Below are 288358 nucleotides of genomic sequence, written 5' to 3'. Positions count from 1 at the left end.
AGATACTTTATGATGAATCCACAGAACTGTAAATGCGCCAAAACACCGGAAGAGAACTTAGTCATTTGATTGGGTGAGTGGGAGGGATGGGTGGAGCTATGCAAAAAGTACAAGCATTCCCTCCCATCTCTCGCCAAAGGTAAGCACATAAGGCTCCCTATTCTCAGAATGTTGTGACGTTTTTACAAAATAAATGCTTGCATCTGGTTTTGAAACCAATATGTATGAAAAAAAAGGGCCAAAAGGAGTTTAACCGATCTTGAGTAATTGCAAGAAAGAGACAAGTTTAAAGTGGTCTGTTTGTTGAATTTGGGACAGGGGCTCTGGCATTATTCTCTTTTCATAATTTTGATCAAATCATCAAAAATAAATGTGCTGAAGACTAAACTTTTGTCTGGGGCGCCGGTTTAGCAATTTATTAAATTTGTCTCATAATATATGGTGTGGCTCTTTCCCAAAATAAAATTAATATTTTTTGCTTTTATGGCTCTTTGAGTCAAAAAGGTTCCCGACCCCTGCATTAGATGATCTGTTTTTGTAACCTAGGAGATTTTCTGACAGGAAACGGCTCAGGTTAGGGGCTTTAGAACAGGTGGGGATTTCTTATACAAAGGCTCCTAGGCAGATTAAAATCTGCAGATGTATTCTCTCTTTGTTTTGAGTGTTTATTGGACTAAATTGATCAACTCTAAACAAAAAACTGTCATTTATATTGGTAATTGTTGACACAAATAAACTAAATGGGTCTTCATTTCAATCCATGCATTATAAAACACAATAAAAAGTGTTCTTGCTGATGTGTTTTATTCAGTGGAAGCTCGTGTGTTTTACCTCTAGGCTGAAAGCTGCGGACAAAAACGGTTCCTGCATGTGAAAAGTTTTTTTGCTTTGTAAATTCTCAGGACTTTCACTATTAAATCAATACAACAGTATATTTCTATGCGGAACTCGGTTTCTTCAAGTTCTGATGCTGTGATCACTTTGGTGGATTATGCCCCCCAGTCAATTATAGTTGGTGAAACCCATGATGTTTCCCAATGCTCGCTAGCAGGATGACAGATGCCATTTTGGATTTTAATCTGCTTAAACAACAGCTTTTTTAAACACTGATGTTATATGGCTTCACAGCCTCCAGAAGTGTTTGTAAAGGCCAGACATGGGACCAAGTCACACATGTGCAAGTCTCAAGTAAGTCTCAAGTCTTCACCTTCAAGTCCCAAGTAAGTCCCAAGTATTTTTTTCTTGGGCAAGTCAAGTCACAAGTCAAGTCCCGAGTCTTAGATTGCCAAGTCCAAGTCAAGTCACAAGTCATAAAAACAGCGACTCGAGTCGACTCGAGTCCAAGTCACTAAGTCTCAAGTCCCCATGTCTGGTAAAGGCCTCCAGGTAGGTTTCTTAGCCTAGCAACACCTTGCTGAAATGTGATTAGTTAAATGCTTGTATATAACACACATCTGGAGGCATCACAACCAGCGGGCAGGAATGTAAGGAAGCGGACAAAGGATTGATGGACAACATTTGGTTAACATAACATAATTCTGATATTGTCTAGGCCAGCAGAGAAGGCCTTGTAGGCCCTGACGCCCCAGCACTGGGTTGATTATTAAATAGTTTGTCAGTGATTGAAATGTAACACAAATAATAGAATGACATTAATAGTAAATTGACAAAACGTATCAGTTTTTAACATACTGTATGAAGATCAAACAGCAATACGCACATTTAAAGTGAACCATAGGCAAAACCAATGTTCCCTTTTTTCTACCCCTCTGCATATTTTTATTCTGCACCACTCGCCAAAAGCTGAGAGCAGCTTAAGGTTAGGCCACTAAAACCACTCAGTGTGAAATGGGATGTGAACACTGTCTAGTGTTCTGTGCGGGGTTTCTAGGACAGATTTTGTCCAAAGCAACTGGCCTGACCTTCACCTGTCAAAGAATGAAGGCACTTGAGAAGCTCTATAGTGAGAACCTTGGTGTGTCATATGCAGTGTTGCGTGAAAAAGGAACACACTCCTGGAATGTAAATAACTTTCTCAGTAAAAAATATTGTAACACATTATACAATTTTTTAGCTTTACTGTCGATACTAAGAGGGAGCGTTACTGCGCTGCTTATTAATTGAAGATCATGAACCACAGTGTCCTGATAGCTGAATACTCCTGCATCAAATACAACCCTCAATCCACTAGCATCATTCTCTAAAGAGAAGTCATGTTTACCTACAAAGTACAACTGAATGCAGTTATGGCGGCGCTGTCTCATGCACCGAGAACGAGGAGATGATTTCTCCTCATGAAGATGTTCTGCCTACCATCATACTCCCACCCAGGGCAGATTAACAACTGTCAAATAAACTATTTAAATTAGGGTGTCAACTTGCATGTGCATATTTGGTTTTTAGTCACTATTAGCGAATGGTTGGCAGCGCATGGGGAGAGGGGTGTGGCTTATACAGGTTCAACAAACAAACTGGAAATCAATAAGTAAAATGTGAGCACATAATGTACTTTAAAAGTGTTGCAACATGATGTTCCTTTATGTAAAGTAAATAACTTGTAAAGTTTATTTCTATTTTTACTTCAAATACACGGCCTACGTTGCAGATCATCTTAGCAGGACCATTGAACCATTTTGAACTAATAAAAGCACTGCATGACCCTTTGTCAAAACAGAAAAGTTTGTCAAACACTGACAAAACAAGAAAACAAATATTCCAGCAAATTAGTTATGATAAAAGATGACATTGCTAAGTTTTTTGAACTCATTTATAATTAAATTATATAGAAATAATAAAATGAGCATGAATGTTTTCATGAATTTTCTTGATTATTAAAAAAGGGTAATTTACTATTACTCTTGTATGTGTAATGTACAATATTCAAAATGTAAAAACCATTTAATTCATGTTAATTTCTAATTGTATCTATACTGGGCTCCTGATGCAATAATAGAAGACTTGACCTAGTTTGTAAGAGACTTAATGTTGAGAACCAACCATAAACAGATATTATTTTGTGTATTTTGTATATTGATCCATTGAAGAAAAAATACAAATAGCGATAATTGTATGTATGAGATGTACACTTTAGGTATGTAATCACTTACAAGGCCCACCAGAATTACAAATCATAGTGCTACCTTTTTAGAATGTTATATAAAAACATTATGATAAGTGAGACAATCTGGGTTATTGATCAGTGACATCGCATATATTGTGCCTATTTTTGCACTTTATGATGAGAACACCATGCTAGAAATCTAACACAAAAAACACACCCAGCTTAAAAGTTTTTTGAAAACAGTAAAATAGTGAGAGTTCTATAATACTAAATATGTTATGATTTTGCAGTGGACTCAAAAGCAAGAAGCAAAAAAAAAAAAAAGACGAGGTGCTCAAAAAACAGAAGGCATTTAATAACAAAATCATCAACAAAGTAACAGAAGATCGAAAACAATAGTAAGAACCAAAAACAAAACAAAAGAAACCTCGGAAAAATTTGATGGTGGCAAATGAAGGTGGAAAATAAAAGTGGAAAATAAAAATCAACCGACTCTTCATAAGGACATTTTGACAGCATCTATTGTCTCGTCGTTTTGATATTCTACATTCATTTTCCACTGTCAAGATCACATAACATTATTCCAGTGTCATTCTGATTTGTTTTTTTGTTAGTGATGACAGTTTTATCGTTGTTTTGACCGGTGTTTATTAAATGTCACCTGTTTTTTGAACACCTTGCCTCTTCCTGCTTCCTGTGTTTGGGTCTACCAAAAAGTACTGAAGCAAAATAGAAATGAAAACCTTAGGTACTCACTGCTTTCAAAGGTTGCAATCAGCGTTGTACATGTCCATGCTCACTCGGCATTGGTAGAAGGGAATGAGTGCCTAGGAAGGAATATCAGAACACCGGAACACCCTCTGGCCCTGCTACTCAGGATATGCAGAATGAATTATTAACAATAATCCTAACAACCTTTGTGAGGACAATGGATTCAAAGACGAATAAATAAATAAATGAATGAAAAAGAGTAATGTAGCATACAAACAAATAAATAAAACAAATGAGATGCTAGCAAAAACCCAATGTATTGCCAAAAAGTACATGAACAGTGGTGGATGGCAATCACATTGTTATATTGAGGATATAGTTTTTACGGGGAATCAAAAAACGATTTTATTCTCACAGTAAATCAAGTCAATCTCACGTAGCACTTATGACAGAGGTAGGCAAACTTTTTGAAATAAATTTGGCAGAGGGAATAAAAAAGATTGATTAGATTTTTTTTAAATATCTGCCAATAAAGAGTTTCAAATATCAAACATCTACAATAGGCTTACTCAATTTTTCCCTGTATGCATTTATGAATAAATATATGTGCAGAATGTTGTTTATAGACTGCAGTTTTATGGCACTTTAACCAGTCACTGAAGACCTCCCAAGCACTTTACAATGTACTTCACACATACCCATTTTCCCACACACACACCGATAGCGGAGTTATCCATACAAGGCGCCTACCTGCGGATCAGGGGCATTAGAGGTTCGGTGTCTTGACCAAGGACACTTCGACATTTAACTCTGAGGAGCCGGGAATTGAACTTGTGACCACTTTGGTCCCAGATGACCTTGCTACCTTCTGAACTACTGCAGCCATTTTATGTATTTTTTATGAATTGTTTGATGTCATAAAATCAGTTTTTAAACAGAATAAGTAAATTAATATATATAGGCCTTTTAAGCACTAATTCGATAATATGCATTGAAGATTCAAAACGCAAACGTAAGTTTTTGCACAACATTTAATATAAGTCTATTTATAAATAAGAAATACACAATTTAAATTTTATTTTTTTCATCTGCCAAAAGAGAGTATCAAATCCGATACATAACAATACAAAAAAACAAACATGGTGTAGGCGTACTCAAGATTTGTCATATTTGTCGTGATTGCTAACTCGAGTCACCTGGAGCAATCACGTGGACGCCCTCTGATTGGCTAATTCTCCCTTCTTAAGCACGCTATGCCCGGACCTCTTTGTCTGAGGATTACGTTTGTACCCTGTATTACTCTCCTGATTACCTGTTCCATCTTGATCTGTTTACCTGATTCTGCCTGCCTCCGATCCGACCTGCTTCTGTCCCACGCTACGATCTTCTCTCCAGCCCCGGTAAACGACCTGCCAGACTTCCGCACTCCGATTGGCTACGTGTTCCGAAGTTACTTTCCCGGCTCCGCTGCTGACGTCCGACAGCCATCGCGTCTCCCGCTAGCCCTGTACGCTTCACTAAATAAAGAACTGTAACGAACGCTCTGGGGTTTCCTGTTTTGTTCTGGTCCTTCTGACAGAATCCTCAGACCAGAATGGACCCCGCGTTCGTACATGTGCCCCCTGACGACTACGAAAGCCAGAACCAGGAGCGCATTCCCCCTTCCGAATGTGCAGTTCGGCAAGTCGCTTCCGATGTGGCGAATCTGGCTCAGCAGGTGAGTCAGCAACGGCTCGAGCTGGATCTATCTCTCCCAAATAATGGTCCGACAAGCCACTTCATCGGTGCCCAACACTGACAGCGCTCCTTCGGCTTCTCATCTCATCAGCCGTACCGCTTATCCTCTTTAGGGTCGCGGGGGGGCTGGAGCCCATCCCAGCCATCTCCGGGCAGTGGGCAGGGGACACCCTGAACTGGTTGCCAGCCAATCGCAGGGCACACAGGGACAGACAAATCATCCGCTCATTCACACCTAGGGACAATTTGGACTGGCCAATTCACCTGAAATGCATGTTTTTGGAACGTGGGAGGAAACCGGCGTGCCCGGACAAAACCCACGCAAGCACGGGGAGAACATACAAACTCTGCACAGGAAGTCTGGAGCTGGATTTGAACCCACGACAGGTTCCCATGACATGAACTGTGCCGCACAAGCGCTAACCACTGCGTCGCCGTGCTGCCCGCTCCTTCGGCTTTTCCTAGGTTATTCGGTGCAGGATTCGCTGAACCGCGAGTGGGCGCGCCAGAGAAGTTTGGGGGAGATCCGGCTCAGATCCACCCGTTCATAGTAAATTGTAGGTTAATATTTGACCTCCAGCCCCGCAATTTTGCTACTGAAGCAGCTAAGGTAGCGTTCGCCATTAATCATCTCACGGGAAGAGCGCGTCTTTGGGGAACGGCCGCCTACGACAGGGGTGCTACGGCGTGCACATCATTCAACCTTTGGGCTCAAGAGCTGACAAAGGTATTTGACTCGGGTTCTTCGTCGGTCGATTACTCCCGGTCGCTTCTAAACATTCGCCAGGGTAGGCGCACTATAGCAGATTATGCGATTGATTTCCGTGCGCTTGCGGCGCAGAGCCACTGGAACGAAGAGGCGCTGGTCGACACCTATTTACATAGTTTGGGTGACTATCTCAAAGACGAATTAGTGTCACACGCTACCCCGGGTACGTTAGATGAGACGATTGAGTTAACCGCCCGGATTGACCGCCGGGTTCAGGCTAGACGACTAGAGCGGGGAGGTCTTAATCGTATTGTTACCCGCCCGTCTTCTGAAGTGGGTAACGTACAGTACCCCCGGGTCCCAGTCACCCCCATCGTAGAAAAGAGTCTCTCTTTCCCCTGAGGAACGCCAGCGAAGGTTCATTGAACAATTATGTTTATACTGCAGTGGCAAGGGACATCGCGTGGCCACCTGTCCAGTAAAAGGCCAACGCTGGTTGGAAATAGGGGGCGTCCGATTGAGCTCAGCCCTCGTATATGCTCCCAAAAACGCTAGACCCGTTATCCAGGCTTCTCTTTACCTCTCTGATTCTACTCAGACATTACCTCAGCGCCTGATTGACTCTGGCGCTGAGGTAAACATTCTCGATCTGTCCCTCGCCCGCAAGTTAGGTATACCTGTTAAGACACTCCCTAGTCTGCAAGGACCAGAAGATGCACCCGTGCGCCTTCTTCTACCGGCGGCTATCCCCGACTGAGCGCAACTACGATGTGGGGGATCGTGAGTTGCTGGCCATTAAGTTAGCGCTAGAAGAGTGGCGGCACTGGCTGGAGGGGGTGACAGTGCCGTTTATTGTCTGGACTGACCACAAGAATTTAGAATACATTCGTTCGGCCAAGCGACTAAACCCACGACAGTCGCGTTGGTCTCTGTTTTTTGCCCGCTTCAATTTCACCCTCTCCCGCAATGTAAAACCCGATGCCCTCTCTAGACAGTTCCAGAAACCCGAGGACCAACCCCAGGGTCCGGCTACCATTCTCCCAGCATCACGCATGGTTGCAACCGTCACATGTACTTGAAGCACAACGACACCAAGCCGGTCCCAGCTCCTGTCCCGAGGGCCGATTATTTGTCCCAGAGCCCCTACGTTCGGAGGTCCTACAGTGGGGGCACGAATCCCACCTGTCTTGCCACCCAGGGGCAGCGCGAACCCAAGGTTTTGTGTCACAACGTCTTTGGTGGCCTTCCATGACTAAAGACATAAAAGATTACATCCTGGCTTGTCAAGTCTGCGCCCAGAACAAGTCTTCTCACCAGCGTCCAGCCGGTCTACTGCATCCCCTACCGATCCCTCATCGACCATGGTCACATATCGCTTTGGACTTTGTAACCGGGTTACCTGAATCCGAAAGTATGACTACCGTCCTGACCATAGTTGACCGGTTCAGTAAAATGGCACACTTTGTGGCTATACCCAAACTCCCCTCCGCTAAAGAAACCGCCCAGGCCATTCAACAGAACGTGTTTTGCCTCCATGGCATCCCTACTGACATTGTCTCTGACCGGGGTCCTCAATTTTCATCAGGGTTTTGGAGAGAATTCTGCCGTCTGTTGGGGGCATCAGTCAGTCTCTCATCAGGGTTCCATCCCCAGTCCAATGGACAATCGGAACGAGTCAACCAGGACTTGGAGACAGCACTGCGCTGCATGGTGTCTCTGGAACCGCTCTCTTGGGCCAAGCACTTACTTTGGGTGGAGTATGCGCACAACGCCCTGGTCAGCTCCTCTACGGGAATCTCTCCCTTTCAGTGCGTGTATACCTACCAACCTCCCCTGTTCCCAGCCAAGAGGGAGAGGCTTCCTGCCGTCTGCGACAGCGAACGCTCGGCGCTGCCGACGTATCTGGGCCCGAGCTAGAACAGCACTCCTTCGAGCAGGCAAGTCCCATTCAACTGGGGCTAACCGACGTCGAAGGCCCGCTTCGGAATATCAGGTGGGCCAAAGGTTTTGGCTGTCCTCCACCGACCTACCGCTGAGGGTAGAATCCAAGAAGCTGGCGCCTCGATTCCTTCGTCCATTCACTGTGGAGTAGATCATCAACCCCTCAGCGTCTCCGCCTGCCAAGATCAATGAGGGTTCATCCCACCTTCCATGTATCCCGGATTAAGCCCGTCCGCCAGAGCCCATTGGCACCTGAGACTCCTCTTCTTCCGGCCCCACGCATGCTGGATGGGGACCCTGTCTACAGTGTTCGTCGCCTGCTCCGCTCCCGACGCAGAGGACGTGGACTCCAATACCTGGTCGACTGGGAGGGATATGGCCTGGAAGAGGTCGTGGATCCCCACCCGGCAGATCCTGGACCGTTCCACCAACGACACCCGGATCAACCAGCGCCGCGCCGTGGTCGTCCCCGAGGGCCTTCTGCACGGTCACCTATGGACCAACCCTCTGCCGCCCCTTCGGATGCTGATGAGGGAGCCTCTGTCCATTCGGAGGAATTTTAGCTACTGTATGGTTTTGACTCTCTGTTTTTTGTTATGTTTTGTTTTTTCAGTTGCCTTGTGTTTCGTCACTGATCAGTGGATTGTTTATTCCTTTTTTGGGGGGTTGTTGGAGACGTGCCTGTGGATTCAGTGACTGCCAAGGACTTCGGGTGACTTGCCTTGGTTCCCTCTGGGTGACGTATTGGAATATTTTTTTTTGCCTGTTTGGATTACTTTTGACTTCTGTTTTTTGCCCTTGAAATGCCTGCATTTTTTTCTGCTTTCCGTTTTTTCTGGAGTACCTGTCGGCCTGCGCGTGGATTACTTTTTGATTTTGGGACTTCTGGAGCCGTCCCTTGAGGGGGAGTTCTGTCGTGATTGCTAACTCGAGTCACCTGGAGCAATCACGTAGACGCCCTCTGATTGGCTAATTCTCCCTTCTAAAGCACGCTATGCCCAGACCTCTTCGTCTGAGGATTACGTTTGTATGTATGACTCTCCTGATTACCTGTTCCGTCTTGATCTGTTTACCTGATTCTGCCTGCCTCCAATCCGACCTGCTTCCGTCCCACGCTACAATCTTCTCTCCATCCCCGGTAAACTTGACCTGCTAGACTTCCGCACTTCGATTGGCTACGTGTTCCGAAGCTACTTTCCCGGCTCCGCTGCTGACGTCCGACAGCCATCGCGTCTCCCGCTAGCCCTGTACGCTTCCCTAAATAAAGAACTGTAACGAACGCTCTGGGGTTTCCTGTTCTGTTCTGGTTCTTCTGCCAATATTATTGTATGAATGAATCTACATGCAGACATTCACATAATTGTATTACAATTAATTTCATATGTTTTTATGAATTGATTATTTTATAAAATTGGTTTTGAAACACTCAGAATCAAAGAAAAGTAATATAGTATGGCCCTCTACAAACACAAAATTTGCTAATAACCATTGAAAAACGAAGAATGCAAACACATTTTTTGTACAACATTTAATATATTGATAAATAAAATCAATACACGATTAAAAAAACACCATAGGACACTGGGGGAGAGCGGGCTAGTGGCACCAACATTCATAAAAGATCAAAAACACATTTTGTGGTCAGTGTCTGTATAGTAATGCACAAATATCCTCTAACTCCGGGAATGTTAATCATAATACTTCTATTTGACACCAGGGCGGCAGTAACACTGTAGTTAGTAACTCACTAGCAACAGATCCTACACTCTAAGAGCAACAAAAACAAACAGTAAACAATATGACAATAAAAATCAGCATGTACATAGACACATAATATGTACATGAATATGTATGTAAACGCACGCACGAAAACTTACGTAAACAAATGCCCAAAAACATATATAAACACCCAAACACGCACAAAACGTGAGTAAAACACTGTTTTTGACTGTCAGTAACAGTCACGGTGTTGTAACGGCGGAAAAAATGATTTGTTCGATTACCCTGTTACTGAAAAGATATAACGCTCTGGCGTTACGACGCCATCTATAACGCCGTTATTCCCAACACTGATTGTACAGTGCTCTGGAGGTCCTCTGGGACTGGTAAAAGATTTTACTAATGCAGTCTATTTACCCTTTTTCACAATGTTTTTCATTAGCTCAGGAGGTAGAGCGCTCTTCTTGGGATCGGTGTTATATCCCTGTTATATGTCGAAGTGTCCTTGGGCAGGACACTGAATCCCTAATGCCCCCCAATAAGCAGGTAGGCGCCTTGCATGGCTGACTCCCTATTGGTGTGTGACTGTGTGTGTGTGTGAATGGGTAAGTGTTATCTGTGAAAATTGCTTGGATTATTTATTTTCAGGGCCGCTAACATGGCAGTTATTCAGTGGTGTCAATGCATAGTACAAAAGCTTCGGAAACAAAATTGGGTAGAGGTAATAATTGCAAGGTTACATGCTGGAAGCGGAAATTTGGGGGAAGATCTTTGTCTTGTACTTTCTACATAATTAATTGAGCAGGTCATAAAATTATAATAGTTCAGGGACAAGGATGTGCAAAATTATTTGTGTAACTAATTTCCTTATTTATGCAACCGAATTCACGGTTAACCATCAAGGTTGTCACTGCACAACTTTCTGTTGAGTGTCTTGGGCAAGTAAATCCAGGCGACTCTCATCCCTCTCCAGCTAATTTTTTGGGGGTAGGGGTCTCTTCCCCTAAATATAACAGATAGTACTTCTTTCCACCAGTATTAGGAGAAGCTTCCTGATCTAACTCAGATACAGTACCTTTATCATCTGGTCACTGTTGTTTTAAGGTGTTAAGTGTAATTCCGCTCTTCAGAGATGAGCCAGACCTCGGCACTGACGGGCCGCAGCGTGTGACAATACTTTAACATAAATAAGTGGAAAAAAAATATTTTGAGAGTTTAACAATACACATTGCATCGCTTGTGGCTCTTATATTTTTGTTGAAAGACCAAACTTAGTGTCATGGTTGCCATGGCGCCCAATTGGCCACACCCATGTGTGTCACTGTTGCCATGGTGCCCAATTGGCCCTGCCCGTGTGTGTCACCTTGCCATGGTGCCCAATTGGCCCCACCTGTGGGGCGCCAGCTGTGGTTTGTTGAGAGATTGGATTTCTGTCTATATAAAGCTCAGCGCTCTCTTGCTTTTTGGTCAGCCCGTCAAACGAACTTCTGCCCCACAAGACGTGGGTTCTGACTCGGTCCTCTTTTGCTGTTGGCGTTTCACGTCTGGTATTGTTCCCGTTTATTTTTGTCCCGTTTAATTTTAGGGTTCCAGTTTTGTTTCCGTTTGTTTTTGTCCTGTTTTTTAGTTTCTCCAGTTTTTGTTTCTGTCTAGTTTATCCTGTTTATTTTCGTTATCCCGATTGTTATCGATCTCGTCGGTCTCTGGCTTCCCGTCTTTCCACGCCAGAACGGCTGCCTAACGTGCAGTAAAATGAAGGCTTGTGTGAGAACGTCACCCGATTGGGTCCTGTGTCTGTTCTCGGTCCTGACAGTATGGGCTGACCATAAAATGAACCCAGCGAACGCTCACAAAAGCGCAGTTTGGGGAGAGCTGGAAACTCCCTCCAGCTGCACTAGACGGAGGGCAAGGTCTGGCGGCTGTCAAGCGACGTCAGGGCCTTTCAGCTGCTGTTCCAGCAAATGGAACCTTAGTGCTTTGGAGGTCCTCTGGGACTGGTTACAGGCCTTAAGCATACTTATATAAACCATAAACATACAAAATATAGCACTGAAGCAACTAACAAATTCAACTTACAAATGATCGTCCGGAACCTAACTCTTTCGTAATTAGGGCAGTGTCCATATTTCTGAGGCAGGGGTGTCAAACTCATTTTAACTCGGGGGCCACACGATAGAACAAACATTCTGTCTAGTAGATTAAAGAGAAAGTAAAAGAGAGATAAAGAAATAAGAGAAAGAGGGAGGGGAAAAGGAGAGAGGGTGGGACAAAGCAAGAGAGAGAGGGAGAGAGTGTGAGAAACAAAAGAGATAAAAAGAGAAGTGGTGAGGGAGGGGGAAACAAAGGGAGCGGAAGAAAGAAATCCAAAGGGAAATAGAAAGACAGAAGTAGAGAAAAGAAAGCACGTAGGGTAGGAAGAGAGAAAGAGAAAAGAGAGAAAAGGAAAAAAGGAAGTTAGAGCAAATTAGGTTAAAAGACACAGAGAGAGAAATAGACAAAGAGCAACAAAGGAAGAGAAAAAGAGACACAGAGAGTGAAAGAGACAGAGAGTGGGAGAAAAGGGGTGGAAAAGAGGGAGGGAGGGAGGTCGAGAGAGAAATACAAGTACAGTGTCTTTGTTCGAGGCGCCTTTCTTTGGCAACATCAAGTTGACATATTTCAACCTGCAGCTTGTTTTTCTCTTGCGCTTCTCTGAGTGTTGTCTCCCGGGCCAGATTCAATCCCTAAGCGGGCCTGATCTGGCCCGCGGGCCGCCTGTTTGACACCTGTGTTCTAAGGTTATGAGCTGAAAGGTAGTGGTTACTTGGATATACAGTGACCAGGGAAATTTAGCTTGCCGTTGTTTTGTGTACAAGTATGGAAGACCGATCCTGAAATAAGTAGAAATAAATGGAAAAAAAAAAGAAATACCCACAAATATGTCAGATAAATATATCTAAAATTATATAAATGAACACATAAATCAATCACGTAATACATAAAAACAAGATAAGAATGCAATGTATTTCTCTGTATGCAGTTTGTCGGTCATTTATTTATATTGCCATGCATTTTGTTGTTTGCAAATGTATATCATCTTTGTATTTAGTCAATGTATTTTTGTGTATGTCATTGTTTATTTTGTCGTATTTCAAAATTGTCTTTCGTTGTTGTATATACATTTTCAAAATGTCATTCGAATGAAGAGGCAGACAGTTATGATCAACCAATAGCTCAGCCCGTTTGATCCACTTCCTTGTTTGAATAATATTTTGTTGTGACAAAAAAAATAACAATGACAAAATACAACAAACTACAAGTCATCAAAATACCTGGACGACGACAAAATACTACTACAAAATAAATAAATAAATTGCATTTATGTCATATGTTTATGTGTCACATAAATACTTTGTGGTGGCATGGCAGCTGAGTGGTTAGCACGTCCGCAGAAAAGTTCTGAGATCTTGAGTTCAAATCTAGCTACTAGCTTTCCTGTTCCAGTTTCCAGTTTGCATTTCTCCAGTGCTTGCATGGGTTTCCTCCCGGCACTCCGGTTGCTTACCACATTCCCAAAACATTCATGTCACGTTATTTGACCGGGTCAAAATTGTCCCTAGATTTGAATGAACGTGAGTCTTACGCCTCTGTGTGCCCTGCGACTGGCTGGCAACCTGTTCATAGTGTCCCCTGCCCACTGCCCGGAGTTAGCTGGGATGGGCTCCAGCATCCCCTGCAACCCTAGTGAAGATAAGCAGTGGACATAATGGATGACTGGATGAATTATTAATGTGTTTATTTATTCATATGGCATATACAGTATTTGTAGGTACATTTTAATTTATACATTTATTTCTACTTACTGCAAGATCGGTACTCCATATACAATAACCCCAGGATGGGTTAAAACCAATTTTTAGATGATTTCTTCACAAAAACATTTTGCTCATAGTTTTCATAGATTTTTTTACATCTATCGTCTTTGAATTGTTTAGTGTAACATGATTAACTTTTCTGCATCAAATCTTGTTTTTGCTAGCGGCTCGCTTTCCTCCGCCAGTTTCTTCTCATTTTGGCACCTTCTCTTTGTTCTTCGGAGTGGTTCAATAGCGAAGCCAACTGTGAAAATGTTTCGTGAAATAAATAAAATATTACAGAGCAAATGGATCATGCCTGTTATTCTCCCTCACAAAAATAAACAGTCGAGTTAATATCCACAGTTTAGCGGGTCGTGTGAAAATACAATGTTACATATTGGCTGCGAGGGATTTACTCGGGCTTTCCATACCAATATGTTCTCTTAATTTAGTGCTATTAAGGGGAACAAGTATCACTCATTTTCCAATCATACACCAAGGCTAATGTGCTCTTTGTTACACAATTTTGAGTGTGTTTGCAAGAGTTTCCCAACCCAATATAGCTTTGAAACATAAAGCAGGGCTAATTCTACTTCAATTAAGGGGCATTTCAAAGATTATTTTCAAAATGAAATTACAGATTGTGAGTGAAGGTTTTAAATGCCCCAATGTTGCACATATGACATTAATACTTAACTTCAACCATCTACAGTAGCATTTTTAGGTTTTGGGTCTGAAACTCATTATGTTTGCTGATTATTATACCCCAATACTGTCCAAAGGGGAAACAGTAGGAAAAGATTAGTGAAGGATTTTTCATGTGTTCCATGAATTTTGTAGTTCATATGCAACAGATTATTTGATCACTGATTGCAGTGTGAAAAACCTAATCCTATAAGAGACGAATGGAATGCAGTATTCTAGCTACACCGTTTTTGACAAAGAAGGAGGGCTTATGTGCTAGTCATATGCTCATTCACTAAAAACTTTATTCACTGTAATATATGATTTTCTTTTCATATATATTTTGGATGAACCCTGATCGCATCTAAAGAAGATGTTTCAGGTCATACTGAAATTCTAAAATCTAGTACAGTAGTTGTTGATATTATAAGAAAAAATAAAACCTCCACGGATCCCTTAACCACCTAGACAGCTTTCTCCACTGACAGTTCCTGGCCTGTTTTTAGGTTGTGGCAAAGTTGGCACCAGTCCATACCTTTATGATATTTTATCAGCCCAGTTCTTGTTCAGTGTTCTTTTTTTCCTGCCCCATTGGACTGTTCCCTAGAATATAATCTTGGCCAGTTCGGATGATCTTGTGATGTGACCATACCAGAAGCATTTGTCCGTGCACAGTGGAAAACAGTTCTGCTTAAGGTTCTCTGATGGTGTTACCACAGAGTTTCCTTTGTGACATGGGCCATGTAGCTGATGCTTAGAAATTTTCTGCAGAATCCCTGTGTCCCCCCCAATGCAGACTGTACAGTACGTTCAGTTGGTCCAGGGTTTCTGGCATGATCATCTCCAGGAAGATTCGTGTTACATTCAGCAGTTTACATGATTGTTGAAAGTTGGTTGTATATTTTTCCATGCATTGAAGTATGCTATACTAAAACATTAGAAAAAAAAACAAAAGAAAAAAACACGGGAATGAGAATGACTTCCTTCTACTGTTTAGCTTCAAAATAGGAAATTCCCACTTGCAAAGTGTGAATACAAGGCTTCATTGTGGTTTGGTGGACATTTCAACCTTTTTACAAATCATAAAGAAAAAAAATGAAGTGCAAACGAAAAGTGACATGGTTTTTTTTTTTTTCTTTTTTTTTTGTTGTTTTAAATTTTACCTGGAGATCATTACTTGGCTTAATTTGTGTTAAGCATGAATGACTATCGCAAACACAATTTCCGGTGATTTCTCCTAAGTAAAATCACATTTTTCTCAGAGGCAAAAAACAAATAAATAATCAGACCAGATAAGTGAAAAGCTATTGCTAACAGAAGCTATTCCTCTTCCAATTAAATGTGCCGCTTTCATGATAACAACCTTCTCTGCCAGCTAAACCAGGTTCACAATATATGTTTCCTATACCCTAGAGGACATTACTGTTTGACTTGACCCACGTAAAATAAACGTCAGCTCCCCCTTGAGCAATTTTGTTCTCCATCTAGCTGTGTGCCCATCTATCTGAAAGGCTGTCACGCCAAATCTTTCATCTCTGAAGGAGAGCAACCTAAGAGCCAACCTGACACTCCAGCCTCATACTCTTACTGTGTAATGTTTACCAAATAATCCAAAGAGGTATCCTCATTTGGAACTCAGCTTCCTTTGGAGTTGGGTACGTTTTTGAGTCATGCAGCGTTGTATCGTACAATTAAAACAATTTACTTACCATACGTAACTAATCATGCCTTAATTTGCAATAATCTGTGGTCCGTGCAGGCCTTTGAGACTCTTTGTGATTAAGGGCTATAAAATAAACCCGACTTGACTTTTTTTTTCTTAATTTCTAATATTTTTACTGGTTTTAGGAATTGAATATAAGAAAGGTTTGGAAATTTAACAAATGGTGTACCAATGACCCTGCCAAAAAGGAAATTGCCACCATGTCTCAACATGGGTGTAGCTCTTATAATGCACAATTATTCTAGTTTGAGTTATGTTTGGTTTGAATCTAAACACAAATGGTTAAAATATACCAACTTCCAAAGTCAGAGTATGACACAAATGAAAAAATATAAACTATTTGTTAATCCAAAGAATATGGAATTTAAATGAGTTCAAGGAACCACACGGACTATCTGGGCTCGGACTATCCGGGACTCAACTCTTTCTCCACTGCTGTCAGTACTCGCCGAAGTTAGGGTAGTGCCAAAGTAGTACCTGTCCATTCATTGATGTTGTCAGCCTAGTTTTTTTTTGTTTTGTTTTCTTCTCCCTCTGCTCCAATGGACTGTACCTTGGAAAATGATCACGATCAGTGCTGATGATCTTGTGATGTGACCATACATCTACAGTTTTTGTCTGCACACTCTGATGGTGTTACACACTGTTTCCTTTGTCACATGGGCTATGTAGCTGATGCCTATAAGCTTCCTGAAGCATCACATCTCCTATTCTTGATTGACCTTTTCACATTTGCAGTAAGCCTTCATATTTTTTAAGTGTAGAGAAAGATTGAAGTAACCAGTGTTTGCAGTCTGACTTTTTTACTTCACTGCAATGAGTCCACAACTCAAAAGTCAGACATGCAGACATACGACACTGAAGACAAACAAGTGATCTATTTTAACGTCACCCAAGCTCTATTTCTGCTAGGTTCCTCTTACATTTGAGCTTTTTGCACGTTGCTGGATTTATAATTGACAAGGTGCTGTTAAAAACACTCAGGTGAATAAGTGGCGGAAGATATAGACCTAATGGCGCAATAGTGTGATGAAGAAAACAAAACAAGTCAAAGAGACAATACTGGAGGGAAACATAAAAGAAGGGAAATTGTCTTACACACGCACAGCAGGCACACTAACACATTGCAACAAGTGTGAAACCTTTGGAAAGGAAAACTGCAATGATTTTTCGTCAGCTTGCAAAAAGCTTTTTCTCACCTGCACGTTTTACACACACACCCTGTTGGATTTCTAACCATAAAAATGTACCAAACGTTTACCAAAATGTTCAAACGAGTAACCTGACTCCCATAACCAAACGCGATTTACATGTACCCAACAATCATGCGTTCTCGTTTTTTGAGTGAGAATAAAAGAAAATAATCAAACAGCCTTCAGTTCCGCACGGGGCGGGTTTATTCACAACAGCAGTTGTAAGTGTGCCCTCCGGAGATGACTCTCCCACCCGGATGTTTCCAGGATCATTTATACATTTCAACAAACATATCAAAAGACATCCCACCCTTCTCCAATTTGCTATGAGTGTCTGCAACTAGCTGTAGCTTTCTTCTCATTGGCCATCTTCTCCCCGCACAGTGGCGCGCCGGCTCCTCCCGTGGGCGTGCCAGAGAATCCCCACGTGGGCTCCACCTCCTCGCCTCGATGTCTGGACCCCGAGCGTTTCTGCGTCACCAGGGCCCTCTTGCATCGGAAAGTAGTGATTATCATATCAGCCCTTCGTCCCAGTTCCCGCTGTTTCTGTAAACATCATCCTCCACTAGGTTTCAATGACCTGTCACACAGCCGAATATATTCTGCATTAAATGTAATTTGTATTTGATCGTACAAAATCCTTTATAGTCAAATGTATAAAATCCTTCAAAACACACACACACAGTGTAATTTGTTCATCCAAAAATAAACCCCTACTATTTCATTATTCTCTGTACACTTTATGCACCACAATCCTCAGGTTTATTTTGGTTCATTTGTATTAACTTCTTCATTCTCAACACATGAACTAGTTTTTAGTCATTCTTTTCAGTCTTCAACCTTAAACGTTGGAAAGATACTCAAACAGTTAAACTCAAGACATCCATCTTAATTAGATGAAGGGTACACAACCTCATGGGATCCCTGCCCCAATTCCTTCTTGGTGCAGCATGCTGAGTATAGGAGATGTGGAACAACACACTACATTTGCCATATGTTTTTTTAAGTCCTGACAAGCGTACTCTGCCTAAACTAGAACTCAAAGCTTCAGAAAACTACAGTATCCTTTAGATTCTCTCTGCCCTCCCTTCTTGGCGTGACGTGCCCTAACAGGTAGGCGTGCAGAACAACACATGTTCCTCAGAGCGCACTGACCTCCATTAAAAGTCCACCCAGATTTTTACATAATGTCAAGAACCCTTAGGGATTTTGCGTAAGCAAATGAAAGGATCACTGTACAGCAAGCTGTGATTTTTTTATCCAGGCTAGTTTCGGTACACAGGGAGTCAGGTAGTGAGGCAACAATGTTGTTTCAAGATGCAGGCGAGGAATTGATGTTCCAGTAAACCAAACAGCAAAGGTGACCATTCAAGAGTTTGTCAGGCGATACTCGTGATCAAGGGCAGGCAAAGGTTCGGCACGCAGGGATAACAAGACACTGAGACAAGAGTACTTGAAAGATAGCAAACTAACACAGAGCCAAGAAGACAGAGTGTTTGAATGTTTACGAAGAAGAGCCTTGATAGGAGGAACATCAAGTGAAAATTGACCAAAGCTTTGAAGAGAAAAGTTAAACCCGGAAATAAGAGATCGCATAAGGTAAGGTCGAGAGAGAAGAGGGTGAAAACAAGATGAAGAATAAGCCAACAGAGAAATTAGGATTATGACACATAGAGACGATTCACAAAATGGTGGCCGCTCACCACCTACTCTGACAAAAAATACATTACGTAGGGAAGGCTGAGTGTCATTACCAGATATTTGTATCAGTGCCAATAACAGCCTTTTTAAAATCTAGGTATCCATGATAGACAGTCATTTCTGAAGAGCAGGAGGATGCTTCATACGACAAAAACATGACCAGATGATAAGCACGCTGTATCTAGGTCAGGAGGAGTCTCTTGCTACTAGTTAATGTGTAAACCGGTTCTATCTTGTTTATGTTGGGGAGAAAAGCACTACCCTTAAAGCCGGCCTGCAGAGGGATGGGCGCCACCAGGCTCTACTTGCCCCAGACACACTGCAGGAAATGGTGCCCTAACAACCTGTCAAGTGGTTATGGGATCAGTGAACCATGAACCCAGGATGGTGGTAGATCCTATATAGATATAATATTGGCCCCATTCCGGTGAGCGTTGTCAGTTTCAAAACGATGTCCAGATGACTTTTGCGTTACACTCAAACTCATTTATGAAAGAAAACCAACCACGGTGAAACAAGGCAAAATTGCATTTTTGGATTGCGATGAAATAATCCCACAAACTTAAGCGTGAGCCTCTTTCTTATACTGTTTCATAGATTTCTGATTGGAGGATAGAATAAAACATGGGCATTCTGAATGGTTTAGGCAGGAATCACATATTCAAATGCAGTGTTTAATGTAGGTTGCTAGATGGCGTGAGAGCATAATAAATGATACACCACAGCAATTTATTGTTTGCACATAGATAGGAGTCTTGGGGATATTACCAGTGACCTCCAAGTTGTGGAGACAGAGTTCATTTGGTTTTGGGAAAGTTATGTTCCTCTCCTTGGGTTGTACGGTTTTGCCGAAAGGAGTTTTGTGCACCTGTTTGATAACCTCCAGAGCTGTAGAAACAAAGGTCCTTTGGCCTGGGAAACCCACGTTCCTGATCCTAAAGGCGTTCGCTCAGGAAAACAACTCGAAAGTGCAACTGCCCAATTATTTTGTAAATATAAATGTATAAAAGTAATATAGTATAAAAGGCACACTTAGACCATAATTTCCCTTACAGCGTTTATAAATGTTGACCCTGTGATTAAAGGAATGGTGAATTACTAATAAGATAATGTTAGGGAACAATATTATGTTGGGATTTAAAGGAAGAAATATCAGTAACTCTCTATAGAGGAAATTGAATTTTGGTACAGTATTGGCATTTGGCAACTCTTTATATTCTTTAAAATAATGTTCATGAGGAAAATTGTACAAATAATTTAAAACTATTTGTTAACCATGTGCTTTGATGAATAGAATATGTATTTCCTTTCCGTTGCTTTGTTTATTGGACATTTCTGCTACCAGACTGACATTGCAAGGTAGAATCGGTTCAAAATTCCTTTCGCTGCTGGATAAATAAGGCTTAAAACAATTAATTTAACGCCGATCTTCTTAGCCCAAAACGTCTATCATCGATTTTGACAGCTCTTCAACATAAATTGTCTGAAGCCGAAGATCTGAGTGACAAAACACTTCAATTTCCCGCCTAAGCCTGTAAGTGTGTTTAGCTGCGGAAAAGGGCCGAGAAGGAATGACAATGAGCGGAGGGGAGAAGAAAACCATTTTGTGAGAGAACAGGAAGGCCGCGGGAAATGAAAGAGTGTGTTGATGTATCCGAGAGAAGACAGGATATTAGATACAAATTATTCATGCACTTTTGCCAAATCCGCCCTCTCATGAGGGGAGACGGAATGTTTGTACACAAAGATAACGGCGCTCGGACGTGAGAAAAGGGTTGTTCTAAAATTCCTCTTCCTACCAATCCAGACCTCCTTTCCCCTAAGCTCCCCCGGTCTGATCAATCACACAAAGTCTGTGAGCATCGCTAGAAACATCGGTGAGCAACATCAATCTTACATGTGGCAACCAAACCATTATCAAACATGTTCAAACCCTGAAATCAAATAAAGTTGCATTTTGCTGAGTTTCCAGCAACGTTAAATTATTCTTATTTTTTCAACATATTCATGAATTTGTAAATGTATTATTGGAAAGGTTGCAGGGCCCACACATGTGTGGTTTTCACAACAACTTAAACATGAGATTTCCATTTTTTTCAAAAGTACGTTTTGTTACATAATACTAAAAAAAACTAAGAATCATGTGATGTTAAATATATTTCCTCCATCAATACTTATTAAATAATTCCATACTGTCTGGCAGCTGACTTTCATTGCTTCTACTTGTATAGACTGCTTTCAAATGTGTGCTTTCATACTTGGGCATTTAACCAATCACATTTCGGCCATTAGTTAGGCCCAGAAATCTTCCTTGGGGCGTTCACAAAAAAATCCTGTGGGTCATGTTCTGTAGAATGAGTCGTTGAGAAAGCTGTGGGTTAAGCCAATCAGATTCTGAGTTTGCGTCTGAGAGCCATTCAGATGGCATTGAGAAATGTCACCGGTTACACAAACTATGTGTCACGAACGGAGACAGGAACCCAATTGCGTTAGTTTCTTTGTTTTATTTGAAAAGAGATGTAAGCTGGCACCCACGATCCAGTGATTGTTGATTGTGGGGAGCAGGTCGCTCGTGACGCGGAAGTGGCACTTCTCTGGCTAGCAATAGCAGTGTCGAAGAGGGAAAAGCAGGTCGGGTTACCGGGGCGCAGGAGCAGAGACATGATCAAACGAAAACAGGTCGAAGCCGGGAAACGTACAGGAGTCAAAAACAGGGAGTCAGGTTCGGAAGGCTTGCTTTAGTGGGAGCTGAAGGTTCGCAACGATCGGACGCCGGTAACGGGGAGCCGGGGGGTTTAAAAAGTGGCATGGAGCCAATCAGCGACCAGGGCTGTTGGCGCCACCGGGGCAGCCGCAGGTGCCCCGAATCAGTAATCATGACACTATGATTAGCTAGTGGGCAGTAATCCACCAAAGGGATCGCACTAACAGTCTTTAAACTTTAAGAGATTCAGCTGCTCAGAGAAATGATACTGATTTGTTGATTCTATAGCAAAAGGGCAGACAACTCCGAAGAAAGCAAGCCTTTCACAAGCCGCAAAGGGTTTTGTCTACTACTTTGACCCAAGAGGTAAGATCTTAAGCCCGCGAGCCCGCGCCCGAACCAATCCGAACTTTGTGCCTAAAATGTCAATCATTACATTTGGGTCAGTCCACGTATCCCTCTCGTTGACTTTTATTTTTCATTATCCATGCGTCATTATTCTTCTATGTTTTTGTTTATTGTCTTGTTCGACTTACATTTTGTTACAAAAGACTGTTTTGTAAAACAAGTGAATTGACCAATCTTAAGAGGAAAAAAGGGGTCTGAGAGAACCAGCTGTTGATCTGTTGGTAGGATTCCATTCATTTTGATTCCAAGACGCTTCGTTTACAAACAATACGAGTCTGTTGCCTCACCAATGACAACAGCAGTCAAAAATAAGGCTCACATTTTTGGTGACTCAGCCCTCATTCTGTTATGTATGTTGGAAGAGCCACTAATGCCTAAACATAGAACAGAAGAGGCTTTTGTTCAGTAAAACACTAATATTAATTCGGGGAATCTTACAAAAGAGGAGCCTGTACCTGAGGACAGCAGTGGCGGAGAAACTCATCAGAATGGACGTACGATGAGGAAAGCAGGCGCAGAAAACAATCAAGAATTTAGTCTAAAAATACAACCAATCACCAGCAAACTTAATTAAATATACCTGGACTAGTGTCTACAAACCATAATGGTCAACGATTAACCACTGATTGGCCTCTTCAAGCTGTTCTTATCCTCTGCTGCCTTGATGAGGATGGGCTGCAGCTGGTCCGATTGGGTGGGCGTTGCTGGGGTGTAACACATTAGCCTTTTATTTCGGCGCCTTAGTAAATAAGTATATTTGTAGTCGCTATCTAACTATATGGTAGTCACTATTTTTAATGGTGACATGATCAAAAAAGAGCGGAAAACCAAACGACTGCAAACGGCATCAGGTGTGCGAAGGGGGGCATTTCGCTGTTGGCGTTCAGCAGCCAAAGTGACTGAAACGTGTTGTAACAGTTGAAAAAAATAAGTAGTAAGATTACCCTGTTACTTCAAGAATCACAGTTACACACATTGTGTTATTTATAACTGTGTTATCCCCAACACTGTATTACCAGGTTAATTGTTAGAAGTAGGGTTAGAAAGACTCAATCAACCACTAGGAAATCATACAACAATGACCCAACACTGGTGAGCCCTTTTCAGAACAGGTCCGCGGGCACCTCAGCTGTCCTCATGGGGCACCCTGGGGACAGCGGCACCTCGTTGGAGACACCTGCTCTAGGGAGAGCTGTGTCATTTCTAAAAGTACATATCTCGGCGTAGCATTCATGGGCAAAAAACAAAATAATTTTATTCAGCTTCCAAGTTTCAGTGTTATTTTGAAGACACAGACAGGAAGTGGCCCACAAACACAGCTCTGAATAAGTTGAACTGGCAGGGACGACTAATCAACAGACACAAAGCATGTCAAGTGCTTGTCTGTTTGTGTTACTCGAGGCCATGGTGCTCGTGAGTTTTGCTACACACATCTTATTAATGAAGACGGAGCAAACGTCTCTGGAGCACATGAGCAAAAAAAAAACACTATCGTGCACAGAAATGCAACAACAATGCAGAAGAAAGGAGTTTACCGACGGTCCGTCCTGCTTTAGAATTGGGATGAATAATTTAGCACAAGCTAATGTTGTCTGGGCCTCATATTTCACCAGGCTCTTATTTATAGGGTGTAGTAGGCTTTTATTTTGCAAACTGACAAGAAAACACTCCATCAAATTGATGACCTTCACGAGCGGCCAAAGTAGCATGTTTTCTGCTTGTTAAGGTATCAGAGAGCCATACATGACAGTGCATACGTGACAAAACAGTTTAATGCATGGTTTCTTCACTCACTCACTCCCATCTGTATGTCCCAAACTGAAGAGCTCTGTGCCAGCTGTTTTGACTGATTTTTATTGTTTTTTAAGGGGGTTTATACATATATAAGTTCTGACGCTATAATAGCATAGAGCCCACCAAATATAGACAGGTCTCTAATATCATTTATTACAACTTAGTCTATATTGTTAATATTGAGATTTGATGTGGCACTACAGGATGAACATGTAAATAAGACTACAAGGATAAAACAGATAAAAGAGATAGATAGGAAGGATTTAGTAGTGATTGTTGACTGACCTGTTTGAAAAAGTGACATTAGCAACAACATTGTGCAAATATACAGTAAGAACTAAAAATTAATTTTAATTTTCCTATACATAGTTAAGAGACCTTCACCAGGTTGTGTCCTCATTTGTTATTTGTTATTTTTTTGTAGTCTTTTCACATCCTCATAGAGTCATTTCCAGTGGTCTTCAATTCTTCTTATATAGGCTACCTTGGCACCCTTAATGTCTCTCTTCAGGTCACCCTGAAAATCGTGTTGCGGTGTTTGTGAAAAGTATGCATTTAGCTGGTCATTTATGGTATTTGGTCTGAAAGGTGGCCCATTTCTTCATTTACCGTGACATTTTCCATAGAGTTTTCTGTATACAAAGGTCAGTGTCAGTATTCTTTTGTATGTCATTGTCATCAAACATCTCATCTCATCTCATTAGCTGCACCACTTATCCTCAGTAGGGTCACGGGGATGCTGGAGCCCATCCCAGCAATCATCGGGCAGTGGGCAGGGGACACCCTGAACTGGTTGCCAGCCAATTGCAGGTCATCAAACATATTCCAGCAAATCTGTTGAAAATAGTCCTGCAACTGATTCTTCTCTTCTTCTGTTGCCACACTCCAATTAGGAGACAAAATAAAATATGCAAACAAATAGTGGAATGCATGATTATAAAACAACGGCAATTGCATGATAAAATTGTACCCGGACGTCTGAGAGCAAAACAATTTGCAATCAACATTGGGGACGTCCCATCTCTCTGGACTTTTATTATGGCACATGATATTATATTTATGGGACGCCCTAAATTACATTGCACAGATGATTATTGCTGAATTAGTCTGCTTTTATCTTTCTTATCTTTTTTTTTTAAATAGTGAGTCCAGACTTGAGATTAGAAATTCCAACTTGTTCTAAAAGCCCTCCCCAAGACCTTTCTTTTTATTAAATCTTCTAGATTCCGAAAGTAGATCCACCCTTAAGGGTATGCACATCAAAACAGCAACATGGTTGGCTGATAGTGGCCGAAAGTGGCAATGAAAAAAAAACTCACTGGCTTCCTGTGCTATTTCCTTTGCAGGTGTCCAATATTTTAAACAATACACTTATCAGAGAGGAAAGAAGATGGAACGCTAAAAGACGTATGAATCTATATAGAATACCAGTGCACCAAACTAAATAAAGGGAGCGATGATGCGATGAAACCCGATCACAGATCAGGAAGCTTGACCTCTTTGAATAAAATCAAAATACACAATTGCACTAACTTAGCGCTGAGGAATGTATCAGTTTGTTTACAACTGTTCATCCGGTCATCCCCACAACCCCTACTAAGGAATACCAGTTCAGAAAATGAATGACTGAAATTACAATTGAGATTAAAAAAAGTGAAAGGTTAGCATACTAGCATTAAAATGTGTGCTTGAGTTGTGTCACTTTTGTAATTGTATTCAATTGAAGAAAAGTAGATTTAATCGGTCGCCATCAGATAGTGTGTACACAGACAAACTTTTTTTTTGGTGTAGGTCATTTATGCTCCTCAGCTGGTTTATGTTATTTTATACAGTTTTTAATCCAAACGTTGGGGCCCCAACACTAAGTGCAAAAGTAAGACTAGATACATAGGGGTTGTAACAAATGTCAGATGATAGGAACACAACTCGTAAAATCAGGAGCGCTCATCACGGAGCCTGAAATACCTTCCCCACAATTTTCAAGTATATTACACATGCAGAGTCCACTATCTGCACTGCTTATTCTCAGTAGGGTTTCGGGGGTGCTGGTGCTCATTCCATCTTCGGGCAGTGGCCAGGGGAGAACCTGAACTGGTTGCCAGCGAGTTACAGGGCACACAGAGATCGAAAACTCACTCGCTCATTAACACCTAGGGACAATTAGAACTGACCAATTCACCTGACATGCATGTTATTGGGAATGTGGGAGGAAAGTGGAGTGCCCGGAGGAAACCCACGCAAGCACGGGGGAACATGCAAACTCCACACAGGAAGGTTCGATTACATGACATAAAAACTGTTGCGCACCCGCGCTAACCACTGCGTCACCATGCTGCCCCGCATGCATATGTATTCATAGCTAATGACTGCGTTTGCATGCAATCAGTGATTGAGAGAGTCCCAACACAGAACACATAACCTGTATTTTCTCCTTTTTTGACTATTTTATTTTGCAAATATTCCTAAAAGACAAAAAAGTGATATATATTATCATTGTGTGTATTCGGGGTCATAATATATTGGCATTTTTGCAACCTTAAGTTGCTGAGATTTCTTTACATCATTTTATATAAATGAGTACAAAAATGTCAAAAGTTAAAGAACATCTAGAACATCTAACAAAATAAACAATCTTTTAAGCAAAATATTGTTGTTTTTTTTCAGTTACTTTTGTTTACGTATACTTTTTCTTAATTAAATATCAACATGCCAAACCCCAAAAAGAAATAAAAAAAATAATGATAATGATTTCTAAGTGGGAGAAATAGCTAAAAGCAGGGCGTTCAAATAATTATTTTCTTAACTGTATGGAGGTCGCTGGTTCGCGCCTCGACCGAGACATACCTAATTGATATAATGGCGGCGCCCTCTGGCTGCGGCTGCATCGACCCGCTACAACGGGTCAGGTGTATCGACATTTCGTTCTGTGTACATTGTTACAAAGAATGACAATACAAAGGAAATTATTATTATTATTATTATTATTATTATAATGATACGATTTTAACCCTGGATAATCCACGGCCTGAATTTTCTAAAGAAGAAATTATTGGGTTCTCAAGGGTTAAGGATTATTTTATATTATATTACAAACTTCACAGTGTTCCTTTGTTTGACAATGATTTTGTCACGCCGGGAACAAGCGGTGGACCCAAATGCATAACGTTTCACACAATGCGCTATTAAGGGATCGGGGAAGTCAGGGCGAAAGGAAAAGTCAGCGATCTGGTGCTCGCTGGGCAGGAGGAGCAGGAAGCCCTCACGGCCAGTGGCAAGTGGCAAGTCGGGTAGCCGGGACAGAGAATGAAGTGTGGTCGTGGATCGTAAGCAAGTCAAGTAGCCGGGACTGGGGAACAAAGCGTGTTCAGGGATCGGAAGCAAGTCGTGCAGTCGGGACGGGAGAACGGAGTGTGGTCGGAGGTCGAAACAAGTCGGGTAGGCGGGACAGGAGAACGAAGCGTGATAGTAGGTCGGAACAAGTCGGGTAGCCGGGACGGGGGAATGGAGCGTGGTCGGAGATCGGGACAAGTCGGGTAGCCAGGACAGGAGAACAAAGCGTGGTTGGGGGTTCATACAGGAAACAGAGGACGGAATCAGGCATGATACAGGAACAGGTCAAGATTAAAACGGGAGCCGGAGTCAAAAGTGCTTGCCTTGCATGCGCTGAGGTTCGCTAATGGACTGACCAGGGTGAACAAGAATGACGTGCTTAAATAGGGAGAGGGCTAATTAGGGAACAAGTGGCAGCTGGGGCTGAAAGAGTGAGCACAGGTGCGAGCAATTAGCGTGCAAGTGACATAATTGTGACAGAATTTCCATGTTTGAGCGTGAATTTCCTTTGCATCACCATAATTGAGCGCAATTGACTGTAAGATCTGAAACATTTAAACACATGCAATCAATTTGTCAATGTTACTGTCTTAATTCAAAACATGAAAAACTGAAACAAAATATACAGTTTGCTTCTTTGGAGGGGACATCACTATACTAATGAATTGCTAGCAAACTTTCAATAGGACTTCTATACCAGTTACCTAACATTAAACTACATTAAAAAACAGGCAGCATTTTTAGGTCAAACAATTTGTATTTCTTATAAATGGTGGAATCCCATCCCAGAAGTTGCCAACTGGTATTCGATTGCACTAGACCAGAGGTCTCAAACCTTTTTCAAGGTGAGAGCTACTTTTTGTTTTTAAAAACAAACAAAAATTTAAAAACATATTCGTGCCTTTTGTTGCTAAATAGCACAGAAGGGCACACAGTTTAATATACTATAATATATTATAATATGGTAACATAAGTTACCATATTATAATATATTTATAATATGGTAACTTAGCTAAATGGCTTTGCTAATTAGCTGAAAAGGTAGCTTGGTAGTTAGCTAGAAAGGTAAAAAACTAATGACGAACTAGTTAGCTAGCTAAAAGAGTAAAAAGCCATCAAAATAGCCAGATAGAGGGCTCAAACAAAGCTGGAAAGCTAACCAGAAAGATACACAAATAGATTATCGTTCTACCCTCTTAATTAATTGCTTAAAAATAATTATCAATACTTGAAAATATTTTTCTGTCCATAAAGCCCATAAACTGTAATTTAATGATTTGAATTTTTAAAAAACAACTTATGTTCTTGCTATGTTGTCACTTTATTATTACCAGGGTAATTATTGAAAATAGGATCCAATAGACTCAGTAATGTCATGATGACTGATTAGGATCACCTGTACCCGCTCGTTTGGCGCCAGCCACTGCGGGCTACCTGATTGGTTCCTTGTCCTTTTTAAGCCCAGTCCTTTCACTCACCTGTTTTCAGTCTGTCAGCGAACCTCTGTTTCTACAAGGCAAGCATTTTGACTCTGACTCCCGTCGGTCCCGCTTTTTGCACCCGTCTGTTCCTGATCTCCCCGTTTGTCTCCGGCTACGACCTGTTTTTGACACTGACCACGTTTGCACTCCCGTCCCAGCATATGACCCGTTTTTTAACCCGACCATGTTTTTGCTCTCCTGTCCCGGCTATCAACCTGTTTTTTCCATTCTTGACACCGCCATCTCCCGCTCTGGAAGATCCACTTCCGGATTCGTATCACAATCCGATTGTGTGAGGGGCTTGCTTCCCGCGTCCAGCGAGCACCGGATAGCGGGTGTTGCCTTTCCTCCTTTTATCAATAAACTTGTGGTTAACGCTAAGCATTTGGGTCTTGATTCCGTTCTGGTCATGACAAGCAACCCAATAATCAAAAAATCATTTTACTGGAAAATCACAATGACCCAGCACTAATGAGCTATTTTTAAAACAGGTCTGCTGGCACATTTACTGTCCGCGGGCACCACGTTGGAGACCCCTGGATTAGACAATTAGACAGTGCAAGTATTCAAATATTACACACTGGGGGCTTTGACTACTTAACAGGAGCTGCATACACAAAATGTTGTGTTGTGGACAGTGCTGTGTCTGACTGATCGGTCCCTTCTCTTTTTTCTTCCTCCTGAGTCGTCATAAATATAAAATTAAATTTAGCGGGGGTTTTTTTGGGCCCCAGGGCTAGGCTCAGGTCGTGCTTTAACACCTGCGGGGCTGGTCCAAATCAGACTACATATTTTCAGGTCCGATCTCATGTCTACACAGAGTGCCATCATTTTCGATGCTACAAGTAATGTGCACATAATCGGATTTGATAAATGCTCTAAACATGGAGGAATGGAAACAATTCTTGAACCGCATGTTATTTTTATAGCCCTTAATCACGGAGCATCTGAAAGGGATGCACAGTAGAGGTGGGCGATACTGGGGATTTTGGTATTGATTCGATCTGAGTTAACAAGGTCGGATCAATTGAACCCGATCCGAAGCCTGTCATAATCATTGAATAATAGAACACAAACCCCTTGAGTTAGTTTTAAATGACAATTTTAGGCACTTAAATTGTTTCCCAATTAAATAACCACCATACATACTTTAGCAGTATAAAACAAATAAATATAAATATAACAGTTGTTATAAATGTCTTGGAAGAAAAGCAAAGAGAGTAAAAAAAACAAAACAGCAATTTAACAAAAAGACACATACTGTATAACAAAAGCCAGCTAAAATACTATCCATTGCACAATATTTTGAAAATAAAGTCGGTAATACAAATACAATGTTAATTGCCATAGTGACAATAGTTTTTGTTCAGTAACAGTAGCATGTTTATATTTTTGGGTACAGCTCGATGTGCTATTTTTTATGTGTTTATATAAATTTGTGGTTTTGCTACAGTAGCAAACCACCTGCCATTGTCCTTTTCTGTAGTTTAAAAAAGTATCCACACCACGTCGTGCTTCTTGGTTGCCTCTGTCGTTTTTAGCTTCCGGTAGGGGTGGGCACATTAATTTGAAAGCCAGGTAGGGGGAAGTGCTTAAAGTGTGCCTGTCAGTCCATCCATTATCTCCATCCCCTTATCCTCAGTAGGGTCGCGGGGGTACTGGAGCCCATCCCAGCCATCTTCGGGCAGTGGAAACCCTGAAATGGTTGTCAGCCAGTCGCAGGGCACACAGGGACAGACAATTTGCTCGCTCATTCACACTTAGGGACAATTTGAACAGGCCAAATAACCGAACATGCATGTTTTTGGTATGTGGGAGGAGACCGGAGTGCCTGGAGGAAACCCTCGCAAGCATGGGGAGAACATGCAAAGTCCACACAGGAGGTTCGATCTCATGACCTCAGAACTGTGCCACACATGGGCTAACCTCTGCGCCGCAGTGCTGCCCTGCCTGTCAGTCATGATGAAAAAAAAAATAACTTAGACTGGCCGAGGAAACTGGGTGAAGAAGGAAAGGGCTTCGCTATCTACATGAAGGAACAGCATTTTAAAGAAATTGGTGAAGGAGTGTAGTATCGACCCCAGGACAATAGTGTGAATCTGATCCAACAGGCCCACATTACAACATCCCTCTGATCTGAAACCTGCAAGGGCATGGAAAAACCCAAAAACCTAAGCATGAGGATAAATAAAAAACCTTGAAAAGGGGCCAAACATGAAGTGATCTCGCTTCAAGGATGACCAGGATGCAATGGATGTTGCTTAGGGACCAAGACACAAAGCATTGTCAACATCAACAATAAAAATAAGTAATAACTGAAATTATTCTCAAGGCAAGCAGTGGCCTTAAATTATGATGCTCATATTGAACAAGTAATAAAACTAAGAAGTTTGCCTGCATGGGATTATTGCACCCTCAAAGTAGGCTGAATTGACAAAATTGTGGAAAATTGTATTCAATCTTGTACAAACCTGTAGTCATCTACCCTCACAAATTGAATACAAGATGAAGAAAAAAAACAACAACCTTATATACTCTACTCTAGCCATAATACTGGCAAAAATAAAGTTTACATGCTGGCCACTTTTTTTGTACATACAAGATATACTAGTTGAAATGGCGCATTAGTGAAAAACAGCAACTACTTACAGTTGGTTAAGTCAGTCGGCCCCCCATCCTCACCCAGATTACTGACACCAAAATAGTACAGTATGACTCTGAAAGTAAATGTTTAGTTACAAATTACAGTATATACTTGCCTAGAAGCCTACCCCTAAGACTGCTTTTAAATGGCCACATAATAACGTCGAACAAAATGTGCACAGCAACCTGTGGAAGCAGTAAACCCTCCATATTTCTTGGCTTCTGCAATCTTGAAATTGTGCAAACGAACACTTTGGCCAAGACATTTCATGTATATTTTGTTTTAGTGCTTAAAAACACTTGAAGATCTCCTTCTTCATTAGACATTTAGTTTTTTTTATTGCAGGCATGGTTTAATGCTAAAATAATTTTACAATTAAAAAAAAACAAAATTAAGCAAACATTTACTGTATATTATGTGCTCATGTTCACCCCATTAATTTCCCATTGGTTTACAGTACTTGTACTGGTAACGACTGCCCCCACGCGCTGCCTCCCATTCGCTTATGAGACACATAACCATCTATGCGCAAAAAAGATGACCCCCTGATTTCAGTATTTTTATTTTTTTTATTTTTATTTTTTTTAGATATAAATGCAACTTGGATGCCAGTGTATACAGAAGTGGGAATGTCTCCATCAGGGTATGTTCTGGCGGAGGTAGTGCTGGATGAGTGATACAAGAGTATTCAGCAACAGACAACACTGTAATAAATGCTCTGCATTTATTAAGTAGCAGTACAACGCAGTAATGCACTATGTAGTAACGACAGTGGAGTTACAATTTGTATTAATAACGTGTTACAGGACTTGTTACAGTCAAAAGTAATTGTGTTGCAAGAACCTGATCCTTTGTAATGAGCTACTCCCATCACCATACTAATTTATCCGCTTTTCCCATATTTTACACGTTTTTGATCATTTCAAATTGTGTATGCCCTATAAGAATTTTCGTACAGAATCTTTTTTTTTTGTTTGTTTTTAAACTTTTTTTTTTTTTTTTACCTGACCGATTTTGGCTTGCCCATTTTGGCTCTTTAAAGGCTCTCAATGTCATCACAGATTGCTAATATTTTCAAGGTAAACGGGCAAATGCTAACTGTGTTATGTTTACTGTGCGTTAATAGGTGCTACGTTTTCTTTGTAAGGGGTATTATTGTTAGCGTCATACATATCTCCTGCCAACATAGGGCACCAACCAGGGTATTAATTGGGCACAGGTGTGTCAAATTATCACACACATTTGCCCAATTACCCTGAACTCTTTCAAAGGACTATTTTGATCAGTAAACTTTGGTCAGGTAATTTCGAGTTCTTTTGTCATTGTCATTTTCATTTCCACATTCATGTTAGGATAGTTTGTTTCTGGTTTCTTGTTTGTTAGTTGCTTTGTGCCCGCTTCTTTGTTGATCCTGGTTTTGTTTTTAAATAAAACTTTTTTTTTTGAGCACCCCTTTCTCCAGTTCCTCCTCCCCCTACATGTGTCCATTCATCAACCATCAAATCATAACAATTATTGATTAATAAGGGGAACTGCAATCATCAATAATGGGAGCAATTGGTTAAGGTTGACAGGTCTGTAATAATGACTAGTTGCCAAGGCTAACCCTAACTTGTCATCCAAAAATTACACCTCATGAAGGCATGGTAGAGACATGCATTGGAAAGGAAAAGCATAAGTGATTCTCAGATTTTGATATAGCAGATATAGACCTGTGAAACAGCATCAAAGAGTACCCTCAGATCTTTTGAGGACAGAGACAAGGGAAAGCCAAGATGCAGAGGAAATGGAAGTAGGACAGGAGGATGGGAACTAAAGTGAGATTTAGGAGAGGAGCTGAGGGTGATTAGTGGACAGCTGATGCATGGAGAAACGCTATGAAGTGAAGATGGAATGGAGGTAGGGGCAGGTAAGGTTGGGTTGGGGGAGGCTGCAGCTGGTGGGCCTTGAGAGCGCTCACAAGGAGAAAACAGAGGTAGATAGAGACAGCCCATCACAAAAGAAAGATTACGCAGGATTGATCACCTGTGTCTATCTCCGGAAAAAAGCTTGGAATGAGTTCGTACTAATTCGTTACAAAGAAACCCGTTATTAGAACGCATGTACTTTTTGGTAATGAGTACTATAATAAACTTTTGTAATTCTACCATCATTACTGATGGTGCAATCGAATATTACTCCACTAATTTATAAATATAGATCATTATCTGTAGTGTCCTCTTATTGTCGAGTACTCCTGCTTCACATAATTTGTTACACATCCCTCAATCTGTTAGTGGTGTCATGGTCGCCTTGGCGACCGGTCTGCCCCGCCCCCTGGGCACCAGCTGAAGCAGTTCAACTAATCGCGTGTCTGCTATTTAAGGCTGGATTGTGGGCTTTGCGGGTGCTGGCTCATTATACACATTCCCCGGTCTGTTATGCCTTGTCCTGTTTTAGTTTTAAACATTGTCCGTTCTGTTATGCCTTGTCCTGTTTAGTTGAGTTGGAAGAAACAACTGTTTGTTTTGTCATGTCCCAGAGTTTTGGACAACTTTTATTTTGGTGAATAAAAGTTTTGGATCGTTACGCAATTGAGTTCTCCCTTCCTGCCTCCTGCCTCCGTTCCGGTCCGGTCACCCCACTCCACTCCACTCCACTTCGTGACAAGTGGCCAGTTATGTAGGGTGTTTAAGTTGACTTAAAATACAACTGAATACATTTATGGTGGTGCCGTCTCAAGCAGAATATGTGTGCTGTATTTCTCCTCATGTAGATATTCTCCCTAACATTTATATTTTCAGGACTAATTCATTCATGCCAACTGTTAGTGTTTTAAAATGTGTCACTGAGCGTGTTGTCCCAATTGCATGATTTTTCCCAGTTATATTAGATGTATTATTTAATCAACACATCATTAAATGATCAATTTTGTTGTTTTAAATGCAGTTATGTTCATTCGTATATTGAAGTGAAGTATTTATTTGCTGTATTCTTTCATTGAGTACTTTCTCATCAATGGTCCTGCGGTTAAACATCAATGACCGGTGGTCCCCAGCTGATGACCCAGGCTGGCCCGAGTGTTCAGGGTACATGAGCATTCTAAGGGCGCTGGGGGAGGTGCGTCAGGCAAAAATGCCCAGCAGGAAGACTACAATCCTGTATTTCCATCCGTATCTATCTATCTATCTATTAGTATTCTGATATGTTATAAATGGAAATAATCAATTCATTTTTCATTGTCAGAAGCCTCAGCAGGGAGGCCCAGACCTCCAGGAGGCATCCTTATCAGATGCCCAGGCAGGCTTAGCTGGTTTCTCTCAACTCCGCGGCTCTACACTAAGACCCTCTCAAATGACCGTGCAGCTCTAAGAGATCTCCAATAGAGAGCCCAGCCACCCTGTGCAGGAAATTTATTTGAGCCGCTTGTATTCAGGATCATGTTTTTTCGGTCATGACAGGTCACACAAAGCAAAAACAAACAGACTCAGAGACAGTTTCTTCCCCATTGCCATTACCACCCTAAACAGACACCGCACGAAAAACTGAAAACTCTTGCCAACACTACTTCATACGAATATAATGGTACTCATGTCTATGTTCTTGCACATGTCGACTGCATTATGTTTACTGCTCACCTTGCACAATGTCTGACCATTTCTTTTTTCTGCACTATGATGACTATGTTTGCACCAATGCATATGCTGACTATTTTTTTGCACTATGATGACTTCTGCACCAAGTGCAATATTGCACACCCCTTACAATACCAACGGTATCACGATAACTACTGTATGTAACATCCCACATGCCGACATTTCTTGTGTAAATACCATGTAAATTATAACTATAGCCTTATCCCCCTTGTTTTATAATCTTATCTTCTCTGTTCCTTTATCTTCTTGGCTCATACCTCACTGTTAATGTGTAAAACTGGAGTGTCATGCCCAATTTCGTTGTCACAATATGTTAACCCATTTTGTAACAATGACAATAAAGGTATATTCTATTCTATTCTAACCATAGTTCGTGACCATCAGTGAAGGGAGAAACGTAGATCGGCCGGTAAATCGAGAATTTTTGCCTTCCAGCTCAGCTTCTTTACCACACGATAGGTGCAGGACCTCCATAGCAGCAGACGCTGCACTGATCCGTCTGTCAATCTCCCATCCCATCATACCCTCGCTTGTTGAACAAGATCCCAAAATACAGCCCCCACTTGGGGCATGATCTTATCCCCAACCCAGAAAGAGCCTGCCACCCTTTTCTGGCTGTGAACCATAGTCTCGGACTTGGAGTTCCTAATCTGCATAACACTCACATCACACTCGGTTGGAACTGCTTCAGTGAGAGCTGAAGATCAAGGCTTGATAGAAGCGAGTAGCACCATATCATTTTCAAAAAGCAAAGGTGACAACAAAGGTAATTCTAATATATTTATTGGTGAAATGAATACATCCCATTATTTCCTCCTTCATTATTTCACTTTGCCATGTCTTTCTGCTCCCCCTTCCACCTTTTTGGTGCGAGCAAGAGAACAATTCCTCCAGGAATTAGGAATGTACTTCTTGCTTTACATGTCATCACTTAGAGCTGCTTTTGTGGTGACGTAACATATGCGACAATTGTTCATTTCTCTTTTTTCCATTACAATCCAAAACAGTAATATTGGAATTGCTTAAAACAAAAACTGAAGTGTTTAACTTGCCAAAAAATAAGTATGCCACCAGATGAATATTGCCTTACTAAATTATTTGTCCATATCTTTGCGGCAACCACATCTCCAGTGCATCTGTGCTTTTCCATGTCCTGCAGGAATGTACGGTCCAAAAGAAACGCTTGCCATTATTCATTTCCTCTTATGGTCGGTAATGACGATGGGACGTGACTATGGAGAAGTTTGGCGCTTCCAAGCTAACTTTGTGAAATGAGACTCTTCCACCTTTTTGCAGATGACTTTGAATTTTTTGACGTCATCGTGAACACGCTTTATTTGAGTATTAAGTAAAGTAGAGATGAATGGGGAGTAACGGTGTTGAGCCTTAGTGTCAAGAGATGTTAAGGACCCTCAGACAACAAATGAACCATGATTTGTTATCCATGTCCGGTGAAACTTTATTGTCATATTCACTCTACAGCAAATCCCCAAAAATAAAATTAAAAATGGGGGAAAAAAGCTCCCAAGAGTCGGGCAAAAACAGGTCGATTTGGATTACCTACACTTTTGAGTTATTGTTCACAAGACAGCAAAAAACATGTATTTTTTTACACATTTCCTTGCCATGTCTCTGTTATCCCCCTTCTCCCCATTGTAATTATTTGTACAATACAAAGACCCTAGCTCAGACCTGGGCACTCCGGTCCTGGAGGGCCGCACGTCCTGCCAGATTTTGAAGTTTGCTCTTCTTTAACTCAGGTGATACAAATTATAACCTCGTTAGCAAGCTAGCAAGTGCTCGTTAACGATACTGGTGATTGGAATCACCTGTATTGGATCAGAGAAACCCCAAAAATCATGCAGAACATGCGGCCCTCCAGGACCGGAGTGCCCAGGTCTGCCCTAGCTACTACAAGCTTTGGTTTTTGCTTTTCACGGCTTTGCGAATGTTGAATTTTTTATTGTAATTAAAATCAACGTAACGTGCATTGTGGTCAACAGGAAACACACAAAAATGCATTGGAAGAGTAAACAATTGCAAAACTGCAGGTCTGGCCTGGTGCCTACGGCTAGGCTAACAATTCTAACAAGCTATCCCTGCCGAGTCTGGCTTGCAGCAGTCAATAGTATTTAATTTGGCATTAGCATATAAGCAGGAGTGCGACATAAACAATCTCAAAACAAAGTTCTATGTTAAATTCAGAAATCTGTACAATTATAACAGGCTGTACACATGCTTAGTCAAGCAACTTGCACCTTAAGCTCTTCCATCCCTTGCAGACATAAGAAAATGATAGAGATATGCTACTACCACATAAAATAATCATACATACATGTTTGGAATCTTTCTAAAGAATAGTGTTGGCTGATTGACTATTTTAGTTTTGATTATAGGGTATAGTTTTCCTATCAGTGACATCAAATCGGCTTTTATCAGTCTGATACTTTCAGCCCGATAATTATAGTGTACCCCTTTCTTAGTAACTCGTGTCAGCATCCAGAATTATTTACATGAAATTATTATTTTTAATATCCAACTGTGTAAAACCACAATCCTGTCATAGTCTGTCATGGGTTTAGTAGCACAGTCGGCCATCATCGTTCATCTGAAGAGGCCGACTTTAATACTCTTTACTCCACAGTTCCTGTTTGCATTCCCAATTGATTTGAAGCTGGCAGCACAGAGTGATCCAATAGAGGGATTTGCTCATGTAATATGTGCGTGTAATGAAACAATGCCCGGGCAAGCTAGGCATATTCCATTACCTCTGTCTTATTTCATCATTCTACATCAGAGAAAGTATCAGTGGCCTTTTGTTTGCAATGCATTTGCATCCATTGCCTTGCGGGTGCCAGTTATTGTAGCTTACTCTAGTGACTTTGAAAACGCTTTTGGCATGTGAAATTGACTGGAAAACGTTGATAGCTCTGTTTAGGTCCGACAGGAAGGAATAAAAATGACTGGCTACACATTGAAAAAGATCTGACCCACAAAATGCAAATATAAAAAACGAATGTGTTTATCAGATGGCATAAACATATGCCATCTTGCTGCTACATTTACCAAAGTAGTAGTTTTTAATTTTCCTTGCACTATTAAACATTAGTCTTCGGTTGCACGAGACAAAACAGCATAGTTTAGTAGTCTAACAATGCACACCATACCATTAACCTTTCGTATTAATGTGTGGGCCTCAAACTATCATGCCATGGGCCCCATTTGGCCCACAGGTTGCAATTTCAAGACCCCCTGTTGTATAACATACATTACTAACAAAACAAGATTCAACACTCGTATGTGGGTTTTTTTCCGCAGATTTTCCGTGAAGGTTTACAAAGCTATAGTAGAAATTACATTTTAGAGGATATAATTGTAATTGTTTATCAAGTTTAAGTGAATCACACAGATTAAATCATGTGTTATTTCCGCAGTGCTTGAGAGCATTAAAGCTGACATTTTATTTTTGTGTTGCATCAGAATTAAAATAAAATGCAATGAAGCACTTCAAAGTGCAAGTGAACTTCAGTAGTCATTATGTTGTTTCAATACCACCTTGCATGTACATGTTGCATAACAACAATTCATTCATACATTGATTGTCCAACTACTTATCTTCACCAGGTTTGACATCAATACTGGATCCCATCCCAGCCAATTGCAGGGACGCACCACAAAAGTTACAACTAAATAAATAAAATGGATATATGGCATCAAGTGTGCTGCTGGCTTCAAATCAATTGAGCGAGCGTTTCAGCCCCACAGTCCAGAGGTCCTGGATCCACGTCCAGCTACTGACCACCCTCTGCGGGTTTGCATGTTCTTCCCGTGCCCCCCTTTATACTCCAAAAAACAGATTAATAGGCAGATCCAAAATTATCCGTAGGTGTTAGAGTGCCTGTGAATGATTGTATCTGTGTGCCCTGCGGCTGGTAGGCAAACCAGTTTAGGGTGTCCACTGCTCAGGGACAACTGAAATGGGCTCCAGCACCCCCGCAACCCACTGATAATAAGCTGTGCAGAAATTGGATAGATGCAATAGAGACATGAGAGACACCACGGTTCTATAACAAGGATGATAATGCGGCTTTTAAGTGTTATTTAATACAAATTGTAGCATCATTGATATGACAGAGTTAAACCACCAAAGAAGGATTTCAAGGGACGTGTTAGTGATGCTTTAATTTCCTACTCTGGATGGTAACAACTGCAGCAATACAATCTAGTGCATTTAGAACATGTGTCAACACATTCGCAAAAATAAAGTGCATAAAATTTACAACTTATTGAACTAACACACTATACAATTGTTTGGACATTCAATAAACACTTTTAGAACGTTACAGCATTGCCTTGCTAATCTTTATGGCTGGAGATGGATGTGGCATGCAACTGTAACCCCTACCTATTAAAAAGAGAGTTAGAAATGCAGAAATAAAATGATAATTCATCATTTAACTTTTTTTTGAAGGAAACACATTGTAGTAAATATTTGATCATGTAACTAAAATATTGAATGAAATTTAAAAACATATTCGTGAAAAGTGATTTGTAAGTCCCTGTTTCAAAAGTTTTGTAAGAAAACAGATCAGACATCACAGCAAGAACCGACAGCATGTCTTACATCATTCCTCGGTGCCGGCAGAACAAGCAAGTCAGCATAGACGACAGACAGGACCTGAGATTGTCAAAAGCAATTGTTAACAAGACATCGCTTGGAAAAAAAACAAATCTATTTTCTTCATTTTGACCGTGTAAGTCACAAAGGACAAAAGACGAGTTTTGTTTGTGTTTCTTTTGGATGTATTGAAAGATTGCTTTTTGAACCAAGACATTATTTTTGATACCAGATTGCAAGAAAATCCAATTTAAGATCTCCTTTTGATATATGATGACTGTTGATTGTGTTTTGTATTGTGTATATTTTTGTGTAAATGTACAAGATATTTTAACCAGCTCGGGCTACGAGTAGTTGCCTCTTTCATGCGTCTTAACATTTTGCCGCAGAAGGCTCGACATTGTCAAAGTTTATTATTTAAACAAAGACAGAATATTTCTCTTTTTCTGGCCTCTTTCAAAGGCTAAGTTTTTCGACCCTTTCCCTTTAATTTCCTCTGTCTGACAAGATGGGTGCTACACAACGGTCAAGTCAACCATAACGAGTCCTCCATTTACCTCAAGAGCACTCCGGGGGAGTGACATGGGTAACCCTTAAGTATTAGTTCACTTTATTTTTCAACTAAAAGCTGAAATAAACATTATGAAAAACACTTCCTTATGATTTTACAACCACTTTTAGCTTTGTACTATATTTTAAACACATTTAATTATTCTTTAAAGGTAAACAATTTCCCTATGGGCAACGCATATTTCTTAAATTTACAAACTACATTAGGCATGCAAACCCAATTCAGTCATTGATATTTTTCAATGCAAGGTTTTACCAAGCAAATTGGACAGCTGATTACAGATTAGTTCCTTAAAAGACGTCAACTGAGTGTTGCGTTTAGTCTTTTAATAGGAGTGTGCAAGTGCTGGCAATGCATTTAAACATGAGTTTGAAGTGGATGCAAAGTCTCTGCTTGAGCTTTACACCGATTCACAGGCACTGATGGCGGCAATAAGAACATAACATATTGGCATTAAAAGCCATTACTACCGTCGTTATTGGGCTGTCTATGGAGGAGGTTAACGACGCCATTTAACTCCTGACAGAAAAACTTCAAGACTACACACATGCACTCTCAGAACCAGTGTTGGGGGCCAATTTTTGCAAAGGAACATAATTAACAGTATTCGTTACCGAGAAAAGTAATGTGTTATTGAGCAAATTTTGGAACTCAACTTTTGTTACAACAGGGTGCATTTTTCTGCTACTTTTTAAACGCAGGGCATGTATTACTATGTCTTTTTTAATCTGACGATTCCTCCTTTGCTCATGAATTAACATGTAACCCTTATTCCACCAGCAACACAACACTGAATACTACTATGAGAGCTAACTTTCCAGTCACTCAAAAAGTGACTATAGCCTTCAATAAGGAGAATATTTCATTGAATAGTCTCCGACAGGCATTGGGCATTTTGACCCTGAACCACAACGCCCTTGAGTTGGTGGGAAGGCAGTGATGGTCACAGTGACAGGTCCAAGACATTTTAATTTAGTCACAGGTTCTAGCTCCCTTTGGTTGATGGTGATGTTTGTGGTGATTCGTTGAGGAAAGTTGGTCAATACTTTGTTTTTTCCACCCCATACTGACTTGATGTGAGCAACTATAGTTAACTTGTAGGAAGATTGTTACTTTCAGAGAAATGCGCCACTTTATGGTGTCAGTAATTAGGGGGTAATCCAATTACTCCTTTAATTAGGTAATTACTCCTTCAACTAGGTAACTAGTAACTCCCACTTTTTTATAAGTAACCAACACTGCTCAAAAGTTTTCCTGGCTTTGTTGTGCTGCGTCTTTTCAGCCACCAATGCATATCAACGTGTCATATTTGCTAGCAGCCGCGATGCAAGTGGACAACCATGTCGCTTGGAGTAAATCGCCGCAAACTCACCTCCCACTGCTGGTAGCCATTCACAATGACAGCGGATGTTTGTGTATGTGTTTTTGTGCTTTAGTCCCCGGGTGTAGAAGCTACCTGAAACATAAATTCCGTGTGAAAATTCTATTATATCCTTAAAAGCACACTGTCGTTGATTAGAGGATAAGGCAGCAATGTTCCTGTCTGAATGTGCCATAAGAATATTTCAAACTCAGTGGTACTTTCCAGCTTCAACATGACTTCTTTGATGCGACGCTGCAGTCTCTCTGTGACCTATTGACGGGCTACTGGAAAAACAAAAAAACTCTGCCTATTTTCATGTGATAACTACAAAGGCTTTTGTTTTACATTTGGACATCTTTAAATGTAAGCATTGTTTTACCCTTTGTCTTTGCAATTTACCATTTCACGTCAGTGTCTGCAGGTCTGTAGCTGTGCAAGATCATCTCTGAGATTAGTATTTAAATGACTCCTGGGGCCTATATAACCAAGGAGGTTTCAACAAGCTCTGAATCCAACTTGACTCTTTGGGGCCTGGAGCACACCTGACGCCAACAACATTGGGAATTTGGCATTGACGGCTATGGGTGCAAAATACAAACAGCACCGTGCCTCAACACACCTGGATCCGTTTCCAGCTGCACCCAAGTTTTAAGCTCCCCTGCAAGTTTTGCCTGGGTCATGTGGTTTTTGATCATGAGACCATTCAAAATGCCGACAAAAACAGTCAAATAGCATTTATAAAGATTAGCACATATTTACTACTCGCTGTGAAAGAAAACATAAATGAAGGCAGTGTATCGTAAAATGTAAGCTAAGTTGTTGACATTGGTGGTTGCTGCAATAATGGACCAAATTTAATTTGCTCCTCATGTTTTTCGACGATTAAAGGAAACTCCGGTTAAAGACAGTCAATGACGCGGTGTTTTGTTTAGAGCAAATTCAATGTGGAAAAGGGCAGCTCAATGTTTTCCTTTTCCTTCCGCACACTCCAGAAATGTAGCTACTGAGCTTCAAAATGATCAAACATGTGTAATTGGCAACACCATTAGCTTTTCCTCCAAAAAGTGCCCCGCATATCTGACCCTAAAAGCAAAATGCTCCTCGCCAGTGGCATAACACATTTCGAGCCAGGTGTGTGCAGGGCTGTAGTTGTGCCACGCTGATATATTAAACACTGTGTTTTTGTCTCATATATATTGGTCAAAAAACTGTCTTTGCTACCGCTGATTATGTTTTTGTTTCTGGTTTCTTGTTGGGACATTTTGTTAGTACCCACTTTTTTGCTCGCTACTTTGTTGTACTTGCATCTCGTAGTCCAGTTTGGTTTTTGTTATTGGTTTGGATCATGTCAGGTTTGGTTTAGACATTTTCTTGTTTTGTGAACCCTAGTCTGTTATTCACTTTGTGACTCTTTTTGTTGTAAAATACCCTACCTCATTTTAAGCAGACCTGCCTCATTTTCTGCTTCTCTTCATATGTCTCCACCCTCTAAACCTACCAGACTGAATTGTTTCTAGTCCCCCACTTATTGGCCCAACACAAATCGTGACACAGTGACCTCTGAGGACCTACCCATCCTTCTTCTCCACTCACGGGAAAATAAAGGAAGGAGATGAAAGCGCCGGGGTAAAATTGACTTCACTTCAATAGCCCTAGAATGACCACTTCAAACCAAAATCGCTAGCTTCGTGCGTCTTTTCAGGGAATGGCTTTCTGGAACTTGCTATTAGGTCTTTTTTAAAAATTCCCTTTGATAGGTGAAGTTGTTTGTTTTAAAAAATAATTTCATGTGAACTGGAAAAGTAGTCAAACTAGAATCGAAAAGTAAATATTCAGGACAACAAATTTGCTGTATCTATCACTGAGATTTTTTTTTCTTTTTTATGGATTCTATAATTTAAAGAGCTTTAGTTCAATTTTAAGAGGACTTTTAGATGGGTTGGAGTTTGATTTCTTAATCGGGACAATGTACCAAATATGTGTTGGACGAACCACAGCTAAAAGCTAATTTCTATCTGTATTCCCTCAGCAAAAAACACACACAAAGCAACAACAGTGACTGGAAGATTTTACATAACTAATAAAATATCGTTTTAAAAAAGAACCCAATAGAATATCACACACTCGCTGAGAAGATGCGAGGTACAGAGAATTTAAGCAGTTTACCAAGTTTCATATTGGAGTGTTACGCAAGGAGTGTGTAAAAGCCAAAAAGTACATGTGTTATTTTTTTATTTTTGTTTTATCAATGAGGTGACAAAAGTTAATTTTTAGGTGCATATAGGAAGAAAGCTAAATGCGAAAGTTTGCTTACTGTTGTTGTTTCTTTGACTCACGTGTATCTATGGTACTCTTTGTATTTAAACAAACTTAAGTTCGATAAACAGGATGGTCTAGCCTAAACTTGAAAAATGTTTTTAGCATGTTGCTGTAAGGTAAATTACATTTAGTTATTTGTGCATTTCTCAGCCACCTATGTTACAAACTAACTTGATGAAATCAACTCATTTAACTTGATGAAATTAACCTGTTTTTCTTTTCTCAACAAGTAATCATTCACACATACACACACACTATGTTCAGCACGTGCGTGACCCTGTGTGCATCCAACTATCATGTTTCTCTGTTTCAAATACCGCCCAAAAGGGGTGTTTCTTTTCCTTTCTTTGTCCTATCAATAAAATGCTACTCAAGCGGGAAAGTTGGCAGACGAGCTGCGACTGTGAAGACGGAAGCAACACCTCTCCAACAGCTGTTGCAATAAAATCAAATGCCTGGTGTTTATTTTCTAGCGTTAGCAAATTTTTTGAAATAGCTCTCCCACATGTAAAAGGTCCTTTAAACCTCACAGTTACTTTTGTTAGATTATTAAAATGTGTCACTGAATATGTAATCCTAATTGCACACGTTTTCATGTTTTATCAATTTTATTTTTTTATCTTCACATTTTACTTTGATAATCCCCTTATTCATTTAGTTGTTATAAATCAGGGGTGGCTATGAAGGATTAAAAAAAAAATTGAATAAAACATATAGGATCATAATTAGAATTTTCCTTGTACCCGGCCCTGGAGAGCCACACGTCCTGCATGTTTTGGAGGTTTCTCTGCTCCAACACAGGTGACGTCAATTTTCAGCTTGTTAGCAGGCTTTGTGAGAGCTTGATAACGAGCCAGGTGATTGAAATCACCTGTATGCATGCAGGACATGCGGCTCTCCAGGACCGGGTACAAGGACAATTCTAATTATGATCCTATAATATATTTTATTCTTTTATTTTCTTAATTCTTCATAAAGAAAAAAAAAGTGCTCTCTCTCTCTCTCTCTCTGATGAGGGAACAGATGCCTGGGAGAACCTATGCATACTACATTACCGCAGTCAAAAATCTTTTTTGATAGCAACTTTGCAAGATTTATGGTCACTTTTTAGAATCTCAGACACCGCAATAATAAACATATTCAACAAAATTGCCAAGCATCCTTAATAATAATTCTTAATAACGATAAAACACATGGCCTGCTAACAATGGATTTCATACATTAATGACTATAAAATGACTGTTGCAACAATACAGTCAACAGAGTTTCATGAAATGACATTATAGCTTATATATTACATTTTAATGCAGGGTAATTAAAATAATACGACATATTAAGAAGGTCTATGAACATGCGGTAAAAACGTTTATTTTACACACAATTGACAGTCGTTTTGCCAAATATATCTCTGGCGAATATCTTAGTCTAGTATTAATGCTGGTCTGCAGAAGGCGAGCAGTAGAGTATATACAGTACCACTGTGGTAACTGAGCAAAGCTAAATTTAACCTGTTCTCATGCACCCGACTAAATATGCAAAAATGCCAAAAAAATGTAATCTTAATACCCTTTCTTGGTTTTGTGCAATATTCCCAAAGTGTATGTGTGTGGTATCCTGCATATCAGTGAAACATAGTGTGGATCAACAAGGCTCAATAATTTGTTGGGTTGGACAGTGTACTGGACCATATTTCCTCCACACCCTCACTTTTATTTAACTCTGACCTGTTTTTATGCCTGTAAGTGACTACAGGTAACACATGGCGCATCTCCCTCGCTAGTTCAGTATTGTACAGGAATCCTATAACACAGGGAATTTTAGAAGACCAGAACATAATGGCAGCTCTCTTTTATATTCAGGTATGTGTTTTGACACTTTTCAAGGGGTCTTTTTGGTTTAGCATTGCTGGTCTGTTCAAAATCATGTGGTGTAAAAGGGCAAAATCTCTCTGGCAAATCAGTCTCCGAATATGCAGTTGGAGGAATTGCTCTACATTTGAGAGGGGATATAAAGTGGTGGAGAAATTCCATCCTATTCAATGCTGGATTTACACACATCAATGAGCTGAGAGGAAGTGAGGAAGAGGAGGACGAGGAGGAAGAAAGGAGGTTTTCAAATGTCAAGTCCAGGGAGATTAACAAACCAGCGATGAAGGCTCGGTCTTCGATTCCGCACTACCCCTAAACTTCTTCCTATGTTCGCATCTGAGATGCCGGCGGCCCGGCCAATGTCGCTACTGCCCCGAACAAGGAAACATTCTTGTCACTTGCTTACCTTTTCACTTTTATCTCCGCGCACTTATTTATTTATTTAATACCCTCTCACTGCACTCTGATGGCACACACTTAAGAATAGTGGAGCACAGCCAAGGCCAAAAATTGTAATCTAAATGTTTTCATTTGATTGGGACTTGTTGGGTTAATTCCTCTGAACAAGTTTTCAAGAGGATAAAACCTGGAATTCTGACAAAAAATATATTTAAATCAGACTACTTGGCTTCCTAGTTGATGTCACACATACTGTAGGTAATTAATAATCTTGTTAAAATGGACCTAAGCTTCACCCAACTAACGCATATTCATTATTTTTGCCTATAACACAGCAATAAAACAAACAAACAATTAATAAAAAAATACTAATCTTACTAGTGTCATGATCTGGAACGCCATCTTACCCCAGAGGCGCCAACGAGGTTTGGAACTTGACACACCTGAGTCTAATCACAACAAATATGTCCCTAGTTATACCAAGCCTTTATATGCACTTTATGGACAGCCTGCTGGGTTTGGGTCATTGTCGTTGCCATTTCCATGCCACTTTCATTCAGTCTTCTGTTATCATGTCAGGTTTGTTTTTTGTTTCTGGTCTGCACACTTTGGTGGTTATTTTGATATATGGTTTGTTTTTGTTGTTCCTGTTTTTGGTACCAACCTTTGTTGAGCACAAGTGCCTCCATTCCGAATTCCCCACATTTGGGTCCACCTCCCGAATGTGCAAACTAGGCACAAAACATTGATCATTTAAGCGCAATTCGTCTAATTTCAACATATTTTAACTTGTTTTTTCCGAGTATACAGTAATGAAATGGCATACTTAAAGTTCTAAGTGGCCCATTTAATCCTCTGATCGTTATTTTGCCAGGCAAAAATGACTAGATAGAGATTTAACTTTTTTTCTTAGAAAAAACCTCTATCCATAAACCAAAATTTATATACAGGCATACCGTGCCCAAAAAAATGATATCCTCAAATTCACTTTCATTCTTATTACCATTCAAATGAAAATGCCACTATGTTGCCTTCTTATTCTAACTGGCAAATATTTAATTTTCTTGTTTATTGCCATTCTTGACTCCAGAAACAAATACATATCTTAAAACGAGCAGAACTTTTTTCAAATGACTCCAAAATGTATTTATTGCAACTATGATTCTCCCCGACACTTGTAAGTTTTGGAAAGGTTATTTTAGAAACATCTGAAAAAATGATGATGAGGATTATGACGATTGCAATTTATTTATTTATTTTTCTATTTGGTAATTTTTTTTTTTAGTTGAATAAAAATGGAGACAAGGTTAACAATAACAGATGCATGTTTCATTAGAAAATGACTATGTGTAATTTATACCGGTGTTGGTAAAAACAGGAAAAATGTGTATTAAAATTTGTGTCAAATGTCAAAATAGATCAAGTTTGACCATATAAGCTGCAATCCCATTACTGTGAATTGCAATTGTCTAAGGCAAGGAAAATCCGCATATTACAACAAAAATATCTGTATACAAAATTGTAAACTTTGTGCATGCTTCACCTAGCAAGCATACAAGTTATCCCAGATATGGAAATTAAAGAAGCACTGACCCCAATTCCGTGGTAGATTCCATCAGAAAAATTCTGATGTCTTCCTGGCAGGATAAATTGATTCCACAGGGTGGAGGTGTGCGCGTGACAACATGTGTTCGTGTGTGAGCATGCCTGATTATCTTCATGTGACAGTGACCTGGTTAGACCATCGTCATAACAACAGGCGCCGACTATGTGGAATTCTCGTTCTTTTGCAATAGGATGTGGTCTTTTTTTCAAGGCTTATTATGTAGCATTAGTCTATTTTTTAGAGTGGACCCAAGTGAAGGGAAGCAGGAACTGATGCAAAGGTGCTAGAAATAAGAATGATAAATAATAACAAAACAAGGAACAAAGTAACAAACAAAAACAAAACAAATAACATGTCCAAAAATAACACTTGACAATATAAAAAACAGGAACAAAGACCAAAACGGAAATTAAAATGCAATGACCCGAAGACCTGGCATTGACGCCGACGAAACGATAAGAATGTGTAGCATTTTTGGTAATTAACTTCCACTGCTGGTTAATTTGGATGTATAAATCGAGGAGATGATTTAAGGGTGCAAAAGTCAAAAAATGTTTAGAATGTTATACGTATCGAATAGGTCACCTACTGTCATCTTGCTCCTGTTATCTGTTGTATGAAAAGAAGATAGACTCAATTATCTCGAAGAAATATTTCCATTCCACCACAATGTTTTTTTTGTGTATTTGTATTCGCTGTTTCCTTAAGTATTTACAGTAAGACCTCGGTTATCGCAGTTAATGGGGACCAAAACGACCCGCGATAAGTGAAAATCCGCGAAGTAGCGGCGCACCTTCAAAAAGGGAAAAAAAAAAAAAAATCTCATCTCATCTCATTATATGCACCGCATATCCTAATTAGGGTCGCGAGCGAGCCCCTAACCCGCGGCGCAGGTACTTTCGGGCGCGATACGCACGACACCGCGACAAGCCGAGCGAGTCGGGCGCTGCGCGCGGAGGCCGGCCTGTCGTCAGCAGAATGTGCGTTCACGCGAGGGGGGAAGAATTTTGTACGGGAGTCGGATTTGGTCACAACACCGGCGCCCGGTGTCTCCCGCTCGAGCCGCGATGGCTCTACATCAGACCTGGGCACTCCGGTCCTGGAGGGCCGTATGTTCTGCATGATTTTTGAGGTTTCTCTGATCCAATACAGGTGATTCCAATCACCAGTATCGTTAACGAGCACTTGCTAGCTTGCTAACGAGGTTATAATTTGTATCACCTGAGTTAAAGAAGAGCAAACTTCAAAATCTGGCAGGAGGTATGGCCCTCCAGGACCGGAGTGCCCAGGTCTGCTCTACATGGTGCTACACGGCCCTCGATGGCTCCGGCCGACGGACAGGCGGCCGCGGGAGAAAGGGGTAGGGGGGACATGTGGGGTTAGGGGGGCGGTGAAGCTGAAGCTGCACCAAAACCGCGCGCCGGGAAACGAGAACGGCGCGCCGTGCTACGGTCGTCGGCCGAGGGGGATTCCTGCAAAAAGTGAAAATCTGCCAAGTAGCGAATTTTTTTTATTTTTATTTACCATTACAGACCGCGAAGCTCTGAATCCGCGAACGTCGAACTGCGAAGTAGCAAGGTCCCACTGTACACAGAAACCTTATTCTGGTCTGCACCAGTCCTAAGCCAGCTGCTATGTGCCAGGCAGGGACACGCTGCTTTTAGGGACGGGGAGTGCTTGCACTGTCATAGCAGCTGGGGATATCCACGGGGAGGGTACAGGACGCGTCCCAGTCACTGGGACCCTTGCGACAATCTGCTTCGTGCAAAAAAGAATAACCAACCTAAAAAAACGGCCCTAGGAGAGATGGCCGCCACCAGGCTGTACTTGCCCAAAACACACCACAGAAAGTAGTACCCCTATTAACCAGGACGTTAAGGGATATGTGAACCCTGAATCTGTGGTAGGATTAATTATCCATCCATCCATCCATTGTCTTCCGCTTATCCGAGGTCGGGTCGCGGGGGCAGCAGCGTTAAAAGGGAAGCCCAGACGTCTCTATCCCCAGCCACCTCCCCCAGCTCATCCGACGGGACCCCGAGGCGTTCCCAAGCCAGCCGAGAGACATAGTCTCTCCAACGTGTCCTGGGCCGCCCCCGGGGCCTCCTGCCGGTGGGACATGCCCGGAACACCTCCCGAGGGAGGCGTCCAGGAGGCATCCTTATAAGATGCCCGAGCCATCTCAACTGGCTCCTCTCAACGCGGAGGAGCAGTGGCTCTACACCGAGTCCCTCCCGGATGACTGAGCTTCTCACCTTATCTCTAAGGGAGAACCCAGCAACCCTGCGGAGGAAACTCATTTCGGCCACTTGTATCCGGGATCGAGTTCTTTCGGTCATGACCCAAAGTTCATGACCATAGGTGAGGGTAGGAACGTAGATCGACCGGTAGATCGAGAGCTTTGCCTTTCGGCTCAGCTCCCTCTTCACCACGACAGACCGGTACAGGGTCCGAATGACGGCAGACGCTGGACCGACCCGTCTGTCGATCTCCCGTTCCATCCTACCCTCACTCGTGAACAAGACCCCAAGATACTTGAACTCCTCCACTTGGGGCAAGACCTCCTCCCCGACACGGAGGGAGCATACCACCCTTTTCCGACTGAGAACCATGGCCTCGGACTTGGAGGTGCTGATCCCCATCCCGGCTGCTTCACACTCGGCTGCGAATCGCTCCAGCGAGAGCTGAAGATCACGGCCTGAGGAAGCCAACAGCACGACGTCATCTGCAAAAAGCAGTGACGCAATGCTGAGGCCCCCAAACCGGACTCCATCCCCGCCAAGGCTGCGCTTAGAAATTCTGTCCATAAAAGTTATGAACAGAATCGGTGACAAAGGGCAGCCCTGGCGGAGCCCAACCTTCACCGGGAACGAATCCGACTTACTGCCCGCAATGCGGACCAGACTCTGGCACCGGGCATACAGGGACCGCACAGCCCGGATAAGACTGTGCGGTACCCCATACTCCCGAAGCACCCCCCACAGGGCCTCCCGAGGAACACGGTCGAATGCCTTCTCCAAGTCCACAAAACACATGTAGACCGGACAGGCAAACTCCCATGCACCCTCAAAGACCCTGAAGAGTGTATAGAGCTGGTCCAGTGTTCCACGGCCAGGACGAAAACCACACTGTTCCTCCTGAATCCGAGATTCGACTTCCTGGCGGACCCTCCTCTCCAGTACCCCTGAATAGACCTTACCAGGGAGGCTGAGAAGTGTGATTCCCCTGTAGTTGGAACACACTCTCCGGTCCCCCTTCTTAAAGACGGGAACCACCACCCCAGTCTGCCAGTCCAGAGGCACTGTCCCCAATGTCCACGCGATGTTGCAGAGGCGCGTCAACCATGACACGCCCACAACATCCTGAGCCTTAATGAAGTCCGGGCGGATCCCATCGACACCCGGGGCCCTGCCACCGAGGAGGTTTTTGACAACCTCGGTGACTTCAACCCCAGTGATACGAGAGCCCAACCCAGAGTCCTCAGGCTCTGCTTCCCCAAAGGAAGACATGCCGGTGGGATTGAGGAGGTCTTCGAAGTACTCCGCCCACCAATTCACAACGTCCCGGGTCGAGGTCAGCAGCGCCCCATCGGCACTATACACAGTGTCGATGGCACACCGCTTCCCCCCCTAAGACGTCGGATGGTGGACCAGAATTTCCTCGAAGCCGTTCGGAAGTCGGCTTCCATGGCCTCGCCAAACTCCTCCCATGCCCGAGTTTTTGCCTCGGCAACCGCCAAAGCCGCATTCCGCTTGGCCAGCCGATACCTGCCGGCTGCTTCCAGAGTCCCACAGGCCAGGAAGGCCCGATAAGACTCCTTCTTCAGCTTGACGGCATCCCTCACCGCCGGTGACCACCAACAGGTCTGAGGGTTGCCGCCGCGGCAGGCAGCGACTACCTTACGGCCACAGCTCCGATCTGCCGCCTCAACAATGGAGGCGCGGAACATGGTCCACTCGGACTCAACGTCCCCCGCCTCCCTCGAGACATGGGCGAAGTTCTGCCGGAGGTGTGAATTGAAACTTCTTCTGACAGGAGATTCTGCCAGCCGTTCCCAACAGACCCTCACAACACGCTTGGGTCTGCCGGGTCAGGCCGTCATCTTCCCCCACCATCGAAGCCAACTCACCACCAGGTGGTGATCAGTTGACAGCTCCGCCCCTCTCTTCACCCGAGTGTCCAGAACATGCGGCCGCAGGTCCGACGAAACGATGACAAAGTCGATCATCGAACTACGGCCTAGGGTGTCCTGGTGCCAAGTGCACATATGGACACCCTTATGTCTGAACATGGTGTTCATTATGGACAGACCATGACGAGCACAGAAGTCCAATAACGAAACACCACTCGGGTTCAGGTCAGGGGGGCCGTTCTTCCCAATCACGCCCCTCCAGGTCTCACTGTCATTGCCCACGTGAGCATTGAAGTCTCCCAGCAGTACGAGGGAGTCCCCAGGGGGCGCGCTCTCAAGCACACCCTCTAAGGACCCCAAGAAGGGTGGGTACTCCGAACTGCTATTTGGTGCATAAGCACAAACAACAGTCAGGACCCATCCCCCCACCCTCTCGTCTACCGGGGTGAACCCCAACATACAGGCGCCGAGCTGTGGAGCAATTATTATGCCCACACCGGCTCTGCGCCTCTCACCACGGGCAACTCCAGAGCGGAAGAGAGTCCAACCCCTCTCGAGAGGACTGGTACCAGAGCCCAAGCCGTGCGTAGAGGTGAGTCCGACTATATCTAGTCGGAATTTCTCAACCTCACGCACCAACTCGGGCTCCTTCCCTGCCAGAGAGGTAACGTTCCATGTCCCAAAAGCCAGTTTCTGTAGCCAGGGATCGTCGCGCCAAGGACCCCTCTTTTGGTTGCTACCCAGCTCTCTGCGCACCCGACCCCTTTGGCCCCTCCTACAGGTGGTGAGCCCATGGGAAGAGGGTCCCACGTCGTCCCTTCAGGCTGTGCCCGGCCGGCCCCCGTGGGTAAGGGTCCGGCCACCAGGCGCTCGCCAGCGGACCCCACCTCCAGGCCTGGCTCCAGAAGGGGGCCCCGGTAACCCGCGTCCGGGCGAGGGAAATCGAGGACCAAAGTTTTGTCTCATCATTAGGGGTCTTCTGATCTGCGTTTTGTCTGGCCACTCACCTAGGACCTGTTTGCCATGGGTGACCCTACCAGAGGCTTAAAGCCCCCGACAACATAGCTCCTAGGATCATTGGGACACACAAACTCCTCCACCACGATAAGGTAGCAGATCAAGGAGGAGTAGGATTAATTAAATTACTTTAAATATAAAGTAACCAGCAACTGTAAATAATTACTGTTTTTCAGTAATGTGCCCAACACTGCTTAACATGATGTGATGAATAAACCACCACTTATCTCCGGATTGATACAAACGCACCTGGTGTTGCATTCAGAGTTCCTACACCAATTTTGAGGGCAGTCTTGAAAAAAAGAACATAAACCCGCAAACATTGATTTTTAATGTTTTTTTTAAGTGACACCATACGCAGCATTCCTGACATTTTACCTCTTACTGAGACGACTGTCTGACATTTTCTCACAGTGGCTGGTCGCGGCGAGGGGGATGAATGCTAATCATGTACGTTCATTTTCAAGGGCCACCCCCACAAAAAAAAAAGGTTTGGATATCTAAATGTCAGACAAATCCTGTTTGGCCTTTTTGTTATGTTTTGTTTTTTCATATCAACATCCGAAAACAGTAACATGCAACTTGAGCTTGCAAATTTTGTTGTGCAGAATGTACTCCGAAGGCCTGCTCGGATGATATTTTGTGGACTTTCAATATATATATATATATATATATATATATATAAATGTCTTTTTTTGATATACAAAGCCACACCATATATTTTTTTTCTGCCAAAACCGCTTTACAGACAAAAGCTAATTCTTCAGCACATTTAATTTCACTGTGTAATCTTTGATGATTTGATAAAATCTACAAAATAATAATGCCAGAGCATGTGTCCCATATCAATATAAATATTATACCACTAAAATTGTGTCTCCCTTCTGCAGTTACCTAAGATTGTTGATGCTTATTATGGCTACAAAACAAGGTAGGAGCAAAGTTATTTTGTAAAAATGTCACATAATACTGCAAATCAGGATCCAAACATATTTACCGTCAGTGTTCCCACACCAATTTGAGGGCAGTCTTTAAAAAAGAAGCTCAACCCACAAACATTCAATCTTTATTCTTTTCTAAATGACACCATGCACAACTTTTCTGCTCACCCAATCAAATTGCTCTAGGTGCTTTGCTTGAGCTTCTGGGTGTTAAAAGTGTATTGTGTAGCTTTTCATTCTAAAGTGTCTCATGATTGAACATAGATTTCTTAGTGAGCTACCATATACAGGATCATTTAGCGATTTGCCGCCAAAACGGGGTCTGCTGGTGTGACACCTTGACGGTTAACTGTAGTTAACAATTGTGTCCTATATATAAAGAGCCGAACCTTACTATCTGACAGTACTGCCTCAGCTTCACATTTGTCTATAAGCCATATGCACTCATGATAAAAGTCATATCTGGCTCATGGGCCATTAGTTCCTGACCCCTGATCTGTACTATTCCCTAATCCAATGTATTTTTAATTAATGTGTCAGGGTACACTATTGTGCTGTGAGACCTCCTCTAGTGTGCAGCAGGAACTAACCCAATTTTATAATTTGCAAAAAACCACGTCATTGTTCAATATCTTTGTTTTCATCCATATCAGTAGGTGGCAGCTGACTGCTATTTGATTCTCTTTATGTACCAATAATCTGCTCTTGAGATAGTACAGGGACAAATAACTAATAACTATTTGTGTTTGATGAAGCTGTTTAACATTGCACTGCAAAAATAACAAAAATGCATCAAATAATTTAAAAACCGTGCTCACAATTTTGCTTATTCCAATCAAAATTATATACTAATTATTATTTTGTACCACTGATTCATATTTTTTGTTCTGCATATTTTGTTTGAAAATAATCTAAAAATAAAGTGTAACGGGTTAAAAAATATAGCAAATAATCTGCATTACCTCCTAAGCCATGGTGTCAAAAAGATGAAAACAACATTTACTGTGGTTATAGTCGATTTAGGCAACATAATAATTTAGGCTCTAAAAAACTGGTGCTAGGAATTTTCTACAGACAGGGTGCCTCAAGATTGTTCTTCATAAAGTCAGTGTGCAGTGTGTTTTTGTTTTGAGGATAGGAAAAAAAAAACAACAAAGGTGCATAATGTACCCCTTATATGGCCAACAAAAAGAGTAAAATAAAATTTAGCATGCATTGATAAGAAATAGAATAGCAACATTTTAAAAAGGTAAACAAAATAAAATAAAAGTATTATAGTATGAAATTGATTTCTGGGCAGTTATATATTTTTTTTACGTTCGATCACACACCTGCCAGTTTGCTCTAAACCAGCCACCTGCTTGGTATGTGATGTTGCCCTTTTAAGGGGGCAGGACTTGGGCCGCACAACAGCTCTCACCGAAGGAAAAAAAAAACAATCGAAGGACTCGGAGAAATGCGCGTATTTATGTGGAGGGGATTTAGGTAACTTAGTAACGCCTACATTGTCGCAAAATGTAGCGGGGTAAAAGTACTGGTTCTTTTTCACAAATCTACTCAAGTAAAAGTAAAAAGTATAGTAATTACTCCTGGAAGTACAAAATGTATCTCGTTAACCACCTCTGTTATAATGAGTAGAATATATGTGACATTTCAAATTTTCTAAACTGGCTTGATTTGTTCCCATGACCTCAAAACTGGGCCTTGGACGCGCTAACCACTATATATATATATATATATATATATATATATATCTCATCTCATTAGCTGCACCGCTTATCCTCAGTAGTGTCGCGGAGGGTGCTGGATCACATCCCAGCAATCATGGGGCAGTGGGCAGGGGACACCCTGAACTGGTTGCCAGCCGATCGCATATATATACATATATAATTTTTTATTTATTTTTTGGAATTCATGCTACCATTTGATGTACTCTTTTAGTTGCACTTTAGGGGCACCTTATTCACGTTCTATTTTGTTATTTTTGTGAATCCTCTAAATGAAAAGGACATCAAAATTGGATTTCTATGTTGCATTTCTTTATTTGTTTTAAAGAAATGAAACATATTGTAATTCATTAATGTTGTAATGAAGTTAAACCTAGGGAGGTATCCTGCAATAGAGTCACATGGTTTATCATTCTCCACAGAATGCGCTGCATTAAACTTAATCATTTTGATAGTAGGCTAATATATCCAATATAGATACACAAAGTACAAGTTGTGTTCATTAAAAGCCTGATATAAAGCTTTTCATTTGTTGTGGCAATTCCGACTTGATCCAAATTTCAGCCTTTCAGGGCTAAATTGTCAATCATGTTTTGTCTCACTGCCCTTTTTTTCTTTCAATTATTCACCCATCACAGTTGTGTTTTTACTTTTTTTTAACTCAGATTTTGTTACAAAAGACAAGCGTGGTGGGCCCTATTTTAACCAGGTGGTGAAATCTCATCACCCCACCAGGTGTTCTCACATATACATTTTATTTCCAAGCGCTGGCGGCTCATAAGAGCACATCACTAATTCGGTATGGAACTGAAGGTGTAGTTGTAAATCCACGGCCCACCACTGATATACGGTAATTAGAAACTGTATGGTTAATTTCAGCGTAACTTTTTGGTGTCAGTAATCTTGGGAGAAACTGAGTTACGACAGGGTTCCTGGGCGTCTTTGAAAAGTTTAAAAGGCATTGAATTAGTCATTCTGAAAATGAGGCATTCTTTGGCATTAAGATGTCTTGAATTCATCTTTTGAAAGTCTTAAAAATGTGAACACCTTAATAAGATTTGTATTTGTTTTGTAAAAAAAGTATTTTTTCAGGCATGCTGATAAAAATGCTTCATGTATGTAGCAGAAGAGTTCTGTGGAATTATTAGTTATCTGCCAGTTTGACTGAAGTCCTGAAAACATGCTTTTTGATGTTTTATTTTCCATGTCTAAAATGTTAGAGTGTGTTATGTTTATTAGATGAAACAAAATGTGATTTTTTTATTTTTATGAACATTTGTTTAAAATTACCTTTAAGGTGTGTGGTGTTTTTTTGTTTGTTTGTTTTTTGTTTGTTTTTTTGTTTGTTTTTTGTTTGTTAGTTACAATTTTTTACAAAGCAATTTTTCTTCATGTCTACAATGTCACATTGATGACTGTTGCAGTTAAAATAGTTAGTTATAGACTGATGTCAAGTCAAGTCACCTTTACTTGAACAGCACTTAATCAAAAAATGTCTCTGGAGGACTGCACAGGCCACAATTACACCATCCACTGTTCTGAAACAGGCAAGGAAAATTTAAAAACCTAATCATGAGGAAAATAAGAAACATCGAGAAGGGATACACGCAATGTAACCCCCCTTCCTGGATGGCCACGCTGCAATAAATGTTGCATTAGGTAACAATACACAAAACGTAGTCAATATCAACAAAAAACATAGGTTGTATGTAAAATTGTTCAAAAAGTCAAAGGAAGTGACAACGCAGCTTCCCATCTTCCCAGCCAGCTGGTCGATGTCGATGATGAAATGCTTCAGGTCCAGGTGCAGGTCTGCTGACTCATCCTGGTTTGTCCTTCTCCCTTATTTAGCCACTGCACTGTGAACTCTCTTGAGCCTACAGATTTCTTCTTGGCTCTTGGAGACACAAGTAGACCAGCATTTTCGGAGCAAAGGCTCCATGCAGGAACATAAGAGGGAAATGAAGAGATAAAAGAGGGCAAGTCCATGCAAACATTTATATGTTAGTAACAGACTCATAAGAGAGGTAAGATCGGGCCTAAAAACTTCAGCCTGACCCCAGTCGTGGGTAAGTAAACCCGAACGCGCCCAAATCCAACGCATTAACTTAATCTGATAAACGAGTCAGAAATAAACCCGAAGCTTTAATTTGCCACCATAGTAAACACAAAGTTTTACGCCGTACGTACTTTAGCACTGAACTGTCCCTCAAATCAAGTGTGCACTGCAAGTGCAATGCCTAAATGAACGGTATGGTGCTAAAGTGCGTATCTTGGCGACGTGAAGCAAACGAACTGAATTTGAGCAAAATTTCACTGAAAAGAAAATTAAATTATGCAGATTACAAGTTGCCAATAGTGAAATATTTGGCCAAAAAGCACAAAGAAAGTTTGTAAAGCTAGTAAGCTATTGGCAAGAAGCAGAAATGATATCTGACGTGAGGGAGGTGGAAGGAGGAAGCAGTGCGTCTTTTACGCCAACACCGAGGAGGAACATTTATTTAGATTTTGTGATTTGGAGTTAAACTGATAGCTTGGTAAGCATTGAGTGAAAGTAGGTGCATGCTGTGTAGATCCTCCACGGAGGGAAGAAAAGAGACAAAAAACAACGTGAGAGAGAAGCCCGACCGGTCCGACTTAATGATTGATCACGAGCACGGGCCCAAGATTTTACGTCTAACTCATAGATTACATTGACTTCACCTACCTATCTGGATGTTTAATGGTTAAGAAAAATGCTTTTTTTGGAAGGACTATGTTCCCTCAAAGGTCTATTTGGGTATTGACCTCTTTATCAAGGCAGAAGGATGAGTGATCTATTACAGATTAAAAAAAAATTATCCAGCCAGTTTAATGACAGTGAAGCGATAATTAAAGTAGCATTATCGAAAAAGCTTTTATTTTGATTATTACATATTTTTACGACTTAACCTTTTTCTGTAGAACAATAGTGTAGGGTGCTTATTGCATGCAATTGTTGCTGTTCTGGAAAGAGATGCAACACATGAACATTCTTCCTTTTTATTTCAATCGGCAAATTTCATTTAAGATGAGTCATTTGAGTTAGAAACACAGTCAGGAAACAGATTAAACTTCATGGTTAGGGAGTGCTTTCATTCATTTTATGTGGGATAATCATTCATTCTCTACATACGCTTCAGCGGCGCCATCTTTTAGAGGCATTCCACAGTAGGTGGTTTGTTTTGAGCTTATTGTCTGCTACCAAAAAATGACACGTCGCTTACTCACATTGCGCGCTAATTGTCCCCAGAGGTCGCCATGCAAGTGCTAATTGAAGGAACGTGTGACACCTGGGAAAAAGGACAACACTGATACAGCGCATGACCTTATAATTAAAAGCTAAATTGATCATTTGTGCTTGGGAATAATAATAATAATAACTTTTTTGCTGTAAGGCAATTGGAACATGAGATTAGACCAGGACTAAAAAAATCCAGCCCAGCCCAATCCAGGCCCAATTAACTTGCAGGTCTGAGCCAAGAGCAAAACCTGGAATTTCATAATTTATTTGAGGAGGACTTGGGAGGAGGAGTGATTTATGATAACAAATTACAACCAGTCTTTTATTACAAAATCTAAATTGACATTTCCATATTTTATATTTCTGTGTCCGTGCATTAACCGACCATTTACATCATCTAAGGATTTTTTAAAGAGTTGATAGGAACATTTTTAAAATGTTTAAAAATGTGGCCATTGACCATTGCAGCAGTACGTCCTTTAGAATGTATCACGGTACTCCGGGGGGGAGAGAGAGGCAGAGAGACAAAAAAGAACAATTACGGATGGATGTTTTTTTTTAAAGGCAGCGAGAGAGAAGCCTGACCCAACCCGAACATAATGATTGACACTTTACGCCCGGCCTAAAATTCGAGTCAGGCTTAAGATCTGACCTCTAAATGGAAAAGATTTTGACTTTTTTTGTTCAGGTCAGACATGGTGTTGTATGTTTATGTTGTCAGTTCAACGGGGGAAGGCTGGACCTAAATACATGATGCAAAATGTGTACTTACTGCATTTTCATAACCATAAGTGGCACCATACTAGAAGGCACAGTCTCAGTTACATTGGGCACCCTGAACTGTTCTTTGTATACAATCTACACGCCCACTACTACATCTGGCTCACAACAACAGACACACACAGGCATACAAGTGTGCATATTTAAAAATAGAGCAGAAGCAATACTATTCCCACATCATTTGAGGTGTTCTTAAAAAAAATATGTTTTCTCTCAGGTATGTGTTAACAATGCCCAACTGAGTTCAAAGACCCCATATTTTTGTATTCCCCCATTGTGCCCATCTACTTTAATTTTACTTTTAGCAATGCTGTTCGGGGCAGAACACATTAGATAAGGGGAGTATGGGTCAAGGGGGCAGCGGTGAAAGAGTGTCATCATGCTCCTCCTGGTGTTTTTCTGTTTTGTTTCTATTTGTTAGTGTATGACAGATGATTCTTTAATACCTTTACTTTTGTGCGAAAGATGAGATATGCTACGCTAGAAAATCATCAAAAGTACAATTAAATGCTGCTAACTATCAAGGTAACATGGGCAATTGTGTACAGTTTAGCAGTTTGAAGTAGAAAAACAACAATTTAAAAAAAAATAATAGTTTTCCCAGAGAGTTATTTGCTATAAAGTGCAGGGTTGGGGAGTAACGGAATACATGTAACGGAGTTGCGTAATCAGAATACCAAGCAAATAAAAAATTCAATAGTATTCCGTTGGTTGCAGGAAAAAAACACATAATCAAATTACAGGTATTTAGTTGTAAAAATGATCACTTTGCAGGATTCCATTTTCCTGAGAAACTATATTTACATATACATAGTGCGCCGAAAGAGGAATTGCGTCATCATTTCAATCACCAACACGAAAAGACAGAGAGAGATCAAGTTTACACACGTCGTGTGCAAGGCAGCTAGGCAGAGAAGTTTCCTCACAAGTGGTGCATTCAGGGGCATTTAGTAAAGTACAATATTTAATCACTATATTTTTATGTTGTGAGAATCCGTACTCAGACATGTGCACTCAGTCAGCATTTTCTGTGTAACATACATACGTTTTATATTCAATCAGCGCCCACACTTCCACCTTATACGTTTCCATATTGTCCTCTACTACATCCAACTTACAACAACAATACACACACCAGGCACAACACACTTCTGGTAAAAACAAAACAACACAAATTTTTAGTCCTTAACATTCCCGAAACTTGGCACACCCATCGGGTTTGGGAAAGTTTGCAATTTTACAAAATGTGTTTTGCGATAATACAAAAATTTGTCTCACTAGCGCTCCCTGAAAAGTTTTTTTTTAAAACGCCCCAGTTGTACATTTCAGCAAGAGTTTAGAAAACTTGGAGGATATACACTTCAAGTTTGGCAGTCACCCAGACATTTTTTCTGTTTCCATGAAAAAGTCACACTTTTATTTAGCAAATAAGTTGTCCAATGTCTTGATCTTTAGCCTGTTCTATTTTCTTCCTTTTGATGGATAGTTTCAGAAATGGGAGTTCATTTCCACTTTGCCATAAATGCCAGCATCTCTGAGACGCCTTTGAACTGTAGATGTTGATGCTGGTATTTATCAGCACTATTTAACAAAGTGCTACTTGAAGACCTGTAAGGCATCTTTTTTTAAAATCTCAGGGCAGGGCTTCCCATTTTACTTTATACTCTGGACAGAGGGTGTTTGTGTTGTTCTCTGAAGGGAGTAGTACGGACTTTTTAAGGGATCTTTAGTTTCTTGGCAAATTATTGTATGGAATAGCTTTCATTTCTTAGAACAAAATAAGACCGTCGGGTTTTACATAAACAATTTCTTTTTCTAGCCATTCTAAATGTTCCATCACACCCGCTAATGTGACGGTTGATACTTGATTAGCTCAAAGGAACATCAGTTTCATAGCCTCTCAGACCAGCTAAACTGCTTTCAACTGTGTTAACACAACCCAGTTTTCTAATTGTTCAATGGCCTTCCAATGCATGTAGAAAACACAATATACTTTTACAACACTGGAGTTGCTATTTTTTGCATTACAAACAGACTTTTGCAGATAAAATTGCCATTTTCCATGTTAATAATGTGTGGGTGTTATTTCTGATTAGTTCAATGTTATCTTTGTTCCAAAAAAAGAATATTTTCATTAAAAAATAAGGACATTTCCATGCGACCCCAAACTTTTAAACCTTAGTGTATATAGAGCCCAATGGGTACAAAAAGTTCAGTTGGAGCCATAGCCAGAGTGTTGCAAGCAAAAAGGGGTCTGGATTCCTTCCTGCCACGTATCGTTATCAATGCCGTACTCAGACATGTGCACTCAGTCAGCAGCCAGCGATAAGATAACGACAGTTGATGGACGAGCAGAGTAGTCCCGCTGAGAAGACTAATGTTGAGCTGCTAAAGAATGTGTGTGATTCTTTTTTTGATGGTAAAGGGGGGAGTTGGGGTTGGTATGACTATCCACTCTAATTCATGGTTGTCGTTTTAAGCGCTTTGCTAAAAATGCAGGAAAAGGGTAAATGTTTAAATGTCTTCTTAATAAAGTGATACTCAAATTGTAAAACATACAAAATGTGAGAAAATAGTACAAGTTTTTATGAATAATACACTTACAAATTTCTTTACATACAAACGTGTCAGGTTACAAAGTATCAAAAGGGAAAAATATTGCTTCTAGTTACAAAAGCATTTCAGGTTACAAGGTAAAAAAAAAATACACTAGCATTGCCATTCACCGCTCCCAAAGTTCTAACTGGTAAATTGGCGCGTATGTGTGAATCCCGGCATGCTCTCTGTGCCCCCTTTCCACTCTGTAAACAGTCTACTGTATGATACCTCTACAAAGAGCTATCATTCACAAGTGAGCCCACGAAAGACATGCAGAAAAGTGGACAAGGAGAAAATATGAGGAAGAAACTTTTTTTCGGCCATCAAAACAAAGGAAGAGATCATAGAAAGGTATGAAAACACACATAACCTTGCAGGAGGTGGGACGACAAGGCCTCCCTGAACACCTCCTGCCATCATTTCCATCCGCCCAAACTGTAGACCTTTTGGCAAAATTCCATGAAGTCTTGGAATTTGTGGGGATAACCCAGAAAACGTTTTGACAGGTCGGGCTATCACTTTGTCTGGTTCCCGCATTCCCGACAGATTGTCAAAAGCTTGCAAAAGCAGACGTCATTGGATCCGTTTTTTTTTTTCCCCCAAGAAATGCCAGGCAAAAAAACACTGCTGAGGACCAGTAAACAAAGAGGCCAGTGAAAAGGTAAATGAACATTTTGATTATTTACTTTATCTATTTGTTCATTTTTGCAAGTCAAGTCAAGTCATGTTTATTTGTATAGCCCTAATCACAAAGAGTCTCAGAGGGCTGCACAGACCACAGATTATTGCAAACCACAGACTATTATGACACCATCTCCTGATGTGCCTCTCGTTTTATGTTGAGTGTGGTATTCAAATTTGCATTTGTTTCATGTTCTGATGCTCTTTTATCCTTTCTTAAAGAATATCATACTTTTGCGGCGCTTAGAATGGATTAGTGCATTTACAGTAAATATACCAAATTATCACGGCAAGGTAGCCGACCGCTAATGGAGCTAACCTGGACCAAACAAACGGGAAGCCTTGGCTCGGACATTATCAGGTGCTATATGGACAATGTTATATTGATTGCAAGACAGGCGGCGAAAAACACAACCTAAAAGTCACAATCACCTACCTAAAAGAAGGCAAAGGCAAAAAAGGAATGCAGCCTCTACACGACAGCAAGTAAACATGGTAAGCAAAGTTCAAAATTCTTCAAGCAGAGATGAGTGCTATGCAATCACTTTTTACCTCAACCGTCTCTTTTTAAACATGACCTGCCATTCTTATCAGTCGTTGTTGGGTCCGGTGAAGGTACAGCTCTAAGAAATAAGAGGTAAATTGATCAATTTAGAGATTAATTTCTTGATTTGTTAGGCGCACTGAATATTTTGCCACATATCTGCAGCATGATTTTGGGGAGGAAAACTACACGTGATGTGCCTAATTGAAAAAAATATATATTCTTTTATAATCTCTTTAAGGGATTGTGTTTTAAAATGCATCAAACCTCTAAATTGAACAAATAAAAACACATTTGTCCTCTTCAAAGCCCACCAATTAAGAGCATGCTACATTGGGGGGTGGGGGTGGTGTTGGGGGCGTGACAGAAAATAATTGAGAAGCACTATGCTCGGGTAAGGAGCTCTGGTTTGGCCTTTAAGTTAAGGTTTTGAACCGATTTCAGGGTTCCGAAATAAGGTTGGGACTAGAGTTAGCGTTTGAAACTAAGGTTGATTCTTCCATTCTTTTGGCACTGGATTTTTTCTTTCGATTTTCATTTTTTTTTCTTTTTTATGTTTTCAACTGCATTTTATTTTTTCTTTCATTTTGTATGTAGTTCTACGTTTTCTTTCCATTTGTCTTCCTTTATCTTATTTTTCTTAGATTTTTTTTTTAACCTTATTTTTATTCTAATTATCTTTTATTTTCTTTCATTCTCAAAAGCTGGGAAATAAAACTACTTTGACTCTCCGTAGTTTTTTGTTTCCTTGTGCTTTTTGGTATTTTTTTTTCACGACACAATACAGCGGCATCTAGTGGTCAAATATAGCACACTGTCCGTTTATAAGCAATGTCACATTCCTCTTTCTGCCTGAGGCGAAGAAGCCTTCCGGGTTGGACAGAAGTCTGGAGAAAACTCTCTCTTAACACGTTGTCTCTGAGGCTTCTATTGCCATTCTTCCATTGAGACGCCGTTACGCTTTGTGAAATGCTGAGGTATGCAGATGAACCAAGGCTCTGATTAAATGAGGCTGGAGTGGTGGAGGAAGATGAGGAGGGGCGCAGGCAGGCCGATTAAAGCGCGAGACAAGAGGCCATTGCTATGCAGCGCCACTCCTAGTTCTTAACTGGCACACAAGGCCGCTTTTCTATGTGCTTCTCGCTTTTCAACGGGCGACTCATTCACCCTTTCGCCTCTTTTGATTCTGTTCTGCTTTCTTATTTATTTTCCAAATTTTCCTCGACATTTTCGCTAGGCGTTCGCGGTGAGCAGGCACTTTATGGGGCCCATTAGGGCATACGAACCCAATCAGAGAATTTTAAGATTCAGCCCGAAGGCATATTCATGTCTAATGAAGAGGGTTTGCCACAGCCTGATTTGAAAAATGATTTATTTTCCTTCTTAAATTGCTACTCAAAATGAAAATGTGAAAGCAGGAGTTGGTTTTGCAAATGTCTAACATAAAAAGAAGCACTATTCATATGTATATTTGTATTTAAAGGTTAACACTGAGTGTTGAATATGCTATTTGTTCTCTATCCTATTTTATTTTCTATCAAAAAGCAAATTTAGTTGTTCATGCGGGATTGCAAAGTTATAACTTAACATCAGGCAAGTCAAACTCATCTATCTATCTATCTATCTATCCATCTATCTATCTTCCTACATACCTGCCTACCTACCGACCTACCCTGGTCATATCCCTCGAGAGGGGTGACCTACAGCAAGACAAACACATACACAAAAACAAAGAAAAAAAAGGTATTTTTTTTTTTACCATCGCCAACCCAAATGCCCAAACACCCAAACAAGTTAAGCAGCTTGGCACCCAAGTTGGACATGCTTTTGTCCCTGCAGATGAAACGGGACACAAGAAAGCGGCTGTGTCACTCGGGTCAGGGTGACACAACACACTCTTCTGTTCAACAGCAGGGCCCGACAGCTTTTACTGGTTTACTCTTGGCGCATCATACAGTGCCCTGCACATCCCTTAGAACGCATCCAAACATCCCACTATCCTTTCACAACACCTCTCCACTCATACCTATCATCAACAAGGTCTCTAGCATCCACTACATTTAGACCTTTTTCCTACAGCGCACTCATAACACCATCTATCCATGTCAATCGCGGCCTTCCTCTTGGTATCCTTTCATTTACTTCTGCTCTGTAGATCCTCTTCAACATTCGCCCCTCATCCATCCTCTCCATGTGTCCAAACCAACCGAGTACTCTCTTATCCACATGCCTGCTCAGTTCCGCTACGACTCCAGTTCTGTCTCCCACAATTTCATTTCTCAAGCTATCCAATCTTGTCACTCCTAACATACGCCTCGAACACTTGATCTCAAAAATATTTAATTTCCTTCTCAAATCTGCGTTCAGGCTCCAAGTCTCTGCACCATACAACACAGTCGGCACAATCAAGCTTTCATACAGTCCCCTCTTAAGATCCATACTCATACTCTTATTGCTCATCACGCTCCTCAGAGCACCCAAAACATTGCTTCCTTGATTCACTCTGTGCAATAGCTCGCACTCCATTCCACCAACAGCAGCCACATCACAACCCAAGTACCTAAAGCTTTCAACTTCATCCAGTACCTGTCCATGTAACTTTATTTCCAATGCCATGGACACTCCATCACGTGTGCACTTCATCCCTTTACTCTTCCCAACATTTACACATAACTTACACCTATCACACACTCTTCCAAACTCCATTACCAACCTTCTCAGATTCAGCCATAAGTGCTGTGTCACCTGCAAACAACAACTGACTTATCTGCCACACCGTTCCACTGTTATTCGTCATATCTACACCTCTGCCAGATATGCTCGCATTCACCTCTCTCACCACACTATCCATGTACACATTAAACAGCCATGGCGACATCACAAACCCCTGTGTCACACCTGTCAACACAGGGAACGACTCTCTTGTCTCACTCCTTACTCTTACGCATGCTTTGCTGTTCACATAAAAACTCTTCAATAGTTCCAACAACTTTCCACCCACTCCATAAATTACCATCACCTGCCATACGCTTTTCCCAAATCCATGAAAGCCAAACAAACATCCTTACCTTTTGCAAAATATTTCTCACATATCTGTCGTACTGCAAACACCTGATCTACACATCCTCTTCCTTTCCTGAAACCACTCTGCTCTTCCATCACGACCTCATCCGTTCTTCCTCTCACTCTCTTTATCAAGACTCTCCTCTCACATTTAGTGACCCTATAACTAGGGTTTGCGATGTATGTATATATATATATATATATATATATATATATATATATATATATATATATATATATATATACATACATACATAAATACATCTGTAATCTATCATTTCTAACATGCAAATTTCCAAATCAAATGAAAATAGCAAAAGTTATACCAATATACAAAAATGGAAACAAGCACATTTTTACAAACTACAGACCGGTGTCTCTGCTTCCTCACTTCTCTATAATATTAGAGAGACTTTACAATAATAAACTAGAACAATTTGTAGATAAACATAAATTGATTAATAAAAGTCAATATGGTTTTAGAGCAAACAGATCAGCAACAATGGCTATTATTGATGCAGTAGAAGAAATCACCCATGGTATAAAAAAGAAGAGATACGCAGTCGGGGAATTTATCGACTTAAAAAAAGCATTTGATACCATTAATCATACAAAACTCAATTCCAATGAAGTTGGGAAAGTGTGTTAATTGCAAATAAAAATTGATCCAAGTAAATTGCAAATTCTTTTCAACCCATATTTAAATGAATGCACAGCAAAGACAACATATTTATTGTCTTCACTCATAAACTTTATTGTTTTGGGAGAAAATCATCAACTCTGTAATTTGATGACAGCAACACGTGCCAAAATAGTTGGGACAGGTGTCAATAACTACTCAGAAAGTGGATGAATGGAAATCAACCAACTATTTGCAGGTGAACAGATGAATTAGCAACAGGTGAGAGTTGTTACTGGGTATAAAAAAGGGAGACCCGAACAAGCTAAGTCATTCACATGCAAGGATGGGGCGAGGTTCACCTCTTTGTGAACAACTGCGTGAGCAAATTGTTGAACAGTTTAAAAACAACATTCCTCAAAGTACAATTGCAAGGAATTTAGGGATATCATCATCTACAGTCCATAATATTGTGAAAAGGTTCAGGGAATCTGGAGAAATCACTGTGCGTAAACGGCATGGCCGTAAACCATTATTGAATGCCCGTGACCTCCGAGCCCTCAAGCGGTACTGCATTAAGAACCGACATCAATGTGTAAAGGACATCACCACATGGGCTCAGGAACACTTTGGAAAACCACTGTCAGTCAATACAGTTCGACGCTATATCCGTAAGTGTGGGTTAAAACTTTATGTTGCAAAGCGTAAGCCATTCATCAACAACATCCAGAAACGCCGCAGGGTTCTCTGGGCCCGAGCCCATCTAAAATGGACTGATACAAAGTGGAAAAGTGTTCTGTGGTCTGATGAGTCAGTTTTCCAAATTGTGTTTGGAAATTGTGGACGTCGTGTCCTCCGGTCCAAAGAAGAACAGAACCACCCAGACTGTTATGCACGCAAAGTGCAAAAGCCAGCATCTGTGATGGTATGGGGGTGCATGAGTGGCCAAGGAATGGGTAACCTGCACATCTGTGAAGGCACCATTAATGCAGAAAAGTACATTCAGGTTTTGGAACAAAGTATGTTGCCATCCAAACAGAATCTTTACCATGGGCGCCCTTGCTTCTTCCAGCAGGATAATGCCAAGCCACACACTGCACGTCTCACGACAGCGTGGCTTCGTAGTAAGAGGGTGCGGGTGCTTGACTGGCCTGCCTGCAGTCCTGACCTGTCTCCCATTGAAAATGTGTGGCGCATTATAAAGCGCAGAATAAGACAAAGGAGACCCCGGACTGTTGAACAGCTGAAGCTGTACATAAAGCAAGAATGGGAAAGGATTCCACTATCAACGATTCAACAACTAGTCTCCTCACTTCCTAAACGTTTATTGAGTGTTATTAAAAGGAAAGGTGATGTAACACAATGGTGAAGAAGCCCCTTTCCCAACTACTTTGGCACTTGTTGCAATTATAAAATTCTAAGTTTATCATTATTTGCTCATGGAAATAAAGTTTATGAGTTTGAACATGGATAATCTTGTCTTTGTGGTGTATTCATTTAAATATGGGTTAGAAAAGGTTTGCAAGTCATTCTATTCTAATTTTACTGACATTTTAAACTTTTTCCCAACTTCAATGGAATTGACTTTTGTAATATACTATTAAAAAAATGGAAAGATATGGCTTAAGGGGAGTGGCTTTGCAATGGATTCAAAGTTATTTGACGGATAGTAAGCAATATGTAAAAATGGGAACATTTTTATCTGAATACTTGGACATCTGTTGTGGAGTACCACAGGGTTCTATCCTGGGACCAAAGTTATTTAATTTATATATTAATGATATTTTTAATGTTTCAAAACTATTGAAAATAGTAATAATTGCAGATGACACTAACATTTTCTATTCAAATGATAACTATATTGATTTGGTAACCTGTATTAATCGTGAACTAATTAACCTAAAAGTATGGATGGATATAAATAAATTATCTTTAAATTTAAATAAAACCAAAGTAATATTCTTTGGTAATCGTAAGGCAAGTCAAGATTTAGAAGTAAAAATGGATGGTGTTGCAATGCACATTGTATCAGAAATTTTTTAGGGGTCATAATAGACAATAAATTCAGTTGGAAAACACATCAGACACAAACTAAGGTATCTAAAAGCATTTCAATAAGTAATAAAGCCAAATTTCTTTTAAATTATAATGCATTGTATTTGTTATATTGTTCTCTAGTTCTGCCATATTTAACATATTGTGCAGAAGTCTGGGGCAATAATTACTAAAGTTCACTACAGGCCCTTTTTATCCTTCAAAAACGTGCAATTAGAACCATACACAGGGTAGGATATCGGGATCATACCAATATGTTATTCATGCAGTCCAAATTATTAAAATTGGATGATTTAATAAAAAAATTCACTTCACAACTGTTATTTAAGGTCATCAAAAACATAGTGCCAGAAAACATACAAAAATGATTCACTCGGAAAGAGGGAAAATATAACTTGAGGGGCTGTAGTGAATTCAAAATCCCAAAGGTGAGAACAACCAGGAAAGGTATGTGTGTGTCTGTGTGTGGAGTCAAACTTTGGAATAATTTACAAGATGAGATCAAACAATGTCCAACTATCCATGTGTTCAAATTTAAATATGAAAAAAGCATTACTGGCAAAATACAGGGATGAAGAAAACGGGATATGAGGGAGATTGGAAATACTGCGTTTAAAACTATGCTTAACCTGTTGTTATTGTTGCTATTATTATATCAGAAGTGTTATTATAAATATTATGTTTATTTTTATTGTTTTTATTATCATTGGTGCTGCAGTGACATTTGGTAACTAGGTGCATTATGACGTTGAGGGATGGGTATGACGAAGATTAGTGTATAAAATATGTGATTATTGTAATTATTATAATTATTGATATCTGACTTATGTAATAAGTATATCCATGAGATTTTGATATATTAGACATAAGAGGAAAGGAGGACTTGTAAAATGTATTTAATAGGGAAGATAAAGGTGTAGGGAAAATAAGCATCTGCTTCTGACTAACCCTTTTCGAACATGTTATGTGACATTATTCTGTTGTTGACTTGTTTTTATTTTAATGTTCGAAATAAAGGTTTTCATTCATTCATTTATATATATATATATATATATATATATATATATATATATATATATATATATTGCCAGTCGTGGGTCGTTTTGGTACTGGGCCGCACAGAAAGAAAGAAAAGTTGCCCTTACCTTTTGCTTATACTGTGTTTCATGGGTCTCGAACCTTTTTCAAGTTGAGAGCTACATTTTGTTACTAATTAGTGCAAAGGGTACCTAGTTTAATAGGTATTTCTAAAATAGTAACTTTACTACATGCGTATCCAAATATCTAGAAAGGTAGCCTGAAGTTAGCTAGAAAAGTAAACGCCTAAATATCTAAAAGGGAGCTAGATAGCTATTTAAAAGACTAAAAAACACATCTGAATAGCCAAATAGGAAGCTAAAAACAAAGGTAGATTCTTAGCTGGAAAGGAGACAAAAAATTAGCTTGCTAACTTGCAAACTGTAGCTGGCTAAATAGCTTGCTAAATGGTTAAAAAGGTAAGTAGATAGCTTGCTATAAAGCTAAAAAATGTAGCCAGATAGCTAGCTAAACAAAACTGCAAATATTTTGGTCATTTTGCTTATTAAACCCACAAATTGTGTATTTCCTGTAAAACAAATAAACAAAAAGATGAATAATTAAATTTATTTGATCAATGAATACATTATCCTCTCCTCACTTAATTAATTCCTTATAAATAATTATCAATACTTCAACTTGCACTGGCTCCCAGTCCACTTAAGATGTGACTTTAAGGTTCTCTTATTAACATATAAATGTTTGCATGGGCTTGCACCCTCTTATCTCTCCGATTTGATTTCCCCCTATGTTCCTGCACGGAGTCTGCGCTCGGAAAATGCCGGTCTACTTGTGACTCCGAGAGCCAAGAAGTCTGCGGGCTCGAGAGCGTTCTCCATCCGGGCCCCGGTGTTATGGAACGCCCTGCCTCTGGAGATAAGATCTGCAACCTCAACGGAAGTTTTTAAATCGAGGCTTAAGACACACTTCTATTCCAAAGCATATGATTGATGCCCACCTCATATTCTGTTTTGTCCTGTCTTTTTCCGACGCCTGCCTGGCTGATACGAAGGAGAAGGATGATTTGGGATGGGTCAGCGGACCGGCGTCTGACCTGCAGCATGTCAACCCCTGCATTTACCAGCTGGCAGAGACGGGAGGCAGCGTCGTGGCCGTCATAGACTTTCTGGACTGGTTTGCAGGCTGGGGGCGTCGTTGATGTCATGCACTTTCCGGACATTTTCAACATCTTACCTTATGTTTACTATTATGTGTACAGTAATGCTAATTGTAATTCACCCTGGTCAATCCTGGAAGGGGGATTACCACATGTGAGGTCCTTTCTCAAGGTTTCTCTTTTCTCCTCACACTGAGGTTTTTGAGTTTTCCTTGCCCGCATGCTGGTTTAAGATCAGGTAATTGTGTAATTTTGTAACTGTAATCCTGTGCAGTCCTTTGAGACATTTTTGTGATTAAGGGCTATATAAATAAATTTGATTTGACTTGACTTGACTTGACTTCAATAGATTTTTTTTGTCCATGAAGCCCGTGAACTGGAATTAATTTATTTGAATTTCTAAAATAACTACTCACTATGTTATTACTAAGTTGTTACTATGTTTTTACCAGGTTAATTTTTGGCTGAATTAATTCCCATAATGTTCTTTTACAATGTGGTTATTCATGACACCAAGACAACATGGTACGGTGAGTAAAAATAGTCTAATGATGAAATAAAAAACAAGCCATTTTCCCATGTTATCTAGACCCAAAGTGGTAATAACACAGTAAGTTTAGGCTTAAATGTTAAATGGACTGCATTTACATAGTGCTTTTCAAGTCATTGAAGACTTCCCAAAGCGCTTTACAATGCATTTCACACATACCCATTCACACACACACCAATAATTCCTTATCAGGGCATCACGGGTTTGGTGTCTTGCCCAAGGACAGTTTGACAATTATCTCGGAGGAGCTGGGAATCAGAGTTTCAACCTCTTGGTCCTAAGATGAGCCTCCTGAGCTATTGCCGCCCTCTTATTATTATTGTTATTACTAATATTGTTATTGAGGTTATTGCTAATGTTGAACATTGTCAGACATTAAACTACCACTGTTCTATAGGGCTATAGATACATGTTCTGCTACGTTAGCTGTTTTTTTTTTATTATTGGTTGGTACACACAATACATTGGAGTCCAATAATTACACTCTTTTGATAAATAAACGCAGATTGTCGATGAAGTCATATAAATTACATTGCTTCACTTGTTGCAACCATATGATGAGTTGTGTTGACGCGACTGATGAAACAGACTGACAATTACTTTTATCGTTGCATCCTGATGTTATGAAGGGTAAAGCTATAAAAGTTATTACCTATATAAACCTTTATTAAATATCAAAAAAAGTTTTATGACGGCTGCGTGTGCTTGCTTGATGTGGGAATATGCGTCTCTTCTTTAACTGGTTCAGGTAAGTGACGGCTAGACATTTTTTTATATTTTAACTCGTTTTTGAAGGCCTACAGAAAATTTAGATTGGTAGATTTAGAGGCATAGGGTACATCAAAATAAAGCTTGAACCCTCAACTTTAAATAGAAAACATATTTAAGATAAACATTTCCAAAAAAAACGTCTGATAAAAATAGCTTTTTGTGAAAAGATGCATTTCCAGTAGAATCTTGACTATTTTGTATTTATTTATTCATTTATTTCATTTGTGATACTTCTTTAATCTTAACAATGCTTTTCATAATCACAAGGGCACTTTTATTGAACTATAACATTTCATAGCGAGAACAGTAATATGTATAAACAATGCATGAACTTTGCAAGAACTTTTCGGCGGCCGATGTTTTTAGTGAAGAAATCAGATGAGGATTTTTGGTCACCTTGGCAACCGTGGACTTGCACAAATTGTGCACAAAACGTCATCCCTCTCTTTTTAGAAAAAATAAAGCATTGAGGTGTTACGTTTTAAACTAATAGCTTCGCTTTTCTTACTTACACTGCTTCGCTGCACGTACTTGTCAAATGACTCCCTTCCTACGCTGAATAACTAGGCACTTGGGATAGATCGCTATATGGACAAAGATCAGATCAAAGTCATTCCTACCATCTAGTGGTGATTTACAGTTTTGTGAATAAGGCCGTTATAAATAACGCTTTTACGTAACGGCCTTATTCTTTTAATAAGTGAGTAATCTAACATTTTTTTTCCACCTTTACAACTCCGTTACCGTATCTTAAGGTCAAAAGTGGTGTGCTACTTTGGCTGCAGAACGCTTACAGTGACGTGTCCCTGCACACCTGATGCTTTTTTCACCAGAGCGCTTTTCGGATCATGTCACCATTCAAAACAACAACTACCATATTGTTGGATAGCGATTACGAATATCGTATTTACTAATGCGCTGAAATGCAAACGAGAGCTGATTTGCAAAAATAAATATTGCACCCTGACTTGTGTCTATTGGACGACTAATGGAAGTGAAAGAAGAGACCTTGTTTCCTACCAATCTACAGCTGGTTCACTCGGAGATGCTTTTTTTCTTTAATGATTGTGGTCAATACACATCTTTTGGGATTCTGTGAATTTGACTTTAAATCTGTTAGCATTAGAAAGGTAAAAATTGTTTTGTAGTTTGTTTTTTTCTGGTAGATTTATAAATATTTTATTATAAATAATGTGTTTGGATGTCATGTTTATTGTTTTTTTCTTTTATCTCTCTTTTTACCTTTGTTATTCTATTTTTTCTTTTTTTTTTCTTTCTTTTACATTTTTTGTCTTTTTAAAATTTTCCTCATGTTAAGTCCTTCTGTGCATAATGTTACATAATAATTGGTAATTTAGTAATAAAAGCAACAAAATCAACCGTAAGAGCTGTTAGGGACCCGACACGTTGAAGTGAGCCGAGCCGGGAAAAAAAGGATCTCTATTAAAACCTCTTCAAGTAAACACCATTAAAAGGCTTAACCGGGGTGTTTTGTAATTGCTCACAAAATTTTCAAATTATTTGACCTACAACTTATTTTTAAAGGAAATAAAGTGATTTAGTTACTAACTCAGTTACTTTTTGGAAGAAATAGTGAATAAGTATAACTCTTTACTTTTTTTTTAATGTAACGTGCCCAACACCGGTGATTTATCACACTGATATACTTGCCAAAGACTTCAAAATATTTTTTTAACATAAAACAAAAAGAAAAACCTACTTTTACGTTTAGGCACTCACAGAGAATGCTTTTGAAAACGTAATAATACTTTTTGGCACTGATTTAATTAAGAAAAAAAAGTAACAAATCAATAAAGCCTCCACCCCCATTTCTGCAAGAAGCAGCGGGCGCCTCATACCCCCCAGTACCTGGACCAAATCCTAAGATTCAATTACAGCCAACTGGGCGAAAATCCCACCCTGCTGATTGGTCAATGCTGGCCTCTATTAAACCAGCACAGCGGGGAGGAGAACTAGGAGCCACATGGAAAGGGTAAGACTGGGAGAAGGCAGACAAAGGGAGGAGTAAATCAAAACATATAACCCCCTCGCGTGATCCCCTCAAAGCCCTTGCTAGCCTTCAGGCTCAAGTGAAAACAAACAAGCCAGCCCTTAAAAGGCCGCTCTGTAATCCCCCGAGTAATCACGAGGGCTGCCTCCAGCAACACACAGACACACGTACATAGATCTGTTATTTTCAGTCAATGACAATTGCCCAATTCCAACATCAGAGTCTGCGAGGATGTTGGAACAGATAATGTGAACGAGAAAAGATTTGTTTCTATCTGTACTGCTTACAAAAATATATACAGAGACCCCTTGCTACTCCGCACTTCCGGTTTTTGCTGGTTCACTCCTTCGCAGATTTTGATTGAATTGATTTTGTATTTATAGTTACTGATAACATTGTATCTAACATTGTGCTCTGTTAGCAGAGGGAACAGATTAGGGAAGGTGCTCTGTGTTCGGTGGGTGTGACTGTATGTTTCATCGACTGTGATAGGCTGGTTTATGCTTTCATTTGAACAGCGGCTGGCTGCTGCCTCTGTAAACAATCCAAGAAGCATGGTGACCGCTGGATTTTAGTGGTTCGTTATATTGAAAATAAATTCATTAATTTAATCTAACTCTGAGGACAGTCAGAAGAGCTATCGGGCGCTCTCTAAATTGTTATCTTACACTGAATGTAGAAGCGCTCCAATTTTGTTTTACTTTTGTATAATAACAATAAACCCCCATATTCAACTGCAATGTTGTATTTTGTGTTATTATTTGTACATCTATAACCAGCTTTTCTTTACTGTTGTATACTTCGGTAATGACAACATCTCGAGGTACGTTATATGAAGGTGCGATACTACTTTGCGGATTTTAACTTTTCGCGGATGGTTTTGATCCTTATTACCGCAAAAACCGAGCGATCTCTGTATAACAAAGATGATACAGTCTAGAAATGTGGAGGTATTCTACTGCTACCTCATCTATTCGTACTAATACTACACATTGTTTTTGGATTTTTGAATTGATAACTTTTATCAAATAAGTAGTGTTCAACTGTTTCTGTACTGCGGACTGGTTTAATGTCAGACAATATTCTTGTGGCCAGAACCCGTAGTAATAATAACAATGAAAATCATCCATCCATCCATCCATTATCTGCACCACTTATCCTAAGTAGGGTCGCGGGGGTGCTGGAGCCCATCCCACCTTTCTTCGGGCAGTGGAAGGGGATACCCTGAACTGGCTGCCGGCCAGTCGCAGGGCACACAGGGACAGACAAATCGCTCGCTCATTCACACCTAGGGACAATTTGGGACGGCCAATACACCTAACAAGCATGTCTTTGGAATGTGGGAGGAAACCGGAGTGCCCGGAGGAAACCCACGCAAGCACGGGGAGAACATGCAAACTCCACACAGGAGGTTCAATCTCATGACCTCAAACTGTGCCGCACAAGCGCAAACCACTCCGCCGCCGTGCTGCCCACAATGGAAATATCAGTAAGCCTAAATCCTCTGTGCAACCGCTAGACCACTCGGGATATAGATAACATGAGAAAAGGTGTTACATCTTCTCTCATCAACACCAAACTATTTATTCTCATATTACCATGTTGTTTAATGTGTACACTATGAACACAATGCCAAAATAAAATTTACAATGTGTACATACAATTTACAATGTGTACATTTTATTTTGGTATCGTGTTCAATGTAAAATAAATGTTGGTATTTTGTTCACGGTTCATGTTGTCAATAGATTATTAATTATGACCCCACATATTCAACGTTAAAATTTCAATAGTGTAATATTGAAATAAAAGCAACTGCCTTTTCCGATGTTATATACATCCCTAGTGGTGTAGTGGTTAGGATTCGACGCTTTCAACTCACGGTTTGATTGCATCTGTTGCACCCAATGTTGTATAAATGTGTCCAATGATGTTTGTCCACTGATCAATCATATCTCAAATACACAACTTAGTGTATTATGTGCACCCAATTTTTTTGGGGGTGGGGGTAAACATTTTTTTTTTTACATATGGTATAAGAAAAAAAAATAAGGCAACTGTGTCCTCTTTCCTTGTGGTCCGGTACCGGTCCGCGGCCAGGTGGTTGCTGACAACTGAATTGATGCACAGAAAAATGAAAGTTTAAAGACATCCCTTCTGCATACAAATTTAGCTGACAAAATAAGTTGCAGGTTAGCAAGCATGTGACACATAAAGCCTGTCTTTTATTATAAGTTAAACAGGACTGTATAAGAGCTGGATAAAATGACAAACAAACTGCGGGATTGAGAAGCTCAGCCCAAACGTAGAAATTGACATTTTTCGTTTGAACAGCCCGAAATTGTAATTGAGTCGGGCTTGTGCTCAGGCTTAGACCTTTAGGCTGAAATTTGCAGACAAAAGTTTTGTCACAAAACCTTTTCTGCCTTCGAAAGGCTTGATTGCTTTGGAATTGTCCAACCTTACTTATTAAATCAACAACAACAACTGTATATTTCCAGCTGCCCCCTAATCAGTCATTGTTTGTAAAACTGGTAATGTTTCTCAACGTCTTCTAGCTGGCATTCAACTGCCAACTCTGAATCTGACTGGCTTAACCAACAGCTTTCTCGAAAACTTATTTTACGGATCAAGACAGACAGAATTTTTCATGAAAAACTTGATATCTGGCCTAGCAGCAAGTAATGGCTGACAATTTGGAATTACTCTATGTGTATTGATGGACAAAATACAATTGGCATAACATGATTAAGATATTTTTTAGGCCAGCAGAGAAGGCCTTGCAGGCCCTCTTGGACCACCACTACTGACTGAAAAGTGTGACTATTCATAGAAACACTTTTTTTTCTGGGCAACACTTAGAAATGGCCATTCCTTGACGACGGTTCAGTTTATCTATCTTGCAATTATCTTCTTCTTTTCCTAGCACAAATGGGTTTAAAAAATACATTTATTTGAGGTTGTGTGGATGTCATAATTACAAATTTAGTAAAAAAAAGAAAAATAAACCCTACAGAGACATGAAGCAGTTTTGAACTGGTCTGCATCTCACACTGTTGCAAAAAATTGCCTCCATTAGTAAACACAAACCCCTAATTATATCTGACAACATGGCCCTTAATTTAATCAAATCTTATCATTTGGCATACAAACTAATAATGTCTTGTTGAATGTCATTATGAGCACAGACCCACCCCATTATTATTACTACTAATATAATTATGATTCACAGTATCTATTAGAGCTGGGCCATTATTGGTGCTATGGTGCTGCACTAGTGCGGACGTTTTGTCACTTTGCGGGCGTTTTGTCACCTCATTAAGAAAATTAAGCCGATCATCTTATATTGAGTCCAATTTTGTTGGGCTCTTCTGACTTTCATTGCAGTCTGATTTAATTGATAAGTTTATTTTCAATGTAACGAGGCACAATGCTGCAGTTTGTATACAGTGGCAGCTCCCACCCGCTGTTTGAGTGTCATTTTATACCAGCCAATCAGAGTCACGCACACAGACAGTCGCACCAGCCTATCACAGTCGCGAACACATTTACAGCTCTCGGAGTTTATAAAGATATAAACTCATTGCTGACAAATATATTAAAGTAGAGGCATTTAATTATGGTTAAAACTACTGCGCATGTAGTGAGCCCGGCCCGGCAGCCATCTTGCTTCGCCGCCCAGGCCGTTCTGACTACTGTAAAATCCGCACCCGGTTATAAGCCGCACCCACCACATTTTAAGGGGACAAACGCTTTCGTACTTACACAAGCCGCACCTGTATATAAGCCGCATGCGCCCACATTAAAACATGTAACACAATCACAAAATTAACCCTACTAAGAGTACCGCAATTTTAACTGAACATAAAGTACACAGTTTAAAAACCACAGCTGGCAAAATGAAGGAAAATGATACCGGTAGTTAAGATTTGATGCAGACCTGCACAGTCCGGGTCCTGTTAAAAGTAATCCAAGGAAAAAAGTGTATATTTCCAAAGGTAAGGGTGGGAAAAATATATATCCACCTTTGTCTGCCGTGTCCACAAACACTCACCTTTACCGGTCCCCACTTCCCGTCATCCCCCGCGTCTGTTACGCTCCTTCTTTTTAATTGGTCAGTGCAAGACTTATCAGAATAAGTGTCCAAAATAAATACAAATAAATACATGACAAAAATATACAGTTGCAAATACATATTATGCATGGTTACACGTATTTACAAAGAAAGACGGTACACTGAGAGAGTTTTCAAAGCTTTAATAATAATATTATAACTTTCATCCCAAACCGTGCCTGTGAAGGGTAGCAAAACGCTACTAACAAGACGCTCGCAGTACAGTTAAAGTGTCTGTTAAAAAAAAATTACCGTACATATAGAAATCACCGCTGTTGTTTTTGAACTCTGTACTTCATATTCAGTCTGTTTTGGACTGCAGCTGTGGTCTTTGAACTGTGTACTTTATGTTCGGTTGTTGAACTGAGTACTTCAGTTGATTTTTGCAATTGGGAGATGGAATAAGAGCTTGCTCTGTCCACTCCACGCATGAGCCCGGTATCGCAGTACCTCCGGGAACGGTGCATTCGCACTGATCGCTGCTTGGCCCTGTGGCTAGGACCTTGACTCAGCCTCTTGGCTGGGAGCAAGTGTCTCGGCCTCTTGGCTTTGTAGTGTATTATGATTTGACCGATAACGGATAATGGAATATTGATAAAGAATATAGAACAATAAACCTCTACAAAATCCCCCCCCCTCACGGTAAAACGTTCTCATCTTCCTCCCTATAACTGTCGTCATTAAAGTTGCCCTCCTTTAGTATGGGAAAGAAACTTTGTCATATAAAACGTCGTCCAACGCTCCCTTATTCAAAAACACGCTAGCAACACGCTCGCAAGGTAAAGTTTGCGTGCAGTAGCTCTGTTTCCTTCTTTATCGGACTGTTCGATTGCGTTTAGCTTGTAAGCTGCGTCATGTGCCTTGAACTCGAGCGCCGCTGGCGGCTGTTAGAAAAATTACATAAATTGGCCGCATCACCGAAGAAGCCGCAGGGTTAAACGTTTGGGAAAAAAGTAGCGGCTTATAGTCCAGAATTTACGGTACATCCGGTTCAGCAAACGTATTTATTGGAAGGTCACGCAGTGACTACAATGGAGTCGCGCATACGTATTACATTACACACAATAGAAAAACATTGAAAACGTATTACAAACAGTGGAACTAGACTGAAAACATGGATCTTTGAAACGTGACTATGTGTGTGTGTGTGTGTGTGTGATGATTACGTGTATATTGAAAATAGAAAAACAGGTTAAACAAGTTAATTTCATAGCATAGGAATCTGAGAAATACACAACTAAAAGTAGCTTACCTTACAACAGCCACCCATCACAGAGCGCCGTACCTAATATGTCCCCACCGTGTGCTTTCTAACAGAACACAATGTACGATACTTGAAAGAAACATCTCCTGGATGCAACTGGGACGCATCGTCAGTGATGTATCCTGAGTTCATTGAGTGTTTCGGGTCTCGCAACATCAGACACTCTCGCCCAGGTGACCCAGTCAAGGTTGATCAGGCCTCAACTTGCATCCCAGTAGCAGTCCACGAATCTGCCCTTTTGAGCCAAAGCCACCTGGTGGCCTTTTCTGCAGCTTCACTAGCGGATTTAATGGCTTTCTTCTTGGCTGCCCCTGTCACACCCAACCGTCCTAGGACTTTGCAGTAGGATCGTCCAGCAAAACCCCTACAGCCAACCTCTATTGGCTCAAAGAAAACTTTCTGCCCATGCACTCCTCCACCAGCTCCTGGTACTTTGCGCATTTCCTTTCATTGGCTTCCTCAAAGCGCTCTTCCCATGGGACTGTGAGCTCCAGCATGATCAGGTGTTTCGAAGTCTCTGAGGTAATTATCATGTCCGGTCGGAGCGATGTTGCTGATATATGCTGGGGGAACCTTAGTTGTTTCCCAAGGTCGACATGCAACTGCCAATCAGAGGCAATGTGGAGGAGTCCGGATGTTGTTTGTGCACAAGCCCGGGGTTTCTCCCCTGCCTTGATGAAATTGACTGCCTTGCTTGTGGCTTGATGGTGTTTGCCCCTGTTGACTGCTAGGGCAATGCACTCAGCAACTGCTTTCAGAACCTGGTCATGGCGCCAGCAATAGTGACCATCAGCCAGGGCCTTTGGGCAGCTGCTGAGGAGGTGTTCCAAGGAGCCTCTTTCAGAGCAAAGGGGGCAGGAGGGTGTTTCGCTCTTTCCCCACACATGAAGGTTCGCTGGGCATGGTAGGACATCGTAAACTGCCTGCACAAGGAACCAGACACGGTGGAAGTCTGCTTGCATGATGTTCGACCAGGTCACTTTGCGCTGTAATGTGTTCTCCCACCTTGTCCATGCTCCTTGCTTCCGGAGTCCGTCTGCCCTGCTCACCCGCTCTTCCTCCACACCTGCTCGGACCTCTTCCTAGAGAAGATGGTGTCTCTCCTTCCCTTGGGCTTGACTCACTTTGGTCTTTGGAAAGAAGCCCAGACCTGCTCTCCCAAATGCCAGGACCCCAACCAGTCTTTTGCCTCAACCATGACTCTGCCACCTCCACCTCCTTCTGAGCTCTCCACTTCCTTCTGGTTCTCACTTCAACCCCAGCTAATGACACCTTGCTGTCCTTGGAATCCCTGTACTGAAGAGCCTCTCTAGTACTTGCCACCTTGAACTCCTCAGTGAGCCCGCTGAAGGGTAGCTGGACGGTATTGCTTGTCCCGTACAAAGCAGCGCTGGTAAGGCTGCGGGGAAGCCCCAGCCACTTCCGGGGAAAGCTACTGATCTTCCTTTCGAGGATCTCCACAGTTGATACCGGTATTGCATAGACCAAGAAAGGCCACAAGACTCTGGGAAGAATATAGTGCTGGTAGATCCAGGCTTTAAATCTACCAGGCAGGCCGGACTTGTCCACCTTGGTGAGCCACATTGCCAGTTGTTTAACAGACTCTTGGATGGCAGCAGAGTCTTTCAAAGTTAAGTCAAAGAGTTTCCCCAGGCTCTTAACTGGTTGTTGTGAAATAGTTGGGATCTCAGTTCCAGAGACCAAAAACCTGAACTTATCCACCACCTTCCCTCTCTTCAGAACCATGGATCTTGACTTTGAGGGCTTGAAGCTCATCCTCGCCCATGTTATGAGTCTCTCCAAACCCTGCAGGACCCATCTACTCCCAGGGACAGATGTTGTGGTGATGGTAAGGTCATCCATATATGCTCTTATGGGAGGCTGGCGAACACCTGATCTGGAGATTGGCCCTCTGCATTCCAGTTCTGCAGCTTTGACTACCATGTTAATTGCCAAAGCAAAAAGGATAACGGATATGGTACAACCCGTTATTATGCCTTTCCCAAGTTGATGCCAGTCTGATGTTACTGACCCAGAAGTGACCCTAAGACTGAACTTGTCATAATAATCCAAGATCAGGTGCTGGATCTTGTTAGGAACGTGGTGGAGTTGTAGTGCAAGCTCAACTAGTTTGTGTGGAATGGACCCGTGGGCGTTAGTCAGGTCCAACCACAACACAGCAAGGTCTCCTTTGTTCTCGTGGGCTTCTCTGATAAGTTGTGTGACTACCCCAGTGTGCTACAGGCAGCCAGGAGCTCCAGGAATCCCACCCTTCTGGACGGAAGTGTCGATGTAGTTGTGCTTGAGGAGGAACTCTGTCAGTCTTCGGGAGACGATGCTAAAGAACCCCTTCCCTTCCACACTCAATAGTGAGATTGTCCAAAACTGGTTGATATTTTTCGAGTCCTCCTCTTTGGGAATCCAAACTCCCTCAGCACACCTCCACTGGTTGGCCACTCTCCCTCTACGACAGATAACTTTCAAAGTCTTCCACAGGCGCCGGGGAAGCAATGGGCAACACTTGTAGACAAGGTAGGGTACACCACTGGGGCCCGGTGCAGATACTGACCTGGCTGCCTTGATGACCTCTTCAACCTCTTTCAGGGTCGGCTCCGTCACCTTGAAGTTTTCTGTAGGTGGGGCTGGGGTGATGAGAGCTTTGTTGGAACTTAGCTCTTCTTCCCTCATTGGGTCGGTCAGTGTGTTCTTGAAGAAGCAGTTCAACTCCTCTCTTGAGCACTCGAGCCGGCCACTTCGCTTGTCCCCAAGCAACCGCTTAGCAAAACGGAAGGAACTGGCAATGAAGGCCGCCCGCTTTCTTGCCCTTTCCCTTCCTCGTCTCCTGTGCCCCTCTTCTCTGCGTAGAATTGTCAGCTTCTTCCGCAGGATGTTACGCAGTTCTCCCAGCGGTTGCTTCTCCTCCTCAGCGGCTCTCTTGAACTGTTTCTTGAGGGTTCGGAGCACCAGGCTCAGTTGATGATCTTTGTGGCTCTGCGGTTCATGGTGTAGGGGGTGCTCTTGGTGTTGCCCTCTTCAGTCCAGCCGAATCTCTCCTGAGCCATAGCTGCCGATTATGGTGGTCATATCTTGGAGTCTGCTGTCAACGTCTCCTTTGGCTGTGGCTTGGATGATTGTGGACATGTCCTCATCAAACTGCCGCCACACGCTCTCTTTGTTCGCTGAAGGCCATTTAATCCGCTTCCGTGGAACTACTCTGCTGGGGTTGGGAGACTTTGGCATGTGGAGGGACTGGGATCTGTGGGTTGCCTCCTGTCCGGGCTCCTCCTGCGTCTTACCAGGTCCAGGACCTGTGCGTTGTACCTCGCTCTCCCGCTCCAAACATTTCATCCTGGCCTGATGGATTTTTAGGCCTTGGTTGTTTTTGCATATTTTGCCGCAGATACATGTCATAATCGTCGTCTGTCCGTTGTTTGTGCACAAGCCCGGGGTTTCTCCCCTGCCTTGATGAAATTGACTGCCTTTCTTGTGGCTTGATGGTGTTTGCCCCTGTTGACTGCTACAATAATGTCAAATGCAACAAAGGCAAAATGAATTCAAAATCCACAAAGGAGTAAACCAGCAATAACCGAAGCGTTAAGTAGCGAGGGACTTCTGCACTTGTCTCCGCCATCGAGAATGGTCACATGATCTAAAAACACTTGACGTAAACAACTTGGAGTAAAACTAAAATTGTGCAGTTGAAAACAGCTTCAGGTCTGTGGGGGCTCGGCGCCATTGGCGTTCTGCAGCCAAAGGTGTCCATGCCAATTTCCACATGTGGTTGATGCCAATTGTGCGCTGGGCTTAAGGACTATTCTGAATTACCAATCAACCTGCTATGCATGTTTTTTGTTAAGTGAGAGGAAACCGGAGTGACTGGAGAAAACCCACTAAGGCATGGGGAGAACTTACAAACTCCACACAGTGAGGCTGGGTTTTGGGCTGATGTAGAAGAGCTGAACATGCAAAAATCATGCATCAAAAAGGATCCCCTTGCATCACCCAACCCAACTAACTCTTACTTTGTTCAGAAAGAGCAGTGCATAGAGTTCATTTAAGGTAAGACAAAAAAAAAACACTTTATAATTGGCTTTCTTGCCCAGACAATCGAAATATGAATAAGATACAGGTTGATATAATTTTAAATCTGACTTTGCCTCACTATGTACATCATATTTGTTTCATATACTGTGCTACTGCTGCTAATCAGCCCTTTCTTGGTTTATCATTGTAACATTTTTTCTTTTATTTTTGACACTTGTTTTGAAATTAGTATAAAATTGTCCGGATAGCAACCTGTCAGCGTGCAGGCTCCCGAAAGTTTCCAGTTTTGTTTAATCTAGGCTAGGAGCGTTAGCAGTCAGTGAGTCATGCTCATTGTTTTTACAGCCGCCTGGGTTCGTGCTTGTCGCCTTGGTAATGTTTTGTTGTTGGTTCGCGGTTATTCTGGCTGCTTACTGCATGTATTTAGTCTGCCAGCCTCCAGTTTGTATCCACTGATCGGTCCCTGTTCGTCCTCCATGGCAGCCGGCTAGCCTGCCGTGTCCTGGCTGAATTAGCTAATGTTAGCTCTCTTTGTTATTTTTGCCAGTTCTCACTGTTTTGGCCTGTCGCCATTTGTTGTAAAATTGCTGCACCCATCTGTGACACATAGCGTAGCCATTCTCCACAAAAACTACCAAAACATAACTTAAACACTCAAAAATGTTTTGACTAGTTACCATGTAAACCAATAGTTTGTTAGGGTGCTGATGTGCTTCACATGACCTCAGAGCTCAGGAAGTCAAAGACGAGACTGTCTTGAAAATGGGATGAATTTTAAGTGTTATATTTATATAAAATGGGACACAGGCTCTGCCATTATTATTATTTCATTGATTTATTCAAATAATAAAAATTCAAACGGGTAAATAAAATGTGCTAAAGAAAAGCGTTTTTTTTTTTTAAATTTTGTCTTAAAATATATTTCGCGGCCCGCTTTCTCCAAAAAAAGAAAAATAAATTAAGATATTTTTGCTTTTATTGCTCTTTGGGTTAAAAAGTTTCCTGGCCTCTGGTCTAAACTTAGACGAGGCAACCGTTAGTGGTCTTTTTAAAGTATTTTGGCTCAATTAGCAACGTTGTCTGTCCTATGCATCTGTTTCCACTGCCTAGAGACATTTGAAACCGTCATCCTATCACCTGCCTTAGAAGCAGGGACTGCCGCTGGTGCCCCGCCCACTTAGCTACGATTGGCCAGGTGCGCTCTCCCAATCGAGAGAGAGCAGCAACTGTTGCGTCCCAAAAAACTTCACGTTGAAGAAAGAATGTAAATAAAACATTTTAAAATAGCATTAAAGTGAATACTATTTGTAGATTTCACGAAAGAGAACACTTGGGTTAAAATGACACGGACATAAGAGCGCAAGTGTGTTTTTCTGCGCATTCCCACACCCCTCTCACTTTCCGTCCCTCCCTCATTCCCTCCCTTTCGTTCTCAAATCTCGCCCGAGTAAAGCGGAGGGAGGACGGAAAGACTCAAAGCGGTTACGCACATTGCAAGAAACGGAGGAGAGCGCTAAGGATGCTCCAGTTGCACTTCATATCCAACCCACTCTCTCAGTGAGATCATCCGAAAGCCCCACATTCGTTTTCCTTACCAATTATTCTGGGGGGAAAACGGGAGAAGGGATCATTTTCGAACTGGACTGGATCACCAAGCTGCGGATCTTTTATATCACCGTAGGGGTTTTTTTTTTCTTGCTTGGGACCCTTGCGTACTCTTAGAGGTAAGAGAAACGCAAAATTGCACTTATCACTCTTGCTTTTTTCCGTAAAATGCTCATAAAATGCTAGTTTGTTTGTACATTGTGGTAAAGAACTGGTTAGTTGGTTTGCATTTGCTCACGTACCGTTTTGACGCACTCGTTTTAGGGGAGACGTGGAGCGCATTACTTAGTGCGTGAATTTTATTACTTGTATGCCTAATTGATTAGTATTTTTATTAAGAACTACATATGCTTATCTTATATTTTACCTCTGTCGTAGAGTCCACAATATGCAAGTTGTTTGAATGATTTTTGCAGTTCTGTGTTTCTTTCTAACAATACTTTCATTGTGGACCAAAGCGGTTAGGTTTTCCTTTACCTTGATATAAAAAGTAAAGGCTGTGTGTAATTACCGTACTTGTTTTACAATGTGGTTACATTTTTCTCCTTCCCTTTTTTCTGGCTCTGCGGTTGTATCTCTTGTGATGTTGACGTGGCTTGGTTTTCTATGGCTGACGATCAGCAGCCGCTCTCCGGCTGTGAAAGTTCCATAACAGTTGCCATGCATTGCTTCTCTTTGAAAAAGTTTTCGTCATAGCAGGGGTCTCAAACTCAATTTACTTGGGGGCCGTCGGAGTCAGGGTTTCGGTTAGGCTTGTTGAGTTTTCCACAACAAAACGTCTGACTGTTGTATATATGTTTCAAAAAATTTGCCACGCAGAATAAGTAATGATAAACACATTAGATGGATAGATAGATAGATAGATAGATACTTTATTCATCCTCGTAGGGAAATTCACATTAAGAGTTATTATGAAAATCAATCAATCATCATAAAGGAAATCAATAACTTGCGTGGGCTGCACTTACATGAAATGGAAGTTGTTTATTATTTCACCACAAGATGTTGCTGCAGTGTTTAGCGCAACCAAAACAAGCGCTACTAAGCACAAGGAAAAACACAAACTAGACTAAGTGACCAAAAAGCACAATTTGCTTCTCAATGTTAATGATAGCAAGAAAAAAAGGAATGAAAATAAAAATGAAAAAGCAAGGGAAAAAAGGGAAAATAGGAAATAAAATAATAAATGGATTGGTTTTAAAGGGGAGCAGGATGGCAGTCAATTAGCTCATGTTATGGAAAATGAAAGCATATTTCTCGACCTACGAGTATTTAAAAAAGAAAATGCACATTCATAATGTCCATGTATTTTACTTAAAAAACAAATCAATATATTTTTCAAAATAATTATTTTTTACCACGAGGAGGGTTTTTTCCTGCACTACTCTAAAACCATTATATTTAGGCGATGGCCTCAGACTGCCATCTCACGGGCCGCAATTGCCCCCCAGAACGAGAGTTTTAGTCCCTGCTTTAAATGTGTTTGCCTGATATAAAGAATTATTATAAAAATCCAAAGGATAGCTTCTGAAAGAAATGAAATGATCTGCATTTATATAGCGCTTTTCAAGTCAATGAAGACTTCCCAAAGCGCTTCACATTTACCCATTCACACACACTCACACACCAATAGCGGCCGTGCAGCCATGCAAGGCGCCAACCTGCTTATTTGGGGCATTAGGGGTTCAGTGTCTTACCCAAGGACACTTCGACATGAAACACGGAGTGGCGGGGATTCCAACCTGCGATTGTTGTCCCAAGACGGGCGCTCTATCTCCTGTTTAAGGATGCATTCTTCTTGATGAATAAATAATTAAAACGCAGGGAATAGTCCAGGGGTCAGCAACCGAAAAAGAGCCATAAGAGACTAAAAAAAACAACCAACAAAAAACTACGTCAAAAATAATAGCATAATTTATTTAAAACAATCAAAATATGTAATGGGATCCATTCATAAAAGTTACTCATTGAATATTTATTCCCAACATTAATACAGCCTTGAAAAATGTTGCAAATGTTTGATTTGAGTTTGTCCTCTTACAGAAATCACATTTAAATATATATATTTCCCTCCTTCTTTTTCGTTTAAGGATTTTTAAAAAAACTCAAAGGAGCCAACATGACAGCGCCTAAAAGACACATGCAGCTCTGAAACTGCATCTTGCTGAACCCCAGAATAGACCAACTGGAATCAGGGTTCAGATTTTTGTAGCGATCCAAAATGTTTAAATGCCGAGTGACAAACGAAGATTATCATATACACTGCCTTTGCGAGTGATCCGTTTGCAAGTGTGAAGCTGGGGCGACGTATTCACATTTATGGACAGTTTTCTCCGAATTTAACTATTGACATCAAAAGAGTATCTTCCTTGCTTCGTTGTTTTCACCAAACATGTGCTTAATTGCTGCGTACCATGTGTTTGCAAGTTGTGCTCGTCCAGAAGCATTGACTTACACTTTTACACTTAAACTTTTTCACTCTGGAGACAAAATAAAATGGAAATGACCTGGAATAATCTACCAATACACAAGGTTTTTTTAGCGATTTAGCCGGAATAGGGCGTCTATCATTTGTCTCTGTACTAGAGGTTGACTGATTATTGGGCGGGCTTATCTACACTGATATTTGGGAATTGTATATCTGTATCAGCATTTTTATTTATTCAATGAGCCGATTATTCAGGCTCAGATGCAGCCGAGCGTTGCTGTCTCTGTCCTGTTTTCTGTCTTGGTCGCTATCCACATTGCGCCTTCTGATTTGATAAGCGACCAGGGCGGATACTGAAGCAAAAGCATTACAAACTCAGCATAGACAGACTGCAGATAGGAGTGAGAGTGCAGACGTGTAGAAAATAAACTCAGAAAACTCCCCCAAAAGTTCTTAGCAACTCCAACAAGGAAAATAATATATCCAGGATAAGGTAACTGCACATGAGTAGTAAAGTGCTCAAACGATCTGATCATTTGAGTTCTTTACGGCACAAAAAAAAACAAAAAAAAACATATCTGAGATGCCGCAAACTGTGGGTGACCATTGGGATGTGAGTAAATGCAAAATTATTTTTGTTCTTTACGGCACTAACGAAAAATAAAACGTATCTCAGATGTGTTAATGTGCGGTTGGCCCAAGTGCATTTGGATGCATGTACATGCACAATTAATCAAAAACTTAATGGACGAACCCAACCATTTCAATTGGAAACCGAAAATCAAAACCAAAACTTGAAATGACAAATGCAAGGAGTAAAGTAACCAAATGTAAAAAAAAGAAACCAAAAACAGACCTGGCGTGGTGGTGGAAGTAAAAGTGAAGGCCTCAAAATGACCCACCAGAGTTTGCTGATCAAAAATGTCCTTTTAAAAAGTCCGGGATAATTTGCCACAGGTGTGTGATAATTGGACATACATGTTCCCAGTTCAAACCCCGGTTGGGCCCCCTAGTGGTAGGAGGTATGTCAGACCCTAACAGCCTCAGTTCTTGTGAGTTAAGCTTTGAGAAACACCTGGTTGGTTCCACAAAGACGGTTGGTAATACTGAATTATTTGCCGATTGTCTACAGAGGTGAGTCAGAAAATTGTTTGCCACAGTTCATTGGAGATAAGCTTTAAAAAACGTCAGGGTGGTTTCACAGATGCAGTCCAACACTCATTCAGTGTTGCTGTAACTCATTAATGTGTTCGTTATTCCAGTAATTAGAGAAGCTCCTAATGCTCTCAGAGGTCTTTGGCAAGGGAGTCTTTGGAATCTTTTGAAAGTTCTCCCACACGTCTGGAACGAGGTGAAAGAGTGCTATCGAAGCTCACAAGGTTCTCTGGGAGTTTGGGTAAAGGAAGAGGCGGAGTGGGGTATAATTTACGACCACTGTAATAGTGGTATTTATATTTCATCAAGCGCCAGCTGCTAAGAAGAAGCAGAAGAAGATGAATGAAAAAGGAGGTGCCATTCCTAGAGGAGCAAGAGAGGGAGCTGTTGGGCTTCGCCTCTGCACAGGCAGGTGGTGGATGCCATTTTCTCTTTTTTTCTTTTCACCCCAACCTCTTTCCTCTCCTCATCTTTCCCTGAGGGTTACTCTCAGGGGATGGAGCACCAGTTGCTCTCTCCCCTGGGAAGGACGACTCAATCTCTCACAAGTTCAGTCCATCTGAATAAGTATGCCGACCTTAAAATGGCTTCTGTTACCTTCCAGACTGACTTGGAATGGGGTTGGGGGGTTTGATGGTGGCATGAGGGGGAAATGGCATCCATTTTGTCTTTGCCAGGTTTTGTTTTGCGCCATTTCACAGCTCGCTGTCGTAAATGTACTCCTTCTTGGTGGACTTTCCACCACAAAGCAACAACAGTGACATTGAATTTGAAAATTGAAGATGTCTTTACCATTTAAAAACATATTAAAAATGCAATGTATTAGAAATGTTATTTAGATTTGTTCAATTGTGCTCATCATCTATTGAATTCTTTTTTATTTACCTCTTTTAACTAATTTAATGCCGGAGGTTTCTCCCTAATGGGAAAGCCAGTACCAGCCAATTTTTGCTATTTTGCCTCATTTTTAGATGCCTACGGATTATTTTTTTCTGTAGCTATATGGCAAGGGGCCGGAACCTACGGCTCGTGAGCCATATATGGCTATTTTCATGAGTATATATGGCTTTGAGGAAAAATTATTACCTTTATTATCATTGTTACAAAATGGGTAGAACATAATGTGACAACAAAATTGTATATAAAATGACACTAAACAGTATGTTTGATTACAATATAATTTATAATACCCCCAGTTTTTACAGTAGACACTTGACAATGACATAATATTTGCAGAAAATGATTCAGAAACGTTTTGTAAAATTTTTAATTTTAAAAAGTGACATTGGATAATTTCTCACGGCACACCTGACGATCTCTCACGGCACATTAGTGTGTCGCGGCACAGTGATCGAAAATCACTGCATTCAACAATGAAGGTTCTGTTGAGACTGATGACAACCTAAACAGCCAGACACACCAGTCAAGCATACAGATCAATTTGATTGGTGAGCACTAATGGTGGACAGATCTATGTACACGGCGCACTTCTCTCAGCCCAGCGCCTCTGTGCCGAAGGTAAATACATCAGTAGACTCATTTGCAGTATTTTGTGACATTTTTACCAAAAAGAACTCTGCTTTCATCTTGTTTTGAAACCATTATTTAAGAAAGAAATTAAGTTCAAAATTTGTCTCGGTGATCTTAAGCATTTGTGGGAGGGAAACAAGTTTAAGTGGTATATTTGTTCATATGGGACACAGGCGTTGGAAATATTCTGATTTCATACATTTTTATCAAATCATCAAATGTCTATCCATCCATCCATTATCTGCACAGTTTATCCTCAGTAGGGTCTCGTTTAGCATCTTAATGTCTTGCCTTGTGAATCCTTAAACGTGGATGGAGACAAAATCACCATGCAACCTTCAAACCACCTGTATCATGAGTCCTTTGTTTAATTTGAGGGCCCCGGAACTGGAAGTAGCGCAGGAACCCAGAAGTAGTATGTCAGGTTCAACCCAACACATCAAACAAAAACCTGCATAAAAAAGACAGAGATTTGTGTATGGTTTACTTGCAAGGGAAGGGAAGGGAAAACTGCTTTTGGTTACTGTTCCTCCAACTCACTTCAAAGCAGTGTTCCCTCACCTTGCTTTTTATTCAGAAAAGGAACGCCCTGGTTACAATGTCATTTCAACACTAAGGGTTAGGGCAGGGGTCGGGAACCTATGGCTCGCGAGCCAGATTTGGCTCTTTTGATGATAATATATGGCTCGCAAATCTGAGGTTGGGGTTTAAAATTTTTTATCTTTTGTTAAAATCCATCCATTGATTTTCTACTGCTCGTGTCTTGTGCAGAGTTCCGGTTGCATGAGCGATTGTCTATTATTTTAATTGGATGATAATACCATACGTTGGCCAATACTGGGCCGTTGCTGGGGGCACAGGTACACGCCCCCTTTTGCGTCCCTTGGCACTTTGCTGTTGGTCATTAGCTCAAAGCTAACCCTTCCACAGAGAAGATGGCGAAACGAAAAAAAAGATGATGAATATTGTACATTTCAGGACGAATGGACCAAAGAATTTGCCTTTGTGGAGTGGTATGCCTAGTTTGCAATGACAAAATTGTATCGATGAAACGGTTGAATGTAAAGCGGCACTTCGACACACGCCATGCTGCCTTTGCATTGAAGATGTGGATGAACAAGTTCAAATCACTGAATGAAGAGTTGGAAAGAATTGCATGCGAGCAAGCACATGTGGACAGAAATGAACAAACTTCAACCCGAAGACGAGTTGGTCCTCAAAACTTGGAACGCGCTACCAGTCACATACCACACACTGAGGCGTGTGAGTATTGGTGTATTGACAATGTTTGGATCGACGTATTAATTTGAGCAGTCATTTTCACACCTCAAATACATCAAGTTCAACCTACCATCATGGTTAACGGATGAATGCCTCAATGCCTGCATGAAGCTTAAACTCACCATGTCCCAACCAAACTACAAAACCATCAGCAAATCCATGCAGCACCAGAAGTCGCATTAATGGTGAGTATTATAACAACATTATTTAAAATAATAAATTAAGACGCTTGTTACGCTCACATTAAATTGAAATCAGTCTTAAAATATATTATATGGCTCTCACTGAAACAAATTTCCAAAAATTGTTCTTTTATGGCTCTCTCAGTCAAAAAGGTTCCCGACCCCTGGGTTAGGGGTTAGTCGAAGGTGGAATTTTTCCATTGAAACCAGTTCTTGCACAATAACTTGTTATTTGAAATGTGACTGATTAACTCTCTTCACGCTATACTTCAGGAAAAGATTCTTGGTCTTCGGGTCAAATCTGTAACTGATTCACTGATTAGTTCTCTCTAGGTGCAGTGGAAAACTTTTGCTGAGAGAATATCCTATTTTGTAAGCACAATATCTCACAAGCAAACATATAACACACATATTCCAACACAGCATAATTTTGATACCTCTTTAAACTAAAAGCTAAAATGGTACTGGTGGACTGGTTTTAAAGCTACTCTTGACACTAAGGTTTCCTCCACCATGTTACATGAATTGGTGACTCCAAATTGTCCCAAGGTGGGAATTCTTGCATGTCTCTATGCCCCCTACCCGCTGCCTGACGACAGATGGGTTGGGCTATAGCACACCCTTTGAACCTAGTGGGGATAAGCGGTGCAGATGATAGATGGATACTGCAGTCACATATTATTTGATGACCGAGGCAGTCATTTGATCACGGGCTGTAACTGGCCTCGGGCCAGACTTTGGACATGCCTGGTTTAGGTTCTTGGGTTCTTCAGGGTTAAGACACTGAAAAATGGAATAAATATTTGACATTTCTGGACCCAGAAAACATGCCCACTGTAATAGAACTCACGTGAAAGAACCACACAGCATCTTCTGACATCAATTAGCACAATTAAAACTGAATTATCTTCAAGTAATCCGGCTACCCTCTCCCCGGCACATGGAAGCGATGACAAGTTGTTTTGGAACTCGCCACCAACATAAGTCAAACATCTGCCACGTATCACAAGGCCTAAGGAGGGTACGTAAATGTCTGAAGTCTTCATCTTTGATGGGTGACCCGCTTCCTGCCTTTGCTCAGATGCACAGTATTTGTAGTTTGGATCAGAATTATGTGACTCCGCCCTTGCAAGAACAAAGCAAAACAAAACAAAAGAATGAAAGTGTGTACGTTTTGTGTGTGTGTGTTTTGATTCAGAAGTTCAGTATGTCCTTGCAATAAGTTGTAGAAAGATGGAATGCAGTAGGGAAGAGCGAGTACAGTTCACAATCTTCTGGGCTAGTCCTCTCAAATTTTTATACATGGTATCCTAAATGTTCTTTTACAAGTAGACATCAATATCAGAGTGCTAAGAGAGATAGTGTTAGAAGCGTATCCAGTACCGGATACCGTAGTCACGCTGGTCGTGGACAATTGTAACTGTGATTTATTATTACAAATAAGCTATAAATAGTCCACTGTTTGAAGATCACTTTATTTAATAGAATTATATGATAAGAAGAGCATGGAATAGAATAAAGTGCCTGTGCCATATCTATCCTTTTGGACAATGTTGCTAATCAGAGTCTGACATGCTGTTGTGGCAAATGTATAAGCCAGTGCATGGGGTGCAATATAAACTTTATACCCATTTTTCTTTGTTTTTCCCTTGCATTTGTCCATACAGACCATACAGAAGTTGTCATTTTTGGATGTGTAACGACCGCCTCGTACCTATTAGCCTTCACTAAGCTAACATTTTTTCTATATGGTTGTTACTACCATGAAAAAAAAAACCTTATTGGATTGAAGCCAAGAAAAAAAAAAGTCTTAAATCTTACCTCACACAGAGTCATTGATAAAACTCTCTTACAATTGGTCAAATGTTTACTCCTACAATTGTCCGAGTGTTACAACTGTACACGGTCCTCCCTACTCCCGCAGGGTTGTTTTGTGAATGTCACATTTCAGGCAGCCCTTGGGGAAATTGCTGACGGTAACTTGGAACAGTGTGCATAAAACCACATGCTGCTACACCTAGTCAAAATATAAGTTGTAGAGGTGAAATACAAAGACCAGTACTAAGTACAACTGTTTGTTTTTTTTTGCTTTTGTTTTACAATCACACCTTTGTTGGGAATTGAAACAGTGGGTATTCATATAACCTCGTACATGCTAAAGTTTTGACATGAAAAAGCGGTAGATGTTATCGTGCACTCTATTTCTACAAGCAAAACACAATCCGTGTCCAGAATATATATATATATATATATATATATATATATATATATATATATATATATATATATATATATATATATATATATATATATATATATATATATATTTATATAAAAAACAATATTTCCTTGTTTGAGACCGGAAGTGGCTGACTTTTGTATGTGATCGTTGGAGCGGTTTAGTCACAAACACTTATTCGTGGTTCAAGATAAAGCAGCCGTAGAATGAAATACTAGTCTTTTGTCAATATTGTTTTTTTTGTTGTTAAACTTAGAAAACAACTGTAGATTGTCTTTTAATTAAATTCTTTGTTAAATTTTAGGGGATAAAAACACTCCTGAGGATAATGAGCCACATGTTTTTTTACCTTGTTTAAAGACGTTACTACCCGATCCCTCATGCCCCGTTTCCATTACGCCGTTTTTGATGTTTGAGACTCATTGGAGGGCACGGACAGAATCCATGCAAATTCAGGATTAATGTGTGATTTTGTCGATTCAGCCATTGATAATCAGAGCGTGGCGTTGATGGCCTCATCGACCCGATTAGTATGAGAATTTATCACCCCCGATACGGAGAACTACTTGATCACAGAACAAGTGTGTGTGTTTTGTTGCAAAACCAATATCTAGCATGCTTGCATGTAATCCGCAGTAATTTGTTTTCAGTGACAGTCAGGTGCTTGCTGAGGTCTCATGAGAGATGTCACATGTCTGGTAAAAAGCTCTTTTTTTAAATCAAGACATACAATTGTTTATTTTCATAAGATTCTGATAAGTTGGTTGTTTTTAATACTGGAGTTTTTATAATCACTTTTGGCCAATCATGTTGCTGTTCTTTGATAGGCACACACTTTAGGCCGGAACTGCTTTTGTAACAGGAGATTTAATAAAAAGAAAGGGCTTGGGCAGGCTTTTAGAACAGGTTGGACATTCTTATATCAAAGCTTCTCTTTTATTTTGACTCACAGAGGCAGCAATTCATTAACGGCACGTAAAGCCTGTCTTTTGTAACGCAACGTTAAACAAGACTGTATAAATAGAAAATAAACAATGCCGGGTGGATAATCAAAAATAAAACCTAGAGAGAAGCTCTACCCGCCCCCAACGCATTGACCCAGCCCAAAATTTGGATTGAGTCGGGCTTGGGCTCGGGCTTCAGATCTTACCTTTAAGCTGAAAGTGGCAGACAAAACCTTGTGCTACTTGCAAAAAGTCTGCTCACTTCGGAGTTGTCCAACCTTTTGCTATTATATCAACACAATATACTGTATTTTCTTGGGCAGTTTCACTCTTCATGTTAAACGGCTGTTGGCGCGATCACTTTGGTTGATTACCACCCTCTAGCCAACAATTTGCCACGGTGGCATACTTCCAAGTTGCCTCGTCTAGACTGCAACGTTGCCTACTCGAAGCCATCGCTCGCTAGCTTTACAATGGCAAGCATATTTAATGGGCCAAAAGCCACTCCGGGGACTTAAAAAAAAAAATGTTTTCCATAACGCTTAACACGTTTGTACCAGAATGAGGCTCCTCGTATGCATTTCAGGCAAGGAATAAAAAACAATCCTTTCATGATGTGGGTCAGAGAAAATTGGTAGGATATCTCAAATGCTAATTAATAATTTACAGCCTAATTTTTTATCTTTTTGCGTTAGAGTTAAATGAGACAACGGCGGGAAAAGAAGGCTGAAGAAAAAATTTGCGACGCAGCGAGTCAAGGAGAGATTTAATGAGTCGTTTGTGTCTCATTTTTCCAGATGATAATTAACAAAATTTGTGTTTTGTGTGCGTCGTGCACAGCTGTCTTCTACACAGATTCTCTTAAAAGATAAAAAAAATATTTTAATTCATCACCCCTACCATGATTGTATTTTAAATAAAATCCAGTTTGGGATTTATTGTGAACAAACAAATTAATTTATTGCGTATTCATTAGGATTGGATGATTTTGGGAATGTTTCAGATCCAAGGTTACAGTCATACCCCCCCAAGAACACTCAATCTCAGGAAGCTAAGCAGGGTCAGGCCTGGTTAGTACTTGGATGGGCGACCGCCTGGGAATACCAGGTGCTGTAAATAGGTCATTTGTCACATGCTCTGCTGTGACAGCACTGACTGTAACCCCTGGTGCAGTCAGTGAAAATTAATTTATCTAAGGAAACAAAATAAATTGAATTATTATTATTAAATATAGGGTATTAATGTTCAATCCAATACATTTTTTCTTGTAAATCTCATGATCATTAAATGATTGAACACCCTTCTACCTTGAGTTAGCTTATAATAACTATAAACACAGCACAAAGGTTACAGGCATGAAAAATGTTTTTTTTTTTTAAATTTGTTAAATGACTGCAACACAAACAAAAGGACAGTGTGTATAGGTTTTCACTTTTTACTGGTAAATAAAACCCTTTAGATAGATAAATAGATAGATAGATACTTTATTCATCCCCGAAGGGAAATTCACATTTCCAGCAGCATCCCTGAGCTGAGAACAATACAATAATAAAGCAAAAATAATACAATATACAGTACAAATACCCAGTGTGACGTGCAAAGGCCCACTGTAGCGTATTATATAGAATATCTAAATAGTGCTACACAGAATACATATTGCAATAAAATTCGTTAATATGCAATGTAGGTGGTGTGGTTTAATGTGGGCTTTTACTCTGTCGGGTAGAGTTAAAGAGCCTCATGGCATGAGGAAGAAAAGATCTCTTCAGTCTGTCCGTAGTACAAGACAGTGACAGCAGTCTGTCGCTGAAACTGCTCTTCTGTCTGGAGATAATGCTCTGTAGTAGATGCGATGGATTGTCCATGATTGACCGCAGCTTTATTCGTAATAGACAAAACTATTAGTTTAAATTAAGCAAACAAAAAAATGTTAATTATTTAAAGACCCGTAGGTTGAGAAATATACTTGTATTTTACTAATGTCGGCCATCTTCTTGCTATGGGTACCCATAAACCTCAAAAAGGCTAAACAAAAAATTAGCAGCAACATGGTGAATTTTTGTCCCTTTGAGTCTCCAAAGTTGTTATTATTCTTTGTGCTTTTTCATTTTCCGTTGGACTACACTGTTAAGCGACACATATTAATCTAGAAATAGTACACACAGTCTCTTTGACAGTATAAAAATGACTAAAATCAGCCACTAAAATATCATTCGCACAATATTTTGAAATTACATTAGCAGTGCAAATAAAGTGTAAACACAATTGATCCAATTTGAAATGTATCATCTTCCATTCACTAACAGCATTATTGTGCTAGCTAAAATGGCAAGACAGTATTGATCCGAGGAGAATAATACCTGTCCAATCCAAGTACTCGCTCAGTGTCAATAATATCAATGTTTGGACCATTACTATTCATGCACACTTACACAAAAAATTATGCGCAAATGTTGCATATGTAAAACTTAGATAGTTAAATTAACTACAGCGGCTTTTGCTTCGTTTATGTGACCCCTTTTTTTCTAAAAGTATTTGTCCATGCTTGTTACGACTTCTTGTAGGACTCCTCAAGGTGCAATGTGTGTCTGTGACCTTTCCCAAAGCGTAGTGTGTATTTGGTAGCGCACATGTGAGAAAACATGCTCGCAGTCACCCTTTGACATTGCCAAACCCATCAAGATGGTTTCCGCTAACCTTCAAAAAAGCTCATTGATACACATAGCCTGTTGTCCCCCACACCTGTACTATAAAAGAAAATAAAGAAAAGAAAAAAACATATATATATATATATATATATATATATATATATATATATATATATATATATATATATATATATATATATATATATATAGGCGTTGTGTCATAGATGTGTGCAGCAATGGTACAATAAACGGCGAGCAGACAAAAACATGGAGTAAGCAGCCATGAGAAAAAAACAATGAACACGGCAGGCAGGGCAGTTAACCGACTGCAAACAGGGCTAACGTAGACCATACAAAACTGAAAAACTTCGGGAGCCCGCAAGTTAACGGGGAGCTATCTGGACAATATTATATTAATTGCAAGATATGTGGTGAAAAACACAAGAGGAAAAGTCACAATCACAGCCTGAAAATGAGGCAAAGGCAAAAAAAAAAAGTTGTATACGACGGCAGGTAAACTTACCCTTTGATGATCAACTCGGACAAAACAGTCAGTTTTCCGGCAACATGGTAGGAGTCGTTTTCACTACACCAGGAGTCATCAACCCTTGCGAAGCTGAGATCAACTTTTTGTTACCGATTAGCACGAAGGGCTACCAGTTTGATACGCATTTCTAAATTAACAACTTGGTATTGTTACTATTATGTTTCTATGTTATTTACATGTTGAAACTATTTGTCGGCAGGGTTGACATTGTCAACCAATAAAACATATGCCTTGAGTTATTTACATATCAACCAGAGGTTAATTTAAAAATGAATTTTGTAAGAATTACTTGTGTATTTAAAGATCATAGTAATGATTTCTCATGCTAATTAGAGAAATCCCATCTCCTAGAAAGTTACAATAACCCATCACTAGCGAGCTAATTTCAGATCTGGTCTGCGGGCTACTCAGTTGATCTCAGGGGCTACCTGGTGCTCACAAGGACCACGTTGGAGTCTGGTGCACTACTTAATAGTTGTCAAACAATACAAATATTCCCTCACTTCTTGCCAAATATTCTTATTGTTAGAAGGTGTCGGAGGGATCCAAATGCAGGACAACAAGGAGATGGAATACAAGGAACTGCATAAAACCCCAACAGCGGGGCGTTTATTAAACAAAAAACAAAAGTAATTTAGTTAGGAGAAAGGAGTGTGGGACCGGAACTGCAGAGGAAGGATACTGCAGAGGGAGTCTTAAGGCGGTGAAAATCTTTTAGAGGAGATTTAGCAATACCTTTAAAATGTAGGCTTGAGTGGAAGATCTTGGGAAGAAGAGGGAACTGAAGAAGGATGTCTGGGAGGAGAGGCTTGAAATTCTGAAAGGGAGAGAAATGAAATAAAATGATATGAAATGAAATGATCGGCATTTATATAGCGCTTTTCAAGTAAATGAAAACTTCCCAAAGTGCTTTACAATGTGCTTCACATTTACCCATTCACACACACAAACTCACACACCAATAGTGGTGGGGTGGTGGGGGGTGGGGCTGGGTAATGGGGTAATGCTGCCATCTTTGGAGAATGAGAGGGATTGTAGGCACCAAACCATGACATTAACAAAACCCCAATCATTATATTGTTATAAAAACGAACCAAACCAATACCAGATTTTAAATCTGCTGGACAATGATACACCTGTTGGTAAAGTAAAATAAAGATATTAGTACAATAATTGATGCATGTTAAAGTACACCATACACAGCTGGCTAAAAATGTATGAGTCTCAGCCAGAGAATTAATGCTGCAATCACACAAACCAAAAATATTTTTCCTATGATATTTGCTGAACCTTTGAGTGTTTTTGCTGCTATTAGGTGGCAACAGAAAGGAACAAAACCGAACTGATTTTGATGACTGCGGAGTCCAAGCGTGCAACGGCTCATCGTCTCTCAGCGTTTAGGTGATAAAAGATTTTTATCGATGCCCTGCAATGTTGCGCCAACAAAGGGAACTTGCACTCAAGCCGGGTATGCAATGCTTGTTTTGTTCCGAACGAAGCATTTCTGCATGTCTACACCATTGTAATCTCCCTTCATTTTGTTGCACTTAATCGCCTGACTTCTGTTAGCAACAACGCCCACTATTAATCTTTCCTCACTGTTTTTTTTACTGTTCAGTTCTTCCTCTGACACCCTTATATGATTGCTTTGTAGGGCACTTTTCAAACAATAAATTTACACTCACAAAGTTTTGTATAAAAACATTCAGTGTACAATAAGACAATCAAATCCCTTTCTTTATCACCACCCAACAATCAGAAATACCTAAAACACGGACACATACAATGGTAAAATATGATAAAGACCAACTAAATAATAATAGTATATAAATAGTAATAATTTCAGAACAACCCAAACTTTTAGTATCTGGCAATATCTACCGTAACTATGTTTAAGAAATGGCATTCACACTTTGAAATAAAAAACAAAACAAAACACTAACTTGGATTTTACAGGATTAAAATGAACATATTGCAAGATAATATAAACTGGAAATATGAACTGTTATAAGCATATACAAATAAGGGTTTTGAGTCCTGCTCTCTCAATGTCCACGTTTTTCACTCCATCTCTGGTGCTGAATCTGACCGTGAATCCTCTTCAGTACAGGGGAGGCTGGTGTTCAGCAGTATCTATCCTTAAAGTTAGGCGTGTATTAGTGTTGAAGGAAGGTAACAATTGAAAAGATAAGTACATTAGAATAACTACAAAAGCTTTCATCGGAGGATGAAAATGAAAAAAAAAGTTGAATAAAAAAATAAAAGATACACGACACACCAATTCATTATTTTTTTGTATTGGTTACAGATAAAAAAAAAACATGCTTTACAAGAATACATAATTTCTGGTTAAAAACAAACAGCTTCAGACAACTATGTTCCTTCATCCAACCCTCCACTACCAATAGAGATAACCCATTGTTGGAAGTTGCTGCCCCCTTCTAGGTGTTTTGGAGGCCTAATTTTATATAATTTCATTTAGATCAAGGGTTTTATCCAAAGCCCGTGGCTTTGCGGTTCAGGAATGGTTTAAAATTGTTTCTTTTAGCCCAGCGTTTGTGGAGTTAGGGTTATTCAAATAGCACTTGTTAAACCGTTAAACATAATAAATAAGCAGACCTGATGTCCTCCGGCGGTCTGTTCCACAGGTGAGGACCAAAGTGGCTGAATGCTGCTTCACCATATGTTTTGGTCCTCTCCCTAGGAACAGTTAACAAACAGCTGCCAGAGGATCTCAAGGCCCACGATGGCAGATATGTAAAAAATGTATCCTGATATGACAAGGAGCCAATGCACATTATCAAAAACTGTTGAGATGTGAGTCCCCGTGAGCACATGTGCTGCTGAATTTTGTTGTAGCAGCAATGTTCTTTTTGGAAAGAAGTTGTAAAAGCATGTATCAGCACCTGTGCGTTTGCCTAAGAGAGAAATGGGTGGACTCTTCATCTTTGAGATGATAAAACACAATTTTGGTTACAGTATATTGTTGATATGTGCAATAAAATTAGTGAATATTTTCCCTTAACCTTGAATCACTTAATAGCCGGTCTTCAGTTACCAATAACTCCCACAATTAATCTTTTCTCACTGGTCTTTTAACTGTCCAGTTCTTTCTCTGACACCATCATATGATTGAAAAAAGACTGCAGATTCTTCAGAATATTAAAGGAACAGTGTGTAATATTTGACCACATGGATGTGTTGTGCATAGTTGTGTAGAGAAAAGCCAATAGCAAATTGCCTCTTTTTAAAATGATAAAATGTCACAACATTTTTGCATACTAGAAAGTATAAACCTTGTCGTTAGAAAAAAAAAAAACGTTTTAAAACGATTACCAGTACATGGAATTTAATCAGTGCAAAAATGTAATCACCTCCTAGATTCTTAAATTACTATTCAAACGAAACAGCAGGACCATCATTTGAAAAGATTAATCGTAAATGAGTTAAAATACACTAATCTTATGAATGGGAATAGATCCTAGTTTCTAGCCTAAATTTCGAATTATTTACACTTAAAGTTAAACGATATTAGCTTTTAACTCTCAGATCCATTAACACAAATTTTGTGACTTTGATATTGGACGCGTGGGCAGCACGGCGGCGCAGTGGTTAGCGCTTGTGCGGCACAGTTCATGTCATGGGAACCTGTCGTGGGTTCAAATCCAGCTCCAGACTTTCTGTGCGGAGTTTGTATGTTCTCCCCGTGCTTGCGTGGGTTTCCTCTGGGCACTCCGGTTTCCTCCCACATTCCAAAGACATGCATTTCAGGTGAATTGGCCGGTCCAAATTGTCCCTAGGTGTGAATGAGCGAATGAGTTGTCTGTCCCTGTGTGCCCTGCGATTGGCTGGCAACCAGTTCAGGGTGTCCCCTGCCCACTGCCCGATGATTGCTGGGATGGGCTCCAGCCCCCCGCGACCCTACTGAGGATAAGCGGTACGGCTAATGAGATGAGATGAGATGAGATATTAGACGCATTTATATTTAATTATGATTATGAAAAAAAAACCTTCATGACCCACTTCGGCTTCAAAAATCTTTGGCCAAAAGTGACCGATTCAAATGTTAATTGACAGATTGATTAGCCAATGAAATGTGAAAAGAATGATACGCAGACATGTTGTATTCAAATTAGACCGAATATCAAACATATGCAACGCCACTCTTGATTCATATCTATGTACCATTTTTACATGCAAGTGTGACCCAACTCGACTTCTGGAGAGAGAAGTCAAACATTTACAACTCGTTGGGGCGGCAGTAGCTCAGGAGGTAGAGCGATCGTTTAAGGAATAAGGGATCCCAGTTCGAATCCCGGCTTGTCCGTGTTACATGCCGAAGTGTCCTTGGGTAAGACACTGAACCCCCAATACCCCCAATAAGCAGGTTAGCAGCCTTACATGGCTGCACAGATCATGGCCGCTATTGGGAAATGTGAAGCACAATGTAAAGCGCTTTGGGAAGTCATTGACTTGAAAAGTGCTATATAAATGCAGATCATTTCATTGTAAATGGCCAAAATATGGCCAAAGTAAAATACACTAAAATAAACATTTTAGTGCTGTATTCTGGTCTTCTCCAAATGCCCACTTTTGGAAAGGCCTGGACCTACTATCAGAAACCCGTGTAAAATACAATATGTTTTTAAGATTGTGAACTTATTTGATAAGGTACCAGGAAAAGTTATTGTTTTACCTGTTTTCCAAATAAGAGCCCCATGCTACACTCATCTGCAGGCATTTGATTGCAAAAAGAAATAATCAGGCAATAAAAAAAGTCTATTTCTGTTTGTTCTGTTTGTTAGATTACTCAATGTTAGTAGCACCTGCAGTGATTTTTTTTCAGTTTGGGACAAAACTTTAGAACCTTACCTTTCAAAAGAGACAATAAAAGTCAGTATTATACAAACGGTTCAAGAACATCTTTCAATTAACTTTGGGTACGTCTTTGATTTGTCTATTAAAAATCCCGAAACCCTCCTTGTCCCCAACGTACACTGACAACACAAGATTACAGTATCTTGTGGACTATAAGGGGTACCTAAAATCCCCAAATTGGCCAGAAATTTTAAAGTTCGCATTACAACCCAGTGCATCTCATACATCGCAGAATAGAGTGAATAAGATTGGAAATGCATAGAGTAATTTTAGATGTGCTTTACTGCACGAGTCTTTACGATAGTATACCATATTTGTGCAATGATTGATCTATTGAAAACATCGCTGACTAAAATCTGTGTGAGTGCCAACACTTTACCACTAGAGCACTCGCGATACAAATAATGTACGAAAAGGCATTAGAGCTTAACTTATTCTCACACTATCTGTCTTCAGTTTCAGCAAAAATTTTGTGCATTGTGTATTTTTTTATGCTATTTTATAGGTAAAATAGTCCACATGCTTTACCAACAATTGTTAGAGAATGGATAAAACAGAAAGTCTTTCAACAAAATACCATATAATCTCTTTTACGTATACAGTGGGACCTCGGTTATCGCGGTTAATGGGGACCAAAACCACCCGCGATATGTGAAAATCCGCGACGTAGCGGCGCACCTTAAAAAAAACAAACAAATAATAATAACATTTATTATTATTATTTTTTTAATTACCGTATTTTCCGCACTATAAGGCGCACCGGGTTATAGGGCGCACCCCGAAAAAATAGTTTTTGGTCCTATTTTTGACATACATAAGACGCACCGGATTATAAGGCGCTACAATGGGAACGTGGACAAAACAATCAGATAGTTCAGTCCAACTTATTACCCCCTTAACATTCCCAAAGCTTGCAAAGACGCAAATACGTGTCGAGAACACGTGCGGATGCGGTGTCCGTAAGATGTCACTCAAATGCATCGTTCTATCATTCGGAAGGTTAAAGTCTTGGGATTCAAGAAATGCTAACCATTCCTTAGTATCTATTTTCTTTTTCGCTCGCAACTTCACTGTGCATATGACAATAAACACTTGGAATTGAGTTTAATTTAAAAATACACTCCATTCCATCCATTATCTGCACCGCGTATCACAGAAACATCGAGTTCAGTCTGAAACAAGATACAGGGACAATATAAAACCCGAAGTAGCTCACCAAAGTCGTTGTGTTCATAATAATGTGCAGCCAATGTCCTCTTATATCCGTGAGGGTAGTAAATCCAGGAGAATAAAATAATTTCAAATACAGAATAGAAAAAAATGCTTTCTCTATGCCGTCAGCCACGTGCCATAAACATTAATCTTTTTTGGCCAATTGCAGGCTTTGTGTTGCCGTTTAAGCCAATGCCAGCCTGTAAATGATAAAAAGGATCCGCCCCTTGACCTCCGAATAACTTTAGCCAATAGTGATCGATTCAACTGATGATTGACACATATTTTTCGGCCAATTGCAGGCTTTGTCTGCCGTTTAAGCCAATGCCAGCCTGTAAATGATAAAAAGGATCCGCCCCTTGACCTCCGAATAACTTTAGCCAATAGTGATTGATTCAAATGATGATTGACACATTGGTTAGCCAATGAAACGCCGGTAAATAAATCCCAGCATACACCGCGTACTACTTGGCGTTCGGGGGAAAATCTAGTCGGCGGCTGCAAGTTAGTTGGAAAACTTTGCAATTTTAAAATTGATCCATAAATAAGGCGCACTGTATTATAAAATGCATGGTCAGCTTTTGAAAAAAATAAAGGCTTTTAGGTGCGCCTTAGAGTGCAGAAAATACGGTATTATTTTTTAGACCCGGTTAATGGGGACCAAAACCACCCGCAAAAAGTGAAAATCTGCGAAGGAGCGACGCCCCTTTAAAAAAAAAAAAAATTAACCCACGCAGGTGGTTCCCACGACCTCAGAACTGTGCCGCACACGCGAACCCCTGACCTACCCGGCGAGTATTATTATTATTATTATTTTTTAAATTATTATTTTTTTAGACCCGGTTAATGGGGACCAAAACCACCCGCTAAAAGTGAAAATCTGCGAAGTAGCGAAGTCCCTTCAAAAAAAAAAAATATATATATTTATATAATATATATATATATGTTTTTTTTTTGTTTTTTTTTTTTAACTATTACAGGCCATGAATCTTTGAAGCCGCGAACATCGAAGCGCGAAGTAGCGAGGTCCCACTGTACATATTCAACTTCAACCTTAGTGACGCACGTGTGAAGAAGTGGAAGAGATAGTTTAACATATCAGAATGTGAAACAAATGCAATATGCAAATATGTGTTTCTGGCACAGTAAAAAAAGTTTGATGAGATCAAATGAAATGCCTTTTTACCTGACAAGTGTAACTGTTGGTCTAGTGATAAATGTCAGCGCTCTATCCCCCATGACCCAGGTTCTAATCCTGTTGCATACAATGTTGCTGATAAATCATTGCACAAATATATAATATATTTAGTTTATGTATAAAGAGACAATGATTATACACAAATAAACACAGTCTAGTCTCAATTTTATGCATCTTGTAATCCAGAGCACCTTGTGAATGAAAAATATATGACAATATTATTTTTTATGGTGCTACTTATACAGTGTTCCCACAGATCTTTGAAAAGTCTTAAAAGGTATTTAATTCATTGTTCTAAATAAGGCCTTAATCGGCATTTACCGTAAATTCTGGACTATAGAGTGCACCTGATTATAAGCCGCACCCACCACATTTTCAGAGGAAAACTGATTTCGTACATACACAAGCCGCACCTGTATATAAGCCGCATGCGCCCACGTTAAAAAATTGAAACACAAACATTAAATTTATCCAGACCCGACTTCAAGTCGCGCGGTTGAAACTAAATGTCCTTCATTGAAGTACACAGTCCAAAAATCACATCCGGCAAAATGAACGGAAAATGATACCGGTACTTAAGGTTTGATTCAGACCTGCAGAGTCCGGGTACCCGTTGAAAGTAATCCAAGGAAAAAAGTCTATATTTCCAAAGGTAAGGGTGGGAAAAATATATATCCACTATTGTCCGCCGCGACAACAGGTCTCACTCACCTTTACCCCACTTCCCGTCAGCCCGCGTTTGCTCCGCCCCTCTTTTTTAATTCGCAAAACATATCAGAATAAGTGTCTCAAATAAATACATTACAAAAATATACAGGTGCAAATACAAATTATACATTGGTTACATATATTTACAATGAAAGACGGTACACCGAAGCTTCAAAGCTTTAATAATAATAATAATAATATAACTTTCATCCCAAATGGTGCCTGACAGGGCAGTTAATGTAGCAACACGCTAGCAACACGCTCGCAACACAGTAAACGGGTCTGTTAAAAAAATATACCGTACTTGTAAAAATCACGGTAAACCGTCCTCATCTTCCTCCTTACAACTGAAGCCATCAAAATCGTCTTCCTCATTGTCGGAAAGAAACAGTGTCATATAGACGTCGTCCCACGCTCCCGCAGCCTCACTCGGGTGGTCACTGTCGCTGGTGTGCCCTCCTCTCCGTCACGGCTTTTCGGAACCTGTTGGTGATGGTGGATTTTTTGATGCTGCCCCACGCTGTCAGGATATACAGGCAGACTTGCGAAAAAGTTGCCTTTCGCATGCGGCCAGTTTTAGTGAAAGATTTCTCGCCGCTAGTCAAGCCAAGAAGTTGCAGTCTTCCTCGGCGCATATATTCCACCGGTCCAAATCTGACCTTTGGTACTCGAGCGCTGCTGGCGGCCGTTAGAAAAATTACATAAATTGGCCCCATCGCTGAATAAGCCGCATGGTTGAAAGTTTGGGGGAAAAGTAGCGGCTTACAGTCCGGAATTTACGGTAAATGTTTTCCAGTTCTTAAAAATGCTTACACATGAATAAGATGTATATATGTTTGCACCAAAAAGAATTAGTAACATTTATAAATTGTCTTTTTTTTATAATTCACCGATTTACTTTCGTGGCAACACCACGTAACAGAAATATCAAAACGATGATGAGGTTTTCAGAGCATACACATTTCTTCGGGTTACCCACAATACACCTAGCAACTTTGGACTAGGACGTTTATTTTGGACCATGGGAACTTGTAAATTTAATGATAAGTGGCTGTCTGATGAGTGATTTTCGCCATGGCTAAAAGCTGTGCCAAGTAATGTGTACTAGGCACAATTTATTGTCTCCAAGATAAATATATACATATACATATACATATATATATATATATATATATATATATATATATATATATATATATATATATATATATATATATATATATATATATATGGTGTTGGTCTTAAATTTGATTTAAAAAGGCACCAAAAAGGTATTTAAAAGTCTAGAATTAAACTTGCTTTAAGCTGTAGGAACCCTTATAGTCTGGTGCACCTTATAGTGCGGAAGATATGGTTCATAAGGTATAAAAATAGGATATATTTGTGGCATTGTAGAATGACTTTAAAGACAGATTTTTCCTTTAAATACATGACACAAGCTTCAGGGAAACTCCTGGTTAAGTGTGGTTTGTGTACCAATGCACAACCCTGCTGAAAATTGATCAAAACACCACCTCTCACCCTTGGTGGGGGTTGTGAAAAACATTCACATGTGATCCCGCAGAATCAAATACCTAGCAAAGATCTTTTGTGTTGAGATATATGATTCTTTTTAGACGTGATTCAAATGTTCCATCATCAATTACAGACTGGCAATGCATACAAGAAAGCGGTATTGAGTGCTTTTGGCAGAGATGGAATGAGCTTCATTGAGACTCAAGATGAAGGTTGAGACGGCAGCCCAATGGGGAACAACAGCAACAACTAGAATGGCTGTGCACCATTTGAGCACTGCCCGCCCCGCGTTCAGACGCAAAACCATTCTATTGGTGGCATGTCCTTTTTGGCAGGGTCATTGGCCCATAAGAATGGAAAATCCAAGAAGTAAGACTGTAAGAACTGGCCTGGAAGAGTCGAATGTCTTTCTGGGAAAGCTGCCGAGTCAGAAAAAAACAAATATGCCAAGTCAGCTTTTTTTTTTGCAGTTTTCACATCTGCAGTAACCTACCTGACTGTCTGCAAAAGATGATGTTGATCTTCAATGCCGTTCTGGTCTGGAAGAGTGGGATTTTTTTTCTGGGAAAAAAATCTGATTCAACAAAACTTCAAATTCAATTAAGTACCTGTAACTGTACCTCTGCTAGGCTGGAAAAGATTAGCGCATTTATATTGGAGGTTTTTAGGTTACAAAGCCTCTCACATGATGAATTCTAATTAGTAAGTAGAGGTACCACTCTACAAACTTTTGCCAAATCCCAGACAAAAGTATTCCCACCACCCTAACTTTGCCCACGGGTGATAACTAGGGCTATGAATTTAGCTACAAGATATTTGTGAAAAAGCAGGTGAAATTTAGCTTTGCTCAGTAATTATGGTGATTTATTCTCTAAAATGGGGTTCTCAAACTCACGGCCTGTGGGCCAATTGTAGCCAGCTTAATATGAAAGTTAAAGGGACGTTGTGTAGCCATTTGCTATATAATTAACATAGTCTGCAGATATTTAGATTTAAATAGTCAAGCATTTCTATTGTGTTTCCCACACCATTTTTATGTAAATCTTAATTAATGAATACGACCCAAGTGAAGTACATATACTAGTTAGTGTCTTGTGATCTTATGTGAATAAGCATACCCAATGCAAAGGTAACAATTTTTGATATATAAATATCAAATGGCCAAAAGAAGCTATACTACTCTATAATTGTTTCCTATCACAGTTCCAACAGGGAGTAAATGAGGTTTTGGTAGCTCAAATAATAAAGGACGAAGGTGTGTATGTCCTTCAGTGAGTTTCCCTGTCAAGGATTGGTGTGCACAACAGGGTGTGGAAGGGTCTTTTCAGCGGGGTCTCGTTTAACCAGGCTAATTAGGGTCATTGAACATACAAGCCGACATAGCTAATCGATTGGAACCCTGACGCTATCCGTGGTCAGCACCCACGTATTCCGGCATCCTTTCGAGGTGTTGATTCCTTACAATCCTTTATCAATTAGAAAACACAAAGAGGCTCATATACTCTTTATTCATTCTGTGTTGAGACCCTGACATGTACTCGTAACAGCCGACATACAATTATTGATTATAAGATGTAAGGTGTACTATTTCCTAATGCGTGTGTTTCTGTTGTTTAAGTTTGAACAATTAGAATATAACATCATCAAAAAAAGTGCCATGGTTTTTATTTAGCGTTTGGATAAGTATAGTAGATACTCAAAATAAGGAGAGAAAACATCAACACATTAGAACACGGGGTCGAGCCAAAACATTGGATAAGATATTCCAACCAGTTGTATAAGCCATCTCCTTTTAATAATAATAAGTACACTCCTTGATTCATTAAGTTTAGGGATAGGATTTTAATTTAAGGTGAAAAGGGGCACTACTGTGTTATATTTGGCCAACAACTGCGTGATGAAATGCTAGTGAAAACGAGTGCTAATAAGCACAAGGATGAATACAAACTATTGAGACTCAAAGAGACCAAAAGAACACAATTTGACTTTTCATCTTTTGGCCAGCATTTTTTAAGATTTTGGGTACTCGTAGCAGCAAAATGGGCAACAAATGATATCAGCTACCTCCAGCTGAGGTACAGATTTCTTGATTTACGAGTATTTGAAAAAAAAAGCAACATGTCTATGATTAATCATGTATGTCCGCTAATTACCAAAATCAAATTGTTTTTTGTTTAATTTATGATTTCTTATACCACTAGTCAGCGCTAAAAATACACACTTTCACTTTAAGACTTGAGTTTTAAGTTTCTTAGACAAAAAAATTGTTCTAGCTCTACATGTACTGTTTTCAAATTTAGTACAGAAAAAAAACCTTCATTGGATTATTTGATGTCAAAGAGATGCAAATGCCTCTGCTTTTGACAGATACTACATGTGCAACAATTACTAAATAGTACTGTATTTTGAAATGCAATCATTGCTTTATGCGTCGTTCATTTAGAACAGGGGTTAGCAACAAGCAACAACTCTTTGGCTCTATCTGGTGGTGCCATGATGCTTTTTCAAAAATTCAATGAAATAATGGAAAATTGTTAGGTATTTTGAGACAGGACCCAGGCGCAGACACAAGCATCAGATTAAGAATAGCTTTAATGGGAAAGACGTACTGAACACAAGGTGTTCCGAAGAGGAAGGTAGAAGAAAGCCAACAATAAAAAACAGTCCATTCAAAACAAGGCTGGTAAAATTACAAAGTCTTACGTAACTCAAGCCTTAGCTGGTATTTCTGACACTGAATGTCTGTTGCAGCTGCATGATGTTGGCTGTAACCTCCGGGGTCAGTTGAACCCTCTCTGGGGTTTCTTCACAAAAATATCTTTTGATCCCTCTCTGGTAACGTTGGTGTTAAATACTAGGATTTGAATGAGCACCCTGTCTTCCTAATTAACTAATCAGTACAATGGCGCCCTTTGGCTGGCGTTGACGAGTTGGAATCACACAGAAAATAATAAGGTTTCTGTAGGAGGACAGACATAACACAAACATTCTTCCTATTTCTCTAATGAATATAGAAAGTATACCAGGGGTCTCAAATGTGGATGCCCGCGAGCCCAAGGGCCCCCCCCTAAGGACTGCTGTGGTGCCTACGGACCTGATCTGAAAATAGCTCACCAAAGCTGGGTCATTGTGATTTTCAAGTAAATCTTTTTTTTATTGGTTGAATGGGTTTATTTAACACAACTTCCAATAATGAACCTGATAATAACAAGGTAATCACAGAGTTACAACATAGTAATAACATAATAAGTTGTTATTTCAGAAGTGCGTAAAAAACTGAGTAACTCTCGGCTTGAAACATTTTGGAGACCCCTCCAGTATACAGTATTTTTTTTCCTTATAAGGATTATATAAAGTTTTAATTAGTTGCGTCTCCAGACATGTTTTTTTTCAATCCAATATGGTTCTTTCAACATTGTTGGTCGCCGACCCCAAATATAGAACACACACATGCAAGTTAGGATTAAGAAGCCCTAAAAGTTTCCCTGTAATATTGATGAGATTTAATTCGCTATCCAAATATCTTTACTTGCTTTTTGCACGATGCATATTCTTCTGTGCAATCAAGCCATCAAGCGTAATGAATAAAACATGATTCCAAGCTATTCAAGAGCTAATGCTTGAGTGGCAACCAGATCAGAGCTTGGGATCTTTGACGGTTTGACAGGGTCATGGCGGACTAAAGCCAGCGTAAATGCACTCTCACGTTGCTGAATTAATGGGCATAAAAGATATCTGGCCGACATGTGAGGTTGGGTTAAAGGTTTTTTTTCTAGGCTTATCAACCTTTTCTGACTCCTTATGGATCTTGCCTCCTCAATAGAGGAAAGCTCATCGGGGGTCCTCAGAAGGGTCCTGAAGGGGATGCTCATGAATGAGTTTTAGGCCCGGAAGAAAAGTGGTGACTCACTGTCTCTTTTAAGGACACTCCAAGTGGAGATAGTTGGGACAAGTACTAAAATCCATTCAGGAACAAAAGTGCATCACCAGAACGTAACAAACCTTTATGAAGCTAGCTATGCCTAAACTGAAACCTATTCCTCACTTTATATTATTTTCGATTGCTTATATCTTCATGATGGAGTCAACTGCCAGGCTTCAATGAATACTAGTTATATTGTAAGGCTAATTGAACATAATCTTTACGTTTCCAGAAAAAAAAAATCATAGTTGAAGTTTAAAGTTTAACAGACACCCAAAAAGAAGAGAATACATAAATGGATTTTGAACAGGGAACCCCAAACATCTAATCATAAATTCCATTATATTCTAAAAGACCTTCCTTTAGCCTATTTTATTATTATGAAATCCTTGAAAATGCTTGAATTTGAATGTGTTTTCAAGAATTGATACATGTTTGAATTTGGGTTGAAGTGCTTGTGGCCATGTTTCACAAGTCTATTTAAAAATGATGCTGTCACTGTTTTCGGGTGGCCTCACTTTGCGGTTTTTCCCTCATGATAAATGGCAGCTGACTTTGTTCGAACTAAATTGTCCTAAGAAGTGTCATGCTACACCTAAATACGACTCTATTAAATGTGTATTAGTGGAATAATTATGTATCAAGTATAGACATTTATTATAAGCCATGCAAAGAATAAGGTAGCATTTCCCAGTTGTGAATTGTAATGGGAAGAAATTACTGCAACTTAAAATAGAGGCTACATGCAGTCATATGCAAAAGAAACAAAAGTAGGCAGGTGCATAAATTTCGGCACCCCAACAGAAAAATTACATCAATATTAAGTAGATCCTCCTTTTGCAGGAATAACAGCCTCTAAACACTTCCTATAGAATAGAATAGAATAGAATAGAATAGAATATACCTTTATTGTCATTGTTACAAAATGGGTTAACATATTGTGACAACGAAATTGGGCATGACACTCCAGTTCACACATTAACAGTGAGGTATGAGCCAAGAAGATAAAGGAACAGAGAAGATAAGATCATAAAACAAGGGGGATAAGGCTATGGTTATAATTTACATGGTATTTACACAAGAAATGTCGGCATGTGGGATGTTACATACAGTTGTTATCGTGATACCGTAGGAATCGTAAGGGGTGTGCAATATTGCATTTGGTGCAGAAGTCATCATAGTGCAAAAAAATAGTCAGCATATGCATTGGTGCAAACATAGTCACCATAGTGCAGAAAAAAGAAATGGTCAGACATTGTGCAAGGTGAGCAGTAAACATAGTGCAGTCGACATGTGCAAGAACATAGACATGAGTAACATTATATTCGTATGAGGTAGGGTTGGCAAGAGTTTTCAGTTTTTTGTGCGGTGTCTGTTTACAGTGAACAAACATAGTGCGGTCAGCATGTACGTGAGTACTATTTTACATTCGTGTGAGGTAGTTTTTTGCAAGAGTTTTCAGTTTTTTTGTGCGGAACACTTCTTGGATCTTGAGACCACCAGGTGACAAGCGCTCTCAGAACGTAGGCTTCGGACCGGAACATAGGGGGAAATCAGATCTGAAAGATATTGGGGAGCAAGTCCATGTATGATTTTGTATAATATTAAGAGAACCTTGAAATCACATCTTGGGCTAACAGGGAGCCAATGCAGGTTAGCCAAAATCGGCTTGATGTGATCGGACTTTTTTGCCCTAGTTAAAAGCCTCGCTACAGCATTTTGTACCAGCTGAAGACTCTTGATTCTGGAGAGTAGTGCATTACAGTAATCGAGACGGGAGGTAACAAACGCGTGAATTATGATCTCCGCATCCGACTGAGACGTTATATGATGAATTTTAGCAATGTTGCGAAGATGAAAGAAAGAGGTTCTAGTAATTTTCCTCACATGTGTTTGAAAGGACAGATCGGGGTCAAATATGACACCTAAATTTTTAACTGAGTCACTCTGTGTGATGTGACATTTGTCAATGTTAACAGCAATTTTTGAGAATAAGTCACAGCATTTAGATTGACCAATAACTAACATTTCGGTCTTTTCAGAGTTAAGACGCAAGAAATTGAGTGACATCCACTCTTTTATCTCTGTGAGGCAGGCCTCCAAATTTCCACAATTTAGTGTGGCAGATTCCTCCAACGGAAGATATAGTTGTGTGTGATCTGCGTAGCAGTGGAAACTGATATTATACTTGCGAATAATATCACCTAATGGAAGCATGTAAATGCTGAAAAGAAGGGGGCCAAGCACTGAACCCTGCGGAACACCACAGGTAACACTTAAGGGCTCAGATGTCATTTTGCCCTATTTAACACAGTGCGTCCTATCTGAGAGGTAGGATCTGAACCATGAGAGGACGGTTCCTGAGAGACCAATCAATTTTTCCAACCGTTCTAGTAGGATATTATGGTCCACTGTGTCAAAAGCAGCACTAAGGTCTAGCAGCAGCAAAAGTGATGAAGCGCCAGAGTCCATTGCCAGTAGGAGATCATTGGTTACCTTAATCAGAGCTGTCTCAGTAGAGTGGTTAGCCCTGAATCCTGATTGCATTGATTCAAAAAGATTGTTCTCGGATATGAAATCATTCAGCTGCTGTGCCACTACTTTTTCAAGTACTTTAGAAAGAAACGGTAGGTTTGACACAGGTCTATAATTACAAAAGCTTTCTGGATCAAGGTTGGGTCGTTTCAGTGTAGGCTTAATAACAGCGGACTTAAAAGCCGCTGGAACTACACCTGAGGAGAGTGATATGTTTATGATATTTAGAACTGAAGGTCCAAGGACCCCAAAAAGACCTTTAATAAGCGAACCTAGAAGCGGGTCGAACAGGCAAGTCGTCGGTTTGGCTGTATTCACCACCTGTTTAAGATTATCGAGTGCCAGTTCCCTAAATCGGGACAAATTCCTTGGACAGCCACCATGTCATGCATCTATAGATTTCAGCCCTTTAGTATGTGTTGTATTAATACTGTCTTTAGAAATTTCTTCCTGTATGCATTGAATCTTCTTATTAAAAAAGACCACAAAGTCATGGGCTGAATGGGTAGAACTATCTGGGATAATCTGTTGCCTTGTAAGCGATGCTACAGTGTCGAAAAGGATTTTGGGGTTGTTCTTTCGTGACGCAATCACCTTCGAAAGGTAGGCTGATTTTGCAGAGGCAAGGGCCGCTTTATACTTTAATAAGCTGTCACAACAGGTTTGAAGGAAAACCTCAAGCTTGGTAGCGCGCCATTTTCTTTCAGATTTCCTGCATTCTTGTTTAAGGGATCTAGTTTCATCAGTAAACCAAGGCGTGCGTCTTTTAGTTCGTGATTTAAGCCGTATGGGCGCTACTGAATCCAGGACACTAGCCAGGGTAACATTAAACTCATTCATGAGTGAGTCGATAGAGCGTTTGTATGAAGGAAAGGACGCAACTGCTTCTGAAAGAAGATCAGAGAGCTCAGAAACTGTGCCAGTGCTTATATTGCGCCCGCTAAATCCTTCAGCTTTTTTAGTACTACTTTTAACTAGCACCTCGAATGTAACTAAATAGTGATCAGAAATAACGGTAGTACACGGTAACATCGTCATGTTTGAGGTTGAAACTCCTCGAGTCAGTTTCCATCTTTATGAGTAGGCAAATCAACCAGTTGAGTAAAACCAAATGTATCAATTAGAGACCGAAACGCAACAGTAAGTGAACTGAGTGGGGAGTTCATATGAATGTTAAAGTCCCCCATAATTATTAATTTGTCTGTATGGGTTACTAGGTCAGACAAAAGTTTAGCGAATTCATCTAAGAAAGCTGCGTATGGCCCTGGTGCGCGATAAATAGTAACTACATAAATTGACAATAGAGAGGACCGCATAACAAGAGCCTCGAACGCCTTGTAATTTTTAGAGGTACGAGGAGTAAATTTGAGCGTTTTTTTTTTTCAGAAATTAGCGCGACACCGCCACCCTTCTTCAATGTGCGTGCTACATGGCTGCTCACGTAGTCTTGAGGAGGAGCCTCATTTAACGGTAAAATTTCATCCGGTCTCAACCAAGTTTCACATAGACCAATCAAGTTAAGTTTGTAATCACGAATAATATTATCAACAAGTAAAGCTTTAGGAGCAAGCGATCTAATATTTAACAGACCAAATTTTAGCTTTGCCGAATCGTTTAACTTAGCTCCTTCGGCTTTGCACACTTCACACACTTCCCCGCACGACAACCCCGCTTCTGCTTTCCGTCTTTACGGCGCCTTCGTCGCTTCGCAGGTGGGGTGGCCGACCACGGAGATCCTGGGTATCTTCGTATCTTGTTCGGGATATCATAGGTGGAATAAAAAGTGCCTGTAGAGTTGAAATTCAGACTCACGCCCAATTTCAAGTCAAGTCAAGTCACATTTATTTATATAGCCCTTAATCACAAAAATGTCTCAAAGGACTGCACAGGATTACAATTACAAAATTGCACAATTACCTGATCTTAAACCAGCATGCGGGCAAGGAACAACTCAAAAACCTCAGTGTGAGGAAAAAAGAGAAACCTTGAGAAAGGACCTCACATGTGGTAATCCCCCTTCCAGGATTGACCAGGGTGAATCACAATTAGCATTACTGTACACAGAATAGTAAACACTAGGTAAGATGTTGAAAATGTCCGGAAAGTGCATGACAGCAACGACGCCCCCAGCCTGTAAACTTGTCCAGAAAGTCTATAACGGCCACAACGCAGCTTCCCATCTCTGCCAGCTGGTAAATGCAGGGGTTGACATGCTTCAGGTCAGACGTTGGTCCACTTACTCATCTCAAATCGTCCTTCTCCTTCGTATCATCACCAGGCAGGCAGTAGGAAAAAGACAATACAGAATATGAGGTGGGCATCAGTCATAAGCTTTGGAATAGAAGTGTGTCTTAAGCCTCGATTTAAAAACTTCCGTTGAGGTTGCAGATCTTATCTCCGGAAGCAGGGCGTTCCATGACACCGGGGCCCGGATGGAGAACGCTCTCAAGCCTGCAGATTTCTTGGCTCTTGGAGTCACAAGTAGACCATCATTTTCCGAGCGCAGACTCCGTGCAGGAACATAGGGGGAAATCAAATCAGAGAGATAAGAGGGTGAAAAAAGGGGGCCAAGTACAGAGCCTTGAGGAACACCACATTAGATTGTGTAGAGGTCAGATTGCCATAGTTAACACATTGCATCCTGTCTGCCAGGTAGGACCTAAACCGCGAAAGTACAGTTCCTGAGAAACCAATGCATTCTAGATGAACCAGTAATATGTTGTGGTCGACAGTATCAAAAGCAGCGCTGAGATCCAGCAGCAGTAACATTGATGAGGCACCGGAATCTATTGCTAAAAGGAGATCATTGGTTACTTTAGCCAGAGCTGTCTCAGTAGAGTGATTTGCCCTAAATGCTGACTGGACGGTTTTCAAAGAGGTTATTTTTTGACATGAAGTCATTTAGCTGCTGTGCAACGACCTTTTCAAGTAATTTTGCAAAAAATGGCAGATTTGACACTGGCCTATAACTACCTAGGCTTTCTGGGTCAAGGTTAGGTCGCTTAAGCGTGGGGTTAATGACGGCAGACTTGAAGGCTACAGGAACAATACCCGAGGATATCGATATATTAATAATATTTAGAACTGATGGTGCTATGATCCCAAACAGATCCTTCACCAGTGAAGCTGGAAACGGATCGAGCAGGCATTTAGTTTGTTTGGCCCTAGTGACCATCTGTGTTAGATTATCAAGGGACAAATCATTGACACTGGAGAATTTTTCTGAACAACCGCCGACACGGTCCTTACCTAACACCTCCACATCTTTGAGATAGTAGGAGGATACAGAACGTTCTTTTAAAATTTCATTCCTGATCAGTTGAATCTTATTATTAAAAAATTCCATAATGTCGTTAGCAGAATAAGTACAACTATTGGTTAAGTTGTTGTCTGGTAAGTTTCGCCACTGTTTCAAACAAAAATTTCGGATTAGTATGCTTAACAATAATCTTAGAGAAAAACGATGCTTTAGCTGAGGCAAGAGCTACTTTATATTTCAGCAAGCTGTCACACCAGGCCAGTCAGAAGACCTCCAGCTTAGTAGTGCGCCATTTTCGTTCAAGTTTTCTGCGACCTTGTTTGAGTAACCTGGTTTCTTCAGTAAACCAAGGTGTATTCTTCTTATGTCGGAATTTATGCCTTAGGGGCGCCACAGAATAGAGAACATTAACCAAAGCAGTATTGAAGTTGTTTGTAAGTGAGTCAACAGACCCAGTGTACGAAGGGAAGGCTGCAGTTACCGTAGGTAATAGTTATTTTAAGGCTAATACCGTTGTTGGACGGATATTGCGACTGCTAAAGCCTAAATTTTCCTCATCACAGTAAACATTAAACAGCACCTCACACTTAACAAGATAGTGATCAGAGATGGCATTAGGATACGGTAACACTGTAACATTTGAGGCTACTATGCCACGGGTCAGAACGAGATCTAGAGTGTTCCCATCTTTATGAGTGGGCACATCAACTATTTGATTGAAACCAAAAAAATCAGTGACTTAAAAGCAATTGCAAGTGAATTTGATGGGGAGTTTATGTGAACATTAAAATCACCAATAATTACAACATTGTCCGCATAAGTTACTAAGTCTGTTAACAGTTCCGGATATTCATCCCAAAAAATTTGAGTATGGTCCAAGTGGGCGATACACAACAACTAAATAAATTGGTGTTGACATTAATGACCTCATAACAAGTGCTTCAAACGTTTTAAGAGCAACATCTCCACCTTTTTTGCATGGTCGTGCCAAGTGCGAACTCACAAAGTGTAGGGGGAGAAGCCTCATTTAACACTACAAACTCATTTGGTTTTAACCAGGTCTCACAAAGGCCAATAAGGTTAAGATTGTGTTCATTAATAAGGTCATTCACAAGTAAAGCTTTGGAGGCTAGTGATCTAATATTCAAAAGGCCAAGCTTCAGCACTGTGGACTGAGCTGAAACCTTTCGCAAGTTTTGAACCTTAATGGCAACCTTAGCGGTAACCTCCACAGGATTATACTGCCGGTACTGGGTCTTTGCCTTGCATGACGGCAGATGCGGCCCGAATTCCATACCACAGGAATATTGTTGACAGGTGGAGTAGCAGGATGACTATTGGTAGAAAATAATGTTATTTTTTCTCCCTCCTCACCTAACAAAGGAGAAACAGAGGCAAGAAGCACAGAAGAAGATGCTATAGAAGAGTACAGGTCAGGGTGTATGGTGCAGTCAATTGAACGCTCTAAACTACAAAAACTATATGGATTGCATGAATCTAGCATAGCGCTAGTTAGATCTAGTGTTACAGACTCCACACCCGTGGTTACAGGTTCACTAATCACCTGTGACCTGTCCTGCACTAGTGTACCCTGTCATGGAAGGCTTAAACAGTAATCTAGATTTTTAGAAAGAGTGAGAGTAACTTCCCAGTTAGGGTGAAGGCTGTCTCTCCTCAGCAGGTCAGGTCGGCCCCAGAAAGCAGGCCAGTTGTCCACAAACCTAAATCCCTGCTGACTGCAAAAACTTGCCAGCCACCGGTTTAACGAGACTAGTCTGCTAAACCTCTCATCATTGCCTCTCGCAGGCAAGGGGCCAGAGACAATGACTCGATGCCGACTCATCTTTCTGGCGAGATTACAGGTGCTAGCAATATTTTTCTTTGTAATCTCAGATTGCCTCATTTTAGGATCATTAGAGCCGACGTGAATTACTATATCGGTGTAGCTAGCCCTGTCCTGGTGTCTAGATTTGCATGTCAGCTCCTTCAAATTAGCCTCAATGTCGGAATTTAATAAGTTCCTCCCGACTATAAGTGTTATTGGCCACGCATGTGTCCAGAAAAGAAAGCAAAAAAAGACAGGAGAACGGTGATAAATAGAAGATTAGCTGGAGAGCAATGAGCCGCAGCATTCCTGCTAAAAAGAAAAATCCAGAAATCACAAGGCATGATTGTTTTAACGATTTATTTGTGTGATATGGCTGCAAATAAGTATTTTAACAACTGAGAAAATGAATGTTAATATTTGGTGCAGTAGCGTTTCTTTGCTATAACAGTGGTAAAATATTGCCTGTATTTTTTCACCAGGCTTGCACACACTCCAGGAGGTATCTTGGCCCACTCCTCCAGACAGATCTTCTCTAGATCAGTCAGGTTTCTGGGCTGTCGCTGATAAACACGTAGTCTGAGCTCCCTCCAAAGATTTTCGATTGGGTTCAGGTCTGGAGACTGGCTGGGCCATGCTAGAACCTTGAATTGCTTCTTATGTAGCCACTCTTTGGTTTTCCTGGCTGTGTGCTTCAGGTCGTTGTCGTGTTGGAAGATCCAGCAACGCCCCGTCTTCAATGCTCTGACTCAGGGAAGAAGGTTGTTCCCCAAAAACAGTTTTAGACTGATCGTGATGTTTTCTGTGATGATTATATTTCATGTCTTGAATCCCAAGAGTTTAAAGTTTCCAATGATATGTGGAATGACTACTTCAGTGGCAAGTGTCATCGTACAGAAACACTTTTGTTTATCAAAAGTCTGCAGTCCACCGGCGGGATGTCAAAATGTTAAGGGGTTATGGTACTGTAAATTATTAAAACTATTTATGTGTTCTGTCTTTCCTTGTAAATATCTCATTTTTCAATTTGGGCACATGGGCTTGTAGTCTGGTGCGGCTTATGTATGTACAAAATTTTTCCTTTAAAAATGTACTGGGTCTGGCTTATAAACAGGAGCGTCTTATAGTCCTAAATTTATGGTATGTGTGGCACTGCAAAATACATGATTCACAGCGGATTTTTTTTTTCTTGAAATGGTACTGGAAAAATTGGGAAATTGGCTTAGAAAGTCCTTTAAAGCGCTTGAATTTAGCCATGAAAAAGGTGGATAGACCCTCAAATAAAACTAACTGTTATTCAACACCCATAGTCGCAAATCCACGTTGCTACAAAAGGTAATCTCCAACACTGCGGGTTTCCTTTTTGGCCGTCAAGATTTGAAGAACAGGCTTAGCACTAACTGAAAACAGCGGCTGCTCTTGCACCCACTTGGGTCTCACGTAGTCTCCTTTGGAATTAATAATTTTTACCGCCTGAACGAATCCATTAGGAAGCAGCATGTTATCCAGAAGACAATAAATAAGAGGAGGGCAAAAAGATGGTGTTCGAATTCTAAATATATTTAACCCCTCTCCCTTGCTTAGCCAGTTCATTCTCTCAATTGCTAGTAAGCCCCACGGCAGGGTCCCGGGGGTCAGGGGTGTCAGCTGTGGGGTAATGGGACAGCTGTATCGAGTTCAGACCAAGCTCCCTGGGGACAAATGTGAGATTAAGCCAATTAGTAGCTGCCAATCACTGTGACGTATTACAGGCAGCTGGATCAATACATGAATAGTGGGTAAAGGAGGAAAATTGTCAATGCCAGGCAGGGGGGTGGGGTGTTGTTCACTTACCAGACAGCAACAGAGAGTTTCTACCCTGAGGGCCAACACCACCATACACAAGCATGCAATACTGTAAAAGGTATATAACTTGCTATCTGACTACGTTGTTATACATTACTATACAGTTGCTCCCCTACTTACGAACATTTGACTTAAACAAAATGGTAGATACGAACATTTTTTTCGGGATGTAAGTTAGATTTGGTATTGTGTGCACCTTTTTCCAAGTACAGGACGGTGCTGTACTGCTTCTTTCTGTCTTGTGCCGCTGTGAGAGGTCACCCAGCATCCACACCGAAGAAGAAATACGGCTTCTCGTTCCTGGTTTGTGTGTAATCATAACAACGTGTACTGTATAGCTAGAGCGCTAAGAACTTTGACGTTTGTATTGTTTAATATCTCGTGCATCCATTCAATATAGTGGGTGTAAAGTGTAAGGAAGAGGGGAGTCGTTTCTTTTGAAACAAAAGTGGAATAGAATAGAATAGAATAGAATATACCTTTATTGTCATTGTTACAAATGGGCTAACATATTGTGACAACGAAATTGGGCATGACACTCCAGTTTTACACATTCATAGTGAGGTATGAGCAAGAAGATAAAGGAACAGAGAAGATAATGTTATAAGACAAGGGGGATAAGGCTATAGTTATAATTTACATGGTATTTACACAAGAAATGTCGGCATGTGGGATGTTACATACAGGGTTGTCGTGATAACGTTGGTATCGTAACGGTTGTGCAATATTGCATTTGGTGCAAAGTCATCATAGTGCAAAAATAGTCAGCATGAAACAGGAAATGGTCAGACATTGTGCAATTTGAGCATTAAACGTAGTGCAGTCGACATGTGCAAGAACAAGACATGAGTAACATTATATTCGTATGAGGTAGTGTTGGCACGAGTTTTCAGGGTTTTTTTTTGTGCGGTGTCTGTTTGAGCAGTGAACAAACATAGTGCAGACAGCATGTACGTGAGTACCATTTTACATACGTGTGAGGTAGTTTTTTTGCAACAGTTTTCAGTTTTTTGTGCGGTGTCTGTTTAGGGTGGTAATGGCTGTGGGGAAGAAAGCTTGATGCGTTTGATGAAACTGAAGAATTTTTTTTGACCACCTTTTACCACGGATGACGACCTCTTGAAGCGCAAGTCCCAAAAGTACAGTTTATTTATCTTTATAGAGCATTTTATTTTATTAAATGTGTATTTGTTTGTGCAAAAAAATACAGGTTACTTATACAAACCTTAAAAACACTTATATAAACATACAAAATTTAGCACTGAAGCAACTTACGAACAAACTCAACTTACGAACGATTGTCAAGAACCTAACTCGTTTGTAGGTCGGGCAGCGTCTGTAATGACAATTCGATTTACCGTATTTTCCGCACTATAAGGCGCACCTAAAAGCCTTTATTTTTTTCAAAAGCTGACCATGCGCCTTATAATACAGTGCGCCTTATTTATGGATCAATTTTAAAGTTGCAAAGTTTTCCAACTAATTTGCAGCCGCAGACTAGATTTTCCCCCGAACGCCAAGTAGTACGCGGTGGATGCTGGGATTTATTTACCGGCGTTTCATTGGCTAACCAATGTGTCAATCATCATTTGAATCGATCACTATTGGCTAAAGTTATTCGGAGGTCAAGAGGCGGATCCTTTTTATCATTTACAGGCTGCCATTGGCTTAAACGGCGAAACAAAGCCTGCAATTGGCCGAAAAAGATGAATGCGTATAGCATGTGGCTGACGGCATAGAGAAAGCATTTTTTTCTATTCTGTATTTGTAAATATTGTATTCTCCTGGATTTACTACCCTCACGGATATAAGAGGACATTGCCTGCACATTATTATGAACACAACGACTTCGGTGAGCTATTCCGGGTTTTATATTGTCCCTGTATCTTGTTTCAGACTGAACTCGATGGTTCTGTGATAAGTGGTGCAGATAATGGATGGAATGGAGTGTCCATTTTTAAATTAAACTCAATTCCAAGTGTTTATTGTCATATGCACAGTAAAGTTGCGAGCGAAAAAGAAAATAGATACTAAGGAATGGTTATCATTTCTTGAATTCCAAGACTTTAACCTTCCGAATGATGGAACGATGCATTTGAGTGACATCTTACGGACACTGCATCCGCACGTGTTCTCGACACGTATTTGCGTCTTTGCAAGCTTTCGGAATGTTAAGGGGGTAACAAGTTGGACTGAACTATCTGATTGTTTTGTCCACGTTCCCATTGTAGCGCCTTATAATCCGGTGCGTCTTATGTATGTCAAAAATAGGACCAAAAACTATTTTTTCGGGGTGCGCCCTATAACCCGGTGCGCCTTGTAGTGCGGAAAATACGGTAACTTTCATTTGGCCAATAAATTTAGTTTTTTAATAATTTTGTTGTATTTTTTTTATATATACATATATATTAATACACACAAAGTAGTAGAACTTTATTAACTAATTTATGTATGAATGAATGAATGAAAACTTTTATTTCGAACATTAAAAAAAAAGGGGAAAAAACAATGAGTCAACAACAAAATAATGTCACATAACATGTTCGAAAGGGGGTAGTATATTGTGATGCTATTTCAGTATTACTATGGTTATCACCGTTAATTGGGGCAGAGAAAATCGGCAAAGTAGCAGCGCCCCTTAATTAAATCCCCCTCGTGTCAAACTTAACTCAAGATGGCGTCCTTACCGACTGAGAGTAAAAGGCTGTCACCAAAAAACAAGTATTAAACTACAAAAAAAAAACACAAAACACATAACTCCAGTTAATGAACGGTCTTTTTTGTCATGATACAAAAGTACGACAAAATTGGACTACTCCTTTCAGTATTAGAAAATGATTTAGAGAGTGGCTGGCTAGTTGCTCACTAGCATCGGGTGTCCTCGAAATAAGCGGTATGGTTAAAATACAACCGTCCCAAATGTAGTCGTCTCCCATGAGTTGTAATTTCAGATGACCTGTTTTACTGGTAACGGATCTACTGTTGGTCAGATACAGGTTGGGCAGTGGTAGTTTGTGAGAGTTGTTATGCAGGTTAGTCACAGTAAGCCGGACCTGCGGCACAGCTATTGCCCAACGCTGCCTCAGTCTCTACCGTTCCAGATAACAATCAATGCAGCTCTAGATCACCATTTGTTTGTGCTATTCTGAATTTCATAAGAGACCGATTTAATTCATGATTATCTTTTCAGTGGAACGAACCGCTGAAACACTAGCTGTAGCCATGCTTTACAGTTTGTTTTGGGTGGACACATTGACTTGTGCTCCAACCCACTCCTGCTTTTTAATTCCCAGCATACACCAAGCTATCACAATCACACCCACCCAACACAAAAAGCCCTTTCCAAGCTACCCCATAATAGCATTTGTTTTGTGCTGTCTGCTGCAGAGCACAATCCACTATACTTTGATATCAATGATAATGAATACAATACAGTTGAATTAAAAATGTGCAAGGCAGTGAACTAGCAATAACCGAAGCACGAGGCCAGATAATAGAAAATCCCTGACTGGCCGCATGTAGACCGCGGGCTGCAGTTTGCCTGACACAGGGGCTAGAGGAATATTGAGGGTAGTCAAAATTGTTCTTGGTGAATAATAAACAATAATTTCTTACAAATCCCACCAATACTGATAGATTTCTCAGCATACCCAATGTGTATTAAAATGATAGAATGTGAAATTCTGTGCATTTTCAAATTAGTTGGTTTGGCGCTCTGAGAGTTTCAAATGAGTTTGTCATGACTGAGAACTGTGGGGAGGGGAAGACCCAAGAGGAGGCGTGAAAGAAGCGACTTTTGAAGAATGACAACGAGGCTGCAAAGAGGATTTAGGATTTTTCGAATGGTGAATGAAGGCGACACTTCCACGGTATTAGCGGGATCATTGAGAGCGAGTGCCATTTGAATTGCGCAAATGGAGTGAATATGAAGGGGAGAAAGAAACCCATTTATAATCATTACCCAGAATTAAACGCGAAATGAAAGAAAATCAAGTAAAATGCAAGCGGGATGACGAGTAGAAAAAGGGATGGAATTGAATAAAAGAAGTGGAAGAGGGAGTTTTGCTTTTTAAAAGGGGCGCATAAATGATGGAGGAAATGGGACAGGAAAAAATGAGCCGATGGAGGAAAGTAAGGAGGGGAGAAACATCTGGTATTAGTCTCAAGGTCCATACAATTTCATTGTGTGTGAGAGTGCGTGTGTGAAATGTATGCATGCATTTGTGCGTGGTACGTGCATTTAGCAAAGAAGAGAACACACGTAGCCGGGTACTTTTGGTCATTTTTGTGGAAAAAAGTAAAGATTTGTTGCCAGAAATCTGGTGAACTCCTAATTAATACTTTGTAAACATGTTCTTAGTTCAAATTGATTTTTATACAGATAACTGTTATGTTTTTAGAGTAAAAACTATTCGATATTTGACTCTAATCCGTGTAGTGCTCTAAACCATGAATTTTCTCATCTGTTGCATGACTTTATTAGTCCATACAATTAAAACATTGGTGTATATTTTTCCTTTTTTTGGACTCTCTTTTAGAGAACGTGTTGAACTTCTGACACCCTGTTTACACTCTTTCCTTTGTGATGAAGGGTTGTTTTTGCTTCTTTGGTCTTGAACAAGTGTGTTTTTCGCCCGTTTTAACCTTTATCCAGCCACTGAATAATTTATAGCCTTGCAAATGCTCACAAAATGAGGTCGGCTAATGACAGCGTCGCAAAGCCATACATTTGTAAATAAGGCTAATCCACCTTCTGTGCATCATGATTTATGAGGGGTTGAGCAAAACCAGAAGGCGTGGTTTGTGTGAGACGGTTATTTTTGAATGTGTTTCCCTTAGAGCTGGGCTGTTGACGGCGTTATCGTGCTGTGTTATTGTGAGTCTCTTGCGGTGTGACAAAGAAAAGGTTGCTGTTGAGCTAATGTCCTAGTCTAACATTGATTGGGCAAGGTGAGCAGAATTCATGAAGGGCACACTTACATTAGGTTCTTCATACTGTACCCATGCAGGCTTGCTGCTTATGTCCGCATTTTAACACAGAACAAAAATAATTTTGGTCGATTTTTCTTTGAGGCAGCTTTCTACGTTGAAGTTTCCTTCTCTATGCCCATTTTATTTGATGTTTATGTCTTTTGTTCTATACCAACCATCAAACTTCACGCAGGTTGTTCTGGTGAGAAAAGTGAATCAAGAGTGAAATATTTTACTTGTCAAAATTATTGAAATATTCAGGGTTCATAATGGTGCTTGTAATCCTTGAAAATGCTTGCATTTTAATGTTGAGATTGAAAATTCCTTGTAAGTGCTTACAATTGTTGCCATGATTCTCAACAAGTCTTCTTAAAAATGCACCTGGCATTAGTTTGTACTGTATTTTCTTATGAAGCGTTATTGCCCCCTATTGGTCTTGCCTAAGAGGACGAGTGTATGTTTTACCTAAACAGAGCACTAAATGTGTATTATTGCAGGATAACGTATCAATTATGGGCCGTGCAAAAAATAAAGTTCGCGTTTCGCCGTGGTAAATTGTAACGGGAATATTTTACTGCAACTCTGAATGTATGGTACATATTATCAATTTTTACCCAAGAGATATGTCTCAGAAACCAATATATTTGAAATTTACTCAAGATCTTAAATAATATGTCTTGACAAATGCACACACATGATTGAAAATTGCATATCTAAAGTGCAGATACACTGTATATTTGTTGCTCCGCAACATACATGATTAACATGATTACGTTTTTTTTTCTTTAAATGGTACTGGAGAAATTTGAAAATGTGTTTGGAAAGTTCTTGAGTTCATTAATTTGGACATGAAAAAGGTGAATATTGCTTCTCTTCATTGTTTAATGGATCTGCAGCTAATGTGACAACCGTACTACTGTTGTAATTAAGAAGAACTACAAATATCTGATAAAAAAAAATTGCAGCAATATTTTCAAAATAGGAGAATCTACCGTGTTATTTGGTGTAAGCGCAAGGCCTGGAGAAGCCTCAGAATCTCATCTGATGAGCTGGACAAAGTGGCTGGGGATAGGAAGTTCTGGGCTATCCTGCGGAGGCTGCTGACCCTACATAACAATCCTAGATAACCGGAAGAAAATCGATGGATGGGTGATGGATGGGTCACACAAAGTGTATGACGTATATAGTGTCCAACACCATAAGTATCATTGTTTGGAAAGAAAAGAATGAAGACTGGTAGGGAATGGTAGGGAAACAGATGATAAGGAGTTAACTAGGTAGTCTATGCTTGGAGCAACACAACAATACGTTATTTATTGAGTGTGGGAGCCGTATCAAGGCTAATAATATTCTTAGAAAAACAGAAAAGAGTTCATTTTCCATTTAAAGTCCATTAGGACATCATTTTAAGGGGAAGATGAAGACCAAATATTTCCAATAGGAAAAGCAATTGGAGGGGGCTATGGGGATAGTGGAAGGCATATGAATTGATTCCAAATCGGCAAACTATCAGAGTATAGACTTTATTCTTCATTGTTTTTTTGACCTGTGTATGTGTGTGGATGGATGTAGGTGATGCAGTTTTTGCAGCTGTGAAAGTTTTGCTGACCTGACAGCAGTCACACACACACACGTATGTACACATACACGAAACCTCATGCTTCCATTTGAGTAGCTTTTTTTGCTTGGCCTTGATTGTATCCCGATTTTTTTTCCATAGAAAGAGCCCGTCCTGCTCCACGAATTCCAGTCAGTTGCGCTTTGGCAGATGTATATACCTTATACTGATTGGCCAGATGTGCATACCTTAGAAAAATAGTACAAAGAATACTGAATGTATAAAGTAAAAAAGTACTATGAGATTGAAATAATGAAAAGTACTAAGATACACACAAAAGTACAAGACATACTAAAAAGTACATAGAAAAACAAAAACAAATCTTAAAATCAATGACAGATCCAAAATGTAGGTAAGATAAGAAAGGGCAGGGGTGTCAAAAGCAAACGGATAGAAGGGCCAAATACAAACTTGATTGAATGTAAAACCAATTGAATCTACAGATAAATAAAGCAATATTTTATTATGGCTTTGTCAGTAATCTTTATTTTTTAACAGGCACAAAATATACATTTCTTTGATCCCCATTACATGAACACTAAAAAAGCCAGTATTATTCAGGCACCATCAGTAGCCTATAGGTTGTATTTTATGTTTGGGTCAGGTTTTCATCTGGCATTTTCACTTCTAGAGTGATTTTCCTAAATGCTTCTAAAGGATTGTGATCCTGGCCAGATTTTTTTCTGGCTGGAGACAGTAGAATGTCTTTCATGGAAAAGCTGCTGAGTCATCAAAAACAAAAATGCTAAGTCAGCTTTTTCGGCAGTTTTCACAGCTGTTGTAAGTTATCTGCCTGCCTGTAAAATATGATGTTGATATTCAATCTAAGAGATGAAATTCATTAAAACCATAAGCGCTAAGTCAACTTTTTGGGGATTTTTTCCCGCATATATGTCTACTCTTCTAACTATCGACAAGACATTGTGTTAAAATTGAATGTGGTTCTGGCCTGGGAGTGTGGAATGTATTTCTGTGAAAAAAATGCTGACTCTTTTTACCTCTAGGGTAACTACCTGTGAAAGAAAGTGGTCATATATAAACTCCTTCCCCATTTTATTGGGAGGAGAGACAAACAAACAATCAAACAAACAGATATATATACATATACTTAGATCCCAAACAAAAACATTATCACCACCCTCGTTTTACCCGCGTGTGTTAATCAAGGTCATCTCAGGGGCCGAAGAAAACCTTCTGAATGTGGCCAGTAGGCATTGACTTTGACAAATGTGAGGTTGGTTATGCAGGTAAAGAAGTAATTAGATAGGTAAGAATAATAAAGTTGGTAGCTCTGTTTATCTTCAGATAAATCCTTGCCATCGTCAGTGTGTGTGATGGATGAAGTAGCAGTTTGCATGTGCCCCACCACTGATCGTTCCATCATGTTTGTTTTTCCCTCTTAGAGCCTCAACATACATTCACAAATTGGTATTCACCGCCAAAGCCAAGAGCTTTTCTGCTTTATCGAATACACTGGCATTTAGAGATTCCCCCTTTTTCCCCTTCTTTTATGGTTGCACCTTGGCTTCATTTTGAAGGGCACAGTGATTGACATGTTTATCAGGAATCAAATGGCGCATCAAGTATGATATACACAAGTTTGAGTATGGCATACCATACGATCGCTTTTCTTGGAAATTGCTGTACAGTAATCCTTAGTTGATCGCGGTGGTTGCATTATAAAGAATGTGCGCGGTAGTCAAAACCCGCAAAGCAGAAACATTTATTTATTCAATAAATATCAGTAACATAATGTATATCACTGTAACAAAATAGCAACTATAGATATGCAAATAAAAACACAGAACTACAGTTAAATGAATGGTCCGCATTGTCATTATTACTCATTATACAATAGTATAACAAAATTGGAAGGCTTCTCCATTCAGTGTAAGAAAGCAATGTGGAAAATGGCTGGCTAGTTGAACGCTAGTATTGAGGATCCTCTAAATGAGCCAAGTCTCTGTGATGATTAAAACACAAGAATCACGAATGCAGCGAGTAGGATGTTTATTGGGGGATAGATTAGAAAGAAATGTAGTTTTGGTTGGTATTGTGGGAAAAGTAAGGTTTTTAGGTATTGGGCTTATTTATCCGTGTATAACACACTTCTTACCCAGTAATAATTCAAAATTTGGGTGCAAGTAATACATAAGCTTGTACCATGTTTGGACAATGATTCATCAGTCAAAATATTTTGCCGACCGCAATTGCAAAACACTAGATGCAACGTAAAATGAACCTAGGTTGCGGCAGTGAGAGTACCCAATCCTAACCAATAGACCACCGGCGATAAAGATTCCATGTGAAAAGGCATATGATTGTATCTCACTATCACACTAGTTTTACCAGAGATACCAGAGATGAATATTAGAGAATGGAGAAAAAATAAAGCCTTCCTGTAAGACAGAAAAGAATGCAAAAAAGCAGGACGAGGGGACCAACCCTTTGGTGTATCTTATGATGAATCAGAATTTAAAGGACATTACATTAACACATTGTAATTTGTATGTTGGCATTTTGTTCATAGTTTAAGTTGACAATGCATTATTTTATAATCGGCTGCATATATTCAATGTTTGTCACTTTACAATGCTTAGTTTGAGCTGAGAAAAAGTGAAAGGGAATTGTTTACCTATTTTGAATGAAAAAGATAGGGGTGCACTTTATATACGAGTGATTTATACATACATATGGTGGGTTTTTTATGCTTCTGCGTAAGTTCCCTTTGTTGTATAATTTTTGATTACTTCTAGACCCAATTACAGTAACTTAAGTATTATTTTCTCGCCGCACGTTATTTCTAATCCTTGTTGTAATCCGGTATTTTGGCTTTAAAACATCTTCAAAGATTCCAGAAACCTCTTCAATAACTCATTGAACATCAAGAATGGCGCCACACCGAGGTTTACCTACAGAAAATGTCTCAAATCTTTCCAGATGTGACAAAATGTGCCATCATATCCATTACTCTGGGTGGTCTTAACATGCTCACAAACTTTTTTTTGTTTTGTTTGTTTTCTTTTGGTTTTTTTTACTGTCATGTTAAACAGGAGGCAAGACTGCCATAAACGGGTGTCTGGGCCAAAGAGAAAAGGGGCATGGAAGGCTCATTTACATCACACTGCCCACAGATGCAGTAAAAAAAGACACTTGATTCAACTGCATGTGTGTCTTTCTCTGTGTGTGCATTTCTGTGGTGGTCTCAAGAACATAGAAAATACAAGAAAGGGTGAGTGTGTGTGTGTAATTGTACTACAGAACAAGGTTTCACACGGACTGACAAAGAATGGCAGACAAATGAAAGTGTGATGTAAATGCAGTGTTTTTTCAGTCTCTTTCCTGTTGGTAACCAATAGTATTTGACCTGACGAATGAAACACAGAGGATGACGCTCTTGTGACATTTTCTCATGTACTAAACAACAAAACAGTAAAACATTGTTACATTACTCTTGTTTTATGCCAGAAAGCTAATGAAATGATTTGGGTATATTGGAAGCTAAGTTCCTCAAGACTGATAAACCAGTGGTGGGGAACCAGCCGCCGTGGACCGTTACCAGGCTTTGTGTAGTAAGTACCATTATTTTTTTGCTGATTGTTTTTTACTGACACAGCTATGTTTCAATCGATAAAATGCTTTGGGTGTATTGGAAACCTCGAGAGGTCGGTGCTAAGCTACTTGAGACAGTGAAGGACTATACAATAAACCAGCAGTGGTCAAAGACCGCCATAGACTGATACCAGGCCGTTTGTAGTAAGTTCCATTATTTTATTTACCTATTGTTTTTACTGAGCCTGCTATGTTTTAGCTAAGTAAATGCTTTGGGTTTTTTGGCAACCTTAAGAGGTCCATGCTAAGTTACCTGTGATGGTCAAAAACAATCTAATAACCCAGTGGTGGGCAACCACTTCTGTGGATCGTCACCAGGCAATGGGTAGTGAGTAACATTATTTTTTTTATTTATTGTTATCTACTGACACTGTCGTGTTTCAGCTGATGAAATCCTTTGGGTGTATTGGAAACCTTGAGAGGTCTGTGCTAAGTTACTTGAGTCCATTAAGACTAATAAACCATCCATCCATTATCTGCACCGCTTTTTCGCAGTAGGGTCGTAGGCAATACGGGCACGGACTAGTACTAGGCTGAGGGTAGTGGGATTCATTATTTTATGCTTATTTTAGTATACTGACACTGCTAGATATCAGACTGAATTTGAACCGGGCTTTGACCAGGTATGTTTGAATTAAAATCAGTGTGGTCCGTGCCGTGTAACTGTGTAACTGTTGGAAACAAAGATTCCTGGCCACTGATACAGTGACGGATGAATACAACCAAACGTATGGAGAAATAGCGTGGAGAATAGTTAACTATTTCTAGAATGATTGTAAACAAAAATTTTGGTATGGAAAAACTATTGGCAATGCAGTTGGATGATGCATGGATCCCTTATTATAAACATGAAACAGATAACACATAACACCAACACGTTTTTCACAGAGTTAGTTCATTTGGTGAGTATGTATTTTTAATTACTCGGCAAGTGGGTAAACGTGACGCTTTACACTAAACGCTACAAAAGTGACCAGAGTGTGTTTTTGCTTACATCTGTCTCACAGTTTAAAGGTCTACTGGCCTCCTTGTGTGGAGTCTCCATTTTGTCCCCATTGCCCTTGGGCACTCTGGTTTCCTCCCACATTCCAAAAGCATGGCTGGCATGGGCCCAGCACCTTCGCTACCCTCATTTGGATAAGCAAACCAGAAAATGGAAAAATGAATGTGATTTTGGTGTCATGTCACAAGGACATCTAAATGTTCCACATGACCTCACAGTGGATTTACGCTCATAGTTATTGTTGTTATTATTAGTAATGTTATATTTTTTATTTGTATGCGTAATAATGATTATTATTATTATTTAAAACAAAAATCCAAACATGTTTAAGACAATCTTTGGGCCGGGCCATAGAAATATTGTCAGACAATAAAGGGTCGGTGGTACAGAAAAGTTTGCGCACAACTGTAACAAAAAATGGAAACAAAGAATAGTATAGAACAAAAGTGGACAAACTTTTTTTGTTGTGGGCCTGATTGGGTTAACCCCTTAACGTTCCGACGGCGGGTTGCTGGACTTTTGATAAACAAACACATGTCCTGTACGATTTCATCAGTTACTGAAATAGGTCATGCAACATATCATTGGAAAGCTTAAACTCCCATTTCGAGATATACTCATCACAGAAATATCACAAATAGTGTGAAACAAGATACCCGAAAACTACAAAGCCGAGGTAACTCACCATTACGTCCCCTGGTCGTCTTCAAATACTTTTAATGTCTCTCTAAATGGCTTTGTTACATCAATGACAATCCATAGAATCCAATTGTGTAGAAGTTATACAAAACACACAATAATGCCGACAAATGAATAGAAATCCACCTGAAAATATTTCAGCTTCGTTGGATGATGCTTCTTGAAATTCATTTGTTTCGCTTTAAAACTCCCTTTGAAAATAAACAAAATTATTCCCAATATTATTCCCTCACAACTGACTTCTTTCACGACCAATAGCAGGCTTTTTTTCAATGGTCCACAGCCCACATTCACAATGGCTAAAATATGGCAAAAGTAAAAATCCAATTTGCAAATGTTTAGTGTAGTATAGTAGTCGTCTCCAAATGACCAGTTTTGGAAATACCTCAACCTACCTTTGGAAAAACGTGTAAAATACAACCTTCAAAAGAGACCATAAACCGTCCATAATCTCCAAATGGTGCTAGGACAACATTCAACATGCTTTGCGTACGTCTTGGATTTGGATTTTAGGCGAATTGTACGGGAATGATAATGGATTAAAAAAATTGGCAAAGGGGCCTGGAGACGTATACCCTTTTTTTCCTTTTTTATGGATAATTATAAATGCAGACATATTTGTGTTATATTTCTTTAATATCTTTATTTTGTATAATGTCTTTAATATTAGTCTTAGATTATATTTCTTTAGGCGACACAGCGGCTGAAGGGTTAGCGCTTCTGCGGCACAGTTATGAGGTCATGTGATCAAAATCAAATCCAGCTACCAGCCTTCCTGTGCAGAGTTTGCATGTTCTCCCCATGCTTGTGTGGGTTTCCTCCGGACATTCCAGTTTCCTCCGACTTTCAAAAAACATGCATGGTTAATTGGCCGGTCCAAATTGTCCCTAGGGTGAATGTGAATGAGGCAGTAAGTTGTCTGTCCCCAAAATACACACACACACATATATATATATATATATATATATATATATATATATATATATATAAAAGCCAGCCAGATATTCTCACCCCTGCTATAGTATATTTTGAATATGCTATTGTGCAGATTTTTTGTTGTGGTAAAATCAAACAAAGTGGTATTGGTTAAAAAGAACATTTGGAAAATGCAGCCGTGCATGCTGAGCAGGAGGATTTAGAATATTTCCTGACGTGGAAGCTTGCGGCCTCTAAGCTAAAGCATCTGGAGGTTTTAAAATATCCTGGCGACAGAGGCTACAAAGAAAATGTGGCGGATCACTTTGTTGAGATTTACATAAAAAAATGACTCATCCCTGTTTACATTGAACAATTGCAACTCAGTCAGTGGTGGCTATTTGGAAATGTTATACTTTCTAGGTTTTTTACTTTGCTGTAGGTTTGCATAGATTTTTAGAACAGCTGAGTTGTTGACCCTGAATTTACGACTTGTGATGGATCGGCAATTTGAAAAAACGTTATATAAGACATATTTTCCAATGATCTCATCTGCCATCATTTTCTTCTGCTGCAGCCTTTACCTTTTTTCAAGAGATTTTGAATTATTTTTTTTTCTAATGTCATAGATAACAATGTAGTGAAAATTGTTTGCAAGGAGATCAGACATGGCACTCCAGGATAGACACATAATAATTTCCTAACCCTCCTGTTGTCCCAATTTTTATATCACTTTTATGCAGCTTAAATGGAAATGTGAATTTTTTTCTACTCTTGGGAGCAACCTAGGAAAAGTCATAACATTTAATGTTAAATGAAATATCAATTGGTGGATTTTTTTTCTGGGTATTTAACAAGACAGAGGTTTTGTTCATTGTTGAGACACTTATTAAGAAAAGCCACAGAACAAACTTTAACCCAAAAAAAGCAGTTTTACACAAAAGCCAAAGCAAAGCCCCTTGAGCAGTTTGACCGTGTGAGTGGTAGGTATAGGCGGACCGGACAGGGCACGCGCACTCTTTCTCCTTGCTCAGCGCCGTCCCTACTGAAGGTCAATACGTTGGTATCCACGTTTGCAGTATTTTGCACCTTGTTTTGAAAGCATTATTTAGAACAAAAATGGCCGTCAAAATGAGCTCAACACTCTTAAGTAACTGTGGGAGGGAGGTGAATTTTAAGTGGTAAGTTTATATTCATATGGGACACAGGCTCTGCCATCTATTATTACATAGATTGTATCAAATTATCAAATATCTCATCTCATCTCATGAGCTGCACCGCTTATCCTCAGTAGGGTCGCGGGGGTGCTGGAGCCCATCCCAGCAATCATCGGGCAGTGGACAGGGGACACCCTGAACTGGTTGGCAGCCATTCGCAGGGCACACAGGGACAGACAACTCGCTCGCTCATTCACACCTAGTGACAATTTGGACCGGCCAATCCACCTGAAATGCATGTCTTTGGAATGTGGGAGGAAACCGGAGTGCCTGGAGGAAACCCACACAAGCACGGGGAGAACATACAAACTTCGCACAGGAAGTCCGGTAGCTGGATTTGAACTCACACAGGAGGTTCCCAAGATCTTAGAACTGTGCCGCACACGTGCTAACCACTGCCCCGCCGTGCTGCCCATTGTCAAATATCACTCATTCAAATAAACTGCGCTGAAGAATAAGCTTTTGTCTGGCAAGAGTGTTTGTCGGTTTTGTTAAATTTTGTCTTAAAATATATGGTTTTGCTCTCTCAAAAGAAAAATCTCAATTTTTGTTTTGTTTCCATTGCTCTTTAAGTCAAAAAGGTTACCGACCACTGAGCTGGACTGATCAATGTTGTAACCATTCAATGCAGCTAAAATGAGGACCAATATCTGTTTGATGATAATAAAAACATGGTATTGGGTGGTAAAAAAGTTGTTCAATATAACCACTGTCAAACATTCTCTCACCATAATACACTGCAGCCTCCACAGACTCCGCCACTATGCTGCGAGTTATACTAGCTGAGCAAAATTAGAGTGGGGAGGGGGAAAAAAGAATCAAATGGACTGAACCATTTCCATTCAAGTTAAGTCCCATTTATTTGTACAGTATAGCCTTTAATTACAAAATGTATAAAAGGACTGCACAGTTTTATTTACACCATCCCCTGATCATAAACAAACATGCGGGCAAGGAAAAATTCAAAAACCTCAACATGAGATAAATAAGAAAACTTGAGAAGGGGGCCTCACAGGGGGTTATCCCCCTTTCAGGATGACCAGGGTCCAATCAATTTTTATTGGGTAACACTACATAAAATATAGTAAAAATTAATAAGAAAAACATAGGTAAATGCATGACAGCAATGACGCCTCAAGCCTGTAAAACTTGTCGAAAAAGTCCACGACAGCAACAAGGCAGCTTCCCATCTCTGCCGGCTGGTCAATACAGACGTTGACATGCTTCAGGTCCAGACTCTGGTCCACTGACTCATCTCAATATGGCCTTCTTCCAGCCAGGGAGCCGGAAAGGACAGGAAAAGGAAAAGTATGAGGTGGGCATCAATCATAAGCTATTAAGTAGAAGTGGGTTTTAGGTCTAGATTTAAAAAACTTCCATTGAGGTTGCAGATCTTATCTCCGGAGGCAGAGCATTCTACAGCACCTGGGCCCGCATGGAAAATGCTCTTGAGCCTGCAAACTTCTTCCTGGGTCTCGGAGTCACATGTAATGATGTAAAAGTAATGATGTGCTGATTGAATAATACAAATAATATAACTGGAAACTCATGCAATCATGACTACATATTAGGTGAAACATTTGAACAACCTAACAATCACTGGGGGTAATCTGATGATGCCTGTTAGCCTGTTCTGGAGTAGACTAGCTGTAAATAATATAACACCGTTGTAACTGAACCGAGGTAAATTAAACCTGGCTTCATGCAACCGACATGCGGCCAAATTCAGCCAAGATAATACACATATCCCGGCTTAATCGCTTATCTTGGTTTTGTGCAATCACCAAAAACCCGTAAAGTCTTTTGTTTGGGTTATTTATGACTAAGTTAGTTATGTGTTAGGTATGCTGTTTGATTTAGACATTATCGGTGGCATTTTTAACCATAAAGTGTAGATTGGTGTTCGATGATAAAACCTTAAAATTGGTTAAATTGCATTATCACGCTCAAATTTCGAATATTCCCATTTTCTTTCTTCTCATATAATTCAATTATGAGGAGCTTGAAAATCATCCTACTCGCCGGTTACCAAAAGACAGAATTATCGAGTTTTTGTTATTGTAAGCTATTTCCACTAATTCTTGTTTGCTCAATTTACTTGGAGTAAGGTTGCTAGGTTTGTATTATGGTCCCTCTCTCTCCCCCCTTCACCACAAAATCAATGTCTCCCAGGGTTTTTAACTGGCCTCCTGCTAGGGTTTCTTTTCCGCCATTCTCTTGGTATTCCACTGATGCCTCCCTTCAGCTCACAGCCTCTTATCTAAATCCATTCGGAGTCTGTCCGATAGTGCAGGTCGCTTGCCAATGACACGCCTAAAAGGCATCTTGGGATCTAAAGATAGAGATACATTGATGGATGGACGGACAAATTGTAAAAAAGCTTGCAGAGCTAATAAGCGGCTTGATATGCAAGCAACGTACATCTGTTGTTTTGCTTTTCGGCTCAGATTTATTTAAAGAGCCGCCGGCTGCGATAGATCAGGAGCAAATACTCACCAGATGCCTAAGTGTTGTAAAAAATAAAAACACATCTCTTTTGCTCAAATGTTCTTCTTTTAAGTAGAATTTGATTGATTGGAAAACGATAACAAGAAGCTCCGTGAATAGTTGGTAACATAAAAATGTAGTTTCCATTATTTGAATTGCCCTTACTGATGCTTTTCTCCATTTCCTGTGCTGCAGTTTTGTTTTCTCATTTCATGTCTGCAATAAAGTCTCTATAGTTGATTGATCTTATGTTTGTTTTATGAGTTATTACTCTTATTATATTGTATTTTTTCCTTTATCTAAACAGCTTATCCGCAGTAGGTGACAGGGGTCCTGGAGTTTGAATTCTTATTTAGCGTTTTAGCACTCGGTTTCAGTTGTACTACACAATAAAGTAACATCTAGGGGTCAATACCAATGCATTTTGGTCTAACTATAAATAAAATAGTTGGTTTACATTTTTGTACAAATGTTTAGTCTTTTAACGAGAAAGGGAGCAAAAAAATCTACCAATACTTGGGTTTGAACAGTTAAAATGGGAGTAGTTAGGATTTCTGATTAAACCCTTATCCCAACGATTTATCAATTCTACAAAAAAGGTGCAAATACTCTTGTTGTTGAGCTTCTAGTCTCAGCAAATTTAAACCTTATCTTTTCTGGCCTGGTATGTGATAATATTATGAAGGCAACAAAAATGCTAGAATTATCTGCTATTTTAGATTATAAACCTAATTTACATACATGTCAACCTCAGCCAATTGCTCCCTTTATTAATGATCGCAATTCCCCTTATTTAGTGATAATAAACTACAAACACAACACAGCACCTACGTGTTCACAGTAAGATATTGTAGAATAAAAACAAAGATAATTTGTGTACACAAGTTCATTTTTTTTACCAAATAAAAAACACAAACATTTCTTTCAACATTATTATTAGTTCTCTACCCGCTTGCAGTAAATTTTGTGTTGCCTATTTTACATAGCAGTGCAGGATATTGCTGACCTCATCTTCATTAGCTATTTACATTGACCAGTGACAAAAGTATTACTTTGTGCGACGATTGAGACACCCGTTTTTTAAGACACCCATAATTCTCAACAAGTCTGTTAAAAATGACGCCCACACTGCACTCTGGTGGCTTTGCCTTTCCATTCCGTTTCTTTTTCCCTCGTGATTAATTGAAGCTGGTTTTAGTTTGTATGGCGTTGTCCTATGAAGCGTCATTGCCTCCTACAGGTAGGCCCATTAGGACCGGTGCATTCTTCACCTAAACAGGACACGTAATGTGTATTAGGACAAGCCATGCAATAAATAAAGTTAGTTTTTTACAGTAGTAAATTGAAATGGGAATAACTTACCGCAAACTAAAAATAAATGCTACATATTAGTCATTTTAATGGGTAGAGATTTGTCTCAAAAGCAAATATATCTGCAGTTTACTCAAGATCTAAAAATCAAATGACTTCATTAATGCATCCGCGGGATTAAAAATTACATTTGTAAATCGCAGATATATTTGTTGCTAGGGAAATTACATGATTCAACCCAAATTTTTCTCTTAATGGGACTGGAGAATTCGAAAAAAAAGTCCTTCAAAAGTGCTTGAAATTTGCCATGAATAGCTTGTATGAACCCTGTATTATTTTGTCCTTCCTGGTTTTGAAACGTTACACTTGAGTTATAAAAATTGCATTGAAGGTAGGAAATAAATGAGTTTCCAATTATATCAGCTGTACGATGCCCTTGTCTTAAATATTTTCTAGCAACTACATTTCCCAAGTTTCTGGGTCAAATTGACCCAAGTTGGTCCTTTTTTAACTGAGAATTTGTGTCAAGCTTGACCCAGCTGTTTTTACTGTGCATGCTTCAATCGGGAGTCCCAGGAGGCAAAATTTGTAGTGTGGCTAGCGAACCATTGAGGCGATCAATAGAGGACTCTGTCTCTGCATCATTTGATTCTCACTTCATAAAATCATTGAAAAGATTCATTAGGACAGCCCAGACAATTCTCAGTCTCAATCTCGCCTCCTCCAAGAAATGAGGGGTGGCACAAATAACGAACCACATTATCTGTCTTTTGGCACCTTAATAACACGATAAATGGAAATCAAGCAGTCTGACCTAAAAACGTTGATCACGACTTTGAAGTTTCTTTCTCAGCATCAACCCTGCCTTCCATTAGGGATTTATGCTATGGCCAAAATTTTCAAATTACCTGTCATTTTCTTTAGAAACTGAAATGACTCTCACACAACATAAAATGTTATCAGTCCTTATTTGACTAAATTGACTAAAACACAATTGCAATATTATTGTGTGTGTGATTATGTTGAATCAGATCGGGTGATAAGATAGTATAATCTTTACACATTTTATCTGACTTCATATCAGTCAAGCTAAGTCTTGTTCATTAGTATAGCCATTAATCACAATAAGTCGCATAGGCTGCACAGACCAATGACCAGTATAAATGATTATTACACCATTCCCTGATATAAAACCTTCATGAGGGCAAGGAACAATTCAAACCCTCAGCACCATACGTTGATTTTGTTTATCTTTTCTTAAATACATAAATAAATAAAAGGACTGTGCGCCATTAGAGCATCAATCGCGAAGTGACAGAAACCATTTTTGGGTGGCATTTCGCTTTTCTGCTGGGTTATTGGCATATGAGAATGGAAAACCCAAAGAGTAAAACTGATTCTAGATGGAGAAAAAAATCCTAAAATTGTGTAAATAATGGCGTTCTGGCCTGGGAAAGTGGAATGTCTTTTTGGAAGAAATTGCGGAGTCAGCCAAACCTAAAGGGTTTGGGAGGCAATATTACACAATTAGGTATACCCCTCTAACTGTCTGCAAGACATGGCGTTGAATTTCATCAATGTTTTGGTCTGGAAAAGGGGAATGTATTTTTTGGAAAGCTTGCAGAGTCAGCAATCTCCAAAAGTGTTGAGTTTGTTTTTTGGGGGGCATTTTCACCTCTAAAGTCGAGATTGTTTGTGAATAGATTGTGATCCTGGCTAAACTTGTTTTTGTTTAGAAGATTAGAATGTCATACTGGGAAAGCTACCGAGTCAGTAGAAAAAAATAAATATATATATATATATATATATATATATATATATATATATATATATATATATATATATATATATATATATATATATATATATATTTTTTTTTTTTTTTTTTCTATCTAAGGTAACCTACCCGACTTCCTGTAAAAGAGGATGTTGTTATTCAATGTTGTTTTGGCCTGGGAGAGTGGAATGACTTTCTGGGAAAAAGCTGACTCAACAAGTGCTTAGTCTGCTTTTTGTTTTTGGCCATTTTTTACAACAAGGGTAACCAATCTGACTATCTGTAAAAGATGGTGGTCATATCTGATCTCCTGATCATTTTAAGACGGGCACGACATACAAGAAAATCTGTACGGAAAAACGCAAATTTGTCAATTATGGGTACCATACAGCACCACGCCGGCGCAGTGTTTAGCGCGTGTGTGGCACAGTTCTAAGGTCTTGGGAACCTCCTGTGTGGGTTCAAATCCAGCTACCGGACTTCCTGTGCGAAATTTGTATGTTCTCCCCGTGCTTGCCTGGGTTTCCTCCAGGCACTCTGGTTTCCTCCCACATTCCAAAGACATGCATTTCAGGTGGATTGGCCGGTCCAAATTGTCCCTAGATGTGAATGAGCGAGCGAGTTGTCTGTCCCTGTGTGCCCTGCGATTGGCTGGCAACCAGTTCAGGGTGTCCCCTGCCCACTGCCCGATGATTGCTGGGTGGGCTCCAGCACCCTCGCGATCTATCAATCAAGTCAAACGAGTTCGCTGCGGTTGCCTCTATCTCGGTATCGTTTTTTTTTTTTTCCGTTGCAAACAAAGCGAGCGGTTTGATGCTACTGTGCGCATGCGTCTGCCGCCTCGGATTTCATGTGGTAGTTGTGTAGTGAAAGGAAGTATGTCTCTTTTTAGAGAACCGTCTTTTTTCGGCTTAACTCACTAAAGAGAGCCGGCTCTCAAACGGCTCACTTGCTTTGATGCATTATATTACGAACTATTATGTTGTATAAATAAGTTAAGAAAAAAAGGAAGAATAAAAGGAGAAAATGAAAAATTCAGGTTTGTGGTTATCCCTTTAATCAGTATATTACCAACAATAACTTAATGCAGATAATGAATTAATAATTTTAATAAGATAATGTATTATTCAACTTAATTATATTTGCATGTATTTTTTCCTTCTACAGTGAACGTCCAAGCTACTTTTTTTATAGTAAACCTCATTCATGTCGAACAACTCAGTTTCTCGCAACAAAATGTTAATTAACAACATATATGATATAACGAAACACATACACAATATAACATGCTAAACTACATATACACGTTTGAAAAAAAAAATATGATGTAAGATTATTTTGTATTTTGCAAGGGAAAATAGGACAGTTTGTAAGGGCATGGGCCTTGGACGTTGACAGTTATGTGTATATATGTGTATATATATGTATATATATATATATACTGATCTGAATAATAAGCGAATATATCTGAACGTGCTGTTTTTTTAGACACTCTGGGTTGAAAACATTTATTTGACGTGAGGCTCACCTAGATTGAGCTCATAAGGTTGTCTACCATTTTGGTTAAAATCAAAAACCTGTCTTTCTAATTAATTTTTATTCTTTTTGATTTATTTTAGAGTGGCCATAGCTTTTTGCATAACCTTATGTTCTACTATTACAAAAATGTCATAACAAACAGTCCTGAAAACAACCCATTGAATGCTTGAATCCGGCCTACCATAAATTGCTGTGTAGGTCAAAAAAAGTTTCTAGGTCATTTATATCAAAAGTTTTGATTTTTAAAGTAAATGCAAACCAATTGCTCCTTTTTGCATGAATAGAGCAGCACATGTGTCAAAGAGCTGACACCGAATATGCACACTGAAAACAGTAGTACCAGGTAGGCCCAACCGAGTAGTTTGATATGATGCCCATGCACTGCTAAAACTTTTATTCATTTATTTTGTTTGAATAATTCTAAACCCGCATGACAATTAAGACAAATATTATTATTTTATTCATAGCTACATGAGTTAGTATAGCGTGGTGAGTTGGTCCAGGTCTAAAACTGCATTGACTCAACTGATAAATCAGTAAACGTATACAATGCTGAACATGAAAATAATTTTTTCCATTATTTGTTATTAAACTTGTTATGCCATTTGTATTATGATTATAATATGTAGGGTAGGCTGAATGATAAAGCATAATACTGACAATCTATGGTTAAATTAAATTGTCAAGTTTACCTTGTTTAACTGATCTGGCCCACCTTAGAATAGAAAAGCTTGGATCCGGACCCAGGTCCAAACTGAGTTTAACATCCCTGTTCAATTATGTAATTTTCATTATATTGTATATATATTATATATTCATTATATTGTAACAATTCAATGTGACTTTTTTTGTGTTCATCAGCCTTACTAGACTTAAAAGAACACTTTGTACAAACTAGAGTTCGACCGATTATCGGGCGGACCGATCCACACACTGCAGATTGCAAACAGCGGCAACTCCGCTAAATGAGTCCTGACATGCCTGAGTCTGAATCAAGCCGCTGACAATATGGAGATTTTAAAAAGTCCATGCCCTGGTAGAAAAGTGTGTGTATAATTAAGAGATGGCGTAAAAAAAGTGTAGTTAACTTGTTTAAGGGAAGCACATTCAGGTGGAGACTGATATATTAGCTCTTAGCATAACAGTTCATCACTCAAGAATGTGTTTTTGTGCTATAGAGAGAGCATAAGAAGCACGCTAAAGTGGAAGGCTGAGTTATAAGCTGTTACTAGAATAGTTCATAAACTAAGCTCTAAAACAGGAGTGCCCACACTTCTCAATTCGCGAGCTCTTTTGAAATTTGTATCATTTTTTTTACATTGTTTTAAGTCCATTTAAGCCATTTTGGTTGTATTGATGTAAATATATGTATAAATAGTAAAACATATCAGGAAGCTATTTTAGTTTTTATGTACCTTTAAATTTGTCGCTGCTAAGCCTAATTTTAATTTATACAATTAGTTTTTGGTTAAAGTGAAAGATTTGTCATGTAAATCGTGTTGAAATTCAAATTCCTTTACTGTAAAAGGTTTCAGCGAGCTAAGTTTTATTTGTATTTATGACAAATATTTTTTGTTTCTTTTTGCATTATTATTCCTTACAAAAATTTTGAAGCTTTTACAGCAAATGAATATAATTGGTAACGGTATCGGTTGAGTCACAGTACAAACAAATGTGTATAGTACCAGATGAGTCCACCCCCTGCACCGACAAAAATAAATAAAAAATCTCTTCAACTCTTTGGGCTTTTTTCCCAGGCCTAAAATCTTTCCCCAGCCTAAAATTTGAAATTGATCCACACCCCGAGTGTCTCTGTGAGCCCATTTATCTTTAGTCGTCTCTCCACCCTGGCATCTTCTTATGTACCATCCCTGTTCCATCACTCCATCCATCCTGTCGTGCAAAGCGCAACCACATCCACCTTTTAAATGCACTTTAAAAGCCTGATTGGATTTCTTTGTCCTGGTCTAGGTAATACATTATGTGGTATGTGTGTGTGTTTGTGTGTAATGTGATGCAGGCTTTTAATTCAAGCAAGGAGATGGAGTCAGCAGGTGGAGGTCACGAGTCCTGCAGAAGGACACGCTTGTAACCTGACAGGAAATTGATTTGGAGGTAAAGTAGAAGAAAACGTCAGGTGGGAAAGCTGCTGGACTGTGTGATTGTTTGTGGGGTGACAGTTGGTATGGTGGGGCGCTTGGCTGCACGATATTGGAAAAAAAACCTAATTGCGATTTTTTAAACCTATATTGCAATTTTGATTTGATTTTCGGCTTTAAAAGAAAAGTGCATCTCCTGTGCTAGTTTTGTTTTTCCGTGAGAACTCAATCATAGCGACATGCAAATTTACCTAGCAAATACGTCATTACCGACTGAGAATAAACGGCTGTAACAAATAAGAACTTTAAATCTACAAATAATATCAGAATTGCAGTTAGATGACTTTATTGTCATACAAGTACAAAGAAATTGAGGGTCTCCTTCTTTCAGAGAAGAAAGTGATTTAGTGAGTGGCTAGCTAGCTATACGTTAGCATTGGGTTACTGGGACTTCAGCAAGGTCGCTGCAATGAAAAAAATACAAAAGTCTCGAATGGCACGTTTTCCCACGAGTTGTAGCTCCAAGTCTTTTGCTTCATGGGTAATGGATCTTGTGCTAGTGACATACAGGCTCCACGGGGGTAGCTTCTAGCTTGGGATGATTGCTTTGTAGCTTAGCCGTAGCACTAGGCTGGACCTGTAGCCTTCTCTCCTGACGACACATCAAACAATTCCTGAACGCGATAACAATCAAGGGAGCACCCGCTTGTAATAACCATTTCTTAGTGCTAATTGATTAATGAATTAAATTAATTAAGTGATTCATTTTCAATGTAACGAGCCGCTAAGGCTACTAGCTATTTTGTTACTGTTCGTTTTGGTGGCCAATTGTAAAAAACACCCTCTGTTTTACTGACAGCATACAAAAGCCTTAAATCAGTCAATTGGCAAATGGCTGGCACCGGCACTTCCCATTTGAGAGACCATACAGCACCACGGCGGCGCAGTGGTTAGCGCGTGTGCGGCACAATTCTAAGGTCTTGGGAACCTCCTGTGTGGGTTCAAATCCAGCTACCGGACTTACTGTGCGGAGTTTACATGCTCTCCCCATGGTTTCAACTTTGCGGATTTTCACTTATCGCGGGTGGTTTTGGTCCCCATTAACTGCGATAACCGAGGTCCCACTGTAAACTGTTTACCTACATCATTGTTCATTTCGGCCAATCATGTTGCTGTTTTTTGATTCCCACCATCTTTCGGATGGATCTGGTTTTGTAACTGAGATTTACTGTATTTAATCGTTTTTTTCCCCTTAAAAAGAACTCAAAAGTTTGGGTGCTCCCATATGTAGGGGTTTTACAGTAGTATATTACCGTATATGTGCAGGTGATTTCAATCAGACAATTAGCCACCTCTACTCTAATTACTCCGGGCTCCCACTTCAAACTGCTGATTCATTTTGATTCCTGAAGACTTTACCTGGCCAAAACACTAAGTTACTCCTCCCACAACCTCTTCTTCAATTCCCTTCCCACTCAAAGTTCTCCCACTCTGCCAACTTCTGACACCTCTTTCAGTTCCCTCTTTGTCCCAAGATGGTCTTCTCTAGCCACCTTTTTAAAATGTACTCCCAAATTTCCCCTTCAAGAGTTTCCTCATCCCAAGACCCCCTCTCTAGTTTTCCAGAATTTTTGAAGGCGCGTCCAGGTTTCTATTTCATCGTAATACATTACAAATAGCACCGTCATAGAGGGCGTGAGTGCTTTTGCCTTTGGAGATCTTTTTTTTTTTTTTTTTTTTTTTCAGAATAAAGTGCAATTGTATCTGCACTACACTGGGGGGCAGTGACATTCTAATCGGGTAGACACAAAGTCTACCAGGCCCACAAAAAAAAATACTTAACACGGATGCGGAAACAGGCGAAGAGAGCTGGTGTAAAGAGTCAAACAAAAGTCCTCTCCCGTAGCACTTCACTGCGACCTTGGAAGGAGACGAGCAAATGCGTGAAAGGCGCTGATTTGGCATGCTTTGTGCCCACCAATATTATGTGATCACTTAAATAGATTGATCTCGGGGGGGCCCAGAGGATTTCTGCTTCCGGGGGAAGGGTGTGACAGAAAATAATTGAAAAGCACTGATTTATATGAACGTACCCATAAAAAATTATTTTACAGGGATTTTTTTTTGTCTTTATTTTTTGCCTGTAGTAGTTTGCCTGCGCAAACTGGACAAGCTGATTCTGGTGGTAAGCAGTCATGAGTGGTAGCCTTTGAAACTGCTCGTGAACTGCATTTAACTTTGTGTAACGGGAAATATTCTTGTTCTTAAAAATAACTTATTCTGAAATCTATGTGTTTAGAGGTGCTTGTATAAAGAGGCAACACTGAATAAAAATACTATACAACAGGTTATTTTTGAGGTGCATTTTAAGGGGTTCATTCAGGTGCTTGAAATTCTTGAATTTTAATGTTGTGTTTTCAAAGTCAGAGAAACTATTGAATTGAGGGTAAAGTGCTTGATAATGCTTGAAATTGTTGCCATTTCCATGTTTATTTGCAATGTCAAGTAATTAATGAAGACAAATTTAAAGTGCGTGAAAATGACACGGACAGGCATGCTTTGGTGGGTTGTCATTATGACGTTGTCATGTGACACGTCACCGCCCCCTACTTGTCGCACCCAAGAGGACAGCTCTCTTTGGAATACCAACCAGCAAAGCTACGAGTGCATTGTTGAAGCAAAATGGCAACATTTCTGTCAGTTTATACCAGCCCATTGACACAAAAGTAAATCCTAGAAATAGCACAAAGTATGTGCTAGCAGTAAGATAGCGATAATAAATTTAAAAAAAATAAAATAAAAGGTACTGGTATTATTAGCCTGTTTCAGAAAACACGGTTCTCACATTTAGGCGCACATCCTGCCGAGATGTTGCTGAACTGATGTGGCGGTGGCCATCTCGGGGGCAGGGATGGGGAGTACGAAAGACATATGCCGGAGATGCCAAGAACTGGATCGATGCACTCAGAAAGAAGTGGTGACAGTAATTAGCTGTATCACGACCTGAAGGAAAAGCATACACAAAGAATCAAAAGCGGTGTTGGCAATCCACTATATCGTGCCTTTTATAAAGAGTCGCCAATTTGTTGTGCAGGCAAAAATGTAATGAGTAAATGCTATGTTCTTGTAGAGTGCATTTAATTATCCTGCATTAGAACATAAAATATTACCCCACTTATATAAGTCATGTTTATTTGTATAGCCCTTAATCAAATTATTACCACGACGTGGAGTTGATGTCAACAAATCAGATATTTAAAAATAAAAATAAAGAATAAACGAGCATACATAATATATGTGTGTATATACATTTTATATATATATATATATATATATATATATATATATATATATATATATATGGAATATTTTAGAGAGAGAAAGAAAGAAAAGAAAAGGAAAGAAAAAACAGAAAAAGAAAAAGACAGAACAAGGAAACAAAGAAGAGAGAAACAAAGAAAATAGAGGAAAAAAGAGAGGAAGATAAAGGAGAGAGCAAATGCAAGAGTAAAAGAAATATAATCGGTTTCTAAGCCATATTAAGCAATATTAAAACAATACAAGGCCTGCAAAAATTTAGCTCATTTTCATTAAACCGGAGAAAATATGGCATTTTATTAAAATTGCATTAAAGAATGTAAATAACTTTATTACAAATTCAAAGTTTTGTTTGACAATCCTAAATACTAATTTATTTAAATAGGGATGGTAGCCACTAGGCTTTACTTGGCCAAAACACACCACAGGAAATAGTGCCGATAGGACCCTAGTGGTTAAGGGATCCAACCACCATCTCAGACTCCGCTACATTAGTCAACATTTAAGCCGTAACTTCGTAACTTGATAAATCCCCTCCACGTAAGTACGCGTCTATCTGTCTCTGCCAGGCTCTACCATGTTTAACAAATCAAACGTAGCAGCGGGGGTAAATTCTTTACGGATGAAACAGATCGAAAATGTCCCTTAGCAGTATAGACTAAGAAAACCCAGATTAAGTGTACCAAACACCAGCTACAATATGCAATGTATCCTTTGTTTAAGTTCACGGGCTGGCTTGTTGTTCTGCTTGCAGAGCCTGTTAAGATAAGTATTGAGGCTTTAAATGTGCAGCTTGGTGCGACATGTGCTTATTTTTTTATTTGATTTGTACTATTTGTATTTAATTGTTTATTAAACCACTTGAATTTAAGCTTATTATTTTAATGTACTTATGAATTAAATGTATTTTTTGTTGATGGGATGTACTTTGATTATTTCATTATCTGGTTAATTGTTTTTTTTTAAATCAATAAATACGACGTTGCTACAGTTACTCAGTACTTGAGTAATCTTTTCTCCAAGTACTTTTTTTTACTTTTACTCAAGTAAATATTCTGATGACTACTTTTACTTCCACTTGAGTAATATTATTCTATAGTAATAGTATTTTTACTGAGGACAATTTGTGGCTAGTCTACCCATTTCTGGACTACATGTCATGGAAATAGTGTGTTTTTATCAGTTCTAGATTTATTTATTTTACTCTAATGGCTGATCAATCAGTTACTTAAATTTAATCATACCAATTATATAGCACATATAGCTATACAGTGGTTAGAGAATTAACATGGACACATTTGATTTAGCAGCATGCTCAGAAGCCAGGTAACACATGTCATTTTTTGCAATATTTTCGCCAAATCCCTTCACTAAAATCAGTGCATACGACTTGCTCACACCAAAAAGTCCAAAATGTGCAACACATACACACACACACACAAACACTTGCACAATCCCTCAAGCATTAGGCGAGATCTTGAAAAGTCTCTTAAGGAAAATAATGGATTTGTGACCATCCCAAAGCATGAACGTGATAGTTTATGTGCGCGTGTGGATTTGTGTGTGCTCTAAGGTGGGAAATAGACCTGTGTGCTCCCAGATTGATCTCCCTGGCTCAAAACTAGGTAAGCTTTGAATCACATCTTGAAATTACAGTGTCAAAAGGTGCAGTCTCTGTAACTGGTTCTATTTCTGTATTTAACTACACAGGGTGCAACGCACGATAGTGTCCGGGTACCCTTACTGTGCGTATTTAAAAACACAACAGACACACACTTGAGTTTCATTGTGTTTTTTTAAGTATTCTTTACAGAGTAAAACACACAGATAAAACAAAATTGAGAAAATAGAGCTGGTTCGAAAAAGAGTTTGGTGCTGACATGTTTTTTTTCCGGAAATCCATTTAAAAAAAACTGTCAAAATCCTGGTACTCTGTTTATGACCAGAACAGCTTCGCTGAATCGGCATTAAAAGATTAACTTTTTTCACTTTCAAACTCACTTTACGAAAGGGGTTTTGGGTTTTTAAGGGTTATTGATCTTTCTCCGTTATTCATTATCCATTATCCGTTATCGGTCAGTTCATTATATGCTACAAAGCCTAGTAGCCGGGACACTTACTCTCAGCCAAAAGGCTAAGCTAAGGTCCTAGCCCTAAAGCCTTGTTGCGATCATTGCGAATGCACCGTTCCCGGAGGTACTGCAATACCGGGCCGATGCGTGGAGTGGACAGAGCAAGCTCTTATTCCATCTCCGGAATTCAAAAATCAAAAGGCCAAGCTAAGGACCAAGGACCTAGCATCAAAGCCTTGTTCAACCACCTTCATGAACAAAGTGTTTATTTTACCCTCACAGTGCAGTTGGACTTCGCATGCCAACCCATCTAGGATAGCTTCAACAACAGTCCCAGCAGACACGGTAGCCCAAGCGTCGACAATCTTTCTTTTCATTATGATTTGCTGTAAAATCCTGCACCACCATAGTCCAGGTTCTGGTGGAAAAACATGAAACGAAAACACCAATAAGTTAAGAAAAACTTTCAAATTGCAAAATACTCTACGGCGTTACCATCCACGAGTACTTCCGCGACCAAGGCATTGTTATTCATGTCATGGTGGTGACATGGTGGTGGGACATGATGGCGGGACATGGTAAAGCTTACATAGGAGACGCATAGAAGTCACAGGAGATCGCATACAAGTCGCTTTTAGTTAGAAATGTGAACAATTTTACAAAAACATTGGATTTCACCCACAAATGTTGTAAGTCTTGACTCGGTCAAGGCTTGAACCTAAGACCTACCAGTCTCAGGGCGGGCGCCCAACCCTAAGACCATCGAGCTTGTCTATGTCTGCTGCTTTAGATGACACAAAAGGCGCGCCGCACAATTTGAAGAACATTTGAGACTTATTGGCGCCTTATGGTCGTGAAAATACGGAATACCCTTTGGTTTATTTGCGCCTTGAGATATGACCGAAATTAATTCCATGACTACATCATTGAACAGGGTGGGCAACTATTTGAAGTTTCGGGCCGCACTACGTTAAATATTTGGCCAAGGAGCTGATCCTGGGACCTATATATATGTATATATGTATGTATGTATATATATATATATATAAATATATATATATATAAATATATATATATATATATATATATATATATATATATATATATATATATATACACAGTAATCCCTCGGTTATCGCGGTTAATGGGGACCAAAACCACCCGCGAAAAGTGAAAATCCGCGAAGTAGCGACGCTCTTCAAAAATGCGTAAAAAAAAAAAAATTACTGTTTACTATTACATTTACTGTAATTATCGTTTTACCGTTTTCGTTTTGCATGCCGGATAAAACAACCAATGGGCCGCGGTTTGAAAGGAAGGGTTATTATACTAGCATGACAAAAGGCTGAGACGAGTGCTTGTGATGTGACATTGAATAGAACGAACTAGCATAGAGCCAAGGGGACAGAGTGTCAAAATAATGACGAGAGCCATGATAAGACCTACGTGACCTTTAAGTCCTTGGATAGTACCTTCTCGGAGCTGATGCTCTCTTTGACTATCTCCTGCTAGGTTATTGTCCAGAGTTCTTGAGGGTGCTCAAAATCCTATAAAATGCTTGAATTTATCAACGTCAAGAAAATACTTAGATTTTGGTGAGGTGGTTTAAAATGCTTGAAACTGTTGCCATTGCCATGCTTTTTGGTTGTCTGACTATAACCCAGACATTCAATGAAGACATATTTTTAAAAAGTGCAAAAAATACGCTGACACGCCTGCTCTGGTGGCTTGTCTCCGTGGCGTTGTCATGTGAAGCGAAACCACCACCTACTGATTGCACCCAAGAGGACAGCTCCATTTAGGAAACTGGCTCATTTGGCTCTGCTCACTGAGAAAAGCTGGCTCTTTCTGCTCCCAAAACTATTCCTCAGTTTTTGTTTTGTTTTTTAATGATACATCATCAATAATACTAAAGATTATGCACCAAATTATTTGGTAAATAATAATTTCATATGTTTTGCAGGGAATAGATGATTATCAAATTAAATATAAATTAAAATATTCACAGATCTAGAAATTTAAACTTTTTACACACGGAAGAGGTCAAACAACAGCACAAAACCCCTGAAAATGCAAAACAATTAAATATAAATTATTATACAAAAGTATAAAATGCAAACAAAATACTTATCAACAATTCTGTTTTAAACATACATGGATCCTCTGAAAAACATGCAAAAAATAGAAATTAAAATAAGTAAAACAAAAAGCAAAAGATCAACAGTCTCCAAGATTGAATGCACTCTGCTTTGGAGGAAACAATATCATTAAAATCAATCCGAATTTGACTAATTCTTCTGCTTTTTATATATACAGCAACTTTTTGGGTTTTCCATTTTGAGCTCTGTTACTACCCAACAACTGTAGAGCCTTTTCCTTGTTCGTAAACAAGTGTGACATATTAAAGCTGAGTGTGTATTGTTAAAGCACAGTAGCAGAATTCATGTAATTTATAGTAAGGACTATAGGTTTTTCAGGGCCGATACCGATTCCGATTATTAGTATTAAGACGAGGCCGGTAACCAATATTTGGAGCCGATATACATTTGCTGTAAAAAAAAAATGGTGAAAGAAAAGTTTATTTATGTAAAAATAAAGAAATACTATTCGTTTTAAATTCAGATAAAACATTTGTAGCGCGCTGAAAACGTTTATAGTAAATATATTAGTATTTCAAAACAACTAAAATGACCAACTTTTCACTTTCGCATGACTAATAAGTGTGGTGATTGACACTGGGAAATTTAATAAAACCAGGGTTTCAATCACAATGGTGCCCTGGTTACAGCACTTAGTGAACAACTATGTACAATAAACATGTATTACAATAAGGATATTATAGTGCATTATAAACACACATTACAATATGGGTATTATTGTACTCTATATAAAGCCTAGTTGTGCACTACTACTGGTGGTTGTGAAGTTGGGCGTAAACAGCCCGCATTTGGGAGGCTCATCCGCAAAGTCAACTCAGCACCCCCAAAAGTATCGCAATTTTTAAACTCTCATTTCTTTAACGTAGGACAGGTTAAGCTTAAATATGATGAAAACACTAGATCCAAAATAAAAAAGAAAAACAAGACAAAAATATGAGCAACGCAGCATTGGAAACACTTCACTGCTTTGACATGGATTAGTCCATTTGATTCCGAGCACCACGTTAAGATGTATTCCGCGTTAGTATGTATTTTCTTCTCATCAGTTGACCACAATACCATTACATTTTGATGGATTTTTTATTAACCATTTACTACTAAAAAAATGTTAATTGATACTGAATTTTTGATACTGAATTCTAAACTTCTTGGTACTAAAACAGCTTGTTAGCCAACGCGGACGTCAATCATTTATCATATTATTATTTATTACTTATTTAAATGACCACATTTAAAGTTTTAATGACTTAAAGATGTTTGTATATGGTTGTTGCTGGAAAGGGAGAGTGTTAAGACACTTTAGGTGCTTAACAGCCCCAAAGCTCTGAACCTTAAATCACCCCTGTTCTTAAAGATTAAATTGTTTAGCTACACTGGGTCGCCTCCAGTGTTGGTGATGTCCGCATGAATATGTCTAAATGAACTCATTATATAGACAATGGGCCCTTTTTGGTTTTAATCATGGCGATCAATTTTTTTTAAATAAACTCATCATACAGACTATGATCACAACATTCATTCCATCGAAAGCGCAGCGCTGAGAAGCATAGGAAAATCCAAGTTTGTTGGAATTGGGCACAACACCGGGGTTGGCTGTTTTTGTGTGTGCGCTGCTGGACATTGACAACATTTACTCGACAAGGATGGTCACAAAGGGGGTGGAAAGAAAAAGTTGCTGATTGCGAATGTGAAAAGTGTTCGCAAATAAAAAAAATATGTGTGACAGCCCTAACCTTCGCTCCAGTCTGTGACAGCGGAGAGTGCAGAGTGGGGACTTCTAGCTTCAGAGGGTCCATCCCAGTTATCGTATCCAATCAGAAGGCGCAGGGTGATTGAGTCAGAGACAGAAGGCAGGAGAGGTAAAAAAGACTCGGCTCAGCTGCTCCGTTGTGTTTGACTTAATATCGGCTTAGTCGGCTTTATAATATGCCGATACCGATATCTGGGAAATTACCAAAAATTGGTACAGATAAATGGCGCCCACCATAATCGGTCGAACTCTAGTTTATAGAAGCCCACTGACACAAAACGATCGTAGATCATAAATTAGCACAAGTATGCACAAATTATGTGCTAGCAGAAAGATAGCATCTTTAGTTTAGTCGTTAAAGCACCTCCCCCAGACAACTATTTATTCATGTAAAAAGTACTGGGAAATCGAAAAACTGGCCTTGAAATTGCTTGAAAAGTGCTTAAATTTGGCCATGAAAAAGGTATACCAACCCTGGACATGGAAGAACAAACTAACATTGAGCCATAGTGACCGAGAGTCATGAAAGGACATGACTGACCTGTAAGTCCTTGTAGATGGACAACACCTTCTCAGAGTTGATGCTCTCTATGACTATGATGATCTCCTGCTAGCTCATTGTCACGCATCCACAACAAAAGAAGACTTGGGATATTGGTTCTTAATTTTCGAAGGAATAGTCACCACCCTGACGATTTTTAAAGGGTCTCGAGTGGTCTCTAGTAGTATTATCTGAAAATTGGATTATGTATGTCAAACAAGAATTTAGCTCAAAATACGTGTCGAGCAGCTTGTATGGTATTACCACAGTCAAATACTCCATTAATACAACCTTTGCAAGCGTTTTGGTCACTTTTTTATAATCATAAAAACAACAATAACATACTGCACACATTCCTCAATGCCATGTCGATTTCACATGCACTCTTATTTGGCATTGTTATAAAACACACTGCATGACAACAATAAATGTACTACATAAATGACGATAAAATGATTATTGCAATTTCACAGTCAAAATACGTAAAGTATAGCCTACATGTACAATTTTAATGCAAGATGATTAAAATGATGCAACATATAACACAATACCATGTAAAAGCTGGAGAAAAAAAACAACATTTATTGTTCACAACAATCAGAGTAAACTTATCTCTGGGGATGACCTTGTCCTGGTGGTTAACCTGCTATGGAGCAGGCTAGCCATCTAGAGAATAAACTACCATGTTAAATAAGCTCAGCTAAATTTTACCTGCTTACATGCAACCAATTTGAGGCTTAATATAACCAAAATAACAAACGAACCCGCCATAATCCTATATTTTAGTTTCAGGCAATAGCTATTGCTAATCCACAATTCCTAACGTCAAGCCTGTGTTTTGGTTTCGAGACATTGACAACGTTTTAAACATTTTTTTTTCTTCAACCTGCGTTCATATATTTGTGTATTTTGTACGACCTAAACCAAGAGGATTTAATGCTTTCAGCAGAATTTCCAGCTAGACGGGGGGAAAAAACACATAACTTGACCACACACTGTTATTTTAAAACCGTCAGACTGCAAGATTTCAAAAAAGGAAGTAATAGAGGGGAAAAATGTAAAAATAGATGGTCTGCTGTCTGGCAAAAGCTTGGTAGCACATATGAGCATGAATAATACGCACTTAACAGCACATTGAGTTAGGTGAGAATGAGAGCCAGAGTAGAAGGAAAAAAGAATAAGAGAAGCAGGAAGAGTTGGAATGAGTCACTGAATACAACACTGAGTCAGGTTGGGATTAAAAGACGAAGTGGAGGAGGGCTTTAGACGGGAGATGGTGGCTGTTCATATAGCAATCCATTAAAAAATGGAGGATGGACATCTATGTTTATGTTTACATGCTTATTGTACGCATCTTATTTCTTTTTTCAGTGGTGCTGAATCTAACGGCAATTTCAATAGAGACTGGTCACCGGATAGTTAAACGATTACCGTATTTTCCGGACTATAATGCATATCTGATTATTCCTCTGTGAGCTGTTTATTTGATACTGTATACTAGCTGGACCAGACTGTAAGGCGGATGCAATTAAAACCATAATAAAAGCCAGGGTTGCATTAAAACAGTTTATCATTATTTATCGTGGTAATAATTATTACAATAATTGTTACACTGTCTTATTCAAAACTCTAATTATGTCATTCTTCAGCAAAGACATTACTTTCCAGACTATTTTTTTGGGGGGGTGAGGCAAATTCTCAGGGAATTCTATGTTTTTCCAGTGAAGATATTGTAATATGCAAGAATGTGGACACAAATATTAGCACACTCATGCATCATACGCACGTTTCACACGACTTATGACAGCTTGAAAGCGTCGCTATGAATGGCGTGGCTGTCATTAACTAAAATGCCTGAGGCTGGAGTGCGACCAGAATAATTATTCTGATTATGGTTCCCCAACTGATCTCTATCCAAATAAATTATGCTTACCCGGATTAAAATTTACCGTTTTTAAAATAGAGATTTATGACATAATTTGCCTTTGCCTGTCCATGGAACGCTAGTGTGCACTCTTATACCTCAGGGGTCTCCAATGTCATGCCCGCTGGCACCAAGTTGCCGCGAATCCTGTTCTGAGAATAGCTAATCAGTGTTGAGTCATTGTGATTTTCTAGTAAAAACATTTTTTTATTAGTTTGCTGAGTCAATTTGACCCTAGTTTTAATAATTAACCTGGTAATAAGCATATTAATAGCATGATACTTTATTTTAGAAATAAAAGCAAAACAAATTCCGGTTCACGGACAAAGTATTGATGATTATTTATAAGCAAATGTGAATCTATTCATACAGTATATCAAACACATTTATGTATTGATCTTTTTATTGATTTATTTTACATAACATACAACAAACTAAATTCCAAGTTACAGGTCTTATAAAGCGAAAAAGCAGAAAATGATTATTTTTACATAGCTATCTGGCTACCTTTTGAGTTTTGGAGCTAACAAATTTCTACCATTCAATTAATTGCAATAAAATAATGTGCAGGGAGAAGTAGAATTCAGTACAATAAAATAAACAACAATTCTTGCTGTATGATACAATAATTAATCAAAATCTAAAGAAAACTGCCAAATAATTTTCAATTTTCTAAACGACCATTTGTTTACTCGTAGGTCAAGAAATTTTCATTTATTTCACATAACATGACACTTACCTACAGAGAGCTCCTGACATGATTGGCGGCCATCTTGCTGCAACGGGCACAAAAAAATGGGTGAAAGGCTAGGCAACTGGTCATGTTCAGTCTCCCTAGTTTGTATTCTTCCTTGTGCTTTGTAGCACCCGTTTCTGGTTGCATTACACAATACAGGGACATACTGTAGATAAAGAGCTACATTTTCTGTAGGCCTTCAAAAATAAGTCAAAATGGCAAAAATTGTCTGGAACTCCAACTGTGAGAGAAACGTCTAGCCCTGAATAAATTAAAGAAGACATATTATGCAGGGTTTTTTTCCACATAAATTAATGCATCACTTGCTCAAAAGTGTCTTTCCCTTTCAGTGCTTTTTACTGTTTGAACAAATCATACTTTCTTACTCCAAAAATCCAGTGTCCATGCCATTGGAGGTTAAGGTGCTCGCTCCAGGTCGTCTGGCTGATAGCAGAGTGATTTGGGCCCTATCAGAAAGAGTAATTAAGCATTGACCAATATGGGGATTTCAGGGCCGATACGATACTGATATCTGCATTAAGCGGAGGTTGATAACCGAGATTTGGAGCTGATATCCATTTGTTGTGAAAGCTTAAAAACTCAATAATTATTTTAATAATACGAAAAGAAACCAAGGATATTTATTATAAATACAAATTAAACTTTAACAGCTCTCTGAAACCTTTTACAATAAATAAATTAGAATTTCAACACAACTAACATGACTAATCGTTCACTCAACCCAAAACTAGCAGTGCAGCAAATACAAATACATGCGGCTTAGTAGCAACTCGTATAAAGGTACATGAATAAATGGGTCCCTGAAATGTTTTACAACAGATTAATTAGAATTTCAATACAATTAGCATGACTAATCTTTTACAATCAATTTACAGTGCAATAAATAAAGTTAAGCTTGGCAGTGACTTGTATAAAAGTACATAAATAATCAAGTACTCAAATATATCCCTGTTTCTTTAGTTTTTGTTACCAATAAATAAAAAAAAAATGTCAATGCAACCAACGTGACCTAAATGATCTTATAACAAAAAGTGCATGGACACTTCAACGGAGCTTGCAAATTAACAGTGGGCACTTCTGTTTTAGAGCCAGATTGACAAACTAACATTTTAGTTATGGTAACAGCTAAGTACTCAGCATTCCACTTTAGTGTGATATTTCTGCTCTGTTGATCATAAACACTCTTGATTGACCAACTGATGCTATGATAAGAGCCATTATATCAGTCTACACCTGAACCTGATTCCCTGAAACAAGTTAAGTACACTTTTTATGCCATCTTTTAATCACACACACGTTTTTCACTGAATCTCAATTATATCAGCAGTCTTGATTTACAGGCATTTAAGGAAGAATTAGCAGAGCTGTCGCTCGAAGGATCTTCTTCCTGCTTCAGGGGCTTCACCCCCGGTCGCTTATCCAATGAGTAGCCGCAGGGTGGGTAGTGTTTGTGGAAAAAGAAGACCAGAAGAGAGGTCTTGGCTGCATCTGAGCCTAAATAACCCAGTTTTAGATACATGAATTGTCTGTCGAACAAACAAAAATTTTGATATCAATATCCGTCAAATTCTCAAATATCATTGCCGATAATCGTCCCGCTTGATAGTTGGCCTAGCCCGATAATCAGTCGACCTCTAAGAGCAATGATATTGCCTTTAAAGGATTCTCATTCACTGAACATGATTGCCAAGTTATGTCTTGTCATGTGGACCGCACATGAGGTAATCCCCCTTCCAGGATGACCAGGCTGCAATTGATGTTGCAATAACAAATAATACACAAATGTTGTCAACATTAAATATAGGTCATGCATAAGCTATATAAATAGAAGTGTATTTTAAGTCTAAATTTAAATAGTTCCACTGAGGTTGCAGATCCAATCGCAGGGGCCAGAGCATTCCACAACACCGGGGCCCGAATGGAGAACGCTCCCAAACCTGCGGTTCTCTTCTTGGCGGTGGTGGGCGGAGTCAAAATTGTCTTTTATAATACTAATGTCTCCGTTACAGCAGTGTCTGAAATAACGTCTGCCCAGACGCCCGGGGCGTGCTTCTTTTACGCTGGGCGTACAACTTACAAAACGTCTCTGTCTGGGTGGCCGACAACCTTTTCAAGAAAAAATAAAATACAATAATGGCTCTTGGGATCAGAAGTAGACCAGCCTTTTTAGAGTGAAGGGTCCCGACTGGAACATAGGGGGAAATTACATCTGAAATATATGAGGGAGCAAGTCCATGCATGATTTTGTATAATTCGAGACTTCGCTCTGGTGGCTTGGCTTTGCCATTGCATTTATTCTTCCCATGTGATAAACGGCAGCTGTATTAGTTCGTATGGCATTGTCATCGCCCCAAGAGGACAGGTGCATGCTACACCTAAACAGGGCACTATGAAATGTGTATTATTGCAAGGATTACGTATCAATTATTGACTCATATTATGGGACATCTGCAAAAAAAAAAAAAAGCGTTTCTCAATGGTTAATTGCCATGGAAAAAACTTTATGCTTAACTTAGTATGGTACATGATACCCTTATTTTTGCCAACACCTCTGTGGGGAGAAATTTGTTTCAAAAATATTTCCACATGCATTGTTCAGATCCAAAAATATAATCGCTATTTACTAAAAATCACACATCTTGATAAATGCATATAGAAAATACAGATATGTTTGTGGCTCTGAAAAATACATTATTGACACCATTTGTTAAAAATTTAGGTGTCATATTTGACCCCGATCTGTCCTTTCAAACACACGTGAAGAAAATTACTAGAACCGCTTTCTTCCATCTTCGCAACATTGCTAAAATTCGTCCTATGCTGTCTCAGTCGGATGCGGAGATTATAATTCACGCGTTTGTTACCTCCTGTCTCGATTACTGTAATGCACTACTCTCCGGTCTCCCCAAGTCCAGAATCAAGAGTCTTCAGCTGGTACAAAATGCTCCAGCGAGGCTTTTAACTAGGACAAGTAAGTCCGAATTTGGCTAACCTGCATTGGCTCCCTGTTAGCCTAAGATGTGATTTCAAGGTTCTCTTGGTATTATACAAAATCATACATGGACTTGCTCCCTCATATCGTTCAGATTTGATTTCCCCCTATGTTCCGGTCCGAAGCCTTCGTTCTGAAAGCGCTGGCCTACTGGCGATCCCAAGAGCCAAGAAGTGTTCCGCAGGTTCGAGAGCGTTCTCCATCCGGGCACCGGTGCTGTGGAATGCTCTTCCCCCTGAGATCCGATCTGCAACCTCAGTGGAAACTTTTAAATCTAAACCCACTTCTACTCTATAGCATATGAATAACCTATATATTTTGTTGACAATATCTCTGTACTATTTGTACTTGTAACATCCATTGCAGTCTGGTCATCCTGAAAGGGGGATTACCACATGTGCGGTCCCTTCTCAAGGTTTCTTCATTTTCCTCAAGTTGAGGTTTTGGAGTTTTTCCTTGCCCTCATGTTGGTTTCAGATGAGAGGATGGTGTAATAATGGTCTGAAATAATAGTCTGTGCAATAACCTGTGCAGCCCTTTGAGACTCTTTGTAATTAAGGGCTATACAAATAAAAATTACTTGACTTGACTTTGTTTTTCTTTTAATGGTTCTAGATAAATTGGAAAATTGCCTTTATAAGTCCTTAAAAAGTTCTTCAATGTGGCCATGAAATAGATGTACAAACTATTGTACAGACGCTGCCATACTTACGAACTAGATCGTTGGTAAGTTGAATTTGTTCGTAAGTTGCTTCAGTGCTATATTGTGTATGTTTAAGGTTTATATAAGTATTTATAAGGCTTGTATAAGTAGCCTGTATTGTTTTGTACTAAAAAATAATATGCTCTATAAAGATAACTAAAGTTAAGTTTAACTTACTTTTGGAAAATGGGCTTCAAGAGTTCCTTCTCCGTGGCAAAAAGTGGCTGAAAAATAATGCGGTTTCAAAATTGTCTTTTATAATGCTAATGTCTCCGTTACAGTATGGCAAGACGGCAATGTCTTCCAGACTGAGCAGAGCTACCGGGGATTTTTTTGGGCTGTGTTGATTACTCTCTGTTTTGTTCTAAAGCGGGTCACATGTCATATGTGTTAATATTTTAATATCTTATCAACCTGAGGGCCGCAAATGGCCCACAGGCAGCAAGTTTCAGACACCTGTTTTAAATTAAACGACCATTTTTTAATTTGAAACAGCATTTTCTGTGTTCAGCCAAAGGCTGTCAAGAGGAACTGGAAACGTCTCTACGAATTTAGCAGGGACGCACATGATTTTAATATACTTGTGTTGCGTTTCAGGGTGAAAGGGTGGTGCGCGCTTATTTTGACACCCGATATGCGCTAGTCGACAGAGAGACCGACACTACTTCAAAAGTCTCTAACCTGTTCTCCGCTGGTGCCACGTCAGCCTGCTGCTGCTGCTACTTAAGATCATTTTCAATTTAGTTGTTTTTCCCTTTCGAAAATTACTACCAGCTGAGCTTTGACCGACGGTTGTTATTTTTGGACGTATGTGCACAAGATCCGACTAATGTTTTTATTTATGGTGACAATTTATCGAGATGAAGGCCTATTGTACTTTCTACTTGGGGTGGGATACTAGGATTTTTGGTATTGATCCGATACAAAAAATACAGGGTAGTATCAATCGATACCGATCTGATCAATACTATTTTTTTTAGAATTGTCATTTAGTTGGTTTATATTTTTGAAAAACACAGCATACAAAATTTAGGCACTAAATGTTTCCATTTTTATGAAATAACTACATTAAAAAATGTTTGTGCATATATATATATATATATATATATATATATATATATATATATATATATATATATATCCATTAAAACGGTTTCAGAACAAAAGCCGAGTGAGTCAAACCAAAAAAGCAGCAATACAGTATCACAAAAATACAAATAGTGTATAATAATATCTACTAGACAACTAAAGTAACTTCCACTGCCCAATATGTTGAAAGTAAAGTAGGCAGTGCAAATAAAGTATATTTGCATCTGTTGCCAAAGTGACAAGAGATTTAAAGGTTTTTGAACCTGAAAGGACAGTATGTAATATTCAGTCCCTCCAAAAAATGTCATTCCGTAAAAAAAACCCACATTGATTTGAATACTCAAAATACATGCATTATGACACCAGTCTTATTTTCCATTGAAAGTCAAGAAATTTGTATTTCTCTTACAAAGTAAAATACCCGCTTAGATCGCCGCCTTTTTTGTCCGGCTCCCAGCCGCCACTCTGTCTTCTGTGGCAATGGCCCTTGCTCGCACCAGACAACACAGTGCCATCTAGTAGTCAAATATTCAACACTTGGGCCTTAACATGTTTACTGATTTAGTTCCAGCTCGTTGCACTCATGTTTTTATGTCAATTTGTGGCATTGCCAAATTAGCGCACCGCTTTCTTATGCAAATGACACCTGACATTATCTTTTTCTCTTGTTGGAAATTAAATGAAATGAAATGAAAAATGTTGGAAAAAAGTCCACACCGCGCTGCGCTTCCTGTTTACCGCTTGTCATTTTGTAGATGGATAGATTTGTCCCTCTCTTCTGCCTGGTAGGCAGAATGCAGGAGCAGGCCAGGTTAGGGGATGCTAAAAGTGTGGTTGTGAGTCCCCCACTCAGGCATAAACTTAGTGAGCTGCTGAGAGTGCTGGATGAGAGATAGAAGGGCTGTGTTATATTGATCCGATTTAAGTACTTGCCTAGTATCAATTATATCGCGATTTGGATTGATTCGCCCAACCCTACAATTTGCAGGCAAAAGATTAAATGTCTTCTTTTTTCCGCAGGGTGATTGCTGGGTCGCAAGGACTTTCAATGGGTGTGACGGCAGTAATGAGCTAAAGGTGGGTGCTGCCTGTCCAGACCCATTCACTGTTTGCGTGTCTACGCTTTGTGTGTTTGTGTGTTAATTTAAAGATGTGAATTGAAGTTGACACAGCTCTCCTGCTCAGCATTCCATTTAACGTGCTTCCTCCCTCGCACCGAGTGTTTGTCAAAGTGATTGCTGAAAGGAGGCCAATTTCCTTCTTTTCTAAAATGCCCAAGCATGACATGCAAAATTAATCCGTGAGCCCAATTGAGTGATTCCCCATTTGCCTAAAGCGCGGGTCACGAACTGTTTTGACCCAGAGTCATAAAGGCAAAATATTTTGATTTTCTTTTTTGAGGGAGACATACTGTACATTTTCAGACAAAATAAATAAATAAAAACACTAAACCCGCCAATTTATTTCACTGTGTGACATTTGATGATTTGATCAAATCTCTGAAAATAATAATAAAGAGAGAGAGACAAAGAGAGAAAAGGTGCAGGTGCGCTTTGTTTGCAGAGATCCACCTGCTTCTACCGCTCACCCAATCAGATTGCTCTGGGTGCTTGGTTGGCTTTCTCAGTTGTCGTAAAGTGTCTCAACCAGTGAACAGTGAACATATGTTGTTTAATGAGCCTCAGGTTTTCATAGAAACATACAGCCTAAACAGGGTTTGTTGCTGTAGTACCGTGACTGTAAACTGGAGTTAGGACTCTGCACTATATATTCTCGACCAAACCAATTGTCTACTGTGTCGCTTAAATTTTCATCTTTACTACACTTGAAAAATACTGAAAATTTAAGCATGGTCCTTATTTTTCTCCGACTATACCAGGCCCACAAGCCATACATACCGGACACTTGGCCTACACTCACCATGTAATACCTCATAGACTGCAGGGGTCTTCTTCTGATCAGTCTTCAAAACTGATCATGCCTTCTCAAAGTTGTGATTATCCCACACAATGTAACTACATTAAGCATATGCTCCCTCCTCCCAGTGGCCTGGAAGAGTTGAATAGATTAAAAAGGTAGCTCAATCGATCGAAGAGCGCTTATCAGCTGCTGGCAGGCTGACGAGCAGATTTCAGAGTGACAGGTGATAATCCTTTAAATTCAAGTCGGAAAACAGAAGGGACGGGTACCAGTCGGAGCAATCAAAACTTTGGCTCGTTACCCAAAATGTAATGTATGATCCATCTTGGTTAACCTGACGAAAGAGCAGCTCAGGGTATAGTCCAGGGGCCAGCAAGCCCAATTTTTTTAAAAGAGCCATCTCATCTCATCTCATTAGCAGTACCGCTTATCCTCATTAGGGTCGCGGGGGGGCTGGAGCCCATCCCAGCCATCTCCGGGCAGTGGGCAGGGGACACCCTGAACTGGTTGCCAGCCAATCGCAGGGCACACAGGGACAGACAACTCATTCACTCATTCACACCTAGGGACAATTTGGACCGGCCAATTCACCTGAAATGCATGTTTTTGTAACGTCGGAGGAAACCGTAGTGCCTGGAGGAAACCCACGCAAGCACGGGGAGAACATACAAACTCCGCACAGGAAGTCTGGAGCTGGATTTGAACCCATGACAGGTTCCCATGACATGAACTGTGCCGCACAAGCGCTAACCACTGCGGCAGCGTGCTGCCCTAAAAGAGCCATTACAATCCCAATTTATAAAAAAACAAGTATGTCTGGAGATGCAAAAAAATTAAAAGCCTTCTATAAACCTACTTTAAATTAAAAGAAAAAGGAGCTTCATACATAAAGGTTAGCCATTCATTAATGATTCTAGATATTATTAGGGCATTGGAAAAAGATTTAACAGCTAGAAGCTAAACACTCACTTGAAATGTTCAATGAGAGTTTGAGGTTTCTCTTGGGCATTGATATGGATCATGCTGTTCTTTGCTGCTGACCTCGACCTTGGACGTTGTGAAACGATGTGCAGAATACTTCCAAGATATCCTCAATTCCACCGACACGTCTTCCTCTGAGGAAGCAGTCTGGGGAGTCTGAGATGGGCTTTTCTATCTCTAGGGTTGAGAAGTCACTGTCCTCTAGAGGATGCCAACACACAGATGAACTGGAGGAATAGTTAACTTTCTTTGGTCCCCGAATAAATTATTGTGTCTTGTGTCTCTGCACTTGGGTCCATCTCACCAAAACCTAACAAAGAATGTTTATGTCATGTTTGTCCTTCTATAGAAAAAAACTGACATAAAAAAACACAATATATATATTTGCCTGCCCCATCTTTTTCCATTTCTGTAATTTTCTGAAAAGAATCCAGGAAGCCAGGAGGGTGGCACTAAAGGGGCACATGCAGGTCTAGTGCCGGAAGTTGCTGACCCACAGTATGATCAAATATTAGCTTCAAATTTTCCCCTGCAAACACATATTTTGAAAAAGTTACAGTGACGGGTCTCTGGCAGGTGTAATAAGCAGCCGGTTTTAGTCGGCGAATCCAGAGATTCACACAAAAACCGCAGTGGGGCGAGTTTTAATGCCCTTTACTCATATTGATTAGCCTGCAGGGCTGACTGATCAGGAGTGAGATACAGGAAAGCGCGCATCAATAAAAAGCCAGGGCTGGCTTTTTAAAGGCGCACCGACACACAAAAGTAGAATAAATTACGCTTTTGTCCGCTATGCTTTTAAAGTTGGAAACTCAAAAACACTAAACACTCACTTGAATTGTTCAATGAGAGTTTGAGGTTTCTCTTGGGCATTGATATGGATCATGCTGTTTTTTGCTGCTGACCTCGACCTTGGACGTTGTGAAATGATGTGCAGAATACTTCCAAGATATCCTCAATTCCACCGACACGTCTTCCTCTGAGGAAGCAGTCTGGGGAGTCTGAGATGGGCTTTTCTATCTCTAGGGTTGAGAAGTCACTGGGATGGTAAAAAAGTAAGAGGGAGTCAGAAGGCAAATCTCTCGATTTATCAGTTTATCTAGGTCAGGAGTCTCCAACCTTTTTGTTTCTAATTTGTGCAAAGGGCACACATTCTGATCTGCATTTCCAAAATAATATCTCATAATGTTATTAAGTCAAGACATGTTTATTCGTGTAGCCCTTATTAAAAGAAGTCTCAAAAAAGGGATGTACAGAATACAGACTTGATATTACACCATCCCCTGATCCAAAACCTACATGAGGCGAGGTAAAAGTAAAAAACATCAGCATGAAGAAATGAAGAAACCTTGAAAATAGGCCGCAGATGAGGTCATCCCTTTCCAGTAGAACAGGCTGCAATGGATGGTGCAAGGGCATGTATATTATTACCAGGTTAATTATTGGAAATATGGTTAAGTAGACCTAGTAAACCACTAAAAAGATAATTTTATTAGAAAACAGAAATGGCCCAGCACTGGTAGGCTATTTTCAGAACCGGTCTGTGGGCACTTCGGTTGTTCCTAGGGGTACCCTGGTGCCCGCGGAACCATGTTGGAAACCCTGATCTACTTTCCCTTATGGTCACAAACTGTAGGTCATGACCGGAAAAACAAGATCCAGAAATGAGTTTCCTCCACAGGACAGGGGTGGGCGATACTAAGATTTTTAGTGTTGATCCGATCCAAATAAATACATGGTAGTATCAATCGATACCGATCCGATTTAGCTTTTTGCTCTGAAATAACATGATCATTGAAGAGTTGAACCATCCCCCCTGAGTTAGTTTATATTTACAATAAACACAGCACAAAGATTTTAGGCACTAAAAATGTTTCATTTTTTGTTTTATAACTACAATTTAACAGTACATTGAAACACTGAAAAAGTAGTTTATTTTTACAGTTGAATAAATGCAGCTTTACACCTGAACCAACTCACCACACTATACAAACTCAAGTGGTAGCAGTGGTAGTTGTCGCACTGGTAAACAATTAAAAAAGAATATCAAAATAAAGTAGCTTGGCCTACTTAAGCTGATAGCAAGGGCATATGTTTGATCTTAGGGTCACACAGCCGTTTGCGGCTGAATCACGGCCAAAAATTTCTGCCTGTGAGGTGGACGCTATTGGACGCTTTGAGATCGCTATACAAACGAGATACAGCAGTGCTTAACACGCGGTCGGAATTTCACGCGCGGTTGGCAGCGCGAAAATGTTTTGCGCTGCTCAATACTTTAGAGCACGGGTACACAGCCTTTCACGGGCGTATCGAGGCTGAATCACGGCCAGAAATTGGGCGCTGTTGGACGCTTTGAGACCGCCATATAGACGAGATAGAGCAGTGACACGCCTCGATAAAAGTTTAAAGGTCAATGCATTGTTATAAACGTTTTGGCTAGTTGGATCAAATCTTTTTTTTTTTTTTTTCCTTTGACATTTTATTCTTTCTATCTGTTCATCAATTCTGTTGAAATGAAAAGAGAAGGAAAAGGGGCTGATGGGGGAAAAGCTTACGTTTGTCTTCGTCCCAACTCTCATCATGTTGCGTAGGAGTCGGATTTGGGCACAACACCGGCTCGGGAGCTTTTATACCCGTGGTCCACACGAGAAAATGACGCAGAAATGACGCGATGAGGAAGCAGAACAGTCGCCGGCGTCTGTTTTGCGGGCATACCACCTATGAACAGCGGGTTGGCCAATTTTGCGCATTTTCCATCGCGGGCAACCACGGGCAAAAAAAACCCGCAAAATTTTACCCACGATACAGACGCAAACGGCTGTGTGACCGGGCCCTTAGCGGTGGGGACAGCACATGATTAAAAGTGATCGCATATGATTGGTGGGGACGGAACAATGATAGCTCAATCTTGCTGGAGACATGTCCCTTTGCCAGGCCAAAACTACATCCTTGGCTAATTTTATACAATGGCCCGTCTTTTCCCCTACCCCAATAGCAACCATGTCCCACTTTAGTCCATGGCCCTTCACCCCACGGGGGCATCACAGTCCGTTCGCCCTCGGAACCTAAAGTCACCTTCCCTGCTGCAAAGGGCTTTAAAGTACATGCCATATACCATAATGCACTCATCTTTTTGTGAATGCCTATTTACCTTTATTAACTTGCTCATGCCGCATGCTGGCTGTTATCTATTTTGAATATGTACTGCCCTCTAGCAACCAGAGGGAGCATTTGATTTGCATTTATTAAAACGAGAAAAAAAAAAAATCCTAACTTTTGATAGAAATGACCTAGAGCTGGGGTCGGCAACCTGCGGCTCAAGAGCCGCATGTGGCTCTTTAGCACAGCGGAATGGCTCCCTGGCACGTTTAAAAGTTAAAAAATGGGGGAGGGAATTATATTTATGTCTTTCCAGTCAGAGCCCAGCGGAGCTTAAGCTCCACCCCTTTTAAATCGGCAGCATCACAATTTAACGGTCCTAATTTAAATTATTTCATATTTTCGTCAGCATATATTTTGAATGAGTCTTTGGGATATTATTTATATTTTATTGCTTAGGCCTGAGGTTGGCGGCCTGTAGAATCAAAAGAAGAGAAAGAAGAGAAAGAAGATGATGCCGCTATGTTTTACTCATGTACTGATTTGTTTGACACTTAGACAGATGTCCCATTCAAACTGCATTAACATGATTTTATTTACATGACCTTATCAAAAAGCTGCAGTTTTATTTTTATGAATATGTGCTCCATTTTAATACATTTCTTAAATTTTATCAATGAAATGAAACAAACATAATTCATTAATATTGTAAAGACAGTAAACTTGAGGAGTTAGCCTAAGATAGGTGCTCTGCATTGAACTGAGTCATTTTTATAGTAGGCTAATAAAGTTAATATTGATTGGGATTATAATGCTTATATGAAGCTGTTAATTTTTTGTGTCTCCAGACAAATTTGTCTTTTTGATCTAATACGACATTTTGGGTTGCTGACCCCTGACTCACTTATTTTTTTGTTATACACAGAAATTTATGGTGGCCCATATAAATCATCCACGCGCACCGTATATTTAACAGTCTGGTATAGAGTATTTGGAGAGAGTAGGAAAAAGCTCGAAATGTGCTATCAGAAGATAACAAGAGCATACAAAAGAGGGAATGGCGTGAGACTGCTTTTTGGGAACAGGGGAGGACTTGAGGTACAGCAAATGATATTGGGCTACAAGACGACATGCCTGATCACACAGCACAAAAGTCACATAGTCGCACAAATATCTTGTTCTGGCCAAGAATTGACACTTTTTCCCTTCTTTAAAGTTTTCTTGTTGAATGTGAAGGTAACCAAATTAACAAAAAGCACTTCCACATTATTAAAAGGAATACATAGCATTTGATTAGAAAGAATTCACCAACCTTTTTGAAGCTGAGGGTTACTTTTTGTTTCTGATTAGCTCGAAACGCTACCTGTTTGATAGGCATTTCTTAAATAACAACATATGGTATTACTAAGCTGTTAGTAGTTTATTACCAGGTAATAATTATTGAAATCAACCATCAAAAAATCATGCCGGTTAGAAATCAATCATCATTATAAGTCTCCTTTTGTCTCGAGAGACAATGGACTGCGCCAGAAGAGTCACCATGTCAGTTTGATATGGGGCAACGTCGGGTGTGACTGAACAGTTCGATTCTTAAATGACAGTCTTTGTCACAGTGCTTGCATGTAAAGGCACTCAGTGGTGCGGGCGCATAGGTTGCTCTCTCTTCGCCGTTGACCTTTGTCCTGCCACTGCTGGTGCCTCTTCTCCTGAGCTCTCCGCACGTCAGTTCGGACGGCATGTCTCCAGCATTGGGCGGCCAACTGGTCTGGAGCCTGATGCCAGTTAGCCATAGACGAGATCCTTTGGAAGGCGTCCGTCATCCATTCGATGAACATGGCCGAGCCAACAACCATCAGAAACATGCTTTGGGACTTTGCTCGTTTCAGTTCGTCAGGATTGGGAAGTCTTTCCTGCCACGAGATGCCAAGGATGCGTCAAAGGCAGCGCATATGGAAGCTGTTGAGTTGTTGCTCCTGACGGGCATAGGCTGTCCAGGTCTCACTGCAGTAGAGTAGGGAGCTCAACACACAAGCGTTGTACACTGAGACTATGGTGTTTGAAGTCTGTCTCAAGGTTAATTATTTTTTTCTTGGGGTCCCTATCTACACTTCATAATCTCTCTCTCTCTCTCTCTCTTTCTCTCTATCTAACACACACTCTCTCTTCCTCTCTCTTTCTCTTTCTCTCTCTCTCTCTACCTCTATATTATATGCAGGTTAAACGTAAACAAAACACTGCAGATGAGAGCGCCACTGCTCCCTAGCGTAGTGGAGGTTCAATAGCACTTGATTTTTTGGAAAGTAAAAAAGGAACAATTCCCAGAGGTCAAATGTGCCTGCATCCCCTCGACGCAGCCCCGTGCCCCGCACAGGGATGCCCGCCTCACTATTTAAGAACGATTGATTTACTCTGACAGCACTATTTTGAAATAAATACATTTTTTGAGGAAAATACTAATTCTGCTATTTTTAATCAAATAACAAATGATAACATTCTCAGAAAGCAACACTGGAAAGAATGATGATGGGAGAACACAGAGTAGGGAATATTCAAATATCTGAGATAGAAGAAAAAAAAAACACAAACAACAATTGTAAGCCCCTGAGGATTAACTCACTGATGGAAAGAATGACGATGGTGGAAGGAAAGAGGATTTTCATGCAGTGTTGCAGCTTCCTCTATGATATCTCAATCGGTTTCACATTTAATATCTTTGGTCAGCAGTCCACGGATACGCACAATAGGAAGAGCTGGACACCAAATCCTGTATTCGCTCTTTTTTGCCTCATTAGGCCCAAAAAACACTAATAAGGACAATTGGCTCCCCTCATTGATAGTAAAACTCCTGAAAATGGCTCTAAGAAGGTAACAATTATGAGTACACCCTCACACACCTACACACACATGCACAGAAATGTTATTTCCCTTACGTCTGGCCTCTTTTCGGTTTTCATTTGGTTTGTCTCTGTGGCCGATTGTCCCCCAAAGAATCCCAACCATTTTATTTTTCCTGAAGGCTCAAATAGCTTCCAGACGTTTCCATTTGGGTGAAAACACACTCACATAAAGGCGGGCGCACACACAGTAGTTTTTTCGCTCTGAGACACAATCTTGCACACTGTGAGAGAAACAAACACAGACGCACACAGTCTCTCTCACATTCATATAATAACACACAGTCTCACGCACACTTATGCACTGTCTAACTCAGTTCATGCATACAAACAGACACGCACACATGCATAGCTCGTATAGGCCTACAGGGACCTACTTGATTTATCTTCAAGATGCTTGTGTTTCCCAGTCTTATTTGTCTGAACTGCATCGTCCTTTCTACTTCAGATTAAAAAGAAGCAAAGATTCAGTAGCTAGGTTTTTGGTCTCAGCAGCTGCGAGTGATTTTCGGGAAACTGGGCACTTTTGGAAGAATTTTTTTTAAGAACTCTGAAAAGTTTCTTGAACCTGTAACCGTACTCACCAATAGTGGTGTGTCGTGTGCAGATATAAAGGCACTATAAGCCGGCTTCTTCAAGTGAGGCTGGGTTCCCATGCATCCTTGAAAAGTCCTAAAAGGCATTGAATTCATTATTCTAAAAATAAGGCCTTAAATGACATTATAATGTCTTAAATCCAATTTACGAAAGTCTTAAAAATGTGAACACAGTAATAAAGTTTTTATTTGTTTAAACTAAAAATATTTTGTAAAATTGTCTTTTTTAATAGTTCACCGATTTATTTTTGTGGCAACATGTTGTGACAACAATAACGTAACTATCAAAACGGTGATGTGGTTTCTGATGAGCAGAGCAGATGCATGTCTCAGGTCGATCTACAATACACCATAGAAACTTTGGACGATTTACCTTGGACCATGGGAAAGTGTAAATTTAATGAGAAGTGGCTGTCCGAAGAATGTTTTTCGCCATGGCTAAAAACAGTGTCAGGTAATGTGTACGAGGCACAATGTATTGTGCAAGAAATGTTTTAAACTCGGCACAATGGGAGTCACACACGCAAAGTGCGAAACGCATAGCTTCGGTATGGAGTTGCCAACAGACACCAGATATTATTCAGTTCTGTTTGTCTCTTGTTTTCACTGTGCCTCCACCCGGACGCCCGATAATAACTGGGACAGCAGCAAAATATAATCTTCGGACGTTTGGCAATTTGTCTACAACGGAGTTTCTGTGGTCTTTCAACACCATGACGTAACACCTATCATTTAAATCAAAGAAGCAAGTTGAAGACTTACTCCGTGCAATGTTCCTCTTCTCTGCCATTGCCCACATGTTTGCATGCGGTCCGGATAGGGCGCCCCACATAAGCAAGTTTGTATTTTGTTGACTTGGTCTATTTGATTTCAAAAGGCGTTATAGCGTATTAACTTGCCTTAAACTGTAGGAACCCTGTTCGAGACAGGAGGCGGGCTCCTGATTTGAAGGAATTGTGATTCCTTTAATTCTGGTAGTATGTTCATAACATTACTTGTATTATATTATATATTCTGAAGGCTACATTTTCAAACCAGTTGGATGACTAAATAACCCAATTCAGGTCAAGAGTGGACTTATCTATCCTGGTTTGTTAAATGTTAAAAACTGTACCACTCCACAAGATAACTAAAAAAATAAAATAAACACCAAATATTGGGTCTTTTCTTCAAAATAAAAAAGGGGTAATGTCTTTTTTTAATCATAATATGTTATTTTGTCATGTTGACATGATTGGGTCATATTTTGGTGTTTATATTAGGCCAGGTGGTTTGCACAACAAATTAATCTATAACTATTGTAAAGCCCACACAAAAAATACAATTTCAATCAATTTGAAACAACAAATGTTTTGTACTAAACAATCCAGAAACTATAGTCACGTTTGTCGTAGCAGTGAAGTAGTCCATTTTTGACACAATTTGAGTTTATCCAAGTGTTTTTTGCGCAGGCGTCTCCACCTGAGTAGCTAGTAGACTGGATTTGGAAAAAGTTTACAAATGATGGGTCATTGAAATTTTCTGGGAAAGTTCGTTTCTATCTGGTATGAGAAATCATTGATGTGATCAGCGGCTTTAAAAACGATGCAATAGTGGTTGACTGTGCTTATTTCAACTCTGCTTCTATTACAAAAAACCTGGTTATAACATAATGATAAAATTGTAGCAATATTGTTATGAAAATAAGTTCCTAATTCGGAAATGCATTTGAAAGAAAGATATGTATCTTTTGCACTCACGTGACCTAACCACGTTACAGCAACATGACGGTCGGCAGTTAACTGTAGTAAACAGTGGGCGAGGCCAATAAACAGTAGACTTCAACAAAAACTATCTTGTTTACACCATCGGTTATGACTATTCACACAAATATTGTGCAGAAACTGAGGATAGCATAAGCAGTAGCTGGGCTAGCTATCGACCCATACAGTTTCGTCCTGACATGTTCATAGAAGTAACCGAATCTGCAGTTCATACTATCCGTGCCACTATATTTTAAATGCAGGGTTGGGTAGGGTTACTTTAACTTGATTACTTTCAGTTACCTTTGGATTACTCCAATACAAAATATGCTAATAAAAGACAAAAGAAACTAAATATGAATAAAATAACTAAATTTTGTGCAGGCTCGGGGAGTAACGGAATACATGGAACGGCAAAAATGATGTTGGGAAGCTGTTTGGATTTATTTTCATTTTGTTTCTGTCGCATTTTATGTTAGTTTTGCCGGAGATCAAAGAGATCAAAGCCAGGAGAGAAAGCTTACCACGTGTTTTAAGTCATAATTATATTCATATTTAGTTTCTTTTGTCTTTTATTAGTATATTTGGTATTGGAGTAATCCAAAAGTAATTGAAAGTAATCAGTTAAAGTAACCCTACCCAACCCTGTTTAAATGAAGTATCCCCATACATCGGTGTTAATCTAAATGCTTATATAAGTCTGGATTCTTATCAGTTCTTCATCGCTGGTAAGCGATCCTGTTGCATCGTGCTGAAAAATGCACTCCGAGTGTGAATTGCTTCCCTTGCGCAAACATTACTGTTCTGAATTGCTGGTCAATCGCAATAAACACAGTTCGTTTACGTAGTAAAAAAAATGGCAACGGTACGACACTATTGTAGCTAGTAACGTAACCACTAGTCAGCATATTATATTGAACATCTTTGACGTGACTTGTACCTAATTAACATCAAAGTGCGCAGAAATACATCAAACATACCTTGTATGAAATACTTGCTGCAAATCCTGGAATACTTTGGGACCCTTTTTTGACGGCAGATAAACATTGCCCTCTTCTGTGTTCATCTAAGGTATATGATAAAATTCCATATCGGTCTTAGAACCTTGCCGGTTGGCACAGCCCACTGCACAGCAATAAATAACCATGGCAAAAAGCCGTGATTACAGTTTGCTGTGGTGGTCACTCATATTTGCTTCAACTTAATTTTTCATTCAAGTGCTGTCCCGCAGGCTGCTTCTTTCCGCCGGTCATGACTCTTATTCTGCCGGGGAAGGCAATGTGATGTTTTATATTTCTCATTGGGTGTATCACAAAAAATATTGACAAAAAAAGTGCAATAGATCACCTGTGAAATATCTTTTTTGTTCTGTTGTTAATCAGCTCAGAACCCCTATGAAACACTTGCATGGAACCTTTATTGCACATCCTAATTTGCAAACCAGGAATAATAAGAAAGAGGAGTCAAGTCAAGTCAAGTCAAGTCATTTTTATTTGTATAGCCCTTAATCACAATTAGTCTCTAAGGGCTTCACAAGTTATTACATATAAGAAGATTAGGTTACTCGTATGCTATAGAGTAGAAGTGAGTTTTAAGCCTAGATTTAAACATTTCCACCGAGGTTGCAGATCGGATATCAGGGGGAAGAGCATTCCACAACACCGGTGCCCGGATGGAGAACGCTCTCGAACCAGCGGAACACTTCTTGGCTCTTGGGATCACCAGGAGACCGGCGCTCTCGGAACGAAGGCTTCGGGCCGGGACATAAGGGCAGATCAGATCTGAAAGATACGAGGGGGAAAGTCCATGTATGATTTTGTATAGTAGTAGGAGAACCTTAAAATCGCATCTTAGGCTAACAGGGAGCCAATGCAGGTTAGCCAAAATTGGGGTGATGTGATCATACTTTTTTGTCCTTGTTAAAAGCCTCGCTGCAGCATTTTGTACCAGCTGAAGACTCTTGAGTCTGGTCATCGGAAGACCGGAAAGTAGTGCATTACAGTAGTCGAGACGGGAGGTAACAAACGCATGAATTATGATTTCCGCATCCGACTGAGAAAGTATAGGACGAATTTTAGCAATGTTACGGAGATGGAAGAAAGCGGTTCTAGTAATTTTCTTCACATGTGTTTGAAAGGACAGATCAGGGTCGAAAATGACACCTAAATTTTTAAGTGAGTCACTCTGTGTGATGTGGCAATTGTCCAAGTTCACTGCGGTTTTAGAGAATAAGTCACGGGACTTAGAAGGACCAATTACTAACATTTCAGTCTTTTCAGGGTTAAGACGCAGGAAATTGAGTGACATCCACTCTTTTATCTCAGTGAGGCAGGCCTCCAAAGTTCCACAGTTTAGTGTGGTAGATTCCTCCATCGGGAGATAGAGTTGAGTGTCATCTGCGTAACAATGGAAACTGATGTTATACTTGCGAATAATATCACCTAGTGGAAGCATATAAATGCTGAAGAGAAGGGGGCCAAGCACTGAACCCTGCGGAACACCACAAGTTACACTAAATGGCTCAGATGTCAATTCGCCATATTTAACGCAGTGTGTCCTATCTGAGAGGTAAGATCTGAACCATAATAGGACGTTTCCTGAGAGACCAATCCATTTTTCCAACCGTTCTAGCAAGATAATATGGTCCACTGTGTCAAATGCAGCACTAATGTCCAGCAGCAGCAAAAGTGATGATGCGCCCGAGTCCATTGCCCGTAGGAGATCATTGGTTACCTTTATCAGAGCTGTCTCAGTAGAGTGGTTAGCCCTGAATCCTGATTGCATCGATTCAAAGAGATTGTTATCGGACATGAAATCATTCAGCTGCTGTGCCACTACTTTTTCAAGTATTTTAGAAAGAAACGGTAGGTTTGACACAGGTCTATAATTACATAAGTTTTCTGGATCTAGGTTGGGTCGTTTCAGTGTGGGTTTAATGACAGCGGACTTAAAAGCAGCTGGAACTACACCAGAGGCGAGTGATATGTTTAAAATATTTAGAACTGAAGGTGCAAGAACGCCAAAGAGACCTTTAATAAGTGAACCTGGAAGTGGGTCGAACTGGCAAGTCGTCGGTTTGGCAGTATTCACCATCTGTTTAAGATTTTCGAGTGACAGTTCACTAAAACGGGACCAAGTCCCTGGACAGCCACCATGTCGTGCATCTAGGGATTTGAGTGCTTTAGTATGTGTTGAATTAATATTGTCTTTAGCAATTTCTTCCTGTATGCTCTGGATCTTCTTAGTAAAGAAGACCATTATGTCGTGAGCAGAATGGGTGGAGCTATCTGGGATAGTCTGTTGCCTTGTAAGTGATGCTACAGTGTCAAAAAGGGCCTTGGGATTGTTCTTTTGTGACGCAATCACTTTCGAAAGGTAGGCTGATTTTGCAGAGGCCAGGGCCGCTTTATACTTCAACAAACTATCACACCAGATTTGATGGAAAACTTCAAGCTTGGTAGCGCGCCATTTTCTTTCAGATTTCCTGCATTCTCGTTTAAGGGATCTAGTTTCATCATTAAACCAAGGTGTGCGTCTTTTAGGTCGTAATTTATGCCGGATGGGCGCAACTAAATCCAGGGCATTGGCCAGGGTAGCGTTAAATTCATTTAGGAGTGGTTCGATGGAGCCTATGTAGGAAGGAAAGGACGCAACTGCTCCTGGAAGAATATCGGAGAGCTCAGAAACTGTGCCTGTGCTTATATTGCGTCCGGTGAATCCTTCAGTTTTTTTGGTACTACATTTAGCTAGCACCTCAAATGTAACTAAATAATGATCCGAGATAACTGTAGTACACGATAGCACCGCCATGTTTGAGGTTGAAACTCCTCGAGTCAGAACCAAGTCGAGCGTGTTTCCATCTTTATGGGTTGGCAAATCAACCAGTTGATTAAAACCAAAAGCATCAATTATAGACTGAAACGCAACAGTGAGTGAACTGAGTGGAGAGTTCATATGAATGTTAAAGTCCCCCATAATAATAATTTTGTCTGCGTAGGTTACTAGTTCAGACAGAAGTTCGGCGAATTCGTCTAAGAAAGTTGTGTATGGTCCTGGTGCGCGATAGATAGTTATTACGTCAATTGACAATAGGGGGGACCGCATCACAAGAGCCTCAAACGTTTTGTAATTATTAGAGGTACGTGGATTAAATTTAAGCGATTTTTCAGAGATTAGCGCGACACCGCCACCCTTTTTCAACGTGCGTGCTATATGGCTGCTCTCGTAATCTGGGGGAGAAGCATAATTTAGAGCTAAATACTCATCCGGGCGTAACCACGTTTCACAGAGACCAATACAGTTAAGTTTATAATCACGAATAATATTATCTACAAGTAAAGCTTTAGGAGCGAGCGATCTAACATTCAAAAGACCAAATTTTAGCTTTGAATCATTTGACTTAGCTGTAGCCTTTGTAGAGATCGTCACGAGATGCCGGTTGTGTGCGTTGGGCTTCGGTTGTCGGTTTACTCGTAGAATCGACGAAGAAATGATGGTTGGATTAGACAGATCTTCATGTCGTTGCGCCATCAACTTCACACGCTTCCCTGCACGACATCCTCGCTTCTGTTTTCTATCTTTTCGCCGTCTTCGTCTCCGATTTTTCTTCTTTTTCTTCGGTGGAGCGGGAAAGCAGGGCGAACCCGAGTCCCTTTGGAGCTCATTTGGGATGTCGTGGGTGGTATAAAAAGTGCCCGAAAAGTCGAAATTTAGACACCCACCTAGTCGGATGAGCTCCTCCCGACTGTAGGTCTTATTGGCCACGCATGTATCCAAAAAGGAAAGCAGGAGGACAGTTGTAAGTAGTAGGATAACCGGGTAACAATTAGCCGCAACGTAAACACGCGCCGCCATGTTGGAAACCTAGCCATATCAAGGAAAAAAATGTATGCAGCTTGTGAAAATTAATATTCACCCTGTGGCTTGTACTGTAATGTAGTGCAGCAGTCAATTATTGTGTCATTTCAACTCAGAAGCAGTAATTGCCATTCCAGACACTATTGAGCTGTGACAGGGGAGAATAAAAAAAGCAAAAGCCGGATCAATTTAGATATCCGGCACAGGGGTGGAGGAATGAGGAGTATTAATTAAAATGCCAGTTAATTGAGGGTGCCCTCCGAGTTTCTATTAGAGTCAATAATGATCACGTAGGTGACATTAGCGCAAATGGACGGCCTCTTTCCCATTTTAAATCAAACATCTGAGATTATTGCATGACAATTAAAAGGGCTAAATGGTAGAATTTGTAGAGCTAGGTGAGTTGATTCAGGTGTGTCTAAAAAGATCAAATAAAATTGGACAGTATTTATTTCATTCACAGATGAATGTAATAAAAACTGGAAAAACTGAGAAAACAATGTCTCATGTTATCATTGTTTTAATTGTCATATAGCTAAATCTAAATCAGTAGAAAAAAAGAACATTCACAAAAATGGTGCATTATTGTTTGCTTTTGAGTTAACATTAAGCCCAATTAAAATTACAATAATAGACCAACATGACATTTTGTATTAGTTAGGGGACAGCCTGTAATATTTAGGACCTCAAGTGGTAAAAAAAGTCGTATTCATTAAATGTAACAATTTTGATTAGGTGGTGGTTTGGTCATTTTTAGTCTCTATAGTTTGGAGTCTTCTTTGTGCTTTTAGCACTCTTTTCTGTTGCACGTACTCCACACTACAGTGAAATCTATTTGTCAATCAATACACACAGACACCATTCAAATTTGCCAAACGTTCTAACAAAAGCAAGACCCCAATAATATTAAATTTATAAAAAGGAACCAGCACCCCCGCGACCCTACTGAGGATAAGCAATGCAGCTAATGGATGGATGAATGGAACCAAACCGATGCCTGATTTTATATTTGCTGGACACTGACCCACACACACCTTCTAGAAAGGAAAAATAAAGATGCATTAGTAAAACATATGGCCCATGAGCCGGATTGGGCCTGTTGGATGATTTAATCAGGCCCATCATAAATTTCTGAGTATGTAAAAAAAAAAGAAACACGTCTCCAGGTCTGGGGTCTCCAACGTTGTGCCTGAGGGCATCAGGGTTCCCCTAAGGACAGCTGAGCTGCCCGCAAACTGTTCTGAAAACAGCTAACCAGTGCTGGGTCATTGTGATTGTCTAGTAAAATAGTTTTTTAGTGGTTGACTAATTCTATTTAACCCAACTTTTAATAATTAACCTGGTAATAACAGAGGAGGGGCACCACGGCGGCGCAGTGGTTAGCGCATATGCGGCACAGTTCTAAGGTCTTGGGAACCTCCTGTGTGGGTTCAAATCCAGCTACCGGACCTACTGTGCGGAGTTTGTATGTTCTCCCCGTGCTTGCGTGGGTTTCCTCCGGGCAGTCCGGTTTCCTCCCACATTCCAAAGACATGCATTTCAGGTGGATTGGCCGGTCCAAATTGTCCCTAGGTGTGAATGAGCGAGCGAGTTGTCTGTCCCTGTGTGCCCTGCGATAGGCTGGCAACCAGTTCAGGGTGTCCCCTGCCCACTGCCCGATGATTGCTGGGCTGGGCTCTAGCACCCCCGCGACCCCACTGAGGATAAGCGGTGCAGCTAATGAGATGAGATGAGATAACAGAGGAACAACAAAATCATATACCGATAAATCGATACCAAACTGTATTACGATACCAAACTATGTAATATCCTACATGCCGACATTTCTTTGTGTAAATATTGTGTAATTTATAACTATAGCCTTATCTTCCTTGTTTTATAACCTTATCTTCTCTGTTCCTTTATCTTCTTGGTTTCTTTTATCCTCACTGTGAATATGTGACACTGGAGTGCCATGCCCTATTTCGTTGTCACAATATGTTAACCCTTTTTGTAACAATGACAATAAAGGTTATTTTTTATAGTGTGGTGCGTTGGTTCAGGTCTAAAACTGCATTAACGCAACTGTTAAAATAAACAAGTTAAGACATTCAATGCTAAACGTGAAAATATTTTTACCCCACTGATTATGAAGAAATGTGTGGCATTTGGAAAAAATCCCTTGTCATCTGTACTTATAATATGTCAATTAAGTCACTAATGTAGGTTCAATGACAAAGCATAATACTGAAAAACAAAACTAAAAATTTGGAGTTGGCATACTTAAATGATCCGGACCGCCTCAGAACACAAAGTCTGTATCCCGGCCTAGAGCCAAACTGAACATGATATCCTTGCTTTACAATGTTTGTGATGGTGTAATTGAAAAATTACTTAAACTGTCTTTAAAAATGTCCAACTAATTGAAAACATGAGGTTTCTCTTTTCTTGTGCAGTTGAGTCACAATCATGAAATTCCAATTAAAAAACCAAACATGCATTCATTGAAAAAAACTCAAATTAATTATACTGTGTTTGCAAAACACTGTACCACAAATTGCTAACCCCTGTGGCACAAAACAAAAATAGCCCCAAAATAACAATTTCGTTTCATCAAGTAATGGTGCAACAAACATCTTGCATGCAGAATACAGTACAGTAAATAAAGCCAATTTTCCCATCATGTATTAATTTATACTCTATAAAATTTGATTTAATCTACCTTAACCCTCTTTCTGCTGCTGAGCTCTTTGCCCCCCATGGGCTTGGCCTTCGTGAATTCTCATATCTTAAACTAAGTGTCAGTCTTATGGCCTCCGGGCCAAATGTGACCTGCCACATTATTTTATATATTCATTACCACAAGACAAAGCTGAGAGAAGCACAAGAGAACATTGAAACGCATTGCAGTTTTAAATAGGTCCACTGGATGTCTATTAAGCTAGGCGCCACTTGCAAAGCAGGCACTGTCGGTGTATTCGCGGACTACCTTTATTCAAACAGAGAACGTTGAAGAAACCCATCCCAATGTTATTTTACTTATTTAAAAGTCGGGGACGTACTGTTTAAGGCAATTTGAAATATACAAAATTAAAAGAAGAGCACCTGAGCGTCTTTGCAGTTTAAAAAAAGCTTTTGCTCTGTTTTGTTATGGAATAGAAATCTAATAGTGAAGTGCCCAAAATCAGGCAAAGGTTTTGATCAAAATTTTAAATAAGAAGCAGAAAGACTTTTACATTATAAAACCAAACATTTAAAATCAGTGTCTGTATGCTATTTTTTTTTTCACAGAAGCACAGTTGATAAACACTTCAAGAGATTCGATTTCAGTGAAGGAAAAAATATTAAAAGGTAAAAACCTCATTAATAGTTTTATAAACAAATATTACATATTTTTCACAATCACAATATTATTATGTAAAAAGACTCCCAGCCTTTCAGCTAAGGCACACTTTTTACATAATTTAGTTACTAAACAGGCCCTCGTGAGAAAGTTATTTTCCATAATGGGGCCCTCGAGCTAAAATGTGTTTGACACCCCTGTCTCAAGCCCTCATCTCTAGCTTACTTTGCACCATTGCAGCATGACTATGGTTAGGCATGGCTATGATATTTAAGTTTCTAATTAGCCGTAAGTGTGTGAATTTAGCGTTGTTGTCACATGTATTAGAAATCAGCCCATTGACATGGTCGCTAGTCTTCAGGATCGAGAAGGCTTGCATTGGAATTACCATTGCAGACTCAGTTGCTAACATAGGCACCCATTAGCGCTCCCTGAAAATTTGACGCATAGGGCTGAAAACAGTCAGATTAAACTGTTAAGGTTTTTGGAAAACGTCAAATATAAGGAATTTAATCTGTTTGGCTCTCATTATCAAAGCAAACATGTGTATTTATAATATTTTACTATTCTAATGGATATATGAATAGCATAATGTTTAGCAGTAGCTAAACCAATTTAGTACTTTGTACCATATTTGTTGAGGACATGTTCATCAAAATGAAATTTGTTTTGAACTGTTTGTGTCATTTGTACCTAAAATATTTTACACAAAGTCGGTTGTAAAAATTGGTGAATATTTTAAATCAAATTTATAGTTAAAACAATATATCCGTGGAAAAATCTTCCTACGCTACATGCAATACAGAAAAACAGGAAGATTGTTAAGGAAAATGTTGTTAGCTTAACTTTTGCATTTTGTATTGTGTTGCAACATTAGCCAGCAGGCTTTACAGCTAAAAAGATTGTCTTCAATTTCAATAAACTGAATATTGTCCTGAACACAACAAACCACTAAATTTCAAATATGCCAAGCAATACTCGTTTTACCTGTGTTGATAGTTTTAATGTTTAGTAGACACTGTTGGCGTAAATAATCTTTGTCTCGCTGCGTGTTCAATTTAGGACCAAATGATAAAAGCTGAAGAGGTGCAGTTCAGGTGAGGACTTTTATAACAAAGTTACTAAATAAAATAAAACAGCGGACACTTCTGGGCCAGTTGATCCGGAGAGTGTTCTCCCACAAAAGACATTGAATAATGTCTCTCCCCCTGTCTTATAGGAAAGGGGCGTCAATTTTAAAATGGGAAAATGAAACTTACTTGGATAGGATCACAAACAGACCTTTGTTAAGACTGGACCCCGCTGGATGTTCAAGATTGTATGATAAGAGTATGGCTGACTAATCAGAAGACAATTGCCGGGAAAGTACTGATACCAAAGGATACATTCACTCATCGAATGAAACAAAAAGTATATACTTCATTGGCTAGTGACAACATACTAAGTGACACATTTTAATAATTTAACAACACTTAAAATAAAGACATAAGACATCAATGGATTTTGAGCCTGCAAGGAGAAAAGGGAGAGTGCTTAAACCTCAGATAAGATATTCCAACCTATTCTAAAGCCCCTCCCCGGGGCCCTTCCTATTTATCATATATCCTAGGTTACGAAAGTAGATTTGCCCCAGAGAGTGTGGAAATCAAAGTAAACACATGATTGGCTGTCAGTGACATGTAAACAGTTCATAATAGTCAAAACAATGAACAATAGTGCACAATAATAATCAAAATAACAAAGTGGCATTGTATGAAAACTCTTTTATCGGTGTCCAATATTAAAAAAACTGAATAAACGTATCACATGTTGTCGGCCATTGTTTGTTTCCTCTTTTGCACTAAAAATTGCAAATTGAGAATTACTAAAGTAATCGATTATTGTAAATATCGTAGTTATTTATGAAATTAGGTGACAACCGAAGAGGAGATGAATGATCGCAAGCATTGAAGAGGCTCAGTGATGCAAAATGAACATTAAAGTGCAACGAACAATACAGCGCAGGCGGTCCCGACAAAATAAATCAACTGGGCAATGTGGCTTGTTTTGTTGCTACATGACATTTACATTAATCACGCAAATGTTTTACAGCAACATATGTGGCATGCGCTACAGCCTTGTGGGTATTAATTAGCACTTGAGTTGCAACAATGCTTCAATGCTAATCAGGGAATTTGACACGCGTGGTTATAGCCTCACAATCACATATAAACTACACATTAGGGGTACTGGAAACTCTGGTATTATTCCGATAAAAGTAAATAAACGGTAGTATTGATCAATACGATCCTGTACCGATACCTTTTGTTTGGAAATGTTATGATCAAAGAATAATTGTGCCGTACCCACCTTAGGTTATTCATATTTATGATAAACACTGTAAAAATATTTTAGGCACGAAAATTTGATTTATTTGATTAAATAAGTACACTGAAAACTGTAACAGTAGAGGGAAATATATATATATATATATATATATATATATATATATATATATATACGTATACCGTATTTTCCGCATTATAGGGCGCACTGGGTTATAGGCCGCACCCCCAAAAAGTAGTTTTTGGTCCTATATCTTCCATAGATAAGGTGCACCGGATTATAAGGCGCTACAATGGGAACGTCGACAAAACAGTCAGATAGTTCAGTCAAACTTATTACCCCCTTAACATTCCGAAAGCTTGCAAAGAAGCAAATACGTGTCGTAGACACGTGCGGATGCGGTGTCCGTACGATTTCACTCAAATGCATTGTTCCAAATATCATTCGGAAGGTTAAAGTCTTGGGATTCAAGAAATGCCAACCATTCCTTAGTTTCTATTTTTTTTTTCGCTCGCAACTTTACTGTGCATATGACAATAAACACTTGGAATTTAGTTTAATTTAAAAAAAGACCCATCACACAAACATCGAAATCACTCTGAAACAAGATACTGGGAAAATATATAGCCGGAGTAGCTCACCGAAGTCGTTGCGTTCAATAATAATGTGCAACCATGGTCCTCTTATATCCGTGAGTGTAGTAAATCCAGGAGAGTAAAATATTTACAAATACAAAATGGTAAAACATGTTTCCTCTATGCCGTAGACAACCAAACATGCTATTCACATTCATCTTTTTCGGCCGATTGCAGGCTTTGTTTTGCCCCTCTAGCCTATGCGAGCCTGTAAATGATAAAAAAGATCCGCCCCCTTTACCTCCGAATAACTTTAGCCAATAGTGATCGATTCAAATGATGATTGACACATTGGCTGGGAAATGAAACGCCGGCATATGTATCCCAGCATACACCGCGGACCACATCGCCTATGAGGAAAAATCTAGTCGGCGGCTGCTTGCCTTTGTTGCGAGACCTTGCGACTTAATATTGATCCATATCTGAGGCGCACTGTATTATAAGGCGCATGGTCAGTTTTTGAAAAAAATAAAGGCTTTTAGGTGCGCCTTATAGTGCGGAAAATACGGTGTATATATATATATATATATATATATATATATATATATATATATATATATATATATATATACATATATACAGTCTCTATTACAACTGTTTTAAAACAGAAAGTAAAATCGTAAAATAACAGCAATGTAACGAAAACACAAATACTGTATAACGATGTCAATTACACAACTAAATACTTTCCATTGCATAATATTTTGGAAATAAAGTCAGCAATGCGAATTAAGTGTCAATTATCTCTCATTGGCTCCATTTCTGATTTTTAGGTTTGGATCCCTTAATCAATAGGGGAACAATTTACTGTGGTGTGTCTTGGGCAAGGATAGCCTGGTTGCTTCCATCCCTCTCCAGGCCAGTTTAGAAAAAAATCCACACTGCACATCTGCATGTCCTTTTTGGCTCTGTCATTTTTAGCTTCTGGTAAGGATGGGCACATAGACTTTTGTCTGGCAGGCAGAGCATAATACAGGCCACGTCGGAAGAGGTGCTTCAAGTGTGCCTGGCAGTTACACACTTGTGGGTTAGGGCGCTGGGTGTGAGATGTATATATATATATATATATATATATATATATATATATATATATATATATACACACATATATAGGGCAGCACAGTTGTTAACGAGTGTGCGGCATGGTTCTGAGGTCATAAGATTTAACCTTCCTGTGTGGAGTTTACATGTTCTCCCGGTGCTTGCGTCGGTTTCCTCCGGGCACTCCGGTTTCCTCCCACATTCCAAAAACATGCATGTCAGGTTAATTGGCCGGTCCAAATTGTCCCTGTATGTATTTTTATACATACTTCATCGCCAAACTAAAACATTATCACCACCCTCGCTTTTCTTGTGATAATAAACAAGTGGAGATAAAATATATATTTAAGAAAAAGTACATAGAGACTTGTTCAATAGGAGAATGCTTTGATTAAAAAAATAACAGCATGAAAATAAGATGCAAGGAGAGGAGAAATTGAATATCTAACAAATGTGATCAAATTCACAATTCACGTGTTGTGGAACTTTTAACCACCTGACCGTTGAGAATATTTAACCACCTGACCGTTGAGAATATGACCATGTGATAAATGAAATAAATGAAATGATCTGCATTTATATAGCGCTTTTCAAGTCAAGGCTTTCCAAAGCGCTTTACAGTGTGCTTCACATTTCCCAATAGCGGCCGTGCAGCCATGTAAGGCGCCTACCTGCTTATTGGGGGCATTAGGGGTTCAGTGTCTTACCCAAGGACACTTCGACATGTAACACGGAGGAGCCGGGATTCGAACCGTGATAGCTTGATCCCAAGACGAGCGCTCTACCTCCTGAGCCACTGCCGCTCTGCGATGAATTAGACATACTATAGATTTCAATAATAATATGTAGAAATTTGAAAATAATGCACAATGATGACTTAAATTTCACAAGTGACCTGATGTGCAAGTTTTATAAAATCCACTCCCTGTCATTTGCCATGCTTTGCAACTTGTGGCACCATGTCCATAAAAAAAATGTCTACTGTTAGAAAAATCTAAACATTACATAGATTTTATTATGCCCAGAAAAGCTCAGATTTGTTTGTGATAAGGGACTTTTTTCCCCAACAGTAGCAAGAAATCTTATCATAAACCCTGTATGACCTTGTTTTATTTTTGTTTGTTTTTCATCCCTCGGATAAATGCAAAAGGAGATAAAGCTCACGTCTCCGGTAGGGAATGTTGAGGATTGGGGTATGAGTTCGCATGAGGATCAGGAAACACTTATTTAAATGTATGTTTTTTATTCTAACAAATGAACCGCTTTTACCATACAGTACTTGCAAAATGAGTGTTCCACATGCATGAGTTAAAATCTTAAATACCCTAAATTATGTACTACAGAGCGCATATGATTAAATGCTGCTTGCTCAAATTTAAGAATAAAACTTCTGTACGCGTCGCACCGGATTTAAAACTGCTGGTTTAAACAGCCCTGAAAATAAACTTAATCACGTCCATTTCTTTTATTTTAAGCATCGCGGACACCTGGCGCATCGTGAATTTGGCACTCACCTAGTGCTGTTTTGAGCTGCGTCGTTTTTCTCTCTCCTCAGAGTTTTTGTTTGTCAAATGTTTTCAGAAAATGTGACCATTAAAAATAGACATTACAAAGACGAACATATGTTTACTATTGCGCCGAACGAAAACACAAGGGCTGCGTCGCGCAAAATGTGAGCCCTATATTTATAGACGACAGCACCAGGGCATCCATAATTTGGAGACTATTGCCAGATTGTAACACAGACGTGTAAGTCATCATTGTGTTGTCACTGGTTGTTGCCGCGATACCAGACCAAATTCCATTTGTTTGTTATCTTTCCATTAGGATTAAGGGAAACTTCAGTGACCTGACATAGATGCAAAAGATACGGAAAGAGAAGTGCAGCATTTATGATGATGAATTTCCACTGCTGTTTAATTTGGATGTTTCATTGAGATTTAAGTTGTAATATCATTAATGCGTTGTAAATATTTTAAAAAAAGTACTCTGAAACCTCCCTCTATGCTCATGTTATGTATTTTATGAATAATGTTTCTCCTCTGTAAGTGCATCACAAATGTTTCCAGACGTCACTGAGGTTTTGTATTAAGAGCGCATGCTATGTGGAAAAGAGAAGCTAACTGTTTTCCTTGATGCCGCCATGAATAAGCTGCATTCTATTAAGGTGCTGTCCGGAATTTAGAAATTTTCTACTCACCGAGGCCATCTCCTAGCTTAAGTAAAAAACGCAGCCTCTGCCAAGCTCATGTCCCATGCAAGTGCGTGCATTTCTTAGACTGGCTCGAATACACTCTTCTCTTTTCATAATTTTTTGGGGTTTGGGTTGGAACTTGGATTGTATTTTATAGAGGCCTTTTATAACCATTTTTATGCTACACTCACAAAAACAGCGGAGTGGAGCATCAAATTATTCTTCAACCCCACCTCCCCCCAACCCCCCATTCCAGCTTCCTATTGTGTTGCGCGTCCTGAACAGTGTTGCTTAAAAGTAAGATAAAAGCAGATAGGCACGCTGGAAAAACATTATGAAGCCTCTTTGAACTCAGTTGAGCATTGTTAACACAGACTTAACAGAAAAAACATTATGCTTTTAACGTTTTAAGGACATCTCAAATGGCACCTTTGAACCCGCAGTTTTTAAAATGCAGCGAAAAGTAGCGGTCTGTGGTCCAAATAGTCTCAGTATACATACTTTAAAGGCAAAAAAAAACCCTCCTTTTCTACTTAACATAAATGTTTAGCTATTTTAGTAAACTCATTGTACTTTTAATTTGCCAATTGCGGTGCAAAGCACTCAGTTGAATGTAATGTAAGCACTTAACAGCGTTTTGTGAATTTCCTGCATGATTTAGACACATGTGGTGTCAGTTAGTGAGGTCAAAGCTGCTACAACCTCTCGAACCCCCTCTCGAAACTCCCAAAGCAAGCGTGTAGTCTAATGTTAGCCAGTCAATCACAAACATCTCAGCCAGCTCATGACTCCTGCCACCTGAGGGACTACCACACGTCCATCTACATACATTTTAACAGACACACACACACGCTTTGTCTATTGTTCCTAATGCGACTCTTGAGTCATATGTTCAGACACAGGAAGTGGGCGGGTGAGAAGGACTTACTCACCCGAGGGAGTCGTTATCTTGTTTGCAGCACAGCCAGCTCTCATGAACCTCCGGCCAAGTCTGTCTGGAAGAAATAAATACATCAAAATGGTAAATTCAAGAAAAGAGCTCTAGCACACTGTGTGCTCAATTTTGGAGGTGCCACTTTTTTTTTTGTTCTTCGGGAAGACATGAATGTTACCATTATGCTTGGGCACATATGCTAAAAAACTGCAATATTTAGTTGCACAATTAGCTGGAAAAGACAGTCAAGTCAAATTTATACAAACCAAGGAACACGGCAAAACTGAAATAAGTAGTATGCAATCCTTGTTCACTACAATCGCCGTCTGTTTTGGAGCTGGCCTGATATGTTGTGTTGATGGGATTTACCATTTTGAAAGTGTTGTGTTCCTTCAATGACATCACCTCTCTACAGCAAACAAGCCAGATGGGTCAACTTTGAGACTTAATCTCTCAATTCCTCCGTGTCGTGGAACATTTTGCAATATGTTAGCATAATTGTGGGGAGGAACACTACACGTTATGAGCCTTGAACATCTTAAACCTACCAGGTTAGGGACAGGTTTTCTGCTAATAAAATAAAACGTGTCAGGTCTTACAATGCTTGCAAAGGGGCAATAGCTGATATTGAAGTACAGAGATCCCTCAGTTTTCGCAGTTCGTAGGGACCAGAACCACCCGCAAAAAGTGAAAATCCGCAAAGTAGTGTCACACATTAATTTAACCCGCTTAAGGGTTCAACTCACCTCGAGATGATGTCATTGACTGCGTGAGAGTATACGACTGTAACAAAATAACAATTGTAGACCTACAAATAATAACACACAAAACGTAATTGCAGTTGGTTTTATTGTCATTATACAAAAGTAAAATAAAATTGGAGAGCGGCCAGCTGCGCACTAGCATCGGGTGTCCTCAAATGAAGACAGAATTAAGCGATGAATAAAATAAAACACTTTCGAATGTAACGGTTTTCTACAAGTTGTTGATCCAGTTCATCCGTTTCATGGTTAATGAACCTGGCGTTGGCAAGATACAACGTCCATAGTAGTGACTTCAAAAGGTTGTTAGCCTAGCCGCTAGCAGTAGGCCAGACCAGCAGCACCGTTCTTGCCTTCTTCCAGACGCAGCCCAAGTCGCTTTTGGAAACCAATAATAATAATCAATTAAGCACCAATTGGTGATCACAGTTTTGTTGTGCTCTTCCAAAGCTCTTCCAAGATTAATTGATGAATTTATTTCCAATATAATGTAAATAAGATGTTGACTGCGCATGCTGTTTGAGTGACAGCATAAACCTGTTTACAGACAGTCCAACACAAAGCGCCCTTCCTAATCTGTCCCTGCGGTGTGCTGTCTAACAGAACACAATCCACAATACATTATCAATGGCAAGATAAAAGTAATTATCTTCCAAATCTGCAAAAGAGTGAACCAGCTATAATTGAAGTGCAAAGTACCGAGGGGTCTTTACTTTTAAAAACATGATCAACTTTCAAGTAAACCCAACAAGTTTTTGCCACTTTAGGGTTATTTCCCTCTCTAACAAATCGAAGCATTTAAGTTCCAGGACTAATTAGAAGCTCAATGAGCCTTGCTGAGATTAATTATCATTGCTCCCTTCTGGATTGGTCATATGACCAAGAATGGTCCAATCAAACGACCCCAAAACCCTAATGGACGAAAGTTAGCGGTCATCTTTAGGGGTAAATACAACTGTGAAAGATCCTTTAAGACTATTCAACTTTAGAGTAAGCCTCAAAGGTTTTTGCCACATTAATGTTATTTCTCACTAAAACTTGCCTCTTCAACACATGGAAGCAATCAAGTGTCAGGCTAATGATAATTTTATTTTTCTAAATCTAATGACGTATTCTTACCTGATTTAGAGTGTTTGCTAAACTATTAACTTTTATTTTAGCTTGCCTTTTAAGGTGACAAGTATGTTTTTGGTGTTGAATTTGATCAAATCGTTTTGCCCCCAAAATGTGACTTTTACGACAGTATGACTTATATGTAGGTTGTCCTTCTCAATTATGCATTTTTTGGCTGGTGTGACTTATATTTCGAAACAACCTATAGTCCGGAAAATACGGTACCCCAGTACAAGTAACCGATTATGGTCATCAGTTAGATGTTACCCGGAGTAGTTATGTCATGATAACTGATTCGGGGCACCTGCGGCTACCCCGGTTGCGCCAACAGCCCTGGTCGCTGATTGGCCCTTACCACTTTTTAACCCCCCGGCTCCCTGTTACCGGCGTCCGATCGTTGCAGAACTTCAGCTCCCGCTAAGGCAAGCCTTCCGACCCCGACTCCCTGTTTTTTTGGCTCTCGTACGTTTCCCGGGTTCGACCTGTTTCTGTTTAACAACGTCCCTGCTCCTGCTCCCCGACAACCCGACTTAAATTTTCAGTCTTCGTCACCGCTATCGCTTGCCACAGAAGTGCCACTTCCACGTCCCGAGTGACCTGCTCCCCGCAACTAACGATGACTATATCGCGAGTGTCAACCTTCGTCTCCTTCTTAAATAAAACTAAGAAACGAACAAATTGGGTTCTGTCTTCGTTCCTGGTGTCTGACTTATACGGCTTACATATATATACATTATATATATATATATATATATGTAACGGGTGTAATAATAACTTTTGTGAAATATGTGTATGTAGTTTTTGGTAAGTGTCCTGCAAGGAGAAGTCCAACAGTGCCACCTGCTGGTATGGGGTGGGGTTTGGTTTTGGCTTCTGACATGTGACCGGGAGGCGGGGTTTGTTGGCAGTTTTCAGAGGGAACTGCTACTGGTAAGACACATTTTTTGGTGCGCCACAAAAGAAGTTAATTTTAAACATTATAACCCCAGCTGACAAATCAACATGCACAGTCATGTGATTGATATCGTCAAGCTGTTTAGATTTATTTTCGTTTCGTTTGTGTTTTACTAAAATGTAATTCCCCTTGTAGAGATCAAAGAGATCAAAGCCAGCAGGAAAGCTAATGTTGTGACTCATTCATTTGCAGGTAAATTGTACCCGTTTTTATATTCATTATTGTTTTTATTTCTATTTTCTCATATACATTAAAAAGGATGATGTTGGTTAAAATTCAGACTAAAGAAAAATATGTTGAATTCATTGTAAACGTTAAAAATCCACTATACGATCTCTTGTTAAAAGCATCTTGTCAAAATGGATGTAAAAATGTATTGTGATATTCTAAAATCTATTTTATGTAAATTGAAAAGAAAGCTCTTTGATATGCTTTGTTGGACGCTTTTCAGAGGGAACTGCTTCTGAGATCAAAGAGATCAAAGCCAGCAGAACAGCTAATGTTGTGACTCATTCATTTGCAGTAACTGTAATAAAACTTCATCATCCAGTCCAGCGTGAATGTGGATCTTTGGTGGGACAAGTACACAGCGGTTACATATATATATAAAGAACCCCTTCAGACACTAAAAGCATAGCTTTTTTCAGACAATAAACTTTTCATTTAGGCCTTCTACTCATTTTATGATGAATTTAATTGTTCTTTTTACTATTATCTTAAAAAAATTAATTCCACTATTTTGGGATTATAGTGGTCGTGCTCTTGTCTATGCCGGTGTATTATTAGGATGAAATTCATGTTGGCAAATTTCTGAACAGTTATTGATGGTGTTCTCAAATACAATCATGTAAACACAAACTGACAACATGTTTTGTACCTTTTTCACATGAGTGGTCAAATGAATTAAAGCTAATTGGTTTACAGATGGCCTTGACAGGCTAATTAAAGGATTTCGGAACAATTCTGGTGAATGTCAGCCAGCAAAGCATACTTTCTGTGAGCATTATTGATGGTTCTAACATTCTGTATGCTTCCAGGCTTAGGGGACTGGAGAAGACAAGGGAAGAGATTGCAGTACCAACATCCCCTTGCCTACAAAGGGAGTCACCCCGGTGGGGGCTGAGCTACACTGAGAGGAACAAGATATTTGATGATGATGATGACAATGAGGATGCTGAGGGTGTTCCTGTTTTTGGCTGGACTTTGCGCCTTCTGTACCCTGGTAGAAGCGAGCCAGCAGGGACACAACTCCTTGGATCATCGCTCCCACTGGCATAGACATGCAGGTGCGAATGTTGCCAGTTTGTACCTTTTAAGTATTAAAGCAGACTCACCAGAGAACCATGCCATTAAAAGTACTCCACCGTTCAAAAGTTTGGGGGTCGCTTGGAAATGTCCTTACTTTTGAAAAAAAAAGCACTGTTTTTTTTTCTTTCAATAAAGATAAGATGAAACTAATCATAAATACACTCCACACATTGTTATTGTGGTAAATGACTAATTGTAAATATCTGTTTTAAATGCAATATCTACAAAGGTGTATATAGGCTAATTTCCGGCACTCCAGCGTTCTTTTAGTGCAATGTGTTTTCTAATTATCTTAGAAAGATAATGGATGATTAGAAAACCCTTGTACAATAGAAACTAGTTTAGCAGATTAGAACAGCTAGAAATTTGAAACACGAGAAACACACACAGAAATAATTTTGATAATTTACAGTACCTTAACCTCTTAACAATCCTACGGCTTGCCGGTGGGCCGCCAGACATTTGATAAACAAATATGTGTATTTTACGATGTCCCCAGTAACTGAAATATGTCATGCCACATATTATTGGATTCAAGATATAAAAATATACTCATCAGAGAAACATAACAATCGGTCTGAAAAGACATACCAGAAAACTAAAAAGCCGGTGCAACTCACCATTACTCACCCTGGCCGTCTTCAACTTCTTTGAATGTCCGCGAACATGGCTTTGTCACATTGAGTACAATACACGGAACCCACCTGTGTAAAATATTTACTCCAAAAATGTTCTGCTTCATTGGACGTTCTTTATTGTATTTTGTTTGTTTTGCCACATTGTTTTCGTTTACAAATAAACAGACTCGTAAAATTATTCTCAATATGGTGGTTAGCACTCCCCTTTCGATCGATACCTTTTCTAAGATGAGGGTCTGTTCAAGCTAGTTTTATTCACGCACAAAGCGCAAAGTTACATAAACCTTGCGACTTCCTCAACACATATATGTCACCTGTCTCACTCTTACCTATACTGCTCGGGTGCTCCTGGCGGCCGGGAGAAAAACGGCATAAATTAGCTGCATCATTGCATAAGCCGCAGGGTTGAAAGCTTGGGAAAAAGGTTGCGACCTATATTCCGAATTTTACGGTACCTTTTTCAGAAAACAGCACAAGCCTAACAGAAAGAGAAGTGGGGTATTCCCGCACAACCAAGCAAGACAATAAGTACATTAGAGTTTGTTGTTTTAGAAATAGATACCTTACTGGTCCTCAACTAGCAGCTGTAAAATAGTACCCGCAAAACACCAGTGTCAACATTTACAGTGAAGAGGCGACTGTGAGATCGCTGGCCTTCAAATACGAAAATAACAAAGCCAACAGGTCAACTGTTATACATTTAATTTTACAATATTTTGAAAAGGAAGTTAGAGTGCAAGTTGTGTAAAAAATACTAAGACAATAAAATGATCATCACAGCACATTTAAAGCCCCAGTACCTTTTAACAGGCTCTGCAGGCAGAACAACAAGCTAGCCCAGGGGTCGGCAACACACATGTTAAAAGAGGCATATTCAACTAAAAACCAAAATGTATTTTGTCAGGAGACGCAAAAAAAATAAAAGCCTTGGAAAAGCTTTATAATGAACACAACAAATGCAGTATATATCTATATCATCCTACTATTAAAATCACTAAGTTGGATGCAGCACATCCTGTGGAAAATGACGTGACAACTATTGTATGATACCGCCTCAAGTTGACTTTGTTACAATATTATTGAATTACGGATTGTTTAATTGTTTTGATAAAATTAAAGAAATGCACTTAAGAAACTCAATTTCTGATGTATTTTTTGTTTTGAGGATTAGACAAAAACAACAGCATAATGTGTCCCTGATCTGGGCAACAAATAGAGTGCAATAAAATGCAGCATGCCCTTATAAAGATAAAAAAGCAACCTTTTAAAAAGTTGAAGTAAATTAAATCACATTAATACAGTTAAATTTTGATTTATGTGCAGTTATTTTTCTCTTTTTACTTTTGGGGTCATTAGCAGATCACACGCACACGCACACACCTGTTTGCGACTTGTGCATCTCCTTTAAAATGGGCGGGTTTTCAGCGCAAAGCTCGGCTCTCACTCAGGGGACACAAAAGAGAAAAAAGCAAGCAAAAAAGGAATGCGCATACTTACTTAAGGAACTGGTTTGCTGAAGACTAATGTAGCAGAGTAAGAGTACCATTTCTTCTACTCAAGTGAAAGAAAGTATGATGAAAAAATGTCCCCAAACTTAATCAAGTAAATGTAATGGAGTTAATATGAATCATTAATACCCACCTCTGTGTTAGACACATTACTAATTTAACACCCTCAAGATGTATGTTGATGGATTTGTGTGTTTCTGTTTTAAGGGCACTCATCGTTGCACAGACACCGGCCCCGGTTGGGCAAAAAGGGTCAGGTGCTTCACAGGTCCAAAAGAGGATGGGTCTGGAATCAATTCTTTGTCATAGAAGAGTACACTGGACCGGATCCAGTTCTGGTGGGCAGGGTAAGTTGAGCATATGGTAACCAGAGGGAGGAATAAACCCCATTTTGTTTGCTTGATTACAAGTTAAAGGGCTATGATGATATCAGCGTCTGATGGTGGTTGTTTACATTGCAATCATTTGTGCTTTTGGACCAGGTGTCCCCCTTGTGGTACCTGCCGGCATTAGGGTGCCCCCTAAAGACAGTTGAAGTGCCCGCGGACCTGTTCCAAAAATACCTCACCTGTGCTGGGTCATTGTGATTTTCTATATAAATTATTTTTTATTGGTTGAATGAGTCTATTTTACCCTATTTTTAATAATTATCTCGGTAATAAAATAGTAACAATATAGTAATAACATATGTTGATATTTTAAAAATTCAAATAAATTGATTCCCCGAAACAATTAATTAAAAGAATAGAATGAGAATATATTCCGGTATCAAACAAATGTATGTATTTATCTTTTTATTGATTTACTTCATAGGAATTACAGCAAACAAAATTCTAACATTTGCTATTCTTGGCTAGTTATCAAGCTAGATTTTGCCCTGTCTAGCTAACGATTTAGTTTTTAGCTTGTATTTGGCTATTTAGTTGTTTTTTTATGACTTGACTTTAGTTAGCGATCCATCTCCCTTTTAGTTTTTGTACCTGTTAACTTTTCTAGCTAACTATCAAGTGTCCCTATTAGCTTTTCACAAAGCCATCTAAATAAACTGCTATTTTAGAAATGCATATCAAACTGTGTGCTCTTTGCACTAATTAGTAACACAGATAACCCCCGACGCTTAAACAAGCTTGGAGACTCATGTTCTAGATCACATTTGTCAAAATCAAGGCCTGCGAGCTGGACGTGGCTCATGAGGTTTTCTATGATCCTTGGGATGATTTTAATTTAATATTGTACTATACACCAGAAATCATATTTGTTTTCGGAGTATGTTTTTTTTCCCCATGAAGAAAGTGTTGTATTTGCTTAACTGTTTCAGTGCCACACGTTTCTCTCAAATAGGAACTGGTGCCAGCCAATTTTTGTCATTTTAACTCATTTTTAAAATGCTACAGAAAATGTAGCTCTATAGCTATATAGGTGTAGGATGCAGCAAAAGAAAGTTTGAACCCTCATCTTTCATAAAAAAAGAAAGCTTCTAGCATTTTACCATTGTGTAATAAAGAAAAGTTTCTTGAAATGACTCATTTCTAAGAAAACTGTGAAAATTTGCTTTTAGTGAAAGGATACATTACACATCTATGCTTATTTGTGTAGATTTTTGATACCTCCAATGTCTAAACAATGTTTTTTTATGAACACAAGGATATTTGCTTGCAAACATTTTTTTTATTGCATGAACACTGAACTTAGGCATGAACAATGCATGAATTTTGCGAGAACTTTTCAGCCACGGATGTTTCTGGTGAGGTTATCACATGATTTGAGTGGGGGCACTGAACGTCATCTCTATCCATACCAAATGCACTTTCTCATTTTTTTTTAGAAGTATTAAAGCTTTAAAGCATTAACAGTCTGTGCCTATATCTTTGCTTTTATCACCACATTGTGTACCTTGCATATGGCTTGGTGCCTTCACACTGCCATACGGTGTAATACAGTGGATACAAGAAAGAAACTAGTCAATAAATGTTGACAAAGATGTGATTAAACCCACTCCTAGTTGAATTTATGATACTGTCATAATTCCCAGAGGCTAGATGCGGAATAGATGAGCCAAAGCTTTTAGAATAGGTTATAGTTAATAATGCGTGACAATACTCACTAAAAAAGAAAAATCGAGAAAAGTAACTGTGTCCTAGGAACGCGAATCTTTGCAACGCGTTAGTACCAACACTGTTAATAATTACTCATTTTTAAATGAAACTCATATAACCTTCCCAAATAATTTTGTCATTCATTTTTTACGCAGCTCCACTCTGACGTAGATTCGGGCAACGGCAACATCAAGTACATTCTATCGGGAGAAGGGGCCGGGACCATTTTCGTCATCGACGACAACACAGGGAACATCCACGCCACCAAGACTCTGGACCGCGAGGAACAGGCTCAGTACACACTGACAGCGCAAGCGGTGGCTCGAGACACAAACAAACCTCTGGAGCCGCCCTCTGAGTTCATTGTCAAGGTTCAGGATATCAATGATAATCCACCGGAGTTCCTGCATGGACCTTACTACGCCAGAGTGCCCGAAATGTCCAACGTTGGTAAGTGAAGCTATTGTATCTGACTAAGTTGTTGTTCTGAGCCCTGACGTAAACTAATATGTATCCGCAAAGGAGTGAACTGTCGATAACTGAAGCGTGAAGTAGCGGGGGGGAAAAAAAAAAATGCTCTCTAGTATTGTTCAGAGGACCGGACCAAATGGGCCTCATCCGGCCCACGGGCCATCGTTTTGGGCCCCCTGGCTTAATCGGTCAAGTCAACCAAGTCCAAAAGTCAGAATTGGAAAGTGAGCAAGTGCATTAGGTTGGTAATGAAGTCCTTGCTGAAGCTCATCATGGTCACGGTTCTTCAAGGATGATCGATTGTCACGGAAACCCAAGCACAGGAAGCGCGGCTACATGACCGCACCATTAGTCCATACATTAAAAGGAATCAAACACCCGACAAGCTCTCCTGACTAAGAGCTTCCAATACTAATAGACTCCCCGGAACCAGATTGGTTGTTGATCTGAGGGACTCTTCATACAGCTGAAACTGCGGACAGACTTTCCATAGAAAGACGCTCGCAGAGGACGTTTAAGTGATTCCGTTTCAAGAGCGTTAGATCTCATGGAACTTGAATGCTCATCTGAGGCTTAAGCACCAGGTCAGGTCATTTCAGAGCTAAGGTTAAAGTTTTTAAGGTACGGTTTCAAACCTGTTTTTTTTGTTTCAATTTGGGTCTTGTGATACCGTCAGGGCAGGGTACTTCAATGTTTTTCAAGCTGAGAGCTATTTTTTGTTTTAATTAGCACAAAGGGCACACAGTTTAATAAAATAGCTCAAAATCGTGTATCCTTACTTCTAAAGCAACTTAGCTAGAAGGCTTTCTGAATAGATGATAAGTAACGTGACAGTTAGCTAGAAAGGTAGAAAGGGAAAAAACTAAAAGGGAGCTAGATAGTTAGCTAAAAGAGCCAACTAAATAGCCAGATAAAAAGCTAAAAAATAGTAGGCCAAAATTTAGCATTATAACTAACAGGAAAAAAAGATAAAGTGTTAGCTAGATAACATGCAAAAAATGTAAAAATCAAGCTAGATAGCTTGCTAAATAGGTAAGAATTTAGGAAGATAGCGAGCTGCACAGCTACAAAGGTAGCCAGATAGCTAGCTACAAAACTGGAAAGGTAGCCAGATAGCAAGCAAAAAAAAAGCAAATGTTCTGCTCATCCGCTTGATAAAACCAAAAAATTAGAATTTAGTTTGTTGTATTTCCTTTAAATGAGATCAATAAAAAGATAAATAAATACATGAATTGGTTATCTTTATGTAATTTTAATTAACGACTTAAAAAATTATCAATACTTGAATAGATTTTTATTTTTTCCAAGAAGCCCTTGGACTGGAATTTATTTATTTGTTTTTCTACAATAACAAGTTATCATGCTAGTACTTTGTTATTGCTATGTTATCATCAGGTAATTTATTATAGAAGGTGTTAAAAAGACTCAGTCAACCAATAAAAAAAACAATTTACTAGAAAATCACAATGACTTTGCTCTGGTGAGCTATTTTTAGAACACCCCAACTATTTTGAAGGGGCACCCTGATCAATTTTGAGTCGCAAGATCTCGCAACTAAGGTAAGCAGCTGCTGACTAGATTTTCCCCCGTACGAGAAGTAATGCACGGTGTATGCTGTGATATATACCAGCGTTTTATATTCTAACCCCGGCATTATATTTTTCCAGTATCTTGTTTCAGACTGATCTTGAGGTTTCTGTGATGAGTCTATTTTTAAATTAAATTCAATCCAATTCAAATTGTTTACTGTTATATGCACAGTAAAGAACCACTTTTCCCCGCTCAATGAAATTCTTACTTTGCTGTCTACACAGTTGCCAGCGGAAAAAAAAAATAGAAATTAAGAAATGGTTGGCATTTCTTGAATCCGAAGAGTTTAACTTTCCTAATGATGTGTGGAATGACGCATTTGAGTGATTGGTGACATTGTACAGACACCGTGTCCGTACGGGTCTGAGACACATATTTTATTCTTTGCGACCCATCGGAATGTTAAGTGGTTAATAAGTTTGACTGAACTATCTGACTGTTTTGTAGACGTTCCCAATGTAGCGCCTTATAGTCTGGTGCGCCTTATGTATGGAAAATACAGGACAAAAACTATTTTTGGGGAGTGCGCCTTACAACCCAGTGCGTCTTATAGTCGTGAAAATACGGTACATTCCTTGATTTAACTAAAGACTAACTCAAACAAATTAAGATTTAGGGGCAGTCTTTTTAGGTTTTTGGGTACCAATAGCAGCATGATGGCGGCCAATTATGTCAGTTCCGTGTAGGTGAGGTTCATGTTAATTTTGGACCGGCACATTTTTTTTTAAATGCATAATTTTACAATAGTTTAGGTATATTTGCTTATTATATAAATCAAATATTATTATTTTTTTTTTTGTACCAAATATGTTTTCTTTACCACAAAGAGGAACTGAATAATACACACTGTCCCTTTATCTTGGGTAATGATTTTGGGACCAGTCTTGTTTTTACAAAATACTGTATTTTCCGAACTGTGAATAACGTTTTTTGTTGTTTAGCCCAGGCTGTGCCTTATATTATGGAGCGATTGATGTGTGAATTGATTAGCACATGATTATCAGGCTTCATGAAATTCTGCATGTTATTTTCACACAAAAATGCAAGAAGCCTTTTTAAACCAGCTTGGTAGCCTAGATGGTAGGGCACCCGCTCCGAGACTGGGAGGTCGCTGGTTCAAGCCTCGCCCGAGTCATACCTAAGACTTACAACATTGGTACTCATTGCCTCCCTGCTTGGCGCCCGGCATTAACGGTTGGAATTGGGGGGTTTGGTCACCTAATGACTCCCAACACAGCAGTTGAGTCTAAAAACCCGGCGCAGATCGAAGGCGATGCGTCACGTTGAGAGGTTCGTGTGTCAAATGATTTACTGTATATATTATGTTTATGGTTTATACTGGCTGAATAAATAATAAATACAAATACAATACAATATTTTTTTTTCATTGGTGGTAACTGAGAAGGCCAAAACAAAGGAAGAAAATCATATTCTGCAGATGACAAACGACTAGTAGTGGAAAATGCAGCCTAAAACAGTAATCAAACAGCAGATTGAAAGTTTGGAGTTAGTGAGAAACTTAAAAGGGTGAAGAATGGAGATAAATCCTATTGAAAATAAGAAAAATAAAATAAAATAAAATCGTGGGGTATAATATTGGTGGCCAAGAATGATGCTGGTATGTTGTGGAGATACTGTAGATCAAAATTGCATCATATGGTAATTTTCAAACGAAAAACTATACACTAGGGCTGCACGATTAACCAAAATGTAATCAATATTGCAATGTGACATTGTGTGATTCTGTAATCAAAGAGGACAGCAATCTAACAAAGCTCCCCAGAAGAGTATACTTAAATTTAACCCCTTAACAACCCTGTAAAATTCACCTAAAATCCCAATCCAAGACACACCCAAAGTATATTGAATGGTGTTATTGAACTGTTTGGAGAATCTGGATGGTTTTGGTCTGTTTTGAAAGTTAACACTCTCAGGTTTTGTCCAATCTAAAATAATTACTGCAAGTGCTACTAAAATGTTGATAAAATAACACAGAAATAGTTATTCTCGTCTGATTTTTTTTTTTTTTTGCAATCACATGCCTGAAGATAAGTGTAGCATTGACATTTTGGCTAGGAAGCACTTGGGACAATATCATTAAGCCTTCCCTGGTCCCAGGTCAAGGTTGATCTTAATCTGAAAAAGGAAACATTTGTACTTTACAGATGTTTCAAAGGGTATTTCTAGGCATTTCCAAAACTGGCCATTTGGAGACTCCAATAGGACGAGTGACTGGTGACATCATCAGACACGTCTTTGCTTCTCAACAGTCTGACGGCCCTGTCACAAGTATTAACCTTTTCTGCAAAAGGATTAAAAATTGGCCCATGGGTTGTTATTCTTCAAAATCTATAAAAAATAAAAATGAAAAAAATTAATATTGTGAAATTCACGGTATTCATCCTAAAACATTTTTTCTGATATGATGCCACTGGTATTTGTAGTTCCCACACAACCCCCCACCCCCCACTAATTTTCGACCCCACATCTGGAAGAGTGTACGCACTGGTAGGTCATGCATCAAAGGGTCAGGTACTCACAAAAAAACAAATCTACCTCAGAAAATCCCATTTCTGAGTCAAAATTGCATCAAAATTGCAAAACTGGTCTGAAAATAGCAATACAGTTTGTTTCTCAAAATCGTGTATCCTTACCATAAACCTAATGCCCCCCCAGTTGCAGTTACGATTAATGAGAAAAGGTGGATGATCAAAAAATGATTAATTCGTGCCTTAGAAAGTGATACACTAAGCTTCCGGATTGCATGAGAGTGCACACCACCCCACAGTTTAAAGAGGAATTAAAACATTTAAATACATACCTCCCATCATCCCTTGAAGCTGAACTCCAGCCACTTGATATCCAGTGTTGGGCACATTATTTAAAAAAAGTAATTAGTTATAGTTATTCACTACTTCTAGCAAAAACGTAACTGAGTTAGTCACTGAATTCCTCTGTGGTAAAAAAAATAAAATAAATACCAGGCAAATTCACTTTTTCCATTACTTCTAAAAAAGGGTTTTTCTCAAGGAATTTGACATATTCTGAATCTCACTCTTGAAGTGCAACAAAAATACACTTGTAAACAATATAGTAAAATAACAATCATCAGTAATCAATAAAGTGAGTTGATTAGATTAAATTTTAACTCTCACAACCTGACACCACTTGTCAAGTAGACATAGCCTACTGTATTTCAAGTATTTTTTCCACAACAAAAGTCAATTGTAAAACAATATAAAGTGAGTTTCACTTCATAGAATAAATCACAATCTCAGGTGAGACAACTGCTCAAGTAAACATATGCTACTGTACTTAAAGTATTTTTACACCACAAAAGTAAACTATTCAACAATATAAAGCGTGTTTAACACTGCAGTGTATAATAAACAAATTAACTCCTACAACCTAAGACAATTGATCAAGTAGAAATAGGCCTCTGCACTTCATATATTTGTTTCACAACGAAAGTTGATTGTAAAACAATAGAAAGCTACTATCCAATCCCTCTCTCTACGTCTCTCACTCCCTCCCCATCTCTCCATTTGTCTCTATCCTCCCCAACTCTCTACAGTATCTATGATAGCTGACAAAACTTCTCTCAGTGAGGAGAGAGCACCAGTTTTGGAACATTTAGTGTTAAACGACGCAGGAACCACTGAAAAACAATCCTTCACTAGTTTCCCCGAATGAGATTTTAAGTATTGTGAATTTAACAGCACTCTTACTCGTGATATTACAGAAGGACGTCATCACACACGCAGTGTTTTGTGTTCTTGTAGATGGCTGCCGTGTTAGGTTGAATGAAAGGCGTTTTCACGTTCATGTGTTGTTGGTGAATAAATATGCAAAAGGCTAACCAAGGATGTCCTGCTTATCTTCCTTACGCACAATTAGCTAGATTATCCCGTTACTGAAAAAAAACGGCGTTATTATCAATTTTGTTGATATCTCAGAGACTAGGACTTTTAAAGCAGTCTTGCATAATCTAAGGGAGCAGTGGGTGATGGGTGGAGGGCACAGCTTCACAGCAGCTGGTAGAATGTGCTGTGCAACTTTCCTGAAAGTTAATGGATGCATCGAAAAAGCATGGGCTTTGGTGACAACCAAAACAATTTTGTCAGGATTCAAAAACTCAGAAAGGATTGTAGCTGCAACTGAAGATGAGTCCGACAGGAGAAACGTAGAAAAGTAACCGCTGCACACAATCTCCGGTGTCAGCGGAGTTGTTGAAAAAGTAAAACAGAGGTGCCGTGTAATAAGAGTGACACAGATGGTTTTGGTAAAATTCTTAGTGTGTTATTTATGCTAAAGTTGTCAAAATAAGCCTTAGTGTACTATTTCAATTTCTTTGTTGTGATATGTACCATAAGTTTACCACTCAGCCTGTCATTGCCTCAATTTTATTTTAGATTATGATTTAAATTTCAATGACGTGCTTATTCTTGGTGTCATGTTGGATAAAACATATTTCCTACATTAATGTGACTTATGCTCCAGTGCGGCATATGTTTTTTTTATTCCTTTTTATGCATTTTATGGACAGTCCAACTTACTTCAAAGCAACATAAAATCCGGAAAAATAAAGTACCGTATTTTCCGCACTATAGGGCGCACCGGGTTATAGGGAGCACCCCCAAAAAATAGTTTTTGGTCCTATATCTTCCATAGATAAGGCGCACCGGATCATAAGGCGCTACAATGGGAACGTCAACAAAACAGTCAGATGATTCAGTCAAAACTGATTACCCCCTTAACATTCCCAAAGCTTGCAAAGAAGCAAATACGTGTCGTAGACACGTGCGGATGCGGTGTCTGTACGATGTCACTCAAATGCATCATTTCAAATATCATTCGGAAGGTTAAAGTCTTGGGATTCAAGAAATGCCAACCATTCCTTAGTTTCTATTTTCTTTTTCGCTCGCAACTTTACTGTGCATATGACAATAAACACTTGGAATTGAGTTTAATTCACTCAACTCATCACAGCAACATCAAGATCGTTCTAAAACAAGATACCGGGAAAATATAAAGCCGCATAGCTCACCTAAGTTCTCACGTTCAATAATGATACGCAATCATGGTCTTCTTACAACCGTGAGTGTAGTAAATCCAGGAGAGTAAAATGTTTACAAATACAGACTAATGAAACATGTTTCTTTATGGCGTAGTTTAGCAAGCTTGCTATTCAGTCATCTTTTTTGGCCAACTGCAGGGTTTGTTTTGGCCCTCTAGCCAATCCGAGGCTCCGAATAACTTCAGCCAATAGCGATCAATTTAACGGATGATTGACACATCTTTTTCGGCCAATTGCAGGGTTTGTTTTGGCCCTCTAGCCAATCCGAGGCTCAGAATAACTTTAGCCAATAGCGATCGATTCAAATGATGGTTGACACATTGGTTAGCCAATGAAACCCCGGTATATAAATCCCAGCATACACCGCGGACTACTCCACGTTCGGGGGAAAATCGAGTCGGTGGCTGATGCGTAAGTTGCGAGACCTTGCGATTTAATATTGAGCCATATATAAGGCGCACTGTATTATAAGGCGCACGGTCAGCTTTTGAAAAAAATTAAGACTTTTAGGTGCGCCTTATAGTGCGGAAAATACGGTAATTAAATTTGAAATCGGCGTGACAAATCAAGATATTCAGATAGCTATTTATTGGCAGTGTTTGATTTCAAAATCATGGTTTTAAGTCAGATTTATTTTTTTAATACGTGTTGGCGTGAGGTATTCAATTAAGGTTTTGAGGCTATCAGTTACACAATGTATTAGAATTAGAATACAAAGTACATGTTTTAAAAAGAAGGGTTTTCTTTTTTTCTAAAGAAATTTACAGGTTTAGTAAAAATGTATCAATTCAGGGTTTCAGGTTGGGTCTCAAGATTGTGTTAGCATGTACTAGTATGATTTCATGGTTGTGTTTTTGATGAGGCTTCCTTTCAAATTAAGGCTACTGTGGTTCAAAATTAGCATACCATTTAGAATTCAAGAGTAAGATTTTCGGACAGAAAATTTTCAATGTTATCTGTAAAAAAAAAATCAGGCTTGAAGCCAGGGTTCTAAGCCTGTTTGAGATTTCAATTTGGGATTTCAAAACAGGGTTTTACATCCTGTTTTTAGGTCTTTATTGCTTGGGATTTTACATTCTTTGGTTATATTTCAACACCACGTTCAGCCTATATAGTAGTGAGCCTCATCAATGGATGTGGTTAACCCTGGAGGTTGCAGCCTGGCCTTGTGGAAAAAAAACGTTGTCTTTGTTTTACAGGGACGTCGGTCATGCAGGTAACGGCCACAGATGCCGATGACCCTACATATGGAAACAGCGCCCGGTTGGTGTACAGCATTCTGCAGGGACAGCCTTACTTCTCTGTGGAGCCTCAAACAGGTGAGGAACAAGCAACAACAAAAACACCGCAAGATAAAAAAACACTAACTCGCGGTACATCTGAACAATTTCCTACTGGATTTTATCTAGACCAATTCTCTAATAGCACATCTACTAACCCCAAAATGCCCTTTTCTATGATTGTACGAGTATAAATAATAATAAACACACTTGGACGTCATCCTCGAGCAACATAAGTGCAAATATTGCTATTTTAACATTCCTGTCAAGGAACTTGGGGTATGTGGAAGCACAGTGCGGAAATACAGATGAGTGTAGTAACGAAGGTCTTTATTCTGGGTTCGGTACACAAGAAGTCCGGTAGTGAGCCAACAATTGTGGCACCAGAGGGTAGTGGTCCACAAAACATAATCAGTGAAAGCGACGGTCCAAGAGTTTGTCGGTCAGTAATCCGGAAGTGCAGGCAAGGGTTTGATACTCTCGACCAGGGGTCAGCAACCTTTTCGGTGTGGGGTGCCACTTTCAAATGTCCTTGTAAATCAGAGTGCCACACCAAGATTAATGACTCGCACAACATTTTTTTTTTACATCCAACAGAGCTGTAATTTTTCACCAGTCTAAATATACAACATTGATAGACATTGAAATCAAATTACTGACCAATTTATCTTCCACTATTCTTGTTCATCAATAAACTAAAAAATGAATGAGAGCAACATGTGGAAAGGCCTGTAGACATCCATGACTTCATTTTTTTAATCACAAGAATCAACCAAAATCAACCATTCTTCGTCAACAATGAAATACAATCAAAAAAACAAGTGATATGGACAGCTACCACACTATTCATCAATGGAACCCTATTGCAGAAAATATCAAAACTTGAATCGCACACACGCTTCTTTAATGTATTCGCCATCATTAAATGGTTTTCCGTGCTTTGCCATGCAATGAGCAATATGATAGCTTGCTTCAGTGGTGGTGTTTTTAGCAGTGACAAAGGTTTTCAGGGTCTGTGATTGTTTGCCGTACCTGGACACGGCGCGTTATTTTGTCTCCGCCTCGTCAGACCCATAATTGAAATAATGATGTTTCGTCTCGTAATGATGTTTAACACTTGATGTGCGAGGTACAACGCTCTCAAGGCACAATGCACCAACGCCATGGTGATTTTTTTTTTTGCACAAAGCCCCAGTCATCGGTCCATGCTGGCTGAAAAGAACGAGTTTTTTTTCGCTGGAGGAGCTGACATGGTTCATTCATTTGTTTCGTTAGCTGGGTTAATATACGGATCTTTCCTCCTCTCATCTGGGCCGCGCAGACACACGCTCACACATGGAGCAGAGGAGGGGCGCTACCGTAAAGCCTCTAAACAACACGGTGCGCAACTGAAAATGTCTAAATTTATAGGTAAAAATGCGCATTAAAAAAAAAATCATTATTTTGCCGCGCGCTCGCGTGCCACTAGTTAAACAAGCAGTGGCACGCGTGTCAAAGAAAGAGAGTGGGAAAGAAAATATTGCGAGAATCAGAACCAATAGTGCCAAGTCCGTTTTTTCGGTGGGGTACATTTTCACCTCTAGAGTGACCTACTTGATTGCTTGTAAGATTTTGATCCTGCCCGAACTTGTTCTGACTTGGGAGAGTGGAATGTATTTCTGGGAAAGCTGCAGAGTCAGCAAAACTAAATAACAAAAAAGAAGCAGCCAAGTCAGCTTTTGGCCAGTTTTCACATCTGGGGTAACCTACCTGACTGCCTGTAAAATATGGTTTTGATATTCAATGTCCTTCTGGCCTGGGAGAGTGCTAGGTCAGCTTTGATTTTAGCATTTTCACATCTAGGGTTACCTACCTGACTGCCTGTAAAATATGGTGGTGATATTTAAACTTCTACATTTTCTAGGGTAGAAAGACAAGCAAACAAAGAACAAACAGATATATATATATATATATATATATATATATATATACATACCTAGATCCCAAACGAAAATATTATCACCACGCTCACTTTGCATGCGGGTGATAAACACTACGGTTGGGGTGAAGGGGACTGGGATGTTGGTTGGTGGGATTTAGGTTTCGGATTTGAGTAAATCTGAGCTAATCAGAGCAGTGTCGGCCATTTGACTGGCACTCATCCAAAGCTCATATTTGTAATTGGTTTGAAGATTATCAGCTTTGTGTGCAGCCGGACCACCGTGACCACTGAAACATCAACATGCACCGACAGATTATTGAAACATAGGAAAATAATCTAATGCTTGTTTAGGTTGAGTCCATATTTCTGAGCTTGATAGATTCCCTAGGGAAAGAGATGATTTCTGAAGGTCGTGTCACACATTTCAATGAGATTGCGCCGCCGTGGCTCGGTTGCCAGGGTAACACGAAGAATCAAACATGCAATCACGTCCTCACCGCAGGAACGTATCTTCAACTGGATTGGAGCTCAGCACTAGCGTCTGTAAAGTAATCCTGCTTTTCCGCCTCCATACTGCAGTTTCTTCTTTTGGGAACTTTTTATTTTTTATTGTTGTGTAAGGAGCTAGGGTTTGGGCTTCAAATTAGGGTTTTAAACGGATTTTAAGGTTCCAAACTAAGGTTGCAGTTAGAGTTACTGTTTCAAATTAAGGTTTAGGCTCCCATTATTTTCTTGTGTCAATGGTACTGGAAAAATTGAGAAATTGTCTTTGAAAGTCCTTAAAAAGTGCTTAAATTTAGCCATGAAAAAGGTGTTTTATTTACATTTTTGCGTGATATACAGATTACTTGGTTAAACTGTCTTTGCTCAAATTGAATCCTCAATCCAAGCTTCAACATGTGACTGCAATGAAAAATCAAAGGCCTGACAAAAGGGTGTGGCTCACATGTTTTACATCTGCTTTAAATTTGGTGGCTATTAGTGTCGGGTGCTTCACAGAAAAACAGTAGTTACACTTACTAGACAGTTCATTTCAAGGTAATTCAGTTTACCCCCTGATTACTGACACCAAGAAGTCATGCGGGTCTCTGAAAGTAAGCATCTAGTTACAAATTACCATATATACTCGCATAGAATCTGACCACCTGAAACTGCTTCAAAATAGCCACATAATTAAGATAGAAGAAAATATGTACACCAACCTGTATTTTGGTTTCTAGACTTGTACAATCTTAAGAGCTCGCAAACAAAGCCGGGGGCTCTTCATTTCCATTTTGTCTCTGGCCTTAAAACCACACAAAGTTCTCTGCCATTTCTATGTACTGTCCAATACACTTTTTTTTCTTTTTTTTTATATCTAGGCATGTAAAAACAATATTACAAATAAAAAGAAAATTCTGTGCTCACGTCTGCCTCATTAATTTCTTGTTCGTTTGTTCTTCCTGTATCAAACATGCGCCCCTCTCCATGCGCTGCCTACCATTCGCTACTGGTGACAAATATGCACATGAGCTGAAACTATGATTTCAGTATTTTTTAGTTTTTATAGTAAGTTTGGCTTAGATTTAAGTATATATATTATCCAAGATGGCGGCGCGTGCAAACGCAGCGGCTTCACGGGCTCCAGTTCGTCTTTTGTTTTTCAGTGTCCCCTTATCCCTCATATTATTCTTTCGACTCCCTTCGCATATGCAATAACATCCACAACATCCCGAGGGATATACAGAGACCACCGGATCTCCCTGGGTGATCTGCCTGCCGACAACGACGGAGCAAAAGAAAAAGGCTGCCAGTCGGGTCTGGGCCAAGAAGGCGACCACACAGACCAGCGCTCCCAAGCATGCTCCTAACCAAGGCCAGATCCATCGTCCACAATGAGTGAATTTGAGCTGCGGATCGCCACCAACAACGTCCGGAATTAGAGTATTTTTGTCATCACGGAGTTTTTCCCGACGCCGCATTACAACTAGCAGGACGCACGCTTCACCAGCACGAACGAGACGGAGACTCCGGTAAAAACAGGGGTTGGAGACTACGCGCTACAATAACAGCCGAATCATTGACACACACTGCTCACTCGATATGAATATGGAGTTTCTAGCAGTATCGTGCAGACACTTCTATCTACCGGGAGAGCTAACTGTGGTCATTGTGCTTGCTGTTTATGCTAACGTTAGCATAGCGCTAAATCTCCTGCCCGCTGCTATCAATAAACAGCAGCTTGCACACCCCAACGGAGCTTTTATCGTCGCCGGCGACTTTAATCAGGCATGTTTATGTACTGTACTTCCCAAATCCATTCAATACGTGGACTAAGCAATTCGGGGAAAAACACTGAACTGTGTGTACTGTAAGATCAAACATCCAGTTGGATCCACCATTTCTGTTTGTCCCTCAAGAATATCTTCATGAGGAGAAACTCAGCACCTTATAATCTGTGCTTGTGACATGTTGCCATAACTGTATTTAGTTGTACTTTATTAGTATGTATAAACATGCCTGCTTTTCATAAATGTTGTTGGTGGATCAATAGTAATGGAATAACGCAGTAACGCATCATGTTGTGACAGCAGTAGAGGTAGAGAAAATTATTAGTTACTCGTTACAGTACTCGTTATATAAAAAAGTAACTGTGTTCTGAGAATGTGTTCTTTTATAAAGCGTTCGTCCCAACACGGGTGGCGATTGGCTGAACTGCCCTGGAAAAGCCTTTTCAGTTATAATTGGAGCCAAGTCATTAGCTTAGTTACTGTATGAGGAATCAACCAAAGCTGTTTACTTTTCCTGGCCTTAGTCGATGGTTTCAATTCCAACTTTTGCTGTTAAACATTTGCCATCTGTCCTGTTCAGCAATATGCAGGCACCCAACGGGGTATGTGAAATTTTAAATAAACAAAATAATAGTATTACGTTTCATTTAACAGACACTTTCAATCAACCTGGACTTGCCAATCAATTGTTCATGCATGTGTTTACGACTAAGAGAAAACCAAAGTGCCCAGTGAAAACCCACTGGGGCACATGAAGAACCTGCTTTATAGTTTTCGCGTATCTTGTTTCAGACTGATCACGATGTTTCTGTGATGAGTACATTTTCAAATTGTCAGCATTTTATAAGTAACAAAAGTTTAAGCCTTCAAATAGTATGTGGCATGACGTATTTAAGTGACTGGTGCCATCGTACAGACACGCATTTGCTTCTCAACAGCCCGACGGCCCGTTGGAACGTTAAAAAATCAGGATGATTTTCAGTTTTACTTTTTCTCAGCTTAAAGCCACTGAGCCCACAATTAATGTCCCCATGTAGTCAGCTCATGATACGATTCTCCGCGCAGTGTTTTGTTACATCCACAAGAGTCCAGGGAATCCAACTGTGTAAAATATTTATTCCAAAACACACAATAGTGCTGATAGATAAAAAAGAATCCGCCTAAAACATTTCTTTATCGTTGGACGTTCCTTGTTGCAATTCGTGTGTTTCGCGCCATAATTTCCGTTTGCAAAGAAAAAGACAAAATTATTTCCAATATAGCAGTTAGTCTCAGCTTTTTTCACGGCCCACAGCCCGCAATAGCCGAAGAGGGACTGTATTGATAAAACGGACATCGCCTCGTTTAGCTCTGAATACCTTTAGCCAGTAGTGACCGACTCAAATGATGACACATTGGTTACGCAATAAATTCCCAACATAAATTTACGCACAATCAGGGTGCGTATTCAAATCAAAGCTTAAATAAATCTGCGTAAATCCACTCGTGATTCATGTCTCCGCATCGTTATTACGCGCAAGTGTGCACAATCATTGATTGATTTCTGGAAAGAGAAGTCAAACATTTACAACTATTTTACTATGTCTAAGAATAGGCCAAAGTCAAATACATGGTTGAGGAGGTTTTAGAGCTGAGCACTCGTCGTCTCCAAATGACCGCTCTTGGAAACACTGAAACATACCCATAAGGTAAAGCTTCATACTATTGTCCCAGCTGTTTTCCAGCTACGGTGCCCATGCTACACTCATATGCAGACATTTAATTGCATTATGGCAACAATAAAAACCCATTTCTATGTAGTCCAACTTAGGATATTCAATGACAGTAGCACTCACAGTAATATTCTTTTCAGTTGGGGACAATACTTTACAGTGTTACATTTCAAAAGAAACCCAACTAAACAGTTTAAGAAAAGCTATCAAATTACTTTGAGTAAATCTTAGATTAGGATTTTAGGCGAGTTTTGCAGGATTGTTAAAGGGTTAATCAAAAATTAGGTGTGCGGGTGAGTGATGAGTGTGCGTTATGCACAAAAAGTATAGTGATACAAAAAAAAAGTATCCTTCTGATTAGTTTTATTTAGCTAAATATATTTCTCAAGGGTTACATCACTTCAGAAAAGGTTGAGAGCTACCAGTCTAATTAATCTATTTTACTTTTAGTTGCAATCGTTTTAAGTGTCAAAGTAGTCTGTCCAGGCACGACAGAAGTTGAACAATTTCTTCTTTGGCGAATCATGCTGCCATTCTCTGTCCAATCACCATAAAGGAAAGTTATTAAGTTGGCAATTTAGCACCATCCATCTGTCTTGGACACCTGCTTTAAATTTGCAATAGGAAGAAAATTCAAGTAGGGAAGTCGATATGAAAGAAGTTAACAGAGAGTACTTTTTTTGGGAAGGTGAGTAATCAAATTTGTCGCCTTGTTCCGCCTACAATACACCATGAAAAGTCGAACTTTTGGCAATTTAGTGAGGTCCATCTGTCTTTTACACCTGGTTGAAATTTGGTAGCCAAGGATAAACTCAGGGTCAGTCAATTCTCTCATTCTGTTATTCTCATTCAAACTTTGCTGCCATCTCTGTCCACGCACCATGGTAAACCCTGTAATATTAAGTAAGTAAATATAAAGTAATTAAGGATAATAATATTTAGTCATTCCATCTACCACAGATCAAATTCATTTCTCATTACATCTAGATCAGTTGTCTCAAACTCAATTTACTTGAGGGCCGCCAGAGCTAGGATCCAAGTAAGGTTAGACTGAATCGGGTTTTCCACAAGAAAAGCTCAGTTGAAAAAACATTCTCCTCTTCACAAATATATTTGCTTAATTTGAAAATAAGATCTCAAAATATAAACATTAAGAATTCATGTGAAAATAAATCAATCACTCAGTAATAAATCAATCCTTAATGCGCTAGACCTGTACCTACATTTAAGGGACAGTGTGTATTATTTGACCACTAGATGTCACTGTATTGTGTAGTCCAACCGAAAGAAGGAAAAAAACAGGCTACAGAGACTCAGAGTGACCAAACTGCTCAATCTACCATTCCGCATCTCCTGATGTAGATCTTTTCAGTTATGGTAGGATTGCTGCTTCATTTAATCGCGAAACATTAAATTTCTCATCAAGCTCCACCCACATACCACACAGAAACCGTTTCTATTAACATTTTGTTGTCGATTAAAGCAACCTTTAGTGCAGGGATCAGCAACCTACCAGATATGGCTCTTTTCATGAGTACATATGGCTCTGAGATTAAATTAAGCTTGTGAAATTATTTACTCAATTTTTGCATGAGGATCCCATTGTCGCTCGTGCAATGCAGAGACAATATAGACTTCTCGGGGTTCAGTCCACTATATAGAGCACAATTTCAACCCTTTTAACGTTTCGAACTGTTGAGTCACATACGTTTCTGTACAATGTCACCAGTCGCTGAAATATGTCATGCCACATATCATTGGAAAGCTCAACATATGATGACTGTTAAACACAGAAACATCGCGATCAGTCTGAAACAAGATACCTGAAAACTGTAAAGCCAGTGTGGCTCACCAAAGATGTCATCTTGCAGCCATCACATTTGATGTGCAACTTTGGGCTCCTTACATCCGTGAGAGTATAATATGAAATTTACTCCAAAACACACGGTAAAGTCGACAGATAAAAAAAATATGCCGAAAAGCCTCTCTGCATTGACGGACGTTCCTTGTTGCGCGCAGTCTGTTTAGCTCCATAATTTCCGTTTACAAATAAAAAGACTAGTAAAAATAATTTTCTTTAGGCCATTAGCAACCTAACTTGTGATTGCGACTTTTTTGGCCAATTGCAGGCTTTGTTTTACGGTCCCATAAGGGCTGTAAATGCTAAAAAGACCTGCCTTCTTTACTTCTGAATAACTTAAGTCAATAACTACCGATTCACATGATGATTTACACATGGTTCAGGCGAGAATAAAAACCTTCTGTTTCTGTGTGTACTAACTCAGATTACTCAATAATAGTAGTACTTACAATTATATTTTATTTTGGGACAAAACTACAGAGTGTTACCTTTCAAAGTTGACCAAAACCATCCAAATTCTCCAAATAGTTGATGAACGGCATTCAATTTACTTTAGGTTCGTCTTAGATTGGGATTTTAGGTTTTACAGTTTACAGTCAAGGTGTCATACCAACGGACCCATTTTGGCAGTATATTGTATGAAAGCTCATTAAACAATCTATGTTCATTGTTGAGACACTTTATGATGTAGAGCCACCGAACAAATTTTGATCACCCAAAAGGTTCAGCAAAGAACTTAATGCATTTTGATTGGGTGGGGGGAAGGAATGGACGAAGCTATTCACTGGGAGCGTGCTCCATCCTCGCCCAGCGCCGTCTGAACTGCTGGTAAATACGTTGATGTTATTGTTTGCAGTATTTTGTGACATTTTTACAAAAGAAGTTTGATCGCACCTTGTTTTGAAACCGTTATTTAGGACAAATAAGGGCCTTGACAATTTTAAGTAACTGCTGGAGGGAGACAACATATTCATTATATTTATTATTATAAATTGTATACAGAAACCCCTCACTACTTATCACTGGTTCACTGCTTTGCGGATTTTGAATTGAATTGTCTTTATTCATTGATATTAATGTTTCATGCTTTGTGTTCAGAGCAGGCAACACACAGCAAATGCTGCCACAGGGGCAGGTTAGGGAGGGCTATGTGTCATGAACCAGAACAGACTCTCGGAACCAATAGCGTTAGTTTCAGAGTTTTTATTAGAAAGGATCGTTGGAGCAGGCTTGGGACGTCGGCGCTTGTTGGTCGAAAGCCTCTTCGGGCGGAACGGCAGCTCCGTGACGGAAGACGTAAGGTGCAGCGTAGCGGGTAAGTCGATGGCCGGGGCGGGAGAGTAGGTCGCAAAACTTGTAACGGAAATAGGTCAAAAAACGAGAGGCAGGCATGAATCATGCAAGAGAAGTCGTGAGTACCTTGTAATCTGGAGTCACACTCAGAGATACGAGGAGTACACTCGAACGTCCATCTCTGGACGCTGACAGCTTAAGTGGGGAACACCATCCAATCAGAAAGCGCGCTCCAGCGCGCCAAACGACTACCCCAGGTGGCTCCACAATACGACACTATGTGTATTGGATGGGGGTGACTCTCTGTGCACAACTTTGATTGGCTGATGTATGCTATCAGTCAAACAGCAGGATGGGAAGTCAGTGTCTTAACCCAAAACAAACTAGGAAGCATTGCAGCCGCTAGATTTTAGAGGCTTGTTACATAGAAAAAATTAAATCAGACTCGAAGGAAAGTCAGAAGTGCGCAAAGAAAGGGTGATCACCAGCGAGTGATCCATGGATTGTTATGAGGTCCGGTAATAGACTTGGGTGGAGTTGTGGAAAAGGCAAAACCGAGCCTGCAGGTCCGGTCCACTGCTACCCCTACGGTTAGGATAACAACTCTCTTAATTCACCCTGCCGAGCCTGACAATAAAGTCCATTCAACTTCAATTCTGTGTTCTGTTTTTAATTGTAGATCCATAGTTGTTATTTTGTTACAGTCATTTAGTCTTGAGGTAAGTTTGACCCTCGGGCTTCCCCATTTACCACAATTTTACCTTTTAATTAGTTTTACCTGCACTGAAAAGCATTTATTCATTCATTCAGGCATTATCCGTACGGCGCTACCCGACATGGACCGTGAGGCCCGGCAAGAGTATGATGTTGTGATCCAGGCCAAGGACATGGGTGGCCACATGGGCGGCCTGTCGGGGACCACTGAAGTCAAGATCACGCTCACAGATGTCAATGACAACCCACCCAAGTTCCCGCAGAGTGAGTCTTTCTTCACACGATTTCCAATGAATTATTATTGTTATATATGAATGTGTATACAGTGTTCATATGTTACTGAAAAGCAGTTATTAGTTACAGTTATGCGTTAACTTAATTTAAAAATTAATTAAATTTGCCCCCAAATTATTGACACCGAAAAGTAGCATGTTACTTACGTAAAGTAACTTGAAAATTAAGGTATTTACTGGCATAGAATGCAACCCCCTAAAACTGCTTTAAATTAACCACATAATAAAAGAAATAGAAGAAAATGCGTACACCAACCCTTATATTTCCTTCCTTGTGCAATCCTGAGATTGGAGAGGAACGCTGAGACAAGTCTCCCTATAAATTTTGTTTCTGGTTTCATACCACTCGAATATCTCTTTCTCCATCTTATGGGCAGTGCCCAAGACGTATTTTTTTTCTTCAGGCATTGGTGTATTGCAAAAAGTAATTTACATATAGAAAATAGTAAAAGTTGTGCTCATGTTTGCCTTACTAATTACCCATTGGTTTGTTGATCCTGTATAAGCTACACCAGGGGTCGGGAACCTTTTTGACTCAAAGAGCCATAAAAGCAAAAAATAATAATTTTATTTTGGGAAAGAGCCACACCATATATTATGAGACAAATTTACTAAATTGCTAAACCCACGCCCCAGACAAAAGCTTGGTCTTCAGCACATTTATTTTTGATGATTTGATAAAAATTATGAAAAGAGAATAATGCCAGAGCCCCTGTCCCAAAATCAACAAATATACCACTTTAAACTTGTCTCTTTCTCACAATTACTCAAGATCGGTTAAACTCCTTTTGACCCTTTTTTTCGTACATATTGCTTTCAAAACCAGATGCAAGCAGTTATTGTGTAAAAACGTCACAACATTCTGCAAATAGTGAGCCTGATGAGCTCACTTTTGGCGCAGACGGCGTAGGGCGAGAGATGGGAGGGAGTGCTTGCACTTTTTGCATAGCTCCACCCATCCCTCCCACTCACCCAATCAAATGACTCAGTTCTCTTCCGGTGTTTTGGCGTATTTACAGTTCTGTGGATTCATCATAAGGTATCTGAACACTGAACACAGATTACATAGTGAACTTTTATATAAAGGATTCTTTAGCGTTGTACAGCCAAAACGAGTTTTTTTCCCCCTTTTTTTGTGTGACACCTTGACTGTAAATTGTAGTGAAAAACGTGCCCTATATATACTGCGAAGTAATGTCATTACACTTAGCTTTGGTTTGGCTTTGCGTGTACCTGAATAGGATTGACAGCTAAGTTTTGAACAAGATGGAGAAATTTTGCATGCAATCAAATTTGTCTCTGAGCCACAGATACTCATAGAAAGAGCCATATATGGCTCGCGAGCCTTAGGTTCCCGACCCCTGAGCTACACCCTCTCGCCATGCTCTGCCTGCATATTCTACTGCTGCCACACAACCAACTATGCACATATAATTCGACTCCTTGATCTCAGTGATTCATAGTTGTAAATATACTATCTATCTATCTATCTATCTATCTATCTATCTATCTACCTTGGTCATATCCCTCAAGAGGGGTGACCGACAGCAAGACACACACATACAAGAACAAAGAAAATAAAAGGGAAATAAATAGCAAAAAAAACACAAACATTTTTAGACCATGGCCAACCCAATTGCCCAAACACCCAAACAAGTTAGGCACCTCGGCACCCAAGTTGGTCATGCTTTCGTCCCTCCAGATGAAATGGGACACCAGAAAGCGGCCCTGTCACTCGGGTCAGGGTGACACAACACACTCTTTTGTTCAACAGCAGGGCCCGACAGCTTTCACTGGTTTACCCCTGCCGCATCATACGGGTGCTCAGCCCATCCTTAAGAACGTGTCCACAATCCCACTATCCTTTCACAACACCTCTCCACTCCTTTCTATCACCAACAAGAGCTCTAGCTTCCATTATGTTTAGACCTCTTTCCTGCAGTGCACTCATAACACTATCCATCCACGTCAATCGCAGCCTTCCTCTTGGTCTCCTTCCATTGACTTCTGCTCTGTAGATCCTATTCAACATTCACTCCTCATCCATCCTCTCCATGTGTCCAAACCAACCGAGTACTCTCTTATCAACACGCTTGCTCAGTTCCATGACTACTCCAGTTCTGTCTCTCACAATTTCATTTCTCAGTCTATCCAATCTTGTCACTCCTAACATAGTCCTCAAACAATTCATCTCAAAAACATTCAACTTCCTTCTTGAATCTGCATTCAGGCTCCAAGTCTCTGCACCATGCAAAACAGTCGGTACAATCACACTCTCATACAGTCCCCTCTAAACATCCATACTCATACTCTTGTTGTTCATCACTCTCCTCAGAGCACCCAAAACCTTGCTTCATTGATTCCCTCTGTGCAATACCTCACACTCCATTCCACCAACTGCAGCCACATCACAACCCAAGTACCTAAACCTTTCAACTTCTTCCAGCACCTGTCCATGCAACCTGATTTCTAACATCATGCCCACTCCATCACGTGAACACTTCATCACCTTACTCTTCCCAACATTAACATAACTTACGCCTATCACATACTCTTCCAAACTCTGTTACCAACCTTCTCAATGTTTTCTTCAGAATCAGCCACAAGTGCTGTGTCATCTGCAAACAACAACTGACTTACCTGCCACCCTGTTCCACTGTTGTCCATCATGTCTACACCTCTGCCAAATACTCTTGCATTCACCTCTCTCACCACACCATCCATGTACACATTAAACAGCGATGGTGACATCACACACCCCTGTCTCACACCAGTCAACACAGGGAACCACTCACTTGTCTCACTCCCTACTCTTACACATGCTCTACTGTTCAAATAAAAACTCTTCGATGCTTCCAAGAACTTTCCACCCACTCCATACATCACCATCACTTGCCACAACGCCTCCCTATCAACTCTGTCATACGCCTTTTCCAAGTCCATGAAAGCCAAATAAACATCCTTACAAACATCCTTTGCAAAATATTTCTCACACACCTGTCGTACTGCAAACACCTGATGCAAACATCCTCTTCCTTTCCTGAAACCACTCTGCTCCTTCATCACTACCTTATTCGTTCTTTCTCTCACTCTCTTAATCAAGACTCTTCCATACAGCTTACCCGGCACAGACAACAAACTGATACCTCTCGAATTGCTACATTCTTACTTATCACCTTTACCCTTATACAATGGCACCACACATGCACTAGACCAATCAACAGGAACCACACCACTTAAAAAGCATACATTCAACAAGCGTACTAACCAGTCAATCATAGCTGTGCCACCTTTTTTCAGGAATTCAGCAGTACAACCATCCAACCCAGGTGCCTTCCCCCCTTTCATTTCTTTCACTGCCCCTTGCACCTCCCATGTTTCCACAGGCTTCACATATAAATCACCCAACACGGGCATTCTCTCCAAAAAAATATACGGTACGTAGAATATCTCCATGGGGAGAAATTCAGCGTCAACACATTCTGCGGTTGAGACTGCGCCACCAGAACTGTATTTAGTTGTACTTTGTAGGTATATATAAACAGGCCCACCTTGAAGAGAATGTGTTATGGATCAAGGGTTTTAACTCACAACATAAGTGATGAGTAAATCATGACCTGCATTTAACAAGACACGGAATAGCACAGTAACACACCAGGTAGTAACCACAGTAGTTTTACAAAATGGTATTAATAAAACGTTACAGTATTACAGAGAAAAGGAATTGCCTTCTAGGAATGCGTCCTTTTGTAATGCATCAGTCATGACACTGTGTTTGTGTACATATACACTGTATATTTATAAAAAAAAATCCTCACCCCTGGCGCAGTGGTATTTGTGTCATCCTCAGACTTGGGTCCTCTATTAGAGGCCTGGGAGTTTGAAGGTTCTGTGCAGTATAAAAGCTGTTTTTAAGACAGCACTCTTCAAGACTGAGGCTTCAGATAATGTTCCTGTAATCTGTAGGAGCCACTCTTCCAGTTTGGGGTTTATTGCCCCTAGTGGTCCCACTATCACGCTTGCCTTGATCTTCCACATCTGTTCAAGCTGCTCTTTCAAACCTTGGTACTTCTTCAGTTTGTCGTGTTCCTTTTTCATGATATTGGTGTCAGCTGGGATTGCCGCATCTATTATCACTGCTCTCTTCTGCTCTTTGTCCACCACAAATATGTCTGGTTGGTTAGCCAGGGCCTGCTAGTCAGTCTTTAAACTAAAGTTCCATGATCTTGGCCATGTTGTTCTCGGCAACTTTCTGTGGTATGGCACACTGGTATTTGGGTACTTTTATGCCATACTGGTTTGCAGATGTTCCTGTATACAATCCCAGCTATTTGCTAGTGCCTCTTCATGTACGCTAATCCAGCTAGCATCTTAAACCCTGCCATGATGTGCTGGACTGTTTAAATGGTGTTGTTCCATGGTCTGCACCTTGGGTCTGATCTTCTCTGGTAGATCATGGCCTCTATGGCTCTTGTGCTTACAGCATGTTATTTTGCTGCCATGATCAGAGCTTCTGCGCTGTCGGTCAGTCCTGCATTTTCCAGCCCCTGGAAGGATTTCTCGATGTTAGCCACCTCCGCTATCTGCTGGTAGTAAATTCCATTAAGGGGCTTGTCATTCCGTGATGTCTGCTCTTTTTCCTCTACACTCTCATCAATGTCTGCTCCCCAAGACAGTCACTCAGCAGGTCATCTTTTGTGGCCATTTGTTTGATGTATTTCAGAATTTAACACTATTGGAGGCGCACCCGCCTGATAAGGCTCAGGTGCCCTCGCCTTGCATGAAATCGCACGGACAAGGTTTTACATTACATTTTCCCTCAAGAATACATATGTAGATTTTTTTAGTAACGTTTGTGTCGCGAAGGAGGACATTTTCATGCAGGGGGGGTGGTTATTGGTACAAGTGTGCGTATTTGAAAATACAGTGGTAGCAAAAAGGAGTTTCGTTGTGGTTAATTTAAGTATTGATTACACTGTTAAAACTAGTCGGATTTCGTTTTCAGCTTCCTCCACCTTCGATTCATTTATCTTCAATTCAGGTGCCTGGTTTCCATGTTCTCAAAGAAATCAACACACCATGGCAGACGAAAAAACGGAAAGCATTCAATGGAGAGAAAGTGAAGTTTCGGATTTGATTTATATTTGGGGGACAACTCTCTTTAGCCTTCAGCAGCACAACAACTTTCAAATTGCTAGATACGCTATGAAGCTGGAATCCATGAACACTTCCTCTAACAATGCATTGCATGTGACATCATGTGTCCTCTTACGCGCAAGCAGGATATGATGGGAATCAAACAAGAGACGCTTGAAAGACACAGGAGACGCAGAGAAGTCACATTTAATTGCAAATGTGAACGCTCTCACAAAAACATGGGACTTCACCCTGAAATGTTGAATTTCTAGACTCTGCCAAGGCTCAAACCTGTGAACTTCCATTCTCGGGAGTGGGCGCTCAACCTTAAGGGCATTTTTAGACTCTTATGTGCACTTTATGGACTTGAAATATGTTTATATAATATGTATGCACAGACACACATACATCATTTGAAATAGTGTACAAAAGTCAACAGCTGCAAAAACCGTCCCACTTCACAGTTGTATCATGGGTCTTAACCTTTTTAAAGTAGGAGCAGAAGGAGCACCTATTAAAAAATGTTCCAGATGGCAGAAATGGGGATGCTAATTACATATTTAGCACTCTCAGAGAAGCACTGCAGCTTAAAGATGAAAATAATAAAAATAAAGTCACTTTTGTCCTTTAATAAAACAACAAAGATTCATGAAAATAACTGTGCGTTCCGGGGTTCTAAAAGACTTCCTCCGTCTTGATTTCCCTCTCAGCCTGATTCGTCGAATACGCATTGAGACTTGAGTTAAATACAATTCAGCTAATCTAGCGATAACAAAAAGCCAAGCCCGAGGCTCTGAAAAATTCTTTTTTTATATACTTGATCTGTCATATTGGTGCTGGCACGTATCAATTACCCAACAAACTGCTTTTGTGAGATTACTGAGCTGCCAACTCAGCCGCCTTGCTCTTCGCCCCGGAAAAGTAAATGAAACCAGCCGCAATCCTGCCATCCACAAAAAAAGACATGCTGATTTGAAAAGAAGATTTTGTGCCTCGGAAATAGTAGTTAAGAATTCAGCTCGTGTCGCTAATAATACTGCACAACGAAACATTAGTGCTGCTCTTACATATGAAAGAATGCGCCGGACACCAAAAAGGAAAAGGCAGTGTTTCTGTGGGAGGTAAACGGAAGAAAAATGACAAATAGGGGAAGGACTCACATCTTGATTCAGAAGTAAATAGGGGATGACGGGGAGGTAACAAGAATACAAAATAGAATAGCTGTGCGCCATTGGAGCATCACCACCATTGAGATGCAACACTTTTTTTGGGTGGCATTTCTCTTTTTTGTCATTCACCTTTAGACTGACCTGCCCAATTTCTTGTAATATGTTGTTATCCTGGCCAAAATTGTTCTGGTCTGGCAGAGTACTCAGGGTCCCAATAGCTTAAATCAAATTTAAGACCAAATTGACCCAAAAAAAAACACAATTGAATCAAACTAAAGAATAAAACACATATATTTATTGCACACAATACCCCGTGCCTCATTACACATTACCTGGCACACCTTTGCACACCTTTTAGCCCTGGCGAAAATTTTTTGTTGGACAGCTTTTTCTCATTAAATTTACACTTCCCCATGGTCCAAAGTAAACGTATCTGTCCGAAGTACCGTATTTTCCGCACTATAAGGCGCACCTAAAAGTCTTATTTTTTTTCAAAAGCTGACCATGCGCCTTATAATACAGTGCGCCTTATATATGGCTCAATATTAAATTCGCAAGGTCTCGCAACTTACACAATAGCCGCCGACTCGATTTTCCCCCGAACGTGGAGTAGTCCGCGGTGTATGCTGGGATTTATATACCAGCGTTTCATTGGCTAACCAATGTGTCAATCATCATTTGAATCAATCGCTATTGACTAAAGTTATTCGGAGCCTCGTATTGGCTAGAGGGCCAAAACAAACCCTGCAATAGGCTGAAAAAGATGTGTCAATCATTCGTTAAATTGATCGCTATTGGCTGAAGTTATTCGGAGCCTTGGATACGCTAGAGGGCCAAAACAAACCCTGCAATTGGCCGAAAAAGATGTGTCAATCATCCGTTAAATCGATCGCTATTGGCTGAAGTTATTCTGAGCCTCGGATACGCTAGAGGGCCAAAACAAACCCTGCAATTGGCCGAAAAAGATGTGTCAATCATCCGTTACATCGATCGCTATTGGCTGAAGTTATTTGGAGCCTCGGATACGCTAGAGGGCCAAAACAAACCATGCAATTGGCCGAAAAAGATGACTGAATAGCAAGCTTGCTAAACAACGCCATAAAGAAACATGTTTCATTAGTCTGTATTTGTAAATATTTTACTCTCCTGGATTTACTACACTCACGGTTGTAAGAAGACCATGATTGCGTATCATTATTGAACGTGAGAACTTAGGTGAGCTATGCGGCTTTATATTTTCCCGGTATCTTGTTTTAGAACGATCTTGATGTTGCTGTGATGAGTTGAGTGAATTAAACTCAATTCCAAGTGTTTATTGTCATATGCACAGTAAAGTTGCGAGCGAAAAAGAAAATAGAAACTAAGGAATGGTTGGCATTTCTTGAATTCCAAGACTTTAACCTTCCGAATGATATTTGAAATGATGCATTTGAGTCACAACGTACGGACACCGCATCCGCACGTGTCTACGACACGTATTTGCTTCTTTGTAAGCTTTGGGAATGTTAAGGGGGTAATCAGTTTGACTGAATCATCTGACTGTTTTGTCGACGTTCCCATTGTAGCGCCTTATAATCTATGGAAGATATAGGACCAAAAACTATTTTTTGGGGGTGCGCCCTATAACCCGGTGCGCCCTATAGTGCGGAAAATACGGTATCTGTGTGTGATGTGGGTAGACCTAAGACATGCGTCTGCTCTGAAGTCCCGACTGAAACCACATCACCGTTTTGATAGTTCTGTTATTTTGGTCACGCAATGTGTCCATGAAAGTAAATCAATGAATTATTACAAAAAGATTATTGAAAAACCTTACTCAATCTTTTTAGTTCAAACAAATATAAATCTTATAAACGCTTCACATTTTCAAGACTTTTGAAAACGGAATTAAGACATTTCAATGCCAATTAGGCCTTGTTTTTTTGGAATAGGAAATTCAATGCTTTTTAAGACTTTTCAAGAATCCGCGGAAACCCTGGCATAATGTTCTTCTAGGAAAGCTGCTGAGTCAGCAAAACCAAAAATGCTAAGTCATCTTTTTTTGGTCCGTTTTCACATCTAAGGTAACCTACCTGACTGAATGTGAAAAATGGTGGTCATATCTAAACTTCTTAGCCCTTTTCCTTGGTGAACAGACACACAAACAGACAAAAAAAGATGTTTTGGTTTTCATTGGACAGGAAGAAGGAGACTCACAGTACTTAAAAATGCCTGTAGTCAATCAAAACAATGTTCAATAAAGTAAAAATTGGTCAAAAACAATAAGAAAACTGCCTGAATCAAAAAACGATACAGCAAACCTTAGAAGGCAGGATGAACTAACAAATTGTGATGGTGAAAAACAGAGGTGGAAATGGAAATCAGGTGAGCAAGCTTTGAAGTAAAGGTTGAGGCAGTAGCTCATTTAGGTGATATAAAATTCAGCCTCATTTACCTATTGATTCAACTATCCATATTAAATCGTAATCCTGTTGAGTCGAAACCAAATTCATCCTATTCTCAGTCAGATTGCTCAAATGATTTAGCGCAGTGGTTCTCAAATAGTGGGGTGTCACACTGAAATGTAATCAAAATTGTTTGCAAAGGTAATCGCCCCTGGTCATGTCTGTGCACTGATATGTATATTGTCAGTTTGGTTCCAGTTTTTTCTTGGTAATGCTTTACAAGCTGACAGGAAGTTACATCGCATACCTTGGGTAAATGCGGAAGTGGCCCGTGCAAATTATGTAATCTTTTTTCTGGCTTTATGTCATTCAATAAATAACGTTGTCATCATGCCTGCAGGTGTGTATCCCATGTCTGTATCGGAAGACAAAGTAGAGGGAGAAGAAGTGGGTCGTCTCAAAGCAAAGGACCCAGATATGGGGGACAACGGGCTGGTCAACTATCGGCTGACTGATGGAGATGGCCTGGGGATATTTGAGCTCAGCACTGACTCTGAGAGCAGGGAAGCTGTCATCAAGCTCAAAAAGGCAAGGATTTAAATATTATATATATATATATATATATATATACTACCGTAAAAAGTTTGTGGTTGCTTCAAAATGTTCTTTCTATCTATCTACCCCGGTCATATCCCTCGAGAGGGGTTACCAACAGTAGGACAAACACAGACACAAAGAAAAGAAAAAAGGAAAACCAGCAACCACCTGTACAGTGTTCCAATCGCATGTTGTGTTTTAGAATTGAGTAAGAAGGCTAATGGTTGACAAGAAAACCCTCGTGAAATTACATTAGCACAGCTGAATACAATTTAGCTGGTAAGAGAAGCAATAAAACTGACCTTCCTTCGAGGTAGTCGAGGATCTGGAGACATTTGTATTATACTTTTAAAAAAACTGAAAAAGATAACTTTAATGCTAAATTTGACGGTATATTCTTATTCTAAAAAATAAAGGCGATTTGATGCAAGAAATCACCAATAAACTGAAGATCTCTTAAAATAGGGTCTACTACTCACTTCAGAGAACAGCAGAAACAGGCTCTAACCCAGACCTGGGCGCTCCGGTCCTGGAGGGTTTCTCTGATCCAATACAGGTGATTCCAATCACCAGTATCGTTAACGAGCACTTGCTAGCTTGCTAACGAGGTTATAATTTGTATCACCTGAGTTAAAGAAGAGCAAACTTCAAAATCTGGCAGGACGTATGGCCCTCCAGGACCGGAGTGCCCAGGTCTGCTTGAAGTCTAACCAGAGTAGAAAGAGAAGTATGCTGCACAGCCAAGCAAAAGGACAGGGACATTAGAGTATCTCGTTAGAGAAATGGACGCCTTTCAGGTCCTCAACTAAAAACTATGATAAATAGTACCCGCAAATCACTAATGTCAACTTATACAGTGAAGAGGTGACTAATAAAGGAAAACCTTCAAGGCAGAGTGGGAAAGAAAATCCATATCTGAGACTGGCAACAAGAAGAAAGTGATTAAGACGGGTAATCGAACACAGACACTGAACATTTTTTTAAGCATGTCTTCTACTGCAAACTGTTAACTTAGGATAGCAATATTCAAATGGCATTCTATACTGGTGGTTCTGAGTGGTGAAGGTTATAATCCAATACAAAAAAATCATAACTATATTGGAAGATGTCTGGATTGGTTTGGGTTAAATATTTTCAGGTATGCCAATATTGCCAGTGATCCCTTGTTTGCTGCGGGAGTTGCATTCCAAAAAAAGTCCTGACATAGTCAAAACCTGGGAAGTAGAGAAAAATATTTATTATATATCAGTAACTTTTATTATATAGGACTGTAACAAAAAAATGACTATAGAGCTACAAATAAGAAAAGAAAACACAGAATTGCAGTTAAAAGAGTTGTCTTTATTGTCATTATGCAATAGTAAAATTGGAGGACTTCTCTTTTTGATGTAAGAAATCAATGTAGAGAGCGGCTGGCTAGCTGCACGCTAGCATCCGTGTTCGTTCGGCTGAGCCAGGTCTCTGTGATGATTAAAATATACGCATCCCCAATATAAACATTTCTTAAAAGTTGTAGCTCATATAGGTCATCAGTTTTATAGGTAATAGAATAGAATAGAATAGAATATACCTTTATTGTCATTGTTACAAATGGGCTAACATATTGTGACAACGAAATTGGGCATGACACTCCAGTTTTACACTTCCATAGTGAGGTATGAGCAAGAAGATAAAGGAACAGAGAAGATAATGTTATAAGACAAGGGGGATAAGGCTATAGTTATAATTTACATGGTATTTACACAAGAAATGTCGGCATGTGGGATGTTACATACAGGGTTGTCGTGATAACGTTGGTATCGTAACGGTTGTGCAATATTGCATTTGGTGCAAAGTCATCATAGTGCAAAAATAGTCAGCATGAAACAGGAAATGGTCAGACATTGTGCAATTTGAGCATTAAACGTAGTGCAGTCGACATGTGCAAGAACAAGACATGAGTAACATTATATTCGTATGAGGTAGTGTTGGCACGAGTTTTCAGGTTTTTTTTGTGCGGTGTCTGTTTGAGCAGTGAACAAACATAGTGCAGACAGCATGTACGTGAGTACCATTTTACATACGTGTGAGGTAGTTTTTTTGCAACAGTTTTCAGTTTTTGTGCGGTGTCTGTTTAGGGTGGTAATGGCTGTGGGGAAGAAACTGTCTCTGAGTCTGTTCGTTTTTGCTTTGTGTGACCTGTAGCGCTTGCCGGAAGGCAGCAGGTCGAAGAGATGGTGGCCGGGGTGAGAAAAGTCCTTGATGATGTTTTCTGCTCTGCTGAGGTAGCGAGAGCAGGCAATGTCCTCCAGACTGGGCAGAGAGGAGCCGACGATTCTCTGGGCTGTTTTGATGATCCTCTGGAGCTTTTTCCTGTCTGCTGCTGTGCACCCAGCATACCACACCGTGATGCAGTATGTTAGGATGCTCTCCACTGTGGCTTTGTAGAAGGACACCTGCAGCTGCTGTTTTAGGTTATTTTTCCTGAGCAATCTCAGGAAGTGCAGTCGCTGCTGGGCCTTCCCTACCACCGCTCTGGTGTTTGCAGACCAGGAGAGGTCGTCGGAGATGTGCACGCCCAGGAATTTGAACGAGTGGACTCTCTCTACACAGTCTCCTTTTATGATGAGTGGTGCTGGATTCCTGCCATTCCTTCTGAAATCCAGAATCAGTTCTTTTGTTTTTGTGGTGTTCAATATGAGGTGGTTTTCCGAACACCACGTTGAAAGTGACTCAACCTCATCCCTGTATGCCGCCTCGTCCCCTTCAGAGATGAGGCTGATCAAGGTGGTATCGTCAGCGAACTTAATGATAGTGTTTGTGGGGTGGGTCGGTGAGCAGTCGGAGCTGTAGAGGGTGAAAAGCAGGGGGCTCAGTGCACAACCTTGGGGGGAGCCAGTGTTCAGTGTTAGGGTGGGAGAGACGTGGGTACAGAGTTTCACCGACTGTGGGCGGTTGGAGAGGAAGTCCATTATCCAGTGGCAGATGGAGGGAGAGAGTCCTAGGTGTGCAAGTTTCTCCACCAGGATCTCCGGGATAATGGTGTTGAAGGCTGAGCTGAAGTCCAGGAAGAGCATTCTGACGTAGCTCCCCCGGTGATCCAGGTGTTTCAGCACGGTGTAAGGTGCTGTGTTTATGGCGTCGTCAGTGGAGCGGTTTGCCCTGTAGGCAAACTGGTGGGGGTCCAGTGTGAGTGGCAGGGAGTTTTTGATGTGCCGGGACACTAACCTCTCGAAGCACTTCATGACCACAGGCGTAAGAGCTACAGGCCTGTAGTCGTTGAGGCTTTCCACTGCTGACTTTTTGGGGATGGGAATGATGGTGGAGGTTTTGAGGCAAGGTGGGACGGTCGCCTGTGACATGGACCGGTTGAAGATGGTGGTGAAGACCCCAGCCAGCGGATTGGAACAGTCCCTGAGTACCCTCCCTGGTACTCCATCCGGGCCAGTTGCCTTCCTGAGGTTTATGGTATTCAGCGCACGCCTAACTTCGTGCTCCTGAAATGTGAGGGAGTTGCTGCTGGTTGTTGGTGGGTGTGATGTGGCTGTTTGTGGCCTACCAGCTTCAAAGCGAGCGAAGAACTGATTAAGGTCCTCAGCTAGTGAAGCCTCAGCCTCAACAGTTGCCAGGTTGTGGCCTCTGAAGTTGGTGATGTGTTGGAGGCCCTGCCGCATCCTCCTCGGGTCATTTCCAGCGAAGAGGTGCTCGATCCTCCTTGTGTAGGCTGCTTTTGCTTCCTTGATGCCTCTCTTCAGGTCAGCCCTGGCCACCCCGTAAAGAGCCTTGTCTCCAGACCTGAAGGCGGTGTTGCGGTGTTTGAGGAGGGTGCGCACCTCGCTGGACATCCAGGGTTTTTGATTTGGGTAGTTTTTGATTTTTTTATATACTGTGACTTCATCCGTGCAGTAACGGATGTAGGATTAAACAGTGTCAGTGAATTTCCGGAGGTCATGGTGTTCAAATACCTCCCAGCAAGTTTGATCAAAACAGTCCTGCAGCTTGGAGAGGGCTTCCTCAGGCCACGTTTGTATTGTCCTCGTTACAGGTTTTGTTTTCCTTCGGATGGGGGTGTATGAGGGGGTAAGGGATAGGCATGGGTGATCCGAATTTACTAGGTGGGGGAGGGGGGAAGCTTTGTATGCGTTTTTGAGGTTGCTGTAAACGCGGTCCAAAGTTTTTTCACCCCTTGTTGCACAGTTCACATGTTGATAGAATTTTGGAAGAACAGTCCTTAAACATGCCTTATTAAAGTCGCCAGCGATAATGAAAGCTCCGTCGGGGTGTGCAAGCTGTTGAATGTTTATGGCAGCGAGTAGAAGGTTTAGCGCTGTGCTAGCGTTAGCATCCGGAGGAATGTAAACAGCTATCACAATGAGCACAGTTAGCTCTCGCGGTATATAGAATGGTCTACACGATACCGCCAGAAACTCTAGATCGGGCGAGCAGTGTGCATCAATGATTCTGCTGTTATTGCACCACGCATTATGTACGTAAATGCATAGTCCCCCACCTCTTTTTTTGCCGGAGTCTTCGTTGCGGTCGTATCGGTGTAGCGTGCGTCCTGCTAGCTGAACTGCAGCGTCGGGGATCCGCGGGTCAAGCCATGACTCCGTAATCACAAAAATGTTGCTATTCCGTACGAAGTTGTTGGTAGCTATCCGCAGCTCAAGCTCACTGATTTTGTGTACGATGGATCTGGCGTTGGTCAGGAAGATACTCGGAAGCGCTTGTCGGTGTGGTCGTCTTTTTAGCTTCTTCGCTAGGCCTCCCCGAGAGCCTCGTTTTTGTTTACGTTCCCTCCGCCGTCTCCGTCGCTTGTTGGGCGGGTAGGTAACCCAGGGAGATCCCGGTGGTCTTCGTATGTCCTTTGGGATGTTGTTGTTGGTGTTGTAATCGTGAAATGAGTCGAAATCTAATCTTAGACCCAGGTTAATAAGTTCCTGGCGACTTAAGGTGATAGTTGCCAAACAGGTATTTATCAAAGAAAAGAAGAGAGATAAAAGAACACTTAAAAGTAGTAGAGTTGTTACGTAGCCCAGGCATAGAAATAGGACAGACCTGCAGCTTCGCTAATGCTCACTCTCCAGATGCTGCCTCAGTCTCTTTCAGGACTTGATAATAATCCATGAAACACCCGGTGGTGATCAGCTTTTTATTGTGGTCTTCTGACTTTCTGCAGAGTCCGATTTAAATGATTAATGTGATTTCATTGTAACGAGCCACTAAAACACTAGTTGTCGCCGTGATTCACAGTTGTTTTTGGTGACACATTGGCTTGTGTGTCTGCCCTGCCGTTTGACTGACAGCATACACCATCCTATCACGGTCGTGCACAAGGACAGTCACGGGCTCCACACACAAAAACCCCTCCTTAACCTGCCCCCATTGTTGAATTTGCCGTCAATATTCAATATCAATGACAAAAAAGACAATTCCATTCAATTTAAAATCTGGGAAATGGTGAGCCAGCGATAACCGAAGCACAACGTTACGAGGGGTCTTTGTATTTTTTGACAAATAAGTAGCAAGGATGATGCTTGAATGCCCAATAGAATTGCAGACATAGAATGAAAGAAAGAAAAATTAGGATTTTGAAAATAACTTTTGAGGTCTGAATCTTCACCACATACTTGACACATATAACTGCACTTCCAATAAACATAGAACAGGGGGGAAAAAAACACAAAGCTAGATGGCCAGTGTGGAAAATCTTTTTATCTGGGAGTGGTGGTCTATACCTGTTCACAGACTTTTCCGCCTTTTCTTCTCATCCGTTATCAGGAAATGACAGCTTGAATGAAAAGTAAATGAATGAATAAAACTGGGGAGTTCAAGTTCAAGCGTCATCGGGAACCTGTATGAAGCGTGGCGGGGTTGGCTGAGTGCAAACCATTTTAAGCTGGAGCGTTAACCACATCCAGGGAAGATGCATGGCTTGGCCGTTGAAAAAAGATGAAGAGTTAGACGTTCTCGTTTGGTCACCAGGGAGTTCAAATCTTTACTCCCAAAATGCCCGCAAAACACCTATGCCAAATTGAAGTTAAAATGAGGCTTGCAAAAAGGGACTATTTTTATTCTAAAATAAACTGCTTACATCAAATTGGAAAACTTCACTTGCTGCAGAAACCTAAGCGTGAAGCAAATGTTTTCCAGCAGCGTTCAGAATAAAGCTACAAAAACAGATGTGCTGCCTCTTTTTTTATTCAGTCCAGCCCAATTCATTTCAGGTAAATGAAACAGGAAAAAGACGGGAAAAAATTCCCTTTTGGACACTTGAGTCAGGACAAGACTTGTACAAGGAATCAACAACGACTAGACATCCTTGGCCGCGAAATATGGCGGCAACAACACAATCCCGACAACAATAATGTCTCCCTTTGTGCATTTTTCTTTAAGTAAACACATTTTGCCTATAAAGTTAATACTTAATAAGGGTTTGCGTTCTTATACTTGAAAAGGGAAAACAAAGTTTGCGGTTACCAACGCTATTGATATCTAACACTAATTTTAGTCCTTGGATGCAAAATTGGGGTCAAAACCCCATGAGTTGTTATTTTTCAAAATACTTGTTATTAAGTCATTTTGTAGGTATTCCTCATAAAACATGTTTATGACATGATGCCTTTTGAAGGAGTTCTGCCCAATACAGAACTACTGAGATATTTAATACGCCGGGTGGAGCTAGGCTGCCGCAATAAATGTTACTGGGGATACTTATTGTTGCCATGAAGTGATTTGGAAGTAATGACACTGGGAACGGTCTGCAAGTTAACTAAAACAAACATCTTTACTCTTCTTGACTTCCGTTAAATGCTGGTTACAAAAGAAATACGGGCAAAAAGGGGACAACATGTAGAGCAGCTTAGAGTAGCTTTGCATAGCCTAGTGGTCAAAACCTTATGCCCTACCGGGTCAGATACCTGTCTGACAAGACACAAAAATTACCCAAAGCATTTCATATGTAATCTTTTATGAACGCGCCACCATAACTCTATTCAGTTGTACTTTATGGTTAAATGTAATCATGTCCTGGAGTAGTCAACAATCAGGGGACACTGTTATTCATGATCTGTATCAAATAAGTAGCTAGAAGAATGCTGTTAAGCGTGATGTAGTAACGACAGTAGAGTTACAAGATTAGGCTCCTGTCCACGAAAACAGAGCAGAGTGTGGTTCGTTCAAGAAGCCCACTTGAATTGGTGTGGAAACACAGAATGCAGTAAAAGAAGTCCTTGTCCTGACAAACTGCAGCTGCAGGGAAGAAAATTGAACGCGGAAGTGATTGGTCAAATAAAGTAAGGTCAAGAGAGGGATAGAGAGGGAACCTACAGAGAAAAAGAAATTTAAAGTGCAGGATTGCGACTTTTTTTTTTAACTACAATTATTTTCTCAAAATTATCTTTTCTTAAATTCCATTACTGTTACATGAGTTTGATAGCGTTCATATGGACTTGGCTGGCCTGATTTTGTTTCTGCGACATTGAAACTGGAACCCGATGTATTCAACTACAGGACAATTTTGTGTGTCTGCACATTTTAACTGTCAGCAGGCGACAATCATCCCAAAAATCCATCACCCTTTACAACTCATTGCGACTCATGTAATAACCATATCAAGCCTGAGGCGATTTGAAGTGTGTGCTTGCGCAAGTGGGAGATGCTCACATTGTGAGACACACTTGGACTCAATCTGATTACAGCGTCCTGATTCTGATGTGCCGCGTCGTGATTATTGGGTCCTGATGCCTCTCCGGGGAAATCATCACCTGTTGGCCACAAGAGGCGACACATGCACACACACACACACCTGGACACTTCAAAATCAGCGTTCGGAGAAGCCTTCACTAATCTCTATCCTTCTTCTCACACACGCACCGGCATACACTTTAATCAACTATTCTCTTTCAACTGTGTCCTGACAAAAGCACTTTGTTGAATATTAATGAGAGTGTGTGCAAGTGTGTGTTTGCCACTGTGAATATCGTCATGAATGAAAGTGAGGGACCAATCCAGAGAGTGTGACCAGAGTGAAGGAAAATTAAAGAGGTTGATGACATGAGCTTCCCAGCGAGTTTGTCACTGGCATATTTTTAAGTATTGTCTGCATCTCTGTGGCTGAAAAGAGACAATTTCCCCCAAGCCATGAGCCTAAGAAACAAAATTATTGCTGACTTGAGTTGCATTTCACGCCCTGAAACTAGTTTCAGCAGAAATGCGTTTGGGAAAAAATTCAATTTTTTTGTTTTAGCTGTTAAAATAAGCTGTCTCTAGTCAAATATGTAAAAGAATCATGAAAATTAGCAGTACCGTTCTGTAAGTAAGATGGTAAATTATTTCTACCTTTTTAAAAAAGTATTGTTCTCTAATAGAAAGACTACATTTAATGAGCAATATTCTCAACCATCCTTGTTATGAAACAATTTTGCTCCTCAATGTTTTTTTTCTAAGAGAAAATCATTAAAGATGTATTTTCCTTTTAATCTGTAAGAACTGATATTTTGCAGTGTGATAACCCTTTAAGAATAGTAAATTCTAGTTACTAATTGTAAAATTGACAGTATCGCAATGATACTTTTGATAAGGCTGATATTGGAACCTTGAATATATACTTGCCTATGCATATATTTTTTTAAATCTATAATCCAATTTTTGGAATTGAAACATTTGCATTTTTTTGCCATCTGAAGACATATTTGTGACAGCAAACTGTTGAGATGAGTTTGCAATTGACACACTAACTTCGTTATCAAAATGACATACAAATATCTTATGTATTTAACGAGTCAACAAGTTCACCTGCGTTTGTCGCCCCTTCATCGGTAACGACACACAGCTCATCGAAGCAGTACAGATACTTTGCGCCACGCTGGAATGGCGATACTTAAATCCGTGATCTCTTAACTGCTGTCATCAAGCTGCTCGTTAAAATACCCAGCTAATGCGCTGAGCCACATTTGATGATGGTTGCTCGATGAGCCATGTCTGACAGTTGACTAAAAGGAGTAAGACCATCTCACAATACAGATACCCCTCGCTACTTCGCTTCTCGGTTATCGCTGGTTTACTTCTTTGCGGATTTGGAAGTGAAACGATTTTGTCTTTAATGTCATTTATATCATTATATCGTGCACTGTGTTCTGTTGGACAGCACACCGTGGTGAGAGGTTAGGGAGGGCGCTCTGTTGGGTGGGTGTGATTGCCTGTTTGCACAACTCTGATAGGCTTGTGTAAGCTTTCAGTCAAAAAGAGGGCTACCTCCGTAAACAATCTAGGGAGAATAGCAACCGCGAGCTTTTAGCAGCTCGTTACATTGAAAATAAATTCGTCAATTAAATTGGACAATGAGGAAAGTCGGAAGAAGGCAACGTATGCTTTGTGGGATTATAGGGTTCCAGAAGCAATCCAGGTGGCATCTGGGAGAAGGCAAGAACGGTGCTGCTGGCCCAGCCCACTGCTAAAGGCTAGGCTAACAACTCTTTGAAGCCACCTCTGTGAACCTTGTGTCAACGCAAGATCCATTAGCAATAAAACGAATGACTCGGCGCAACAACTCGTGGGAGACCGCTACATTCGGGACAGTCTTATTTAATCAGATATTTAATTGCCGATATGTCTCCATTCAAGGACACCCAATGCTAGTGCGCCGCTAGCTGACCACTCTCTTGATTGTTTTCTTATACTAAAAAGAGAAACCCTCCAATATTGATTTACTTTTGTGTAATGACAATAAATCAATTTTTAGATCCATAGAATTGTTATTTGGTGACAGTCATGAACTGTCAGTCACTAATGCTGTAATCTTAAGGTAGGTTTAACCCTTAAGGGGCTTTTATGAAGGTGCACAGCTACTTTGCAGACTTTCCCTTTTTGTGGATGGTTTTGGTCACTGTTAACCGTGAAAAACCAAGGGATCGCTATTCCATTATGAAATGCATTTCTTGAATAACAAATTCATTATAATGTTGTTAAAATGTTATTACCAGGTTAGTTTTTTTAAGTAGGCTTTAACAGATTGAGTCAATCACTAAAAAATAATTTTAGTTGAAAATCACAATGACCCAGCACTGGCGGACTATTTTCAGAACAGGTCCACAGGCACCTCAGCTGTCCTAAAGGAGCACCCTGGTGCCTGCAGGCACCAGATTTAAGACAGATTTTTAGTGCTGTGGAGTAGCTCTCTGGCACATTTCCAAAAATGTTTACGAATTGAAAAATTATATTTGTTTTTAAATATGGTTTCTACTGGAGGACAAGCATGACACAAACTAACGCTCACCAATGCTGTAAAAATGTGTTCCGGTAGAATAAATAAGACATTTCAACTCAGGGTGTTACTACGCAACTATGAGACTAGAGGGAAATCAGCTCCTTTGCTTGTTTTCCTCTCTCCGGTCTTTCCTGTAAGGACCGAGCAGAGCGCAAGTTCTGCCCTTTTAAAACAGCAGCATCACAATTTAATAGTGCACTCCTTAATTCAACACATAAGTCAAATTAAACGGGCAAGAGCACAATGCTGTCATAGGCGCATTTTTTGTAACTGAGTTGTTGTAATAACTAGGTGATTTCTGTTTTTTGTTAGTATATATCAGAGGTGGCGAACAATTTGGACGCAAAGAGCCGAAATTTTCAAAGAGCCACACCACGCACTGACCTGCCACGACAGACAGACACACACAAACACAAACAATTAAAAACATTATTTCCCATAACACACTCCTTACATTACAAGTATTGTTTTTGTGTTGATTTCAAGGAAAGTGTCCACCCTCAATACACACAAAAAAACTAAACATGAAACAAGGCAAAGAGCCACAGTATATAGAAAATATGATGAGATAAAGAGCCGCTTTCTTATTGGCCAAGAGCCTCATGCGGCTCTAGAGCCGTGTGTTCGCCACCCCTGGTATATATTTTGAAGGACATCTGGGGATATTATTTATGTTTTGTTGCTTAGGCCCGAGGATGGCTGCTCTTAGTATCAAAAAAGAGAGCGAGAGAGAGAGAGAGAGAGAAAATGCTGCTGTGTTTTACCCATGCACTCACTTGCTTGAAATTCACATGGAAATCAAACTTAAACTGAATTAATGTGATGTTATTTACTTTACCTTATTAAAAGGGTGCTGTTTTATTTTTTTATTAATGCATGCTGTTAAGATTTGATGGTAGTGATGATGAACCCATTTGGGAGAAGCAGACGTTGTCATAGAAAGGACGGTATTTGTTAACAAAAATCAAGACCAAAGTGCCAGACAAACAATCTGACGACTAACAACATTTCCAAACAAGAGACAAGAAACAAAAAACAAACTGACAAAGTTCAGACTAATAACAACTGAAACTGGAAATGGAAACTGCAAGGAATAAAGTAACAAACAAACCTGGCGTGGAAGTGAAAATGACTCAGAGAATGACATAAAAACTGAGCCGATAGTTTGCTAAACAAACATTTCTTTTTAAAGCGTTTAGGATGATTGGGCACAGGTGTGTGATAACTGGGCACATGTGTACCCATTTCTAAACATCAATTGGGGCCCTCTGGTTGTGGGAGGTATGCCAGAAGACACATGCTGTGTTTTATTGCCCTCTTTTTTGTTGCCCAAATAAGGGGCACGTTATGCACGTTTAATTTTTTTTTTTTTTTTATCAAAATGAAAATGATTTTAAAAATTGTATTTCTTCATTGCATTCCTTTAATTTTATCAAATAAATACTGTAATTCGATAATATTGTAATGACCTCAAAATTTGAGGATTTATCCTTCAATACTGTAGTCACGTGGTGCATCATTATCCACAGAATTCCCTGCATTAAACTAAGTAATTTTGATAGTAGGCTAATATAGCAAATATAGATAACCAGAGCATTTGTTGCATTCACTATAAGGCTTACAGTATATAACGTTTTTAATTTGTTCGGCTACAGGCCAATATGGCTCTTTCGACATTTTGGGTTGATGACCCCTGGACTAGGTGTTAAATAGTGCATCTAAGAGGGAAGACAATCTTCAAATTTTACTTTGTTTTTTTTAATGGTGAATTAATAAAATTGCATTAAATTATTGCACAACCCTGCAAAGATAAACTCGAATAAATCGCCACTGTCAAGTAAGTCAAGCTCAGCAAATTATTATTTGGTCATCCTCATGGGCAAATAATGGTACTATTTGAAATTTAGGGTGTCTTTTATGGAAGTGGTTTTCAACTGGTGAGTCGAGACCCAAAAGTGGGTTGTGGACCCTGTCTCATTGGATTGCATGGCCTTTGCTTTGCTAATAAAAGAAAAAAGATAACCGTGGGTCAAATACACTTTAAGATTTTTGCCTTAGGGTATGTTTGCCTCTTCTGATCAAGCGATGGCCCGGCCTGCTGACAAGGAGATAGAGCTCCAGCCTTTCCTAAAACGTTAAGGCTCCCACAGCTGCTGGAAAAACAGAAAGTATGTTATTATTCCGATTTCTCAGGAGAAAGGCTCGATGCGGTGTAGGATGTGTTATTTAAAGTCTTTGCCAAGACAACAGAGATGGAGAGCAGCAAAAACTGGTACTTTTGGCAACTCGCAAGAGTGTTTTATGGTTTTGCTACAATGGCTGACGACGCAGAATTTCAAACTTCCTTCGGAGTAAGTTTGCATCAGTGGAGCTAAAAAAGAAGTATGGTGAATTTTGTTTTCGGAGTTGACAAAATAAAAATAAAGGTAAATGCCTGTCAAGCACATTTTTTATAAGAAATTATTCCTCTCTAACACGAAAAAATGGTGAAATTAATATAAAGTGTTGTTTCGTAGCTGGTCTTTTAAATGTGGAGCAAAGAAAACATTGCTTTCAAAAGTATATTGTGTATTAATTAGCGCCTCGTAGTGGTAAAAAAACAATGTTGTTTTAATTACTAAGCAAAAATACCTGAACTGTCATATCAATGGGCATTTTCTCAACACTCGTGATCAAGATTTTTTTTTTTTACATGATACGATTCTCACCAGACGAAGCTGATATGATTGTCCACCATCGAAGCAAATGCTACGTTGAGTATCTGTGGTTTTTAATCTTGTGGTTTGTCGAATTCAATTTTGGTTGTACTAAACAATACAGCGAACTCTAGTGGTCAAATATTCCACAGTGTCCTTTTGTAATTGTGTTTTGCTTAGATAAGTAGGATGATTTCATTTGATAATTTTTCCTATCTTGCATTTATATTTGCTCTGAAAACAATGCAAATGAACTAAATTGTGTAATTTTATCTAAAGACAGATAAGTAACTATAGCTCTATATAAACCAGTTGAATGTGTGCCTATCATGTTAACACTGTACTACACTCTTTACCACTTAGTCAAGGGTGTTCCAACTGTAGCCTCCAGCAACAGATCCCCCTTGCTGCAGTGGTGGGGATACCAACTTATGCTTATGTGACTTAATTTTAAACTGTCAACTGATGAATACATGATTGTGTTTTCCTCAGCGAGTGGACTTTGAGACCAAAAGGTCTTACACGCTGAAGGTGGAGGGCTACAACGTGCATGTGGACCCCCAGTACCTGGCCTGGGGGCCGTACAAGGACCAAGCAACCATCAAGGTAAGTATGTGGAAGTCTTCTCAAGGAAAGGTTTCTAGGGACTGTGTGTTAGGCAAATGTTAACTGAGTTTCCATACAGAGCATGAATTAAGTTATGAGAAGTCCTTTAGGAAGTAAATCATTCCTGCTCTCACTTACAACATCATACTATATCATATATCCAACTATACTCTGATACAGTCACAGTGATAACCATGCACAAACACACTATACTCTGTCATACATACTCCTATCCCGGGTTTGGGAACCTTTTTGAACCAAAGAGCCATAAAAGCAAAATATTTTGATTGTTTATATTAGGGTGGGTAGGTTATAGGGGGAGTAAGCCATACTATATTTTAAGACAAAATTCAGCAGAACCGCAACAACCGTTCTACAGACAAAAGTGACGTTTTCACTATGTGATGATGAATTTAGATGATTTGACAACATGTATGAAATACTAAAAATACCAGAGCCCATGCGCCATAATAACAAATATACCATTTTCAACATGTCTTCCTCCCACAGTTACTTAACATTGTTGAGGCTAATTTTGACCATCGTTTTCATAGATAATTGTTTCAAAACAAGCTGCAAGTAGATGTATTATGTCACCAAAAACGGAAAACAAAAAGTTCACGGTCTATTTTAAGTCAGTGCAGTGGGCAGGTGTGAGATAGAGAAGAGCATGCTATGTGTGCAGAGATCCTTACCGCTCAACCAATCAAATTGCTCTTTGTGCTTGGCTGGCATGTTTGGGTGAATACAGTTTGTATTGGGGTTTTTTGTCATTAAGTGTCTCATTAAGTGAACATACAGTACATTATTTACACACTACAATACTCTCTCTCAGATATCACTGTACTCTCAGACAAAGACTATTATACTCTCTCGCACATGTTACTATACTGCCATACACAATACTACACTCTCTTACACATATGACTCTCACAACCTACTGTATTGCAACACAAATACAACTATAATCTCTCAGATATACTAAAAGACTCTCTCACCCATAATACTTTAATTGGAGCAACTCCAATTACAACATATACACACAGCTCATTGTGTACAAGTTGGCATTTTAGGTTCGGCTTCTCTTACTGTTCTCTTTGCAAGGTCAAAATCCATCAATATCATCTGTCCTTATTTTGAGTGTCTACTTACACTTTAAACGTATCAAGAGTTGCAAGGTCAAGTTTAGATTTACTTGACTCAACCTTTTATTTTGCAGGTATCAGTGGAAGATGCTGATGAACCACCAGTATTTGTTGCGCCCTCATATACCTTTGAGGTGGAAGAAAATGCCCCCGCTGGTACACAAGTGGGACGCGTGCACGCCAAGGACACCGACACTGCCAACAATCCTGTCAGGTACGGGAACAGAAAATTCCCATTGCACGTTTAACTGAGCCGAGGTCCTTTGGGGACTGAAATTTGGTGTACATAGGTACATGATTCCGCGTTACACGGATGTAGAGCAGTTTTTCAGCGTCAACTCTGAGGACGGCATGATCACCACAACCAAACCATTGGATCGAGAGAATCAGGAGTGGCATAACATTTCAGTGTCAGCTACTGAAATAGGTGAGACACACAGTATAACAATTCAACAGTGGCAGGCAGGGGATTTTACATCAAGGCCATCAACTCCAGTCTGCATTAGTTCAGATTCAGATTCAGATTCAGATCTACTATATTGTCATTCTAGTACATGTGATGTATTGTTCACAAATGAACCTGTTCTATGAGCTGGCTATTGAAGGTGAAATTTCCTATTTTATTTGTAAGGACTCAGGTAGGTGGAGAGGTGATTTTGGCAGACTCCCGCTCCCTCTGGTTCTCTGGGTCCACTGCAAATGGGGACTGCACAAAAAGGGGAGAGAGGGGTTTGCACAACTCGTAAAGTCTGTCTTTTGTAATGAAATCTGAATTAGACAAGACAAAAGACAAGATAAAAAGAAACTAAGAAGAACAATCACAGGTGGATAACAAAAAAAAAATCAGTGAGAGAGATACTCGGCCCAATCCCAACGTACCGACCCGGCTTAGGTCCGGGCTTAAGAACTTACATTTAGGCTGAAAGTGGTGGACAAAACATTTTCTGTTTGCGAAAGACTTGCGCCTTGTCCGACCTTTTGCTATTAAATCAATACAATACATTACCTTCTACAGCTTGTACAGTCTCTTCAAGTTTTACATCTGTTGGCACAATCGCTTTGGTGGCTTACTGCTTCCTAGCCAATAATCGTTTGGTGATGTTTCTAAAGGCCAGGAGGCTGGCATTAATACGGCAAATCCAAATCTGATTGGCTAACCCAAAATCTTTCTTAAAGACTGATTTTACGTGACACGGCCTTCAGCATCTTTTGTGAATGCCTCTGGATAGATTTCTGAGCCTAGTAACAACACATGGCTGAAATTTGGTTAAATGGTTGAATATTAAAACACACATCTAGAAGCGGCACAAACAAAAAGAAGCAATAAAAGGAAGCTTACAAACATTTTGCAATTATTAAGTATTTGTGGACAAAATATAATTAATATGATATGATTTAGAAATTCTTTAGGCCAGCAGATAAGGCATTGCAGGCCCTCACAGCAATTAAAAAAATTAACATCCACATAAACGCCAAGAAAGGCAGCTTGAGCAATGCAAAAAGACACCCCCAAGATATTACAAGTTTACCCTCTCTCATTTTGGCCCCACAACATCCCTTGTCATGCATAGACCATCATCAAAAGTCCAGCAAGCCACAAGGGGCCCCACCCTGGTATTCAGCAGCTGGCAGCTCTCGTTCTGTAAAAGCTGTGTGGTTTCCCATGGGCGCTGTCGACGCCGGACTTCCAGATGGGAACGGGCTCAAGGCCTGCAGAGTCAGGCTACACAAACCACGAACGGGGCCTGGGGAAGCTAAATAGCAGCTTTTTAATTACAGAGCACTGGAAAGTTCAAATAAGAGGGTCCAGTTGCAAGACAGAATGAACTGCATTTTCCGTTCCAAAAAAAGTATATGAATGCGCTAAAAAACTGTTGATGGGAGACTTGTTAGAAGATAATTCCTATTTATATCATACAATGTGTGCAGAGACAAAAGGAGAAAAATGCAGCAAGTGTGAATGAAAGACGAAATGAAAAAGAGAGGGAAAATTAAATCTATGGAGGATATGAAAGACCAACGGAAAGAATGGAGAAAGGAAAAGAGGACTGAACTAGATAGAAAGGGAATGAGGGGGAAAGGGAGACATGGTTTGGGAAGGTAGAGAAAAGATTACTTTGGAAAGAAGGATGTGATTAGGAAGAAGTGAGGAAAGGGGGAAGTGATGAAAGAGGAGTGATGAATATGATTGTGGAGGTAAGATATTTGGGTAAGGGAGGAAAAGGAATAAGGGATCGGGGAGCAAGGAATAAAGCTGGAAGAGGAAAGAAATGAAGAATAAAATATTGGAGAAAAAAAAGGGAAAGCAAATAATGAGGTAAGAAAGAAAAGGAGAATGCAAGGAAGTATTTAAGAAAGGAAGGAGAAGGAAAGAAGGAAGGTAGTAAGGAAAAAAACAGGATCAAGGAAAGGAAAAAGGGAACAGAGGTGTGTTTAAGGAAGGAAGAGACGATAAGAGAAAAATAATGTATTGAAAGGAAGTAAGCAGGATCTGGATGGCAAAAAGGAATCCTGGGGTGGATGGAAGGAAGGAGAAGGATGAAGAAAGAGAAATAATCTATGTAAAGCTGGACAGGAAACTGGAACATATGGTGCAAGGGTCGATGGGAAGAAAGTAGGAACGAAGAATTCAGAAAAAAATTTATCGACAAAAGGAAGCGTGCGGACCTTTCTCATTCCCTTTTTTGCAACGGTAGTCAAGTGTTACGCAACGCCTCGAAATTCTTGCGCGAGACGCGTAGGCGGCGGCAAGCATGACAGCAGCAGCGCTGAAAAACCTCGCCGATGTGTGACGTGGGAAACAAATCCCTGTGGTTTGACTGACAGGCTGCGTTGCCTGTGGATTTTTTGTGACATTGCGTCCGCTTGCGTTTGTGTAGGAGGCCACCACCAGGACACCAAAGTGCGCGTAAATATCAAAGTGAAAGACAGGAATGACAACTTGCCCGAGTTTGCTACCAACAACGAGGTCCTGATGTGTGAAAGTGTCGCGCCGGGAACGGTAGGAGGAAATCATTTGAAATCCTTACCTAGTTTCAAAAGTTTGAATTCAAAATCCTGACATTATTCTCACAGGTAATCGAAACAGTCAGCGCGGTGGACAAAGACGAGATAGCTCATCGTCAACATTTCACCTACAGATTGACGCTGGAAGTGGCCCACAACCACAACTTCTCCCTCAAAGACAACCGAGGTAAGCTACCTATGTAGCCTCCATCAAAATTTAAATTTGTCACTTGATTGCATTGTGGTCTTAGGTCTGGGCGATATGACAAAAATTTTTATCACGATAAAAAACAAATATATCAGCGGATATCAATAAAAATCACAATAATTATCGAACAATTTTATCTTTCACATTTTAAGTCTAATTTTTGCACTTGAGGGATGGTTGACAAAACCAGATGCTACTATAACCAATCTTTAATATCAGAACAAAAACACATGGTGGCAAACTACTACACTGCATTTCACAAATATAAGGAATATTAAACAACATTAAAAGTGCAATTATTGCTTGGCTGCCTGGGAGCTTCCAGTTAGGGCTGCACGATTTGGTGAAAAAACCCTGATTGCGATTTCTCAGACCAGTATTGCGATTTTCAATTTGAAAAGAAATGTGCCATTTTCCATGCTAGGTTTTTTATTTTGTGTGGGAACTTAACCCTTGGAAGCATAACCTACCAGTACACACACTCTTTTACGAGTCGAGTCGAAAAAAAGAAAAATAATAATGGCATAATGTCGTAAAAATGTTTTATAAGGAATACCTTGGATATGACAACATTACAACTGATCATTGTTTTTAGAGATTCTGAAGAATAACAACCCAATGGGGAATTTTTTATTTCACTCATGCCCACCGGCGGGTTGTCAGGCTGTTGAGAAGCAAAGACATGACTGTATGATGTCACCCGTCACTGGTCTCTTTAGAGCAGACCTGGGCACTCCGGTCCTGGAGGGCCGCATGTTCTGCATGATTTTTGAGGTGTTCTGATCCAATACAGGTGATTCCAATCACCAGTATCGTTAACGAGCACTTGCTAGCTTGCTAACGAGGTTATAATTTGTATCACCTGAGTTAAAGAAGAGCAAACTTCAAAATCTGGCAGGACATGCGGCCCTCCAGGACCGGAGTGCCCAGGTCTGCTTTAGAGTCTCCAAATGGCCATTTTTGGAAAAGCCGAGACATACCCTTTGAAAAATCTGTAAAATACTAGTGTTAAGTTTTTAATATTTTGATCAACTTTGACGTGGGACCAAGTAAGGCTTTATGCTTTTGTCCCAGCTGCCCATGACCATGCTACACTCATTGGCATTGCAAAAAAAGAAGAAGAAAAAAAGGTGAGGATAAAAAATGTCTATTTTTGGTGTTTTTCAACTTAGATTACTTAATGTTAGTAGCACTTGTTATTAGCAGTGATTATTTAAGTTGGGGACAAAACATCAGAATGTTACCTTTCAAAAGAGACCAAAAACGTTCCGATTATCCAAATGGTTCAACAACAGCATTCAATTTACTTTTGGTTCGTCTTTGGATTGGGATTTTAGGTGAACTTTACAGGATAGTTATGGGGTTCTACTTAATTGAATAGTGCCTTGATCTGGGGAGCTTTGTTTAGGGGTTCTATCTTTAAATCTTTCAAGAAACCACAGTGTCTTGCAATTACACAATATTACTATGTCACATTGCTATATAGATAAGATTTCGGTGAATTTCTAGAGCCTCAGAATTGCCCTAGGTCATGAATCTCGTCTTTAGTATTTTGAAAGCAGATGTGTCCAAGTGGGGAGCAACAGTTCTGTCTCCAAGAAGACAGTCTCTGTGATTTTGGGAGTGTACATTTTAACCATTTTCCCATGCAGTCAACAACATTTTCCCACAGTAGAGAAATTTTAGAACTTTCCCACTACCAACATATATCATCGTTGAGCACTACCATTCTGAAAAAGCTTGATGGAGTGAAATTACATGGTGTTTCAAAACTTTGATATCCTTTGAGATGTAAAAATCAAAGTACATGATTAAGGTAGATGACATTAAAATATTTTAATGTTTAAGATCACAAGATTTATTGAATAAGAAATCCAAAAGCATGTGGATTATGTGAACGATTTCACAAATGTTCAATGTGCACACTCCCTAAAACACACCATACGTCAAGTCAGTAATCCAGCTCCTACCAAATATGCTGAAGCATGGGTAACCAGGGTCCTGGGTCTCGAGCAGATTACTCCTTTTTATTTTCAAGTTATCTGCTCCTGTGTTAGTACAGGGAATTACATAAATGTAGTTTCATAATTAATTATTAATATTCAAAGGATGTCAAACACTATTGATTATTTTATATTGGACAAATGTAGTTCTGATTTATAAAACATAATTTCCTGACCTGAAAAGAATCCCAATCCACAAGAGCAGAGGTAGGGAACGTATGGCTCGCAAGCCAAAAATGGCTCGTTTCATTAGTACATATGGCTCTGTGATGGCCTGTTCAGTCCAGTATATAAAAGGCACAGTTTTAGTTACAGTCAAGGTGTCACACTAACAGACACTGTTTCGGCTGTACATAGCGAAAGAATCCTTTATATGGAAGTTCATTAAATAATTTATGACCACCGTTGAGACACTTTTTGAGAAAAACACACACAACAAACCCACAAACTCTAGCCAAACATACAACATTTTGATTTGGTAAGTGAAAGGGGTGGACAGAGCTACGTAACACAGCACACTCATCTCACTCTCACACACGCCCACTGCACTGCAGGGAAATACATCCATAACTTTTTCGTTATTTTTTTGTTTTTTGGGACATATTTACAAAAACACTCTGATTGCACCTTGTTTTGAAATTATTGTTTATGAAAAAAAGGTCAGAATGAGCCTCAATGATCGATCTTAATTAATTGAGGGAGGGAGAGAAGTTAATAGTAGTATATCTGGTGATATGGAACTCAGGTTCCTGTATTATTATTGTTTTATGAATTGTATCAAATCAATGTCATACAGAGAAATAAAATGCGCTGAAAAAATAGCTTTAGTCTGGAGAGCGGGTTCTTTTTTCTGAATGCTGTTTTAAAATATATGGTATGGCCTTCTCTCCCTCAAAATAAATCAAGAAATATTTTGCTATTATGACTCTTTGGGTCAAAAAGGTCATCAACCCTTGCACTAGAGGCAATATCGGGCCAAAAAATCCTCCCCAGCCCAGGCCCGACGTATTAACCAGATTTGAGGGACCAAGCCCGAAACAAACCCGAATTTTCATATTTGATTTGCGCTGACATGTGAATTCTTCACAAAGAAAAAGAAACACATGACTAATGGATAATTATATATTAAAAAGACAGAGAGAGAGAGGGAGAGAGAAGCCTGGCCCAACCCGAATGGTTAACATTTTAGGCTCGACCTGGATTTTAGGCCTCATTCGGGTGGCCTAAAATCCACCCGATTCAAGCCCTAAGATCTTCCTTATACTTTCCTTATACCTTCCACATATTCTATTTCAAGGAACAGGATAGGCCCTTTTCCCAAGCCAGTAAGAGGTTATCACATAAATACTTATTTTCCCAGGAGCACATCTCGTACTATCTGAAAGCTGTGCAGTAAATTTTAGGTAGATGGAAATAATTACCATATTTTCAGGACTATAAGGCGCACCGGGTTATAAGGCTCACCCCCCAAAAATAGTTTTTTGTCAAATATTTTCCATACATAAGGCGCACCGTACTATAAGGTGCTAAAGTGGGAACATCAACAAAACAGTCCGATTGTTCAGTCAAACTTATTAATTCTGACGGAAGAAAATACGCATCTCAGGCACGTAAGGACACGGTGTCTGTACGATGTCACCAATCACTCAAATGCCTTATTCCAAATATCATTAGGAGGGTTAAACTTTTGGGATTCAGGAAATGCCAACCATTTCTTAATTTCAATTTTCTTTTTCGCTGCCAACTGTGTGGACAGCAAAGTAAGAATTTCATTGTGCAGGGAAACGTGTTTCTTTACTGTGCATATGACAATAGACACTCTGAATTGAATTGAATTTGAAAATAGACTCATCATCGAAACATCAAGATAAGTCTGAAAAAAGATACTGGGAAAATATTAAGCCGGGGTAGCTCACCAGTAGTCTTGCAGCTATCCGTGAGTGTAGTAAATCCAACCGTATAAAACACACAATAATGCTGACAAGCATTTGGATCGATCGATGTTGCTTGTTGTTAGCTGTCTGTTTAGCCCCATAATTGTTACAAATATAGTAAAAAATGTTTCCTCCATGCCGTAGAGCAACCTAACGTGTGATTCAGATTCATCTTTTACGCCCAATTGCAGGCTTTGTTTTCCCCTCCTTTAGCCTATGCACGCCTGTAAATGCTAAAAAGGACCCGCCTTCTTTACCCCCGAATAACTTTAGCCAATAGTGACCGATCCAAATGATGATTGACACATTGGTTAGGAAATGAAACGCCGGTATATATATATCCCAGTATACGCCGCGGACTACTTCGCCTACGAGGGGAGAAATCTAGTCAGTGGCTGCTTGCTTTAGTTGCGAGACCTTGCGACTAAATGTTGATCCATATACAGTGCATCCGGAAAGTATTCACAGCGCTTCACTTTTTCCACATTTTGTTATGTTACAGCCTCATTCCAAATTGTATTAATTTAATCTCTTATCTCTTAGAAAACTAAGAAATCACATTTACATACGTATTCAAAGCCTTTGCTTAATACTTTGTTGATCCACCTATGGCAGCAAATACAGCCTCAAGTCTTTTTGAATAAGATCCCACAAGTTTACCACACCTATCTTTAGGCAGTTTTGCCCATTCTTCTTTGCATATGTCTCAAGCTCAATCAGGTTGGATGGGAGACTCCAATCAAGCTGTAGAAAGATCTCAAGGATGATCAGTGGAAAAAAGATGCACCTGAGCTCAATTTTGAGCTTCATGGTAAAGGCTGTGAATACTTATGTAAATGTGATTTCTTAGTTTTCTATTTTTAATAAATTCAAAAAATGTAAAAAATAAAAACCTTTTTTACACTGTCATAATGGAGTAATTTGTGTAGAATTTTGAGATAAAAGATTAAATTAATACAACTTGGAATGAGGCTGTAACATAACAAAATGTGGAAAAAGTGAAGCGCTGTGAATACTTTCCAGATGCACTGTATAAGACGCGCTGTATTGTAAGGCGCATGGTAAGCTTTTGAAAAAAATAAAGGCTTTTAGGTGCGCCTTACAGTCGTGAAAAAACGGTACTAATTAGTACAAAAGGCATACGAGTATTACATCAATTTCTAAAATATCAACTTAACTACATGGCAGGCTAAATAGCTGAAACGTAGATTCATAGTTAGCTCACAAAAGTAAAAAAACTAAAAGGGACCTAGGCAGTGTTCCCTCTAAGCTGCGCGCGTGCGCAATTGCGCACTGCTCGCACATTCTCAGCGCACAAGAAAATCTAGCCAGCGCACAAAAATGAGGGCTCAAAATTACTGATTAAGAAGCGACTTAAGTCAAAGTTACAGTGCATGAAGGTAAAAATACACGGGTTCCCCTGACGTTGTGTCCTAAATGCGGTATTTTGAAGTCGAACGAAGTTGAGTAAAGTTAGTAGAGTATGTCGAGAACCGGCTTCTTCGGCTCGGCTCACTAAAAAGGGTCCTAAACGGGTCTTCAGGTTGTTTTTGCTTCTTTAATCCCAACATGAACAATTATTACGTAGAATTATAAACAAAATGACTTAAAGGAAGGGGGGGGAATAGAACAAAAAAGAAAAAAATACCAAAATGAAAAAGTAGTGAAAAGCTGAGAAAAAAAGAAACAAAAGGAAGAGAAAAAAGAAGGAAAAATTGAGAAAAAGCCAGAAAAAAGTAAAGAAAGAAATGTAGGAAAAAAGTAAATAGAGAACAAAAAGAAAAAAGTAACAGCTCGGAAAAAATAAACACAATGAGATTGTTTTTAAAGGAATTTAAAAAAAAAATAGAAAAAAACACGGAAAAAGAAGAAAAAGTTTGTGTTGCATTCAAATAATTTCCAATTATATCAAGTGAATCTTGTTTCCAACATTGTACTTCCACTAAAAATGTGATTAAGTACAGTTCTGTATCCTACAACCGACTAAAAGGGCCCCCAAAAATGTTAATATTATGTGACAAAATATATCAGGAAATAAAAAGAAATGGATATCTTGTGAAAGAATTGTAAGAACAAACGACGTTTGTAGGCCGTACAACCTTTGCAATAGTACATGAGTCAATTCATTCAAAAGAGAAAAATAATTTTGCATTGCCGGAAACTCAGCAAAATGTAACTTGATGTCAAGTTTTGGACATGTTTGATAGTTAATTATCTTGCCACACTTGGGATTATGGTTGCTCACTGTTGTTTCAAGCGTTGCTCACCGACTTTGTGTGAACGCTCAGACCCGAGGAAATTTAGAGGGAACATTGGACCTAGGCATCTAGCTAAAAGAGTAAAAAGCCAACTAAATAGCCAGATAGAAATCTAAAACAAAAAAAGCTAGATAGCTAGCTCGAAAGGAGGCCAAAATTTTGCTTGGTTACTTGCAAAAAATAAAATTTAAGATGGATAGCATGCAAAACATGTTGAAAGCTGGCTAGATAGCTGGCTAAATAGCTAAAAATGTAAAAAGCTAAAACAGTAGTCTGATGGGTAGCTAAAAAAAAAAACATGAATTGCAATTTAGTTTGTTGTATTTCCTGTCAAATAAATCAGTAAAGAAAATGAATAAAATAATCTATTAAATATGTGAATATATTCTCATTCTATTACCTTCAATAAAAATATTTATCAATACTTGAAAATGTTTTTTTCGTCCACAAAGCCCATGAACGGACTATTTTTCGCATTGCTAAACTATCAATGTATTGACTGTTATTATTATTTTAATACCAGGTTAATGATCATAATTATTTTAACACCAGGTTAACTATTCAAAATAGTGGTACATAGACTCAGTCAACTAATAAAGAATCGTTTTTTGTTTTTTTAAAAACACGATGACAGAACACTGGTGAGCTATATTTAGAACAGGTCTGTTCAATTCGCTTAAAAGGGCAAGTAATATTTTGCTCTGTAAGAACCCTATCTAGTTCAGCATTGTTTCCATCCCAATGTTTTACAAGTTTACATATTTCAAATGAAATACTGGAATAGTTAATGTTAAGGCAGCGACAATCTACCTCTCTATCACGATGGGTGGAATCTGACTCGTTGAATTTTGTGCTTTCTTCCTATCCCACAATTATTGTTTTATCATATTATCGTCGTGCAACAGTATTCTTATTTAATGCATATAGGTATCATTCCCATTATGTAATTTATCTGTCCACAACACAGTAACATGATACCCAAAACCAAATCTTCAATTTAAAGGTGGGGTACATCGTTTGAGGTATTTTTTTTTTAAATCAACAAATTTAGTAAACCATTTATAAAACAGAAGGTGTAAAATAAGGCTGACGTGAAAAAGCTTAAGCTTTTCTTGGTCTCATCCACTTGACAGTCCACAGTACACTTTTCACATTATTCAAATTATGTAACCAGTTATTTTAACAAGGTATTCTATGTAAAATACATCTTATTATTCAAAAGAAAATTATTATGAACATTTGATATGAAGTCAGAAAATAAATGTAGGATTATAATTTATCATCACACCATTTCATCCAACATTATCACACACAAATGTATACGATACACCTGAAGGAAACCCAAAATGATAACACATAGGGCAGCACCCATGGTTGAGTGATTTTCAATTTTCATTCTCAATTTCACTATCCATACCGCCATCACTTTCAGTTTCATCCTGGTTTGTGAGGTTTGCCCCCTTTTTTCTGTTTCTGACAGTTTTTTGTGATTTGTTTGTCACTTTTTCCCATGTTTTGCTGTTAACACTTTAATGACCAAGAATTATACAGGCTGCCTTGAATGTCTTATCTTCTTCAGGGAACCATTTGAATTTACTCAACGATCGCGGAGTTACAGTAATTTAAATATCACTTGTCAAACGTGGGTGCTAAATATTGTCCTTTTTTAGCAACCTAGCCTCCGCATTTGCCTCCCACAACAGCATCTGCTTACCATCCAGTTTCTGCCCCCTTACAGATAGCACGGCTAGCATCTACGTGCTGCGAAAAGGTTTCAGTCGCTTGACCCAGGATGTCTACTTGCTACCAGTGGAGATCAACGACAATGGTGTTCCGCCATTGAGTGGCACCGGCACATTAACTGTGCGGGTGTGCTCCTGTGACAGCAACGACAGCATCTTGTCCTGTAACGTGGAGCCCTACGTTCTACCCGCCGGGCTGAGCACCGGAGCGCTCATTGCCATCCTGGCCTGCATCGTCATCCTGCTGGGTAGGGCAAGAAAGCCTCCTATGGAGGTATGAATTTCAACTTGGTGCATTGGACTAACTGTGATTTGTTCTTTGCAGTCATAGTGGTTTTGTTTGTGGCGCTCCGTCGCCAAAAGAAAGAGCCTCTGATCGCTTTTGAGGAGGAGGACATCCGAGAGAACATCATCACCTATGACGACGAGGGCGGAGGAGAGGAGGATACGGAGGCTTTTGACATCGCCACACTGCAGGTAAACTTTAAACTGTATGTATGCCATAAACTCAAGTCGAGTCACATTTATTTTGTAGCCCTTAATCACAAAAGAACTTCTAAGTGTTGCACATGCAACCAACATGAGGGCAAGGAAAATCCCAAAATCCTCAGCATGGGTAAAATTAAACCTTGAAAAGGAACAGGCTCAAGGTACTCCTCTTTAGGATGACCAGGTGTCAGTTGATGTCGCAAGTAGGGGTGGGCGATACTGAGGATTTTAGTATCGATCTATACACACATAGTAGTTTCAATTAATACTTACCCGATACTATTTACTTGCAAATGTAATGGTCAATAAATAACTGAACCCTACACCTTGAGTTAGTTCATATTTACAATAAACACAGTACAAATATCTTGGGCACTAAAAATGTTTCCTTTTTAATAAATAACTGACTTTAACAGTATAAAACAAATATTTATACTACCACTGCATCAGAACCAAAGCCCAGAGTGTCAAATGAAAATGCAGCAATGTAAATAAAATACAAATACAACAATGTCTCTATGTCGACTATACAGTACCTTCCACTGCACAATATTTTGAAAGTAAAGTCCGAATGTGCAAATAGTGTAAATAATACATCTGAAAAACCTGACAGTATAAAAACAAAATACTTCTACTACCACATCTGTTACAGATCAAAAGTCAAAAGAGTTAAACCATGAAATCAGCAATTTAATAAACAAGCCCTTTTGGCTTTTTTGCCAGTGACAACAGATTCTGTGTTTTTGTTCAAGAACAGTAACATGTTTACATTTGTAGTTGCAGCTTGTTGCTCTCTGTAATATGAACTTTTTAAATGATTTTAATTAAATTTGCCACAGTATTGTCCTTGTCTGTTGTTAAAAAAAAGTTCACATCACACCGCGCTTCCTGTTTGCCTGTCGAATTAAGCTTATGATAAGGGTGCGCATGTAGATTTGGACATTTCAAAATATTACGGTAGTGTTTCCTAATAATAGATTGTAATGAGATTAACTTCCTGCAACTGAAAATGTAACACCTATATGGGGAGAGATTTGTCCCCCAAAACCAATATATTTGGGATTTATTCAAGGTCTAAAAAAAAATATATTTTGATAGATTAAAAATCGCAAAATACATGATTCGTAGCGAATTTATTTTTTAATAGTGAAAGAGAAAATGGAAAATTAACTTTAAAAGTCCTTAAAAAGTACTTGGTTTTGGCCATGAAGAAGGTGTTCAAACCCTGAATAAAACCTCTGTTTGAAACCCTAACGTGATGTCCTTTTCAGAATCCAGACGGCACCAATGGTTTTCACCCGAGGAAGGACATGAAACCTGATTTGCAATTTCCTCTCCGTCCTGGCGGCCATCCAGCAGCCAACAGCGTGGACGTGGACGACTTCATAAAGACACGCGTGGCTGAGGCTGACAGCGACCCCACCGCGCCACCCTACGACTCCATTCAGATCTACGGCTACGAGGGCCGCGGATCCATAGCCGGATCGCTCAGCTCTTTGGAATCGGTGACCACTGAGTCCGACCTGGATTATGACTACCTGCACAGCTGGGGTCCACGCTTCAAGAAGCTTGCGGATTTGTACGGCACCAGAGACTGCTCCTTTCATGACGAGGATGACGATGACGACTGTTAACATCGGAATTCCAACCCCTTAGGATAGAAACAAATTCTGATGATTCTTTGTGGATTGTAGCTCCAATGCCTACCCAACTTTTTATTCTATTTGCCCACCAAGTAAGAAACATCAAGAGCTCCTGATGTCACTTCCTTTGGACAGGAGCTAAACTGAACTGGAAAAAGGTATCACGTCTCCCGTATATGTTTGGACTTAGTGCAAAAAATTAAAAGATAAAAATTTTAAAAATAGCTGAAGTTAGAGGTCATTTACAATTTGCGAACTGGATTCCCTAATATCCTTGGGGTTTTGCTCCCTTGACTCTGTCCAAACCGGACTGTGGTGGTCCCGCCGTTTGTTTTGCTGTGCAATACTGCTAAGGACTCTGGGTTGTTGATACTGTCTTGGCAGTACAGTGGCCTTAAAATAAATCAACAACAACACCGGAGGCCAACACACACAATAGGAGACCAACGATGTAGCTACCAAAACCAGAACTGAGGCTCTGTGGTGAAAATGAAAACCAAGATATACCAGTGTTCTGTCAAAACTTCCTACTATCTCGAGACATCCTACCTTGGGCTAACCTGACAGCAGCAGTTTGGTTTTCTTTATAATCAAGTAAAATCAGAGACACTGAAACTCGGAATTATTGCAAACAGAACTTTTACTGATGCTATAAAATTGTTGTTGGGAGTCAAATCAACTCTCCACTTTCAAACGTACAAATCGTTAAGTGTTGTGCGCTCGGACTGGATTTTGGTAGGATGTCTCGATGGGTGGGAAGGAATTTCAGTACTCCAGATTGAATGGACAAAACTGTGGGCAATGATTTGTTCTGCCAATTCTTTGTCTAATCAGTCACTTCTGTCGGGGGTTGATTTTTTTGTGGTGAATTTTCATGGCAGCGTTCAAAAATGTAGAATTGTAAAAAATATTCCATACTCGAAACTTTATTTTGCTAGGGAAAGAGAATAATCCATCGAAAGTAAACTAAGGCTGGCTCAGGTTGAATGTCCCAAATATTTTCACATGATGTCCCTCATTATGTTCTAGGCCATATTTTCTCATGATCGCAACACAATTTACCATGATTCTTACTCTTTACCTTACACTTTCTCCTACTTTTAATTGAATTCAGTCAAGTTCCATTTATTCTACTCAAATGCATTTCTGATCTGGAAAAGCATATGATGAAACACTCCCAATATCTTCATGACGGATCTATATTGTTAAAATTTCATTGGCACGCTAGATGAAACACTTTTACATATACTTAAATATTATTAAACAGTTGTTCACCAATTGATGGGTATAACATTTAGTAAATGTCTGCTTTACTGTCTTTTCTTTCCATAATCCAGGATGTTCGCAAAAAGTATTGGGCACATTTTGACATTAAATATCAGACTGTTAAGGTTATAAAACCACATCTGGCAAATTCAGAAATCTTGTAATGGAATGTTCGAAGATGTTCAATGTGAGTGCCATTGGCCATATGACACATATCAGGCCGATAGTGAAATTAAGAAACACGTCCCAGCATTGCATTGGTAATGGTTGCAACAGCTCCTGTTATTCTTGCCTTCAGCTCATCCACGTCTATTGAATAGGGGACTCATTTGACCAAGTGAGATATTGGTGGTCAGGACATGAGATTGTGATTATTCTGCCCAGACAGTCCAATCCATGTGTTTGGCAATGTTCAGAATTTCTCTAACCCTGAAGCTCCAGTGTGGTGCCAAAATAAGGTCATCAAATTCTTCTCACCCAATTTACTCATTAACCAGTTGTCCACCATGTTGAGGTTCATCTCACCATTTACCTTTGTTCATTCACAGAATAATGATCCCTTGGGAATCCCGCTGATTTTTAAAAAGTTCATGTGGGTTCTCAGTACCCCATATGCAAGTGCTATGTTTATTAACTTTGTCATTACGTAGAAAGTCGCCTCATCACCAAAAACAAGCCGGTTGTCAAATCTATCATCTTCTGTTTTCTGTTGCATAGCAATGCAAAAGTCACCAAGAGCTGGTTCATCAGTATCCTTCAACTGTTGTTAACAGTTGTTGTGAGACACAGAAATTCCCTACTGACTGTCCTTATTGATTAACGGGGACACAGCTGGAAAGCAGTTCCAACTTTTTCAATTACAAATTTTGAAGTTAAGGGCTGTTTCATTATTTTAGCAGGGCTTAAGCAATCATCCGTTATGATTTAACGATGCCATCTCACTATGGACTTCCTCTCTAGTGGCTCTTTTCCGAATTTTCTGCAAAATGCGTGTTGAACAATAAACCATGATTGAGTTGTTGGAAATTCATGCACACAAAACACCACTTCTGGTTAAGTCAACGCCATTAATGAGTCAGAAACTAATTTGAAAAATCAATTGCCGTACAAAAAAACTTAATGTAATTAGCTGAAGCTAAGTGGCTCAACTTGTATCTTGCTATCATTTATACTTAAGGCTATATGGGGACTTGAAATGTGTTCTAGACTTTTGGAACACCCTGCATTTAGTAAATAACTGATTTTCTTTCTTATCTTTACAAAATACCTTGTTCATCCTTTTAGTTTCATACCTTGAAAATTCCCACAATTTTGAAACCTTCCCTTATATGATTATCATTCCTAAACGAGTAATAATATGTGAGACCTAAATATCGCCTTAATGGATACTCACAGTGCATTCTTTTAATCCATCATTGATGTCTTTGTTTATTTCAGCATTTGTATGTAAAAACATCTGTGGTGGGCTGTACATTTCACACCTAGGCCTTTAGCTCCAGTCCGAATTAGTGATGTGTCAGTCACGAACGAGCTGGCTCTATGAGCTGGTGCTTGGAAGTGAAATTTCCTTTTTTATTTGTGAAGACTTAGATGGAGGACAGCTGATTTTGGCTGACGTCTCCCCTCGCCCCGTGCCCAGTTCTCTGCGTCCAATGGCGCTGGATGCAGACAAGCGAGGTCAACTCGGCGAGCCAGCAAAGCGACTGCGCTTGGGCTCAAGATCTTACAGCTAGGCTGAAAATGGGGGACAAAACCAGATCTCACTTGGGAAAGCCTTGTTCAGTTCTGAGTTTTCCGAACTTTTGCTATTAAAATCAACACAACAATATATTTTCCTGTGCAGCTCGTTCTCTTCAAATTTACCAGCTGTTTATAAAACCAGTGACGTTTCCAGGGGCCACTGCTGACTCACTAACTTGTTTTCTGATTGGCTAAACTAACAGCTTTATCTGATATTACGGTGCACGGCTTTCAAGATTTTTGATGAGGAACTCCTGGTACATTAGTGAGCCTAGAAACAACTAATGGCTAAAATGTGATTGGTTAAATGCTTGAACATGAAAGCACACATCTGAAAGAAGCACAATCACATATGGAAGAACCGCTACACTTAAAGCCTGTCTTTTGTAACCAAATCTAACTTTAACAACCAGCTCAACCAGGGAGAAGCAATGAATCAAAGCTTCGAGACAATTCTGAACTATTTAATAAGTACTGATAGACAAAATATAATTAACATCACATAATTCAGATTTTTTTTTAGGTCAGCAGAGAAGGCTTTGCAGGCCCTGACAGCCCACCACTGTCTAAAGCCCAAGCTAACTAGCCAACTATTATGTGCCACGCTAGTGGCACACCTTACTTGTAAAAAACAAATATGACTAAACGTGTTTTTGGAAGGTCCAAATGAGTCTGTCGCATAAACACGTGTCACAATTATTTAGAGAAAATGCCTGTCCTATCCCAAGATGCCAGGACGACATTTTTTTTTGTGGCGAAATTATGTTTTTTTGTTATATTACTTCAGTTATTATCTCTTCCTTTTTTATCAGTATTATCCTTATTTTTTATCTGTTGTTGCATGTTTAGCTCTTTCTCGGCAAGAGTCTAAACATTGACTGTTTTTTCTTTCCTCTCTGTTTTATTTTGTCATTTTTGTGTCATTCCCCCACTTGCAAGAACAACAGCAAAGCGTGTTTCAAGTCACTCGAGAAAACGGTTGGTTTTTATTCTGTCAAGTTTTATGGCACCTATTTGTACAATTCTAAAAGTTCTTATTTTTTAGTATACATGCCGAATATTCCAGTATTACTAGGAAAAAAATATGTTAAAAAAAATAAGCATCACACTTATATTTTCTGAACATTGTACTGTTGCTTTACTATGTGCTTCAATGTACGAAGCAAAAAAAAAAATCCAGAATTTGAAATAAATGCTCTTTATAAAAACACGTGTTTGTTTGTTTTCCAATACATGCAACTTGGCTACAAATTGAGGGTTTCATGAGGGAAATGTACAGGTCAAATGTATTCAAAGATGAAGCAATATTTATCAGCCATTATCCAGCCAGACTGGAGCAGTTTTTCGCTCTCTTCCGAGTTTGTTGCGGCACCTTTTTTTTGGATCATGTCAAAATGCAAAATAGCCGCTACCATATATTTACATAGCGAATAAGACAACAAAAGGTCACGAAAGGCAAAATGGTGAATTCGTCAACCGACACTTGTCATTCGCTAACGGAACGGCTCTATGATCCGACTCTTGGAAGTGGAGGCCGGCTTACCCTCCAATCAAGAGCTGATCCCCTTCGAGATGCCATTTTCTCTTGTGATTGTCCAAAAGGCATTTCTATCTGGGATTCTGTGCTGTTAAAACCGAATTTGTTGATTATAAAGAAATTAAAATTGTTTTGTATCTGATCTTTTTCATTGTTGATTTATAGATATTTTAATTCATGTCTCTTGCATTTTTACTGTGTTAATATTTATGTGTTAATTTTCCTTTATTTTTCCCCTTTTTAAGCCAATCTTAATAATACCTAATAAATCATAATGTATGTATTAAACGTAGCACGGCGGAGCAGTGGTTAGGGGGTGAGCGGCACAGTTCTGAGGTCATGAGATTGAACCTTCCTGTGTGGAGTTTGCATGTTCTCCCCGTGCTTGCATGGGTTTCCTCCCACATTCCAAAAACATGCATGTCAGGTTAATTGGCCGGTCCAAATTGTCCCCAGGTGTGAATGAGCGAGTGAGTTGTCTGTTTCTGTCTGCCCTGCGACTGTCTGGCAACCATTTCAGGGTGTCGGATCACTAAATCGGGAGAATTTCCCTGGACAGCCACCATGTCGCGCATCTATAGATTTCAGCCCTTTAATATGTGATGTATTAACTGTGTCTTTAGAAATTTTTTCCCGTATGCATTGAATCATCTTAATAAAGAAGACCATAGAGACCATAGAGAGAATGGGTAGAACTATCTGGGATAATCTGTTGCCTTGTTAGTGATGCTACAGTGTCGAAAAGGATTTTAGGGTTATTCTTTTGTGACGCAATCACCTTCGAAAGGTAGGCTGATTTTGCAGTGGCAAGGGCTGCTTTATACATTAACAAGTTGTCACACCAAGATTGACGGAAACCCTTAGGCTTCATAGCGCGCCATTTTCTTTCAGATTTCCTACATTCTTGTTTAAGCGATCTAGTTTCATCAGTAAACCAAGGCGTGCGTCTTTTAGGTCGTGATTTAAGCCATATGGGCGCTACTGAATCCAGGACACTAGCCAAGGTAGCATTAAACTCATTCATCAGTGAGTCAATAGAGCCTTTTATATAAAGGAAATGACGCAACTGCTCTTGAAAGAAAATCAGAGAGCTCAGAAACTATGCCAGTGCTTATATTGCGTCCGCTAAATCCTTCAGTTTTTTTTATATATTTAGCCAGCACCTCAAATGCAACTAAATAATGATCAGAAATAATGGTAGTACACGGTAACACCGTCATGTTTGAGGTTGGAACTCCTCGAGTCAGAACCAAATCTAGCGTGTTTCCATCTTTATGAGTCGGCAAATCAACCAGTTGATTAAAACCAAATGTATCAATTAGACACCGAAACGCAACAGTAAGTGAGCTGAGTGGGGAGTTCATATGAATATTAAAGTCCCCCATAATTATTATTTTGTCTGCATAGGTTACTAGGTCAGACAACAGTTCAGAGAATTCATCTAAGAAAACTGAGTATGGTCCTGGTGCGCGATAAATAGTTACTACATAAATTGACAATAGGGAGGACCGCATAACAAGAGACTCGAATAACTTATGAATAATAGAGGTTTGAGGAGTAAGTTTGAATATTTTTGCAGAAATTAGCGCAACACCACCACCCTTCTTCAAAGAGCGTGCTACATGACGGCTCACGTAGTCTTGAGGAGAAACCTCATCATTTAACGGTAAAAACTCATCCGGTCTCAACCAAGTTTCACATAGACCAATCAAGTTAAGTTTGTAATCATGAAAAATATTATCAACAAGTAAAGCTTTAGGAGCAAGTGATCTAATATTTAAAAGACCAAATTTTAGCTTTGCTGAACTGTTTAACTTAGCTAAAGTCTTTGTAGAGATCGTCACAAGATGTCGCCGTGCGGGCGTGTTGAGTCTCAGGCGTCGGTTGACCGGCAAGATCGATGAAGAAATATTGGTGGAATTAGGCACATCTTCGTGTCGTTCTCTGCCGTTTCGCCATTGTAGCTACTTTAGCTTCACACACTTCCCCGGGCGACAACTCCGCTTCTGTTTACAGTCCCTACGCCGTCTCCGTCGCTTCGTAAGTGGGTTGGCCAACCACGGAGATCCCGGATCACTTTGTATCTCTTTGGGGATATCAAAGGTGGTATAAAAAGTGCCCAAAAAGTCTAAATTTAGACGGACACCCAATTGAATAAGTTCCTCCTGACTATAAGTACTATTGGCCACGCATGTGTCCAGAAAAGAAAGGAAACCTATTCATAGCCAATCAGAATGCAGAGCACAATGCATGATGAACATTCGTGATTTAGCAAAACGGTGAAAAGTAAGTCGCGATACAACGAGCGATTACTCTATTAGGGAAAGGAGGGGAAGAGGGGGCCTTTGAGATGGATGTACTTGGGTGGTCTGAGACAGTTAATTATGCATATTTGGTCTTCAGCGTGTCTCCAATGAAAGTTTGTGGTAGGCCACTCACTTTGGTTTGTGTATTAACTTTACCCAATGTCCTTGAACGTAACACTCAGCAAATGGATTTGCAAAATGATACAGTCATTAAATACATCAGTCAAAGGAAGGTTGCAGGCAGTCACAAAACATTATGACCTAACTTGAAGTTATGAACAAAAGAATACAGATACTTCATTTGCTGTCCTTTAGCCGCGCGCAAACATCCATCCGATAATTCCACAGCAGACGCAGTAATTCATCATCCATTTTATTAACACCCTCATTCATCAAACCACTCGTCCATGCAAACTTTATTCAGCTATGTGGTGAATCTATCTATCCATCCATCCCAACCTCATTGATCCAACTGTCTGTGACCTGTCTACCTGTCTACACATGATAAAACATCCAAATGTATGATCTAATATACTTATTATTTTTTACATCCATCTATCAATCTGTTCATCTATCCGTCACTAAATCCTAGTGGTCTTTTTCGGCTTAGTTCATTAAAAACAGCCATTTGGGAGCCAGCTCTAACCACTCTTCAGATTTTTTGTTGTTTAAATCATATATTAGTAATAATAGTGTAGCATTCGTACAAAATAAAATAATAGTTTATTTTGAAAGTGTATTATACTACTAAATTATACAGACGCTCCCCTACTTACAAACATTCGACTTACGCATAACGGTAGATACGAACATTTTTTTCCGAATGTCGAAAAATATCCGGACATTGCTGTAAGTTAGATTTTGTATTGTGTGCACCTTTTTCCGAGTAGAGGACAGTAATGTAGTGCTTCTTTCCGCCGTATTGCGCTGTGAGAGGTCACCCAGGATCCACCCCAAAGAAGAAATCCAGCTTCTACTTCCTAGTTCGTGTGTAAACACACTGCACTGTATCTCTAGCACGCTAATAACTTTGACAATTTCATTGTTTAGTATCTTGTGCATCCAATCAATATGGTTGAGGCGAGACGTTTTTTTTCTTTAATGAAAGTGGAATAAGAAAGCTTGATGCTGTTGAGAAAATGGTTGGATCGCTTTTCCCGATCCAAGCTCCGTTCTCGTGTCCCGGCTACCTGTATCCTGATTCTCTTTCCTGTATCAATCCTCGATCCAAGCCCCGTTCTCCTGTCCCGGCTACCCGTATCCTGATTTTCTTTCCTGTATTGATCCCTGATCCAAGCTCCGTTCTCCTGTCCCGGCTACCCTTATCCTGATTCTGTTTCCTGTATCGATCCCAATCTAAGCTCCATTCTCCTGTCCCGGTTACCCATATCCTGCCCGATTCTATTTCTTGTATCGATCCCCCATCCCTGGCTTCCCGCTCGTCCCGGCTACTTGACCTATTCCGATCTCAGACTATGCTCTGTCTCCCGTCTCGGCTGACCGACTTGTTCCAATCTTCATTTGCGAGCACTTACCGCTCTTCCTGCTTAGTGAGCACCAGATTGCTATCTTTTTCCTCTCGGCCTGACTTCCCGGATCCCTTAATAAAGCATTGAAACGTGACGCATATGGGTCCCCTGCTCGTACCGGTCGTGACAGTAAAGGGAGGAACTATATCAAAATAAAATAACATAATAATCCAGCCAATGTTGTAATTATCTAAATGTTGCCAGTTTAGGTTCTCAACTTCTAGTTTTATTTTGTTTTATTTTCTTATTATTGTGTTGTGTTCTATTCAAGCTTCTTCCGTAGATGATTAGTAAAAGAAAAGTCCATAATGTGTCTTGATTAAAGTATTTTGAAATATGAAAACGGTAAAAAGAATTCACCTAAAGTGTGTGTAGCCACCCTTCAGTATAACTCAACCAGGTTTTCATCCGTTTTCCTGACATAACGATCTGAAAACGTATGTGTTGCTCCAAAAAGGCAAGATGCGTTTTGAAAAGAATAAACTCGGCTCCTTAATTCAATTGATCAATAAATTGTTTGTTAGAATAATGTATTTGCCACCCATTTTCGCTACATCGCTCTTCTGATGTGACGGCTCAAATATATTCAAATTTGGTCATAGGTTTAAGCTCTTGGTGGTTGATGGTGATGTTTGTGGTGATATCTTAGAGGTTGTCAGTCAATACATTCGTTTTTTTCTGCACTGATTTCAATCCCATACACTATACACCAATTGATTTATGATCAGTAAAACACAATACTCCTAATAATGTGCATGCGCCTTGGGGAACTATGAGGGAACAAAAATTCACATGTCTGACCAAGGAGAGGTTAGCAAGAGGCCATTTTTATCCCAGAAAAACGTGAAAATGTATTGTGTGTTTGTGCGTGTGCATGTTCCTGTGTGTGTTACAGAGAGGACATTGGCGACCTGCATGCAAGTGAATGTTATATAAAAGCAATCAGAGGCCTGTTTAATCTTTCAGAGAGAAAGAGCATTCATTTGCATACTCATCATCTCCCATTCAGCAGCGGTGCAAGTGACTTAACGCCGAAGTGTGTGCGTGTGCAGATTTGCCCTCGTAGTCCTCTTTGGAATCACGCTGCCATATTGGAAACGCAAGGTTAAAGTCTAAGAAGAAGCTCCTCGAGTATGGAGATCGCGCCACGGCTCACAGCGTCTCTCTTTTCAACTTTGTTCAGCATGAAACGACAAGCGGCGACAGGCAAATCTCTTTGAGGGATGAAAGCAGAGGAGACTTCAACAAATGTGTTTAACCAGGATGCAATTAAACACTCCTGCCATCGTTTTAAGAGAGTGGACGCTGTCCCTACAATGAGTTCTCACTCTGACAAACTACAACGTATGACGACTCAAGTAAAAGGAGATGGGGAGGGGAGCTTTGTGAAAATCAAATCATCAGTTGACAAGAGCTACTTCTTGTATATATATATATATATATATATATATATATATATATATATATATATATATATATATATATATATATATATATATATATATATATATATATATATATTTGTGTGTGTGTGTATGAAAGATTACCCTACAGAGAGCAATGAGCTGAAACAAAACAATGCAAACATGTTACTGTTACTGAACAAAAACCTCATGATGGCAACAGAACCAAAAGGGCCTGTTTGTTACTTTGGTGAGTTTTTGGTTTGACTTTCTTGACTTTATCTCTGGAACAGTGATTGTAGTAGTATTCATTCTATGCTTTAGATGGTTTTTAGATTGTATAGTTTACACTAGTTGCACTTTTGTTTTTATTTTCTAAATACTGTGCAATATAAAGTACAGTTGACATGTTGGTGCTGTCAAACAGAGACTCCCTGCTAGTTTGCGCTTCACTTATGCAGTTCACTCCTTCGTAATTTTGAATTAAATTGTCTTTATTGTCATTGATATCAATGTATCTTGTATTGTATTTCTAATCGACAGCAGACAGCGCGAAAGGGGGGGCCCTCTGTGTTAGGCTGGTGTGACTGTGTGTGCAGCTGTGATAGCCATGTGCAGTCAATGGTTCCAAATCAAAACAAAATGGGAAAGATAGCAGCAGCTAGCTTTTAGTAGCTTGTTACATTAAAAATAAATTCATCAAATAAATCGGACTCTCAGGAAAGTCAGGAGAATGCAAAGAAATGCTGATCACCAGGGAGTGCTGTTCAGATTGTTTTTGCCAATCGCCCGAGGTGGCGTCAGAAGGCAAGCAATCGCTCGTCTGCTGGTCCAGTCTACTGCTACTGTTAAGCTGACACCCGATGCTGTGCGCAACCAGAACGCCGCTTGGTGCCGTACCCACACAGGCGAGGGACTTCAACATTCATGCTGTTGTGGCGAGAGTCCAGTGTTTATGCGTAGGGGTCGGGGGGTAGATGAAGCCTGGACCACACAGTTATTATTTGATTATTATTTGATTATTATTTGATTATTATTTGATTATTATTTGATTATTATTTGATTATTATTTGATTATTATTTGATTATTATTTGATTATTATTTGATTATTATTTGATTATTATTTGATTATTATTTGATTATTATTTGATTATTTGAATATTATTTAGATCCATCCATCCATCCATTATCTGCACCACTTATCCATAGTAGGGTCGCGGCGTTGCTGAAGCCCATTCCAGCTTTTCTTGGGCAGTGGGCAGGGGACACCCTATACTGGTTGGCAGCCAGTTGCAGGACTTACAGAGACAGACAAATCACTTGCTCATTCACACCTCGGGACAATTTAGACCGGCCATTTAACCTGACATGCATGTTCTTGGAATGTGGGAGAAAACCGGAGTGCCAGGAGCAGTGTTTCCTCTAAGCTGTGCGCGTGCGCAATTGCGCACTGCTCGCACATTCTCGGCGCACAAGAAAATCTAGCCAGCGTACAAAAATGAGGGCTCAAAATTACTTATTAAGAAGTGACTTAAGTCAAAGTTACAGTGCATGAAGGTAAAAATATGCGGGTTCCCCTGACGTTGTGTCCTAAATGCGGTATTTTGAAGTCGAACGAAGTTGAGTAAAGTTAGTAGAGTATGTCGAGAACCGGCTTCTTCGGCTCGGCTCACTAAAAAGGGTCCTAAACGGCTTTTCAGGTTGTTTTTGCTTCTTTAATCCCAACATGACCAAATATTAAGTAAAATTATGCACAAAATGACTTAAAGGAAGGGGGGAATAGAACAAAAAAGAAAAAAATACCAAAATGAAAGAGTAGTGAAAAGCTGAGAAAAAAAAGGAAGAGAAAAAAAGAAGGAAAATTTTTGAAAACAGCCAGAAAAAAAGAAAAGAAAGAAATGTAGGGAAAAAGAAAATAGAGAACAAAAAGAAAAAAGTAACAGCTCGGAAAAAATGAACACAATGAGATTTTTTTTAAGGAATTAAAAATAAAAGTAGAAAAAAAAACACAGAAAAAAGAATAAAAAGTTTGTGTTGCATTCAAATAATTTCCAATTCTCTTTTTGATAAATAGATATCAGGCGGAGCCATGTAAATAAAAAGTGAATCTTGTTGCTAACATTGTACTTCCACTAAAAAATGTGATTAAGTACAGTTCTGTATCTTACAACCGACTAAATAATCCCCCCAAAATGTTAATATTATGCGACAAAATATATCAGGAAATAAAAAGAAATGGATATCTTGTGAAAGAATTGTAAGAACAAACAACGTTTGTAGGCCGTACAACCTTTGCAATAGTACATGAGTCAATTCATTCAAAAGAGAAAAATAATTTAGCATTGCTGGAAACCTGATGTCAAGTTTTGGACATGTTTGATCATTAATTATCTTGCCACACTTGGGATTATGGTTGCTCACTGTAGTTTCAAGCGTTGCTCACCGACTTTGTGTGAACGCTTAGACCGGTTGGAATATTAGAGGAAACATTGGCCAGGAGGGAACCCACGCAGGCACGGGGAGAACATGCAAACTCCACACGGCGAGGCTGGACTTGAACCCTGACCACCCAGCCGCCGTGCCGGCTCTATTTGTAGATTTATAGTTATTTTTTTCTTACATACGTTTGACTCTCAGTTGGTAATGACATCATCTCGAGGTAAGTTTAACCCTTTGGGGGCTTTTATTAAGGTGCATTGATGCTTGTGGATTTTCACTTTTTGTCGTAAAATTATTTTGCTGGTTATCGTAAATATAAATCAACTCAAGGGAGAGGGTGCAATTATTCAATTATAATGACATTTTCAAGCAAAAAGTATTGGTTTTGGCTAGCAATTAATTCTACCATGAATTTGCTTGGATGGGATTGATACTAAAATTCCCAGTATCACCCACCTTCCATTTAGCATCAACGAACCTCCGATGCTTTTTTAATGAACGGATCTTTCATTGCAAATCACTGCTAATTTGGCAAATTTTTAATCCCCTTGGTGCGTTCAATGAACGTTTGGATTTCATGTATGCGGGCGGCAGTTGTTGCACAGATGGCTTCGACACGCCGTATGGTCACTGAGTGTCCATACAAAAAAAAAGGAAAAGAATTGAAATATGCTGCATTACTAGGGCTAGCAGCAAACCGCCAGTGATGATGCAAATGGAGTATGAGAACGTTTTCATCATTTATAAGACAGTGTGATTCTGTGATGTTCCGTGTCCGCTTCAAGCCAAAAGCATCAGAGGCCAGCCTTTGATGTGGTGGATGAGCTTTGGCAAAAAAAAGTCTAGGTCAATTATTTCACATGAGGGTCCTGCTCGCTTCTTTCAATGTGCACAAAACGGAACTTTGTGGGCTGTATCATGATTATGGTTTTTCCATCAATACTTATTACATACGTTAATTTCAAATTGTCAGCTTCCTTTTATTGCTTCTCCTTGGTTGCGCTGCTGCCTGATGTGCGCTTTCATATTTGAGCATTTAACCAATTACATTTCAGCTAGGCTAGGAAATCTACCATGAGGCTTTTAAAAAAAGTTTGGAAAGCCATTTATGGTCACATTAGTCTTTGAAAATGCTGTTGGTTAAGCCCAGTGTTTCACAAAGAACCCCCACACCCAGCCCATCGAAAGAATAAATCCTATTGCGCTGCTCCAAGCTACACATCACCTTCGGCTATGTCAAATCTGTGCATTTCAGGCACATTTGCTCAGAAAAAAAAAACAAATCAAAGTCTGCTTGGGTTATAATGTCTTTAAGTGGTCTTTGCTCGTCTCCCTCAAGGAGGTCAAGGTCAAGAGGGATAGAGGAGAGACAGAATCCACAGAGAAACAGCAACCTGAGTGCAGGGACGCAACAAAAGCTTGATTGGAGTTGCAAACCCTAATAGGTACCCTAAAGGGGTACTCATTTCTGGCACGTGCCGGTGGTTTTAATTTATTCTAGTATAAAAGCGGTGAAAGTAAGAAAAAGACATTCAAATACACTCCAAATGCCAACCCAAACCCCCCAAAAAGATGGGGAGAAAACAGTTTATTTAAGCACGTCTAAGAGAAACACGGTACATAAGCAGCTTGGCAGAGACTGTAATGTTGACTTCAGCCAGAAGATGGCGTCAGCAAGTAGAACATCTTGAAATTACAGATACCACCTTTAAAATTTAGTAGACATTTAAAATAATGAGGGAAGACAGCAATGGATTTTGAACTTGCAAGGAGGACAGGGACAGAATCCTTCAGATAGGGAAACCCAACACAGTCTAGAGCCCCCCCCCTGAGCCCTTTCTTAGATTACTACACTTCCTAGGTTAAATAAGCAGATCGGCCTATAAAAGAATAGCACCATGATTGGCCAATAGCAACAATGATGTAAACAGTTCATGAAAGTCGAAACAGCAAACAACAGTGCACATTAATAGTCAAAATAACAAACTGACATCCAATAAAATCTTCTTCACTGGTGTTCGATATTACAACACAACAGACTTATCAAAAACCTCAGTTAAAAATCATTTCTGCTTTGAAAATCTAACCCTAGTCTGATTTCAAACATGTCCTAATCTTGAAACCCTTTCTATTTCTTTGCTTTAAAGCAATCTAGGACCAAGTGTTTTTGTCGCCTTAGTTTCTTCCCATCAAGCTAATTGAAATCGGCGCGTTTAATTTGGCCCTGCAACCATTTTCCTCCAATTGATGGATGGCCCGCAATAAGTGTGATTGAACTTTGGAGGAGAGAGGAAAGCAGCTGAGGAAGAAGACATCCATTAGCATCACCTGACCGCTCGCTTCATTCATCAGCAGCAATCACTCACAGCTCTCCATTCAACATTAAACACACAAAGCATGAAGATTTATTTTGGGGTTTCAGTTTAAAACAAAGAGTTCAAGCCTGAGTTATTGTTTCACAGTAAGGTTTCAAAACAGTGCCTGGGTTTTCAAATAAATCAGGAGTTGGACTGAGGGCAGAGGTGGGTATAGTAGTCAAAAACTTTAGGGAAGTACTGTTACTTCAGAATAATGTGACTCAAGTAGAAGTAAGATTTAGTCATCCAAATAATAAATCGATAAAAAGTAAAAAAGTATTTAGTGAAAAAACTACAAGTGCTGAGTAACTGTAACAACGTCTTATTTATTTGTATTTTTGTTTATTTGTTTAAAACAACCATTCAATCAGATCATCAAAGCACATCCAATCAGCTATAAATTACAAGTCTGTGTATTTCAAAATCCGTGAACTCAGTTTGTTTGAGTAAAGCCCTGGATTTAAAAAAATGATTTGTGAGGCTATGTACACTGCGCAAACAGTACAGTAAAAAAAAAAAAAAAAAAAAAAAAAAAAAAAAAAAAAACTTCCTAACCCTGCTCACAAGTGCCACCTGGTGGTTGTGAAATCTAAATAAAAGAAACAAAGTCCCTGACATAATAATACATGTGCATTAGCAGAGACAGAAAGAAGCAGAATTACGTGAAGGGGATTTAAGTTACTGGTTCGATGGAGCCTAATTTAGCAGAGTAAGAGTAGTTTCGTCTTCACATCTCTACTCAAGTAAACGTAAAAAGTATAACCGTTTAAAAATACTCCCACAAGTACAAAATGTCCCAAAACTTACTCAAGTAAATGTAATGGAGAAAATGTAACCTGTACTGCCCACCTCTGACAAAGACTTATGTTTTTTTCCTTTTGGGTAATACGACACTACTAAAAGGCAGTGCATTTCGCACCTAGGCCTTCAGAAGTGCCACTTCTGAATCAATCCAACCCTCAATACCTATTTTATGCATATGAAACATTTACTGCTGCTATAGTTGATACACATATAAAAAGCATCAATAATAAGTTCATCAATTTGTAATGCTACTTATAAGTATGGCCACATTTTATTCACCAAAAATCGTTTTCATTTGTGCACAAGATCCATTGTTTCTTTACTCCAAAACATTTTAATTACTCTGTCATACAGCTTATCCGTGTGTTTTAGGTATATCAGGAAGTTATTTTCCATTGCCATCAAAGCTAATGCTAAAGTTATACTTGTCCTGTCATATTTATGGTTACGGGTATTTTTTATTAGAAATAGGGCTAAAAATGTCCAATCGACAGAAGCAGTCGACAAACAGATATTTTTTTTACATTTTAATTGTGATACATTACTGCCCCCTAGCTAATCCTAGTTCGTGAAACCAGAAATTTTGTTACGCCTTCTAGACGGCCATAGTGTTGTCAATTTGCCCTCATAAAAAGCGTCATGGACACTTGTTTTATGCCTCATGTTCTGCATAAATGATTGTGAAGGCCTCTGTGTAGATTTCTGACCCTGAAACAAGTAATGGCTAAAATTGTGATTCGTTAAATGCTTAAATATGAAAACACACATCTTTAAGAAGCACAACCAAGGGAAAGAAAAGAAGGAAGCTGACAGAAAATTTTGAATTCTTCAATGAGTATGGACAAAACATTACATGATGCAGATATTTTTTAGGCCAGCAGGCAAGGCCTTGCAGGGCCTGACGGCCCACCACTGTTATAATCTTAAATAACAAAAGTAAAACAAACAATATATTATAATAATTACTATACTGTATATTGTGTCACTGCACTTTGTATCAATGTTTTGTAGGCTATTATGTCCCTTAAATTGTTGCCGTGCACCAGGGGTCTCCAACATGGTGCCCTTGGGCACTAAGGTGCTCCCTATGGACAGCTAAAGTGCCAACGGATCTGTTCTCACCAGTGTTCAGACATTTTGATTTTCTAGTAAAATGATTTTTTTAGTTGTTGAGTGAGTCTTTTTAACCTATTGATAACATAGCAACAACATGGAAATAACAATATCGGTTGGTATTCAAGAAATGTATATAAAACTGTGTGCCCTTTGCACTAATTATTAATAAACCATAGCTGACAGAGTGAAATAGGTTGGAAAACCCTGATGTACATAATAACAGTCAGCAATTTGCCTATTAATGTTCATCACTTTAGTATTTGGTATTCTTGGTTACAACATTCATACACACACACACTCAAATATTCAATCCGTATTCTCTGCAAGAGGCCTCTTCCCTCCTTACCCTCCATCGTTACTCACAGAAGTGATTTCAAACTTTTAAATGGTTTCTCTGTGACTTGTATATCCTCTAATTGTTATTCATAGTGCTGTCAGGAGTGGAGGACGAGCAGGAGAAGAGGAGGAAAGGTTGAGGAGACAGAAAAACAGGAGGAACAGGAATCACATGGTGGGGCAGGCTAATGGATAGATATTTAGACACTGACAACATTGCGAGTGCCACTGCGGGACACGGCAAAATACGGGGTATTCCAAAAGTATTGGGCACATTTTCACATGAAAATTCTCAGAAACTATTTAGGCTATAAAAGCACATGTGGTGAATTTAAAAAGTTTGTAATTTCAATTTTGAAATGTTCAAAGATGTTCAATGTGAGCAGCAGTGGTCACACAACAAATGTGTTCCACCATTGCATTCTCAAAGGTTGCAACTGCTTCTGTTACTCGGGCCTTCATCTCATCATCGTCTCTTGGAATAGGGGGAACACAGGCCAATCTTTCACAAATACCCACAAAAAGGAATCACATGGTGTGAAATCTGGAGATTTGCATGGCCATGACATAGGACCGTGATCATTCTACCTGCGCTGTTCAATCTGTCTGGCAGTGTTGTGTTTAGAAACTGTCTAACAATGGAGCTCCAGTGTAGTGGTGCCCCATCCTGTAGGAAAATGAAGTCACCAGACTCTTTCTCACTCCATTTATCCATTAACGAGTTTTCCAGCATGTCGAGGTGCGTATCCCCATTGAAAAAAAAATTGCCGGAAGACAGCTTTCTACTACATAGCAAAAACCATGGTCACCTTTGGTGAATCTTGCTGATTCTCCAGAAGTTTATGTGAGTTCTAGAACCATGCTCACGGTTTAAAAGTTGAAACTCTCACATAGGTAAAGCCCTAAGTGTCGGGGTTCCAAATTAAAATTAGTTTTTCCATCGAATATTTTTGAGAAGGTCAAATGGTACCTAACTCGCGTTTTAACATCATGGTTTAATTTTAATAAATATTTTAAGGCAGGGATGTGGTGTTAAATTTGTATTTCAGTCCATAGATAAGGTTATCGCATAGAGCTTCGAATATATGTTGTTATTTCTATCTTTTGAGGTTCCGAGCAGTGTTTTGAATTTTAAAAGAAGATTTTAAGACATGAATAAGTAGTTTTCTAAACTTTACTATTAGTGTATCAAGCTTTGGGTGGGTTATAACTGGATTAGGTTACAACTTTAAATTTGCTATTCAAAGTTGGGTTACCACATAAGTGAATACATTTGAAGTTAGGGTTTCAAATGAGGTCTGGGTTGAGTGACGTCAAAGAGTGGTTAGATGTTTGAAAATACGATTTTCCAACATTTAAAGCACACTGTCAAACTATGTGTTAGTGTATTTTTCATGTTGTGCACTTACTGTTGAATATAATCTGATATTATTCTTCCATTTGTCATCGCCTGACACCCGCAGCTGCAAATAAGGTAGAAGATAGAACACGCGCAAGCTGGCTGCGGTCAGCAACGTGATAGTGAGCGGCTAATTACGTCTAAATTATTCATATTGCCTGGCGGCTCCATGGAGAATTGTGTCACGGCGGCTCGATATATCTTCATCTATGTATCAGGAAGCAACAGGAACATGGGGGGGAAGAGGTGCCACGTACCACGATAACATGTAAGCAACATATCTGGTTGCTTGCGCAAAAAATTGATTTTTGCACCATAGTTTACAAACAGGCCTAATAATATATGTTCTTTTTTATCCTAATTTGGGGATGGATTGTGAAATGACACTGTGACCACAGGGGCGTGTTATTAAAGATTACATTTCCTTCTCCGGATGGTGAAAACTGTACAATACAATACAGTACATTGACCCCATGTGCCAATAAGATTGTGAAAAAATGTGCATTTACTTTACTTGCGTCTGAACTATTACAATACAGAGATGTTTGTTTTTTTGCGATTAATGGGTACCAGAACCCCACACGAAATGAAAACTGCAGAGGGGCGTCGCACCTTCATAAAACCTCCCGTGCATGGTTTGTCATTATACGTAAGTAAAACAAAACAGGAGGACTTCACCTCAGTTTAAGAAAGCAATTTAGAAAGCGTCCGGCTAGCTACGTGCTAGCATCGGATGCCTTCAAATAGAGACAGATCTCCGTGATTATTAAAATAAAACCATTCAGAATGTAGCAGTTTTCCACGAGTTGTTGGCTAATTGACCTGGCGTTGGCCAGATACAGGGTCCGCAGCGGGTGCTTCAAAAAGTTGTTAGCCTAGCCATTAGCAGTAGGCCGGACCAGGAGCATCGCATTTGCCTTCTATCAGAAGCCGCCCGAGTCGCTTATGGAACCCGATATTAATCCACAATTTAATTGTGCTTGTTGTCAGAGTCCAATTTAATTGATTAATTTATTTTCAATGTAACAAGCCCCTAAAAGCTAGCTATCGCTATGCTTCCTAGATTGTTTACGGAGATAGCGCCCGCTCACTGTGTGACTGACAGATTACACCACTAATAACAATTAACAATTAAGACAAAATCAATTTAATTCAAAATTTGCGATGGAGTGAACCATCAATAACCGAAGCACGAAGTAACGAGGGGTGTCTGTCTTAAATGGGCAGAGAAAGGAACTCACATCTTCTTTAAAAGCCCTTTGTTAAAACTGGACACTGTTGTATTTTAAAGACACTATGATAAGATAAGAGCTAAGACCATTGTTGGAAAAGTACCGATATAAAAGAATACATTCAAACATCATATAAATACACCAAATAAATACTTCATTCAATTGTGCGGATAAACACAACTAATATAACTGGAAAACTCATGCAATTACGAGTGACACATTAGAATAATCTAACAGTATTGATCGATTCTACCATGTATGTACTTGGATTGGATCAATACTAAAATTTTCTGGATTGCTTACCATTATATTTCAGCTGTTGCACCAGGCGCATGCTTGCTGTGGTTTGGGATGTCGCCAATCAAAGTGCAGCTTGCCGGTCGATCTGATTTATTCTACTATCTAACTATTGTTTTCTTGTTTTTCTCAAACCGAACTGCAAACTGCTCTCAATGAGAGAAAACAAGTGAGTCATTTGATTAAGGCGCTACCTTTGTGATTAAAGCTGCTAGCCCCTTGGCCGTCAGGCCCTGATTAAAACGTATATCCTACTTGGCGTCCTAATTAAAACCTATGGCCTTCTGTTGTAAGGAATAGCTAATTTAATCCTACATTGAGTCTCCACAGCGTTGATTTGCACCTAATGAGAACACTTAACTGACGTCTTGGCGAGCTAATACATTTTTTTAAATATTTGTTTATTAACCTTATGGAATTGACCTATGGCTAAGCCCTGCCCTCAAACGCGATGAACCAATTACAGTGCGCATAGCAGACTCTATACACTCGGACAAGGACTGCTGGTGTTTCCATTTGATTTTCAGTTTTCGTGTGTTTTGTTGTTTTTACTCTTACAATTTAAACTCTACAATGGTCATACAGTGTGCATGGGGGTCAAACAGTGTGCATTGGGCACATCCGATAAAAGGTATCCTTAAAGAGCCTGTGAGTTTGGGGTAGTTGGGGGCCGGGTGGTTTGATTGTGGTAATTTACCAGATTTAGCCGCGTCAAAATAGAGACAAGTTTCTGCCTAGAATAAAGTTGTGCATCAACTACTGCACCAACTCAACGTGGATAAAGTCAGAGAGTATGTCTGCGTCTGTCAGTCACAAAGGAAGTCAACATTGTAATTGTCACTTTTCTGGAGAGAAATATAATGTTATATACAACAATAACCTGGGCAGCACGGCGGCGCAGTGGTTAGCGCATGTGCGGCACAGTTCATGTCATGGGAACCTCCTGCGTGGGTTCAAATCCAGCTCCAGACTTCCTGTGCGGAGTTTGTATGTTATCCCCGTGCTTGCGTGGGTTTCCTCCGGGCTCTCCGGTTTCCTCCCACATTCCAAAAACATGCATGTCAGGTGAATTGGTCGGTCCAAATTGTCCCTGGGTGTGAATGAGCGAGTGAGTTGTCTGTCCCTGTGTGCCATGCGATTGGCTGGCAACCAGTTCAGGGTGTCCCCTGCCCACTGCCCGATGATTGCTGGGATGGGCTCCAGCACCCCCGCGACCCTACTGAGGATAAGCGGTGCAGCTAATGAGATGAGATGAGATGAGACAACAATAACCTCTCTAATGTGAGGTTGATGCAAGTTAACGTTAGTTCTAGGCTACTTACTGTGAGTTCAGTGGCCTTTTATGTGCTATTTTTTGAACATTGATAATCAGACGTGATTGTTAGCTGTTGTCCAGAAGGCTTTGCAGTGTGAACCTATACGTTAACTTTTCAAGCTTAGCTTTTTTCAACAAACCTGTAAATAACTAATGTAAACTCTGCATGGGTAGGCTGCGGTAGCTGGAATCGAACCCTGTGTGCCATGCGATTGGCTGGCAACCAGTTCAGGGTGTCCCCTGCCCACTGCCCGATGATTGCTGGGATGGGCTCCAGCACCCCCGCGACCCTACTGAGGATAAGCGGTGCAGCTAATGAGATGTTAATCTGTTAATAAACAACAGGGTAGACTGCTGGAAGTGTGAATTTCCCTACGGGGATGAATAAAGTATCTATCTATCTATCTATCTATCTATCTATCTATCTATCTATCTATCTATCTATCTATCTATCTATCTATCTATCTATCTATCTATCTATCTATCTATCTATCTATCTATCTATCTATCTATCTATCTATCTATCTATCTATCTATCTATCTATCTATCTATCTATCTATCTATCTATCTATCTATCTATCTATCTATCTATCTATCTATCTATCTATCTATCTATCTATCTAACAACCTGGCCACCGTGCCGCCTGAAGGAGATACTACGAAAGATAAGTGAATTCCAACAGTCAACATTTCAGAATCAAATTCCACCCCCCACCATAGATCATTTCTGTTTGTTTTACCGGATGAAGATATTCATATCAAGTGTATTCCCATTAAATTGTTAATCATGTGTTTTTATCTGCACTCCATTCCATATATGCTGATGGGGTTGTCTGCAGGTCTGCTTGCCACACATCAGTTAATAGCACGTCATAAGTCACCCAACGGTGGTGAACGGTATACTCGGCGGGAAAAACAAAATATCACCAAATAGATTCATTGGAAGCAGATGTACCTGATACTACTAATTTGACTTTAGCTTTTGGCCGCCAAGATTCCAACATGAAATCAAAATAGTTAATCATTCATTCATTTTTCAACCACTTAAGGCACACTTGGCTCCGACCTCTCGAGGAAGTTGGCCTCGACTCCTTTGGCTTAAGAAAGCCAATGCTTACCTGATGCAGTTTTATTCTGCGGCAATTTCTGCTCTCCTCCAAGTTGTTTACCTCGCTTGTTATAAGATCATGTGACAAGCACATTTACTACTGCCCCCAAATTGTTAACTTCATGTCTTTTCGGATCATGTTCCCATTCAAAATCGAGACTACCATCAGGCTTGTCAAGGGTTTTAATACGGCTCACGAGACAACAAACGCTCCCCCACCCCTCTCTCTCTCTCTCTCTCTCTCTCTCTCTCTCTCTCTCTCTCTCTCTCTCTCTCTCTCTCTCTCTCTCTCTCTCTCTCTCTCTCTCTCTCTCTCTCTCTCTCTCTCTCTCTCTCTCTCTCTCCCTATCTCTATCTCTCTCTATCTCACTCTCTCTCTCTCACTCTCTCTCTCTCGCTGTCTCTCTCTCTCTCTCTCTCCATCTCTTTCTTTTTCTTTTTTGTCTATTTCTCTTTGTTTCTCTTTATCCCTTGATTCATCTATATCTTTCTCTCTCTTTCTTTTTTCACTCTTTTCTTTCTATGTTTTCCTCCTCTTCATCTCTTTCTTTTTCTCTTTCTAGCTCTAACTTTCTTTAGAAATCTATTTTTATCTTTTTATGTTTCTCTTTTTTCTTCTTTCTTTCCTCTCACACACTCTTATTATTTCGATCTCTTTCTCTTTTCTTTCTTTCTTACCCTCTCTTTCTTTCTCTCCCTTTTTTCCATTTCTCACTTTCTCTCTGTTTTTTCACTTTCTATTTTGCTCTTCCTTTTTTTCTTAGAATCACTCTTTCACACTCTTTTCTCTTTTTTTTCCTTTCTTTAGATATCTCTCTTTGTCACTCTCTTTCTCACTTTCTTTCCCTTTATTTTTCCACCTCCTTCTTTTTCTCTTTTGTCCCTTTCTCCTTTTCTCTCCTTTTTGGAAATTAAATGAAATGAAATGATTTGCATTTATATAGCGCTTTTCAAGTCAATGACTTCCCAAACCGTTTTACAATGTGCTCCACATTTCCCAATAGCGACCTTGCAGCCATGTAAGGCGCTAACCTGCTTATTGGGGGTATTAGGGGTTCAGTGTCTTACCCAAGGACACTTCGACATATAACACGGACGAGCCGGGATTCGAACTGGGATCCCTTGATCCCAAGACGAGCGCTCTACCTTCTGAGCAGTAGTAGCTCTCCATTCTCTCCATTTGTCGCTTTATTATACTCACTATTTCTCTCTCTGTCTATCTCCCTTTTCTTTCTTTCTTCCATTCTTTCTCTCTTTTACTCTGTCTCCCTTGTTCTCTCTCTGTATCTTTCTACCTCTATCTCTCTTTCTCTCACTCTCTCTCAAACTCTCACCTTCTCTCTCTCTTTTCTCTCTTTCTTTGTTTTTCTTTCTTTTCAAGCTACCGATCTGGCCTCCGTCAGATTGCTTTTCTAGCATGTGGCCTCCAGCTTAAATAAGTTCGACACCCCTGCCTTAAACCATATTTGGAAAAAAGGCACAATTTGAATTCATTCTTTACCCTCAAAAACAATTGATGCTGAATCTGTCTGATTCTGGGAGCAAAATGCTTTCTTCAATCAAATACCAGTTACCGCAAAATTGTCTGATTTCACTGTAAAATTTGATCCTTTTTACGAATAATGACCCAGGCTGGCCAGTGGCAAAAGTTTACAGACTGCGCTGACTCAGCTTGTTCCATCTGGGCTAAACTTTTAATTCACTTAAAAATGTCATCAAAAGGATCCCTGGAAAAAAAGCCTCTCGTTAGCAAGTTTTTTTTTTCATCTGAGGCAACAACGCAAGCTTTTGATTAAAAGGTTTTTCTGGCCGGGATTACTATTGGCATGCGAGAGTGCCGCTTCCCTAAAAGCCGGCTGATGATGTTAGAATACAGTAAAGTGCTACTGCATAGATAGTCATAATTAGGAGTTTTGAATATTAAAATAATCACATTAGTCATTTAGTTGTAGTTAATACATATCATAATTATTTATGTGTTTGAGTAAAGTGTTTACTTCTGGTTGTGTATTTGAGTGAAGCATTTGCTTATAGTTTGTGTCTGGACCCTTGACAGTAGGGATTTAAGTATCAGTCCGATCCAAGTAAATATGTGATAGTATATGTAGAATAATGCAGCTATCAACAAAGTCCATAGCAATGCTATAAAACCCATTTGTTTTTTCACACCATTGACATTAGAAGTTCCAGATGATTGCCGGGATAATCTCAGCTGGGTTGGCGGCCTGGTCCTTGTGTAGAGAATAAATCATGATATTAGCAGTGTTCATTTTACCTCTGAAAAGTGATGGGTCCCGGAGACTCGCATGCTCAAAAATCTATGGGTCCCAACAGAGATCTATGGGTCCCCAAAATTAAGTGTTATCAAGGTTGAAATTGTAAATCGGCAACAAAAATATAATATAAATCTATATCTTCATTCAGTTTTAATCATCACAGTTTATTGGTAGTGTTTATTTATGTAGTTTAACATGTTATATTGTACATGCGTTTCGTTATACCATATATACAGTATTGTTAATGAACATTTTGTTGTGAGACACTGAGTTGCTCGACATGAAGGAGGTTTGTTATAAAAAAAAAAGGTAAAAATTAAGTAGCTTGGACGTTCACTGTAGAAGGAAATAATACATGCAAATATAATTAAGTAGAATAATACATTTTCTTATTCAAACTATTAATTCATTTTCTGCATTAAATTATTGTTGGTAATATACTGATTAAAGGGATAACTACAAACCTGTCTTTTTAAATTTTCTCCTTTTATATTTTTTCTTAACTTCTCTATACAACATAATAATCCGTAAAATAATGCATCAAGCAAGTGAGTCGTTTGAGAGGCGGCTCGCTTTAATGAGTTGGGCCGAAAGCCGGTTCTCTAAAAAGAGACGGACTTTCACTACACAACTCGAACTTGTTTGACTTAATTGAGCTGCCGTTTTGTGATAGTCGGTGTATGCCGGATGGTACCCATAATTGACAAATTTGCGTTGTTCCGTACAGAAGTCTTAAAATGCATAATAAACGTACTTTTTACGGCAAAAACGTACAGGTTGACAGATATGCATACTTAACCTTCACTCAACGACAAGCACCACAACAATGACGTAATCTCGAAGCAACGAGATCTCGTTTGCCGAGATCAGCGTGCAGACGAAAACTCGAACCGCAAGACCAAAACAACAATGGCGGATCTGCCTGAAGAAAAGTTTGGAGTGCGGTAAATCTTTGTTAAAAAAAAAGTAATCGGGTAATAATGACAATTTTGTGTCAAAAAAAGTTGGGGACGTATATTTGACACTATGCGTCCCCAGCAAAAATAATGCGTGTAGGACGCAGGGACGCGGGCAAACAAGAACACTGTATTAGTAAGCCGAGCTAAATCGAAACTGCTTTCATGCAACTGACTAAAGTGAAAGTGGCAAACTATGGCCCAAGGGCCACATGTTGCCCCCCAGGCTCTTTCACCGGCCCGCCTAATGAAAATCGTCAAAGTATAATGACAAAACATTTTAAAGTAAATAAAGTACTATTAATGAAAAATGTTTTTTATGGTACCAACTTTGTCCCTATTGTCCATTTGTCAGTCCACAACAAAAATACTACCATTATAATACTACAAAATTACTACAAAACTGAAAATCGAATTCATTGCTTCAAAACAGGGACCTGAAATATTATTTTCCTTTTATTCTGAAAACAATAAAATACCATAGAAATACAGAATACTACTCCAAAGATACTAAATAAAATACTTCAAAATACTCCTATGGAAATGCTACAAAAATACTACTACAGTAATACTATAATACAAAATAATTACTACAAAAATACAGCTACAGTAATATTACAAAAATACTACAGAAAATATCCTATGGAAGTACTTTTAAATACTACCATGGACTACTGCAGAAATACGACAAAATACTACGGATAAAACTACAGTAATACTCCAGAAATACAATAGACATACTACAGAAATACTACAGAAATATCCGTATGGAAATACTGCGTGAATATTTCTAAATAAATACTTGAAAAAATACAACTACAAAAGAATACTGAAATAAAAAAACACAACTACAGAAGTGTTACCAAAATACTAGTGAGGAAATTCTAAAAAAAATACTACAACAAAACAACAGTAACACTACAAAAATGGTACAGAAATACCACAAATATACGACAGAACTACTACAAAAATACTAGAAAACACAACTACAATGATACTACAAAACTGAATATCAAATAAATGTGCCTAAATGTTTTAAGCACCGTTTAATAGACTAATATTTATTGAAAAAAATTGATGAAACCAGTCTATTTTTTTTAAAGTAAAGAAATGTAACCTGTTGATGTCTGCATGTTTAAATATTCACAAATAAGGAAAATGATATAGGTGTCCAGGATTGGCCCCTTATGCAAATTTTCCAACCCAATGTGGCCCTTGACTTCGAACAAATGCATCCTGCTGGACTATGGGCTAAATTCAGCCAGGATAATAAACAAATCCTGGCTTAATAAATTATCTTGGTTTTGTGCAATAGCCCCCTGGAGTCCTCCATGTCACCATGCTGCTCATTATGTGTGTGTGTCCAGGAGATCATGCGATGTCATGTGTGTTTCCTTCCCATGAGCCTCTTGGGCACCTCACTCTGCTCGCCGTTGATCATGGCTGAGCTTTCATTTTGCTTTGCGCTTCCTTTTTAATATCTGACTTTAGTTTGCATATGTAATGCCATCCAAGCTCATTGTGCCGCTTCAGATTAATTTCTGGTCAGCCAGGAGATGCCGTTTGAATTCGAAATGAGGTACATACAGGGGCGGGGGAGCAAAGCAAACAACGCAACAGCACAGACTAGAGCTGAGAATTTGATCAGAAACGTCTTAAAAGAGCTGCAGGCGCCAGCATGCACCAGGAAAAATTCGACAACACAAACATGGCAAGGCATCAAAAACAGTTAATTGTGTCACACAAAGATTGGACACACAATTCACCAAATCTGTTCCTAGGAGAGGATGAATGCCAGGTTCAATTCTGTTTTCATAGTCACGGTTGAATGTCAAAGCACTACAAACAAGTGACAAGAAGTAGAGCTTAGCAAGAAAATTACAGGAATCGATTCAAGTTGGGTTTCATTTAATCTACCTAAGTATATTTACCGGACTAAAAATGCTAATTCACAACATGATTTAATCTTTAAAAAGCTAATAATGCATTTCAGGTCATGTATTTGTCAGTGTATAAGTTATGTTTCGGGGGTAGACCCAAGTGAAGGAAAGCAGTAACTGAGGCAGGGGTGTTCAAAAGAAGGATGGTATTTGATACAAGAATCAAGAATAAAGTGAACAAACAAAGGGTCAGAAAACAAATAACATGTCCAAATAAAATCCAACTGTAAAAGCTGATCATATTTAGTTAATTGTGTATTTCTCTGTCTTCTATGTTACAAATAATCCTGATGAGCTTGACTTATATTACAACTCGTTTTCTACTATTTTGTACTATTTTTGAACTGAAAGATATATATGACGTCCTTGGTTATTCCTACGCATGTGCGAACTTTGAACCGTAGACGTATGTGTGACGTCATTGATACTTTCTGCGCATGCGCACGCTTTTGAACAAAACCCGGCGGCAGCGCGGGAAACGTATGAGACTTTGATTTAGTCTGCCCACTGCGCAGTGAATACATTCTAAAACTACATTTGCCTCTCTTACTGATCCCTTCAGTTTTAACCTATTACGAAAATATTATCCCTAACACAACCTAAAAAACGGTTTGTTTCCCTCATAAGCTGTCCCCCTCCCCACGCGCTGCCTAACATTTGCTACTTTTGACACACAACCAAATATGCACATATAAACTGATTTCACTATAATATTTATAGTTGTAAATTAGGCTTAAATGTGAGTAATACCAAAGGGAGAATATCTACATGAGGAGAAATCCAGATGGAGCCGCCGTAACTGTATTTAGTTGTAATTTGTTAGTAGATATTAACATTGGATAGAGGGTAGTATGTGGCAATGTGAGTGATAAAGGAGTAATCAAGACTCAGAAAACATTATTTAGCAGTCATGCACTACATAGTAACGATAGTAGTGTTGCCATATTTTATTAATGACGTGTGACAGTACTCATTACAGAAAAATGTAATTTAGTTTATTTTTAATGTGCTAGTCCCAACACTGCGAGTGACAACCGAACAGCATTTGAACAGTAATTCATATGCAATGAACAACACGGGCGCAACGTCATTACGCAAATAGATGTTTTTGCATACAAAATTTGATTCCGATTTATGGGCGTGCAGATCTCCAAAGACCTCTCCTGGTTGGCCAACACTGCTGCGGTTGTAATGAAGGCCCAGTAGTGTCTTCCTGAGAGTACTCAGGAGGATCAACCTCAATGAGAAGCTTCTGGCCCTTCAGAGGGACTCCATTGTATGTACTGCGCATCGTGACTTTTTCAATAAATACGCGCTACTGAACCGGAAGTGGTCAGAGAGATTCGGACAACCGAACGGGCCACGTTGGATAGATCTCTCTCCTACTGCAGTAGTCCTTTTAAACTTCAATTCCTGCCTCTGCCTGAATTCTTTGGTCAGCCATGCATGGGTTTATATCTTTTTAGACTCAACATTTCTGGTGCCGTGACCCGGAAGAGTGTTTTTTCTGGGCAGATGGTCGCGGATTGAAGATGCACACGCGGCCCGATTGCAGAAAAAACAAAATGGCTGCGCTTCCATGTTAAGGGAGACGGACCTTCTCATCTGACTCCGGCCGTCGGCCCAGACCATCACCTCTCAGGCTGACCTCGGCATTCAGGTATAGTGCATTTATTAATATAAAATTAGAATAATATATTAATAATATTAAGAGAAGCCATTTAAAGTAAAACAACATTAACGATAGGGGCGCCAGTGAGTGGGACAAAGCGCGCCACAGAGAAAAAAAAATCCTAGGTATATATTATCCGTTCACCCAAGAAAGTACCAATAAAAGAATTAGAGGTACTTTAATTTTTAAACTATGCTAGGAGTTTAAATGGGATCGGGTGTCCGGATCGAGGAAATTAAACGTTATGTAAGTACGTAATAACTTGCACGAAGAGAAAGAGAGTCCGCTCACTGGCCCAAAATACACATTTCTGAAACAGTTAAGTTCCGCGGGAGGGTAAACTCCCCTAATTTAAAGAAATTTCTTAAGTTCTACAAGGGACGGCGGAGTCCTCTGATAAAGTTAAGTTCCCCAGACGGCAGAGTCCTCTGTTGAAATAGTGTAAGAATAAAAAACGATTAAAATAAACCACGTGGCTTCAGCAGAGAGAAAGTTAAGCTAGTGTGCACGTTTCAATTTAAAGACAGATTTAAAAAAAAAATTTAAAGGGAAACCAATATCACTAAATTTTGTTAAAATTAATTAGAAGTTCGTTTGTCTGGACCCTGTGTATGTCTTATTCGTTGTCATGTGAATTGTCCATGTCGACTTTCCTATAAACCTTTTCCTTCCTGTCTGTGTGTTTTGTGTCGCGCATGCGCTTAGTAAAAACGGCTTAAACAAAGTGCAAAACATTTTTAAAAATAGCGAAGATTTTTTAAAAAAGTGATGTTTTAAGAGGAATTGATAGAACACATCTACATACAAATTGACTTTTTGAGAAATTGGTGTTCAACACGGACGGTGCGCAACATAGGAACCCACAGATGGCCCTGGACATTTTTTTTTTTTGCGGTCCGAATTTTTTAAATTGAAAATCGATAAATTAAAGAGTGAGAAGTTCATGAAAGATATGAGTGAGTAATTTTGGATGTGTTAACTCAAGGTAATGCCAGAATAAAAAAATTGATAAAATATTTCTGTTCTCAGTTCAAAATTGGTAATTTAAGAACAGGGAAGACTAGGAAGAATCTAATTAGGTGATTTTTTGTTGTTGTTTTTTGTGGAATTGGTGTTCTTTGTTAAAGTAAAGATGGGTCAGACCCAGAGAAAAGTGTTAGAAGAGGACCCAGATGTGAGATTTATGAGTGGAATGAACAGTGTTAGTTCGAAGTATTTGAAGAAATGGCTAAAGAAAGGTTTTAATCACCAGTTAAAGGAAGTAGACACGAAGCACAAGATGAAATCTGAGTTAGTTAACAAAAGAAAGGAAAAAGCCAGGAAAGGGAAAGACACAAGCAAGATAGATTTACAGCTAAAAGTTTTACGGCTGTGGATTGACCAGGGTGAGAAAAGAAGGTAGAAAGAGAGGGGAAAAGAAAGTAAACATTATGGCCAAATACAGAAAGATAAGAGTAAGTAAAAGCCTTCTTTTAGAAAGAGAGGGGAAAGGAAAGTAAAAATTAAGGAAAAGAGAGACAAAGAGTATACAAGAAAGAAAGAGAGAAAGAGAAATGGGAAAGTTAATTAAATATTAAAAAAAGATAATTTGTTGAAAATTAAGTGAGACTAACCATAATACCATAGATTGGGACAAATAACTTAACTTTTTCAACATTGAACTGTGTTAAATCTAGATGACTAAAGTGAATGGGTAAGTATGAAACACATTATAGAGTGCTTTTGGAGGTCTTCATTGACTTGGAAAGCGCTGTATAAATGCAGACCATTTACCATTTATAACAGTACTTTTATAGAAAAGCTACAAAAATAAAATAAATTATTACAAGGATGAATATCTAATTAAATGCTAATAAACATGGACATAATAAATTGTTTTGCTTTAGAAGAAGAAGAAATACCACATAATTCATACACAAATAATATTATAGGGAGAAGATGCTGAGCACAGAGGTAAGCAAAATAATCAAATAAGTTGTTCCACACTTGGGTCCAAGTTAAGCCTCTCGGGTTTAATCTATTTTAATTCAGCCATTCACTTGCAGTTAACCAGAAAGGAAGAAGAAATGCAATGGCAAAGTATTACGATAATAAAAATTCTACTACATAAATACTTTAAAATACTACTAAATGAATATTATGACAGAAATACTATAATAATACGACTAAAAATACAAAAATACTATAGAAATACTATAGAAATACTATACAAATACTACACTACTTCATTACTACAATAATAAAATACTGGTTCATAAATATTACTAAAATACAACTACAGGAACATTAGAAAATACTACAGATATACTACGGAAATACTACTATGGAACTACTATGAAAGAAAATACTACCATGGGAATACTTCAAAATTAATTCTACAGTAACACTACTACTAACACTACTTATAAGTGCTAGAGGTGGAGCCAGAAAACAATGAGATGGGGCCCCTCATGTCTCATTTGGACTCCACATGGCGACCCCATGGCCAAGACCGAGGAGATACAGAAAAGGGAAAGACAAGATGTAGGAGGTAAGGGGTCGATATAAATTTTGAAGATAATCAAGTTAATAAGAGAATCACAGAAGATAGGAGAACCAGGAAGTGGAACGAAGAGGAAGGTAACAATAATACAGGTAAATAACAATGATGACAATATTAAATGAGTATGACAATGACTAAGGGTGTTAATAAGTGAAAAACAAAAAAATGTTTAATGTGTTTGTATTCAGCCAGTATGAACCATGAACATGATATATATATATATATATATATATATATATATATATATATATATATATATATATATATATAAATCATTTGACACCCGAACTTTTAATAGTGATAATATGATAGATGTAGAAGAATAGAGTAACAGAGATATTTTATACTGTATAATACAGGGTAATTATACAGAATAGTTTAAAAAGAAAGAATATGTAAATAACAATACTAATCATTTCTCGTTTGACATGCAAAGAGCGGAAGTATAAAAACTCTAAGACGTGTAGTTTTTCTCCTAATAAAGCAAAGACGGCGACCGGACAGCAGGTAATCAAAATACCTGTGAGCAGGGTGACTGGGAACGTCCATAATTTTAGTGTCCATTTTCTTGTTCGTTTAATGAATGGACCAGTTCAAGAGAGGCTTAGTAATATTTTTATTTCTATTAGTCTTCATATTGATCATCCTTGCCAAAGTACAACCAAAATTTTGTTGTAGAAATACAATGATTATACAGGTGATTCTGATTCTGATATAAAATAAAAGATCGATTCATCAGAGGATGTTGTAACTACCATAATGGTGGGTCTGCGCATCCGTTTGAGACACTCTGTGATTAAGGGCTACACAAATAAATGTGACCTGACTTGACTTCTTTCCTTGAAGACCAACAACCGCGCAGTGCTTTCAGAAACGGAACAAAGACATCTAAACACGTCCCCCTGCATTTGTGTCTTATGTTGCTCTGCCGCAGAAATCGCTTGGAGAGGCTAAACCCTCTTTAAAAAAAAGAAAATACTCCAAATCAGTATAGATCTTCCTGCAGTATTTTAACATACAAAAATAGCTATGAAAAGACCAGTACATGCCACAGAAAATGAGAAAAAACGTTTCTACACACTCAAATGCGAATCTGATCTCATAGAACATCTGAGTCTGCATATGTGTGTTTGCGTTTTGCCCTATTTTTGCTTGCCTGTGATTGTAATTAGGGTTGTGAGATGTCCCCCTTTTCTTGTCAAGGTTAAAATGATTTGTCCACTAGCAAATGTGCTCATTTGCTGGTTTTGGAAGGCGTCCATCTGTGGATAATTAGATGTCTGCGTTTCCATTGCCGTAAAAATCTTTGCATAATAGGGCACAGGAAGATGCAGTTCCAACGATTATTACTCACTTGGAGTGCACGTGGCGAAGGTTTAATCTGCCTTCCGTTCAAGGTTTAACCTCATGAATTGGGTCAGAGTTGGACCAGACAGTTTGTGCCTGGAACACACTACACCAGGGGTCGCCACTTTTTTTCCTGGGAGGGTTAAATAATCAATCATAAATATATCAAGGAAACTGTGGGGGTCAGATGCATCGACATTTCGTTCTGTATACACGTGTACTAGAATGACAATAAAGTAGATCTGAATCTGAATCTGAATCTGAATTTCCCTTCTTTGATGAGGGGCCTGGGTCAGTTTGCAGTGTTGGGCACGTTACTTCAAAATGGTATTTAGTTATAGGTACTCACTACTTGAGTGAGTTAGTAACTGAATTACTCTATAGTACAAGTAACTACTTTCCATAGAGTGTAACTATTGCCGTTGCTGTATGTCAAATGATTTGACATTTATGTAAACACACAAAAACAATGTGACAATGTGAGTGATGCAGGACTATTCTGCAGTCAGAGAACATTGCACTTTATTGTCTGCATTTGATAAGAAATGCAGTAACAATACATGTAGTAACAATAAATGAGTTAATACACTTTACTGGTCATTATCTCGAAAAGTAATTGCGTTCCTTTGTAACACGTTCGTCCCAGTACTATTGCGAAATATCCTAGTAAATCTGTTAATTTTTTTTTCCTGAGGTGTATTTTTTAAAAGAAAATATTACAACAAAATGCTAGATGCTTTAGAACAGGGGTCTCCAACCTGGTTCCCACCCTCTGATGACAGCTCAGTTGCCCATTGACCGTTCTGAAAATACCTCAGCAGTGCTAGGTCATTGTGATCTTCTCGGAAAATATTTTTTTTCTATGTGGCTGACTCAGTCAAATTAACCTTACTTCCTACTTCTCTTCTCTTTTGTTTCGTTGTTTCTTTGTTTGTTTCTTTCTCCCCCCTTCTCTCTTTCCCTCTCTCTCTTTCTCACCTTCTTTCTCTCTCTCTATCAGTGTCTCTCTCTCTTTCACACTCTCTCTCGCTTACTATCGCTCATTTTGTTTGTTTCTTCTTTCTACTTACAATAATTAACCTGCTAATAACATACTAACAACATAATAATAAACAAGATACTTTGTTTTGTTTTTTTAGAATCACATTTAGACCTGGGTGCCCTTTGCATTATAAGTGGAAAAAAGTCACTTTCATCTTGAAAAAGGTTGGAGACCCCTGCTTAAGAATGCATATGTGCTTGATCTTTCAACACCAAAACAACTGATCCAAATTATATAGAAAAATATTATTTTCTCATACACTTAACACACCAATACATTTTGAAATGTTTTCTAGTTAATAAGTCCATACATACAATCATTATGAACGTCATTTTGAGCAAACTGTTAATGCAAAATGAAGACTGTGTAAAGGTTACTGAAAAAAACAACATTTGTTCCCTCTTTGCATGCATTTTTGTGCTCACCTAAGCGAAATAATTAAAGTTCCCACACTCCATATAAGCCAGGGGTCTCAAACTAAATTTATCTAGGGGCTGCCGGAGATAGGGTATGGGTGAGGTTGGGCAAATTTGGGGTTTCAACAAAAATAAATAAATCTATCAATTTCAAATATCTTTTTTCTAAATTCCCTACACAAAAAGATGTAAAGATAATTCTAAAAAAAAAAATAGAATCTATATGAAATTAAATAAATCAGTATTAATAATCTGCAAGGCCTGCAGTTAAAGAGACGGTGTGTATTATTTAGTGCCTCCTAGTGGTGAAAATGTCATTCATTAAAAAATATTTTTAAATTCAATAATTGGCAAAAATACTTCACTATATGTAGATATTGTTTTTTTTTGTTTTGTTTTGTTTTGAGATTTTTTCTAATCTATTTTACATAACTTGAGCCTCACCTAGAGGGAGATGACATATTGTCTGCTATCTTGATGCTGCAGGAAACCCAAATAATAAACTGTCGAGAGGCTAAGCAAAACAAAAAAAAAGAAGATAAATTTTGCGGCCCAAACCATCATCCAAAAGGCCGTAAATGAGTCAAATGAGTTTGAGACCCCTGATCTAAGGGTAGTTTGAAATATATTTTTAATGAGTTTAGTGATATATTTTCATACTCCATAACATAAAAATAACAGTGTTACTTTTCTCTCTTCTTTGCAGTTTATTGAGAATAGAAATTTGACAGGACGCTGCCTGCTTTCTCGTATTGACACAGATATGTTCAAGCTGTGCCTGGCTTTTCAACCAGGTTGACTCTGTTTGCTCCTAGCAGAATAAAAAGGAGAAAATAGCATGTCCCTATCAGATTATTCCGTCTTTGCTGCTGCCTCTTTGACCTCACGTATCCCAGGATAAAAAGGCACCACACCGAGTTCATTACAGCATCAGAGAGGCCTGCGTGCAAACATTCACCTCACCTTTGATGCACATTGACACCTATCAAGGACAAAAGATAGATTATTTATGTCTGTGTTTGTGGGCCCGAGTCGGCATTTTTGTCATTGCACCTGTATTGGGACTAGAAGTAAGATCTTGGGCCAGACATTTAGGTTGGGTTCGGGCTTGAAATGTCAATTATTAAGTCGGGCCGGTCCAGTTTATCTCTCTCGCCGTATTTTTTATTTGATTTTTCTCTTCTTGG

The 288358-nt window shown here is 39.6% G+C and overlaps 1 protein-coding gene, 1 long non-coding RNA gene and 3 pseudogenes across 5 annotated transcripts; 2 read left to right on the top strand and 3 right to left on the bottom strand.

Annotated features, from left to right (window-relative positions):
• The first annotated feature begins 79159 nt into the window (after positions 1 to 79159).
• LOC148353521 (U2 spliceosomal RNA) lies at positions 79160 to 79286 on the top strand (annotated as a pseudogene).
• A 984-nt stretch (positions 79287 to 80270) lies between these two features.
• LOC148353520 (uncharacterized) lies at positions 80271 to 83273 on the bottom strand (annotated as a pseudogene).
• A 2335-nt stretch (positions 83274 to 85608) lies between these two features.
• Positions 85609 to 257000, top strand: cdh11 (cadherin 11, type 2, OB-cadherin (osteoblast)). 4 transcript variants are annotated; one of them, XM_088351125.1, is made up of 17 exons: positions 85609 to 85846; positions 144748 to 144842; positions 163152 to 163208; positions 192538 to 192786; positions 195162 to 195301; positions 197206 to 197500; positions 205388 to 205507; positions 215336 to 215503; positions 224622 to 224809; positions 238253 to 238366; positions 239586 to 239725; positions 239802 to 239938; positions 242391 to 242512; positions 242587 to 242704; positions 250659 to 250910; positions 250988 to 251139; positions 252423 to 257000. In XM_088351125.1, exons 4-17 carry the CDS (start codon positions 192651 to 192653, stop codon positions 252783 to 252785), a joined length of 2445 nt encoding a protein of 814 aa, XP_088207251.1. In that variant the 5' UTR covers positions 85609 to 85846; positions 144748 to 144842; positions 163152 to 163208; positions 192538 to 192650; the 3' UTR covers positions 252786 to 257000. The 4 variants fall into 4 exon arrangements, with proteins under 4 accessions (XP_088207251.1, XP_088207252.1, XP_088207254.1 ...); XM_088351127.1 differs by lacking the exon at positions 85609 to 85846 and adding an exon at positions 116033 to 116119; XM_088351126.1 differs by lacking the exon at positions 144748 to 144842.
• Positions 150326 to 150415, bottom strand: LOC148353519 (U2 spliceosomal RNA; annotated as a pseudogene).
• On the bottom strand, positions 171610 to 225314 carry LOC148353518 (uncharacterized). Its single transcript, XR_015852425.1, has 3 exons — positions 225121 to 225314; positions 188670 to 188732; positions 171610 to 171697 (listed from the first exon to the last, which is right to left on the bottom strand). It is a non-coding gene; the product is annotated as an uncharacterized LOC148353518 (long non-coding RNA).
• Positions 257001 to 288358: the final 31358 nt, after the last annotated feature.

Source organism: Urocampus carinirostris, chromosome 13 (assembly GCF_059441175.1).
Source record: "Urocampus carinirostris isolate Australia breed hairy pipefish chromosome 13, RoL_Ucar_1.0, whole genome shotgun sequence".
Lineage (NCBI taxonomy): Eukaryota > Metazoa > Chordata > Actinopteri > Syngnathiformes > Syngnathidae > Urocampus > Urocampus carinirostris.
Note: the sequence above shows the minus strand (reverse complement) of the source record. Positions and strands in the feature narration are given on the sequence as shown.

Excerpts from the sequence above, each read along its gene's own strand:
- cdh11 (XM_088351128.1), top strand. The coding sequence starts at position 192,651 with ATGATGATGATGACAATGAGGATGCTGAGGGTGTTCCTGTTTTTGGCT. Across the intron at positions 197,501-205,387 it reads GCCCGAAATGTCCAACGTTG|GGACGTCGGTCATGCAGGTA; the intron begins GTAAGTGAAGCT and ends TTTGTTTTACAG. Across the intron at positions 242,705-250,658 it reads CTCCCTCAAAGACAACCGAG|ATAGCACGGCTAGCATCTAC; the intron begins GTAAGCTACCTA and ends GCCCCCTTACAG.